This window comes from Lutra lutra, chromosome 5 (genome assembly GCF_902655055.1).
Source record: "Lutra lutra chromosome 5, mLutLut1.2, whole genome shotgun sequence".
Lineage (NCBI taxonomy): Eukaryota > Metazoa > Chordata > Mammalia > Carnivora > Mustelidae > Lutra > Lutra lutra.
Window position 1 is genome coordinate 121,982,776 of NC_062282.1, and position 288,358 is coordinate 122,271,133.

At 37.3% G+C, this 288,358-nt stretch overlaps 4 protein-coding genes and 1 pseudogene across 7 annotated transcripts; 1 reads left to right on the plus strand and 4 right to left on the minus strand.

Annotated features, from left to right (window-relative positions):
• The first annotated feature begins 14,592 nt into the window (after positions 1–14,592).
• LOC125100335 (2'-5'-oligoadenylate synthase 3-like) lies at positions 14,593–37,013 on the plus strand. The gene is given in 11 exon segments (XM_047730480.1): positions 14,593–14,643; positions 15,134–15,325; positions 16,234–16,420; positions 18,768–18,958; positions 21,114–21,274; positions 25,862–25,986; positions 32,134–32,323; positions 35,713–35,860; positions 35,862–35,923; positions 36,425–36,558; positions 36,561–37,013. Coding segments are annotated over 10 exon segments (1,377 nt in total). The 5' UTR covers positions 14,593–14,643; positions 15,134–15,166; the 3' UTR covers positions 36,581–37,013.
• A 7,155-nt stretch (positions 37,014–44,168) lies between these two features.
• LOC125100250 (protein limb expression 1 homolog) lies at positions 44,169–44,843 on the minus strand. Its single transcript, XM_047730288.1, has one exon. It carries the CDS (start codon positions 44,841–44,843, stop codon positions 44,517–44,519), a length of 327 nt encoding a protein of 108 aa, XP_047586244.1. The 3' UTR covers positions 44,169–44,516.
• On the minus strand, positions 44,169–102,933 carry LOC125100249 (protein limb expression 1 homolog). 4 transcript variants are annotated; one of them, XM_047730284.1, is made up of 8 exons: positions 96,223–97,932; positions 95,732–95,790; positions 93,843–93,988; positions 76,718–76,881; positions 58,795–58,935; positions 56,274–56,369; positions 46,816–46,891; positions 44,169–44,885 (listed from the first exon to the last, which is right to left on the minus strand). In XM_047730284.1, the coding sequence occupies exons 3-8, from the start codon at positions 93,922–93,924 to the stop codon at positions 44,848–44,850; spliced, it is 597 nt and encodes a 198-aa protein (XP_047586240.1). In that variant the 5' UTR covers positions 93,925–93,988; positions 95,732–95,790; positions 96,223–97,932; the 3' UTR covers positions 44,169–44,847. The 4 variants fall into 4 exon arrangements, with proteins under 4 accessions (XP_047586240.1, XP_047586243.1, XP_047586242.1 ...); XM_047730287.1 differs by lacking the exons at positions 95,732–95,790; positions 96,223–97,932 and adding an exon at positions 88,316–88,403 and having other exon boundaries at positions 93,843–93,940; XM_047730286.1 differs by lacking the exons at positions 93,843–93,988; positions 95,732–95,790; positions 96,223–97,932 and adding an exon at positions 101,684–102,933.
• Positions 102,934–104,160: 1,227 nt separating this feature from the next.
• Positions 104,161–133,839, minus strand: RIOK2 (RIO kinase 2). Its single transcript, XM_047730282.1, has 10 exons — positions 133,660–133,839; positions 130,868–131,006; positions 129,985–130,101; positions 127,753–127,928; positions 124,507–124,595; positions 122,405–122,596; positions 119,866–119,958; positions 118,559–119,083; positions 116,272–116,368; positions 104,161–104,439 (listed from the first exon to the last, which is right to left on the minus strand). The coding sequence occupies exons 1-10, from the start codon at positions 133,723–133,725 to the stop codon at positions 104,275–104,277; spliced, it is 1,659 nt and encodes a 552-aa protein (XP_047586238.1). The 5' UTR covers positions 133,726–133,839; the 3' UTR covers positions 104,161–104,274.
• Positions 133,840–238,038: 104,199 nt separating this feature from the next.
• LOC125101195 (cytochrome b5-like) lies at positions 238,039–250,966 on the minus strand (annotated as a pseudogene).
• Positions 250,967–288,358: the final 37,392 nt, after the last annotated feature.

Sequence of the window (288,358 nt, forward strand, 5' to 3'; positions counted from 1 at the left end):
AGGGCTGCAAGGCTGGTTCAACATCCGCAAATCAATCAATGTGATACAACACATTAATAAAAGAAAGAACAAGAACCATATGATACTCTCCATAGATGCTGAAAAAGCATTTGACAAAGTACAGCATCCCTTCCTGATCAAAACTCTTCAAAGTGTAGGGATAGACGGCACATACCTCAATATTATCAAAGCCATCTATGAAAAACCCACCGCAAATATCATTCTCAATGGAGAAAAACTGAAAGCTTTTCCGCTAAGGTCAGGAACACGGCAGGGATGTCCGTTATCACCACTGCTATTCAACATAGTACTAGAAGTCCTAGCCTCAGCAATCAGACAACAAAAGGAAATTAAAGGCATCCAAATCGGCAAAGAAGAAGTCAAACTATCACTCTTCGCAGATGATATGATACTCTATGTGGAAAACCCAAAAGACTCCACTCCAAAACTGCTAGAACTTGTACAGGAATTCAGTCAAGTGTCAGGATATAAAATCAATGCACAGAAATCAGTTGCATTTCTCTACACCAACAACAAGACAGAAGAAAGAGAAATTAAGGAGTCCATCCCATTTACAATTGCACCCAAAACTATAAGATACCTAGGAATAAACCTAACCAAAGAGACTAAGAATCTATACTCAGAAAACTATAAAGTACTCATGAAAGAAATTGAGGAAGACACAAAGAAATGGAAAAATGTTCCATGCTCCTGGATTGGAAGAATAAATATTGTGAAAATGTCTATGCTACCTAAAGCAATCTACACATTTAATGCAATTCCTATCAAAGTACCATCCATTTTTTTCAAAGAAATGGAACAAATCATCCTAAAATTTATATGGAACCAGAAAAGACCTCGAATAGCCCAAGGAATATTGAAAAAGAAAGCCAAAGTTGGTGGCATCACAATTCCGGACTTCAAGCTCTATTACAAAGCTGTCATCATCAAGACAGCATGGTACTGGCACAAAAACAGACACATAGATCAATGGAACAGAATAGAGAGCCCAGAAATGGACCCTCAACTCTATGGTCAACTCATCTTCGACAAAGCAGGAAAGAATGTCCAATGGAACAAAGACAGCCTCTTCAATAAATGGTGTTGGGAAAATTGGACAGCCACATGCAGAAAAATGAAATTGGATCATTTCCTTACACCACACACGAAAATAGACTCAAAATGGATGAAGGATCTCAATGTGAGAAAGGAATCCATCAAAATCCTCGAGGAGAACACAGGCAGCAACCTCTTCGACCTCAGCCGCAGCAACATCTTCCTAGGAACATCACCAAAGGCAAGGGAAGCAAGGGCAAAAATGAACTTTTGGGATTTTATCAAGATCAAAAGCTTTTGCACAGCAAAGGAAACAGTCAACAAAACCAAAAGACAACTGACAGAATGGGAGAAGATATTTGCAAATGACATATCACATAAAGGGCTAGTGTCCAAAATCTATAAAGAACTTAGCAAACTCAACACCCAAAGAACAAATAATCCAATCAAGAAATGGGCAGAGGACATGAACAGACATTTCTGCAAAGAAGACATCCAGATGGCCAACAGACACATGAAAAAGTGCTCCATATCACTCGGCATCAGGGAAATACAAATCAAAACCACCATGAGATATCACCTCACACCAGTCAGAATGGCTAAAATGAACAAGTCAGGAAATGACAGATGCTGGCGAGGATGCGGAGAAAGGGGAACCCTCCTACACTGTTGGTGGGAATGCAAGCTGGTGCAACCACTCTGGAAAACAGCATGGAGGTTCCTCAAAATGTTGAAAATAGAACTACCCTATGACCCTGCAATTGCACTGCTGGGTATTTACCCTAAAGATACAAACATAGTGATCCGAAGGGGCACATGCACCCGAATGTTTATAGCAGCAATGTCTACAATAGCCAAACTATGGAAAGAACCTAGATGTCCATCTACAGACGAATGGATAAAGAAGATGTGGTATATATACACAATGGAATACTATGCAGCCATCAAAAGAAATGAAATCTTGCCATTTGCGACGACGTGGATGGAACTAGAGGGTATCATGCTTAGTGAAATAAGTCAATCGGAGAAAGACAACTATCATATGATCTCCCTGATATGAGGGAGAGGAGATGCAACATGGGGGGTCGAGGGGGTAGGAGAAGAGTAAATGAAACAAGATGGGATTGGGAGGGAGACAAAGCATAAGTGACTCTTAATCTCACAAAACAAACTGAGGGTTGATGGGGGGAGGGGGTTGGGAGAGGGGGTGGGGTTATGGATATCGGGGAGGGTATGTGCTATGGTGAGTGTTGTGAAGTGTGTAAACCTGGCGATTCGCAGACCTGTACCCCTGGGGATAAAAATATATGTTTATAAAGCTGTAAAAAAAAAAAAAAAAAAAGAAAGAAAGGATGAATCCCCAAGTTTTGTAGCAACATGGACGGGACTGGAAGAGATTATGCTGAGTGAAATAAGTCAAGCAGAGAGAGTCAATTATCATATGGTTTCACTTATTTGTGGAGCATAACAAATAGCATGGAGGACAAGGGGAGATGGAGAGGAGAAGGGAGTTGAGGGAAATTGGAAGGGGAGGTGAACCATGAGAGACTATGGACTCTGAAAAACGATCTGAGAATTTTGAAGGGGTGGGGGGTGGGAGGTTGGGGGCACCAGGTGGAGGGTATTGTAGAGGGCACGGATTGCATGGAGCACTGGGTGTGGTGCAAAAAATAATGAACACTGTTATGCTGAAAAAAATAAAAAAATTAAAAAAAAAAAAAAAAAAAAAAGCTACTGGTTACAGTTTTTATACTCTTTTATTCATTGATATCTGCAAAAACAGTTGAACTAAAACCCTTTATAAATGTAGAGAAGAGTTCTTTGATTTCAATGGACTTTTTGATGAGAGTAATAGAACTTTAGTTTTTAAAGTCATTTTTAGGATTCATGGCATAGAAGAGTTTGATTCGGTTATATTTTCTTTTTGCTTTACTTCAATTCTTACCCTAAAGCCCTACCTGCCCCCCACACCCACTGCAGCACACACACGCAACGGCATATACACGCACAAGCTTCCAGGGCTTCCTAAAACTTGTGTGAGGTGAACAGCTGACTTACATGCTCCACAGGCATGTTATTACCAGAGAGCAAAAACATACTTTTAAATCATCATTATCGCCCACCTTCACTAATTAGCAATATGTTTCCCGTGCTTTCTGCTTGGTCTTCATTTTTATTACCTTTCTTAGGGATAGTCATCCAGTCAGTTACGTGATGGTGATTTCTGTTGTTGGCTGAACCGAATTAGAATCAGGACCTTTGCTTATATGTATAATAACTTTTTTCCCCCTAATATCCCACTTATTTTTTTGAAGGAAGAACATAATGTAATTAACATAATAAAATGATCAAAAAATGGATTAGAGTAGGTGATGTTGCTGAAGGGGCAGACAGGAAGCCACGTCAGCTTACGAAAGGCTACTTAGCTGACCCAGGTGTTGCTTATTCACAAGCTGTTTGTCTAGAAGCAGGTGTGGCTAGCTGCGAGCGCTTCAGTTTGGTGTCTGCTGACATGACCCTTCTCTGTGAATGTAGCGAGTGTCAGGTGCTTCGAGCAGGTTGGTGCACTGGCTGCCTGAGGCGTGTAGTGGCTGCTTCTATCTTCATTTACGTCACCTCCCAGCCCTTTGTGATTTTTTAATTGAAGCTGAATTCTTGGAGTATCACTATTATGACATAGTAGCAAAAGGTAATGATTCCTAGAAATTTAAAATATTTGAAAGGCCATGGAACATAGACTAGCATCGATCAGGACTGGAATTGATTCCCAGTTCAGTCATTTGCCACTTGTTACTTAATTCCTATAAGCCTCAGTTTCCTCCAATAATGAAATAGGGATACTACCTACCTTATGAGGTTGTTCACCTCACAATAAATAAAATATCTATAAATTACCTAGCACAATGCCTATAATTATCAAAGTGAGATAGTAAATGTCAACTGCTATTGATAAAACTTCTTGCTGCTTTCTGGGGTACACAGATGTTAATACCCTCAGTTCCAGATGGAAATGAGGTTTGCTTTTTTTTTTTTTTTACTTGAATAGGTTATATAACTTGCCAGTTAGGAAATTAGAGAAATAGTGCTCGCTTTGGCAGCACATATACAAAAAAAAGAAAGAAATTAGAGAAATAATTTTGGTCTAATCCTCTTTGTAAATGTAAGCCATAAATATGCAGATTTGAGAATTATTATAGTATATTAGAAAAAGCATGAAGTTATATAGGTTTCACAACTGAAATAATGTCCTGTCACTGAATTTGGCTAATTATAAATATGTATGAAATAAAATCCTGATTATTGACTAATCTGCAATAATGGTAATAATACCTACTTTGTAAGAATAACATCAGGCAGGCACAGGTATATGGGAAATAAATCTGGTACTTCGTAGGTACTCAGTAAATACTCTTTTTTCCTTTCAGTGATTTATTTGCCTTAAATATGCAAAAGAATTAAGCATACACAAGTCTTAGTTCTAGCTAGAAAATCTATGTACAACTGAGCATGTGGCAGAGAAATTGGCCAAATGTGTTAAGATCTCTCTTCATGGGACACCTGGGTGGCTCAGTCATTAAGCTTCTGCCCTCAGGTCAGGTCATGATCTCAGGGTCCTGGGATCAAGTCCCACACCGGGCTCTCTGCTCAGCAGGGAGCCTGCTTCCCCCTCTCTCTCTGCCCGCTGCTCTGCCTACTTGTGTTCTCTCTCTCTGTCAAATAAATAAATAAATCTTAAAAAAAAAAAAAGATTTCTGTGCTAGAGAAAACCTCCCATATGACATAGTCTAATTCCCTCCTTTTACTGATAATGTAAGGGCACCAGAGGCTATGCCTTAATGAAGACCCCCAGAATATAACATTATATGTTGAATTTGTATATGTGTTTGTATTAGAAAAATTTTGTGTTGCCTTTGACACAAATTACGTGCATTGGCCTGCAGGATACCATTTCCTTGGAAACAAGAGTAGTAGAATTCACTATTGAAAGAGGTGTTTGATTATTTTAATGTAGAGTGTGGAGCTAAAAACTACCCTAGTATTTTAACCTTTAAACTCAACAATGTGGGGGCGCCTGGGTGGCTCAGTCGATTAAGCATCTGCCTTTGGCTCAGGTCATGACCCCAGGATCCTGGGATCGAGCCCACATCAGGCTCCCTGTTCAGTGGGGAACCTGCTTCTCCCTTTGCCTCTCCCTCTGCTTGTGTTCTCTCTCTCTGTCAAATAAATAAATAAAATCTTTAAAAAAACAAACTCAACAACAAGAACGATCTACTACAATCTCCAAAGCATCGGTACACAGATGTTAACATCCATATACCTCATCCACATACCCTTTTGTGCATGATTGAAGTAAGTGGGTTTCAATGAAGTAACCTTTCTCGGGTGGGAGATGCTAAGGGCAGGGAGGTTCAGACAGACCTCTGTCACCCCCACGGGAGACACCAGGGAGGAGAAAGCGATAGTTAACAATGGTGAGGGGCCATCGCCATCATGGGTGATGAACTGGATGGAAGGAACATAGATATCAGCTTCACCAACTGCAGGTAGAAGATGAGGAAGTTCACAGGAAGTTTACAGTCTGGGAAAAGACACAGTATTAACATGTAATTTTAGAGTCGTTTTCACATATTTAATCTTTATTGAGAGTTGGGGGGCATAATGGATGTCAGTTGACCTTCCTCTGCCCTGCATCTCAGCCCATTGTCTCTTTTCTGTCCTGAGCAAACCTGAACTTAGAGCCTAGTGCCTCTTACAATTCCTTCCTACAGACCCACTGCTGGCAAAGCATTACTGAGCATTGCAAATTTTCCCCAGGATTACATAGGGGAGAATCTCTCTCTGCCACAACAAACAGCTTCATACTCACTTAATATTTCTCTTCTCCAGAGTCCCTCCCTCACCTTGTTGTTTCTGTGGGATCTTTTCACTCACTGTACTCCACCAAAGTGTGCATACAGATGGACACCGGGACACGCAAACACACACACGCCTCACTGACTGCTCATTTGTACTCCTAGACATCTCCTTGAACTTGAAATGTCTCTCCTCTGTGGCACTGCACATCGGCAGCCGATGGCCTGTGGTGAGCAGCTGGCCCGGTGATTTAGAGGACCGTCTGTGGCCTTTTGCTATTTATTTTGCTATACTCCTTGTAATCTTACTCCCGGCACCTTATCCACTATGTTTCAAACAAGCACATTGTTCTCATAAAAGGAAACTTTATCCACCTCATTTGATTGGCAACCAATTTTTTCCTGTTTTTTCTAGGTTAATATGAGAATGAGCTTATAATATCTGAGCACATCCTGACTCTGGGTGAGAGAAAGCAGCCCTAAATTGAACTGATAGAAGATGGAAACCAGGCCATCGTTTTCAAAGTTTTTCATGGCTCATTCATTCAATAAATATTTGTAATCATCTACTCTGCACCAGGCCTTGTGAGAGGTGGGTACGTGAGGCTCGGCTCTAATGTGAGCAGCTGGCTCCAGCTGGGAGAATGCCACCTGGGTTTTATAAACACTGCCTTCGAGGTGGGTGGTAAACCAGCGAGGGCGTTTGGGTTCCTGAGGAACAGAAGTGAAGGGCGTCCCGTGGGAGGTTCTAACTCTGAGGCCCGGAGTGCTTACAACCACCCCAGTAACAGCACTGCCCTGAGTGGGGTGGGGCTGGGGGGACCCTCATGTCTTCCACCAGAATTCCCCTCTACTCATTTGGGTGTGCAGCACCAGGGAAAAACGGAGGCCTCACCACAGGGACTGCATAAGTGGCCACATGTAATGCCTTGTATCACTGACTGGGAACCACAGGCACTTTGGCTGGGCTCTGAGTGACCATGCAGGGATTCATTCCTAAGGGTGTTCCAAGTGAATGACAAGAGGCTGGTAGTTAATTGCCTGTTGCAGTTTTACTCCAGGTTCCCCCCAAGTTCTAATTAGCCATAAATGAGCTTGGCTCACCTCAACCCAAGTTGTAAGAGTGCTTTCTTGTCTGAGTTGCTCCGTGTAGCCAAGCAAGAATAAGAAGAGTGTTTCAAGGTAGACTCATAAATGAGGGAGTCTTGATTTACACCAACGTTCAATAAAAGGTAGAGGGCTTGCCTGTTGTGGAAAAACCAATAGATGATGTCCCAGAGTATGATGAGTTAAATGCGCCATATGGGAAATGCACTGCTTGTCTGAGAGGCTTCTAGAGGATAGGCACTGTGCCTCTTTTATTTCAATGACTGCCCCTCAGCTTTAGCAAGGAGGCTTGATCTCTCCAAGTTCCCTGCTTTAAATTAAGAGCAGTCTGCAGAGACCTTTTAGAACGTGCTTGGGATGCATCAGCAGCAGCCAGTGGATTAAATAAAAACCAAAACCTCTGATGGCTTCTGTCCTTGCCAGTGCTCCCCGGGAGTGATCAAGAGCAGGTGGGAAGACTTGTTTGTCCTGAGATGGCTGAGGGTCCATACAGTCCACACAGAAGGAATCCCAGACTCATATAGAGACTAGGGAAATTTGAGTGAAATGGAAGGAATCCTGGAAAATGTGCTCCTGTGAGAGGACACTAAAGAAAACAAGTCTGTGAAGACTGGACAAAAACAGAAGTACTTCTCTCTAGTTTGAAAGAGATGGCTAGCCAGCTCTAATGGACATCCCATACCTTCCTGAAAAGTGGCCGAAGCTGTGATCTGACTTAGGCAGCCCAGAAATCTCCAATGACCAAGAAATGAGTTGAGCTGTCCTAAGCAGGACTTGCTGCAGCAGGAGACTGGGAAGGTGGTACCTTCCCAAGACAGCCAGATCCCATCTGGGAGGGGTTAGGCCATGGCCTTGGATGGAGGTTACCACCTCCCAGAGGTGGGAATGTGCTGCCAGGTCCTTGCAGGCAAGGGATCTTCCCTAGGATCTGTGACATAAGGGTTTCCGAGGGTTAGGCAAGAAGAGTGTGGTCCTCAGAGCTGTTCCTTGGTTACCTTGCAGATGGTTGTCCCGAGTTAGCCCAGGAGCATGTGCCATCCGTACGGAGGCCAAAGTACTGACTATTTGCCATGAAATGTGCTTCCAAAGGGCATCACACTGAGTATACAGAAGAGAACGGCAGCTCATTGTCCTCAGCCTCCAGCTGCTCCAAGCAAATGTCCTCTTTCACTTGTTACCAGGCCAACTCTGTAAATAGTTTGTAGAAAAACACAGAAGATGCATTGAGACCAGACTAACAGGAAGGTTGGGTATTGCAGGTATTGGGCCCTGGACTTGGGGAAGGCAGTCTAGCAAACATGACCTTGTGACTTCTGTGGCTCCACTCTCCACAGGGTTTGTTCAAGGTGATGATGCTTTAAGGCAGGTGATTCATGATTTGGAATTCCAAGCTTACTGATGCACCATACACACTAGCAGTCCACTTTTGTAGACTTGCCTAGGAGACTAAGAAGCATCCCTGGAGCCAGGAAGCCTCTCCCTTGTTTCATGAAGGCCAGCCAATGGCTGGGGAGGGGCCAAGAGAAGCAGGTAGATTAAGGCTTTTAACCTCTGAGATGTATAGTGCTACTCTTTTCCTCATATCCTTGTATATCATGTGTATCTCCTTTCCTGTTATGGATGAGAAATCATTTCTGGCCCAAGCAAAGTAGTAGAAGCAGAAGATATCACAAGAAAAGAAAACTACAAATCAACATTCTTTATAAATATAGATGCAAATATAGTATAGTATATATATAAATATAGATGCAAATACAGCTCAACTATATGAATCCAACAATATATATATATAAAGGATTACTCATCATGGCCAAATGAGATTTAGTCCAGGAATGCAAGGTTGGTTTGGTACCCAGAAACTAGTTTAGCCCTTCATATCAGTAACACATCATAGAATAAAACGTCAAATGACATGACCATCTCACCAGATGCAGAAACACTCGACAAAAGCCAATGTACTTTCATGAAGAAAGATACAATGAAGTAGGAATAAAGGAGAACTACTTCAACTTGCTAATGGGCATCTGTGAATAACAATTGCTAATATCACATTTAATGGTAAAAGATTGAAATATTTTCTCCAAGATCACGAACAAAATAATGAGGCCAACTTTCACTACTTCTATGCAACATCATATTGGAGGTTCTAGCCAGAGCAATTTGGCAAACAAACAAAAAACAACATCAATAACAACAAAAACCCAATAATAAAAGGCATCTTGATTAAGCAGGAATAAGTAAAACCATCTCTATTTGTAGATGGCATGATCTTATACATAGAAAACCCTAAAGTATAAAAAATATATATATGAGAGCTAAGAAACGAGGATATAAGATTACAGAAGACAAGATCAACGTACAAGTCAGTTGTGTCTCTAAACACTAACAATGAATAAGCCAAAAATGAAATTAAGATACCAACTCCATGTATTATATAGCACCCCCAAAATTAAAAGACTTAGGAATAAATTTAACCAAAGAAGTTCAAGATATGTATGCTCTAAACTATAAAACATTGCTTAAAGAAATTAAAGAAGATCTTAATAAACAGAAAGATCCCATGTTCATATGGATCACTGGAACACTTTGTATTGTTAAGAAGTCAGTACTCCTCAAACTTATTTAGAGATTCAACACAATTTCTACCAGAATCCCAGCTGGCTTCTTTGTAGGAGCCAATGACCACATCCTAAAATTCCATGAAAACTCAAGGAACCCAGAATAGCCAAAACAATGTTGAAAGGAGAGCAAAGTTGGAGGACTCACACTACACAATTTCACAACCTACTATATACTACAGCAGTCAAGACAGGTACGGTAGAGCCATAAGGACAGACCTACAGATCAATGGAATAGAATTGAAAGTCCAGAAATAAACACATACAGCTACAGACAATTGATTTTTTTATTTAAAGATTTATTTAAAGATTTATTTTTTAAAGTAATCTCTACACTTATTATGGGGCTCAAACTCAGAACCCTGAGATCAAGAGTTGCATGTCCCAGAGACTGAGGCAACTAGGCTCCCATGGTTAATTGATTTTTGACAAGGGTGCCAAAGTAATACAATGGGGAAGAAAACAATCTCTTCAACAAATGGTGCTGGAACAGCTAGATATCAACATATAAAAGAATGAATATGAACCACTACTTCATATCATATACAAAATCAACAATTAATCAAAATGGATCAAAGGCCTAAATGTAAGGGCTAAAGATATTAAACTCTTAGAAGAAAAACAACTGTAAATCTTCATGTCCTTCAGTTAGGCAATGGCCTAACTCCCAACAAGCAACAAAAGTGAAATGAACCTGAGGTCATTAGAATTAAAAACTTTTGTGCATCAAAGGACACTATGAAGAAAATGAATTGATACACCACAGAATGGCATAAATAGTTTCAAATAATATGTCTGGTGAGAGTTTGGTATCCAGAATATATAAAGTATTCATATAATTTAACAGTAAAAAGACAACCCACTTAAAAAATAAGCAAAGGATCTGATCTTCTTTTCCCAAAGAAGATGTAAAAATAGTCAGCAAGCACATGAAAATATACTTAACATCATTAGTCATCAAAAAATGCAAATCAAAACTCATGAGGTCCAATTCACAATTATAATTTAAAACTGGAAAATAGTAAGTGTTGGTGAGGAAATAGAGAAATTGAAACCCTCATACATTGGCTGGTGGGCATATTAAAAAAAAAATTCCTCAAAGGGTTAAAGAGAGTTATTGTAAGACCCACATTCAGGTACCCAAGAATTCAATGCTTATACAAAAAATTGTAGATGTATGTGTGGATGTTCATTGCTGCATTATTCATATTAGCTAAAAGCAGAAACAACCCAAGTGTCATTAATTAATTCATCAATTAATAAGAGAAGTGGTATATCCATTCAACAGAGTAGTATTCAGCTGTAAAAATGAATGAAGTAATGATAACATGCTCCAACATGGATGAATCTTGGAAATATCATAGTAAGTGAAAGGTGGGAGGAGATATATCTCATTGAGAAAGTCTAATAATTTCACTGTTACCATTCCTTCAGTCTTCTGATCCTGGACAGAGAGCTCATGCTGGAAATCTCTGAGTGATGTGCTAGGTCCTATCTGTGAACTACAAAGGCCCAACATTGCCTCAGCACCCTTCCTTGGTGAAGCTGGTCCATTGGCTTATGGATGAATTAGGTACCTGCCTAGCCTCTTCACTGTAGCTCAGTCAAGATTGATTGACCCAGGAATGAACACCTGGTATAGGGGAAATAAATCACAATTTGGGTAGATCCAATCAAGTACTCCAAACTACATGATACTGGGGCTTAGAGGAACTCAATCCATCAATTCACAGGAACTGGTTGCATTTATGAAGCTGATTTTTTTTTAATTATTCATTTATTTATTTCACAGAGAGAGAGATTATAAGCAGGCAGAGAGGCAGGCAGAGAGAGAGGGGGAGGCAGGCCCCCTGCTGAGCAGAGAGCCCGATGTGGGACTCGATCCCAGGACCCTGAGATCATGACCTGAGCTGAAGGCAGAGGCTTAACCCACTGAGCCACCCAGGCGCCCTATGAAGCTGATTTTTAAAGCATACCCTGATGCAATGGTAAGGTGACCAACTCCTGGTTTGCCTGAACTTTCCTGGTTTTAACACTGAAAATCTTGCATCACAAGAACCCCCACAGTTCAGGCAAACTGGGTAGCTTGTCACCCTAGCAGGGTGCCTCTGTGGAGCCAGTATACATATTGGTGCAGAAGTAGATAAGGAAAGCAGACGTATGTAAGCAGAGATGCAGAATTACAGGGCCAGCCCTAGAATCAGTGAGAGCTGCTGCCTCTTCTCCTGATGATTTTCCAGTTCCTTCCCCTTCTCACCTATTCATCTAATACCGGACCAAAGTTTATTGACCATTCACCTTGTTTTAGGCAATTTGGTAGGGATAAAGATGGTCTTGAGGCCTGGATTTCTTCCCATTCTTGGATTTTCCAAGATACCCAAAACCCTTTCAAGAAATTCTATTTTATGTTCAGCGAGTCTCTATTCCTTGAAATCAAACTATCTTTAAATACTTGTCTGTTAAAAAATGATGGAGGGCACAGGGAAGAGTGCAGGAAGCAAGTGTTTCAGCTTAAAAATTCCACAACTTGGGGCACCTGGGTGGCTCAGTGGGTTAAGCCTCTGCCTTCTGCTCAGGTCATGATCTCAGGGTCCTGGGATCGAGCCCCGCATCGGGCTCTCTGCTCAGCAGGGAGCCTGCTTCCCTCTCTCTCTCTCTCTGCCTGCCTCTCTGCCTACTCGTGATCTCTCTCTGTCAAAAAAAAAAAAAAAAAAATTCCACAACTCTTCACATCAGTGGATAAAGGACTCTCTGTTTACGGTATATGTCAACCTGTATCCTCCTACAGGACCAAGTTTGGGAACAGTGACATCCATAGGTCTTAATGGTTGGGAACAAGAAGACTAAACAGACATTTTAGACATGCAACTTGGATGAAGAAAACTTCCAGTTCCTTCCTTTCTAAAAGGTCTCCAATGAATCCTGGGTGTTCTCACTAGACCAGTGGCTTTCAGAAGTTTTTTACTTCTACCCTGAGAAAGACATGCAGCAAATATGGTAGATATCACCATGAACTACTCTGCAGCAATGAAAGCAATGGATCAGAGTATAGATAGTGTCTTTTTAGTTTCATTTCATGTAACTTATAAAAAACATGAACCCAGAAGAAGGAATATTTTACAAAAACATACATGTATAACAAAAAAAAGTTAACACATTTAACACATGATAATGGTTGTCTATGGGGGACAAGGAGGTAAATGAAAGTGGAGGATGGGGGATTAAGGGAAATAAAACAAGAGATGGAACTTCTGCTAACCAATGAGAAGATATGAAATGAACTAATTAGAGTCATTGCGATTTTTTTAAAAATGCATTTTACCCTGCAACCTATGTTTAGCTGTAATAAATGTTTCACAAATCATTATTTACCTTCACTATGTTCAGTATGCTCTCATCTTGTCTTATTTGACTTTTTAAAACATGAGTCACACCTACTAAATTGTTTTCCCATCTTTCTAATGCAATAGGACCTGTAACTGGCAAGCTGCACCGGACTGCGGTGAGAAGTACACATGCTCAGCAGCTCTCTGTTTATGGGACAGACTCCAAAACCATTTAAGCACGGGCATTTTTGCAAGGGGAGGAAACAGTTTGCCTCTCTTTCTTTTTTTTTTTTTTTTTTTTGAAAGATTTTATTTATTTATTTGACAGACAGAGATCACAAGTAGGCAGAGAGATAGGCAAAGAGAGAGGAGGGAGCAGGCTCCCTGCTGAGCAGAGAGCCCGACTTGGGGCTCGATTCCAGGACCCTGAGATCATGACCTGAGCGGAAGGCAGAGACTTTTTACCCACTGAGCCACCCAGGCACCCCGCCTCTCTTTCATTTTATACAGATACATTTTGGATTCATTTCTGCCTCTGATTGAAGTTCAGAAATACAATGTAGTAGGCAAAAAATGGTCCCCCAAAGTCCATGTCCTAACCGTAGGAAGCTTTTGTTACCTTATGGAAAACAAAGGAGAATTAAGTTTGCAGGTAGCACTAAGGTTGTCAGGAGCTGACATTAAAATTGGGAGACTATTCTGGATTATCTAGTTGGGCCCAATGGAGTCACAAGGGTCCTTAAAAGTGGAAAAGGAAGACCGATCAGAATGATGCAATGTGAGCAGGTCTCCACTCGTTTTGTGGCATTTGAAGATGGAGAAAGGGAACTACCAGCCTAGGAATATGGGTTGACTCTAGAAGCTAAAAAAAGGCAAGGGAGTGGATCTTACGCAGAGCCTACAGAGAGGAACTCAGCCTTGCCAATGCTTACATTTTAGCCTGTGAGACCCCTATTAAACTCCTGCTCTCCAGAACTGTCAGGTAATAATTTTTTGTGTTTAAGCCACTGAAGTTTGTAATAATTTGTTACAGCAGCAGATGCAAAATAATTTATGCATGCAGTTAGAAAAGTTGCACCTTGGGGTGCCAGGGTGTCTCACTCAGTTGAGCAGCCCACCTTGGATTTTGGCTCAGGTTCTAATCTCAGGGTCCCAGGATCGAGCCCTGTGTTAGGCTCCACGCTCAGAAGGAAGTCTGCTTAACACTCTTTCTTTCTCTCTCCCTTTCTCCGCCTCTTTAAAATAAATAAATAAATCATGGGGTGCCTGGGTGGCTCAGTGGGTTAAAGCCTCTACCTTCCGCTCAGGTCATGATCTCAGGGTCCTAGGATCGAGCTCCGCATTGGGCTCTCTGCTCAGCAGGGAGCCTGCTTCCCCTTTTCTCTCTGCCTGCCTCTGCGTGCTGGTGATCTCTGTCAAATAAATAAATAAAATCTTTTTAAAAAATAATAAAATAAATAAATACATCTTAAAAAAATCAAAATAGAAGTTTGGATCTAATCAATTGTCAAGACACTGATAACTATAAATTGCGGACTTCTAACCTCTGAGAAAGGAAGTCTAAGCTTCAGGACCAGCTTTACCAATGCAAGCAGAGTTACTTGGCAACCAGAAAAACAAACCGTTTCAGGAACAGCCTGCTGGAGACCGGAATCCCGGACATCTACCTTACTGTGTCTCTTGGTACAAACTTCTATTCTTTGTCTGTTTCCAACTACTTTTAAAAGTCCAGGGAGCGATTCAAAAGACATGTGTAAATCATTACGCATGATAATTTTCTCAAATATGGGATTCAGGGGTGGTAAAAATTGAAGAGACGATGGCTCTTGGAGAATCCTTGAGTAAAGAGCACGTCTAAAGGAGCAGATGCTAATGTCTTTTGGGTCACAGACTCACTTGAGATCCTTTTTAGAAGACTGTGCATATATACCTAGACATGATTTTGCATTTGGTTTTACTGATGTTACAGCTTCCTTCCTGTTTACATGCCCAAGTTTACAAACAGCTCATCTAAATAAGTATTGTGTTTGATTTTAGTGAGGGAGAAACTTCTTAGAAGACACTCCTGGGACTGAGCACAAATTAGTGCACTAGAAGTAACATCTGTGTTCTAGTTAACTGTGAGGGGCTAGATTTTCTTCAAAGGGCTTATGCTTTTTGTTTTTGTCATCAGCAGGATCCACATCTACTACTTCACTGGGAGAGGATGTGGGCTCTTAAATGCTATAAGTGTGAGTGCTGTGGGAGTGATTTTGTCAGCTGCAAGGCTCTGAAGTATCACTTTCGACAGAAACATTTTGGAAAAGTTCACTGCGAAGAATGTGGCCGCGAAGTCCCAAGGGAAAGACTGCATCATCACAGTGAGGTACAAGTGGGGAAAGCACCTCTGCTTTTTATTTGGTTTTTAATTCTCTTCATGGAGATTTGTTGACAGGAGACTAAAAATTAGAACAGAGCTTGTGGCCATAGGCCAGGTGGTGGGATGCAGCAGGAAGGCACACTTTTCAGTGTCCGCTAGGAAATATCCACCTCCTTGGGCTTCCCTTTGTTAAGGTTGCTCAGCAGAATTCACTGGACACAAGTGTTGTATTCAGAGCAGCTGCTGTGGTTGTAATTATTATTCCAAAATGCTTGTGACATGTCGGGATTCTCACAGTTCTAGAATTTTTACTTTCAGTGTAACCTTAGAGGTACATGTATATACTTCTCACTTTCCTCCTCTCCCTTTCACAAATAAGGGAGCAGAGACCCAATTAGGGAAAATGATTTGCCCAAAGTCTCCAAATAGTAAATGTCAGAAAAAGAGCCAGTATGTCATTCTTCTGATTTTATAAAACAAAACCTAGTGCTTAAAAAAAAAAAAGTATCCTTTTTTCAGCACTGTGGTTTTCATGGTTCATTTATTAATCTATAGCAGTACTCAGGGGTGCCTGGGTGGCTCAGTCGGTTAAGTGTCTGCCTTCCACTCCGGTCATGGTCCCAGGTTCCTGGGATCAAGCACCATGTTGGGCTTTCTGCTCTTTCTCCCTCTGCCTTCTCTGCCTGTTTGTGCTTTCTCTGTCAAATAAATAAATAAAATCTTAAAAAAAAAAAAAAAACTACAGCAGTGTTCCATCTATATCTAAAGAACGAATGGGCTTTGCTGTGTTTAGGAAACAGAATGAGAATCTCTCTGCTCATGATTGAGAGCATTTAGTCAGAAGCCAAATGAAGACGAGGAGACCTTTCAAACAGCTCTTGTAATTCCTATGTTATGTGTTTACTTTTTCTCAGTCTGAGTCTGAGAGGTCAACCATGCAGACACACAAGCTCGGCTGGGAAAATCTAGAAGAAAGGAATATAAAGCATATGGCTACAGAAATATCAAAAACCTGTAGGATGTGTTCGAGGCGCTTTGGAACAATCCTTAGTCGGGAGAACCATGAACTACAAGAGCATCGATTCACAGCCAGTAAAAGAGGTAAAAAAGTTGCCTCGCTCTTTCCCTTTGTGTATATTTATGCAACGTAGAAACCATATTTTGGTTTTCCCTCAGAGCAAGGCTTTAGGGTTGCTTCCAGGAACAGGAAATAGAGAACGGAGGATGGAATCAGGGTGTGGCTTAGAACTATACACTTTTGGGGTGGCAGGGATGAAGAATAATTTTGCCAAGCCAAATTTGAAGAAGAAGCTGGAAAGCCAAGGTATCATTCAGAGAGACAATACAGCACAATTCTGTGGGCTTGCAGTCAAAAGTGGAACCATGTCAGGAATTCAGGTGGGAGTCAAGTTATGGTTTATCCATGTCAAAAACAAGAGAAACCACAGAACTAAGATCTTAACACATTTTGCTCTCATATGTGCAGTCTGTCCTCTAAACTAACTGGTGACAGCTGCTCTCTGAAAGGCTCTTAATAAATAGAACTTCTTCCAGGAAGTAGTAATTGATTCTGGATACACAGGTGTCACTGAAAAGTAATCATTTTTTGATGAACTTTCCCTAAAGAGAGTAGTATATAAATTGGATATTATGTTTCAAGCTGAAGAATCAAAGTGTCAAAACAACAACAACAACAAAACCAACAATCTGTTAACTTGGCTTAATTGACAAAGCTTAACCAAGGGGCTCTGTATCCCTTGAGTGCTGATACAAGTTTCTTGTTACTGATTAGTTCTGAGTATGTTCTGATTTCCATTATGATTTTTTCTGAGATCCATGATTTATTTAAAGTCTGTGGTTCTTAAAATTCCTTAAAGCTTGAAGTATTTTTTGTTATTTTATTACTGGCTTCTCATTTAATTGCATAGTGGCCCGAGAATGTAATCTGTGGGACATTAGTTCTCTGGCACGTGCTGGGTTTTATTGGTAGCTGAGTATATATTCAATTCTTGTGAATGTTCTATGCATGCTTGAGGAGGAAGTTCATTCCCAGAGAGCATTAGTGAATGCTTTAAGGCACTTGAGCTCTCTTCTAGCCAGCGGCCAATCTAAAATGAATTCTCAGGGCTAATATGAATTGGTTGTATGAACCTGATTGAGGGACACTTTGTGATTGCAGATACTCAGGGATTTTTTTTTTTCCTGGTCCATCTAATGCAGAAATTATGAAAGTTTCTTTGCTGTTGAAGGGGCTCAGGATATGCCACCCCAAATTATGCCAATTTGGTGTATTGATTATTTGGAGGTGAGGCAGTTGGTAAACAGGAAAAACAAGAACTCTCTGCTTTCCCTACCTAAAAACAAGCCAGTGATCACCCCCTCCCCTGGACCAGGACCAGAAGAGTAGCCTTTATCACTGGAGACCTAGAGACAGATAGCATATGAGTCTTCATAAACAAGCAAACCTTTATAACCTTCATCTGCCATTAGTTCCCCTTTTATATTTCCTAGTCACTTTCCCACAATTTATTGGCCTTAGAAGCCCCAAACCCTCTTCCCTTTGTCTAGTCACTTGTCTCCAATTTATTATACTTTGTATAAGTGGTGTACGAGCCCCCAGGTCTCATAGCTACTTTGAGTTCTTTTCTGTAGAGCATTCTGTGCATATTTAAAAAAAAATGTTAACAGTGATAAAATGTGTATGCCTCTTCTCCTGTGACTCTGTCTGTTGTCAGTTTAGTTCACATGTCCCTTTCACTGAACCTAGCAATTCAGTGTTCACTTCCTTCTTCTGAAGGTGGGGTCAGTCTTGTCAGCATTTCTGGCTCAAAACAAACAAAAACCCCACACACCTACGATGTCCCCCTTTAAAAATAATGCACTATCTCCACATTTCTACATGTTGGCTTAGTTTTTTCTTTTTGAAAGCACCGTGCAGGCCAAACCAAACATTCTGGAGGCAGAATATGGCCTGTGGGCTGCTAGTTTCAGACTTTTAATAGATGGAACTTGGAATTCTGTACCCTGGGATCATTTTGTTGAAACTTGTTAACATACATGTTTTTCATTTAGAAACTTTAAATGATTTCATCGACTGGAACAAAAGATTTTTTTTTTCTCTCACATAGAATGGTTGGAATATCTGTTTTCTAAGAAATTCAGCCATTCTTCTATAAAGACCTATATATATATAAATATATATATTTAGGGTTATATATATATATATATACATAATATAAAGGGTTAAATGTCAGCTAAGTCTAGAGGGGGTGACGTTTGGTGTTCACCTGATACTTTACTAGCAAGCAGAGTCAGTCTCCCCATTATCACAGCTAGGTAGTCCTGGGGATTAACTAGACAGAATTTGCATGTAAAATTAGATTCTTGCCTTTGACACACATCTATTTCTGTGCAGCCAATATGAAATCCTAGTTATTTCTCTGTACAGCGCAAATGTCTATAGGATTTTCACCTCATCATATGTTGGAGTGTAAGAGTCCCCAAGAGCTACAGAGATTTGCAGATGAAAATATCCGCCCAGCCTCAGGTCCTCAGAACGCTGCCTGTGTGGCTGAGATCGGGGCCCTGCTCACGCGGATCCAGGCTTGCTTTCCAGTGCCCACCTCCCGAGTCATCCAGGTAATCTGAGCCCCCAGCCCTCTGGCCAGGCCACACAGCCCTACGGAAGCCATTTTTCTCTCATGGAGGTAACGCACATCAACCGGGCAATGTCACGTGTTCAAAGGCCAGTGTTGCCTCCTGCGTGGGGTGACACGGCCTGCAAGGAGCCCTTTGAAATGCCAGGGAAGGCTTCAGGCTACTGGAGCAGGCACGCAACCATGCGACATCTGGAGCCCATTAGGGTTGGCAATTTTTGCCCAAGGGATGAAAGTGCCTTTACATTGGCAGGACCAGGGAACTGGCTCACACTTGACCGATGTTTGTAAATGCTTAAGGGACTTTCAGGCAAAGGAGGTGAGCCTGTCCCCCAGGGCCCCGTTTCATGGCTGAGCAGTCTGCCTGTGGAAGTAATTAGGTGCTGCACTGATGGGCTCCCTGTCAACCTAAAGACAGCTCTGTGTGTCCAGGAATGGCTGTCCGCAGAGCACAGAAAATTTCCTGGACAAAAAAGGGATCCCAATGACAAGGATGATATGGTTTTCTCCCTATTGTTATTATTATTGTTAACATTAATACCATCGGTGCATACTTTTGAATCAGTTTTTAGAGAAACAATGTAGGGCAGTCCTGAGGGCCTTTCATTCCAATAATTTTTCTGCTCCTTCATTTAAAAATGCACAGATAGGGGTTCCTGCCTGGCTCAGTAGGTAGAATAGGAGACTCTTAATCTTGGGGTCATGAGTTTGAGCCTGCGGAAGAGTGTAGACATTACTTAAAAAATAAATAAAAAAGAATTTTAAAAGGTGCCCCCGAGTGCACATGTAATTGTTATAAAATCATCCTTAAGCCATGCATTCATTTGAAATAATAAGTGATTTTTTAATGTAACTCAATAGCAAATATGACTTGAGTATGATTCAATTCTTCCTGAAGATAGTTATGACAAAAGCCTGCATATGAATGTTTTATTTTCTTCTACAGAGATGAGGTGTGGACACAGAGCTGGATATTGGGAGCCAGTGTTCAATTCTGGTCCTGTACGACACTCGCTCAAAACAAGGGCCACTGTTTGATTAAGCTGCAGAATTGTTGTGCCCTTTATCCCATTCTTGGAGACTGACTGTACACATTACTATGTTGAGAACTCTTGGGTTAAGACTGCTCAAAACGCCATTTCTCGTATTCCTTTGTCACTATAATTTCTAATGGGAAATAGGTTTCATAAATTAATTGCACTAGTGAGAACTGTGTTAAGAACAGACAGGATGGGAGAGACAGGGGGACACAAGGCACCCACTAGAGTTAGTCCTCATGACTAGCAGATAGAGAACGATGCTGGAGTCAAACCCTGGAATGCTTTCCAATGTCACGTGAAAGTGCGCTGTCCCTTTGTGTGTCACGGTCCTCCTTTGACAGACTGCTTTTGCCTCATTTGGGACATTATGGTTCCCAAATCATAGGTAACAGCCTTCTTTTACTGACAGAGAGATTCCTTTGGGAACTGGCAACCTACATTTTCCTTGAGTGCTAAAGAAGGCAACAATGTACTGTTAATTACTTAACATTTTAACTTTTATAAAATTACATTTAGCAAGAGATCCGAAGTAAAATCTCATTAATTACAGGACATCTTTAAAATTTTTATTAACATATAATGTATTATTATTACAGAACATTTTATTAAAAATCATTCGAGATCTATTTAGAAGCAGAGCAAATGAACATCTACCAGGAATGGTAGTCACTTCTGGTTACAACTCTCACGGGTCAGGTTTGTTGGGACACTTAGGGCTGGGGCTGCCTGTCTGGGTGTTCACTGAGGGCTGCCATTGTGAGCTTTGGACTGTACAGTGGCAAATTTGATTTCTGCCCCAGGCCAGTGGCTCCCAAGCAGAAAGAGTCTAAGGACTTGTGGTGCTAAGTCTTCCCATGGATTTTCAGGCTTTTTTCTGCAAAGAATACTTCCTTTTTCATAAGCGAGGCTCAGTTCTCAGTAGACCATGATAGATTCCTTCCTCCTTTTCTTTTTCTTCTTTCAGGGTGAGTGGGGCTCAACTGCACATATTTGAGCTATTCCACAATGTTAATTGACCCTAAAATACTACAACTTGAAATCTGTGCTTCTCTCAGGGTTAGTTTGGTTTTACCTACATTGTATCGTTTGTCTTCACAGGGTGGTTCTTACATAAAAGGGACTGATACTCAAGGATGCTCTGAGATTGACATCGTGTTGTTCAGTGATGTGTTTGCCGATGTGAACCATTGCAAGAAACAACTGACAGAAGCGTTGGATGCTCTGAGGGAAAACTTGAAGCAAACTTCACATGGAAACAGGTCTGGGTGAAGGTGTTACTGTGAATTCTCTTGTTCCATAGGTGGAAAAGTCAGCTAAGGAAAACTCTTAGCTTGACACAAAAGGGCATTATTAAATAATAATTACTTGTGTATGCTAACATTAAATTCCTAGGAAGAAATTTGGAGAAATTGCCTCGGAGGCATTTTTTTTTAAAGACTTCTAGATAAACTTCCAATGAAAGTTCATGAATTTGAGATCTTATGATTTAAGGACTAATTATGTCTTCTCCAACGCACCTTTATTTAATTTCCATCCCCTTAGCTGAAATCTGACTCTGAGGAATGCAAACAGGAAGGGGTGGGAAAGGTGCCTCCAAGTACCAAGAATCTTTGAGACACATTTGTCTGATAAACATTCCCTTCAGTGGTATCCTGGGGTCTCTCGCTGATGTGGCTTTGCTGACATTATGCACAATGTCTCCTCTTTGCTCCAAATGTTGAACTAATCAGGCCTGGATTGTGTGTGTGTGTGTGTGTGTGTGTGTGTGTGTGTGTGTGTTTTGGTAAGTTCCAAAAAGAGAAAAAGAAAGAAATGAAAAAGGCTTGACTTGTTATTTATTTTTCTATTTTATTTTTATATCACCTGTTACTTTTTCCAGTCTAGTGAATTGTGGTTGAAGAAAAATGCAAATATCTGTGTTATAAAATGAAGAAAACAGTTCTGCGTAAAACAGACCAAGCTAGGTGCCACTTGGATGTGAAAATAAGATCAGTGTTTTAAAACAGTGTGTCAGAACTGTTTCTTAATTTAAATAATAGATTCATTACCAAGTCCTTGCTTCAACTGAGTATAGAGAAGTAGCTTGAATGTGCCTTTTATTGAAAAACACTACCTTCAGGAATACCAAACACCTACTAAATTGTGGCAGTTAGCAAAAGACGTCAGATGAATGGCATGATGGTAACTGTAATGAAGTCCATTGGGTTGGAAAGGCAGAAAGGGAAATGATGGAGTTTCACATATGATTACACTTTGAATGGAGAAAGACCACCTTTAAGACAAAGGAAAACAAAAAGGAGAAATGGGAGAATGTGTTTTTCATTTTACCCATTGCTTCTTCCAAGTTTTCCCCATTAAATTTGTAAACTATATGGCACATTATACCATTGTTATTATTATTTATCAAAACAGAATGTTAATGTACTCTAAAGGCACATTAAAAATAAGAGTTAGGCTATATGCTTTCCATGGTGACCTTATTTGGAATCAAAATATTTGTTTTTCATTGTTAGGTCCTTTTTCTATACTCCTCGCCCACCCAACTTCAAAGAACCTTATGGACACACTCTCCCTAAACCTTTTTCCCCTCCTCCACAACTCAGGTACCCTTTTCCTGGAAAAACAAAACAAAACAAAGTAAAACAAACAAACAAAACCCCCAAAACCAGTCCTTGAAGGTCTTTACTTTTTAGATTTCCAGAATGAGTTTTGAAGTAAAACCCATGAAAAATAACAGCCCTGAAAACCTTGGTTCATCTCCTCTAATTGTTCCTGACTAAGAACAAGCAAACTCATTTTCTCATCTGTGTTCCTTCTATTCTTTCAACTCATTAAATAATTTAATTGAAACCCTTTAAGGTTGAACCGAATTCCCAGGTAACCACTGTCTTTCCTTTGCACCTGTTAAGTGCCTGTTCATTTTCTTTTCCCCCAAGTGACTTTTCTAGGGACTGAATTGTTTTAATTCAGCCCAGGATCCGTTTTAGCCCATGTTTTATTTTGCTGAATGGTTCCCGTGGCTGAATAGGAGCGTATTTGCTGAGGACTGAGGCTTCAAGGGAAACTGAGGAAGGACCCCGGAGGCAGGGAAGGAAGCAGGTTGCCAAAGGTGTTGGCCTATGCCGAGATCTGTGCGCAACAGGTGTTTTTTGGGGCTTTCTTCTCCACTACTCAGAGCAACTGAGACCATATCGCAATTCATTTGAAGGGAAAATTGAATTAAACATGGAAAAGAAGCAGATATGTGGGTCTGACAGTTGGTTTAGACTCCCACCCACTGAGAGTATAGAGTTTATTGTTTCAGTTGATGCCTGGTTTTTGGTGATATATTGTTTGTTGCTATTATTTTTAAAGCTATTCAGTTACTTTATTTTGAGAGATGGGTGTGAGAGAAAAAAAACAAAACAAAACAAAAAACAACCTCTTTCTTTTCCTTTGAAACTGTTCTATGTCTTAACCTACCAGTAACAGCAACTGTTCTGTGTCAGTCATTTGCTGGGCCCTGCTTGTGAATGAAATCTCAGGAGACTTTCCCATTAAGCCCAAGGTACTGGAAATCATTTATACGCCAGAGGAACTGTGCTCCTCTCTTTACATGTCAGTGTGTTTATTATTAAAATACCACAACGGGAAAACATACTCTCAGCTTTTAAGGAGACACAGCTATAAAATATGCGTCATGCCTATAATGGTTATGGTTATAATGGGGAGTTCTCCCCATTATCTCTTATGGCTTTGATTTAGAGGTTTTGAAAATAGGAATCTCTGTTTCATTATATTATCCAGTCAGAGCATCTTAAGGCTTTTCTCCGAGAAATAGTTTTTCAGAGCCACATCGCAGGACATCGCAGGCATTGTCTTAATAAGACACGGACAAGACAAGACCTGTTCAGGGACTGGGCTGACAAGAACAGAATGGGAAATAATATCACCTGAGGATTTATGAGCAGGCCCTGCTATGACTCATGCCTCATTTCTACTAATAATATTAGCAAAAATCTTTTGGGATGTTCATTGGAGAATAAGATTCATGCAGGGTAGCATAAGAGAGTACTGGCATTCTCTTTAATCTTGACCCATTCTAGAACTCTGAACTCCTCAGTAGATCTAACACTTCATTCAAACTCTCTGGTATCCACAAGAGTAGGCTTCACACACCTATGGCCAAGTCTCCCATAGCCCTATCTCTTGGAATTTCTAGTGATTTTTTAAAGATTAAAGCCAGGACACCGTGCATAAAAAATCTTAGTTGCACCAGGGTATGTTCTTTTTCCAATGAGGGTTTACTGTTTCTTTCTTCACCAAATAGATAGAGTAAGAGTTGATTATCCATGTCACACCTCATACCCATCAAAAAACAAAAACAAAAACAAAAACAAAAACAAAAAAACATGTGTGGAGGCAAAAGCATTGGTATATTTTAAGGATCCCCAGGTGATTCTACCATATGGCCAAGTTAATGGACCACTGTTAGAGCTTGGTATGTTTGTCAGGAACTCCCCACTAGACCTTGTCACCTCAGCCCTTGAGACTGAACCCTAATCCATGTTGTCTCAACCCAGTAAGACTGTCAACAATCCCATTCAACTCTTCAAGACGTCCTGCTTTGTTTCTTTAACCATACCTGTCTCAAGCATCTTTAGAATTCAGCAGACATTTGGAGGGAGAAGAAAAGGTCATATTTCAGGTTCAACTCTCCACCGTTCCCTTTAATCAGGATTGTGGCCTCCAAGTCTCTTCACATTGTGTTAGCCCCAGGAGCTTGGCAGGGTTCTGCTGGTTTCTTTAACCCCAGCAGCTTCTCTTTGACCAAACAAAATCCATGTTTTCATCCTCTAACCTATTCCCCAAATCAGTGTATGTCCCCAGAAAGAAAGCAGCAGAGTATATGCCCATCTGTTCATGATCTGCTGTCCCCACCCTCACCAGACCTCAGCCTCTCTAGCTTCAACTACCTGGTGCCTCTCAAATATACCTACACATGGTTATTTATTTATTTATTTTTATTTTTAATTTTTTTCAAAGATTTTATTTATTTGACAGATAGAGATCACAAGCAGGCAGAGAGGCAGAGGGAGAGAGAGAGGAGGAAACAAGCTCCCCACTGAGCAGAGAGCCTGACGTGGGGCTCGATCCCAGGATACTGGGATCAGGACCTGAGCCAAAAGCAGAGGCTTTAACCCTCTGAGCCACCCAGGCACCCCATACACATGGTTTTTAAAATCTGATTTTCTGGTTGTTCTTATTGAGCATCAGTCTTTTATAAACTACTCCATTATACCCAGAAGTAGAAGCCAGCTTTCTTTAAAATATTTTACTTCATCATGTTCATGATTGGCTATATCTTGTGCCCCAGTCCATATTCAGATGCTAATTCATTTAAATTACTTGTTAATCACCTATTATGTGTCAGTTTCTAGGGACAAGGGAGTGAAGAAAATATATACAGCTCCTGCCTTTGTTCAACTAATACCCAAGTGTGAGAGAAATAAGCAAATAATATAATTCCAAGTGGTAACTAAATGTTGTAAAGAATCATCAAGCAGAGTAAAGGGGGCAGGAAACAGGGAGGGAGCTCTTGTTTTAAAGGGTGGCCAGGAAAGGCCAACTGGTGCAGCAGAGACCTGAATAAAGCCAGTGCTTAAACCACGTGGATCATCTTCAGTGAGTGTATTATAGGTATAGGAACAACAATTGCAAAGACCCTGAGGAGGGAACATTTCTGGAATGTTCAAGAAATAGTCAAGAGAGTAGCAGGGGTAGAGTAAGGGGAAGGATGGTTGAAAATCATCTTGTGTTTCATTCTTTCTCTTCTTTCTCATGCCATGTCATATTCCTTTTTTAAGGATCCTAATGGGAAAGAGAGCACCATTGTCTTTAAGATTCAGTTTTGTATGTACGGAAGGTCTTCACAGTCATTCCTTTGAGATCATGGCCTACTGTGACATCCTGGGGCCTGCCCCTCCCACAGGTGAGATATATTTGTTTTGTTTCACAGGAAGCCTTAAAATGGGTGCCTTTTCAGGTTGTATTTAGGAGGGCTGAGCACCCTGGACATCATATTGATTGAGGCATAGGGAACCAGACTGCTTATAGTAGAACTGGAACATGGAGTGTTTTTAGGAGGCACTTTTCTATAGCACGTGAACACCATGTATCTGTATGCCACCAGTTTTTAATTTAAAAAGTGTGATCAAGGATTGACTATTTGTCTGGTATAATGGAGTAGAGAAAGAGCGCAAGAATCCCTTTTTGAGCCTAAGTTGAATTTGCACCAGGATTCACTCACCATCAGGGAAACTCAGGAGGATGAATGAGTCTCCTCCAGGGGGAGGGATGGGTTAGAAATACAACTTTAGCCCAAACTCAACAGATCAATGTTGAAGAGAGAGTGGCTTAATACTTAGCACCAGTGGATGCATGCCCCTCCCTGTCTCTTGGAGGAAGATTTCAAAAAATTTTGAGTGAAAACTGGAAGAGCAGTTTTCTGGCTATCTGCTATGGTAGCCAGAGCTCAAGTCAGCCCAGCTTTGCAGCCTGAGTGATAGAGTGTAGCTCCGGGGCTATGGTGGTGTGAGGAAGGCATCCAGAGGGACTGAGTAGTCAAGAGGCACCCTCACTCTGCCTTGAGAAGAGGCAAGAACAGCCCTCTCTCTTTGATGCTCTTACTTTCCTGGTACTGGCAGAAATGGTTGTGCCTTTGGCAAGCACGACCACCCTGATGGCATTACTGTTTTCGGTAGGACCCTCAATACTTCTGGTAACAGCAGCCATAGAAGACATTGGACCACGCAAAAGATCCAGAGAAGATGGTAATGACAAATAGCATGTGGTATGGAAAGGAAGAGTCTACAAACACGTGTGAACTAGTCGATGGGAGCATTTTAGATAGGGGAGGAATCTGAGGGAACTCCTTTAGGAAATGGGAAATGAGAAGGACAGAGTCATAGAATGACATTGTTATGGCCATTGTGATGTTACATTTATCCCTAAGAAGTTGTGGTATCTGGAATGAGATATGAAATGTAAAATTTAGTCAGATGTATAAAAAGTGAGGATAAAGTATCTCCATTAGGCAAGAAGACGAAGGCCCTGTCATGGGCCCCTCCGAATTCACCTATTAAAGCCCTAACCCCAGTGTGATGGTATTGTGATGAGAGGCCTTTAGGAGGTAGTCAGATTTAGATGAGGTCATGGGATTAGGGACTCCTTGATGGGATTAGCGTCCTGAGAAGAAGAGAAGGAGATCTCCGAGCTTCCTCTCTGGGCCATGTGACAGCAAGAAGGCCGCCCACTGCATATCAGGAGGAGGTCTATCACCAGGAACCAAATCTACCAGCACCTTGACCACTTCTCAGCACTTCTCAGCCTCCAGAAACGTGGAAAAATATATTTCTGTTGTTTAAGCCATCTGGTCTGTGGTATTTTGTTATAGTAGCCCAGATGACTAAGTGATTTATATAGGTGTAAATATATTCTCCAGAGAACTTGGGACTTGAATCTAGGCTTCTGCGTGAAGAACATGTATATTCTTGTATACATATATATACATATATAAGTATGTGTGTGTGTGTGTGTGTGTGTGTATTCTCTTTGAGGCAATAGGTGGAAACAAATTGCCAAATTGCCATGAGCCAATACATGGTCAGTGATTCTTCTGCAGTTTATCAGGACATATTAAACATTTTCATTGTTATTTATCTCTTTGGACTATTATTTGTGGAATATCTACCCTGTGCTCTTAAATACTTATAATGGATTAGATAGGAGATCAAGATTTTTGTTCTTTTGGAGCGCACATTTTGTAGGCGAGAGATTCATGAGCCCAGTAACCCTGAAGTATCTGTTTTTCCTAAAGCTCCATGCTCTCTCCCATCTCTATGTCTTCGCACACTGTTTCCATTGATACATTTTTCTTTTTTTTTTTTTTTAAGTTTATTTAAATAATTGCTCTACCCAACGTGGGGTTCTTGAACTCATGACCCTGAGATCAAGACACATAAGCTCTCCTATCTGAGCCAGCCAGGCACCCCTAATGGTATACTTTTCTAAACTGGTCCCATCCTACACTCTGCCTTGTAGTTTCTGCTTACCTTTCAAGACTCAGCACAGTGTCAGCTCAACTTCCTTCTCTAATCTTTCCTAGACCTGCCTCTTGTGCTTTTCTCCTTTCTCCTTGTATCACTGCCGCAGCGCGGTCTTCCTGTATTGGCACTATGCACGGGTTTGGCTTCCTACAGTGTTTTGAGCTCCGTGAGCAAAAGCTTTTTCTTTTTGCCTGGCACTGTTTTTGTTTTTTGTTTTTTTTTTTTAGATTTAATTAATTTATTTGACAGACAGAGATCACAAGTAGGCAGAGAGGCAGGCAGAGAGAGAGAGGGAAGCAGACTCCCTGCTGAGCAGAGAGTCCGATGCAGGGCTCCATCCCAGGACCCTGAGACCATGACCTGAGCCAAAGGCAGAGGCTTAACCCACTGCACCCAGGTGCCCCTCTGGCACTGTTTTATTCAATAACTGCTTATGGAATAAAGGGAATGAATACATATAACATTGGTCCTACCCTCTCAGCCACACTCCAGAGGAACATGTTGACTTTCTTGATCTAGTTCTTTTACTTATCAATACTGTTGGACAGTGTGCTGCTCATGTTAAAATTACATATATTGCATGCTTGCCACCTTCTAGAAGCTATTAGCACTGGGGTTGCAAACATGAATAAGACCCAATGAGGTTTATAGTCTGGAGGGGAAAACAGATACATACATAGGTTATTTTACTATAACATCACCTATAATAAGACAAAAGTATGGGGAACTCTGAAATAAGACAGGGTGCTGGGAAAGGGAGTGTGGACTCTTAGGCTATCCTGCAGTTTTATTAAGTCCTCTTGGCTCTGATAATCTTGCTGATCCTGTCAGATTTTTTTGAAATGCTGCGATGTATCCAGCACCCATTATATGCCATATATAATTCTCCTTGCTAAAGTTAAAATCTGAATAAATGATCCCATTTGACTTGCACTAAAAACCTAAAAGAAAGATACTATCTCCAGTTTCAATATTTTAAAAAATTGAGCCTTAGAAAATGTAAGCAACTTACCCCACAGTTATGTCATCAGTACATAAAGGGGCTGGGTTGTCAATCCAGGGCCTTCAGACTGTCTAGGACCCATGTAGACTGATAACAACCTCCAAGTTCTGTAATGGAGAGAACACCCTGGGCTTGAGGCCAAATCCCAGATCTATTTCATATTACCTATGAGACCTTAGGTAAGTCCTATAAAACTCTCAAGCCTCATTTTTTTTCATCTATAAAATAGAGATAGTTGCAAGAATTATAATAATGAGATTTAATTTGAAATCATGTAGCAAAATACTTAGTACAATGAATTTTTTTTTTTAAAGTAATTCTATCCCTTTAAGTCTTACCATAGGCTCACCATGCTCTCATATTTGTGCAAATTGCTTTCTTTCTCTTTGGTGCAGACTTCAAAAGCACAGTGGTTAGCTAACAGCAGCTCCTGGGTAATTGTCTTGAGGATTTGAGGCTATATCAGTAGCTCTCAGGTGAAAATGTCCCCCAGAGGACAAGAAGCATGTTTTTACACTGGCTTCTAAGTCCCCTAAGTTCTTGAGCACAGCTGTGTGAAATGAATTGAAAAAGCCTGAAATTATTATGTAGCCCCGCTTCTCTCCACTGAGGTTGGGGAGTGGGTTTCATAGAACAACAAGAGTCCAGCAACTCCAGCAAGTCCTAGGATTTCAAGGAATTTTAGTGGGCAGCTCTATGTTACTAATAATTGTCAGAACAAGACTCCGATGATCGCCTCAAATCTTCATAGGCATCTTGTTGTTATTCCCTGCACATCTTACATGCGCGCTGAACAATTAATAGCACGGCCCGTGTGCCACAATGCAGCCCAGAGACGGGAGATCTGACGAGATCTGATTGATAACATTTCTGCTCCAGATAGGATACTCAGACCAGCCCTACCAGCGTCCCTTGGGAATGTGCCAGAAATACAGAATCTTGGGCTCCATCCCAGACCTTCTAAATGAGAAACTGCCTTTCAAAAGATTCCCACATGATTCCCGTACTCATTAAAGTGTGAGAACACCTGAATTAGCCACCAGTTAGGAAGCATTTGGGCTCAGATCCAACATGCAATAGAGGGCAGTAAGGTGACAACAGATGGCTTAACTTCCCAGCCATGCTGACTTTGCGCAACCTACTTAACCTCTCGGACTCTACTTCCTCACTTACATGCTGGCGAGAATCATAGTTCCTGCATCTCTGGGATGTCGAAGAGTAAATGTGTTAATAATTATTAAGCACTTAGAATAGTATTTGATTCAAAGCAAGGGAGCCAAGTATTCCTGCTTTACAAGTGGTGGCTATGATAGGATGATGATAAAATAAGGCTTAATAAACTCACCTAAGTCACACAGAGAAGAAACAAAAAATCATAAGCCTCAAAAGTAAGTTAGAGACCTCTGACTTGGGTTCCTGCCCTGAGGAACTTTGAAGGAGAGTAAATGTTGATACAGTAGTAGCTTTGAGTAGATAATCCCTGGGTCAGCCAGGACATCTCATCAGCTAGAGTAGGTCATCAAATACCTGACATACCTATTGAATACCAAAATTTGAGTCAAATTATTGTTTCTTTTCACTTTATCATCATAAATCTTGAGTTTCTGTCCCAGTCTGATTGCTAAGAAAGGCAGAGAGCCTCCCGGTAGAACCGAAATGTCTTTTGGAAGTTGTTCTAATGATTGTGGCTTAGAAAGTTTGGAGCTAAAATATGTGTGTTATAATATGCCTTGGTAAGAATATTTGCCATATGTAACTCTATTCGCTTACGTTTATCATAGGAATTTGATTTTACTCTCTAATCTGTTGATAATCAACCTACTTTAGAACTCTGATTTGACCCTGAACAACTGGACCAGTATGAAAAGGCTGTATAGATATGCTTGAAATTAGGACTCTAGATCAAGGCATATATGTTATTTTTTGTAAAATGTATTTTATAAGTTAAATAAGTCCCTGGCCAGTTAACTTTAAAATATTTATTGTAGATTCAAAATTTGCCACAATTAACAAGGACAATTTAGTTGGGCAGAAGGATAGGTATGTATAAGGGCTATCCAAAATAAAATCATATTAGAAATTCAAATTATGGGGGCGCCTGGGTGGCTCTGTCGGTTACGCATCTGCCTTCGGCTCAGGTCATGATCCCGGGGTCCTGGGATAGAGCCCCGCATCAGGCTCCCTGCTCAGCGCAGAGCCTGCTTCCCCCTCTTTCTCTCTGCTGCTCCCCCTGCTTATGTGTGCATGCGCTCTCTCTCTCTCTCTCTGTCAAATAAATAAATAAAATCTTGAAAAATAAAAAAAAATTAAAAAAAAGAAATTAAAATTATGTTGAATTGGGAAAATTTAAATAGATTATGATCAGAGATACTAAACATTTATATTTCCTACAAGTAGAGTAAGCACAACCTGAGTTGATGTTTTATGAGATTGTAGTAGTAAGTCTACAGATGATTATTTGATCATTCTTGCCATTTAATCTAGTTTTCCTCCCTCTTTATACAGTTAACTGAAGTGGATTATTTGTTTTAAATTTGACCTTAACACATCTTTAAATCTTCTCTAACCTTATAAATAGAATAAGTTCCCTCAAGAGTCCAGGTGGTACAATCTCTTCCACAAGTATGTGTACAAACAGAAACAATTTAGATACGAAACAAGGGGGTTTATATAGGTTGCTGTTGAGAGAGCCTGATGACATTTAGCTTATATGTAGATGATATTTGAAGTAAGGTAATGAAATCTGCTTCTGGAAATAAACTTCCTCTGAGAATAGACAGAAAATCTGCCTCATCAGAGTTGCTCCTAGCAGAGTTTGCTCAATTTGAACTGCTCCGGGATCATGATGTTGAAGTTTTCTCTTTAATGACTTGGCAAACTGGAACAACTTTCCTAAAAAGAAAAAAGGAAAGTTTTGTTTTAAATGACCAAGGTCTAATTAATCAGGGTAAAATTGTATCAGGGGAAACCAAGAAAGGAGAGGAGGGAGCACATACTTACAATGGTCTTTGTTCCTTGCTGTCAACAGATTTAAAACTTCACCTTTATCGCAGACTGTACCTCTGTGACGACAGTGACATGGTGCAGCTGTGTGCCTTGGCCCTCTTGCCATACCAAGTGGATTTTGTCAAGGCATCTGTGGCAAGGGTGAAGGAGCTCACTCGTTTAATGATACATTGGTTCAAGACATCATTTGCCAACTCCACAGAGGAAAATAAGTATGTACCAGCACATGGACACCATGGGAGCCTTCCTCTTTTCATATCCCTTTCTTTCACACTTCCAGGCCCCGCCTCTTTCCTTGGTAGGCAGAGGAGAGGGAATATATGGAAAGAGTGAGAGAGAAGGAGAAAGGGCTGTATAGGATATGGGACATCTGTATCACATTATTCTAGAACAACATAATGGTTTGGTAGGAACCAAGGAACAGAAACAAAAATATTCACTGGCATAACCAGGTGGATTGGGGCAAAGAAGGAAGGCAGAGGAAAAAGAAAAGGGAAACTACTAGCACAATGTGAGTGGGATGTTTACTCTTTGAAGCCTCAATTGTTCCTTCCTCTATAGCCAGTTTTATCAGGGGCAGAGTTGTCTTTCAGAGAAGGGGATCCTCAAAAGCTGACATGTGCGTGTTCGTTTATCTTTCCTTGCCCTTTGGTAGGAATGTGCTCTAACTTATGATGAAGGGATGTGAGGGAGAGTCAGTGACTCATCTGAGTATTTTAAGATAAACTTTTCATAAAGATGTAGAAATGAATTCTCCATTCGGCAGAAATAGCAGAGACAAGGTATTTACTATAACATATTTATATATGGTACTTTCTACAAGAACTATGTCTTCTTTGTCTTTGTATAAAGTTGTTAATATCTTGATTTGTTCATCTTAATCACTCACTCTACTCTTGTGTATTTTTCTGTTTACCATTGAAAATATTAGTCACTTTGCAAAAACATGTATTACTTCTGTATAATTTCCTCCTATTTCTAAACGTCCTTTAAACATCCTATATGTTTTTTCTCATTTGGTTGGGTAAAAATTTATTATTAAAGATAGAAGGGACAGAAGAACAAAGAAATAAAGCTTCTTGCCTAAGTAAGATTCTTGGTCAGATGACAAGCACTGGTTTTGAAATCTAACACTTTCTTTTTTTTAATGAAGAGCATTTATAGGTCTGGAAGACTAAACTTATCTATTGCTATAGCAGAACAATAATTCTAAGACTTAAAAAAGGTGGTATTGTGGGGAAATTGGACCACATATGTTATAATATGGTAATTGGTTTTCTATTTTGGGAAAGTAATCTGGTAAGGTTGTATTAAATATTTATTATGTGTTAAGGATTTTAAAATACTCAAACCATTTTTCAAGGTAATTCTCTTATATAAAGAGACAATAAAACATAAAAAATGTTTATTTATTACTTGGTTTCAAAAAAAAAGGTTGAGGCCATTTATTAAAAATATGTTATAAAAAAAAAGAGTACTAAAAATAAATGTTTAAATTTATTTTTAGTACTCTTAAACAAAAAGAGTTTAGAAATACCTAGGGAACCAACCTTGGGGAATATAAATCATATTTTAAAAAGGAATTCATATAAATATATTCAGAATTGTGCTTCCCATGCTAGGGAAAGCTGGGAACAACAGAAATGCTCCTGAAGAACAAATAAACTTGCACACAACTGGAAAGAGTTAAATGAAACAGTGTTAAATGGCCCAAATAGAACACAGGATAATCAGAACAAGTGTTAGAGGTATGTAACTACCCACGAGAACATGCCGTAAAATGTCTTCCCCCCCTACATTTACTCTCATGGAATATGAAGAGCGTCTCCTGCTTGAGTGGTTTTCAACTATGGTTTCCTTTCGGCGCATGGGAATACTAGCTGGGTCCAGTGGAGATGGATTTGGAGTCTGGTGTTTGTTGTTGTCATCCCTAAGGGAGTACTGCAGGAACTGAAATTATTGATCGGCTGAAATCTGGTTTGTTATTTCATGACCAGGATAAAAATGTTGTTTACTTCTGGTTTTTCTTATTTCCTTTACTGAAGTAAAAACAAACAACCGATAGTGATAGCATGGAAAATATTTCCATTCTGCTTGGGGAAAAAAACTGCTTGATTTTGCAACATATCCTCAAAAGAGATTGTTATGGCTAATGCATGCCAAGGCAACAAAAATACTATTTGGATATCAATCAACACAAAATCCTGAAACCACCTATTTTATTTTCTCCCATGATTTGTTTTTATTTTATTTTTTATTTTTTTTTAAAGATTTTATTTATTTATTTGACAGAGAGAAATCACAAGTAAGCAGAGAGGCAGGCAGAGAGAGAGGAGGAAGCAGGCTCCCTGCTGAGCAGAAAGCCCGATGTGGGGCTCGAACCCAGGACCTGGGACCATGACCTGAGCCGAAGGCAGCGGCTTAACCCACTGAGCCACCAGGCGCCCCTCATGATTTTGTTTTTTAACCCTCAGCTTTTTTTCTTTTTTTTTTTTAAGATTTTTATTTATTTGTCAGAGAGAGAGGGAGAGAGAGCAAGCACAGGCGGACAGAATGGCAGGCAGAGGCAGAGGGAGAAGCAGGCTCCCCGCCAAGCAAGGAGCCCGATGTGGGACTCGATCCCAGGACGCTGGGATCATGACCTGAGCCAAAGGCAGCTGCTTAACCAACTGAGCCACCCAGGCGTCCCTTAATCCTCAGCTTTAATCTCTATTTCATTTTTCCCTGATGTAACATAAAACTGCAACTTAAAAGATTAATGTAAAAAAATTTCCTTCTTACCCCAAATTCCCCATCTCCCTAAGAATATTTAGGACATATTTCGCCAAATTTGTTTTTTATGTATGCTTAGTTTTTAGAAACAAAGGACAAATGGGTTTTGCAGTTTATGTGTCACTTAAAAAATTGTTTTTCATTTAATCTATATTATATCTTTTTATATCTGTACCTAGAGATCTTAGAGATCTACCTTCTTTTAATGAGTGCACAGCACAGATCACTGCTAAGACAATAGAATGTAAGGTTCAAATACAAACCACATATGCAATATTAGCTATTCTGGTAGCAATATATAGAAAGGTAAAAAGTAATAGATGAAATTAATTTTAATAATATATTAGTCCACTATATCAAAAAATGTTCCATTTCAACATGCAATCAATATAAAACTTATTAATTAATATTTTCCTTTTTTAAAAATATAAGTCTTCAAAATCCAGAGTGTGTTCAAGTCAGATGAGCCACATTCTCTACAGAAGGAATAGAGTGGAAAATGCTGATAAAGGGAAGCATATGTCAAATTTGTATAGAGTTGATTGTATTAATTTACAAAAAAGACTGTATTAATTTACATTCTCACCAATAGAGTGTGTCTGTTTTCTCACAAACTCACCCATGTGGATATTTCACATTCTTTATATTTTGTCAATCTATTGGGTGGAAAATTATTGTTTGATAAACAGTGAGATTGAAAATAGAATTTCTTCTTCTGTAAATTGCCTGTTGGGCTTAAATTTTTCTCATAACTGAATAAATCTGTCTTCATTTTCTGGGAAATAGACAACCCAGGGAAAGTAGACAACCCTTCCATCTGTGTGTCTAGGTTCCGGAGACTTCCCTCCTCTTACACCGTGGAGCTCCTCACCATTCACATCTGGGAACTGGCGGGAAAGCCGCTGCTCTTCAGCCTGGTGCAGGGAATGAGGGCAGTCCTCAAGCTTCTGGTTCGATACGCAGAAATCGAGGTTGTTTTGGCACAGACACTACCATCCCAAGTTTCCCATTTTTGTAAAGGTGAAGCAGAAACACATAAGGTACTATCTATTTCTGTGCCCTGAGGAAAGGAAGAAGCATATTTGTCATCCACAAAGAAAGTCTGGAGCAAAGATAGCTTTATTGTGATTCACTGTAACTGAGAAGTCCTTAATTAGCACAGAGTCAATTCCCTTTGATTACTTCTCACAGAACTTTAATTCTCAAGTGTGAATTACGAGTAATTTGAGTGGAATGAATCAATGTGGATACACATGGCAAATGGGGAGGAAATTGAAGACAGGAAAGCGGGGAGGAAATGCCTCCTGAAGTGAGGAGGAAAAATGAGAAGGCGTCTGTGCTGGGGGGTTGTGGTGAGAGGCAAAAGGCAAGATGCTGCTTCCTGATGGGTATTAGCCCTCCATGGGCTTGCTTCCATCCTTCCAAGGGCCCTTTCTTAACCACGTTCCTTCTTTAACTCAGACATCCCCTTTTCTCACTATACAACAATCAAAACTGAGGTCAGACATGGATAGTTTTGTGTTTTGTTTGTTTTGTTTTAGGCCATTCATTTTAGACCCTGCCAATCCTACTGTCAACGTTTGTGACACGTGCAATGCCTGGGATGAAGTTGCCCTTGTGGCGAGACATAGCCTACTGAAACCTCTTTTCAGCGGAGTGAGAGCTGAGCCCCCTTGGCTTTCACAGACGACTGGTAAACTGGACAAGGAGCTGCTATCCTTGGATTTCCATGAAGAAAATAAAAAGGACGCTGAACACATTCCCAGTTAGAGTGCTCTGGAGGAAAGTCTGTATGATTGTCTCACTCTAAGTCACGACATTAGTGACCCAGTCTTTAACAAACATATTGATGTGACTTATCATTTAAAATAAAAGAATCCATTTCAGCCTTCAGGAGAATTGAACCATCCTCTCCCCATTTTTGGATTTATTTGCTTTGGTGGCCTTGTGAAAAAATATTTTTAAAAAATCAAAGTAGCCACAAGTGAATAAATAAATAAATTACCAGGTCATTTGAGAGAAGATTAACTGAAGGGTAAAAAATCACTTCCATTTTTAGTTTTAGTTCATTATGTCTTCAGGTTGACTTTTTAACTCTCTTGGTGATCTGGCGTTTCACTGGGTCACCTGTGTTTTCAAGATTTCCCTACAAAATCCTGCCTGCACTATGTACAGCCTGTTCATTTCCAGACATAAATAACAAATTGCTACATGGAAACATGGAACTATCTGGAAGAAATACCATGGACTGCCTCAGAATCAACTGTTTCCAAAATCATTTTATGTCACAACTTATGGGTCAGAGTGGAGCCATTCTTGAGGTGGTAAGGTGCTCAGCCCTAAGTAGAGGAAAATAAAGTACCCAGGCTATGAACTGTCCAGTTTTGCCACAACTGTTTTCAATTGGTGGCGTAAATTGTTTTGTTTTGTTTTGTTTTTTCTATTAAGCAGTATTAGCAGCCACTGATAATGAAAGCCAGGGCCCACCAGAAACAGACCAGAGGAAATTTCCTGACTCACTTGCATAGCAATGATTCATCAGCACAAAAGATGTATGAAGTGTGACTGAAGATAATGTGAGTTATTAGGCTTCTCCACATGACAGAACTCTTACATATAAATGAGCACTGGCCCCTTCAGGCGAGTCCTCAGAGAACTTGCATGCTTATTCCAGTGATGTGATTGGTCTGGAAACACTTTTAGACTTCCCCTCAGGGGAGAGTGTTCTTTTGAACATCCTTAATGGTGACAAAATTTGTCTTTGAGGCTGGATTTGATTTTTGGAATGGTACAATGTATTCACAGTGGACATCTGTTATTTTTGTCTACCCAGAATCCTTTCTCCAATTAATGGTTAGAGACTGCATTTCTTCTATTGTTCCTTCTGTCTCTAAAAGGCTCTAAAGGACAAATTTTTTTTTTTTTTGTCAGAGAGAGAGAGAGGAAGAAAGCAAGCACAGGTAGACAGAGTGGTAGGCAGAGCAGAGGGAGAAGCAGGCTTCCTGCCGAGCAAGGAGCCCGATGTGGGACTCGATCCCAGGACGCTGGGATCATGACCTGAGCCGAAGGCAGCCGCTTAACCAACTGAGCCACCCAGGCGTCCCAAGGACAAATATTTTAAAATATCTTGGGAAATGGCCACATTTTCTCACTTTGGTAACTGAACCCATATCTACCTCAGGTGACTCCTCCTTCTCCACAAGATCTACGTTGTTTAGATTGGACAAAGTGACCACTAGTTCTGGGGGGACAGGCGTGTGACTTGGGAATGGTACAGTGATTCATCCAGTAGATACCAGTAGAGCACCCAGTTCTGGAATTTGGATTTGAACTGGTGGCAGAGAATTTCTTCTGCTGCTATGAGGGAGCATGAAAATTCAGGTCAGCATCTTGCTGCTCCACAGGGACAGCCTGCCTAAAAATGGAGTCAGTACAAAAGAAAGCTGATTTGAGAAGTGAACAATGATGCACATGTATGCACATATGTGCACATCAATATCATGAGAGAGATCAGGTCCTGGTTTGTGCTCCTAGATACAGATGTGTCTGGAACAAAAACTCCTGTGCCACAAGCCAGTAAATTCCCCCTTTGCCTAGTAGGTTTGATTTGGGGTTCTACCTTCCAACCAAATGAGCCCTGATTGGTCCAGTAGAACAAAGCCAGGTCTGGTCAATGAACTAACTCATCATCAAGGAGTAAGGAAGACACCCCCAATACACTGATAATACCTTTCTACTCAAGAAATATTCATTGAGCAAATGCTAAGTATTTGATCTAATAGTCCAGATGCTAAAGTAAACTAGTTGGTTCAGGGGAAGGAGTTTTCAGCCCACAATAGACACTGCTTTCTTCTTCCTTTACTCAAATGAATTCAGAGGATCATTTCCAAAGACAAGTTCATGGCTGGAAAGTCTTTGCCAAAGATGGCATTCTTGAGCATTGTCAGAGCATGTTACTAGTTTCCTGAGGTGACTAATTTTTTAAGAACACAACAGTTATTTGAGGTTATGAGTTCTATCTTTTTAAAAATAGAGTCCCGTTTTCCTTCTGTGGTCATACCTCCTGTAGAACATGAGAACACAAGAATTTCTATGTAGGGGAGCAGGAGGATGATTAGCACATAATACATGAATTTATTTCAGAGTGGAAGAACTCCTGAACTCTGTGAGACCTGACATTGGAGTGAGAGAGGCAGTGAGTGGGGAAAAAGTCAACTCTGTCACCAGTTTTAGATCTACTTTTTTCAGCAGCATTTTTTTTCACTTGAAGAGGCTCTTCCTCACATCAGTTTGGTGGTTTTTGTTTTTTTCTTTTTTGTCACTCGGAGGATTAAAAAAAAACCAAACAAACCAGAATAATATAGTGTGATTTTGCTCTGAAATGAGAAAGGTCCAATTTCTTTGGTTGCAAGGTATGTGATCCACTCAGATAAAAGTAAGAATTTTGTGCAGGGCGCTTGGGCCAGCAGCTCTTGTCATCCCTGCGTGGACTTCATACTTTCAGCTTCTCCTTGCTTCTCTGCCCTTTTTCTGCATCTGTTCTCTGCACCATTCAGCATCTCCTCTCTTCTACTCAGCAGCTTCCTCTACTGACTGATGGTTTCTTCTTCCTCATCACTTGTGCTTGCACAGACCACAGCTCTCGTGAAGGTGGCTCTTCCAACTTCCCCTCCCAACTCAACCTGGCAAAATCCTTTCATGTTTCTTAGTTCACATTCCTGGGGGAGAGACTGATCAGTCCAGTTTGGAGTTTCGAGCCAGGTTACCCAGAATCACTGGCTAATTATGGGGCAGCTGTGATCAGGATGGGGCAGTGTCATGTGGAGCCTAATGAGAACACCCAAGAAGCAGGAAGCCTTAGGACTGTGGGTGCATGGGACAGGTTCCATGGCTACCCTGTTCGGTGTAGTCCTCCTTTGTGTGTCTATGGCTTTCCTCACCAGCCCTGCTGAAAACAGTCTTCAGAGAAGCTTAGTAGCTGCCATTTGTAGGTCACACAAATATTCCTATTTCTCTGGTGATACCAACTGTTAGAAATTTTCAAAGAGTTTGTAAGAAGGCAGGAAAAGGTTACCTTTTCTTCAGTAAGTCAGCAAGTGGAAGAAATCATGATCAGAAGAAGCAACAAGTAATAGCAGTGGGTGGGGTGTTGGCAAGGTAATCTAGGGGAACAAAGAGAAAATAAAGAAACTGGAGAACCAGTTTGGGGCTGAGAAATACACCCCGGGAGGTTTTCAATACTATGCACTAGACCCAGACTACCCTTGTTCTACCTTCCCCTGCCTACTCACAACCTAGGGATGTATTAGATCCCATAGATCAATATTTGGGCTGCCCTACTGCTAGCCTAGTAGGAAAAGGCTAGTTCGGGAAACTTGCCCCCATTTATGACCTTGCTTTTATAGAAAAATGCACCCTCAGGGTTGAACAACTGACTTACAATGTATTTGTGGTGCATAATTGCCCCTACAAAGTGGGAACTGCTATAGTTAGCAATCTGGGGTTTTCACTTGCAAACCACTAAAGAATCCGTGCTTCTTGAGAAGCAGCTTCTGCTAGCCTTTCCCACAGCCTACTTTGTTCCAAGGTACAAAGTGTTACCAGGCTTTAGTCAGGTTTAGAGAAGTGACTTTAACGTGAGCTAAAAGAGATTTCCATGGTCTCTGGTAAAGGGATTAAAACTAAGTCCAAATGTTGTTAAGGCCAAAGTGATAAAAGACTGGGAGCTGCTCTTTTAGTAGAAAAAGGCAGCCATATCTCTTTGCCCCTTCTGTTTTTCTCCAGCTTCCAGAAAAGGTAGAGGGGCAACTTTCCCTTCTCTCCTTTATTCCTTTCTGCACTCTGCCCCCAAGAGGCTGGTTACGTCCGAAGGGGCAGGGCTGTGCTGCCCACTAAAGAATGTGTTAGGTAGCTTTAGGCCAAGAGCTCAAATTTAAGTCTGATCAGAAACACCTGGTAAAGTGTTGAATTATCCAGATCTTCTCCTGTAATTTGGTCAGCAGGTCTGGGTGTGGCCCAGGAACTTTTTATTTTTAAATGAGTAAACCAGATGATTCTGGTATGGATATTTTATGTATCATATTTGGGAAAGAAAGCCTAGATCCTGGGGCAGAACCTGGCCTGTACCGCTAAGATGCAGTGTGTGTGTGTGTGTGTGTGTGTGCATGTGCTTACCCTCTTTTAGCTCTGGGCTCCAGGAAAGCGTGCTTGGCTTACACCAGGTCATACCTCGCTCGAAGGAGCTCAACATTTGAATCGGGGCCAAGGCCAAATGGAGTAATAGCTCCCACTAGCTAGGCCAAGGACCTTCCTGGGTAGAAGTCATTCTCAAATCTTCTTGCATATTGAAACAACCTGGAGAGTGTTTAAAAAACACTGATGCCTGGGCCACGCTTCCAGAAAGTTTGATTTCATTGGTCTGAGTATAGTCTAGACATTTAGGATTTTTTAAAGCTCCTTAATTATTTCTGATGTGCAGCCAAAGTTAAGAACCACTGTGGCAGAGAAAGTGATTTTCATGTTCCTAAGAGCCCTGGCTAAAAATAATATTCACACTTTAACACCATAGACACCATAGAAGAAAACTTAATATTTGCCTTTCTACAATGGCAAAATGAAAAAGTATCAATAATATGTAAGTGATAATATCTTGAATAGTGTTTACTTGTAAAGTCAAGGATAATGAAAATATTCTTCATCTGGCTTCTTCCGTCCTTTGGCAAGAACGAAAGTCATGGCATGATACAACTCAAAATTCTCCTAAAGCATTTCAGAGATAAAGTCAACTACACCAATACTGCTAGCTCCAAAATTTTCCTCTAAAGAATCAGGGAAGTGTTAAATCTTATATGCTTCTTCCTCTTTTCCCTGAGACATAAATGATCAGATTCAAAGTTGATGTGGGTACAGCATTTCAAGAATATTTGTGATTTCTTCTTCTTCTTTTGTAGAAGTAAGTGAATGAATTTAAGAGAAAACATATCAGTGGACTATAGCTTTTGAACAAATGGACAACCAAATTCTGATCATTAGAGGAACGATGACTTCATTAAATCAGTGATATCTGATAGGTTCACAAACATTTAGTGACTAGTTTGCTTTCAACTGCTTTTTCATAACAATTTGGTGTATTTGGATTTTGTGAAATTAAACTGTCTCTTGTCAAGACACAATATGATTCTGTATGTAAGGATAATGACACTTATCTTAGAAATAGGCTACACGGGGCTATGTCTAAACTAGCTCAGATCCCTGCTGAAAAGTTTAATAAGAGATGGTTAAGTCTGTGCTGAAAATTAAGAGTTCTGAACTGAAGGTTCTTAGAGTAATCCATGGACTTTGGAAAGTCCACAAACTCTCTGAAATGTTTATGCAAATTTGAATGTATATACTGCACTCTATTTTCCTAGGAAGAGGTCCATGACTTTCACTGGATTCTCAAAGGGGTTGTCACCACAAAAGTTTAGGACCCAGAGCCCCATATATTTAAAATAGCGAATCCTCCACTGTAATCCTCCTCAGCACAGTGTATCACTGAGAACAAGATACAGAAAAGGAAAAGTAGTAATAATCGACTTTGCTTTTCAACCTGGCTCTTCTTGAGTCCGGAATTATGAATGTTTGAGTGATGTACTGACAGGTACTGATGATGTACCTTGTGTCTTAGTTGATATTAATTTGCTATAATGAGCATCAAAGGGCTCAGCAATGGCAAAGATTCTGACTTTTGTTTCTTTTGCTGTAGGTTCCATCCCATTCCAGGAAAAGTGGGCAGTTTTGTCCGGCTGGGAAAAACTGCCATTGGCCAAGGGGTGAGAACCTCTGTTGTTAGTTTACGGAATGGTGCAGTTTTTCTGATTGTAGGGCAGAGAATAAATTTACTATTTCCCAGCTGATTTCAGTTCCTGTATCTAATTAGATGGTGTCAGTTTGAGGCAGTCATTGTCAAAGTCTGCAAATGCTAGCAAAGATATACCTAGCTTTTCATACACCCGACATGGGAAATTATGGCTTTTTGAAATGTTAAAGAGTAATTACTTTACGAAAAAATTCCTTTAAATAGAAGGTTTCCTTAATTTTAAAATTTATTCAACTTACAAATATTAATCCTAATTCCTTTTGGAATTATAAGGGAATGCAGTTTTATTCTAGGTGACATTTAGCCTCATGATGGGGAGGAATGTGACATTTGTTAAAATAATATTTTAAAATTAAATTTATTTAATCTATATCGTATTACCTTCCCACATCAGAGTAGGGCAGACATGAAGCTAAATTCTCCCCTGGTATGAGAAATAGGATATATGAAATTAATTTTTTATTATCAAGGCTACTTCCAAAATACCATGATCAGTATACATAGTTTTCATGGGGACTTAAGTAGGGACAATCACATCTGCACGTATTTAGATACAAAGTTGAACTATCATGTTTCTGTAAATTTTAATGTAAATATAGTGGTTTTAGCCCTTCAGGAGAGTTAGTTTGCATTTGCCTAAAGGATGAAGAAAAAGAAACCTGTCTAATATGAAAAAACTCTGTTTTTATTTTGAACTTTGGGACTAAATGTAAGATAATAGTTTTCATGTTATAAATATGGAAATTCCTACAAATGTTTAAAATTTGCCACTGCCATTCTTAAATTTGAGTGACCAGAAAACTATTCAAAAATTGGTCTGTATTTGCTTTTGGTTTTCTAATCAATTAATTGACCCAAGCCATTTTCAAAGAGAGATGTCTAATTAAAACCTAAAAATGACACTCCATTGAGCAACTCATGGCTCACGTTCTTGAACAACAAAAAGACAGCTAAAGACTCCTCTCTAATGCATGAGAAACTAATCAAACGCAAGCACTGTTAAAAGCTAATGATTTTTTTAAAAAGCTTTAACCTTTAAAATGCCAGTAATTTTCTCCATTATAGACATATGACTGTGGTGGCAAAAATAAAAACAATCAAGTAATCTATCTGCAAATTAAAAATAAACATGACTAGCTCCAGGACTCATAAACATAGATATTAATTCTTCTTGAGGAATACAAGTAACGGTACTACTTTAGGTGACACCCCCATATGGAAGAGTGTAGATTTTAAAAATGATTATTACTGGCATTTTAAGCCAAATTAAATTTATCAAGTATTTTCATATTATTACCACTTTCAGATCTTTTGATTGTGGGATGTCCAGATGAAATCCCACTGTAATTGGGATTACACCTAGTAGAGTATAAGTATCTCTTAGCTTCTAAAGCTTAGGAAGAAACTCCAACCGGTGTATTTTTTTCTATATTGTTTATTTAATCCCAAGTTTTTAAAAAAATTGCTATCATGCTCCTTTCCCCAATGATGGCTGATGTTCTTTTGGGGGATGCTACACTGGCCCATTGTTATAACAACACATAGAATCTAGCAAGGCACATGTCACCAGGGCTTTAGGCTGAAGCCAAACCGGGAAAATATTTTTCCAACAAGCTTTCCTCCATCCTTCAGTAAGAGGCGGAAGTCTTGAAAGCATGATGGGAAAATTGCATCGATTGGGACGTTGGGTCCTGTAAGGGTCCTACTACTCTCAAATTCTGTGAATGGAATGGATGGGAAAAATTAGTACAGCCTTCAGGTAGTAGCTGTAGCTGCTAAAGCCTGGGATGGACCTCCTTCACTGAGCTTTCTAATGTTAGTCCGGCCTCTGCCAAGCTCGGGGCAGCGGGACTTGGCTTGCTAGTGGTAACCACAAAGGGCGTTAGGCTCAGCTGATCATCACTGGGTGAGGAGGTGTCAAGATCACTGTAGATCTGAGTCAGGGCTAAACTAAGGATTCTTTCTTTTCTTTGTAAACCGCAGTTCTGTCCCGCTTTCCTGGCTTCCTCCAACTCCCTCAGGGCCATCCGTAGCTCTTGAGAGAGGATTCCTGGTGACTCCTTCTCCTTCATGATCCAGTCCAGGGCCATGTGACTGCGCATCTTTTCATCTAGGGAATACTGGGAATAGTAGGAGATGACTTCCTGGGAGCCAAGAGACAAAGTCCAGAGTGTCAGTGAAGAGCAATAAAGGCACCTGTGCTCATGGCTTTTCCAACACCTCATTTTCCTTTGTCTCTGCCACCCCCCACATCCACATCCATAGGAGTTTTGCCAACAACCGAACCTCTTTGATGTTCACAAATGGAGGCCAAATCTCAAGGTACACTTCTTAAAGCAAATGAAGGGCTAAGCTGGTCAGGTAAAACAGTCACTGCAGGTTGACTCAAAACACTACCACCAAGAATGACCTCAATAATGTCCACAACAGAACTCTGACCTTGCTAGAAATGTCTTCCTTTGAAAATGCATTCCTTTATGCATGAATATTACTACTTCATTGATTCCTTGAACTCTTTTACCCAACATTTCTCTGTTAGCAACGTAGAGAGACAGAACAATTATATGGAAGGGTTAGGGCAGAATTTGGTTTAGTCACACCCATTGCAGAGAGCAGGAGGCTTTGAGTCAGGACAAGGCTTAGAAACCACGGAGGGTCAATTTCCTACTGCTGTTTTGTTAGCGTAAGGAAGATAGATGGCAGTCCAAATGGTTCACAGAAACTACAGAAAGAACTTTAAGAATGTACCGTGGAATGTAGGCATTATCATTATTGATATCATAATAATGTACATTGTCTGTTCTGTAAATTAGTTGAAATGAATCACTACTTGTCAATTCTCATGTGAGAAATCTGCCAATACATTGTAACATCATGTATAGGTTTAATGGATACACTTAAGAAGATCTCCTAGAGTGGATGCATTGCTTACTTTTATTTTCAAGAGCATATGGTATTTATTTATGACCTTAACAATTAAAAACAACCATGGAAAAGTGTTTATAACCAGCCCAGTGAATTTCAAAGACCTTTTATAAATCAAAGGAAAAGAACAAAAATAGCCCTAGCCATTGTCAACTACTCATTTCTTTTCCATCTTTGACATTTTGAAAGCCAGACTTTCTAACGAAAGAACAACTAAAAAACTCCTGGGGCTGCAGTGCATGGAAAACTTATATCCACCCACATCTAGCTGACTGGTAGAGGCTTTAATCCTCATACAAATTCCTGTTAGCAAATTCTCAAAAATAAACACTATCTTTCAAACTCCACTGGTGCAAAAAGGAAGGATGAATGTTGCAGGATAGAAGGTGAAAACTGTCAAAGATATAGGAGGGGATTTGCCCTTTGCCATTAAAAAAGGGTGGGAGGGTGCATCTCATAGGTAATGAAGAAATAGTGAGACCTTGTTTCTGAAAAATAAAGAAGAAACTTCCAGACCAAAAAATTGAGGTGACTGAATGCCAGCTTGTCCAACTTTATAATCATTTTTGTTGTCTCTGGGGACTTTTGGTGGGGGGTGAGAAAAATCTTCCCTGCTATAATCAACTTTAGTACTCTTTAGTGAGGTGTTTAGAAGTAGTACATTCTCAAATTTCTTTCTTTCTTTTTTTACTGTATTAATTATTTTTACTGTATAATCTATTTATTATTTACTTACTTACATATAATGTGTTATTTGCTTCAAGGGTACAGGTCTGTGAATCATTAGTCTCACACAATTCACAGCACTCACCATAGCACATAACTGCCTTGGAGAATAAAAGAGGGCACAAATTCTAAGGCAGGGCAGGTGCATAGAGGATTGAGCATTTGACTTAGAAAACCAAGTCTGTCTTAGTGATCCCTCTATTAGGCATTTAGTACAGGTATCTAAATTAGTCCTATGTGTAGGCAACATTCTCCTTCGTGTGCATATTTGATCAGTCCCTTGACTCAAATGGACTGTTATATATATATTTTTTCATATATCCTCTGCCCTTAATAGATAAAGTATCAGATTTAAACAGAGAAAAATCCAAATAAGGGAAATCTAGGAAGATGACAAACCCATTCTTGACTGGAAAACCTCACCTGTCGGGACACTTTGTTTAACGAAGGCTTTTAAGCTTCCATTCCAGTGCAATAGTTGGAAAATGGTCATCAGCTCCTACAAAACCCCAAACACCTGTCATTACTCTCAAAGCAGAAATGTGAAGAAAGTGTGGTTTCACTTCCTTGTGGAGCATAAAGAATAACACGGAAGACATTGGGAGATGGAGAGGAGAAGTGAGTTGGGGGAAATCGGAGGGGAGACAAAGCATGAGAGACTGTGGACTCTGAGAAACAAACTGAGGGTTTTGGAGGGGAGAAGGGTGGGGGGTTGGGTGAGCCAATGGTGGGTATTAAGAAGGGCACCTATTGCATGGAGCACTGGGTGTGGTGCATGAATTATGGATCACTGAAAAAAATTAAAATTAAATTAAAAAAAAAAAAGAAAGTGTGAAAGCTGGGTAGGGCATAACTCTGATTCCCAGCTATCTCAGGAAACAGAATATACAATATCATTGGAATACTTAGAGACCTTTCAACAACCAGAGTCCCCAGACCTCTGGAGCATTCTCCTTCCTTCCTCTGTTATATCCATATTTGCACAATAAAATGACTACGTAGTTGACAAATATCTTTCAACATTAAAAGTACATATGCTTGGAGTCCCTGGGTGGCTCAGTTGGTTAAGCGTCGGGCTCTTGATTTAGCTCAGGTCCTTGACCTCATGGTTGTGAGATGGGAGCCCTGCATCGAGCTTAGACTGGGTTTGGAGCCTGCTTAAGATTCTCTCTCTTTCTTGGGGCACCTGGGTGGCTCAGTTGGTTAAGCAACTGCCTTCGGCTCAGGTCATGATCCTGGAGTCCTGGGATCGAGTCCCGCATCGGCTCCCTGCTTGGTGGGGAGTCTGCTTCTCCCTCTGACCCTCCCCCTTCTCATACTCTCTCTCTCTCAAATAAATAAATAAAATCTTTAAAAAAAATTATCTCTCTTCCTTCTTTTCCTCTGCCTCTCCCATTAGCTCTCCAAAAATAAAAATAAAAATAAATAACAATACATATGCTCAAACAATTCAACCCCCAGAAGTTATCTAAATATATCAGCACATCTCAGAATAATGTGTAGGTAAAATTTTTCATTGTACTGTTTTTTAAAATTGCCTGAGGTGAAAATATTTTAAGTGCTTATTTTTATTTTTTAAGGATTTATTTAAATAGCGAATCCTCCACTGTAATCCTCCTCAGCACAGTGTATCACTGAGAGCAAGATACAGAAAAGGAAAAGTAGTAATAATCGACTTGCTTTTCAACCTGGCTCTTCTTGAGTCCGGAATTATGAATGTTTGAGTGATGTACTGACAGGTACTGATTGATGTACCTTGTGTCTTAGCTGACATTAATTTGCTATAAATAAGCATCAAAGGGCTCAGCAATGGCAAGATTCTGACTTTTGTTTCTTTTGCTGTAGGTTCCATGCCATTCCAGGAAGAGTGGGCAGTTTTGTCCGGCTGGGAAAAACTGCCATTGGCCAAGGGGTGAGAACCTCTGTTGTTAGTTTACGGAATGGTGCAGTTTTCTGATTGTAGGGCAGAGAATACATTTACTATTTTCCCAGCTGATTTCGGTTCCTGCATCTAATTAGATGGTGTCAGCTTGAGGTGGACATCATCAAAACATTTTTTTAGGGGTGCCTAGGTTCCTCAGTTGGTTAAGCATCTGCCATTAGTTCAGATCTTGATCCCAGGGTCCTGGGATCAAGCCCCACATCAGGCTCCCTTTCTCAGTGGGGAGTCTACTCCCCCCAACCCCCCGCTCATGCTCTCTCTCTCAATAAATAAAATCTTAAAGAAAATTTTTAAAGATTATTCATTAGAGAGAGAATGTATGTGAGTGGGGGGAGGGGCAGAGGAAGAGAATCTTCAAGCTGACTCTGGGGTGAGCACAAAGCCCAAGGTAGGTTTCCATCTCACCACCATGAGATCATGAACTGATCTGAAAACTGACTCAGATGCTTAGCTGACTGAGTCATCCAGGCACTCCTCACATGCTCATTTTTTTTTAAAGGATTTTATTTATTTATTTGACAGAGAGAGAGAGATCACAAGTATGCAGAGAGGCAGGCAGAGAGAGAGGGGAAGCAGGCTCCCCACCCAGCAGAGAGACCGACGTGGGGCTCGATCCCAGGACCCTGAGATCATGACATGAGCCAAAGGCAGAAAGCTCAACCCACTGAGCCACCCAGCCTCCTCTAAATGCTCACTTTTTAAGGAATAGTTTTAAAAGAATGATACTGAAGAGTAGCAGAATTTGCTGCCCCCAAAATATGAGTTCCAGGACATGCCACCCCAAAACACGCCACTTTGTTATATTCATTTTAAGCTGCAAGCACTTGAAAAACAGCAATGGAAAGAAAGGCTTTCTCTGAACTCCCCTTATCTGCCTAAAGACACATCCTCCAGAAGGAACCCAATTATGATAAATCCCCCCCTGAGCCATTTCATCAACTGGAGAAGATTGACTCTTACACAAAGAAGACACAGACTAACATACCTCCCAGCTATTCTTCTAAGGGGCCATTCATTTCTTAAGAATCATTTACTATCTCCTAAGAGGCCTACATCCCCCTCCTCTTTCCCTATTAAGATGGTATTTGATCCTAAATTCCAAGCCACCTCAGGATGTACACATTAAGTATGTGTGTTTAAAAAAAAAAAAAAAACAAACTTCTGTTTTTCTCTTATTAATCTTTTATTACAGGGGTCTCACCTAAGAACTCAGAAGGGTAGAGAAAAAATTATTTTTCCTCCCCTACAATGAAGTCATACCACTGAATACTTTCATTCATAGAGAATGGATGAGAAGGCCCTCCCAGTTCCTTTTTTTTTTTTAAGATTGATTTATTTATTCATCAGAGAAAGAGTACAAGCAGAGGGTGTGGCAGGCAGTGGGAGAAGTGGCTCCCCACTAAGCAAGAACTGATCCTGATGCAGGCCTGGATCCCAAGACCCTGGGATCATGACCTGAGCTGAAGGCAGATGCTTAACCAACTGAGCCACCCAGGCATCCCCCCTAGGATCTAATATAAAGAATCTCTATGATGTGGTGTTAAAAGAAAAGCAAGGTGCACACCATATATACTGTGTACTAGTATTTGATTTAAAAAGAGTATAAAATACCTATGAATATTTGCTTGTAAATGCCTATGAGAGTTCTGGCAAGATACAAAAGAACTGGATAACATAGTTGTTTCTGGGGTAGAAACAGGAATGCCTGGGGCAGAAGTACAAGGGAGACCACTGACTGACATTCTTTTGTACCTTTTGAGTTTTGAATCATGTGACAATATATATTAAAGAAAGCCACTTAAAGTTTTAAAAATTTTGGTCAAGAATATAGATATAATGGACAAACTAAAGAAACTGTAAAATACTCCTATGTGTATAAATTCATTCAAGAAAATGCCTGAAAATATGGATAATCAAGTAGAATTGACATTAAAACCAATCCTTAGTTTCCACACCCAATGGCCGCTGTTGAGCACAGCATTAAGATTCTGTCAGCATCCTTTTCCTTCATGATATCAAGGGCAACCTAAACTGTATAAACTCTGAAGACTTTATTTTCCTAATGTGATTATAAGTAGCAGTCTTCAATTGAAAGCTATCTGCATTTTTCTTTTTTGGTGAAGAGACATATATTGTGTATTGACAGCACAAACCACATACACTCAACACAATTCAGGAAATTAAGGAAATTTTTGGTTATGACACTAGTTATGAAACTTAACATTTAGACAGTTGTCCTACTGACCATTCAAAAAAAGCTGATTTTTATGTCTTTACCGCTGCCTGCTTACCAAAAATCTTCAATTATGAAAATGAGGAGACCAAAGGCATTCTAAGATTTCAGACATCTTAAAATTATTAGGTAAATTTTAAATGATAAGATATTCAGAAGAGCAAATATCCACTATTCTTATGTCTGAAATAGCCAGTATACTGTAATGGGTTTTTTGTCTTCTTTTCAGTTGGGGACTTTGTCTATATTTTACTATACAGTAAGCACTCGAAGAGCCCATAGAGACCTCAGTAAAAGCAAAACCATGTGTTTCCATTAATTAAAATGCGACATGGATACAGGGGAATTACTCCTCCCGCCCCAACTGCCACCATCTGCCAAGGGTCCCGGGCCTACAGCTGAGGGAAGCCGCCTCTCTCGGGCCCTCTCTCCTCCACCTCTCCCTGCCCCATCCAGATTTGCACTCTGTCACTTCACAATGATAATCTGGAATTGCGAGTGCGGTTAGTTCTACGGCCAAATCTCACATAATCTGCTTCTCACCCTGTGCTTCTCATTAAAGTAACCTCAGTGACTGAGGAGGGTAAATCTGTGCTGCCTTTCCTACTGTATCTTTAATCTTCTCACTAAAGACTTTGTAGCCGTAAATATGAAAAGGAACACTTTTTATGTCCTGATAGGGACAGTCTCTGTGGTGTTATAGAATGGCCACTATTTCCAAATAAGACAGTTCTTTTTGTTTAATGTTTTAAGACTCCATTTGAATTTTGCATTGTATTATATATGTCCATTTTTTAGAATAATAAATATCACCTCCAGTCCTCCACCTTCCCCCCCAACCCAAGTTTATAATGATTAAACTCTGTATAACCCAGAAACATAGTAACATATGCAACATATGCCTTAGTAACATAATCTTCCTCCAATGTCTTCTAAGATCTCATTCTTATCTATATACTAACCATTGCCCCTCTTCCAGACAAACTCCCATCATTCCACCCATCAAGGCTCCGAAGACTTTAGGACCCACAATTCTGCTGTGAACAGAGCCAGAAACCATTCTCTTGTCCCTTGGCAACGTACGTCTCTCAAAAACTTCCCCACAGAGACTTGAACTGTTTTTAACTGCAGGAGAGTCATCCCCATACCCCTTCTGGTTTGTCTAAATTTCTATTCCAGCCCCAAGGAGTTTTTGTTGTAACATAACTGCCTCTTTCTCAGTGTTGTTCTCATTCTAAAATCCCACAGGGAAAATCACCTTCTTTCTGCCTTTGTACATTATGTCCCTCCTCTGTAGAGATACTAATCTTACCATCACTATGTAACATATATGGAAATATTGCCACATTCTTCGTGTCCCACCTCTTTTATTTCCCCCCCTCATAAGACCAAATTCACTATCCTCAGATCTTCCCGAAGCTGTATGAGCCCAGGAAATCCTTGTATGCCCTCATGGATTCCATCAGAAATCCTTGCGTTATAATAGACTGGCAAGAAGGGAGCTGTGGACTTCAGTAAGGACTTCCTAGTTTCACCAGGATTCCTTGTTGCCTGGTTTTCACAGTTTTTCACTGTTTTTTCTGTCAAAGCCTTATCACTTTAAAGGAAATCTGGTTGGTGAGCTATCTGTCCCGCTCCTCATGCAAGTCCTTTGGCCTGTGCTATTTGTTATGTGGCTGATCTAGAACCCCGAGGAATTAGGGTAGGCTGACAGATAAACAAGAAGCTGGCATATAGGTGGGTTGGGACTACAGTGAGGAGAGTGAAGCAAGATCTAAGGTGATCATGAAAGTTCAGGGTCTTTTATTTAAAATTCTGTCTTAGGAGCACATGGGTATCTCAGTCCGTTAAACATCTGCCTTTGACTCAGGTCATGATCTCGGCGTCCTGGGATCAAGCCCCATGTCAGGCTCCCTGCTCAGTGCGGAGCCTGCTTCTCTCTTTCCCTCTGCCCCTACACCCTACTCTCTCTCTCTCGCTTAAGTAAATAAAATCTTTAAAAAATATTCTGTCTTTATTTAAAATTTTGATTTTTTGTTTGTTATGAATTTTACACATTCATTTTGAGTTTTTAAAATAGTGCATTATAATATTGTCTTGATCACTGAGTTTTTTGACACTCCTTTAAATTTTGTGCCTGGGGTGAAGGCCTAACTCTTCTTACCCTAGTCTGGTCCCTTCTGGTGAGTCTCTCTCAGGGACAATGCCGGCGTCATGAGCTTGTGGTGTGGGCAGTCACACCGGACCCCAGCTTGATTTCATGCTCCGCTGACTTGAAATTCTTAGTAATTTTTCACAAAAGGCCCTGGATTTTCACTTTGTATGGGCCCCTAGAATGATGTGGCCAGTCCCGACCAGTAAGGTAAATTTGAAATCAAATGGAGAAGAAAGCTCTGTGATTTCTGCAAGTTGCAGCTTTCATTTTACAGCTTTATTTGTCATTCATTCCGTTTAAACCACCAACAGCTGGGCTCTGTCCTCACAGTGCTTCCTGGTGTTGCCTCCTATCAGGAGCAATGTTTGCCTTTTCAGCTACTTCATGGGGAGAAAATGCACTATGCTTCTCTCTGGAACTTTGTCTGGGAGACTCGCTTGGTTCTGTGATTCATCAGAAATAAGAAAAACAAACACTGTAAATGGAGAACTTGAAAAACAGGTGGGCACCATCTCCCCACCCAAGAGAATGGATTTAAGAGGAAATTTGTTTATGGGATGAGGTTTTAAAAGGCGACCTGGAGAATTTAGCAAAGATGTAAATAAACAACTCGTTCTTGGACTGCATTAGGCTTCAGAATAAATATATTAACCAGCTTCAGTCAAAGTCCGTCTCAAATCTGACCTTGACAAGACCCAGTGGCTAGTGCTGTCGCCATCCCTCCCCCCAAATACCAGGCAGTTTTCTGTATGGCAAGGCTATTCCGCTTCCCTCCCACGAAGTAAAGGTAAGCAGAAGCCTATCATGTTTCCTCTGAGTGCTGCCTCCTTGACAGCCTCCCTGGAAAGCCTGCAGGCAGTCAGGAGACACCAGCCTTGTTTTTATACAGGATAGTCTTCTGTAGCTAGATACAGACACACATCCATTACCCACCAGGGCACTGAAGTGCTGTGTTGGCTACAAACAGCCCGGATCTGTGGTCAATTTCCATTACGTGCAGAAACAAGCTGATGTATTTAACCCAGGCCACCAAGGAATGTGCTGGACCCAGCAGGCAACCTCAAACTGGCGGAAGGAAAAGGGATGTGCTCCATGGCCCTCCTCCTGGGTTGCCAGCATCCCTACTGGGGGACCGAGTTTGGATTTTTCCTGCCCTCACATCTTCCTCTTCCTGTGTCCCCCATCCTGCTCCCAGCCTCTTTTATGAGAATTTATGAAGCATTTCCACAGTTTGATTCAAGTTATTATTTCATGTATTTAAGTAACTTACTACATAGACCACACAGAAAACATATAGCCCATTGCAGGGTGATTAAGAATTACCAAAAGGTGGTTGAGTACAGCCATTCATAGTACTTGGACAAAATTTTAATAATTTTTAAATAATCTTACCTTCTCCATATTTGGGAGACTAATTTGACTGCATTCAAAACTCATTCTTAATTTTCTGAAAATAGCTACTTAATCACATATAAGTTACTATGTACCAGGGCAGGCAACATTCATTTTATAATAAGAGATGTAAAATATTCTTTTGTTGGGATTGAGAGGGGAGGAATTAAGATAAATGGGGTTCTTCCTTGGGGAAATTACTATACTAGATGCTATGTTTTATATGTTATGTCAATTCCACAAATATCCTACACAATGGGCATTATGATTCTTATATTATAGATGAGAAAACTGAGTCTCAGATAATTATGTGCGCAGGCAGAAAGTGGTAGAGCAGGTTTCACACACAGTTCTGTTCAGTTTGTAAAAATTCTCTTGTGTTACGGTCCTCCCTTTTGTTTTTTACTCTCCTCGACCTTAGATCATTATGGGGGAAAAAGCATGGTCCCTTTATAGTTCCACCCTTTTATTCAAAAAGAGGCCTGAAATGTTTGCAGGGAGTTGCCTTGTCCTCATTTGAAACCTTTAAGTTAGATCAAGTTGTCAAGGGAATCCATCCGGTAGTATGGCATTTCAAGTGAAGCGGTCCTTCTTCAGAAGTATGTATAATAACAGTTGTCCGTCTTCACTGAGTGCTTACCATATGCCAGGAACTGTTCTGGACTCTTTCAATTATTGTCCCATTTAATGCTCACATGGGCACTAGTACTATTAGTCTCCCTAATAGACATATAATGAGGAAACAGATTTAGAGGTGAAAAGTTGACCTGAGCCAAGCTAAACTGGACCAGCCCACTTCAGCCACTGAGCTCAGAATCAACGTCTGTCTATTCCAGAGGGTAGGATTTAGGGATACCTAGTGTCTTCAAACCCAAGGCAATCAACATCAAAATTCTGTGAAACCACTGCCACTTAAAACAAACTGGATGACCAAATGAAGAGAGAGTATTTTGCTTCAGCTAAACATGGGGACTAATAACAAAAATACTGATTTTTTAATAAATGGGCAGGAGGTACGTATCCGCCTGCAAAGTGACTATGCCACTGTAGTCCAGAAACAGTCTGAAAGGTATTTGAAAGCTAGTGCTTTCAGGGCGCAGATGAAACACTGTTGTTTTACACTATGATGAATATTTTGGTCCATAAAACTTGTATCTCTGATTGTTTCTGGGACTCTAACCTAAAGCAATAGAAATACTGGGGGCACAATCTCTTCATTATAACACCGTGTATTGATTCCTACTAGCATTACATAAATGTGGCTATTCAACATTCAAGGTTAGTATTGTAGAGGGCACACATTTCATGCCCAATCACTACTGAATTTTCATCTGCCCAGCCCATAAAAGATAAGAGTTGGGGGTGTGAGCTGAGAAATCAGACTGTGTGGGTCCTTGTTCTGCAATTGACTAAGCTATACAGCACTCCTTCCTACAACGATGACTTGGGGATCGTACTCACATTTGTCATGAGTGTTAAACTACATTTGTTAAATGCTTAGTACAGTGAGCACAGTGTCAGAGAAAGTAAGCATCCAATCAGTGTTGGCTACTATTATTCTTATTGTTAATGTATTCAGGCAGTTATTTAATTTGCAAATAATAGGTGGTATGTTCCTCAGCTCTATTACCGCTTGTCAGTAGTGGATGAAACAGGATTACAGTTTGCTGAATGTTTTGATCTAGTTAACAACGGGTGGTGGCTGATCTTGTTTAATGGAAATACCAGAACTGAGGGGGGGGGCATTGTTAATGTATAGTACAGACAACTACGTCTAGGACTTCGGAAAATTAAGAACCAAATGGTCACAACCAACACTTCAAACTGTTCAACTGGCTTAAAAGGGAACTTTGCACTGAAAAGCTGGTGAAATGTTGCAGGTCAGAGGGTGGGGTTCCCCAGCTGTTTCGTAGACGTAAGTGCTTTACTCTGCTTCAAGAAAGCAAAGACTTTGCCTTGCTGCTTGTTGTTTTAGCCTCCTGAGGGGTGGCTAAGACAGAGCTACCATGCTGAAGTCAAAGAGGGTTAAATTAAAATGACCCAAACAACAACAACAAAAGACTAGATTTTGGGGACGGGAGATGTTAACGATAAGAATGGCATTATCCCGGGTTTCTGGATTGGGTAACGAAATAACCACGAAGCAGGAAGTCAGGTACCTGAAACTCCAGCATGGTCTTCCCCATGTTTGACTCCAACATGTAGTGGTAGGCTCCAATGCTGGTGCTGGGGTCATCTGCATCATCCAAAGTGCCCTTGGGAAGAAACCAGAAAAGGAAAATATTATGGATTTTTCCCTCGTCTTCTTTTGTGGTCATGAGCTAATGCTGTGGCCCTACAGTGAAACTTCTATTATATTGAGCCTTCAGGTGTGCATCTACAACTAGGTCTCCAGTTGATTTGGGAATAAAGTTCTTAATCTCACCATGACTCAGAGTAAAGAAGATTTTGTAATCAATCTGAACATTCATTCGATGTTAACTGATTATATATTTGCTAAAAGAATAATTTTCCCAAAGGAGAAATTCCTGTATCTTTGCACAAAGTTTTTGCTGTTGATGGTGCTAATGTTAGAGTGGTTGCCCTCTGGAAGGCTGCCTTCATCGGTCTGAATCGTGAAATGCTGACCTTGTTCTGATTTGATGGGAACCAGGCAAGATTGTATAACTGACTGGGAAAGAAATTCTCTGATTGTTTGGACCATTCATATTTTATTGCCATGATTCTTAATGGAGCTTTTTATAATCGCTGGTGTTTGACCTAGAGACACGGATCTTGGTATGTATTTTTTTCACATCTGGACTCCTAATCTTTAGGAAACAAAGTGGGTGGGGGTGACGAGTAGAAATGAAATTGCCCTCAGTTTGGTTAGGGTAGTGGCAGAAAAAAAAGCTAACGCAAGCGCTGGATTGGCATTGGGGCCTATCTTGCCGGATCCCAGGGCCTCGGATTTCTGGGAAGGTGGGCAATGCCTTTGTGAGCTGAACAAACAACTACCAGCATCAGATAGCAGCAAATTTATAGCTTCTGGATGCAATACATTAACGTGCTGCTGTTGAAATATTTATGTTGCTTTTTAAATATCCCAGAGGAAATCCATCCAGAAGCCTGCAAACTTTATATATTCTCTTTCCTTGGAAATTTCCATGAAAAAATGATAAATTACATTACACCTGAGGGCCCCTCCATGCTCCTGAGTAAATTCCACACGTATGAATCAGGCATCATTTTCCTAACTTCTCTTCCTCAAAGGCCCTTGAAATTTACAAGTCAAGGAAATAAAAGCTTCCTTTCATCCTGACAGCAGATACAGAACAGATCTCCCTGATGTCTCCTTGCCAGGTCAACCACTCTCTGTCCCCTGCCCATTCTCTTATCTCTTCTGTGAGTGACAAGAGCTTTTATGAGGGAAAAAGGAACAAAAGGGTCACTGCTAGAGTGACAATGTGTCCTTCGTTTTCAGCAGCTTCTCCAAAATGACAGAACCTTTATAATGAGATTAAGGTGATCAGAGAATGTGCATCTTAGATGGGGTTTGTCCATGCTAAAGGCAAATCCAGGAGGTGGCTAATTCCCTCAGTAATGCCAAGTTTCTGCCTTTGGTGGACTCACAGGGAGACACCTGCCACAGTGGGAAACCAAGGCTTCCTCCATTGTTTGTAATTGGTAGGTATCAAGTATCAGAAGTTCTAAATAATTCATGGGGCAAATCATCTACTCCTGGATTGCTGAGAAGATATTCTATCTAAATTTCCAAGACAAGAGTTTTTGCTCTTAAAGCATTTTGCATTAATTATGGCCATTAACAGAAATTTTCTCCGAAAAAAAATTTTTTCAGCTCTCTGAAAGAATTAATATTGAGCATAATAATTTAAGAGCTAAAAAAATTGGGACATATGCCTTTTCCATGCTAAGCAGTCAGCCTTTCCTTAAAAATACAGGTTTGCAGGATCCCCACAGTGACTGGGGAATTGGCACTTTTAATAAGCACTTAGGATAATTTTTATGATTAGTCAAGTTTGGGGAAAAAATAAGCTAGTTTATCTCTAGATTAAAGCAGTATTCAATTGCATGCATTCTCAGACCCTAAAGAAATCAATACTTTTCAAACAGCAAACATTCAAATAAATAAATCAGGATGGATCAAACTGTCTACTTTGATTTAAAAAAAAATTTTTTTTTTAAGATTTTATTTATTTGACAGAGATGACAAGCAGGCAGAGAGAGAGAGGGGAAGCAGACTCCGTGCTGAGCAGAGAGCCCAATGCGGGGCTTGATCCCAGGACCCTGGGATCACAACCTGAGCTGAAGGCAGAGGCTTTAATCCACTGAGCCACCCAGGCGCCCCTGATTTAAAATTTGAATAAGGGTCATCCAGGGCAGCAAAAAATATTCTGAGGTGTGGCATAGGGAACCAGCTCCAATTTCTTGATTTCAATCCAAGTGTTCATTTTGTTGAAGATCAATGATTTCATGGGTCAAAATGAAGCCTGCACAATTTTTTTTTTTTTTTTTTAAGTAAACTCTCTGCCCAGCGTGAGGCTGAAACTCACCACCAAGCCAGCCAGTCTTCCTAAACTTGCTCAGTTCTCATTGAATTTGCTCACTTTAGTATTTCCCCAGATTCAAGGGCCCTCGATGTCTCAGTGCATCCAGCTCTCTACCCTGCTGGGTACTCACACTGGTGGAGGCGACTGCTTCCTGCACACTTTCCACAATGAATTCCTTAGTGATCCTTCGAGAGGGCAGCTCATTGAAGAGGGAGTTGATTAGGGCCACTTTCGCTGCATCCCGTCTGGCCTCAGCTCTACTTAAGCAGCACTTGAGAACGGAAGGAGAAAGGAAATTATTACAGGATTTGGCATCTCACCATCTTTGTCACTGCCTCAGTGGATTTCTGGACATTTCATTCATACATTACTCTGCTCCTATTCTTTCTTACCATGCTAATCCCCTGAAGATCATGCAGATTTTCTTTCTGCCCTAGAGTCCATGCAAATGTCTTGGTTGGTCTTCAAATGATTTTGCCTTATTTTGCAGTCTTTGAATGTCTACTCTGGCATCAGAGACTTTTCATACTATTAATAAATAGTAATAAAATTAGTAATAGCTACCATGGTATAATTAGGGATTACATTCACTTTCAGGATCTTCCTCGAATTCTTGTTTCAGAGGGAAAAAATGTAAGGAAAGAAGGAAAATGGTATATTTTTAATGCAATAATTAAGAACACAGGTTCTGGAGTCAGACTGCTTAGATTCAGATCCCAGCTATGGTACTTATTAGCTGAATGACTGTGGGCAAGTTAGCCTTTCTGTGCCTCAATTTCCTCCTCTGTAAATGGGAATATTAGTAATGCTTATGTCATCGAGCTGAGGATTGACACAATTACTAAATATACATGAAGCAATGAGAATACCTGCTATATATATTCTATGGGACTATCCCAGTCTTTTATGTACTCACATGTCCAGGTGAGGACAAGGAAACTGCTGTCAAAATCTGTTGTTTTGGGTTTTTCCAGCATTTAGCCTCCCACTTTCCTTCTATTAATAGTTTCCTGATTTTCTTGAGGACTACCATGTCCACCTTGCTCAGGCCACAGTTTGGGTGGGACATGCTCCATTAAGCTTTCTGAAGTTAGGAACCATAGGCAGACTATGATTAGCAACTCATTAAAAAATTCTCCTAAAAGTAGGGGCACCTGGGTGGCTCAGTGGGTTAAAGCCTCTGCCTTCAGCTCGGGTCATGATCCCAGGGTCCTGGGATCGAGCCCCACATGGGGCTCTCTGTTCAGCAGGGAGCCTCCTTTCCTTCCTCTCTCTCTGCCTGCCTCTCTGCCTACTTGTGATCTCTGTCTGTCAAATAAATAAAAATCTTAAAAAAAAAAAAAATTCTCCTAAAAGTAATATTGCTCTCTATTCTCCTAACCTGGCTTTCCTGTGGCTCATTTGGGCCTGCTCAATGTATCCTGATTCTTTTCTATTCTCTCTGTCTCTTTTGTTACCAACCACAGCTCCCATTCAAATTCTTGTTTGGTGTGGACCCTGGGGGTCCATATAAAGGGATGAAGCCCTATGAGAAGTGCACTGGAGCCCACTCTTACTGGAGGGTGGCATGCCATTTCTCCTATAGGTTCCTGGGAACCATCAAAGGTCCTAGACCCTACTTTAAAAAACTCCTGGTGGGAAACAAGCCCTAGGAAGAGAAACTCAGGCTCAGGTCCTGGTCAACAGGGTGGACCGGTATCCCTGGCTCTGCTACTTAGTGATCGTGAGACTCAGGCCTCTGGAACTTTGGGACTTACTTCCTCACTGGACAAATGGGAAGGCCAGTCTCTCTGATCTCTAGGACTCTACCACCTAAAATGCATAATTCTCAGAATCAGTAGTGTTTGGTGACTGATGTGAAAGAACAGGACAAGTACCAAAGATTCTACTTTATTTTCCCATTTTGCAGCCTCAAGGACTCAGTAACTCCCCTGGGAAAAAGCCAAACCCCTTCAGTTTGCTTTCCACACATGCCCGCCTCTACCTCATCTGTCCCACACTGACCATTCCTGCACTGACCGAAGAATGCTCCAAACTCATGTTCTTGTATCCTCTAGAGGCTGGCCTCTCCTCTCCATCTCCATGAACACTGTAGGAGTCCCCTAAGGTCATGCCCCAGGTCCCTCTGATTTTCCTGCTTTGACCTCCCTCTTTGGACAGTTGTGACTGCTACTGTAATGACCCCAAAAGTGACTACAGATTGCTTCCTTCTGTCCCTCTCCCAACCTTCAGGCCTGGGAAGGGTCACTTATATATTTCTTGAGAGTCCTCCAGAGTGCCTGCTCTCAGGGTCAGCATTTGGAAGTGCTCACACATGGTTAATATTCAGATGAAGTAATGACAAGACTTCTGAAATAGGAACATGAAACCAAGGAGGATGGGGGGAAAAGAAAACAAACCACGTGTTGGTAGCCCAACAAATGTACACAGTTATTTTTGTTTACAACACAAAGAGAGTTCCAATACTTCCTTTTAAATAAAGAATGGTGCAAAAGTTCTAAAATGTATGTGAAAGTGGTTTGGGGATTTCCTCCTTAGAGTTGAATGACAAGTAAGAAGGCTTTGGGGTAGTTTCAGGCAGCAAAAGCCATTGAAGCTTTAGACCTTTCCTATGGTTTAGGACACTTCTATTAAATTAGGGAGGTCTGGACAGATAGGTTGATTTTGACTTATGGACTTGGGCTGGGAATTTATAGGACATTGAGTTCTTCATTACAGGCTTGCAAAGAAGCTCAGATGCCACGTCTTCTAGAAAGTTTTCCACGACCATTCCCAAGACCAGGGTGGGAGGATCACCGTCCATGAGAGGCATTCACCACGCTGCCATGAAATTGTCTGCAAGTGCTCTGCCCCACAACCCTTGGCTGTGAGCGATCTAAAGGCAGAGTCTGTCACTAAGTCATCTTTGTGTCTCTGTACTTGAAATAGACAGTTTGTTGAATGAATAACTGATTGAGGCTTAGAAAAGTAAAACACAAGTCATTAAGGCACCTGACAAAATGTTCAAGAAATCCTCATAAAGAAGAGAATTAAATATATATACTCATTATTTTAAAAAAAATCCCATCTCAATAGACCCTATGTGGTATGTAATATAAAAATATATAACTATTTGAATTTCAGGGGGTAATTGGTTAAGTTCAGACACTCTAAAATTACCATTTTGCCCAAGTGTAGGATATGTTTATTATTCTTCGGAAAATCAGTTTCCTATCAAAAAGCAAGCAAAGTCTTTGCAAATATTACCTGACATCTGTAGGAGTAGCCCATTTAATAGGAATCTGCTTTACAAAATCTATAATAGAGCCATTGGGGTTTTAGAGTTTAGAGAACTAGATTCAGATCTGGGTAATCCTAAGAAACTTTATATAACTTTCTACCTAAATAATAGCAATTTAAGCCATCTTTCATAGAGAGAGACCTAGTAAACACTACTTAGATAAAAGAAGCTATCTATTTTAAGAAAGACCAGCTAAATAGTAGATCAAAGGCACCACATACATTTACAACCAAATGGCACTGCTTCTGAGATCAAAGTACTGCTGGGCTGAGAGAACAGAAGAGCCTTTTCCCAGAAAGCATGAAAAAGGACTACGGAGACTTAACCAATATCAAGATCTTAAAGCAGACACATGTCTTTACTTATTGTTTCAATGTACAGAATCTTTGGTTAAAATGGGGGGGAAAAGTGTACCAATTAATAAGTACATAAAATAAAATAAATTCTGAACCATCAAAAGGTTTTTCTTGCTATTGTTCTTTGCATTTCTGAAAGACAAGTACTTCAAAATGTCTATAATGTTAACCAGCCGCTTTCTTCTAAAATTTGGAGCTACAAATCCAAGCCAGTAAAGGCTGCATATTTTTCTTTAGGGATCTTTAAATGAGATCTCTCAAAGCATAAGGGCCTGCACTTGGGCAAGAAATTTAGCCAAGAGCAATCTGCTTGGCAAATCTAAATCAGAGTGTGGATTCCACTGTAAGAACAGGCACCGTTAGAATTACCATCAGTAGGAAATGCTGCAAGAAAATAAAATATGGTAAGTGACAGGACATCTTATTGATGTGTCCAAACCGGTCATCAAAGACATACTTGGGGAGTGAATGAAGTATGATGTTATTTCAAAACAACTTCCTGCTAGAATTAGACTTCCCAGGTTGTATGGTTTATTCTTGCTGTTTTTCAGCCAGACCCCAATCATAAATACAGATTTGTAAACCATGCCTTATCCACTCACCATTCTTACTTGTTAATATAGAGAGACAACTTCTGTCCTTTGCACTTTGTTAGAGTGCAGAGCTGCAATATTTAATATCTGAGATTTTACTAAAGTCAGCTATGGATTTCTTAGGCATGTGGAGCCACATGTTTTTCAAGTGGCTAGTAGACCCCACTCAGACATTTATCTTGATGTTCAGATGCCTTTCATTTGCTGCTACATTACGAACCACTATGATCATTTCAAAGCCTCCTGGCTCTCATCTAAAATTAAAGCAAAAAAATAAAAAATAGAAAAATAAAAGAGTGGCCTCGTTGCTGAGGAAAACTATTTGAAGGCAGGGGTAACCAGCCCTGAGACAGCTCCCTGTGATCTCTGCTCCTGGCATTCACACCCTTATGCAGTCCCCTCCTACACTATACTGTGGTTGGTCTATGTAACCAATAGAATATGACAGAAGTTATGGTATGTCACTTTCAATATTAGGTTATAAAAGACACTGTGACCATCTGCCTTGGTAACACTTGCTTTCTCTCTTAGATGGCTTGCTCTGGGAAGACTCTGTTGCCATGTTGTAAGCAGATCTACAGAAAGACACACATGCCTTCTGCCAATAGACATCTGAATGAGATTGAAGCTGATCCTCTGGAACCAATCAAGACTTCAGATGACTTCAGCTTCAACCAACAGCTTGACTACAAAGTCCAGGAGACCCTGTGCCAGAACTACCCAACGAAGCTGTTTCCAGATTCCTGATCCCCAGAAACAATAGGAGACAATGAATGTTAAGATTTGAGGCAATTTGTTACCCAGCCAAAGATCACTAATATAAAGGCATTTCTCTTCGTTGTTATCCTTAATTTGCAGATGAGGAAACAAGTCATATCCCAAGGTCATACAACTTAAGAAGTGATGAAAAAGAGGCACCTGGGTGGCTCTGTCAGTTAAGCCTCCGATTCTTGATTTCAGATCAGGTCATGATCTCAGGGTTGTGAGACTGAGCCCCAAGTTGGGCTCCATGCAGAGCGTGGAGCCTGCTTAAGATTCTCTCTCTCTCTTTCTCTGCAGGCAAGGACCCCCCACCCGCCGCCCCACTGCAAAAAAAGGTGATTAAAAAAAAAGATTCATCCCCAGGTCTGCCTGACTTGAGAGTCCAAATTTTTAACTACTATACTATTCTGCTTATCACAGAAATGATCACTCACCTTGAAGTAGAATATATAATTTGGCTAAAATCTCACAGCACTCTACAAATCAATATAGTTTTTTAGCCAAACCTTCTACTTTGATATTCTGTGGGTCATTTTGACAAAAGACTTCAAGCTTATCTCTACCCATTGCATAACAAACTCAACTTCATTCAGAACAAAAGGCCAAAATTGGAAGCAGCACACTGTGGCAAGCAAATGTGCTCAATGAGGAGGGCAATGTGCTGACAATTATTTTAATATCTGCTTCCCTTCTACTGTCTTTTCAATGCTTTCCTCTACTGTACTATAGGGAGAAGGAACATGGAGAGATGCATCAGCTTGATTAGATGAGAAGATCAAATGTCCTACAGGAAGTTTCTCATGCTGGCTCAAAGTGACCTCCCCTTTTTAAAAAATTCAATTAATATATAATGTATTATTGGTTTCAGAGGTACAGGTCTATGATTCATCAGTCTTATATAACACCCAGTGCTCATTACATCACAGGCCCTCCTTAATGTCCATTACCCAGTTACCCCAACCTTCTCCCCCACTCCCATCCTGCAACCCTCAGTTTGTTTCTTAAGATTAAGAATCTCTTATGGTTTGTCTCCCTTTCTGGTTTTGTCTTGTTTTATTTTTTTCCTTTCTTCCCCTCTCGTTTTCTGTTTTGTTTCTTAAATTTCACATATGAGTGAGATCATTTAATGATCTTTCTGTGATTGACTTATTTGCTTAGCATAATAACCTCTAGTTCCAACCACATCATTGCAAATGGCAAGATTTCATTTTTTGATGGCTGCATAATATTTCATTGTATATATATGCACCACATCTTCTTTATACATTCATCTGTCAACGGATATCTGGGCTCTTCCTATAGTTGGGCTATTGTGGACATTGCTGCTATAAACACTGGTGGGCAGGTGCCCCTTTAGATCACTACATTTTTATCTTTGTGGTAAATACCCAGCAGTGCAATTGCTGCATCCTAGGATAGCTCTGTTTTCAATTTTTTGAGGAACTTCTATACTTTTTTCCAGAGTAGCTGCACCAGCTTGCATTCCCACCAACAGTGTAGGAGGGTTCTCCTGAAAGTGACCCCTTGATTAAGTATGGGGCCAAGAGAATTTGGAATTCTGCCACATAAGATTGCTCAATAATTTTAAGAAGTGTTTGCTAATTTTTCAAGAGCAAAAATCATTTAAATTAAACTTCTCCAGCTCTATTGGATAAGAAATTATCCCAAGATCAACTCATTCTTGCCTTATATTTTATTTTGCATGTTAGATCACCAACAAGATGCTAGAAGCCCACAGAGTACACGAAGATCAATGATAAACCTAGGCCAGGAATCTGAACCAAGAGTTCAAAAACTTTAGTGTTGATAGTAAGATCACCTGGGGGAAATTGTTAAACATGAAGATTCCCAGGCCCCAATCTGGCCTACTTAATCAGTATCTTTAGTTGGATTGTACTGGGGCGGGTGGGGTTGGGGGGAGGTTGTCTGCATTTTATCAAGCTTCCAGGTGATTCTGAGGCAAGTGAACCCATGACTATTTTCAGAGGAACACTGCTCTAACTTCTATCTCTTCCATGTCCCATTTCTAAATGTCAGCAGCAGAACCAGGTTTTGTGGGGCATGAAGTTTACATAATTTGGGGGATCTTGTTTAAGAAGAACACTAAGAAATTTGAAAAACTGACATTGGATTTAGAAGAAGTCTGAGCAGAAGCTTCACTGGCTTCATGAAAAGGGAAGTCTCTCCTCTACTACACTGTATCATTCTACACTTCTATACTCTGTTCACCAACACAACTAATTGTGTCACACAAATGAATTCCATGACACCAGCTGGGTGTTCTATAATTTAACATAATTCTCAAACTAGTTATCTGGAGATAGCATCACATCCCACAGATTAATGGTTCTGTCCTACAAGACTACCCCCAGTTCAGACATGAATAGGAATTCCAGGTTGTCACCTGGGTTTCTGATCAACCAGGTAAAAATGAGTAACTCCCATGACCCCTTCCTCTGGTTCTATCATTGGCTGGAACAATTCACAGAACTCAGGAAGATGGCTCACTTAAGAGCTTACTGGTTTATGATATAGGGATAGAACTCAGGAACAGCCAGAGGAAAAGATGCATAGAGCACAAGTGTGGGAAGAGGCCCAGAGCACCATGTCCTTCCCAGGTGCACCACCCTCCCAGAACTTCCATATGTACACCAACATAGAATCTCTCCGAGTTCCAACACTTAGGATTTTTATGGAGGTTTCATAACATAGACATGATTGATTAAATCTTTGGCCACCAGTGATTAAATCAATCTTTAGTCCTTCTCATTTCCAAGAAGGTCAGATGCTAGGGCTGAAACTTTCAACCTTCTAATCATGTGATTTGTTACCTAGGCAACCAGTCACCATCATTAGGGACTTTTCAGAAACCACCTCATTAACATAAACTTAAGTATAGTAGAAAGGGTTTTGTTATGAATAATAAAAGATACCTTTTTCATTCTTACCACTTAGGAAATTCTAAGGGTTTTAGGAGCTCTGTGCCAGGGACCAGGATAAAGACCAAATATATATTTCTTTTTATAAATGACAATATCACAATGGTAAGTCCACCTTTGCTAACATCAAAATCTTTATTTCTCACTAGTGAAATTGCCTCTACCCAAGAATCAAGGAAAGCAGTGTTCAGGTTGAGAAAAAAAAAGTTCTTTATGACAGTTCTGAAATTAGGCCCTTAGGAAGTATATAAGCACTGCTGACTAAAGTAAGTGAGGTCTCAATTTTCCTTTTCTGCTGAGCAGTTTTTATTTCTACCATGATAATTTTCCAAAGTGTGACACTGTACAATGGCAAATTAATCAACCAAGATTAATTCATGGGCCAAGTAGATTGTCCTGAAATAAAATAGTGACTTATCAACTTTTAAGATGTACAGTTTTTTTTTTTTAAGATTTTATTTATTTATTTGACAGAGAGAGAGAGATCACAAGTAGGCAGAGCAGCAGGCAGAGAGTGGGGGGAAGCAGGTTCCCTGCTGAGCAGAGAGCCCAATGCAGGGCTGGATCCCAGGACCCTGAGACCATGACCTGAACTGAAGGCAGAGGCTTAATGACTGAGCCACCCAGGTGCCCCAAGATGTACGGTTCTTAAATTAAGTGAAATAAAATTTGGTAGTCATGTATGTGTATAAAAATATAAATGCTTTATTGTTAATTATTAAATATTTAAAAATTATTGACAACTGTGTTACTTGTTCGTAGAAACTGTTTCTAACAAGGCTGACATTCTCTGAACAGTTACTTTCCTGGTAGCCTTCATTTGATTAATAATTTTCCCCAGGTTTAGTATTAGAAAATAAGCAGGATACACATGTTGAAAGCTGTTTCTAGATGCCAAGATTTAATTGTACATGCATCTCAACTACAGTGTTTCCTACTGGAAAGCAAGTAGAAAGACATCAATTTAGGTAACTTTTCTCCATCTTAACTGACTTCTTTTTTTTTTTTTTTTTAAGATTTTATTTATTTATTTATTTGACAGACAGAGATCACAAGTAGGCAGGGAGGCAGGCAGAGAGAGAGGAGGAAGCAGGCTCCCTGCTGAGCTGAGAGCCCGATTTTGGGCTTGATCCTAGGACCCTGGGATCATGACCTGAGCCGAAGGCAGAGGCTTTAACCCACTGAAGCCACCCAGGTGCCCCTTAACTGACTTCTAAAGATTTTTTGTATTTTTATTTTAAAGATATCAAGGAAAAAAAGGTTTGTAGATCCAAAATGTATAAAACCAAGTTAAGTGCACTTTACTCAGCCACTACCAATGGTAGCCAAGGAGTTGAAAAATAGTCTGTGGTAAGGAATAAGGTTTTTGAATAAGAACAATAATATAGTCGCAAATGTGACAGATTGAATGTACATATGAACTCAAAGCTGAAGATGTTATTCCCACTCCCACTACGGGGGAGTGGGAGTGGAGAAGGGGAGGTCAAGGGCAGGTCAATGTTATTTAGGTGGCATTCATTCAATAGCACATTTACCCAAGGGATCTCCTGAGCTGGGGCTTTGCAGGTGGCAAAACCAAATAAACTGACCCTGTGAGAGGTGAGAATTCTTGCCCAAATCTTTTAGGCTGTCAAGTCTGTCATTCAGGTGGCTGGGAATGTTTTGCTTTTGTGAATCAGAATTCAAGCCTCAGCAAGTGTCTTGCAGAGTTTGTGTGTACGGTCTGTCAGCTCTGGTCAGTGTCACCAACACCTCTGTTTCATCCTGACAGCAAGGCATGGGCACAAAGAGTGCCTCAAGCCAGGCCCTGCTGTTAATTGTCCCCTTTTCAGTTCCTTAAGACCTTGACTGCCCCGGTCTAAGCATGAACATTTGCATGTGTTCCAATTTATCTAATTGTGGATATATTAGCATTTCCCCCCCTTCCAGATGGTGATGTGAAAAAGGGCAACCGTTGAAACTCAGTCACCCAAGTTAATATTGTGTCTCTTTCTCCCTAGGTCAGGCTGCCTGCAGGTATGTTGGGAACAATTTGGAGCTCTGTGTGTGCTGGGAATGGGGGTCTTTGCTAGGTATGGGGGAGGGGAGTGGTCTGGGAGTCCAATTTTCAGAGAAAACTCACCAGTTCCTGTCAACTGAAAGAAACGTTTCATGCACATGGTAGGTCAGAATGTTATTTTTATAATATAAACCACCTGGCCTCCTCCTCGTTTACCTCTGCCACAAATGGTATTCTACACACATACCTAGAGGAAGGTCCCTGGTAACTATTACAAAACCATGTTGTGTTTTGCTCCTTGAGGTTTTTTTCTTTTCCCTTTTTTCTTTTCTTCTTTTTCTTTTTTCAAGTTAAGGTGAAGACAAGATGAATTGATCAGGCTCAAAGTTTTGGTTTATTTTTATAGTTGCTTTGATGTAAAAGGACTTGGCTCTGATTGCACTGAGAGGGATGGAGGGGGGATGGGGAAAGATGGAGTCAGCTTTTCTTCCTCACTCAGCAACTCCTGAGACAGTTAGCATCTTCTTAAAGCTCATCAATTAGGGGCTTGTAGACTTCTGTGAAGATAGTCCCAAGTCTTTATTTACCACTCAGATTCTCTTCCTAAGCATTTCTTTCACTGCACTCTCCTGTTCTCTTTGGAGGCCAAGCATCTCTATTCACTTTACTTGCTAAGAGACACAGATTAAAGTTAGGGAATGGGACTGGGGAATAAATACAACATCTCATTAAAACAATATGCACTCCCAGTTTCATGGGCAAGTCATTAAAGTCTTGACATACGGCTTTCAAATGGGAAGGGGTTATAACTAACCTTCCTATCTTTGGGTCTCATTAGTTACAAAACAGGATGCTTTCCTGTGGAGATTCCTACCAGGAAATGCCTCCTTTAGAAGTTAAGTTACATTGCATAGTGGGTTGTGCATTTGAGTCAAGGTATACAAGTCTAGAGACAAAGAAGAGGTCATGGATGATTTTAAATAGAAATACTTGGCATTAAAACAGCTTCAGTGCAGGGCAATAGTCTCAATTTTGTGGCAGGAGCTAAATCTGTATTTGAGACATAGACTGTTAAGGTTAAGCCTCATTTATTTATTTATTTTTTTTAAAATTAACTTTTATTTTTTTTTAAAGATTTTTTATTTATTTATTTGACAGAGAGAGATCACAAGTAGACGGAGAGGCAGGCAGAGAGAGAGAGGGAAGCAGGCTTCTTGCTGAGCAGAGAGCCCGATGCGGGACTCGATCCCAGGACCCTGAGATCACGACCTGAGCCGAAGGCAGCGGCTTAACCCACTGAGCCACCCAGGCGCCCCAAGCCTCATTTAATAAGCAGTGAAAAGAGCCTTACGATTTGAATTAGCCAAGTCTATGAATTAATAAAAATTTCTCTTAGTCCTTCTCTCCTGGTAAAAACTTAATTTCATAAACTTAGTTTATTGTGATTTAAATATACTTTCAATTCCCTGGACCTTGAGAAGAATCATTCAATGCATAGAAGTGTAAAACATATGTTTTATATCTGATAATATAGGTGAAGTACGCTTACTGCCTCAAGAAGCTAAACACAACAAAATCAAACAGTCCTATCTTCTTTTAGACAGTACGCATCTTGGAAAAGTAATTTTTCTAGGTATCTTCATAAGCAAAGGTTTTGGTTTGAAAACTAAGGTGCTTTTCACTGCTTAAAGAGGCCTTTTAGAGACAGAGCTTTGCCAGGAGCTTATTTGCTTTGTCCTCTCATGTCACCCAATTATGCGACACCAAGCTTTGGTTGAAAATGAAAAAAACAAAAAACAAAAACCAGTAACAGCTTGCCTATGGTAATATTAAATGTCTCAGTTCCATGGGTTGCTTGGCAATACACAAAGAGCCTAAATACCTAAACCGTGTTTAACACCTATATTTATTTTCCATGAAGAAATTTTAACAAAACAAAAAATAATAACATGAAAAATATATGATACCCAAATGAATTAGTGTCCTACACTTCAAATAAATTGAGCTATCACATCCATGTTTTAGCCAGAGAACACATTTTTTTATCAATCCTAACTTATGCACACAAATAATCATATGGTCTTATACTACACTCAAAGGAATTTTTGGTTTTTATTCCAAATAAGAATGAAATTCATTAATCCAAATCACTCTAGCAGATGACATGGAAGGTCACGTCATTGGTTAGAAAAAAAACTTGAATCACAAACCTTTTAATCAAAATATAAAATAAGATAAAATACTCAAATAAGTTCTCCTTTTGCACTTGAAAACAAAAACAGCTGCTGAAGCAGTGAGTGGCTTTTCTTCTGAGTTCATCAAGAGGGGAGCCAGACGTTGATCTGATGGCCCTTGTGTTGCTCTTATTGTAAAAAATGGAAATTACTGCAAGTTTTCATGGTCATGATATGTGGCTAGGGAAGGATTAACTGCCTAGACGAGAATGGCATAAAGAAAATATGTCCAAAATGCATGAATTCCAACTGAATGCCTGTAATATTAGAGGATGGTTTCTTTTATAAAAGACACAATAAGAACTAATGTGTTTCAATATAACTTTCTAAAAGAAAAATAATTTAATATGAATAGATCATTTTATTTATTGTTTTGAAATTCAAAAATGAATCATTTTCACTTCTCTTTTTCTAATACTGTAGTAGCTTATGAAGGCAAAGTTTAAACAAGATTATGACTGCTTTCTTTCCCTCTGGCTCTCTGTTTTTTGTGGGTTGTGGTGTCAAGACTAACTGAAAATTCCTTAATTAGTCTTCTTGGACACAAGCCTCCCATTTACTTCAGTGGGAGGTTTCTTTGCATAAAACCAGTGGTTTATGTCCATCAGAGCCTTTGACTGCTTTCCTTTGATTAATCAGAAAACTAAAGCTCAGTCTGAATACCATTTTTCTAAAGAATGAATGGGCATAATCTCTTACAGCTTTCATGAAACCAGAAGGATTAATCCTTCAATCCAGTCCCAAACTCCACTTCAAGTATTTTCAATTACTTGGCACCATTGGAGGTGACGTCCATGGCTCAGTAAGAAGGCTACTGCTGGCATAATGGTTTCTCCATGTCTCAGCACATGGTCTTGGCATTAATAATCCATCGTGAAATGATTTGCAATGCACAAGGGTGACATTTGATTTTGTGAAAGGGATTGCAGGAATGAGCATGTAGGCTCTTACTGGCCAATTGCTGGCAAAAACAAGATGAAATGTTATATGGTGAAAATAGCATTTAAGATGGCTTTTGAACAGTCAAAGAAAAGTGTAAGGATGTTGCTTTAGGATAAATTTTCTTTCTTTTTTTTAACTTCCTGGTTTTCCTTTCTCAAATCATATTTTGGGGGGCCAAAGGGGTTAAGGGGTCAGATTTGTCAGCCAATCAACTGAACACATTTTCAAAACATTTGATTCAGGAAATTCTGCATCTTTTAAAGCAAGGATGTTAACAATCCTCCTGAGAACTTTAAAATATAATGATTTAAACATAAGGTAAAGGAGCCCTGAAATGATCAGAGAAATCATCAAGAGGCCTCCCATTTGAAGAGTTCAGTTTTTTCATTTTGTCTTCTATTTTTTAAAGACCACAAGGAGGATGTTGAATGTACTATCAAGGGGAACTCCTATCATTTTGAGGAGAAATTTATGAGATGCTTGGGAAATTCATAATTCTCAAGGTAGTGAAAGCAAAAACAAAAATAAGGAAATTTGAATTTCTAAAATTTATATCCTCTGGATCCATTCACTGATCTGTCAAATATGTTACATTCTAAGAGATTATAATGAGTGCATTTATTACATATAAATAAACATAATGCACACCTGGGTGAGGAAATGGCCAAATCTTGCTTTTTTTGGTCATGGGTATATGGTGGAAGGGAAGTTACTATGCACAAAATAAATTCAGAGAGAACTGGCTGTTTTTTTTTACATCAATATTTTTAAGCTAACCCACCTTCAAAACTTAAAACCACAAATATGAACATAATAATATTACCTGACTTTAATGTTCCTGACTTTTCTTTGCCAGCCCACCATCTTATTAGGTAAAATATTAGGTAAAATATCTTATTAGGTAAAATATCTTATTAGGTAAAATATCTTATTTGATATATTATACTGTATATAATAGTTACATTGTATATAATAGTACTCACTATGTTGTGTATCAATCAATAGTGATTATACATAATAGTGGACAAATATAAACTCCATTGATATTTGAGATTTTTTTATTCACTCACTTAGCTATTCATTCAACAAAATTTATTGGGCACTTACTATATGCAAAGCACAGTGCTTGGAGTCATAGGGATATGAAGATACAGACCCTGTCCCTGAGGCATTTATGTTTTATTATAGAGACAGAACATGCCTAAATAGCAGCTAGAAGAAGTAAAGGCATGAATGAAGAACAGTTAGGATGAAGCACTGAGTGTCAGAAGAGGAATTCAGGGAGATAAAGCTGAAAGGGAAAGCTGGGGTCAGCTGCAGAGCTTTTATTTTCAGAGTAAAGAATTCAGATTCAGACTTTAATAAGAAGGTAATAGGGAGACACTGAAGTTTTTTTAACTTTTAATTTTTTAGACTTATGGAAGAGTTTCACAGATAATACAAAGACTTCCCCAAAAGCATTCAATATCATCTTTGTTATTTAATGTAATTGTTTATGTAGTATTCTTACATCATACACCCATGATTGCATTCCTCTTATCATGCTTAGTGTAGTATATGCTTTGCATTTTTTCTTACTCAGAAATGCCAAAGATTTTTCTTTCTTACTCATCTTTTTTAAAAAATAGTTTGGTTTTGTTGACTGGGTTTGCCAGTTTTTGCCCTTTTACATTAGATCTTCCATGTCTTATGTATATACTCAATCTATATTAAAATAAAATTAAAAACTAAAAACCAAACCAGAGATCAATTATAAATCCAGTATCAAAAAAAAGCACCTTGATCCATCTTTTATTCAGAGAGTTGTCCCTAAGTTCCTAAGAGCCATGGAGCCCTGTGATTCTTTCGTCATGATCTTGTTTGGAATATGGTGGGCCAGTTCAATATGAAAATTTGTGCTTTTCTTTAACTCAAGAAAATTGTTTCTGTTGGGCTGCCTTGGTTGCTCAGTCAGTTAAGTGTCCAATTTCGGCTCAGACCATGATCTGAGATTGTGAGATTGAGCCCTCCCTGGGTCTCTGAGCTCAGTGGGGATTCTGCTTGAGATTCTCTCCCTCCCTCTCTGACCCTCCCTAGACTCATGCTCTCTCTCCCTCACCCCACCTCAAATAGATAAAGAAAGGAAGAAAGAGAAAGAAAGAAAGAAAGAAAGAAAGAAAGAAAGAAAGAAAGAAAGAAAGAAAAAGAAAATCTGGGGGGAGAAAAGAAAATTGCTTCCATTACTTATTTCCACCCCTCTATTTCCTTTGTCTGTTTCTGGAACTCTTGTTAATGTTTACCTCCAGGATTTATCTTCATGCCTCCTGTATTATTTTTTTCCCATCTCTTTGTCTTTTTGCTCTATGTTCTAAAAGAATTACTTTATTATTTATGTTTTATTCTGTCATCCTTCACTAATTTGGCTGTGACCTATGTCCACTCATCTATTCACTCTTTTTTATTTTTATTGTTCTATTTTGGCAATCATATTTTAAATTTCTTGTTCCCTGATTGCTCCTTTTTTCATAGCTGTTTTAGGGATAAATATCTTCCCACAATTTTCTGAGGATACTCACTGGAATCTTCTCTTATGTCATCTATGGCTTGAATTATTTATATCCTTTTGTTTGTTTAACTTGGCCTTTCTCTTTTGTTTTTGGTTTTCTTCAAATGTTTGGTGGTCTTTAGTCCATTAACATTCATGGACAAAGAGATTCATTCAGTTGGCTGGCAAGACCTTGCTCTGTGTCTGTGCTCTGTTTCCCTAGAAGGTCTACCTTGAATGGGAAGTCTGATGGAAGCTCTGTATGAGTAGGCTGATTTCACCTTAGAATGCTTGATGATGGACCTGCAGGCTCACAGGGGTTAGGAAATCCCTTCCTCAGTTGCTGCTTTCTTCCCCCTCTCCAGCCCCTCATCCTTGTCTGTCTGTGGTTATATTAAGCTCTGTGTTTTTGTGGGGCTTTTTGGGCTTTTTTTAAAAGACTGTATTTATTTATTTATTTATTTATTTGAGAGGGGGAGGGGGTCATGGGTAGTGGGAGGGACAGAGGGAGAGGAAGACAATCTCAAGCAGACTCTCTGCTGAGGGCAGAGCTGGATGCACAGCTTAATCTCACAACCTTGAGATCATGACTTGAGCTGAAACTAAGCTGGACATGCTTAATTAACTGAGTTACCCAGGAGCACCTATTAAGTTCTGTTTTGAGGCTTCTAGACCCACTTTCAAATCACCCTCATCAGGCAATTCACTGTCACTAGACAGAGGGGAAACAGAGGTCCACTGTTGACCAATGTTCAGGGTAGAAAGCAAGACTTTGGAGGCTGTCTGGGCCAGAAATTTTGAAAATAGTTCTTTAACTAGCCTTAAAATAACCCCCATGCTACTGCCAGAATAATCTTTCTGAAACGTATTTGACTATATTAGTCTCCCACTCAGAACCCTTCGGAGGTCCTGATTTTATATGGAATAAAACCTGTTCTTCCTTGCATTCCTTCCTTGCAGAGCATAAAGACCCATTATGGTTTGTTATGAGTGCCTAACTCATCATCTTCTACCACTTCCCTGCACTCAGGCTTCCCAAATTCTGAAAGTGCTTGTGGTTTTCTCTTGCTCCAGGGGGGCCTTTTCACATACTGCTCCCTATGCTAGGAATGTCATGTAGTGACTGGCAAAGACACCCTCAACTGCATATTTCAGCTTGTGTTTGCACTCCCCATGAATCCTTTGACTTATCTGGGTCAGACATAGGTTTGTGGGTCTATTTATTAGACTATAGTCTCCCTTCACTTCATAAAGGTTTGAAATAACATGTAATAGATACACAGTAACAGGATAAAATAAATGAGTGAGGCACGGCTAGGTTCAAAGGGAGAGTAAAGATAGAAATATAAATAATATCAAGTATGACATTAGTCCAAAAAATTACATGACTTTAAGTTTTGTAGACTTACACTACCAAGAGATACACTGAAAATTTGCCTCTTGTTAAAGTTTTGAGGGACACTTGAATGCTTGTTGAGCATATTGTCCATATTGAAAGTTATTGAAAATTGAGAGACAGTTTACTACACTAAAGGAGTACTCATAAACTGAGAAGTTTCTTCTTTATGCATTCATCAAACCCCAAATATAACCCTATTTAATTACTATAATTTTTTTGCACACTGATTTCCTCAAGGTATGGACTATATCCTCATTACTTGGGCCAATGCTTGATATTTCCTAGTCACTGAACAAATATTTGTCATATACACTGGACAATCAGGTGTTGATGGTCATCATTACCCTTATCATAGACATAATAAAGCTTTCACCAGCTAGAAGGGTCTTTATAATAATCATAAAAAATAATTAGAATACCTAGCATGTGTCAGATAAATACATTGTATGTATATCTCATGGCTCTCAACCAACACCATGGATATTATTCCCCATTTCAAAGTCAGGGAAATCAAGAATTTAAGTAAGTGTCCCAAGAATATACAGTTATTCAGAGGTAGAACTTGGGCTTAGCACAGGTGTCTGAACCCAAAACTGGTAAGTCTCAACCTTTGCTGTTGGTTCATGCTTTGCTGTATAGTAGATTGATTAGGACTTGATTCAAAATTCATGAAAGTGGAGACTTCCTAGTGATGGAAGGGCCCTGATGGAAGGACTTTATAGAAGTTTCCTTGTTCTTTATGGTTTATTTCAAAATATTTTGGAGGAAGGCAGTAGCTATCAGGCAAATAAAATGATATAAAATTAATTTTCCATAAAGAAATATCAGGGGACACTCTAATATAAAACACTTGCATTTTTAAAAAATTGAAACACCTGGCCAACTTTCCTGGGTATATAATGGAATGCAACACAACTTTCTTTTCACTACAACCAAGAAAGCTGATAATGTTACCATTTTATTAAAGGACTTACTCTATTTTAACCCAATTAACTTTTACTGACCAATTTATGGTTGTTTCTTACCTGAAAGTTGCCAAAACAGCTTCCCCCTGGGAGGGTCACATAACTTACAAAGGGAGGTCCTGGAGACGGCAGTGACTCATAGACCACCACACCTTCACTTGGGAATGCAGCTCTCTGCTGCTGCTTGCTTTCCCAAAATTCCTGTAACATTGACACAACATTCACTGAAAAACATAAAAAAACATAATCAGTTATTAAGGATGGATGTATTCTGGCAAAGGCAAAATTTTATTTGCAGGCTGGATTGTGTAACATGTCATTTCCAGTTTAAGCAGAACAGAGTATACTTGTATATGGGGGGGAGGGGTGCTTTTAGTTGTGAAAGGAGCAAATCCTGTTTAACGCAAATGTGTTTATTTCTTCTCGAGTATGGCTCAAGTGGTTTGGTACCCTAATTCTAACAATATTGCAATATGTTAAGCTTACTTTATAGATTAATTTTTAATATCAAAAGTTTAAAAATCTCACTCTTCCTTCTTTGAAAATTTGCCTCAATAAAGTTTAGAGCTATGGTTTATCCATGGCTCCTGCTCCTGTTTCTCCTTGATTCTTGAACCTGCCAAGTGAAAGCCAAATTTGGAGGTAAAGGTATAAACAAGGTAATTTTAATTGGGGCCCACCTCTTCTAAGGTTTAAGAGGCGAAAGGCAGAAAGAAGAAAACTCTCATGCTCCTCTCCATGCCAATCTAAAGGAGAATGAAAGGCAATTGAGTAATAAGCAGGAGGCTGGAAAAAGCCATAAGTGAAACTAATAAGGGAGACCTTGTTAAGGACCACGTCTGTTAGATGACTTCAGAAAACAGAGTAATGGCTATAGCCATGTGGTTTAGATTAAATGACCTGTGATAGCCTGCAGAAGTTTCAGATCAAATTTGGTTGGTTTGTTTATCCTGTACTGCAAATTGAATTGTGGAAATTAACAAGGATAATAGAATTGTAGCGTCAAAAGAGACCTTTCAGGTCATTTAGGCAAAACTCTGCCTAATGTAGGAATTCCTTACACAACTCTATTGACAGCTGCCTATCTGGTTTGTGCCTGAACAAATGGAAGGACCTGGTACTTGGCACACCTTGAGGCAGCCCATTTCAACTCCTAATGGTTGTACCTGTTGTGAAAAGATCCTTCTTGGGAGTAAGCTGAAATCTGCTTTCCTGTGAAGTTCATGCAAGTGGTCTATTTTTCATTTCTGGGGTCTCACAGAAGTTTATACCCTTATCCACATGAGAGTCCACTGCATGCACAAAGGCAATATAAGGACATCTGTGTTTTTGCCTGCCTAGGAACAGCACAAAGGTTTTCCTTAAACAATAGTCTTTCCTTCATTCAACCATGTCTTCTCTGGGGTTGACGGATGGGGATTTGACCAAAGACAAATCATTTAGAACCAATGAATGAGTCCAGGACTTCTGCTGGAAATGTTGGAAGATGAGATTCTCCTTTTTCGCTAGGGTTGCTGGGGTAATAGGAGATAAGTGTGACACAGCCGAAGCAGGGGGAAAACTTGGCTGAGAAGAAAGCCTACAGAGAGAAGGGTAGAACCAAGGGATGTAGAAAGAAAGATTAAGTTCTGCTGACACACTTTGAGCCCTTGAGACAACACATCTATCTACCTTTTTCTTAAATCATTTTGAACTGGTGTCTCTCACTTGTATATGAAAGTATAACAAAACAGAGAACTCCCAGGCTTCCTCAAGTTCTCAATTAAATCATTTTTTTTCTTCCAGTCTTTGTGTAACATGTTGTCTCTGCCCTTGGGCACCTTCCTAAACACATTCCTAACTGTGCTTCAAAATGTGGGTTTTGATACTTTTCAGGTGTCAAGAAAGTCACACAGTTTGACCTGGAGGCAAAAATAATGCACAACCACTTTCTAAGCTGTTTACTAGAGCACCTGCCTCCTTTACCTCATCCCTAGGACATGGATCAGCTTCACCGTGTGCGTTCAGGCAAATTCTCAAGATGCCTAAGGAATCAGATGCCTGTGCATATTTTAAAACTGCAGTGTTCAGTATTTAAGAAGTGTTTTGGAAAAAAAAAACTGGGAAAAGGTAAGACTATCATAGGGAATAATTGAATTAACAAAAAGGTACATTTTGAAGTGGTAAAGGTGACATTGGTCATTATAGAGTTTTTCATTTATTCAAAATATCTAATAATATTTTCTATCTCCCATCTTCTCCTGCCTCCCAACTCCAAGAAAACAAGGATTTTTGAGTTGGTTGACTTGCATTTCTATTGCAGGTGACCTCCAGAATTCAGCACGATGTCTTAAAGATTGAAGGCTAAAACAAAAACCGGCCTGTTGCTTTGATAGTCAACAAGGCATATTAGCCTGCGATTTTAAGTTAGTTTGTTGTTGAGTGGATGTGAGCTGCGTACTGGAGTAGGAAGATGAAGACTCATGACTGTCCAGGTAAAATGAACATGAGACTTTTGGCATGTAAAGCTATGTGGATTAAAGAGTTCAAAGGTATGTACTAAGTAGAATTCTACATGAATAAAAGTAGCAGTTTTCAAATTTTTCATTCTACAACCCTAGAAGACTTCTTTGATAGTCCTATGTATGTCATCACCTCTAAAGAGTACAATGTATGTACATGCACACACACAATCCATCTTTCTATCTCTATCTTCTCTTGTTGACTGGAAAACCAGATGAATGGAGTGCAGAGAGAAGAGGGCCAGCTTGCTATCTGGAATTCCAAAGAGCAGTATATCAGAGGACGCTCTATTTAAGAAACACGTGCTTATTTTTTTGAAGTAGCAACAAGGTTCATGGACAATGTCACAGATAATGTAAGCAGAAGCTCAAGTTCTGCTGAAGAAAAGCACAAGTTTGAAGAGAGGCCTCATTACACAGTTTAGTCCCTAGCTTAAGTTGCCTTTCAGTGCTCAGGCGATGATCCCGCCTTCCTTATTTCAGAACAGATTTGGGCTACCAAGCATGTGATATCCATCCCCACATCTAGTGACCCATCTGCACAAGTGCCCAGCTCCATAAGATTTTCTTCCAGTCTCAAATGGCATTGTTCCGTAGTAATTCTCTTCACCTCTTAGTTTTAAAGGTTTCCTCTTTATTCACACCTTTTCAGCAGCTAAAAGTATGCTTTAGAGAATGAATAAATGAATCAATCCATTAATTAAATGAAACACTCAACCTTGAGAGTATATCAGACTATATCAGACTACTAATTACTAATATTTTCCTATTGTAAAGAAGCTGCTAGAAAGACTATTTTATATGACTATCTCCACTTCCTTATCTTCCATTTATTTTTAACCCTCCATAATCTGACTTTCTTCCACAATTTATTCCACAAAAACTGCTCTAGCAAACACCACCAATTCCTAATTTTCAGTCTTTATGTATTTGACGTCTAATTGTATTTTCACACAGCTGATCAGTTTCTTCTAGAAACTCTCATATCCCTAGGCTTTTTTGACAGTATTTGTCCTGATTCTGCTTTTCTATTTCTAATTGTTTCCTCTCAAATTCTTTTGTGGGTTTCTCTTCTTCTGCTCACCCTTCATGTTGATTTGAATAAAAATCTTGTCCTTGTCTTTTCTTGCTCTTTCTACCATTCTCCTTAAATGACAGAACCTATCTCCATTACTCCATCCATCCACCATAATATAAGCTGACAGTTTCCACAACCTTCTCCTATAACTCCAACTTTGTTTACAGATACTTCCTTGTCAGATGTGACACAAATTCAACATTTCCCAAGCTCAACTCATTTTCTTTCCCACAAACTCTTCTCTTCCTCCTGAATTGCTTAGAAAGTAATATTTCACCTACCCAATAACCTAATCAGAAACCTGGCAGGCACCTTAAACTTCATGTCCTCTTTCCTTCCTAATAAATCCCCAAGTTTTATTGATTCTATATCCTGATGCTTCCTATAGTCCTCACTTCCTCTCAATTTGTACTACCATTGCTGCATTGGTTCTTATCTCACCAAATATACAATATCCTCCTGACTTCCATTATTCTCCTATCCTCCAATTGTTTCCCAGGTAATCTAAATCTCATAGCTCATCAAATCATTCACAACTTAAAAATCCTTCTGTGAGTTCTTCATTACCTACAAGATAAATAACTCCTTGGCAATGCATAGAAGACCCTCTGTCTTGATACGGTTTCTCATTCCATACTTCTCTCCTCCTCAAGTCACCTTCCAGGCTTCACATACTCCCATGCTTTCTATGCTACTGGCAAACACTTTACTTCCATTCCCACATGTGGAATGCCCTTTTTTCCACTGACTATTGTCTTCCTGTGTGGTCTACTCATCTTTTAAGATTCCCCTCTACCATCAGTTACTTAAAAATAAAAACAAAAACAAAATAATCACTAAACGCTTGTACAGAAATTGCAGTCCTCTCTAAGAAGCAGCCTAGATATCACCAGGGGTCTCGTTAGAAATGCAGGATTTCAGGCCCACCCCAAGGCTATCAAACCAGAATCTGCATTTTAATAAGATTCTCAGGCAAAGTGATGTGCATTGAAGTTTGAGAAGCCTTTTTGTAGGAAGACGTTGTTATTCTCATCTCCTTTATTATGTATCTATTACATTCCAGGCACCATGCATTTTCTCATTTAATCTTTACAACATCCGCTAGAAACAGGAATTATCATCCACAATTTACAGATTAGAAATTAAAGATGCTTAAGGTATAATCACACAGCTACAAAGTCTTAGACCTGGGATTTTTAACCTACTGCTGTCTTGAGTGCATAGTCCATGCTCTTTGTTCATTCCAAGACACTCTCTAATATGACGGAATTTAAGTTGTTTTCATGTGTGTCTACTCTACTGGAGGTACCTTTATCAAGGTCACTGATATTAAATAAGTAAAATTACTATGAAGAAGTAGAATATCAAATGGCTGAGATAAGGGATGTGGGAGGAAGTAGAAGGAGAGAGAATTGTTGGGGAGATCCTAGAATAACTGCATGAAATCCAGTTCATTTTTGTGACTTCTCTCAGTTTATAACATCTGAGAGTAAAGAAAGCAATTTAGCCTCTGAATTTACTTTGCACATCAAACTTTTAAATCCCTTGCATGGCCCCAAATCGCTTTCTCAGACACAAGTGATAGACCCTGAAATGGACTAAATATTTGTATCTTCTACCTCTCTCCCCTGTACCTTCCCTCTCCCCAGTTCATATGCTGAAGCCCTAACCCACAGGATAGTGGCGCCTTTGGGAGATAATTCGGTTCAGAGGAGGTCATGGGGCTGGGGGTCCCATGATGGGATTAGTGCCTTTTTAAGAATAGACAGAGACACTAGAGCTGCCTTTCTTGGCCATGTGACTATATGGCAATAAGGCAGCCATCTGCAAGTCAGGAAAAGGTCTATCACCAGGAAGCAAATGTGCTGACAACTTGAACTTAGACTTCCCTGCCTTCAGAACTGTGAGAAAACAAATTCCTGTTATGTATGCCACCCAGTCTAAGGCATTTTTTTGCAATAGCCTGAGCTAACACAAACCTCTTTAGCAGTTTTGAATATTTTGTGTATCAACAAGACAATTTACAAAGTAGTTTATAGGCATTAGTATAGTTAACTTCTTTGTCACAGTGTTTTGAAATTTGAAATGTGACAGAGTTTTGAGAGTGGTAATTCAAATCCCCAAGTAAATCTCTCTTGAATGAGCTTTTTGTTTTTCCCTACCTCAGGCTTTCTTTTTGATTATAAAAAGGTGAGTATTAAGGCTTTCACAAAAGGCAGTTGAACAGAGAAGACATCCAACAATGTGGAATACATTGACCATCCAACCTTTGACTTGCTCTATAGAAATCCTCAATCAGCTTCAGAAAAGCAGTGTCTTTATTGTCCCTGAACGTATGTAGAGTGGTTTTTTGTTTGTTTGTTTGTTTGTTTCACCTGTGCCTTGGTTCAAGTTTTCCTAGGAGTATTGTTTCTGCCGCTCCCCTCTATCTACCCCACTTACTCCCAAACTTCAGAGGAAATACCACCTATTCCATCATGCCTTACTCACTGGTTCTGGCCCACATGAATCTCCTTTTCTGAGCTCTCATTCCATTAGTGGTCCTGTGTCTTAGCACTTAATCTCCTCTAAACCATGCTAATGAAATGGATGTGGTGTTCCAGGCTAAATTGATCAAGTCAGACTTGGCGGACTTCTTTCTGGCTGCAGGAATGAAATGCCTTATGATAAGAATTCATCTTATATCATACAGCTTTGTTACTTAATTCACAGCAGACTGTGAGAATCTGGAGGGCAGGGACTCTGGTTCTTTCTTCTCTCTAGCCTCCTTGGTACCCAACACATGAAGCAACCGTTGAATTCACTTGGAATATAAGAAGACTCTACATTTCTGAGCCATTTGAATGCAACTGAATGAATGTGTAGAAAGTAAGTGAAGTCACTATGATTCCTGGAGAGTTTGAGGCTTCTTCCTTGAACAGGAGGTTTCATGTATGAACCACTATGATGCTCACACAGCATGGATGTGATGGTGGCAGCCATGCTTCAGCTGGAGATTGGAGCAGGTACAGATAGATCATGCCTGGTCAGAGTAGACACATGATTTTTTTGGTCACTTTCTAGCTAGGTCTTTACTTTCATAATAGCTAAGGTTTAGAAAAATCCTGGAATGGAGATGGTGAGTAATTTTATCTTGGAGTACCAACCCTAATCCATTTATGTTGACTGCCTGCAACATCATGTTGAAAAGGATTTGAAAGTAGCTTCTGGGATAAGTGGAAAAGAACACCAGAATTAACCGGCGTTGTGGCACTGGCATGGTTTATTTGACAACACTGACCTTGGTGATATGGAGTTAAAAAAAAAAGAAGTTCAAAACAGGCTTCTTCCCATAAAAATTGATTGATTGAAGAAATAATATATGTGTAATATAATTAGTGAAGAAAATGTTAAGAGTGTTACATTGTAGAACAGATATGATTTTATTTGTTTTTTAAGATTTTATTTATTTGACAGAGAGATCACAAGTAGGCAGAGAGGCAGGCAGAGAGAGAGGGGGAAGCAGGCTCCCTGCTGAGCAGAGAGCCCGATGTGGGGCTCAATTCCAGGACCCTGGGATCATGACCTGAGCTGAAGGCAGAGGTTTTAACCCACTGAGCCACCCAGGTGCCCCAACAGATATGATATGATTTTATTTTATTTTCTTAAAGATTTTATTTATTTATTTATTTGTCAGAGAGAGAGAGAGAGAGAGAGAGAGAGAGAGAGAGCCAGTGAGTGCACAAGCAGGCAGAGTGGCAGGCAGGCAGAGGTGGAAAGAGAAGCAGGCTCCCCACTAAGCAAGGAGCCGGATGTGGACTCCATCCCAGGACCCTGGGATCATGACCTGAGCCAAAGGCATTGGCTTAACCAATTGAGCCACCCAGGCATCCCCCAACAGATATGATTTTAAAGTAATATTTAAAACCTAAAAATTTATTGCACAATAATTAAACCAACACAGGGGGGAAAGCAAATGAATATGGGCTGAAAATTTCAGGAAAAATCTGCCCTGGAAAAAGCTAAGCTGAGCCACTTGAGAAGAGATCTAGCCATGATGAGAGAGAAGTTGTGCTCTCAAAGGAGTAAGGATGGCTTGACAAGAAGAGTAAGAAAACTAAAATGCCTCAGCCAAAGAATTTTGTAAGGGGGCATAGGAAAGGGGTATGATTTGACAGAAGACAGGGGAAGGGGAGTTAGTTTCTTCTAAGAACTGGAAATCAAGCCTACTGTTCTAGTGCCCCAGCTTTACCTGAGTGGGTAAGAATGGCAGGAGCACAGAGTCCCTTGCCCTTTGTCTTTGCCCAAGATGCTGTTCTGCTCATGGTGGCTCCATTCAAGAAGCAGGGCCCAGACATGTGGAGAGAATGCTTGGCTGCTCTTGTAGATCTGGGTGACCCCAAGGAGAACGTTTCTGGGAGGGGTTTGGACATAAAAATCTATGAGAAGTGGGTAGGGGATGAGACAAGCAAGAGAAGGTTCATTTTGCAGCCTGGAAGGCACAAAGCCCCTTAGGACAAGATCATCAGTAATTGGATGCTCAGACGGCTTTTATCCTACAAATTCAGAACTTGTCATTTTCATGGATGGGGTGCTATAAAGATGCCGGTAAGGACACATGATCTATGTTTTCATGTGGGCATTCTGAGATATATAGAATGTAAATGCCCCATGGATTATAGAATATGTTATAGAAGAGTCCTCAAATATAGACACTGTTTCAAACACAGCGACGTGTATACTGGATCTTGTTTCTCTACATTTTATCAACCAGCAGGCAATTTACTTAGTAGTTAAAAGCATGGAATCTGGAGCCAGAATGCCTGTGTTTGAATTCTGTCTGTACCACTCTAAGATACCTACCTAACTGCCCCAGTTCTGTCTGTAAAATGCAGTACTTCCTACACAAAGTTTCTGTAAGGTTTAAATGGAAAATGCTCAGAATAGAGCTTGACACATAGTAAGCACGAGAATGTTAGCTATTATTTGTGGTTAAAGAAGGTGAAGGAGGAAAGGAAATGGCATGATTATATGCTTGCATAATGAATCTTTGAAACTGACTATTCCTGGGTTAGAAACCATATCATTAAACATTCTAAAAAAGTCTGCGCATCTGAAAATTCTCTAATTGCACATATTGTGCTATTTATTTCCAAAATATGTAAAGAATTCAGAGATGGAAAAGAGAAGGCTCTTTTGATATTATTCACTAGTAAAGTCAAAACTTCAAACTAGCCAGAAAATAATGGATGAAATGCTATATCTCAAAATCTGAAAATAGGGATGTTTGTCCAAATTATTCACTTTCTAATGGATGCTAAAAGCAACAGAACTGCTCTTAGCAGAAACAACGAGAGGAGCTAACTTCTATTTAAAATTAATGTTTAAATGACTGCTTATGCTTCAGGAAAATAGAAACATTACAGTCCATTGCCCAGTTCAATTACTTAATATGTGGTAAGTCCTGTGTGAGAGACAGTCATTTGTCAGCAAAAAGGGCTCTTAAAAGTATGTTATAAATCTATCAGAAAAAAGGAACCATTTTCTTTTTGCCTTACAGAGAAAAAATTCTAGCTGGGTAAAATACCCCTTGCCAAACAGTTAAAGACAAATTGGAAAGGCTACCATTTAAGGATAAATCATTAAAAGGCTTTCAAGATGATTAATATATTTTCAAATTGATTCTCTGCCTCCAACCAGATAGATTTATGTTATGTAATATTTTAATATAATCTTTAATTAAATTAGCTTTAGCAGGTGACATTTTAAAATAAGCTTAATGAGTATTTTCTATTCTAGCAATTTGATCATATACAACTTGCCAAATGTGATTTCCTAGTTGTTTTTTTTTTTGTTTTTTGTTTTTGTTTTTTTAAATAGAAAAAGGACCCCCTATAAATAATTTAAGGGCAAGCTCAAGATGTGATGTCAATTTATGATTTGTGTCAAATGGGTTGTAAAACAGAGTATCTTTGGGTCTTGTTGTTAGCTTGGTAAACTCCAGGACACCGACCAAAAAACCTAGTTGTCTAATCATTTATAACTATCTTCACGTTCTGCGAGATTTTGATCAGGCTAATGGAATCTTGCTGACACAGCTTGTGTATCAGGTCAGGTACAACTTGTAGGAATCTGGGCCTCTTTTTCTTAGGTGTAGATACTCTTTCAAAGATAGCTACAGCTACACTGCAGGACTGAGACAGCTTGGAGTCTTGCTATACTCCCAGGAGAGGAACTCTCCTTTAGTATAAATGTTTCAGGGTCAGCACCTAGCTCTTTGAGAAGCTGGAAAGCTGGTGTGTTTCTCCTTTTGTTTGCTTTTTCTTTTCTTCTGCTCTGGTCCCATGTGCTTCCCTGAATACTTTTCTTGAAGGAATTATGATCCTTTGGGTTGTTCTACAAAGTTAACCTCTTGGGAGACTGTCCAAAATGTGCAAAAAGTATCCCATACTTTTTCGTTTAATTTTCACCTTCAGAGTTCAAAATTGCTGAACTTTGAGTCATTTTGGGGGAAATTAAAGTGACTTTTTTTTTATATCTTTGGAAGTACTGCATAATTTTTCTTAAGAGGGCAAAGGGGAGAGAATATGAAGGAGCAAGAAGGAATCACAAAGACAAATGAAAATAAAATAAAAGATCATTAAGTATACCAGAATTAAACAGCATCAGTATGCCTGAGTTTCCATGTGTGGTTTATACATGCACCGTGTTGAGATGATGTCATCCAATCACAAAAGCTACATAAAATAAAAACCTGATGTAATCTATTTAACCAATCAGAAAGAATATATCTCTCCCATTTTCCATCAGGCACTGACATTACACTGTATTTAGGAGACTTTGTAGGACTGCTGATTATAAGTAACTAATCAAAGATTAAAAAAATAAAAGCAAACACTGGTTGCTTTGCTGACAAATTCTGTTTAGCTAAAATGGTCAGTCTATGCAAATGTGGCTTTAGGCATACAATGTACTCTCCCTAGGAAAAGTCATAAGAAAACCCTTCACAACTCTGCAATAGCTATCTAACTAGGGTTTATGTACAAGTTCAAAGATAGATAGAGTTTTGCTCTAAAGAGCATGGTGCATGGCTTTTGAGTTACCCACAGTTGAGGTTAGACCCTGAAGATGAATATAAGGACTGGCAATCTAAATTACTGTGCCACTGTGGTGTATGGAATGATTTAGGGTCCTCTACCATGGGCAACCCAAGACAGTGCTCTGGGGAAGTTGTCTGAGGTGGCTGTGTTTATTTCCAGAGCCCCTTCTTCCTCCATCCTGTTCCATCTGGCTGTCAGTTTAACCTTGCATGCAATTAAGCTGTGATTAAGGGGTCAGTGATGATGTTTTAGAAGGTACAGTTTATTTTACAGTAAAGGAGAATATCTGGCAATAGTAAAAATCTTTCTCCCTTTTTGTGAGGGAGAAAACCAACTATTCAGGAACCAAAAAATGTCTTTTGTGCACCTGCTAGGTGCCTGACCCTGTGGGAGGGCAGATGGAAGTGCAAGATATGGTTTTGCCCTCCTGGGACTTCCAACTTAGGTGTAGACAAAAACATGCCAGCAAAGCTGTAACTCATAATGCACAAGAGAAATATAAACTACATAGTATAGGCCATGAGTGCCAAAGGAGTGGTGACAAAATGACGGGTTCCCACAGCTGCCTAAGTGGATGAGGTCAAAATAGGGATCAACTGATTATCATCGCAGCAGGGGGAAAAAAAAAAAAAGACCGTAATTCAGACAGCATTCCACAGACACCAGAGAAAGAACATAGAATATAGAGAACTACAGGGAGTGTAATAATTGACTATTTCGTCAATATTAAGCTTTCAATAAGAATCTTTTTGTTTTCTTTTTCTTTTAAAATAAGATGGTTTTAACTACCATGACAGACTAAACTTACATGAGCATTTGAACATGGAGGAAAAGAAGTAAGAGCCTTTGGGGTTAAAACTTCAATATGAAATGTATTAAATACAGAAGATTCTTTTATGAAAGGCTTCTAAAGTTGTCTTACATTTCTTAAATCAATCTGTAGCACATAATCAGTAAAACCATATCATTTAAACAGAAAAATCATGACTTAGAAACTCACCCTTGTGCAGCTGTATCCTATTATGGCTGTAACTTAACACATGAGTTTCAGAAGTTGTTAAAGTTGAGATCAGGCTAACAAATCTTAACTGTTAAAAAAAAAAGCCTATGGTGAGATGACATGGCAGACCATGAAGAAGGACTAGATTTGATACAGGTTGAATGTTGATTGTAGTTTATTTGTTAAATCTTACTTATATATTAAAAAATAAACGTATTAGGACAGATGGCCATTAAATGATCAAGAGGCCACTGATTTTTTTTCTCCATTTTTTTTTAAGATTTTATTTATTTATTTGACAGAGAGAGATCACAAGTAGACAGAGAGACAGGCAGAGAGAGAGAGAGGGAAGCAGGCTTCCTGCTGAGCAGAGAGCCCGATGCGGGACTCGATCCCAGGACCCTGAGATCATGACCTGAGCCGAAGGCAGCGGCCCAACCCACTGAGCCACCCAGGTGCCCCTTTTTTCTCCATTTTGAAAAATTTTCCTCTGGGGCTGAGACTTTCAGTATTTAAATCTACCAAATGTATATATACTGAATAAAGGATTAGAGAACAGTGCTTATGGCACTAATGGCTGAAACCAAAATCTGCATTTGTCTCTTGGCATAATTAAAATAAAACTAGTTGTATCCTGTAATAAAGTAAAACCAGCATGTGAGTAGGCTTCAGCTCACACTTTAGATGCTAAAATTATCAGAATTCAAATTATTGTAATTAAGATGATGTTGTTAACGCAAAATAAGCTAGTGAGCAGCAGAGGGTTTTTTTTTTTTTCCCTTAACCATATTCTTTGAGGCATACTTTACGTGGTGGAATGCAATGCAATATGTGTAGAGATTTTACTGCACAAGTACCTTCATCCCTCACATCCTACTCCATTCCTTTTTGTGAAATGCAAAAACCATAAATGTATCATCAAATTTATAGATTTCAGATAACTACACTAAAAAGCATGGGATGGAGAAAACACTTTACTCTTGAGGATTTTTGCTCTCTTGGGTTGCATACAGCCAGATTCATATTACTAAGATGTTTTTAATAGCTTTATAGTCTGGTCCAATTTTTCCAAAGGGTAAAAATGTACCTTTTGAAATATTTACCTGATATAAATAAAACCTTTCATGCAGAAAAATGTTTCCCAAATGGAAGTTAATGCACCTCAAATATGTGAGAAATTTACTTCTAATTGTGCAGTGTTTAGTAAAGTTTCCTTCTCACTTTTTTATTATGAAATTTGGGAAAACATATTAATGAAATCTAACATCACTTTGTCATTCAATGCTGGAAACCAACAGATCTCAAGGCTGTAACGACAATGAAGATTTTTTTTTTTTTAAGATTTTATTTATTTATCTGACAGACCGAGATCACAAGTAGGCAGAAAGGCAGGTGGAGAGAGAGGAAGGAAGCAGGTTTCTGGCTGAGCAGAGGGCCTGATTTGGGGCTCGATCCCAGGATCTGGGATCACCAACTGAGCCGAAGGCAGAGGCTTTAACCCACTGAGCCACCCAGGCGCCCCTGAAGATTGTTTTTTAACAATCTGTTTTAAGAAAGTTTGCCTTGATTTTGGCTTTCAGTTAGTCAAAGTGATTTCTCACTACAGGCCTGTATACATTTGCAGATTTTGCATCTTGTGTGGCTGGGCAAGAGGGCAAGGGAATTTCTGCTGTTGAAAAAGCTGAGATTCTTCCTTAGTATCAGGAAGTGTACCTCGAACACATATCAATCTAATATTTCCTCCAATGCAACATAAGGCCATAAACTTGCAGAAATAATCTAACAACACTGTTAACTCCAGTGGCTCCCTGTTGCCTGCACCACCTGATTTTATAGCCTTGTCGCCACCTTCCCCAATGCAGTTTTTGTATTGCCTGATATGTCTTTGGACAAGCTCTTCTTTCTCCTCAAAAATGCCCTTCCCCTCTGACTCTCCTGTCACATTCCTGTTCAGATGGGCTTATTTAATGAGTTTCCTCCATATTCCCAGAAGAGTTCATTTGCCCTCCCTCCCAACCCCCCATTTTCCCATGACAGCACAAATGACAAGGTAATATAATACTTCTGAGAGGTAATATCGTCTAGTGGCTAAAGGTGAAGAGTTGGAATAGCATTTGAATTCTGTCTCTATCACTCATTAACTGTGTGGACTTAGGCAAGGCACTTTAACCTCCAGGAGACTCAGTTCCCTCACTTACAAACAACAATAATGCCTACATTACTGGTTTGTTGTGAATAAATGTTCCTAGCATAATGCCGGTCATCACATGATGAGGACTTGATATCCTAGCATTACTATGAATGGATAAAGAGCAAGCCCAAAGATGGCAGATAAGCATATTATACTCTTGTTATATGAAGAGTTAACATTCAGAGTTGAATCTGAAAGTGCAGGCATCTTGAAATCATGTAGATTTCCTTTGAGAAAGCACACCAGGAACTGTCAAGTAGTGGCAAACAAATAGTAAGCTCAGACACACATTTTAAAAGAGCTGACAAGGGCTGCTTTTAGAATAGCTCATCTTTGGTTGTGACATATGACAAACAAAAGGAAACTGGTCGTTGAACAAAGCCAGGAATGGAAGGCAACATGGAGATATGCCTTAATTTCCCTGCAAAGAGATTCTGGCTGGTGGTTTGGAGACTCCTAGCGCTACTTGTTACAAATTTGAGACAGTTACACAGTGGAGAACAATCCAATATCAGCTTAGATGAGCAAATTTCAAATTGAGAGCCCACTTTATTTAAAATGTCTTTCCATTATTTTTTATTTGAAATGTGAAATAGTTCTGGAAAAAAGCAAAAAATTGTTATGGAATTCATTTCCTTCCAGGAAAGAACATTAAAGAAAAAAAAAAAAAGGTGCAACTATTGCCAGATGAACACCTTGTCTAAAACAAATGAGAGATTTAATGCATTGCAAAATGCCACTTGGAGGGCCTCCTTGGCTGAGAAAAGCAGCTAAATAATATTTCCTTAAATGAATGTAACTATCCCCATGTGTATCAGTCTCAGACCAGAAAACTCTCTGGGTACTTTTCCTGACCAACTTGAAGAGAAAATTCAATTTACAATTGCTTGTTTTTAAATAAATCAAAAGCCACTGAAGGCCAAAAAGAAAAAAAAAATCAAATGATCATTTATCTCTTGTATTATGTGTTTCCAAAGAATGAAGAGAGAAAAAACCTGTCCCTGCATTTATAGAAAATTAAGAAAAACATTTTGAGAGAGAGAGAGAGAGAGAGAGAGAGAGAGAGAGAGAGAGAGTGTGTGTGTGTGTGTGTGTTAATGCTCCTTTGTTCAACTGAGCTGGGTTTTAAAAATTCTTGGACTGGCTTTTCACCTTGCAAGAAAGCAAGGTAGCATTTTTTCTTAAGGATTTGGCAGTGATGTACTCAAGTGCTTAGCTCTGTCCTTCTGGCAGGAAGACACTGGACTGGGGTGGGGGAAAAAGGGCCACAAGTAACTAGGAGGAGAGGAGGCTGCTCAGAACATGCCATTCAGGGCCGATGGCAGCTTTTTACAAGCTGTGTTAAAAGATGAGTGTGGTGGCAGCAGCTTATGGGTGTGCAAAGAAAATGAGTCCACGTGCTAAACTCTGGCATGTGCATGATAGGCTGCCAGGGTATGGCATAACCCCCAGGCAGACTTTTGATGTCCTGCCCCAGAAAATGAGTAAGCCTGTTCCCATTTATTCCATGAGGATGGTGAGTGGCTGGATGTTTCAATGTTATAAAAAGTGCTGGTACAGAAATTTGCCATTTGGCTTACTTTCACTTAGTCATTTTTCAGATTAGAAACACCTGAGTGGAGAGCATCAGCAGTTTAATACTCATACCTATTTAGGCCATGCAAGCAGTTGCAGAGTACAACCCATTTGAGGGTAAGCAGGCAATGCTATCTAATTACATTTAGGTTCTATGTTAATGAATGAGATACATGAAATAGGAGACTTCTTTATCTTTCCATACAAGAGAGTTCCCGCAAAGGTCTGGATGATAGAACAGAATGTATGTTTTATTTTAACCCTTTTTCTATTTTATTCTCTCTGCTAAACTGTAAACAATTGGTGGGGTTTAGTTAAGCTTAAAAAGTGACCATATAATTACAGACTAAACTTCTTAAATTCACAAGAAACTCAGTGAAAAGTTGCTCCTCTGTTTCTTTTTACTACTTCCACTCTCCAAACCCGCAGCATAAGACCCCTGGTTCTATACAACTTATCCAAAGCTTTGAGCAGGTCAAGAGCCCTTTCACCCTTCACTAGTGAATTCAGTGCCATTGTAGGAGAAAGACGTTCTTTCCTTCCCTTTTTGCTTAAAGGAACACACTAAACCTGAATAGACTCCAGGTTAGATGGGGGAGGAGTGATTTTTATTTGTCTAGCATAGCTATTGACATATTCTTGAAAAGAATATTTAAAAAGACAGAAAAAAGGAAGATAGGAAGAAAGGAAGGAAATAAAGCACTTAAATATGGTATTGAAGGGCACATTGGTAACAATTTAATTTCTAAGAAGAAAATTTTATAGAAAAAAATGGCCTAACATTTTTGTCTTCATCACAAATAATAGAAATATAAACTAAAAGGATATCTGGAAACTAACATTATTCAGCAATCAGAGAGCAAAAATTCAAAGCACTGATGTTTTGATGGAGACAAACATAACAAGATTCACAAAGAAAGCTGTAACTTATTGAAGAAAAAAAAATTCCATATGCATTTTACCTTTTGGGCAGTTTCATAGCAAAATTCTATTTCAGAAGCCCTTTGTAATATGAAACTCACTGTAGATAAGATACAACATGAAGATAGTCTGTTTTGCAGCAGCAGGAAATCAAATTGGTTCCAGAAACTAAGTTACATGACAAATGGTTTAATAGTATTGCTAGGATTGGAGAGCTTGATTGAATTATTTTTCATAATCATTAAAGAAAAGATTTTGAAATAACTTTGCCATAACTGTTCAGATTTTTTTTTTTTTTTTTTTTGAGGGGGAGATGTTGCAGAGGTGGGAATACTCTAGTTTTATTGGCCTTTTAATTAAAGTGTTATTATTTGTTACCAAAATTCAAAAGCTCACTGGTGATTTATTTATGTTTGTTTGAAAAAAAAAATTTCAAACACAATACTTAATTTAACAGTTAATATGTTTTGAGGATTAAACAGGTTAACAAATACAGAATATTTATTATCATATCTAAGTTATTTTTAGCTTTAATCTCAGCAGCAATCAGCCTTTCTTTATTTATAAAAGCATCTGGAAGAGTTCATTAAGTCTCTGGACAGTCTTTATTTTAGGAAAGACTTCCAAACAGTTAGTAAGATGTATCACTGACAAAATAACCCAGCAACTAATACACGTAGGTGAAATGAAATCATTCTCCTGACTGAAGTCAGGAACAAGTTAAATATCACTTAGACCACAGCACACGACTACAGAGATTTAGGAGAAATCATACTTAAATAGGATGTGACTAGACGTTTAGGACTATTTTCAGAAAACTTTTTCCCCTTCAGTACTTACAGTCTTTGAAGACTAGAGCAGGGTCTCTGTGAGGCAAGACTTGGGCAATGATGTGTCTCAGGGATTCCAAGGTTCTGTCCATCTTGGGTCTGCCTGTGTGAGCCTGCTGCACAGTGTCCTCATGCCTGAATTCTTGCAGTCCTGGACTGAATTTGTGCAGCTCATTGATGCACAGGATTACCAAAGAATCCCTTTTAACATCTGCCAATCAGACATTTCCCAGAATCTAAAGACCCCTCAGGGGGCCCTCCTCCCAGGCTCACTTATCTTTGTTGTAGGCTGAGCTAATTAGCTCTAAAGGCTGGCTGACAGACTGGTTCCCATTGCTTCTTTCTGTTAAACACACCCACCTACAGGCTAGCAGGGGAAGCTCGATAATCATGGGACCAGATTTCCTCTCCAACCAGATTCTGCCTGAATGGTGTACGGCTTTCTGACTTGGGTATTTCTTTTGGTCCCCCACCTTCAAATGTGCTGTCCCCAGTATAAAATCAAGAAGGTTATTTCTCAAGGAAATTACTTTAGTAACAAAGGAATTTCCAGCTCAGGATTTCTAGTTAAGAATTAGTACAATCTAAATTCTTTGGTAAAGAAGTGCTTATAAAGATTATGAAAAAAAAAGAAAAAAAAAGGATTATGGATAGCGCCAGGGACCAGATTATGCTTTGTATTTGAATTCGGAGCGTCTCTATGGGAACCAAATTTAAAATACCCCCCCTCCACCCAAGTTATAGTAACTTCTGAGGGTAGTAGTAAGTAAAACCTTTGCACTGTCTTTTGGCTTGCCTGAGAATGTTTGTTATCCTATTAATTCTTCAAGGCAATCATTCCTAGGATTGAGTTCAGTGAAATCTGATATCACTCACTTCCTTTTAGTTCATGATAACTTCTTCTATGGATAAGCAAAATATGTCTTTTTCTAAAGATTATAGTTACTAAAATATCTTAACAGATTTTAGTACCTTTTTCTAATTCCCGTACCACTCACAACAAGGTTAAATAGTTTTACCACAGGAGACATAAATAGAAGTCATGGGATTCCATTGCAGTAATTAGGATTTATACCAGAACTGACTTTTAATGGCTATGACCTATGTTAGTTACTGAAGACTTGCTGAGGACCACTCTTTTACTTAAAATATTTTTCCAGAGTAGGCACAAGAGAGTGCCCTACAATGTTCTTTCCAATTTTCAGATTCCATAATTATGTGGTATATGATTAACTGAAAACAGTTCTTTAAAGACAATATAAAAGTAAAATGTTTTGCATGTGATAGGCTTCTTCAGCTAGTTGGTAGAAGGGTGGGCTTGATAAAAGGAAACAGAAGAAATGGGGCTATACTAATAATACTTATCATAATGACTATTACTTACTAAATGCCCCCAACAGTATATGTTACGCACAACAGAGACATGGGGCTGCCCCATTGTGCAGATACTATTAAAGAAAGAACTTGAAAGAAGTAGCACTTCATGTTAAGACACTTATTTAGGGTCCCAAAGTGTACTTTATGTGGGCTGAGCCGAATAAGAAATCATCAGTATCCTTGCCATTCATGAGTTTATAAATTTAAGAGAGAAACTAGATAAATGCCTATTATTATACAGTGATTGGACACAACATATAAATGAACGTAAGTACTTTCAGTGTCATGCTAAATTGGAAACCAGGATATTTAAGGGAAGTTCCCATTAGAGAAACAGAAATTCTCAAAGAAATGAGACTGATAATATAAAAATTGGTTGATACTCAGATTTCAATCAATAATGGACTTTTTAATGGGCATAAATTTAATTCTAGCAGTATATAAAAATATTTTGGTTGTGTCGTATGGTGGAAAGAACACTGAATTTTATATTAGTAAGATCTAGGATTTGATTTTTGTTACCTCTATGACTTTGAAGAAGTTACTCATCTCTGGGCTCAGTGTCCTCACCATTGGCCCCCCTAGAAAATTAGGGAGCTGAGTCGGATGCTTTCGTTCAGATTTAACATCTATGATACTGTGGCTATATTACAAATGACCACAAATATCATCACACATTTTCTAGCCTTCTGAAAAATACACTTATTTCCTAAAAGCTGGACTGGTCTTCAAATAGATCACTTAAAATTCCACAGTAAACCTAAAATCCCTTCAACAAATGAGAGATACAAATTAATAGGGTCAATTCAAAGATACTCATCACTAATGCCAACTAGGAGTTTGTTAAGGTTAATCTTCAACTTCCCCAAGATTTTTCTAAAGAAGGCAAACTGTAAGAGTCTGCTTAGAGAACCACAAAACAGCTTTGCAAAGATAATTCTATAAAAATATCATGATCTTTACTGAGTTATATTTTAAGAAATGAAAAAAGAATTATAGAAAGGGGACTGTACAACATTCCAGTTGGATAGTATAGTTTCTTCTTTCAGTTCAGGTCCAAAGCTTCAGCAGAAGTTTTCCAAATCCTCTGATAAACATTTTTCCTTGTCCACCCATAAAGACTTCTCACCCTAGAGTTCTGAGATAAGACATAAAAAATCAACTCAGTAGCTTCTCCTGGTTCTCTGTCTTTGATGTAGAAAGTACCTGATGGAGTTGGCAAAGCTTAAGAAACTCCTATGCAATATGTCTATTTCATACAGACTCTATGGTTCACATGCTAGATTTCACTGTCAACCTCAACTACCTGTAGTCATAGGCCATAAAAAAAACTCAAGTATTAAAACAAGGGTAGATGACTACAGTGAAAACCAAAATGATGTCTTTACAAATTCTGTATTACTCAGAAGAGTGAGAAATGGCATCCAACTGACATATTTAGTATTCAAAACTTTTACCCTATGGTAAAAGAGGAAGGCTCAGGGCAACAGCATACTTACTAAGCTCCCAGGGAGTACAGAACTCTGAGAATGTAAGAAATCAAGGTGGTATATTTTGCACCATTTCATGCACAATGCAACAAAAAAGTCTAGAAACAGGAAAAGAAAATTCATTCTTATCATTCCAGTAATATTTTTGTTGTTAAGTGACTCATTATAGGCACAAAAGGGGTAAGGAAGTGGGGGGGGTCACCAATTGAAATAACATCCATCATGTTAAAACACATAATAAATGTATCAAAGTATCATCTTTAGTTAAAAACAGGAAAGAACCTTTCTATTCTTCTCCTTGCCTCCCCACTTCATGATCTGCTCTGTCCTGGAGGAGGAGGCTGGAATCAGTAAACCAGGAGACTGGGCCTGCAGGTGTGGCTGTAGTGAAGAGGGTGAAATTTCAGGTGGGCAGGCATGCAGACTCCACAAAGAAGAGGCCTGCAGTAACTGAGCCTGAGCCAAATCATAGCTACTCATCTGTAGGAAATCAAGTGACGGAGGGGCGGAGAAAACATGGATTGAAACTTAGGAAGACTATCTTTCCTGAAATAATTTCTTCACTTACTTGCTAATGTTTTGATTCTTAAAAATTTACAATTTAAGATAAAGCAAATAAAACGAAAAAGAATTAAAGTTAAATAGAGAGAGTATGCCCTCTACAAAAACAATGGGAAATGACTGATAGCAGCTCCTTCCAGATTCCAATGGGAGTTGGGTGAAGGGAGGTGGAAGGGCCTAAGAGCTGGATTGGCAAAAGAGGGTCAGGGCTGTGAGCAAGATTGTCTCTAGGGGTATGTTGGAGGGTGAAGAAGGGCAAGGCCAGGGAGAAACTGACTTTGCAGAGGCAATAACTAAAGGTTTAGTGTCAGCTAAACAAAGCCGAAGAGACTAGTAGGAAGAATGAATGGCTGGTTAGCATCAACTTTTTTTTTTTTTTAAGCATCATCTTTTTAAACTCTCAACTGGGAAAGGACCAATGAGATGTTTGATTCAAGGTATTTATGAGAAGGTCAGTTAGAAAAGCAACTTCAGACAAAATTCAAAAAACACAGGTAACATAAAATAACTTTATCTCAGACATTTTTACCTTGATATTTCACTACATTTGGGAAATCATCAATAAGTATTAATCTGTTTAATTAACTAAATGAACAGATAATTAGAGAATTAATATCCCATTTACAGGTTAGAAAAATGTACATCTCCTCATTTTCATACAATATTACAAAAAATGCTTTTTTTTTTAAATTTTTTTATTTTTTTCAGCATAACAGTATTCATTATTTTTGCACCACACCCAGTGCTCCATGCAATCCGTGCCCTCTACAATACCCACCACCTGGTGCCCCCAACCTCCCACCCCCCACCCCTTCAAAATTCTCAGATCGTTTTTCAGAGTCCATAGTCTCTCATGGTTCACCTCCAAAAAATGCTTTTTAAAAATAATATCCTTCCCCCCCAGGTAAAACTGCTAGTGAACTGCTCTTTAAGGTTGTCCAGGCATTCAGAATCAACACTCTTAACCAGAAAGCACAATGAAAGTATACCTGTTTTTTTGAACCTTCCCATGCCTTCTTCACATTTTTTTTTTAAGGTTTTATTTTACAGAGAGAGAGAGACCACAAGCAAGGGGAGCAGCAGAGGGAGAGGGAGAAGGAGGCTCCCAGCAGACCAGGGAGCCCAATTTGGGGCTCAATCCCAGGCCCCTGAGATCATGACCTGAGCTGAAGCCTTGACTGAGCCATCCAGGCGCCCCTTCTTGACTGTTTTATGTAAGCAATTATGCAGCCCTGTCTTGGTGTTTGGCCTTGGAAGAAAAGTCAGAATTGATTCTTTAAGAAATACTTTGGAGGCCAAAGATCTCACCAGAGGAGGTTTTACTAGTTGACAGGTTAAATTTTCGGGATAAACTCAAGAGATTCTTAAAGGTGAGGGAATTTGAATGTTCATTTACAAGATTGGAGACAATGACGCCAAGCCCTTGGGTCATTAGATACATGTTCTGTGAAAACTGAACTCATTACCTTAACTGTGGCTGGCTGATATCCAGCGTAGTATATATTTTGGAAAGAATAGCTTAATGTTTTGTTTATGGAGTAAATTTTTCTAGTGGACTTTATATTTTCTCTCATATAGGGTTATCTAATTATTGGTTCTTCTCCCTCTCCTTACATTTCCTCAAAGGAACCATCTCCCATGCCCCCCAACCCTCACCTTCTGCCTGGGACAGAAGTTTATTTTGCTGGGTGCTAAAACAAAAACAAAACCAACTTTATATAAGTTGTGACTTTATGTGATCAGATTGATTCTAAAAGAGGTGTCTGAACTTCAGCTGAGTCTTTGTTGTATAAAGGAAGGGCATGCTGAGGGATGGGACACATGTTTACATAGGCTAACTAAAGCTACCTCTTTTTTTCCTTTCTTTTGATAGTCATATTTCTGGGGGGTATGAGTTCTTTGGGATGTTTAAGTCTTTGCAACAGTAATAAGCAAAGTAAAATGAAAACCTAGACTATGAAAAAAATTAATAATATTAGATTAAAACAAACCTGGGAAGAATGTTTACCGGTTGTAAATAAACAACTTAAACCTGAGATTCGTTGATGGATATGTTAGGTTCAAGCAAGCCAGTAATTTCATAGCTCCATATATTTTAGATGAAGGTTTCTGTAAAGATTGCATCATTAGTAAACTCTTAATTCAATTCAGGCTATATTTATGGATAGCTTACATTAAGATAAAAGCCTTGCGCCCATCCATTTCACACTGTAAACTATAATTTCCATTTCACTTCCTATACAGTTAACTACCAGAGTACTGCACTTAGCATGCATCCTGTTGACACAAAAGAAATATTTTCAAAAATTTGTTTAAAGGAAATAGAAAACTGTATAGAAAGGGCCCCATTTTTCCACAAAATGAAAACTATAGCAAGACCAAGTTAGAGAATAATATATTCTTCTCATCTTCTCCAGGTACCTTAGTAGCCTTGAGATCTAAGAAAAAAGTACTACTCCCCACCCTACCACCCTACTCCCCTCCCACCCCACCATGATAAACCAGAAGTGTTCCACTCAGGGCTTCAGTCTATTGAGATGGGTTTTCTTGGACCTGTGAGAAAAATGAAAGGTTTATCATGGAAAAAACAAATAAAAACCATTTTCTAAAAAGGGAAGAAATTTTGTGGGGGATAGGACTCAAAACCTTGTCCTGGTTGTATAGGACTGTCTCCTCTCAAACCTCCATACCAGGAAGACGAGTCAAAGCTTGTGGACCTTGGTGACTTTGCAGTTCTAAACCACTTGAGTACTCTGCTTCTTCTACCTTTTGCTTTTCTGGTTATGTATCAATTCCATCTTTTCCTCCCCCTCATTCCCAACCCTATTTACTCCAAGTGACTTTGGGCAAGTAATTTTACAAATAAAAATGCTTTCTCACCTCTAAAATAAAAATAAGGTAATCAAGAATCTCTATACCTCTAGTATAATAGGATTCTATCCCAGATTTTCTTAACCTTAATACTTAAGCTGACTGTGCAATATTTTAGCTTCTGTTAGATTTCTTCCAAAAAATTGTCTAATATATTTTTTTTAAAGATTATATTTATTTATTTGACAGACAGAGATCACAAGTAGGCAGAGAGGCAGGCTCCCTGTGGAGCAGAGAGCCCGATGCGGGGCTCGATCCCAGGACACTGGGATCATGACCTGAGCTGAAGGCAGAGGCTTAACCCACTGAGCCACCCAGGCGCCCCAAAATTGTCTAATATTGACAAAGTTCCCTTAGTTCTCCCTTCCCCTTTATTATTTTTTAAATTTTTAAATTTTTAACTTTTAAAATAACATCAACTCCAACATGGGGCTTGAATTCATGACCCTAAGATCAAGAGCCACATGATTGGGATACCTCAGTTAAATGTCTGCCTTCAGCTTAGGATCTTGATGCCAGGGTCCTGGGATAGATCCTGTGCCTTGCAAGGCTCCCTGCTCAGTGGGGAGGCTGCTTCTCTCTCCCTCACTGTTCCCCCACCCCCGCCCTGCCTGCCCTCACGTATGCATGTGTGTGCACGCTTTCTCTCTCTCAAATAAATAAATCTGTAAAAAAATAAAACTTGCATATCTACCAACTGAGCCAGCGAAGCACCCTCCCAACACCTTTAAAATCAAATCACTACTGGACTCAAAATCTACAATTGCTCCTTTTGCAATACATCGAGTTAATTCCATAAAAATTTTCAAAATCATCTTTAATTTGGTCCTTTGCTGCCTAATATCCCCTTCCCAACTATAGCATATTATATTCGTCTTTTGCATGACTTCCTATTTGTAAGGTATTTTTCAGTCTACTTATTCAAACAAATCCGTCTTCCCCACAACTCTCGAAATTACTCTAGCCTTTCACTTATCCACTGTCTTTGAAGTTCCTCGGCATGAGATCAATGATATCAGGCTCTTTAGTACAGTCTACTTTGTACCATCATGTAATTGTTGCATGTTTATTTTTGTCTCCCCAAACACAGCGGAGGCCTTCAGTCAACAAAAGTTTTATTTTAAAAATCTGTATACTCCCCTAATATCTTTAGACAACATCAAGCATTTGCAAAACTTATCTGAACATTTTATTTTTTTTCCTCATGTAAGCCAAACCTCTATCCACAGCAGTTATAGTAAGCATTTTTTTTGACTCAATTCATTTCAAGTGGTTACTTTTTTAATGGAAGCATATAATATCATGACAAATATTCCAAGTAATATTTTTGTGTTACGAGGCATACTCCTATTTATGAGTTAAGCTACAATAATCTGATTGTAAATGGTATATAGAATGCTAATTTTAATGTCATTATTTATAATATTAAGGTAAAAGAAAAATATTTAAAATATAACAGTATTAGTCACTCACTCCAAGTGTTGTAGACTTTGGAGTAATTTCCACTCTCCCAGTTATAAAACAACTGTGTAAGTCCCATTATGAACTTTACCTCATTCCCAGCCTTCTACAGTTGCATAGGATGGTTGAGACCTTCATACAGCAAATCAAGGTCAAACTAAGATATGGTCTGATGCTCTCTATGGAGATGTTCTGAAGAGAGATGAAGAAGAGTGGAGATGGTGAACCTTAACCACCCAGAATATTGCATGTGACTTGAAAATATCTATTATCTCAGGGTAGTGCTTTCCCTGAGAACCTGAGGAACTCATCCCTCCACATTGTGGAAGTGTCTGATAAACTTCTAAGGCAGCAGGTTTACGTGGAAAGTTCTTTAATTAGGTAATTCTTCATTTTTTTCTTAAAATTTATTGCGTACATGACTAAAAGAGGGATTATCTTCTGCTTAGTACCCTGTAAAGATCTACAGGGTTCTGGAGAAAGCTTTTTAAAGACAGACAGCCAGCTATGCACCAAAGAACAGACCAATGGCTAACAATGTCAGTTATTTAAAACAAGTATAAACTGCATTATCATGTAGGAAAAACTTATTTAATAGGAGTAACAAGTAGAGGATGAAAGCCTACAAGCAATGCATTTGTGCATCTAGATAAAACAACACTGAAAGGTTCATGGTTAAAATTCAATGACCTTGGAAATAGGGAAGATTCCTCAGGAATTCTTCTTTTGGTAACCTGAAATCATTTGAGCAGTACTTCTTAACATACAGCACGTTATCAGGCACTGTGCTACACTCCTTACAGGTGTTATTTAATTTTTACAATAACTCTAAGACAGGCACTATTAAACGTCCTTGTTTCACAAATCAAAAAAGTGAGGTTAGACAGGCTACAGAAGGCACTTTAAGTTTGGGAAATGGTAGAACCAGTATTTAAATTTGGAACTCCCAGACTCAAAAGTGTTTTAATAGCAATCACAGTACATGTCTCGACTGTATTAGCAGTGCACTTCTATTTTATTTTTGCTCACTATTCAGAGGGTGTTTTAAAACATGAGGGTTACATGCTGATAAGGCAAACTGACTTCTAATTGATGGCTACTCAAAAACATCTTTTAGAAATTGTCGTGATTACACACTGGGTCATTTGTTTAGATTCGTGCATTTGACTAATTTGTTCTGAAAACCACAGGAAATCTCAGGCTATTAAGAGCTATGTTTACTTGCCTTCGATGTTCCTTAAGTAGCAGCATGTTTTTTATGTAGTAGGTACCCAAAAGTAGACTCCATCAACTCAGTAAAACTGAGGGTGAAGTCATATAGTTTTATTCCCAGTTTACCTTTGACATTCTAACTATAGTATGTATTACAAGATAAATGTTCTATGGTTCTATTAAGCTGTCTTCAACACCATTTTATGCTATTAAAATGCTTTAAAATAGATTTATTTAGTAAATGCTTTAAAGGCACACCTAAAATTCAAAGCTAGGTAAACACTTCCAAAATTAGTGTAAGTTAATTTTTAGAGGAATTGAATTAGACATTTTCTTGCATCTCCATTATTAAAGGTAATTTATTAGATGATACATCTTGCAAATAGTAGAATGAATTTTACAAAGGTGAAAGGGAATCTGCTGTCTTTATCATTCTTGGAAATAAATCCGTTATTTTTATCACAGCTCCAAGTAATTTTAGGATAGTTGGCCAGGTGACTGTGGAGTGACACTGCCATCTAGTGGCCATTTTTCACCATAGGCGATGCCCCTTCTGGTCCACTGGGCAATGTTGAGGAGACTTGAATTCATCATCAGGTTAGATACACGTTGGAGACTTGAATTCATCACCAGGCACACACACTTTAGCACTCATCTTCACATCTCAGTGGATCATAAAGTCTTTGAGGGAGGAACCATGTCTTATGTATTTTCTTTCTTTCCTGTGCTAAGTATTTGCTAATGTCAAATATTCTTTAATGTTTAGGACCCACCCAGCTAAGTTTTCATTCCTCATCCTGTCTACCTCCTCACACACCTAACTCTTCTGCTTAGGCCTGCATAAAAACTGGCAAATGTGGAAACTGTGGTGAGACCATGGCAATTTTTGTTCTCATGACCGCATTACCAATTTAAAAAGCAGAAAATAAAATTATGCATTACGTGGCTGATCCCTAATACTGGAAACTAAAAAAAAAATAGATTACATTAAATTCTTCTAGTGGTTAAATGGAATGCAACCAAATCATTAGAACAGCAGAAAGATAAACATCGTTACAATTTCATTCTAATAGCTACACTTTAAGGAATGTTTATAAAGTGCCAGGCATTGTTCTAAGTGCTTTCTGTGTGTTACCTTATGTAGTCCTCAAAACAACCCACAAAGTAGTTAGAACAAAAAACAACAAAAATAGTGTTTTTTTTTTTTAAATACCCAGATATTCCTAATAAAGATTATTTGGAAAACAAATTTTGGCAGATTAACCAGTCACCTAAAATACTTGGAAGAATTAGATTGCTTTAGTAGAATTACTGTAATTATTCTTTGGAAGACACGTACTAAATGAATCAAATTAATAGGAGAAAGAGAGCTTATTTATCTATTTATCTGTCTTGGTCTAGAAAAGACTACAGGTGGCTTCAAAGGGGATCCTAATAACTTTCTGAAAAATATTTAAGATCTTAAATATATTACTCTCCCCAAAAGTTGGCTGCTTCTAAGCTTGACTTAATATTTTGCATGTTTTCTCTTCGTTGTTTTGTAAATATATTTGCTTCTCCTTTTTGCAATCGACGTCTGATAGCTGATTTTTGCTGTTTCGTCAACTGACGTTTCACCTTCTGTTTCACCATTTCCTGGAAAGATTTCATGAGTTAGTATTACTGATAATTGACCACTTTGATAAGGAGTAAATATTCAATAAAACAAAGATTTACATTGCTAATATTTTTTAAAATTTATTAAGAGCATGAATTTCTTGAATTCCAAATACTGACAGTCCTATATGAACCAACAATAAAATAAACACAAACTAATGGTTACAAAATAGGAGAAATTAAATTACTAACAGAAATACAGATTATAGCAAAAAGTAGTACACAATTCTTTGACTAACAAATCTCCATATGCCACCTAGTGTACCTCAGGAAAACTGAAACCAAAAATGGAAAACCAAAATACCCAGGATAAAAACTGTTTCTCCGTGTTCAAGATAAAAGTAGAAATGGCGCTGCAGTAGAAAAGTATGTTGGAAAGCATTCACAACTGGTTAAAATGTATCCAAGAGTCTTTCTAACTTCAGGTATAGGGATGACCTGATGGCAGCATTTACATGAAAAAGTCTTTATACAATTCCTGGGAAATGTAGAATAATTTCTCAATATAAATTCAAATGATTTCTTGTTAAGACTCAGGTTCCTAGTGTCACTTACAATATGAATAAAAAGTTTGAATATTCTGTTCCCAATAACCTTTTCTTCATCTGAAGCACTACTGCCTGTTATTTAATTGTATATAACCTTGTATCATCCAACTTATTTCCTAAAAAAGAGATACTGCAATGGTTGAAGCAAGAATCTCTTTTTAATATGCCTCACCCTATGCTAGGCGCAAAAAAAATTTATTAAATATCTGTCAAGTTAAAAAATTAAAGCATAACAGGTAAAAAGGGGCTAGAAGAATTAGTCTGCCTAATAGACTGTTTCTTGGGTTGTATATGTGTACTATAAAACTTTGGACCAGGTTAGTTAAATGGAGACTTTGCATTATTTAACACAGTTAAGGACACTATACTCAATCAACAGGCTTTAACAAGTTATCCTTCTTAATTTTAGTCTTAATGATTCTCAATGGGAAAAAAGGCAAGAGAATAAAGGATAGAAACAGATGGAAGAATCAGAATTCAAGTCCCTGCAGAAAACCCCTTGAGATGTAGTCACCCAAACCAGTAAGGCAGGAGACTTAGAAGGAACTGGTATCCCAAAGTTTCAGAACTGAAAGCTGTAGGATTGGCTGAAAGTTTAGAATAAGTGTGACTGGCCCCCAGGACTCTTCGATACCCTAGGAAGACTAGCAAACTACCATAACCTCCTCACCCCAGCAGGAGACCAGAATCCTGAATTAGAAAAGCATCTTTTTTTTTTTTAAAGATTTTATTTATTTATTTGACAGAGAGAAATCACAAGTAGGCAGAGAGGCAGGCAGAGGGAGAGGAGGAAGCAGGCTCCCTGCCGAGCACCCCCCCCCCCCCCCCCCGATGCGGGGCTTGAACCCAGGACCTGGGATCATGACCTGAGCCGAAGGCAGTGGCTTAACCCACTGAGCCACCCAGGCGCCCCAGAAAAGCATCTTCTTAACTACAACAAGGACAAAACAGCAATACCTTCAGAATTCTGAAGGAAAATAATTCCCAAACCAGAACTCAAACACTTAAGCTCCCAATCAAGTGTTAGAACAGGGTAAGACATTTTAAGTAATTAAGTACGACCCTCCCATTCACTCATGTAATTACTGGAATCTGTACTGCCAAATAAAGATGTACACTAGGTAAGAGAAAGAGATGGAACAGGAAAGAAGGCAACCAATAAATAGGAAACTAAGAGTCCCAGGAAGACTATAGTAGAACATGAACCACATTTAAACTACAAGAGTTCACAGAGGTCTCTAGAATATTGCCAAGAAAGAAAAATCAATTTCTTTTCTAAATGTTCTGCTTGAATTTTCCCTTGGTTTTTTACTTTGATGAGACCATAGGATAATCATACCACGAAGCTGAAGAAACTAAGGAAATAACAGATTACTATGCATGCACCTACTCCTAATCCGGAATAATTTATGAATCCTACAAGGTTAATTTTTCATGTTAAAAAAGGGAGAGAAAAATCTCGCTTACTACATATTTTTTAAAATGAAGAAACACAAAATAAAATACTTGTGTATTATTAGAGTACATTAAAAAATTAACAAAAATCATGCACTTTGTTGATTCCATTGTTTGTTTTGTTATTGTTGGCCATATATATTTATTAAAAAGCTACATATCTTAATGTTTAATTAGAATTTGTTACATATTAGGAAGAACAGGGTTGAGAGGTGGCAACTGCTTATAAACAGAGTACTATAAAAGTATTTATATGAAGAAAACAGATCTTACAATTACAGTTTCAAAGAGCACAGAGAAAATCTTTTACCAGATAGTGAAACAATAATCATCAAATTAAGAGAGGTGACAGAAAATGCGTGTCAAGATGGCGGAGAAGTAGCAGGCTGAGACTACTTCGGGTAGCGGGAGATCAGCTAAATAGCTTATCTAAAGATTGCAAACACCTACAAATCCAACGGGAGATTGAAGAGAAGAAGAACAGCAATTCCAGAAACAGAAAATCAACCACTTTCTGCAAGGTAGGACTGGCGGAGAAGTGAATCCAAAGCGATGGGAAGATAGACCGCGGGGGGAGGGGCCGGCTCCCGGCGAGCGGCGGAGCAACGGAGCAAAATCAGGACTTTTAAAAGTCTGTTCTGCTGAGGGACATCGCTCCAGAGGCTTAACTGGGGTGAAGCCCAGGCGGGGTAAGCGCGGCCTCAGGTCCCGCAGGGTCGCAGAAGGATCGGGGGTGTCTCAGTGTCGCAGAGCTTACCGGTATTAGAACGGGGAAGCCGGCTGCAGAGACAGAGCCGAGGAGTGACTCTCAGCTCGGGGTTGCCTTGAGCCGGTCGCAGGCTCGGTCAGCTCGGAGCGCGGCCGGAGGCCAGGGTGACGAGAGTCATTTGGCACTGTTCTCTGAGGGCGCACTGAGGAGTGGGGCCCCGGGCTCTCGGCTCCTCCGGGCCAGAGACCGGGAGGCCGCCATCTTTATTCCCGTCCTCCGGACTCTACGGAAAGCGCTCAGGGAACAAAAGCTCCCGAAAGCGAACCCGAGCGGATGACTCAGCGCGGCCCCGGGTAAGGGCGGTGCAACTCCGCCTGGGGCAAAGACGCTTGAGAATCACTACAACGGGCCCCTCCCCCAGAAGATCTACGGGAAACCCAGCCAGGACCAAGTTCACCTACCAAGGAGAACGGCGGAATTCCAGAGGAGAAGAAAGCAAAGCACGGAACTCATGGCTTTCTCCCCATGATTTTTTAGCCTTGCAGTTAATTTAATTTTTTTTTTTTTCTTTTTCAATTTTTTTTTCTTTTTCTCTTCTTCTGCTAAATTTTTTTTAACTTTTACCATTTTCTTTTTTTTAACGTTTTTTAAATAATTTATCTAATATATATATATTTTTTCCTCTTTTTATATTTATTTCTTTATCGGCTTTCTTTTTTTTAATAGTTTTTTTCTTTTTTTTTTTCTTTCTTTTTTTTTTCTTTCTTTCTGAGCCCCTTTTTATCCCCTTTCTCCCCCCTCACAATTCAGGATCTCTTCTGATTTGGCTAAAGCATATTTTCCTGGGGTTGTTGCCACCCTTTTAGTATTTTACTTGCTCCTTCATAAACTCTTATCTGGACAAAATGACAAGGCGGAAAAATTCACAACCAAAAAAAGAACAAGAGGCAGTACCAAAGGCTAGGGACCTAATCAATACAGACATTGGTAATATGTCAGATATAGAGTTCAGAATGATGATTCTCAAGGTTCTAGCCGGGCTTGAAAAAGGCATGGAAGATATTAAAGCAACCCTCTCGGGAGATATAAAAGCCCTTTCTGGAGAAATAAAAGAACTAAAATCGAACCAAGTTGAAATCAAAAAAGCTATTAATGAGGTGCAATCAAAAATGGAGGCTCTCACTGCTAGGATAAATGAGGCAGAAGAAAGAATTAGCGATATAGAAGACCAAATGACAGAGAATAAAGAAGCTGAGCAAAAGAGGGACAAACAGCTACTGGACCACGAGGGGAGACTTCGAGAGATAAGTGACACCATAAGACGAAACAACATTAGAATCATTGGGATTCCAGAAGAAGAGGAAACAGAGAGGGGAGCAGAAGGTATATTGGAGAGAATTATTGGAGAGAATTTCCCCAATATGGCAAAGGGAACAAGCATCAAAATCCAGGAGGTTCAGAGAAGCCCCCTCAAAATCAATAAGAATAGGTCTACACCCCGTCACCTAATAGTAAAATTGACAAGTCTTAGTGACAAAGAAAAGATCCTGAAAGCAGCCCGGGAAAAGAAGTCTGTAACGTACAATGGTAAAAATATTAGATTGGCAGCAGACTTATCCACAGAGACCTGGCAGGCCAGAAAGAGCTGGCATGATATATTCAGAGTACTAAATGAGAAAAACATGCAGCCAAGAATACTATATCCAGCTAGGCTATCATTGAAAATAGACGGAGAGATTAAAAGCTTCCAGGACAAACAAAAACTGAAAGAATTTGCAAATACCAAACCAGCTCTACAGGAAATATTGAAAGGGGTCCTCTAAGCAAAGAGAGACCCTCAAAGTAGTAGATCAGAAAGAAACAGAGACAATATACAATAACAGTCACCTTACAGGCAATACAATGGCACTAAATTCATATCTCTCAATACTTACCCTGAATGTTAATGGGCTAAATGCCCCAATCAAAAGACACAGGGTATCAGAATGGATAAAAAAACAAAACCCATCTATATGTTGCCTACAAGAAACTCATCTTACACCCGAAGACACCTCCAGGTTTAAAGTGAGGGGGTGGAAAAGAATTTACCATGCTAATGGACATCAGAAGAAAGCAGGAGTGGCAATCCTTATATCAGATCAATTAGATTTTAAGCCAAAGATTATAATAAGAGATGAGGAAGGACACTATATCATACTCAAAGGAACTGTCCAACAAGAAGATCTAACAATTTTAAATATCTATGCCCCTAACGTGGGAGCAGCCAACTATATAAACCAATTAATAACAAAATCAAAGAAACACATCGACAAGAATACAATAATAGTAGGGGATTTTAACACTCCCCTCACTGAAATGGACAGATCATCCAAGCAAAAGATCAACAAGGAAATCAAGGCCTTAAATGACACACTGGACCAGATGGACATCACAGATATATTCAGAACATTTCATCCCAAAGCAACAGAATACACATTCTTCTCGAGTGCACATGGAACGTTCTCCAGAATAGATCACATTCTTGGTCCTAAATCAAGTCTCAACCGGTATCAAAAGATTGGGATCATTCCCTGCATATTTTCAGACCACAATGCTCTAAAGCTAGAACTCAATAACAAGAGGAAATTTGGAAAGAACCCAAATACATGGAGACTAAACAGCATCCTTCTAAAGAATGAATGGGTCAACCAGGAAATCAAAGAAGAATTGAAAAAAATTATGGAAACAAATGATAATGAAAACACAACAGTTCAGAATCTGTGGGACACAACAAAGGCAGTCCTGAGAGGAAAATATATAGCGGTACAAGCCTTTCTCAAGAAACAAGAAAGGTCTCAGGTACACAACCTAACCCTACACCTAAAGGAGCTGGAGAAAGAACAAGAAAGAAACCCTAAACCCAGCAGGAGAAGAGAAATCATAAAGATCAGAGCAGAAATCAATGAAATAGAAACCAAAAAAACAATAGAACAAATCAACGAAACTAGGAGCTGGTTCTTTGAAAGAATTAATAAGATTGATAAACCCCTGGCCAGACTTATCAAAAAGAAAAGAGAGAGGACCCAAATCAATAAAATCATGAATGAAAGAGGAGAGATCACAACAAACACCAAAGAAATACAGACAATTATAAGAACATACTATGAGCAACTCTACGCCAACAAATTTGACAATCTGGAAGAAATGGATGCATTCCTAGAGACATATAAACTACCACAACTGAACCAGGAAGAAATAGAAAGCCTGAACAGACCCATAACCAGTAAGGAGATTGAAACAGTCATCAAAAATCTCCAAACAAACAAAAGCCCAGGGCCAGACGGCTTCCCGGGGGAATTCTACCAAACATTTAAAGAAGAACTAATTCCTATTCTCCTGAAACTGTTCCAAAAAATAGCAATAGAAGGAAAACTTCCAAACTCATTTTATGAGGCCAGCATCACCTTGATCCCAAAACCAGACAAGGATCCCAACAAAAAAGAGAACTACAGACCAATATCCTTGATGAACACAGATGCAAAAATTCTCGCCAAAATACTAGCCAATAGGATTCAACAGTACGTTAAAAGGATTATTCACCACGACCAAGTGGGATTTATTCCAGGGCTGCAAGGCTGGTTCAACATCCGCAAATCAATCAATGTGATACAACACATTAATAAAAGAAAGAACAAGAACCATATGATACTCTCCATAGATGCTGAAAAAGCATTTGACAAAGTACAGCATCCCTTCCTGATCAAAACTCTTCAAAGTGTAGGGATAGACGGCACATACCTCAATATTATCAAAGCCATCTATGAAAAACCCACTGCAAATATCATTCTCAATGGAGAAAAACTGAAAGCTTTTCCGCTAAGGTCAGGAACACGGCAGGGATGTCCGTTATCACCACTGCTATTCAACATAGTACTAGAAGTCCTAGCCTCAGCAATCAGACAACAAAAGGAAATTAAAGGCATCCAAATCGGCAAAGAAGAAGTCAAACTATCACTCTTCGCAGATGATATGATACTCTATGTGGAAAACCCAAAAGACTCCACTCCAAAATTGCTAGAACTTGTACAGGAATTCAGTAAAGTGTCAGGATATAAAATCAATGCACAGAAATCAGTTGCATTTCTCTACACCAACAACAAGACAGAAGAAAGAGAAATTAAGGAGTCCATCCCATTTACAATTGCACCCAAAACTATAAGATACCTAGGAATAAACCTAACCAAAGAGACTAAGAATCTATACTCAGAAAACTATAAAGTACTCATGAAAGAAATTGAGGAAGACACAAAGAAATGGAAAAATGTTCCATGCTCCTGGATTGGAAGAATAAATATTGTGAAAATGTCTATGCTACCTAAAGCAATCTACACATTTAATGCAATTCCTATCAAAATACCATCCATTTTTTTCAAAGAAATGGAACAAATAATCCTAAAATTTATATGGAACCAGAAAAGACCCCGAATAGCCAAAGGAATATTGAAAAAGAAAGCCAAAGTTGGTGGCATCACAATTCCGGACTTCAAGCTCTATTACAAAGCTGTCATCATCAAGACAGCATGGTACTGGCACAAAAACAGACACATAGATCAATGGAACAGAATAGAGAGCCCAGAAATGGACCCTCAACTCTATGGTCAACTCATCTTCGACAAAGCAGGAAAGAATGTCCAATGGAACAAAGACAGCCTCTTCAATAAATGGTGTTGGGAAAATTGGACAGCCACATGCAGAAAAATGAAATTGGATCATTTCCTTACACCACACACGAAAATAGACTCAAAATGGATGAAGGATCTCAATGTGAGAAAGGAATCCATCAAAATTCTCGAGGAAAACACAGGCAGCAACCTCTTCGACGTCAGCCGCAGCAACATCTTCCTAGGAACATCACCAAAGGCAAGGGAAGCAAGGGCAAAAATGAACTTTTGGGATTTTATCAAGATCAAAAGCTTTTGCACAGCAAAGGAAACAGTGAACAAAACCAAAAGACAACTGACAGAATGGGAGAAGATATTTGCAAATGACATATCACATAAAGGGCTAGTGTCCAAAATCTATAAAGAACTTAGCAAACTCAACACCCAAAGAACAAATAATCCAATCAAGAAATGGGCAGAGGACATGAACAGACATTTCTGCAAAGAAGACATCCAGATGGCCAACAGACACATGAAAAAGTGCTCCATATCACTCGGCATCAGGGAAATACAAATCAAAACCACTATGAGATATCACCTCACACCAGTCAGAATGGCTAAAATTAACAAGTCAGGAAATGACAGATGCTGGCGAGGATGCGGAGAAAGGGGAACCCTCCTACACTGTTGGTGGGAATGCAAGCTGGTGCAACCACTCTGGAAAACAGCATGGAGGTTCCTCAAAATGTTGAAAATAGAACTACCCTATGACCCAGCAATTGCACTGCTGGGTATTTACCCTAAAGATACAAACATAGTGATCCGAAGGGGCACGTGCACCCGAATGTTTATAGCAGCAATGTCTACAATAGCCAAACTATGGAAGGAACCTAGATGTCCATCTACAGACGAATGGATAAAGAAGATGTGGTATATATACACAATGGAATACTATGCAGCCATCAAAAGAAATGAAATCTTGCCATTTGCAACGACGTGGATGGAACTAGAGGGTATCATGCTTAGCGAAATAAGTCAATCGGAGAAAGACAACTATCATATGATCTCCCTGATATGAGGGAGAGGAGATGCAACATGGGGGGTCGAGGGGGTAGGAGAAGAGTAAATGAAACAAGATGGGATTGGGAGGGAGACAAACCATAAGTGACTCTTAATCTCACAAAACAAACTGAGGGTTGATGGGGGGAGGGGGTTGGGAGAGGGGGTGGGGTTATGGATATCGGGGAGGGTATGTGCTATGGTGAGTGTTGTGAAGTGTGTAAACCTGGCGATTCGCAGACCTGTACCCCTGGGGATAAAAATATATGTTTATAAAGCTGTAAAAAAAAAAAAAAAAAAAAAAAAAAAAAAAAAAAAAAGAAAGAAAGGATGAATCCCCAAGTTTTGTAGCAACATGGACGGGACTGGAAGAGATTATGCTGAGTGAAATAAGTCAAGCAGAGAGAGTCAATTATCATATGGTTTCACTTATTTGTGGAGCATAACAAATAGCATGGAGGACAAGGGGAGATGGAGAGGAGAAGGGAGTTGAGGGAAATTGGAAGGGGAGGTGAACCATGAGAGACTATGGACTCTGAAAAACGATCTGAGAATTTTGAAGGGGTGGGGGGTGGGAGGTTGGGGGCACCAGGTGGTGGGTATTGTAGAGGGCACGGATTGCATGGAGCACTGGGTGTGGTGCAAAAATAATGAATACTGTTATGCTGAAAAAAAAAAAAAATAAAAAAAATCAAATTAAGAGAGGTAACAAAAGGGGTTACTGAGGCTGGGTGGCTCAGTCATTAAGTGTCTGCCTTTAGCTCAGGTCATGATCCCAGGGTCTGGGATCGAGCCTGGCATCAAGTCCAGCTCCCTGCTCAGCAGGAGGCCTGCTTCTCCCTCTCCCACACCCCCTGCTTCTGTTCCCACTCTTGCTGTCTCTCTCCTTGTCAAGTAAATAAATAAAATCTTAAAAAAGAGAGAGAGAGAGAGAGAGGTAACATTGTTTTCTCCTGATCTTTTAACAAAATAAAATGTGACCTCAAGGAAAACAGTGTGACCAAACTTCCAAAAGAAAGAAGAATTAAGATGATCAATTTATTTCCAATGACTACATGAAACTTTTTGATCAAACTAGGCTTAAGAGATATTTTTTCTCTTTAGAAGGCAAATTTGTATTTTATAATGCAATTCATTCTGGTTTGACCCCATTTTAACCTTTAAGTTCCCGTTAGCTATAAGGGAAATGGGATAAAGTCAAAACAACCTAAAGATAATGTTAGTGTCATCATTTTTGTATACAGAAGACAGCATAACTTAGAATTTAAGAAAGTAGCATTAATTAGTAATCTAAACTTTATATGCAATTGCTGGTTTTACACCACTGTAATTACATAAAAGCATTTGTTTCCAATCTGAGAAATCAAAGAAAAAAGGGTAAATAAAACTCATTAAGTATAGAAAATATCAAAGCCAAGGGTGAAGAGACAATCAAAGAGTATGAGAAATTCTTTTCCTTTTTAAAAGATTTATTTATTTACTTGAAAGAGAGAGAGGAGTGGTAGAGAGAGTGGGAGAGCCTTAAACATAAGACTGAGTAAGAGCCTGACTGGCGCCTGGGACTTGATCTCAGGACTCAGATCAACACCTGAGCTGAAACCAAAGGTCAGACACTCAACTGATGGTGCCACTCAGGCACCCCTAAAAAGTGTGAGAATTCTTAATAAATACAGGTTGCTAATACTTAAAGGAAGACTTTTGTTTTTTAATATAATTAATATGTGTCTCAAAAATTTCATAGATTTAAATTTTACATCCAGAATATCAGGTAAATTATAAGGCCAACAATAAAGAGTAAATACATTTATATGCATATATATGTATAAAATATTTATATATATAATATATATATTATATACATAAAATATATATAATTATATATAAAATATAATATATATAAAATATATATTTTATATATATAAAAATCAATACATTTACAGAATTACACACTTTTATTTTAGGCTGACAAGCTCTAAATGTTTCTATCAAGTAAAGTTCTTATAACCATTAAAAGTGTGCTATGTTATAAAATACAGAATGTTATTTTTAGCTTATCTTTTTTTTCTTAAAGATTTTATTTATTTATTTGACAGACAGAGATCACAAGTAGGCAGAGAGGTAGGCAGAGAGAGAGGAGGAAGCAGGCTCCCTGCTGAGCAGAGAGCCGGATGCGGAGCTTGATCCCAGGACCCTGGGATCATGACCTGAGCTGAAGACAGAGGCTTTAACCCACTGAGCCACCCAGGCGCCCCTGGGCTTGTCTTTGATAATTCTGATTTAATTTTGTAAATATCTCATATTATATCCATAGGACATACATTTTAACTTCCTGGCAAAATATACGAACTTGGAAATCAGAAGTTCTGTAAAAACAAAGTTCTTTTATTTTGAATTCACTTTCCACATAATTTTATTTCCCCCTTTCTAACTTCTTTTTATTTTTTTAACTTTTTTTTTTTTTTTTAAAGATTTTCTTTATTTATTTGACAGACAGAGCTCACAAGTAGGCAGAGAGGCAGGCAGAGAGAGAGGAGGAAACAAACTCCCCGCGGAGCAGAGAGCCTGATGTGGGGCTGGATCCCAGGACCCTGGGATCATGACCTGAGCCAAAGGCAGAGGCTTAACCCACTGAGTCACTCAGGTGCCCCCCCTTTCTAACTTCTAAATTGATTTTCTTTTGTTCATTTTAAGTTATCACTAAAAACTGGTTTCAATGGTATTTAACTTCATGCCTTTAAGCATTAGGAATATACACCAATAATGTAATTTTATTTCTTTCCCTAAAAATTGACTAAGGAGGGGTGCCTGGGTGGCTCAGTGGGTTAAAGCCTTTACCTTCGGCTCAGGTCATGATCCCAGGGTCCTGGGATTGAGCCCCGCATTGGGCTCTCTGCTCAGCAGGGAGCCTGCTTCCCGCCCCCACCTGCCTGCCTCTCTGCCTATTTGTGATCTCTGTCAAATAAATAAATAAAATCTTAAAAAAAAATTGACTAAGGAAATAAACTTCCTACAGGGTACCCTGAAGAGAAGGATGGCAGGCAGTAAAGCACCTCAGAAGCTGGACTATTTGTGTTCACTCTCCTGCACAGAAAATGCCCCTTAAGAAATTGTTTTGAACACAGCTGCTAAATGTATAACAAAAAGTTAAGATACCCAACATTTTTAAATCACCTATTTTTCTCCTTCAAAATTAAAGAACTAGCTAGTGAAACTGGTGCATCTTTGCACTTCAGCTGCACTGCTGTCACTGGGTAACCCTGAGCAAAGTCATGTAACCAACTGGGCCTCAATTTCCTCATTATTAAACTGCAAAGACTGGACCATATATATGAGTGTCTACAATCTGTCCATTAGGTTAGGTTATGATCTAATCAACATTTGGAAAATGCTGAATAGTTACCGGAGGAATTGTTGAACAGCTTAAAACACTGCCCGCAGAAGTAACGCTCAGAGTTCTTGTTCTGCACTGTTTAATACCTTCTGTATTTTCTTCATCTCTAAAATTAAAAGAAAGTCACAAATTTTCCAGTTAATTTTTTATTTAATTATGGCAATTAACTTATATTATTCCTACAATATAGTAAAACTTAAAAAACACACATGCCAGAAAGAACATTATATTTAAAATTTCTGTGTAGGTAAAACTATCCACAATTCAGCCCAATTTATTAACACTTCATTTTTCAGCATTCAAATAGTCACTATCAAAATTGCAAAATGGTAGAATGTTTCAGCCACCGAATTTATTATCACGTCCCCACAATTCATTTCTTTCCCACTAATCATCTCCTTTTCTTTCACTGAACTTTACGCATATCTGCCTCTTACAACGTAAATCCTTGTAAAACTTTCCTGCCATCTCCTGGACAACAACTGAAGGCACAGAGAGTACTCTTGTAGTCTGCTCTGTTAAGGCAGAAAAAATGATGGAAAATAACTTGTTTTACACATGCTCAAAGTTTTTATGTATACAAGGTATAAGAAACTCAGATAACATTAACCCCTAACAGTATTTTTCATCAAAATGTTATCTTGTTTCCATTCTGAATAATAAAAATTTTGCCCAACATGTGTTCAAAGAGAACAAATTACTCCATACTAAAACTATTTAACCTATGTAGATTTTCTTCTATTACTTACTCAAACTCCTCAGCCACTGCCACCCTTGATTTTAATTTAATTTTACAAGCTTACTATTTGAGTGGTAATAGCCCTGAGATTCTGGATATGGTTATACAAAAAAGGCACAAAATTTTTGTGTTTTGCTTCACAATAAAACTAAAGATTAAGACAGCCTTAGCATGTAAGCCTGAACATGTACTGAGAAATGCCTAATAAGTGTACTATTAATTTAATTTTGTCATATTACTATTTTGAATAAAACTCCATTTCAGGATAAAGAAGATGTCACACACACACACACACACACACACACACACACACACACACACAGGAATACTATGCAGCCATCAAAAGAAATGAAATCTTGCCATTTGCAATGACATGGATGGAACTAGAGGGTATTATGGTGAGTGAAATAAGTCAATCAGAGAAAGACAATTATCATACAATCTCCCTCATATCATACGATATGAGGAATTTGAAAGGCAGAGTTGGGGGTCTGGGGAGTAGGGAAGGATAAAATGAAACAAGATGGGATTGGGAGGGAAACAAACCATAAGAGACTCTTAATCTCACAAAACAAACAGGGTTGCTGGAGGGAGGGGTGTGGAGACGGTGGTTGGGTTATGGACACTGGGGAGGGTATGTGATATGGTGAGTGAGTGAAGTGTGTAAGCCTGATGATTCACAGACCTGTAGCTCTGGAGCAAATAATACATTATATGTTAATAAAAATAATAAAAAAAAAAACTCCATTTCATTGAACTATAGTTATTTGATTCTGGATAAACTATTCCAAGTCTAGAAATTAAATCTTTTATATCTTTTGCTAGTATTAATATTTGCAAGAAAAAAACTCTTACAAGAAAAATAACATAGTAACATTATATAATCTTAACTGTAAATGAGCAAATAAGGATACAGGATTCAAAGTACCAGAGAAAATTCACTGTAGGTAGGTATTTTAGGAAGAGAGCACATTTACTGCATATTTATTGGACTACACATAAATCAAACATACATTAGATGTAAAATCACAAAAATATCTGAACATTCATCCATCTACAACTTGTTCTATTTATCAAGATCAATTTGAGGAGCCTGGGTGGATTGGTGGGTTAAGCCTCTGCCTTCGGCTCAGGTCATGATCTCGGGGTCCTGGGATTGAGTAACGTATTGGGCTCTCTGCTTGGTGGAGGGCCTGCTTCCCCCCTTCTCTCTGCCTGCCTCTCTGCCTACTTGTGATCTTGCTCTGTCAAATAAATAAAATCTTAAAAAAAAAGATCAATTTATCAACTATTTGTAAATAATTCTTTTAATTAATTGGTTTGCATTTTAAGGCAGAACTGCTTAAAACTGACATAATAGGTTGCAAAGGGTAATGTGAATTTTAACAACAAAAGGTTATTTGCTTTCATATTTACATGTAATGGGGAAGAATATAACTCTGCTACATCATTTGGGAAAAAAAACGAACACACCCACTCATCTACCAGCCCTGAAGAAAGTATAGGTCTCCACATTAAAGTGTTAAAAAAAAAAAATCAATCCACAGACATCTATACCTGAAAGGCCTGATTTCTTTGTTTAATGATGACAAGGCAATCAGATGAGGGCATACATCTTCATATTCTTCATAGCCCATGCAGATTCCTCCTTGACCTGCTTTACCATTTTGGCTGGTGTCATTTTCAGTTTTGTTTTTCTCCTCAGAACACTCAGTTACAGAACTGTTGTTAACAACCTGCTCTTCTATTTCTTCTAAAGCTTGACTAAATTCAGGTATTTCAAAATTGTGTGCATCAGCACTCTCATCTGACAAATCATCTTCCCTTATTTGCTCAAGATCTCCAGATGATATGCAACAGCAGTCAGCTGTTTCATCTGTAGAGTTTCGATCACTATGATTTTCTAAACTATAAACCTTTGCCTTTTCTAACATCTCTTCATCAGAATGTGAGAATTCAGACTCGTCTTCTGTTTCAGTAATTTTATCATCTGGACCTACTGGATGAAGCAGTTCATCATCTGTTTGCATTTCCTTTGTGTAGCCACTGGCAGAAACCTCTACATCAAGAGAGTCTTCCCTCCTAGGAAAAAAGAATGACTGCTTAAGTAATAGGAAAAAAAATGTACCTGACATGGGTATTTATTATTATGACAAAATATAATCCTCAAATGAGTTTAGTAGTTTGTATGCTTTAAAGATTATTCTTTCCCTAAAATCTAATACTTAGTTAAGTATTCAAATGTAAAAGATACAGGCTTATTGTCATGTAAGAATAAAGTGACTATGGAAAGCAACAATTACTAGTAGAAAGTATTAACATCAGTTGATATTTATTTAATAAATTCACTTTCAAAAGGGGCTAAAGATTTCTTCTTTTAAGTTATGTCAATCATCCCAAATCAGAAAACTGTATATTAATTAAGTATATAAAATAAATGGGGAAACTTTGCTTTGAGAATTTACATATAATTATGTTCCATAAATCAATTAAATATAGCTTCTCTTCTGAACAAAGGAAAACATAAACCCCAAAGAACACTTGACTTGCTTCCTTAAAAATGGGTTATTCACTATTAAGCTGCACTTTGCAGTAAAAGTTTGAGAATTTATAAGAAACTAGGTATGTTCCTCCCCTAAATCCAGTAACATTGCCTTAGTAGACCAAAGGTAGGAATTTTCTAGTTTTTAAGTTTCATTTATACATTAGACAGCAATGATACTCAACAATGATGATACTCCACAATTATAATGTGCTGGAGGTCACTATTTGGAAATTTTTAAAATGAAACTGTTAAAACTCTTAGAACTAAATAAATCAGGTTATTTAAAGTTTTATCATTTTAAACAAAGCAGAGTACAAACCTGATATCACTAAAAGTTGGATAAAGCTCACTTTCATAGCTGAAACGTCTCATGAAGAAATCTCTAATGCATTTAACATCTCTGTCAAAATACCTGTAAAAGCAAGAATCATTTTTTATATATAGCCTGTGTTGCTCATGTTTTTCCTTATTAGTCAATGACAATATCCTTAATAATGATACTCTTAATCAGTATGAAAAAGGAGTTACTCATGAGAAAAAAATAAAAGAACTCAGTTGCCAGTGTGTTTGAAAAAAGCAGAGAAATGAAGAGGAAATAAAAGCTTGACTGTCAAAGGCATTAAGTCCCTATAGTTAGAAAACTCAACGTCTTCCCATACTGTAACAGACATACTAAGAGAAGATAAGATGTATATGAATTTCAGAAAAGAAGATTCTGGATCTGTGGTGTGGGGGTGGGTTTCCACTTTTCCTCTTTAATTTCCAGTCTGTCTGGTTATACTTCTCATCAGCTATACCAAGAGAACCTAGTCAACTGCAAAAGCTAAAGGTAAAATAGGTTAGTGACACCTAAGAAAAAGTTTGGGGACTATTAATTATGTTTATATACCTTTATTATCTGTTAGCTAATTTGCAACAACAGCCAAGAGAGATAAATAATACTGTGGCTTATTAATAATGATATGAAGACATGTTAATCTGGTCCAAGTGTAGAAAGACCTGTGAATATCACGTTGCTTTTTAGGCCACTGTAAAGTAGTGAGAACAGATTAAATTTTCTAGGTTCCTAGATAAGGGAGAATAAAGAAACAGGGTACTGTGGAATTGACTACCTGCTTGAATATTAACTAATTAATATTTTAAGAAAATATGAAGTCTGGAAACAGAAAGATAATGCCACTCTTCTTTCCTTTTAGGACACCAGGGGGAAAAACCTTAATAAATTATTTAAAAATTATCTTTTTATATATGTCTATGTCTCATCTAACTAGATAAAATCTCAAAATCGTCAAAAGCAGAGATAGGTGTTATTTATATTTTAATTATTTATTAATTTATATCTTAATTTCTGGTGCTTAGCACAACTTCTATACCCTAGTACTTGCCCATTAACTATCAAGTTAAATCACACTGTTTCCCTATAGAATAATGCAGCCTACATTTCAAATGCCATGATTTGTCATCGTTTCCTTCTATAATTCTGGTGGTTCCTGGATGTTCCTTCATTGTGACTATGTTATCCCATATAATAAAAATGCTGTTAGTCATCATCCAAAAATATTTTAACCACCCAAGCACCTAACAATCTATTAGTAATTGTTTGGTTGGGAATACTCTTTAAGTTTATATTTAATGGACATTTCTTTTTCTAGAGTAAGTATAGACATTTTCTAATGAGGATCAGGAGGAAGAAAATCTTGACCGAACACAAACTGGTTTGAACTCCTACTTTCCAAGAATTCATTATCTCTATTATCTAAGTGATAGCAGTGTTATCTTCAGGAATAAAGAGAAGTTTCTCATATTGTACCTTGGAACAGGAAGAAAAAAAATATTCAACTTTAACTTGATTACCATCAGTTTCATCATAAAATACAAGGGAAAATATTCTGTCATATTTTGCAGCTTGGCTAGCTTACATGTTAAGTAATGTGAGGAATGAGATTATCACAGGATATAAAGTGATTCTGCCCTGTGTCAGGGATGAGGTTTTACATGAATTCTTTCCTACTAATAAAATAAGAACTAAAAAAGAGGAGAGATATTCTTGTTCTGCCAACCGAGTCCACTCCAAAATCACAATTTTTATTAAGACCATCATAATTATCAAATTATGCTTGGTGAAACACTCTTGGAGGCAACCATGGAGCAGGGAGAAAAGGGGAAAGGCAGAGAAGATGGGGTTCTACGGTTTCCTTCTCTATGTCCCCACTTTTTCTGAGCAGGCCTGTTTTAAAAACTGGGCTTTCACCTAAAAGTATGAATAAAGGGTCCTTGGAGTAAGAAAGTCTGACTTTCAAAAGTCTGTCAGATTATACAAGTAATTCAAATTCTTTTGATGGGTTATAAAGCGGGCAGTTTCTTCAGATTTCCCATTTACAGTATATACTTAATGACCTGTTTTAAAAACAGGATCAAAGTGCATTTTTTTCCCCTTCTAAAACACTGAATAAGAAAGATTCTCTTATAGGGGGGATTATCCTAGTCTGACATCCTTTAATAAAAAACTAAATTTTAGGGGCACCTGGATGGCTCAGTCAGTTAAGTGTCTGACTCTTGATTTTAGCTCAGGTCATGATCTCAGGGTCCTGGGATTGAGCCCCATGTCAGGTTCTGTGCTCAGCGGGGAATCTGCTCTAGGATTGTCTCCCTCTCCCACTGCCCCTCCCTCCACACATGCACGCTCTCTCAAATAAATAAATCTTAAAGAAAAGCAACAATTTTTTAGACCATTAACATCAGCTGTTTCAAACCAGTTACTGACCCAAATGAGAGTATTACAATGTTAAAAAATTAAGAAAAAAATCATTACATCACACATAAACACACCCATATCCAGAATCAGTTTTGGCATATACCATTCAGCATTGGGATGAGAAGTTGAAACCATCTGTGGAAAGTCAATCATGGTGATGTGGTCATCTTTATCCAAAATGAGATTAAATTCATTGAAATCTCCATGAATTAGTCCATGATTTGCAAGTTTGACAATCAGTTCCATAGCTTCATCATATACTGATGCAGGATCTTCAACATGGTGTATCTGACATCTGAAAGTATGAAAATAGGTTATTTGTATTCATTTACGATTTTCATGAAAGCAAGAATGTATGTGTATTAACATTTCCATTCTTTAATTCCCTAACAACTTTTTCTTCATTTCTATCAGCATACAGACATAACAGCTCCCACTTTTTTTTTTAAAAGAAGCCAAGACTGCCTCAATTCTGTATCCTCTGTCCACTATAGACTTTCTCTGATAATTACAGCCAAACTTCTCATTTTTTCCCTCCCATTCTAATGAACCCATTTCAGACATTTTCATCTACCTTGTTCCAAAGAAATAAGTCTGGTCAAAGCTACAAATGACTTCCATGTTGCTAAGTCCAGTAGTCATTATTTGGTCTGTCAGTTAAACTCTTCACCCTTGTTGAAATACTTCCTTCACTTTACCCTTGGTATACCAACTCTTCAGGCTATCCTCTTACCATATTTATTACTCTTAGTCCTTTTTTTGACTAGTTCTTCATCTTTCCTTGACCTTTAAATTTTGGCTCTCCTCAAAGGTTATTGTTAGGAGCTTTTATTTACAATCATTTTTGGTGATCTCATTCAGGCTCATGGCTTTAAACACTATATATATACTGACCTCAACCTAGACTTCTCTGAACTCTAAGGCTTCTCAAACTTAACATCTCAGTCCCACAGTGAACCACTGATTCTAATTCACCCTCTAACTCCAAGCTGCTCTTTCTATAATCTTTTCCATTTCTGTAAATGAAAACTTTGAACCTCCAATTAATTTGTTATTCAGGCCCAAATCCTTGGTATTACCCTTGACATTCCTCTTCCTTCATATCAATATCCAATCCCAAACAAATCATGTTGTCTCTACCCAAAAAATATATCCAGAATCTGAACACTTTTTATCACCTTAAAATCTACAACTCTGATCTAAACAACCATTATCTCTTGCCTGGATTATTACAATAATCACCTAATTTGTCTTCCTAATTCTGTCCTTATCTCATTTCAGTCTATTCTCAAAACAATAGCCGCAGTAATCCTATTAAAATAGTCACACCATATCTCTTGTCCAAAATCCTCCATTGCTTCCTATCCCAATCAAAATAAAAAAGCCCTTGTCCTAACTATTGCTACATTGGCAATGACACTGCAATATGTAAATGTATGAAATCAACATGTTGCAGTTTATATTTATATATCAAATGTATTAAAAAAGAAATTAAAAATTCCTTGCAATGGCCTTTAAAGCCTAAATGATCTAGTTCCCAGCAGCCTCTCTGATCTTATCACTTGTATTCTCTGCCCTCACTCACTTAACTCCAGCCACACCAGCCTCTCAACTGGTCCCTGAACATTTAGGCATGCTCCCATCTCAGGATTTATGTAGCTGCTGTCCCCTCTCTCTGGATCTCTTAGATAGCTATATGGTTTTCTCTCTCATTTCTTTAGGACTGTGCTCAAAAAACACCTTATCAATGAGACTCTTCCTGCCCATTTATGTGAAAATAGCAGCTTCCTCCACCTACATCAGTACTTTCTGTCCCCCTTACCTGCTTTATTTTTATCCACTGCATTTTCTACCATCTGATAATCATACATTTCCTTAATTAGCTATTTATTACATGTCTCCTTCCAACAGAATATAAGCTCTATGAAGGCAGAGATTTTCTTTTGTTCACTCCTGAGCCTTGGTATACCTTAGAACAGTGCTTGGTATATACTAGATTGTTAATAAATACTTGTTGAATGAATCACAGAGATTACAAAATCCATACTGTTAGAATGAAACTGAGTTTTTAATTTGCATGAGACTACAGCTTTCTATTAATTTCTTATCTCTATTAAATATTCCATTTAATTAATATACATTTTGAAAACTAAACCTTATATTTATTTATTAGGATCCATAGTTTCCAGAATAATAAATACTTACAGAGGATAGCCATTTATGAGTTCCATGACCACAGCATGGCGATTATAATCAATTGGTTTTGGGACTGGGAATTTCCTCTCATACAATGCCTGAAACATAGCAAAACAGGTATAAACTAATGAAGATGTCATTAATTTTTAAGGAAAAATAGAAGCAAACATACTGGCTCACAACCAGAAAAAAAAACACAGAAGTCTTTACAAAATTACAGTTAACACACGCTTATTTATGTATGGCTTATTCACAGCAAAAATGAACTATACATAAAATAAAATTTTAAACCAGTTTACTTAATTCACTTTTTCACCAAGCATTAATTAATTAAGCATTAATTGAACATTTGCTGAATATTATACATGGTGTTAGGGTTACAAAAATGAATGTTAAAAAGTCTGTCCCCAAGAAGCCTACAGTCTCTTAGGATATATCTTCTTATTTTGTTAAATTTTTGTCACTAATTGGGAGTGTACTTAAAAATTCACATGGAGGGTGCCTGGGTGCCTCAATTGGGGTAGGTGTATGCCTTTGGCTCAGTTTGTGATCTCAGGGTCCTGGGGTCAAGTCCCATATCGGGCTTGCCTCTGCTTGGTGGGGAGTCTGTTTCTCCCTTTCATTCTCCCTTTGTACTCTCTCTCTTAAATAAATAAATAAAATCTTTAAAAATTCACATGGAAATAAGTTGTAATTGGGAAATTTTTGCCCTCTACAGTTTGGAATGCTACTATTTCAATGTAGGCCTTTGTTACTTACACCTATTTGCTCCAACAGTGGTTCTAGCTTTTGCCACAATATCTAACCTTTACTCTGTGTACCAATACCAAACTTAAATAGTTACGTCAATGTTCCATTTAAGAAAACCTACAATGTTGTATGTATTGATTTCAGTCTGGAAAACTTTTCCTGGTTGTCAAAACTCTCTTTAATCTACTTATCCAGTCCTAGTTTTTCCAGTACTCTTTTTAATAAGCACTCTGGAGTACACACAGGGCTTACATCCATATTCATGTCTTTGCCCATAGTGGCTCCTCTGCAAAGTACACTGTCTTACTATCTTCTCCTTAGAGACAAATTATATGCATGCTTCATGACTCTATTCAACTCCTACTCACTTTATGAAACCTCCGTTATCAACTATTCTAGTCTACAGAAGTTTCTCTAAATATAAGACGTAATTTAATTTTTAAACTATTCTTTATATATATATATATTTGTGTTGTGTTCCTAATTTTAAGACACTGACTGCATTACTTATTTCTTTGGTATACACACCTTCACCCCACTGTATGCCAGCTACTTAATACAGTGGTAGGCATACAAATGATATTTAATATATTATCTATTAACAGGGTTAGTTTTAGAAAGCTCTTTACTTCCTACCTTTTTTGTGAGAGGAACTGAATTACTCCTCATTCCCCAAAGGTTTTTGTTTGTTTGGCCTTAAATAATTTTTTTTTTTTCTCCCGATGCAAGTACTTTTGAACATGCCTTGGCAGCTCAATAGCATATAATAATCTTAACTATTGTCATAGTGGTCTAGCCCTTGCACTATGGCTTAATCCTTTAAGGTGTCCCTAATCTTATTTTACACTCTAGGAAAAAAGAGAATAAATTTAAGAAGCATATTTATGCACAACCTGGTTCTATTCTAGTACCTTCAAATAAACATCTGAGAAAACACCTAGTGCAGTTTTGGGAAAATGTGTAACAATCCTTACCAAACTGCCTACTTACTGATTGTTTATGATTGGTTACAAACCATCAGTATAAGACAAGAAACATCTATCATGTACGGTATCAGCATCACTTATATTGTCTTGAGAGTTCTCCCATGATTACTAAAAATTTAAGCATATGAATTAAAATAACCTACTCAAAGAACACTCCTAAGAGTTTCATATACTGGTCATATACTAGAGGGATTCCTTTTTTTTTTTTTTTAAATGTATGTATGTATGTATGTATGTATGTATTCTTAGTAATCTATTTACCTAACATGGGACTCAAACTCACAACCCTGAGATCAAGAGTTGCATGCTCTTTCAACTTAGCTAGCCTGGTGCTCCTAGAGTGACTTTTTTTTTTAAAGATTTTATTTATTTATTTGACAGATAGAGATCACAAGTAGGCAGAGAGGCAGGCAGAGAGAGAGAGAAGAGGAAGCAGGCTCTCTGCAGAGCAGACAGCTCGATGTGGGGCTTGATCCAAGGACCCTGGGATCATGACCTGAGCCGAAGGCAGAGGCTTTAACCCACTGAGCCACCCAGGAGCCCCTAGAGTGACTTTTAATAAATCAAAATTTTAAAAAGTGAAGATAAGTAGTAATAAATAAACACTATTATTTTGGAGAATAATAACAATATGATACTATTTTCTGTTTAATTAAATGTTATTGAAGATGTTTAATTTAGTTATTAAAGATATTTAACAAATCTTGGGGCATTTGGGTGGCTCAGTCGGATAAACATCTGCCTTCAGATCAGGTCATCATCCCTGGGTCCTGGGATGGAGCCCCAGGTCAGGCTCTCTGCTCAGTGGGAGCTTACTTCTCCCTCTCCCTCTCCCTTTGCCAGTCCCCCTGCTTGTGCTCTCTCACTCTATCTCTCTCAAATAAATAAAATCTTAAAAAAAAAAAAAAAAAAAAGAGAGATATTTAATAAATCTATCCTGAACTTAATTTTGAAAGTGAAAGGTTAAAGGCTAAAGATTTTTACCATTCCTAATATGCATCCATATTTGTAAATCAACATTTCTTTTCTATTATATGAAGGAAAAATACTAGTCAACTTACCCGAGACACTAAGCTTTCTACAGATAACTACTATAGGTAATTCCCTGGGATTTTCAATTAGAGACAAATGTATGCATATTTTGTATACTGAATAGATATACATTCACACAAACATTTGTGAGGCAATTACATCATTAATTACTAAGGTTATTAATTATTAAGGTCATTTGTTAATATTGTAGAATATTATCTCATACTACAAGATAATATTTTATTAATATTGTAGAACCCATTTTGCCTTGATGTGCATTAGTAACAATGAAAAGTGCCTTCACATCAGAAAAAAAAAAAGGGTCACCAGAAGAGCAAATAACAGAAAAAAGCAATAATTAAAAGTAAGCGAAAGAATTGGGACTAGGGGTAGAGAGATGTAGGAGCAGCAGACTGATAACTGTCACTACATCTTTTCGACTACATGTATTATTTGGTTAAGAAATATAAAATTATTCACCAAATACCTTCATATAGGCAAATTCTTTCATGGCAGAGAGACGAGATAAATAAAGCCAAGACATGTTATGCCTGTGTTTATGATAATCACGTTTGTTTTTCAGATTTCGAAAGGAGGTTCTTCCCAGTCTGTGAAGCTTTAATGCAAATTGCTGCCCCTCTTCATTTGCAACAATGTAAATATCTAGAGCCAAGATTTAGAAAAGATCATTATTATACTATCATTCCAAAAAGTTCATTTGTAATTTCCAAACTTTGATTTTATTTGTATCAAATTTTCTTTCCTAATAACCAGGAATATTTATTACTCAGCAAAATTCTTTCTCTTAAATACAATGCAAAATAAGATGACATGTATTAGTATCTGATACAAAAGAAAACAGAGATGTGGTGTGTCAAAGGTTACTGCTCCCACAGGTGCTCAATACTCAGTTCAATTTAGTGGCAAAAATCTCATTGTCCCTTAGTGTCCTACATATATGATAAGTGATTTAATACCTTTTTTCAACAATATGAAGCTCAATCCTTCAACTGCTTCAGTGAATAATATTCAATTGTTAGAATATAATCCCGTAGGGGTGCCTAGGTGGCTCAGTCAGTTAGGTGTCAGCCTTTAGCTCGGGTCGTGATCCCTAGGGTCCTGGGATTGAGCCCTGCATTGGACTCCCTACTTGGTGGAGAGCCTGCTTCTCCCTCTCCCTTTGCTGCTCCCCCTGCTTGTGCTCTCCTTTAAATAAATAAATAAAAATCTTAAAAATAAAAAATATGTATAATCCTATAGTAATCAGAATGGAGATCTTCCCATAAGTATTGCAATTATCAAAAAATAGTTGCTATTTGAAATCTTGATATTTAAAACACACCCTAATTATTCATGAGAAATTTTAATGATCACACATCAAGAAACTGTCTTTCACATTGGCAGGATTATAAATTAGTGTAAACTTTTGAAGGGAAATCTGGTACTACAAATTTCAAATGTACATAACTTTTGCTCTAATAATTAAATTTCTAAGACTGTATTTATGAATTTATTTGCACATCTGCATAGAGATATGTGCACAAGGATGTATACCACGTCATTACTTACAAAAGACAAGATGAAGTAACATAAATGCCCTAACAACTGGGACTGGTAAATCAATTACTGATTTACTAGGTAAAACTCTGCAACTATGAAAAAGACCCATCTGTTAACATGAAATGATATCAGAAATGCATCAAGAAGCACCTGGCTGGCTCAGTCAGTAAAGCACAGGACTCTTGATCTTGGGGTTGTAAGTTGGAGCTCCAGGTTGGGTGTAGAGATTACTCAAAAATAAAATATATATATATATATATATATATATATATATAAAAGCATCAAGTGGAAAAAATCTAGGTGTAAAATAGTTAAGTAATATTTGGTTTCACCTGTGATTAAAAAGATATGTGAATGCATATACATATATCGTCAGTACCTTATGTACCTTATGTACTAACAAAATATATCTAGAAGGACATATAAGATATTATTCAACAGTAACAACTTTGGGAAGTAATAACAGCAGATTGAGATCTGGGTTAGGAGTAAGATTTACTTTTTATTGTACTTTCTTTTGTACTATTTATCATTTCCATGTAGTGAAGTTCTTAAAAAAAAGCCATTTTTTAAAAATAAAAAAATTGGACATAAAAAAGAGGCAGCATATCTAAGAAAAGGTGTTCATTACCTCATTTTATACATTTCACATAATAAATTTCTCACACATACACACACAGTGTTATAAATATAACAGTGCTAAATAACACTCCTGCAATACTTATTTGCTCAATGCTATTTTAGAATGCTTTTTTCTGTGTTTTACAAATATCTAAGTTTACCATATTTCTGATGAAAAACGTGCTTGTGGCTTTTAAATATTCACTGTCTTCTAATACTCCTTTGTGTTACACATTTTAACTATTACAAATATCCATTTACCATATATAAAACAAAAGCAAAAAAAATATTTGCCAAAGACGTCAGTCATTAGAAGAAAATTAATTCCTGCTATAACTGAATTTTCAGTGACAGACTTATGAAAAACAATAACCTAACCTAAGGGTAATTTCATCATCTATATTGTTTCCAACCAACTTTTCAATTCACTGCTCAGTTGAAAAAGATGGAAAAATTAAAAAATAACGCTTTCTCAGGGGGAAATATAAATAGAAACTAGAGCGAAGAAAATGAGTTCAGTAGTACTGTTAGCACTTACCAGATTCTTTGCCAACACCCATCTGGTTTCCAACAGACTCAACTACCTGTCTAGAAGAAAGTGTTTTCAAAGCTAGGTAATCATAGCCTGCATTTGTCAATCGGTAGCCCTGGACAGCTAGACAAAATAAAACAAAAAAGACTGTATTTACTTACATTGTACAATCAAGTCACATTAGTTCAAGTCATGAGAGGAATTTAAACATAAGAAATCTTAGTTGGAATGATTAGCTTACCCAGTCTTCAGAGTGTGGCATTTCTTCCTATAATTTGTATTTTTTTCTCTAGAGCAGTGTTACTCAAAGTGTAACTCACAGACTGAGACCAGTCTCTAAATATTTGTTACCAGTCTGTGATAAGACACAGAAACTGAAATGAAGTGGTTACCTTAAGAAATTTTTATATTACTTAGACCAAGTTATTTTGTCTTCAACTCTAGTAAGGAATTTGTGCCTGTATTTTATCAGTTTTTAAATTTCACTTTTCTAGTAATTACTTTTTTATTGTTATTTTACTAAAGTATGGATGCATGATAGGTTGAAAAAAAAAACAACCCTCATTGCATACGGTTTGAGAATTAATACTTTAGAGTAGTGCAGTACAATGTATTTGCCCAAGATAGTGGCATTAATTCTCTCCTACTTGCTCTTCTGCCAATTAGAACTTGTTAATCTCCTAACAGGAGATGGAGGCTATTTCTTTACTCTCTTTGATCTGGGTGGGCCCTGTCAATGCTCTAATAGAATATGGTAAATGTATGCCACTTTCAAGTCTACAAAGAGTACTTTGCTGGTTTGGCAACTTTCACTTTCCACCTTTTGAAATGCCTGCTCTGGGGGAACCCAGAATCATGAAAAATCACAAATAATGCCATAAATACTTACTTTTGGTACGCTCCCAAGCTATGAGTTTATGTTTCACTAATTCTCTTAAAACTTTATTACAGCCACCATGTTTAAGGCTGGCTATAGAAGCAACTAAACTGCATGGAACTATTTCATGGTTCTTCATGCCCATTTCAACCTGAAATTAAAGGAATCATATGTAATCATAATCAACATAGAGCTGTTGTCTACCAAAACTTTGCTAATTAACTTCTTCAAATTTCTCTAACCATGCACTTACCCAGCCAACTCTGAGATGTAATTCTAGACATATTTCTAATCACAATCTGATTATATAATCACAAATATTCATATTCTGCCTCTCTACTAAGATAAAAATTGAAAGTACTTAACAGTTACTGATGTGGCAAATACTAAGATATTTGTTGACATCTAAATATTTATCTTTAAAAACTATACATATTTCAGATATTCACTGAGAAGTTATTTACTATGAAAGTATCATATGCAGCCATGGTGGAAGACTTAAAAATATATAAAAATAATCCCTACCCCTGGGGAATTTATTATCTGCTTGTGGAAATAAGAACCTAGACATCTAACTTTATTAGAAGACAAGAAATGGAAAGAGCTAAAAAAGAAGTGGCTCAGGGCTGAACAAAAATAATTCTAGCTGAGGGATCAGTTTCAAAGAAGCGGCACTTGAGACGGACTTTCAGATGCAGGAAAACCAAAAAAACACACAATATCAGAGAATATCAGAGAAAGACAAAAGATTTGGATATGACACACAGGCAAGAAAATAAAAGCAGAGCAACAGCTAGGACAGTGCTACCTCATATGCCATGGCAAACAGAATTCGTGAAAAGGCGCTTGAAAACGCTTTTGAGAAAGGTATGGAAGGTCTTGAAATGTAGATCAAGGAGTTTTAGATTTCTTGTTGAGGAAAACTGAAAACCCCTGAAGGTGTTTACACAAGGGAGATACATGAACAGAGATGTTCTAGGGACATTAATCACAACTCAAAGTTCTGAAAGGTCTTTCAAACGAGGATGTTTAAGGTAATTTGGAAAGATTTATCTATACTCAGTAATGAAGTCATAATTAAAGGGTAAAATTGTCAATTATTTGATAGAGGTGACAGATAAAGCTGTAAAGTGGATGTGATCATCAAACAAGAGATAATGGAAGACAAAGGAGGGCTGAGGGACAGAATTTTGGGGGAAGTTCACATTAAAAGGTAAGGGCAGTCAGTCAAAGTATGATTATTGATGTAGGAGTGCCTGAGAAGTAAAGAGAGAGTCAAGGAAAGATGGCTGCTGATACCAAGGATGGTTAAGACTCAACAGAGACCGAAATATATTTAACAAGTAGGTCATTTACTGGTGAGCTTCAAAAAAGAAGTTAAATATTGCAGAGATAAAGGTTTGGAAGACAAAACTGGAACTGTTATGATGTCCCAACCAAAATCTCACACCTTAACTCATTCCCTTGTTAGCCTCTAATACTCTTTCTTGACTCCCCTGTTTCTGTCCCACATTAGGAATAAATCAATGTGGTGAGGAAGCAGAGAAGGTTGGTATCTTTGAGAAGTGATAGTAGGTGTTTAGAGAACGTGCAGATGAATTGAGTGCCTTCTAAATTTCATACTGAATTTGAATTTGATATTTTAAGTATTGCCTATTTACGCAAAAGATAACAGCTTCTAAAAAATTCATGGTTTTATTCTTGAGATGCCTAATCTACATTTTGTCGATCTTTGTGCCATAAGACTACCACTATTAAAATCAGTTTTTGTCACTTCCCCGCTTAAAACCTTCAGTGGCTCCCCTATTATTTAGAATATATTCCAATTTCTTTACCAAGCCTGCAAGGCTCTACAGCACATGATCTGTCTCACCTTGACCAATTTCATCTCCAACCAGTCAACCTCTTGCTCACTATGCTCCAGCCACACTGGCCTTTCCAATCTTCAAAAACTGTTTCTAGCTTAGCTGTTCACTTAGTACAGCTGTTTCCAAGGCCACTGGATCACCTCCTTCTCATTCAGCTCCTATTTTTCCCCCCTCTCCCCTGCCAGTCTTTCTTTCATTTGGCAAATATTTATTCAGTACCTACCAAACGACAGGAACTTTTTCAAAAGGCCTTAACACTTTGGCTACAACACTTAACAGACAAGATTCTTTCACTCTGGCAATCTTCTCTGACTACACAATTTAAAGATGGCATTCATGCTCCCCAGCCCAAAGGTGCAAATCGTTTCTGTTGTATTCTCCTCTTTATCACCTTCACAACACTTATTATCAGATACTGTCTTCCTCATTTATTTACTCGTTTACTCGATGATCTGTTACCTTCGTCTTGTATCCCAAAATTGTGACTAAAAACCAGACAAGTAAGTGTTGACAGAAGGAAATTGAATAAAAGCTATGTGAGGGAATCTGTGAGGGAGGAACTCAGTGCTATCAATTCTCAGGAGCCTTCTTCAACTCTTCTCGGGGCGGGGTTGGGGGGGGGGGGTGGGCGTCGGAGGCCCAGGGTCAGAGAAGCGTTCTAGGCCACTGAGATGCCAGTGAAGCTCTGGAGCACAAGTCGGGGAGCAGAAAAGGATGGAAATGATTAGAAGAGAGGACTTTGCTCAGTTTGGGGGAAGACAAAAGCTTCCGAACAACGGCTTTGAGCAATCTGACCGTCGGGGTCCTCTCTTCCTCATTCCCAGCCTGAGTCTCCTCAGAGGGCCTACAGCGCACTCAGCTCTCAGCCGAATCGCAGAAGAGAAAAACGCGCGGTGGGAAAGGACTGGGGGCAGGGAAAAACAGCGAACTTCTTACCGCGGTCAGGACCCTGAAGTCATCCCGGCTCATGTAACGTAACTTGGCCACATTCACTTTCCCCATGGCGGCCCGAGATCAAGCCAGGAAACTCCTTCACTACAGCTGGAGAGCACAAGGTAAGCGTGTACACTAGCCTCTCCCAAGCTTCACAGCCGGCGGGTGGCTTGCGCGTGCGCCGCTCCTCCGGGCAGGTCCTTGTTAATAAATAGAAGAACTTTTTTGTCTGGCTTGGGAAAATGAAAGTCTGGGTTTATGATGCATGTAGAATGGAACAACGCAGAAAGTTTTTTTTTGTAAGGGGATTTTTGTCATGTAAGTGAACGGATTTTGAGTGTCTATGATAAGTCATTTAGTTTTTCATATCTGTCAGGACTGGCTGCGTAGAGGACGCATTCCGCCTGTGAGAGCAGAACGGTAACAAATGGGAGGAGCAAATTTCATCCCCAACCAGCAACTCCTACTTTAGGCAAAGTGAGTTCCAACAAGAGACGGGGGTGAAATGAACCCAAGAGCGTCCAGATACACAAGGCCATTAAAAATAAAGGGGCGCCTGGGTGGCTCAGTGGGTTAAGCCTCTGCCTTTGGCTCAACTCATGATCTCAGGGTCCCGGGATGGAACCCCCCATCCGGCTCTCTGCTCAGCAGGCACCCTGCTTCCCCCTCTCTCTTTGCCTGCCTTTATGCCTACTTGTGATCTCTGTCAAATAAATAAATAAAATCTTTAAAAAAATAAATAAAAATAGTAATCATAAGGCTAGTCCCTTCCCTAACCGCTCCTGTTTAGAAAAGAGGAAGGCGTGGCTCAAGAGAGCTCTTTTGGCTTCGGTACCCGCTTTAGGTTAGTTCTCCAGACTCGGAATGCTCTTGCGCCTGGGCTAGGCGGCGGGAGGGGGCGTGGCGGTGGGGGTCTGGGGGCGTGGCGGCGGGAGGGGGCGTGGGCAGCGGTGTGAGCTCTGTGGAAAGCGTGCTGGCGTGGTTGCTTCTCCCGCGCATTTCCAGAGAAAAGCTGGCGAGTTTGAGGAGTTGGAAAGGATGTACGAGGGCTGTTTATCAAAGACCAAGCCTGATTTCAGGGCTTTAGGAGAGCTACCCACACTGAACCTGGAACTCCTCTCCACGTCAAAAACATGGTAACTGGGGCAACCCTTCAACAACTTGCTCCTCAGAGGGTGGATACTCTACCTTCCCTACAAAAGCAACAAGGGTAACAAAACTTGTGTGATAATGTTCGTGTTTCTGTCTTGTTTCATGAACTACGTTTTAAACCTTTAAAAGACAATTACCTGTTTTGGTACACTCCTCACACGTTGGGTGTGGGTACTACAGGGGTCACTTGGAAGATGGTGGCCTACTTCAGTCTTGACTTCACTTCCAGCGACTGCTGTTTAGCCTCTCTCTGGGTTGAGTCTCAAAACTTTAAGTGTAAACTTTGGAGTTCATTATTTACAGAGTCCATTTTTTCCTGCTGGGCTTCTACTGGCCGGTGGGCCCATATTCCAACTCTCCAAGGCCCCACTGAGTATCTTGCTTTGTCCAAAACAGTTAGCTTTATCATAAAACCAAGTTCCAAGGCAAGCAATTGAACATTCCCTTTCTTTCCAAGTCAGAATAGTTAAAACTCTGAAACCATAGAATACAAGCAGCAGAACCATCTTCTATCCCCTTTACACTACAACCTTTGGCTTCTTTTTCACACTTGAATGCAGTAAGCCTTTGATTAACCATGCTTAACTATTGGAAACCTACACTGAAATGGACCTTTTCTTTCTGTACTTCATGTAAGACATAAAAATGAAAGGTTTTTTTTATGGAGCAAGAGTGAAATAGGAAACATAAGTCATTTGGCTGTCAATTACTAATCCAACATTCTAGCAGACATCGCTAATCTATTAAGGCACAAACCTTATGTTACTTCTAAACTGTGTGCCAGACAACCACCGCTAATTGATGGGTTTTGGCTATAGTTGTCCTGTTTCTGGAGCGTTCCAGAATTGAGAATCACATTGAGCCCAAATCTCTTCTACTTTCAATATTTATATTTATTTTTAATACAATTATCTTAATCAGACCCTTGAAGAGTAGAAGTGATTCAGGTATTATTCAGTATCCTGATTTACTTTGTCTTACCATGCTTAGTAATGACAATCAAAAATTACACAGTATTTTTTATTCACTCATTTACTATGTATCAAAAATACATGCCAGATTTTTTGCTTGGTCCTGGGGAAATAAACCTAACCCTTAAGTCTTGAGATAGAAGGAGATGAATAGAAAATAGGAGAATAATAGGACAGAGGTGTGCAAAGGATTTAGCATATTATTATTACCCACTCCCAGACTCCCATCTCTCTCTCTCTCTCTCTCTCTCTCTCTCTCTCTCTCACACACACACACACAGTTTGCCCTCACAAGTTGCAAGAGGATCTTGACCATCTATAGATGGAAGTTCAAACATCTTTTCTGAAATTAAACTTCTTAGGCTGACATTCAGGATCTTCAATAATCTGTATCATTGCTTACTTTCAAATAACATATGCTCTTGCCTAATTGAACAGCTCTTTTTTTTTTTTTTTACAGTTCAGTCAAGTACTGTTCCCTTGATTTCCTGTCTTACTGCCATTACCCTTCATCTGTAATGCTTACCTTCCCACATTTTTTTCCTTCTTTCTAGTCACCACATATCTAAGTCTTACCTACTGTTCATAAAATACTATTCATCCCATAACATTTTTCTTTATTATCCTTATGTTATTTTCCTAGGGTTGTTGTAACGAATAACCACAAATTTGGTGGTTTAAAACCATAGAAATTTAGTCTTTTACAGTTCTGGCCCATGCTCCCTCTGGAGGCTCCAAGGGACAATCAGTTTCTTTCCTCTTTCAGCTTCTATCAGCATTTTGATGACTACTGACATTTCTTGGCTTGTGGTTGTATCACTCCATCTCTGCCTCTGGAGTCACATTGCCTTCTCCATTTCTATGTGTGTCTCTCTCTTTTTCTGTCTTATAAAAATGCATGTCTTTGCATTTGGTAGCACAAGGATTGGACTGTAGTGGACACTGTGATATACCACCCAGCTGTCCCCCTCCAGGAATGACGGACTTACTTCCCCCCACCCCCAGCTCCTGGAAGTACTGCCAGCAGAAAATGCTGAGTAGTCAGCTCCAACCTCCCTTGGTACTGCTCTCTAGTTCAACCTCTTCCTTTGTTTACTCCTTGTCTTTCCCCGTTCTCCTCCAGGGGTTGATTGTAATTAATACCCCTAATACAGTACAGGTCTGGTTCCTGAGGAACTCAACCTTTACCATTGCTTTCTTGGGCCCTCAGTGCAGTGTTAATAGGCACTGCTATAAAAATGGGACAGGCTGGGGCGCCTGGGTGGCTCAGTTGGTTGAGCGACTGCCTTCGGCTCGGGTCATGATCCCGGACTTCCGGGATCGAGTCCCGCATCAGGCTCCCAGCTCCGTGGGGAGTCTGCTTCTCCCTCTGACCTTCTCCTCTCTCATGCTCTCTCTCACTCATTCTCTCACAAATAAATAAATAAAATCTTTAAAAAAAAAATTGGGACAGGCAGAATAAGACCAGCCAACTGAGGCTTAATTCTGCCACTAACTAGCTTTTTGATCTTAGGTACTCTCTTTAACTTTTCTTATTCATACAAGTTTTTATTTTGAATGTTTATTATACAACATATTTTGGTAAACAAAACTCAGTTCCTTTCCTCAAGGAGCTTATAGGTCTAATGATGCTTAGGTTGTTTATTTATATTATGAAAGGACTCAACTTGAATTGCGTTTCTAAACCTTTTGTTAATTTAAGTCGCCATCTCAAGCTCCATAATCTCCATTCCACTCAAGGTGAGAATCACTCTCTTCTGTATATCCCTAGGAACCAAGAATATTTGGTTAAGATTTATTTTATGAAAATAAGATTCTTTTATTTTGCAAATAGAAAATTATGTAACGTGATAATAGATATGCCTTGTATTCCCACGCCTTAGTGATTTTGATAGCACCTAAGGAACTACTGAACAATCCCTTTGAGTTCAGTCAGGACAGAAACCATATTTGTTATTTAAACATAGATGTTAATATTAAGACTCATGAATTTGGCATAAAGCTAAATAGAAAACTGAAAATGGGAAAGGAGAATACTGAGGCACCACAACTGCCACTACTAAGGCTAGAGCAACTAAAATAAAACTGAAATGACTTGGAAGCTTAGGGGAAAGGCACCATCGACCTGAGACCCAGACCTCTGAGGAGGGGCATTGCCAGGTTGGTGATGATAGTTCAGGAGCAGGAAGACTTGATAAGACTAGTTTGGCAAGTTTGGAACAACTGCAAACTAGATTCAGGTGTTGCTATGGAAAGATGCTGCTGGGTTGAATAAGTGTTGGGACAATGCTAACAAAAATGAAATACCTAGGAAGCCTGGAGGAAGCAAACAGGAAGCAGGGATTATTCCTCCTTTAGGATTAATTAATTCTTCCTCCTTTAGGATTGCTTTTCGGGAGTGCAGTGTGGAGCTAGCTGGCAAAGCAGAAATGTGGCTTACAAGGTTCCAGCTCTTGTGCCAGAAAGTGGGGTTAGAGGTCTGGGTTTTGAAACCTAGAGACAATAGCTTAATAACTGGCACAATCTCTAAAAGATTTTTGAGATTTAATATTCTACTTGTCTGCCTTATAGACCTGCACTGAGTAATTATCAAGTGAGATTTTTATGGTTTGTCTTTTTTTGGTGTGTTTTCTTTTTATGTACCTTGATTTAGAGAATAAATAACTTGTTTCAGATTTTTGTTCTTCTACTTTATTGCTTTACTTGAATTAATGGATGTATCAGTTTTAGTCCGTTGTTGTTGTTGTTCTCGTTATTTTATTGTTTACAAGAATCAAAAGTCATCTCATTATTCTGTTACATACTTTAATAAATAAGGGCTCTTGGGTTCCCTGAAAATAGTGTAATGGTTTTGAATACAAGTTAAGCACTTGACCTATTATTCCACGTTACTCTTCCAAATTTTAAGTTTCCACACCCTAAATTTTAAGTTTCCACACCCTAAATTTTATTTAGTTTTATGATTTTTTCTTTGAATTGTGAGTCTGGGTTTTAAAAACATTTTTCTGACAGTGGAGCACTTAACTGGTCTTCTGTTAGAATAGCTTTTTTTAGGCTAAGCTGCAGCTTGAATTCCAAACTTCGTTAAACATTCTTACTATTCCCCTTTTAACATAGCTTAATATGCTATGCTTCAATTTGAAAACATTATTTGCTCACAAGGAATTCTCATTAAAGTAGACTTTATATAAAATGTGGTATTAAACTTATAGTGGGAAATGACCAAATAAATAGAAAATATTAAAAATGAGGTTCAAAAGTGGAATGGTGGTTTAATTAGCTGAAGAGTACTTAAAAATGTCTGTTGACATTAATAAATGTATGAAAATGTAGTTATTTAGTCACTTCTGTTTATCAGTTGAAATTTATTTTAAATAATAATGAAAACACTTTTATTTTCTATATAAAATATATGTGATGTTCCAAAAATACACATTCTCTAAGATCCAAATTGTGAAAATGGTTCTAGTTAAGCTTAAAAAGGTAGTACTCATGCCAGACCCCCAAATGCTGCAAATTCTTTTCCAAAGGTAAATTTATACAAATACTTGCTGAAAGCCCACCCTGAACAGAGCAGTTCAAAGATGGGCTCTTTCATTCTCATTTTGGGAAATCAGTGTTCTTAAGACATGTTCAGATGGTTCTACCTTTATTACTGCAGGTGTCCTCTTTCAAACAGGACTTCTAAGGATAAGATTGTTTAGTTCTCTTAGAATTCTCAACTTCGTTAAGCTGCCACCTATAGTCAGAAGACCTCTGGAAATGTTGGAATTAGGTTTTAAAAAGTGACTGGAGTTATCATAGTCCCTAATACTCTGATACTCCAAACTCATTTATTAACCTACTAGGGAGTTTTCATCAAGGAAGTCAGAACTTGGCTTTAACTGATCTGGTTGCCACCTGATTATTAGTTCATGCTGAACTGATTTATTTTTCTGAACATATCTAACATATGTTAAGCCTGCATGGAATAAAGCTCACACAGTGTAGTTTAGCCAAAAATAACCCATTGGCTGGTAATTTTTAGAACCTTCACTATTTCTATAAAAGAAGTGATGTCTTCTAGTATGTAATATGTGGCCTCTTTACAGTCACTGGAGGAATTATTTAGTTTGTGAATAAACTGAACCCCTCTCTTGGGTTTTTTCTTTTGTTCCTGCTCTAGGCATTTTCCTACCTGTTTAACTCAGGATAGGTGGATAAAAGTAGATGAAACAAAAACTATGCTATTTTTATTGTTGTTTTTATTTTATTAGCTCAGATAAAATATTTGAGAGTTTGATGGGATTACATTGAGGGTCCTGGCTTATCTAAGGATTGTTTCCCCACTATTTTCCACTATTTCTCTAGATCACTGAAAGTAGATCCCAAAGATCTCAACATTAGTTTCTTAAATGTCAAGATAGATTATAATTTATGCATGTTTGAAGTATTTTAGGACTAAATTTTTAAAGAAATACATTTTTATTTTTAAAAGTATATTCTGAATATAGCATTTCATGTTAAACTTCCTCAGTAATTTCTTTTTCAATATTCATTTTTAATTTTGAATTTACTTACAAGACTTGTTAACAGAGTCTGCTAATTATCCCCAATGCCCATTCTTCCCTTTTTCGTTTTAGCAAGAGAAGCTTCTGATTTCCAGCTGGGCACATGGGCCCTAAGCTGGAGATGATATTTCCCAGCCTTGTTAGAACTAGATGTGGTTACATGTCTTAATTTTTACCTATGTTGTGTCAGTAGAAATTATAAATGCACCTTTTAAGTCTTGCCTTTAAAAAACTGAGTACGTAGATCCATCTTTTTTTTTTTTTTTTAAAGATTTTATTTATTTATTTGACAGAGATCACAAGTAGGCAGAGAGGCAGGCAGGGAGAGAGAGAGGAGGAAGCAGGCCCACCCGCTAAGCAGAGAGCCCAATTCGGGGCTTGATCCCAGGACCTTGGGATCATGACCTGAGCCGAAGGCAGAGGCTTTAACTCACTGAGCCACACAGGCACCCCTGTAGATCCATCTTTTATTCCATTCTTCTATAGACTGGACCTTAACTGTTATGGTAGTGAGTTATCTTCAACCATGCTGATAAAGGCAATACTCTGAGGGGATATCTAAAAAATAATGTGGAAGTGCCCTGATCCCTGGGTGACATCAAGGAGCAGTCTTCCTTCCGATTCCACTCCAGTTGCGTGGCTCTGAATGTTACATGGAAGAGCATCACACTTCTACTTTCTTTGAGCTACTGTATTTGGGGGTCTTCTGTTACAAAAGATTTGTTCTTTATTTATTTGAGAGAGAGACAGTGAGAGAGAGCATGAGCTAGGAGAAGGTCAGAGAGAGAAGCAGACTCCCCGTGGAGCTGGGAGCCCGATGCGGGACTCGATCCCGGGACTCCAGGAAAAGATTTGTTCTTAACCTAATAATACAAACAAGATTTTAAGTAAATATTTTTCTGATGACTTGGAGTTTCAAAGAAGACTCTAGAGGTCAAGGCTTTATAGACTTGGTAAAGGTGAATTGTCTATCCATTTCTTAGCCACCTATTTTGAAATGTCCTTATGGTATGAGGGGTAATGGTGGGCTAATGGTGAAGAACCAAATGTTGAAGATATATGTGAAGAGTTTGAATAAAATTGTTTCATCAAGCTCTAAGTGGAACAAAGCAATATTTCTAGATTTATATATAATCTTATATGTGATTTAAGTATATAACTAAATTTAGTGAATTTAATTTTATTAATAGGTGTTTGGTGATTCCATATATATATACATAAAAGTTTATATATTCATTTTTTAAGAAAAAGCCTTTTAATTGAATTTGCCATTGAAAAAATAGGACATCATTTTATATATATGTGTGTGTGTGTGTGTGTGTGTGTGTGTATATATATATATATATATATATATATATATATATAGTAGCCAAAAGGTGAACACCATCCAAATGTTCATCAACTGATGATTGGATAAACAAAATGTATTATATCCATCCTATGGAATAATATTTTGCCAAAAAAAGGGATGAAGTTCTGATTGTATTATAACATGGATGAACCTTGAAAACATTGTAAGCTTGAAAAATGAAAACATTGTAATAAATGAATGAAGAAGACATAATAGAGAACATACTACATGAATCCTTTTGTCAGAGATGTCCAAAATATGTAAATCCATGGAAACAAAATATAGATTAGTGGTTGCCAGAGGAGGGAGAATGTGGAATGACTTCTAATTGAAATGGGGTTTTGTGATATAATAAAAAATAAGTATTTGGTGTTTGTCCTGTGTTCCTAGCAGAGGGCTCCTAAAGGACTTGGAATGTACTCTTATTAAAAGAAAATTCAGAGCTTTACTTGATATGAATATTATATTGGGTGAGAAACAAACTTTATAAACAGGGAGACGTCAAACTTAAAAGTGGTATGAAGCTCAGAGGCAGGACATTACAGGGTGGCTTATAAAGTGAAAATGAGGATGTTGTAACCTTTACAATAATTGCTTATTACAAAGGAGATTTCCGGATGGCAGGGATTGGTTAAAAGTGATTATCTTATACTATTTCAGGAAGATGGCTTAGGTTTTATTTATGATTATCTGAGGCATTTATAAGAAATAATCTAAATTAAGTTTTGCTTACATTCATGAAGTAAGCTAGTTTAAGTTTTGCTTGCATGGTTTTGTGTGCTGCCTGAGGGATTCTTCAAACCTGGTCTCCATTTTATTTTATTTTGACACTGTCTTTTGTATGGTAATAAAATAATACCTAGAGGAATCCTAGATTGCTTTAGGATGGGAGTTAGTTGCCAAAGGGTTAGAACTTTCAGCCACACCCACTGACTTTCCAGGGAAGAGAGGGGGGCTAGAGACTGAATTCAGTCAACAATGGCCAGTGAGTCAATCAGCACTGCCTACAATATGAAATCTCCATTAAAAATTGCTAAATAGATAAGAGTTCTGAGAGAGTTTCTGGGCTGATAAACACATCGATGTACTGGGAATGTGGTGTCCCTGAGAGTGCATGGAAGCTTTGTGCCAGTCCTCTTCCCCATACCCTGTTCTATGTATTCCATTTGGCTGGACTGAGTTGTATCCCTTATAATAAATCAGAAAATTTAAGTAAAGTGATTTTTTGAGTTCTGTGAATTCTTGAACTTGATAGGTGTGGGAACTTCTGAATTTGTAGTTGGCTAGGCAGAAGTGTGGATAGCCTGAGCACCCCATTTGTATCCAGCATCTGAAGTAGACACAGTCTTGTGGGACTGAGCTCATAACCTGTGGGGTCTGTTGGACACCTACTTGGTGTTGGTGTGGAGAAAACTCTACATAGTTGGTGTCAGAAGTGTCAGAAGAGGGGCGCCTGGGTGGCTCAGTGGGTTAAGTCTCTGCCTTCAGCTCAGTTCATGATCCCAGTGTGCTGGGATGGAGCCCCACTTCAGGCTCACTGCTTAGCGGGGGGCCTGTTTCCTCCTCTCTCCCTGCCTCTCTGCTTACTTGTGATCTCTCTCTGTCAAATAAATAAAATCTTAAAAAAAAAAAAAGTATCAGAAGAACCACATTTCTTTTTGGGATGGTGAAAATGTTTTAGAATTAGAGGTGACCATTGTACAACTTCGAAAATATGCTAAAAGGCACTGAACTGTACACTTAAAATTATTCTGCTTTGTCATTCACAGCACAGTCCATGGTGTGTGGGGCACTTAACAACTCACCTGATCCCTTCATGTCCTCTTGCTCTAAGGACCTGAGGACCAGTTGATACCTAGCCTGGCTGTTCCCAGAACTTGGGTTCTGTGGCCAAGCCAAGTACTTCTAGCTCTTGTGTGTGAGATGAGACAGTGGTGTAATTTCCACCTGGCCCTGTGGGAGTGGTGCTCCTCTTCCTTTCCTCTTCCTTGACATCCGAAAAAAGAAATAAAAATTTCTCTGCTTTGAGGATGCAGGAGCCAAACTGAAAGAACCATAGTCAAAGATGGAATAATTTGAGCAACAAAATAAATAGCAATAGTAATGAATTATAACTTAAAGAATAAAATAGATATTTGTGAGTCAATACTGATACAAATAAGTAATTGAATAAATAAATGAATGGAGGACAAAAGACAAATATTTTTTACAAAAGAATTCTAAATACTAAATGTAAAAATAATGAGGGAAATAGAAAATCATAGCACAGCCCAGTAATGATTCATGTACTGATGAATGCTAAAATTAGGGGGCAACACTATAAAGAGTAAACAGGATATTTGCATAGCCTGAAAGTATCTCTTCTCAAATACTTATTAATTATTCTGGTGACTTAATATATGTGTAAAAATGCTTTGATACTCTTCTCTCTGAGGTTGAGTTATGTTCTCCCCCTTCAGGGTAATCAGGATTTTAGGGACTTACTTCCAATAAGTAGAATGGAAAGGGAAAAATAGTAATTTTATCATTAAAAAACTGGCTGACATTACTTTAATCAAATGATTAAGTTTACCATCATTAGATAAGTAAAGTTGATATCATATACCTTGTGATATTATGTGATGATAACTTCTGTAGTAGTTGCAAAAATTCCTAATCCTGGTATAGTCATGAGAAAAAAAAATCAAGCAAGCCCAAATTGAGGAACATTCTACAAAATACGATACTAGTACCTTACAAATGTATCAAAGTCATGGAAAACAAAGACAAAGAAATTGACAGCTATTGGAGGAGACTAAGTAGAGATCAAGACTATCTTGATATCCTGGTTTGGATCCTGGAACAAAAAAAGAGCATTACTCAAAAAACTGATGAAATCTGAATTTTAGTTATTGGTGTTTCACCCATTTTCACTTCCTAGTTTTGCTAAATTTATCATGTTTATGTAAGATGTTAAGACTGGGAGTTTAAAGGCAGCTGTAACCTTCTTTATAATTTTTCTGTAAATATAAACTTTTTTCAAAATTATGTTTTAAATATTACTGTAATTTGCGTGCTCTGAATTTCCTCTTCCTTTATTGGGCAAATCCCTCAGAAAGAATCCTCTTAAAAATAATATGTGACCAAGGGCATCTGGATGGCTCAGTCAGTTAACTCTCTGCCCTTGGCTCAGATCATGGTCCTGAGGTCCTGGGATTGAGCTCCTATTGAGCCTCGTATCCAGCAATGGATTCCCTGCTCAGTGGGGAGCCTGTTTCTCCCTCTCCCTCTGCTCCCCCATTCCTGCTCTCTCATGACCGCTGTCTATCTAAAATAAATAAAATCTTTAAAAAAAATTATGTGACTAAAAAAAAAACAAAACCAGGCCGATCCTGAATTATGTGGGCTATTTATTTTTTATTGTTATGTAAAAGAAATAGTCTTTACAGTCCTCATCAAACTAATTATTTAATTTTAAAACCTGTAACAATGTATTTTTGTTCCCATGATTCCCCATGTTTGAAAAATTTGAATGTTATAGAGTTCTTGTTCTATTGAATAATTTGAACATATATTTAAATTCAGGAGTCATATTTCAGTTTATTTTTATTTATTTAAAAGATTTTATTTATTTAATTGAGAGGGAACGAAAGTGATCACAGAGGGAGAGGGAGAAGCAGACTCACTGCTGAGTGAAGAGCCTGAAGCAGGGCTCGATCCCAGGACCCTGAAATCATGACCTGAGCTGAAGGCAGATGCTTAACCAACTAAGCAACACAGCCACCCCTCAATTTATTTTAATTTAAAGTATAATGTAGATTATTTTTCCTTTCAATAATGATAAAAATCAGATTAAACTAATGTTATACCATGAGAGTTAATATTTTTTTCCATTTTGTAGTCTACCAGTTTCCAAAAGTTTCTTGAATTAGGTTACAGTAAAACCCACACATAGTTATTTAAAAGCTGTGTTTGAGAAAGTATTTAAGAACATGGTAAGGTAATTGTTACATTAAAAATAGTTACACAGTTTCTATAATATTTTCATAGTTTTGTTAGAATAAATATGTAAATTGGAAGAACATATACCAAAATGTTAATGGGAGTAATCATCTTTGAGTTGTGGTATTTAAAATTTTCCTTTCCCCTTTCTGCATTTTCAGAAATATGTACAATGTATGTCACTACTTTTGCAATCAGAAAAAATAATAAATCTTAAAAACATATATGTATACATATAGTAGGATAGGTGAGGACACATTGGAACACAGAGAAAAAGTAAATACATTTTGTTCTCCTGAATAAATGAACCTAAAATTTACAAGGTTTGTTCACTTCCTGTGGCTTATAAAACAGCTACAAATTGTTCATGCTCAGTGTTTAAATTTACATATACATGTTCAAACACAATACAATCTCACAAATGTCTTCATTAACACGATAGACTCATGTCCTATATTTAGGGCAATTAGTTCTCAAGTTCTCAAAGAAATTATATTTTGAATATTTAATATATGACTGGCCATTATATTGTACACTAATACCCATTTAGGCAGTGTTTTAGAGATAATATAGATATAGATATATCTATAGATATATAGATAATATAGATAATATAGATATATATAGATATATATAGATAATATAGAATTTAAAATAAAAGCTTAAATCTATGAAGATCAAAGATTTTGTTTTAGTTTTTAAAAATGAGAATATTTGTATAATGCTTGATTGGCTTCCCTTACTTAAATCCTATTTAAATCTCAAATATTGAACTAGACAGTGATGCACTGACGTGTTGTTGAGTATGTTGTGTTATCATTCATTAAAACTGAATGCCTTCAGATTGTTAGAAAAACCAAAAAGAAAACAAGATCTGGTCTACTCTTTCTAAATGATCTACCAGCTTTTACTGCTTACTGGCTATTGTGTCCACATATAATACCATGATATGGTTTACTAAGTTGTTGGAATCTACATATAATTCTGCTTTTCCTGTTGTGTAACATTCATGGATTTCATGATAAGCCTTTCAGAGTTTTTTAAACCAACTTTTAGTACAAGACTAGAGATTGTCAGAGGTCTGACCTGAATTAAGTGGAAGCATTATTGCATTTTTATAGCTACCTTGTTTTAAAGAAACATGACTGAATAACTTGAGAGTAGTGCTTGCTTGTGATCTAAAAACAAATTTTCATATTTTTGCAAGTCTTTATTGCAAATAGTTGAAATACATGTAGTGAAGCCTTTTATTAGGCTTCACACTTGGCTCTCAGTGGTAAGGCACTTACTTCTTTTGTGGAGATAACTACTCTTATCCTGTAAGATTTTGAGTGAATTAAATGTAAATGTAATGTATTTAACACAGTGCCTGGGGCAAATAAATGTACAATGATTTTTATTTGAGAAAGAAAAACTGAAAGGAGGTCAGTGTGGATAGGATGAGGCAGAATGTTGTGCCATTGGAGGAGGAAAATTAGGCAAGGGCCAAGTCAGACTGTGTTAGGATTTTGTATTCTGTATTCTGGGGTAAGGTAAGAAACACCAAAGTGTTTTAAACAAAGAGTGACATAATCATATTTGTATTTTGAAAAGAACATGTAGGCTGCTATTTGGAGACTGGAAAACAGCGGACCCAGGGTCCATGGTCTTTTCCTTAGACTGTGTGTTTATGAATTAGACATCTTTGATTTAAACCAATGTCTTTAGATCCTTCCCATGAGTGCACACACCTGGAATCTTAGTGTCTTAACTTTTAATTTGGCGTCATAGCATACTTGCAAGCCATGCAGTAACTTTGTTGTTGTTAAGATTTTAAGTAATGTCTACACCCAACCTGCAGCTCAAATCCGCAACCCCAAGATTAAGAATTGTATGCTCCACTGACTGAGCCAGCAAGACGCCCCTCTTACTGGTATTTCTTGAACAAACTTGTTGGCGTAGGGCCATCCACATTTGGTAATGGATAGGCAGGAAGCCAACAAAGCAGACCACCAGCCTTTTGTATGGCTCTGCAGTATGATGTGTGCTACTTTTGGTTTCCTTGTTCTGACCCCCTGGAGTCTCAGGTGATGCCTGTCTTTTACATGGAAGCTTTGTTTCCTCTCCAGGTTTTATTATAGCCCCCAGAGAAAAAATGACAACTTGGTAACATAGGTGCTATCATTTGTGTATTCCCTACCCATCTTGGATTTTTTCCCCTCCTTGGGTTGTCAGGATGACCTAATTAATCTCATTCTGTTGCTGTCCACTTTCTAGGTTGATCACATCCAGGTCGTCTTGAATATCTTTCTTGAGGGGTAAACATATACAGAGAAGCTGAAATATACATTGGTGAAATAATGTGGCATGTGAAATTTGCATTTAAATACTCTAATAAAACTATTCAACAAAAGAGTTGTAGAAACAAAAGATGAAAATGACACGCTAAAAAAATGACAGAATGTTGATACTTGTTAAAATTGGGTGATGGCTATATTACACTATTCCTTTTGTATATGTATGGATTTTCCAGTCAGAAGCAAAACAACAACAAAAACCCAGCCAAGCAAACAAACATGTGGAGGATTCAAACATACAAACTTGCAAACAAGTAGAGATTCTGAACCCATGGGACAAGTATTGGACGCAATTGCATTAAGGTGGAAAAGAAGGTGTTCTGTGTTTTGCCAATGTATGAGATAGGCCAATCACGTTGCCTTCTCATATATTGCCTTTTTCTGAGGGATTCTTTATGGAAATCACTATCTACTTTGTTCAAGTAGATCCCACTATCCAGTCAGTTACAGATGACTGACCCAAGGATGGGGTCTTAAACAAAGCCATCTATCTTAAATAGCAGGGTGTCTCAACTTGGGCACTATTGACATTTTGGGTTATATGGTTTTTTAATGTGGGTGCTGTCCTCTACAGTGAGATGGTTGGCAGCATTGAGTACCCACTAGATGCCAGTAGCTCTTCCTCCCCTATTTCCAGTAGTGATATCCAAAAATGTCTTCAGACATTGCCAGATGTCCAGGGGGCGGGGGCAGAATCACCCCTTGTTGTGAACCAATGAAATATGGGAATGTGAATTTTTAGTTAGGTTCCATCCTTATGGGTGCTGGCTGACTTGATTTGGGTATTTAGGTGCCATAATTTTCCCATGCTATATTAAAGGCTGATTGTAAGTATTATAAATAAAGAATAATTTAAAAATTGAAGACTTCAGGTCTCACCATGTTTGCTACAATAATATGTTTTAAGCCCAGACCCCCTGACTTTTCATCTTTATCATATGCAGTCTTAATTTTTTTCTGGTATAAAATGTTCTTAAGATCATTTTCCCAGCTTCTGCATATTTTACAAAATCTTTAATGTATTATTCTTTTCATTATTTACAAATACTATTTTCTCTTTTTTTTTTTGGTTTTCAGATACAATTATGGAGGGCTAATTTTTATTTTTAAAATTAATGTGAATTTTACAGTGTCTTTGGAAATGTAGCCTTCACATGGATGGGAGAGTTTGGAAATTTATTTGATAAATTTTGTGGTTCTGGGCACACTGTAAATGAAACATTTTCAGGTGCTACAGTATATAAATAAATGAATGTTTTTCCTGGCTCAGTTTTGTACCATAACTAGCCAACAATTCTTGTATTAACTTCTTCAACTGAATAGAAGCATACTAGTATATACTTCTGATTTAATAAAATCCCCAAAATAGGTTTTTGTGCTAATAAATTTATAACATGCAGGTGTTTGACACAGAAACATAAATTACATGTACATAAAATTGGTTCAGGGAAATACTGAAATGTGCTAGGGAGGATATTAAAATATATATTTGAATGTTTATAATTCAGCTTAAACATTTTTCAGAACTGTTAGAGTTCATAGCTCTATTATATGATTCATTTTTTTTCTGTTAAAGGGTACTAATCTTGTATGATTTTTACCATTTCTCTGTTTTTCTTTTTTTTTTTTTTTAAAGATTTTATTTATTTATTTGGCAGAGAGAAATCACAAGTAAACAGAGAGGCAGGCAGAGAGGAGGAAGCAGGCTCCCTGCTGAGCAGAAAGCCCGATGTGGGGCTCGAACCCAGGACCTGGGATCATGACCTGAGCTGAAGGCAGCGGCTTAACCCACTGAGCCACCCAGGCGCCCCCCATTTCTCTGTTTTTCTTAAAGTGATTTTATTTAGTCTAGTTGTTTAATTGCTTCTTTTTTGGGGGCACACAGAGATCTGATTAGTGAAAAATCCATATAATTATTCTGAAGAATCTTATTTATCAGCTCTTTTTATTATGCTTTCCTATAGAAACAAGTATAGTTTATGCTTATCTTTCTCCACAAGAACCACAAACCTGCCAGTCTATTTAGCATGATAGTCATATTTGTCTGTTATGCCAAAAAGTGTAAGTCACATTTTTAAGTGATTTTAGAGAGATGCCACTATTAAATTAATTATTTTTAAAGATTATTTATTTATTTATTTATTTATTTTAGAGAGAGAGCTGAGGGGAGTGGAGGGGCTGAGGGTGAGGAACAAGCAGACTCCATGCTGAGTGAGGCTCAATCCCAGGACCCTGAGATCATGACCTAAACTAAAGTCAAGAGTTGGATATTCAACCAACTTAGACACCCGGTCCCCCTTAAATGCATTATTTTTAAAAGATAATTCAATTCAGTGAAGCATCATCTCTGAAATTTAAGCATCCTAATTTATTTTTCCTCTTAAAAGACATTTATTAAAAATATGGTTATTGAGTGCTCACCCAATAATGGTGTTCTTTTGATCATTGTTTCACACTCATGACCTGAAATGGATTTTTCAAGTAAGAAAGAGTAAGAAAAAATTGACATGAGGAAAAAGAGGATTAATAATTAGATAATTAAGAAACTATAAAATTAATGACATAAATTAAAATTACTGAATATGCATTTATTTTAGAATAATATCCATATAGCCAAGTTCCTCTCTTCCTTCAGATTTTTACCTAAATGTCCTCTTTGAGACACCTACTCTGACCACCCAGTTTGAAATGATAATTCTTTTTTTGTTTTTTAAGATTTTATTTATTTATTTGACAGAAGTCACAAGTAGGCAGAGAGGCAGGCAGAGAAGGAGGAAGCAAGCTCCCTGCTAAGCAGAGAGCCTGATGCGGGGCTCGATCCCAGGACCCTGAGATCATGACCTGAGCCGAAGGCAGCGGCTTAACCCACTGAGCCACCCAGGTGCACTGAAATGATAATTCTTATCCCCACCCACCCTGTACTGCCAATCTTCCCATAGTTTACTCTCTATTTTAATAGCATTAATCTCGGGCGCCTGAGTGGCTCAGTGGGTTAAGCCTCTGCCTTCGGCTCAGGTCATGATCTCAGGTCCTGGGATTGAGCCCCACATCAGGCTCTCTGCTTGGCAGGGAGCCTGCTTTCCCCCCTCTCTCTCTGCTTGCCTCTCTGCCTACTTGTGATCTCTGTCTGTCAAATAAATAAATAAAATCTTTTAAAAAAATAGCATTAATCTCTTGCTGAAATACAGTATGTATAATGTTTATTATTAATTGTCTGTCTCCTGGCCCCATTCATCCAACTCCCACAAAATTTACTCTCTTAAGAGAGTTTTGTCTGTTCAGTGTGCTTGTCATGCAGATGCCTGCTGCATAGTAGTTCAGCGTATTAGGAGGATCTTTAATTATACGCAATTTTAGCAGTTGGGTCTCTGTTAACTGCCAGTTCTGCAATTATTTTGTTGTTTTATTTTCCATTCAAATAAGAACTCTGAAAGATCTTGAAGTATGACCTGAATGAGCAAAAAACACCAAAATCTCAGGTTGGAATGGATTTTAGGGTTTAGTATTTTAATAAAATTATTGTTTCTTCAAAATGATAGTAGTTAAAAAAACAATGATAGTAGTTACCACATTTGACCAAATGCCTATGCCATACACTTTACATGTACTTTCTGTTTGTCCTCTTGCCATCTCTAATGAGGTGGACAGTGTTACTCCCAGTGTTAATCACAGATGAGGAAATAAACTCAGAGAGGTTAAATAATTCTAAGTGGCAGGTTTAGAAATTAAACTCAATTAGAAATTAAACTCAGGGGACGCCTGGGTGGCTCAGTGGGTTAAAGCCTCTGCCTTTGGCTCAGGTCATGATCTCAGGGTCCTGGGATCGAGCCCCACATCAGGCTCTCTGCTCTGCAGGGAGCCTGCTTCCTCCTCTCTCTCTGCCTGCCTCTCTGCCAACTTGTGATCTCTCTGTCAAATAAATAAAATATTAAAAAAAAAAAAAGAAATTAAACTCAGGTGAGCTTGAATTCAAAGTCCATGTGTCTTTCCTTTTTTTTAAACTAATTGAAAGGAGACTTTTCTATTAATAGTATTCTTTAATATATATTAAATATATAATATATAATATGTTATTATATATAATTAATAATATAATTTAATATAATATATTAAATATATATATCCTTAATAAGAAATCCCACTCTATGACCATACTGAATGAGATATTTAGTAAAATTTACAGTATAACTATCAGATAGCACACAATATTCTTATTTATTTTACTCATTTATTAAGATACTTGTGTTCTACCATGGCCTAGGTGCTAGGTATGCCACAATTAAAAAAGCAGACATGGCACCTGCCTTTGAGGAGCCTGTCATCTCCTGGAGAAGACAGATATATCACATGTTAAAAGAGGAAAGAGGAAAAGTTAAAAAATAGAATATGAAAACAATAAAACTAAAAAAAAAAATTAACTTTGCAAGACTAAAGGATCATGGGGAAAAATCCATGAATTCTGTTCGTTGCTTTCCCCTAGCTCTGGAGTTCCACTGTTCTCCTTATTCAGTGAGCTTGGTCTTGGCTGGATGTTCCTGCTGATCTTCTGCGGGAGGGGCCTGTTGCAGTGATTCTCAAATGTCGTTGCCTGAGGCAGAATTGCACCACCCTTGCCAGAGACTGGGCTAAATAATCTGCTTGGGTTCACTCTCGAGTCTTTTGTTCCCTGAATGGTTTCCATACTGCTTTGGAGGCCAGGAATGAGCCCAGAACTCAGGGCCCCACTCCTCAGTGTGCCCTCAAAGAAAAGCAGTCAATCTCTCCTGTCTCCCTGGTTTCCAGCCATACTCTGAGCTCACCTGGCCTGTGACCAAGTGTTTCTATCTCTGGCACAAGGCCCCTTTTGGGGTCTCCAAACCAGCAGATTCATGTTGCGCTGCTCCTCCTGGAGGAGGAAGGTGAGTCAAGGTGAGTCTCCCTAGATCTCCCACTTGTGGAGTCCGTGCTTGAAAAGCAGTGGCTCGACTGTAACTTGGATCATGGTTTAATGTTACCCTGATCTGAGAGCTCACTCTTTGGCTCCGTCTCTGTAGTCAGCTTCCCTGCTCCAGTGTCTGGCAGTTCTGCCATACTCAGACACCCCTGATCTTTCTGTGACCCCTTGGGACCTGAGACCACATTGTCCCCATGAGGGATCTACCCCCACTTAGCCTCTGGAGTGATGTTCCTCAATGGAGCAGACTTCTAAAAATTCTGATTTTGTGCTCCACTTCTTTGCCCCTTACTTGGAGCCAGCCCCTACCCCCACAGTCTATCTTCCCATTACTTTGGATTCACTTCTCCGCTCATCCTACCTTTCAGAAAGTGGTTGATTTTCTGTTCCTAGAATTGCTGCTCTTCTTCTCTTCTATCTCCTGTTGAGTTTGTAGGTGTTCAGAATGGTTTGATACCTATCTAGCTGAAGTCCTGGGATCTGATGTCATTTCGGTCTGCTACTCCTCTGCCATCTTGCCTCTCCCTGAGACTATGTTTTTGAAAGGACTTTTAAATAATCTCTTATGAGTAGAATGTAGATCTTAAAACTGGAATATTTTGATAATTTGGAGTTTAACATAAAACACACAATTTAGATCAGATATTCTAGATATCTAGAGTGTTTTATCTTTGTTCTGTTAGTGTAGTTTAAGATTGGAAGCACTTTTAGTTTGATGTTCCTTAAGAACCACATGAATTAGTAAAGGGAAACCCAAATAAGGGTCATGAGGATTTCTTTGGACAAGCATAAGGGTTTTCCATCCTAGGGAAGTCAAGGGTTAAGAAAAAATACAATTAAATATCCCAGTGCTTTTGAGAAGTTGTATTAATTCAAATGCTTGGATCCTGCATCCCCAAATTCCTAGTGCAGGCATCAGAGAGAACTACCGGGTGGAGAATTTAAATAGCCAGTTGATGTGTTGAGTCTGGCCTACAGATATATTTTGTTTGGCCTTTATGGTGTATTTTAAAACATGAATTAATGGCAAGTGTTTAACAGCTAAGAATTTTGATGCAAAAATTCAGATTTCTAACCTCTGGGAAATTAGAATATCTGACATAGTGAGCCTGCTTCCCACAAAGCACCAATTAGTTGAGTGAGGGCACTTTTTGGTTCATTTTCCAGTTTACCGTATTTCTCACCACTCCCTGTTTTCCTTGTACAGTGACATGCTGTGTCAGTTACCAGTTACCATTGTGTATGCACTGTCACTTTTTCTTATATTTGATCTGTAGTGATGAGTTTGCATCCCCTGTCATAGCAGGGGTGTTCTTTCTGGAAAGTCTTTCCCCCAGAACCTTCTTTCCAATCTTTTTTTTTTTTTTTTTTTAAGATTTTATTTATTTATTTGTCAGAGACAGAGGGAGAGAGAGTGAGTGAGCACAGGCAGACAGAGAGGCAGGCAGAGGCAGAGGGAGAAGCAGGCTCCCTGCCGAGCAAGGAGCCCGATATGGGACTCGATCCCAGGACGCTGGGATCATGACCTGAGCCAAAGGCAGCCGCTTAACCAACTGAGCCACCCAGGCGTCCCTTCTTTCCAATCTTTACGTAGGCCCTCTCTTCCCAGTGACCTTATAGAACCTTGCTTATATCTCCCTTTAGTACATACCATATCTTATGGTAAGTGTTCATTTGGTAATTTTCCTTGCTAGGCATGGCCTTTTTAAAAATAAGGATCTTATATTATGTTGTTTCCTCAGGGGATTCAGTAGTGTCTGGACACTTATATAGTGCTGAATTTATACTTGTTTCTTGATAAATGAGGTGGACTTTGATTCCTAGAAAAGATAGATTCTAGGATACAAGTACATTTCCAGGAATAGTTTCTTATGAGGCTGTAATATTTGTTATTAAAACTCATTGAGAGGTCTTCTGATGGTTGTTGCAGAGCATGCCAGGGCTAGGGGGAGGCATGAGAGGTTCCTTGGGTAAAACTTTAAGAAGGCATTCCCTTTTAAGGTCAGGCAAGTGCCTCCTTAAATTTTATGCCATAGGAGATTCTCTTGCCTGCATATTACCAGCACTGTTTCTGAATTTTAGCTTCTATCTTAAAAATAAAATATTTGTTCTGATTGTAAGGGCTATAGAAATAGGCATCGAGGTTGTTTTCTTTTCCCAAAGACTTTATTTGTTCATTTGACAGAGAAAGACAGAGCGAGAGAGGGAACACAAGCAGGGCGAGTGGGAGAGAGAGAGAAGCAGGCTTCATGCTGAACAGGGAGCCCAATGTGGACTTAAAAACTGAGCTACCCAGGCACCCTTAGATTGTTTTTAAATGAAAAAAAAAAAAAAAAAAAAGACAACAAGAGAATATATTTTATTATTATTTTTAAAAATTTATACTCTGGATGCTTTAAAATTTTTCTCTTTGTCATTGGTTTCTAAGCAACTTGATTATGATGTGCTTGGTATATTCATGTTTCTTTTGCTTGGGGTTTGTTCAGCTTCTTGGATCTGGAAGTTTATAGTTTTCATCACATTTAGAAAAATTGCAAAGTTTATTTCTTCAAATATTTTTTCTGTCCCCTTTCTTTTCTCTGTAGAGACCCTAATTATGCATATTTTGGGTTACTTGTAGTTGCCTCACAGCTTACTCTTGCCCCATTCATTTTTTTCCAATATTTTTTTCTCTTTATGTTTCACGTTGGATAGTTTCTATTGCTGTGTCTTCAAGTTTACTAATATTTTCTTCTTTGGTATGTAATCTACTATTAGTCCTAAGCAGTATTTTTTTTTATTTCTGATATATTTAGTTTTTACATCTAGAAGTTTGATTTGGGTTTGGCATATCTTTTACATCTAAACATAACATGCTCATTTTTTTCCTGTAGTTGCTTTATATATGGATGAAATTATATATGTGATGGTAGCTGTTTTAAGGTCCATTTTTTTAATTCTTAAATGTATCATCTGTATTATTTCTGGGTTGGTTTTGATGATTAATCTTAATCTGGTTTATGGCTTGTACTTTTCTGCTTTTTTGTCTGTCTGGTAATTTTTTATTAGATGCCAACCACTGTGATTTTAGTCTGTTGGGTGTTGTATGTATATATATATTTTTTTTTCCTAAAATAGTCTTGAAACTTGTCTGTGATTCAGTTAAGTTTCTTATAAATAGTTTCATCTTTTCTGATTGACATGGATTTTTAAGATGGTTAATGGAAAGGAAGGAAATATCAAGGAATAAAGCTGTGAGAAGAGAATTACCTTGGAAGCCAAGGGATGGTTTTCAGAGATAGAGGAAGTATATGAGTCACATGCTGTTTTATTTGATGCAGAGAGTATTCTGCAATCTTGTGAGCAGAAATAAGATTATAAATGACTGAGGAGTAAGTGAAAGGATGTACTGGGGCAGAGAATTGATGATGATTTTTCTTCTTCTCCTCCTCCTCCTTCTTCTAGTCTCTTAGATTCTCTTTTTTCTTCTATTTTTCTCCATTCCTTTAACAGACTAACACTCTTATGATGAACTATATTTTTAAAACATATACTGTTAAAAAAAATTCAGATATTATCCAAAGAGTGAAATGCCTCTACTTTAGAAGGTTATTATTAACTACCAACCTTTATTTAATTGGGTATATTTTTAGAGAGTGGAAGAATATATATGTATCTTTAGCTTTAGGTTTCAAACTATAAAGGAAAATTGCAAGTAAATTTCCCATTGTTGCTGTGTGCAAAGTTTCCTAGTTCAGGTATGAAACAGCAGCTTCTGTTCCTTTCCATATAACACATTATTATAATTTCATATATAACATCAGTCTTCACTGTTAGTGGTAAATTAGGGATTGGTGACAGCCATAGAAGATCACAGCATTCCTTTACAGATTTCTTCAATACAAAATATAAAAACTTTTTAAATAAAAGATACGCTAGAATTAATAAAAGTGGAATTTCAAATATTTTATGGTGACTCATAGATAGTGCTTTTTTTTTTTTTTAAAGATTTTATTTATTTATTTGACAGACAGAGAGAGATCACAAGTAGGCAGAGGCAGGCAGAGAGAGAGGAGGAAGCAGGCTCCCTGCTGAGCAGAGAGCCCAATGCGGGGCTTGATCCCAGCACCCTGGGATCATGACCTGAGCCAAAGGCAGAGGCTTTAACCCACTGAGCCACCCAGGCGCTCCAGATAGTGCTTTCTTTTCATAAGGAAACAATAAAGGAGATTTGAGCATGGTCTTGAGCATGGTGTAACCACATAATGTGTCGTTTATTGAGAATGTGTTTATAAAAAATAAGTTGTGAAATTTAGATATAAGAAAATGGGTTCACTAGTGTTGGAAATAGTTCTGAAAGCATCATTAATGAGTTTGGCTTCTGCCTTTCTTCTCTTACTTATCAACCTATGATCTTAAGTAAGTTACTTAAATTCTCTTGGGGAACCTAGGTGGCTCAGTTGGTTAAGCATTTGACTCTTGATTTTGGCATGATCTCTGGATCATGAGATGGAGCCCTGCATCAGGCTCCCCTCAGCTGTGGAGTCTGCTCATCCCTCTCTGTCTCTCTCTGCCCCTTCCCCCTACCTCTCTCTCTTTCTCGAATAAATAAATAAAATCTTTAAAATAATTCTCTGATTTTCACTTTCCCTATTTGCAAATTATAGTAAATTTTGAAGTTCATAGGCTGGTCTTGCAGAGCAAATGTTAAACAAAAGTGTGACATATCTTGAAGTACTAGATGTAGTCATGGTATTTCAAGCCATTAAATATCATCTGTCATTACTGAAACTCATTGGGTTTTAATTATTTTATTAACTTATTTTATCCTGAATAACATCCAGTTACAGATAATAATTACAATTCCAAGTTACAGATAACAATTCTACTTGAAGAAATTATGGGCACGGTAGAGCTGTTCTGTATGTGATATTATTGAGGAATAAATGGGGACAAATTCGAGGCTTTGGCCACATTCTTGAGATCCTTGTGATCAGCAACTTACAAAATAGAATTATAATCTCATACCCTATTCAGAATGAATAAAGATAATATTAGTGAAATAGAAATGTCTTTCCTTTGTTGCCTGTGTACATTCCGTGAAAAAAGTAGAAATAAGGAAGAAGGAAGTGGTGACCTTAGACTGCTTTCCTGGCAAATAATTTGTTCTTGTGGTTTGTTTTGTAACAGAAAGATTTACTTTGATAATTTTTTATTTTATTATGTGTGCTTCTAAAGCCCATTAATTCCTAGTACTTTGAAGAATTGCAAAGGATATTTACTAAATTCATATGTTATAAGAAATTGAGAACTTAATGTTACAGAAAAATGAGGGTCACAGAATTTTATAAGGATGTGTTTAGATTTGAAAACAACACTGGTATCACATAGAGAGATCTTGTGGATGTTAATGTATAGTAAATGAGAAAAGGTGGATGCTGTTATGGATCATATGAATGGTCTATTTTGTATTTAGATATTTTCTGGGAGGAATATTCACACTCCTTACCAAAAAACCTAAATTATTTTGTTGCTCTGACAGCAAAGTATGACTCTCATTTGATTTTTTCATGATAAAGGCAAAAGAATAGGGAAAACTTACAAACCTATCGTGATACCTTGGAAGTCAGGAATAACAGAATTTCGTAATTCTAATAAGATAGACACCATAATGTCAATATTTGAATTGTGAAATTTGGCTCCAGTTGCCAGACGCTTTAGAGCCTTGCAATTTAAAATTACATTAGTAATGAAAACTAATGAACACAAAATTTCCATTTTTGAAAAAAACCCTACCCAACTAGCACCATTTTAGAGAAAAAATAACTTTAGATAGTTTTGGCAAGTGCTGATTAAATATTTGATTCTGGTTTTGTGCACATAGGGTACATTTTATTCATTACATTACATAAACCACACAGTAAATAAATGAATACTACAGTCATTACTTTGCTTAGTATAACTAAAAAATTAAGTATTAAGTGCAGTAAATACATAGAAATGGGGAAATCATGAGGAATCCTATGCACAAAAACCTAACATTCTTGTGTTTGCCCTTTACATTTTTTTTTTTAAAGATTTTATTTATTTGACAGAGAGAGAGAGAGAGATAACGAGAGAGGGAACACAAGCAGGGGTGGGAGAGAGAGAGAGAGAAACAGGCTTCTTGCTGAGCAGGGAACCTGACACAGGGCTTGATCCCAGTACCCTGGGATTATGACCTGAGCCAAAGGCAGACACTTAACAACTGAGCTACCCAGGTGCCCCATGCCCTTTACGTTTTTCTTGAAATTTAACTGAATAATCCCAATTTTATTTCTTCTTTTTAAATTTAAATTTAATTTAATTAACATACAGTGTATTATTAGTTTCAGGGGTAGAATTTAGTGATTCTAAAATCTACATCAGTTGCATATAACACGCAGTGCTCATTACATCAAGTGCCCTCCTTAATTGCCTCCTTAATTATCTTATCCTACCCACTACCCCTCCAGCAACTAGATAGTTTGTTTCCTGTAGTTAAGAGTCTCTTATGGTTTGCCTCCCTCTTTGTTTTTATCTTATTTTATTTTTCCTTCCCTTTCCCATGCTCATCTCATCTGTTTTCTTTCTAAAATTTCACATTTGAGTGAAATCATATGGTATTTGTCTTTCTCTGACTGACTTATTTCACTTAGCATAATACCCTCCACATCATTGCAAATGGCAGAATTTCATTCTTTTTGATGGCTGAGTAATATTTATATACATATATAAAAATAAATAAATAAATAAATAACTATGTACATATATATGTATGTGTATATATATATAATCTTCTTTGCCCATTTATCTGTTGATGGATGGACATCTGGGATCTTTTCATACTTTGGTTATTGTGGACATTGTTGCTAAAACATTGGGGGGCATGTGTTCCTTCAAATCAATGTTTCCATCCTTTGGATAAATACCTAGTAGTACTATTGCTGGGTGGTAGCATAGTTCTATTTTTAGCTTTTTGAGGAAACTCCATACTGTTTTCCAGAGTGGCTACACCATTTTGCATTCCCACCAACAGTGTAAGAGGGTTCTCCTTTCTCCACATCCTTGCCAACTTCTGTTGTTTCCTGAGCTATTCATTTTAGCCATTCTGACTGGTATGAGGTGGTATTTCATTGTGGTTTTGATTTGTATTTCCCTGATGCTGAGGGATTTTGAACATTTTTTCATGTGTCTTTTAGTCATTTGTATGTCTTCTTTGGAGAAATGTCTGTTCATGTCTTCTTCTGCCCATTTCTTGACTGTTTTTGTTGTTCTTTTATTTCTTGTCTAATTATACAAGATGTAATAGTTTTAAATACTTTTTACTCATTCTTTCATTTCCATTCATTTTCATTTCCCTCAGGTATTTGTTTGTAAAATCCTTTTAATTTCAAGGTCAAAACTTGTGCTTAATTGTCTCTGTAGATAACATTTTAAAAGTAATAGTGAGAAAAGCTTTAATTGTCTCTCAGTGACATCAGATCATTTTCCTCCTGACATAAAACTATTCTAGATATTATTACAAATTTGACAGTAAATAGCTAAATCACAGTTTTAACTGTTACATAGAAATAATGTATTACCTGAACTTTAATCAAGAGGCACTTACTTCTGTTTGTTTACTTACTTCTTGTTTTCTCTCTTTCAAATGTTTTTACATCTTTTTGGTGGGTATACATTGAAAGGAATGAGACGTATACCTTTGATAAACATCTGGGCATGGATAGGTTCTTTCAGTCTTCCATTAAAACTGAAAAATTAGGATTTCAGGTGACATTTTCATGATAACTAAATTTCATGTTTACTGCCTTAAGTAAATTTATGTGTAGTTTTCACATAAAACTAAAAATGGCTAGATGATACCAAAAGCACAATATTGAAAACTTTGGTGTATTGGACCCCATCGAAATTTAAAACTTCTGCCCTGTGAATTACCCTGTTAAGAGGGTTAAAATAATACAAACTAAGAGAAAATACTACAAATTACAACTTAACAAATGACTTCTATTTAAGCTCTCAAAATTTACATTAGAAAACAATCCAATTAATACATGGGCAAAAGATATAGAGACATTTTACTGGAAAGGAGATACAAATATCAAATAAACAAATGAAAGATGATCACACTGACTTCATGTCTATTAGGGAAATGCATTTTAAAACCACAACAAGATACCACTACACAGTTTTTCAAAGGCTAAAATAAAAAAATAAAAATAAAAATGGGGGATGAGTTATTTAGAGGGAAATTGGTAGCTATAGTTACTGAATGCAAATAAAATAGATAATGGAAAATTAAATAATGTAAATAAATAATGTACATCTAAAATTAAATTGATGATAACATTAAAGAACTCTAAACAAACATGCATATAATACTTTTTTCTCTACGTAGGAACCACAGATGATGAAATTTTCTTTAGGCTCATCATGTAACTGAAAGACTTACCAGAACCTTGATGCTTAGAGAAAATGTTAAAATTGGACACATTTCCTCACCTATTTTCACTGATAGCCATTATTGGAATATAGCACAGTATATGGTATGTACCTTTCTTTTTCTGCAGTAATTAGAAAGAGCTAATGGTTCAGTATCCTATTTGTTTCAAATGTCTATAAAATTTTTAGGGAAAGGTGAAGTAAAAAACATCATTTTTTGCTTTTCGTTTCAGGATGAGAATTGGAAAATTTGGCCTGATATGAGGTTGATGATCAGAATATATTATGCTTTAAAAATTTGCCATGGAGGGGCCCCTGGGTGGCTCAGTGGGTTAAGCCTCTGCCTTCAGCTCAGGTCATGATCTCAGAGTCCTGAGATCGAGCCCCACATCGGGTTCTCTGCTCGGCAGGAGCCTGCTTCCCCCTCTCTCTCTGCTTGCCTCTCTGCGTACTTGTAATCTCTGTCAAATAAATAAATAAAATCTTAAAAAAAAAATTTGCCATGGAGGGGTGCCTGGGTAACTCAGTTAGTTGGGGACTTATTTTTGGCTAAGGTCTTGATCTCCAGGTCCTGGGATTGAGCCCCGCCCATGTCAGGCTCCTTGTTCGGGGGGAGTCTGCTTCTCCCTCTCCCTCTGCCTCTCCCACAGCTCCTGCTCTTTCTCTTTAAAATGAAAAAGAAAAAAATAAAATCTTAAAAAAAATTTCCCATGGAATGGAAATAGAAATGATTTAGTATGAAAAGCTTAAATCTGGAGTTGAGTTCTTAAGGCAAAAAGAAATTTATTTGAAAAAGAGTTGAGTAAAATATGAAATCAAAGTCATACCAAGAAGCTATGTGCAGTTTCTATTTATTTCAATAAAATGTATATATATTTCAAAGCCATTTGACAATGTATGTCCAAAGCAGAGGTTAATTTACAGTTAAAATAATGAAGCTTAAACTTTAGGGCTTCCTCACTTGAGTGGGCTTTTTTCCAAGGCTGACATGCTGGAAAAAGTAAATTTGAGTATTATCTAGAGGACATGATATTTCAAATAATTGATATTTTAAGAAGTGGGCAGAGAGTATCAGCTAAAAAATTGAATAAAAAAATGTATTATGGCAATTGTAAGATAAAAACTATTATTTAACTCAATTTTTGTTGTTTTTTGTTGTATTTTTCAGTTTTTAAAAATCTATGATTTGTTTTCTTTTGTAATTCTAAACAAATGTTCAATTTTGTTTAAAATTCTTTATTTGTTACTTGTTTTTTCATTAAAGAGAGGCCCTGTATTATAAAACTTCTGGCCTCCCAAAGCCATCAGATAGTTGATAGATTTAAGAATAATGGAATTTCCAAAGTCAAATTCTCATAAAGGATGAGTTACATTGATTTTTAAATAGTTTCATTTATGTGGATTTTAGTTGTCCAAGTATAGTACCAGATGTGCCATTATAAATCAAACTGTATGATGCCACCTTGAAACACATAACTTTTTTTAGACAAATAAGCAGAAAGAATTTCATATTGCAGGTTCAGATTTGTGTAGTTTTTCCTAATATGGATATGTTGTTTGTATTTCCAAAGGTAAGATTTTTGTTTTGCTAATTAAGGGTGATATTTTCTGTTTTTACCCCAGTTAAGTTCCTTCACCTTTTTATGTCCCCTGTCTTACTTTTTTTTTTTTTTTCTTCCCCTGTCTTGCTTTTTCAGTTGTTTGAATCTTTAAGAAATTTTCAGGAATGATAAAACTTACTTTAGGAGCATAAAACATGTCACAAGTGGAGAGGAATTTGAATAATCTTGAAAAGAAAGTTCATCAAATTCCAAATATAAAAAATCTTTTCTCTATTTTGAATCTTATGTTAAGAATATTCATAGACACTTTTCTCTCTCTTTCAAATGTTTCTTCTATTGTTCTTCAAAGATTTTCTCAACGTAGCATTTCACTTGTATCCCTTCCTCATTTCTTTAAATGACGTATTTATTGTCATTTAAAGAACACTAAAGCCTGGTGGTGTAAAATTCTTAGGACAGCTTGCTATGAGGGGGAAGTCTCTGCAGTATCTGGAGAGGCTAAGCATGCCACTTTTCCTCACTAGACTTTTTGAAGGCATTTCAGGGTAGTTGGGGCTTACAGCCAGACTGCCTGGGTTTAAATCCTGGCTTTGCCTCTCATTGGCTGGTGAATTTAGGGAGATCATTAACCTGTCTGTGCTTCTCTTCCTTTGTCTGTAAAATGCCAATAACAATCATACTCATAAAATTGGTTATTATATTAAAATGTGTTTTTATAGTGTGTGACACACAGTAAATACACAATAGATTTATTACTATAATGGTACAAGAATAATAGATAATTTGGGGACATTTGTTTCTCAACAGAGGTGGGACCAGACTTCGTTTCTCTCCAGGAAGCTTCAGGTGTTTCTGGAAGATTGTGTATATCATTTCACCTGTCATGCAGTCACCAGGCATAGAGGATTTGATCATATTTTGGGGGAAATTAAAAAGCATGCTTACTTTATGAAAATGGTTTATTGAAGATAATTAATATAATATTATTTAGTTTTCCAAGTTTGCGTGAAAGAAAATCATGGTTAGGATTTGGATTGTGAACTATATTGTGAACACTAATTATTGCCTAACTTTAAACATTTCTACTCTGAAATGTTTTTTGTGGAAACTTCTGGTGTAGAATCTTATTCTTGTCTAATTTTGTCCCTTCTAGATGTATTTCTGCTTAGTTATATCAGACATTTTAAGTAAGAAAGTTGTTTATAAACTTTATTATATGAAGACAAATTATTTGGCGATAGACAAAGATGTGGTCATTGAGTTGAGGGGAAGAAAGTATTTAGGGCCTACCAGGGCGGCTTGCAGGAGAGGATAGGAGAGACAGGAGGGTGAGCAATGATGAAATTTGGCTCAATCATTTGGCAAGGGCTTCTAAAGTCCTTGCTGATTTCAAGTTCAGGATAGTAACCAACCTTTAATAGAGTGTCAGAAGAAAGTGGAAGAGACCTTCTGAGACTTATTCAAGAGAAGTTTCATTTCTTCTGTAGTGGTGCCACCACATGTGGTAACTGCCTTGTGGAGAGGGGATGAAAACAAGCCAGGATTGTGTGGTAAACCTGGTCAATTTGGACTTTTTTTTTTTTTTTAAGTTTAGAGGTAGAATTTAGTGACTCATCAGTTGCATATAACACCCAGTGCTCGTTACATCAATGATGTAATGCCCATCACCCAACTAGCCCATCCCCCTCTAGCAATCCTCAGTTTGTTTCCTGGAGTTCAGCATCTCTTATGGTTTGTCTTCCTCTCAATTTTTCAATTTGGATTCTGTGACTAAATAAGCACAAGTAGTTTGTGTCCTAAAGTTCCTAATGCACAGGTCAAAGAATCTTTGCATTCAAAACAAATGACTGCGTATTTTACAGTATGGTTGAATCTCAAGATGCAAAGAAGATTGTGATTTCCAGATCCTGTCCTAGAGGGTAGTTTAATCCTTTGCTTGCAGAAAAACAAGAGGCCAACCAGAAACTTCTATTCTCAATTTTCCTTAATAGTTCATTAAAACCTCTCATCTTTCTATTTTGTGATACATTTGTAGTTCTGTAAATATACCATGGCATTTTTGAATGAGACAGGAAGCAAGAGGTGCATCTCTAATTATGACCGTCAGTGTGCAATAGCTGATAGGTATGTGCTGAGGAAGAAAAAAGCCACGTCATGCAAAGAAATCTTCTATGTCACATACTGTGCTCAGACCCCCATTGAAAAATGCTCTTCTGTTGTGTATTTTTTGCAAGAGTCTTCTAAAGTGTAGAATCTCTGCTAAGAACATAAAATGTCCTACCCACTTTTCGTCCCTTAGCTTCAGGCTTGCGTTTGTATTCTTTAGGATCTCTCATTTTAGGAACTAGTGTGAGGCAACCAGACCCTTGCTGCTGCCACTCCTGGAGAGAGAAAAGCAAAGGAAATAGAATCACACAATGTAAAAAGGGAATTTAAGGAGACCAACTGTTTTCAAGCTACTTTAATGCCCTCCCTCCCTTCCCTCCTTTCTTCCTCCCTCCATTTCTCCCACCCCTTCCTTCCTTCCTTTTTTCCTTCTTTCCTTCCTTCCTTGAGTCTGGAACCACTTAGGTATATGTGAAACCCTAATAGGAAGACAAGGGAAAGGCTGTTTTGGTGGAAGCATGATGAAGCAGCACTTTATTTTCTTCCCTATTGTGATTCTGGGGAAAATAATTTGAAAACTGATTAATCATATTTAAGAACAAGAGCCAGATGTTTAAACAATTTGCTTCTGTTTCTGGTTTTGACTCCTGGAACAATGTGAATGTGCTTAAAACTCTTATGTTGATGGGGAAGATCTTGATATGATACCAAATCCAGCCATTGAAGTTTTAAATTTTCTTCTATTTCTCACTTGCTTTTAAATTACCTAAATATTAAGTTTGAATATGGTAGCAAAGTTATATGAGTCAATTTTGTTACATGAGTCAGTTTTGTTGCCCACTTTTCTTTATAATTTAATATAAGATCATATGCATTATGCACATGGGTCTATTGCTGTAGAGTAATTGAGGAAAAAGTCTCGTGGATTTAAATTGAGACATTTAAAGAAAAACCAAAAAAATTTATTTTCTAAAGCAAACCTTTATTGCACAACTGGAGTACAAATACATTCGTTAAGGTTTATAAATTAATGTACCAAAAATTAAAGACTTACCAAAGTCTTAAAAAATCCTAAATTTGGGAAAAAAATTTTTAGAGCTTCCTATACCAAAACTATTTTCCATTTCTTTTCTGTGCTCTAAAGGAGAACATAAAGCTGTAATTAGTAGGACAGTGTGTATATAGTAGCATTACATTATCATGAAATAGTTGCCTACTCTAGAAAGCTCTTATTCCTCTAGAGGGCAATGCTTCACTTTTATATCACTAATCTAGGGAGAAATTTAAGAACAGCTTGCTTTCTTAAGAGACTAGAAATGGTTCACTCTGTTCATTCTCTCTTTTTAAAAATACATTGTATAGTTAAGAGATTTAATAAGACATGCTTTTAAACAGAAAATATCCAAAATAATTAGAACTTCCATAAACTAATATTTGATTTGGAATTTTAGGGAAGATATCTTTGGCTTTCCTTCTTTATTTTCTAAGAAAACATAGAAAGAGCTTGACCTATGCTCTAAATTTAGTTGTAATTGAGTTCTCTTTTCTGAAAGATAAACTTTCTTTCCCTCTTAAAAAACATTTTGATTTAAGGTTCCAGATTGGCCACTTGGCTTGCTAAAAAAACAAAACAAAAAACAAAAATAAGAACCAAAAGACCTTTCTTCTTTGTTCTACTTTTCTATTTGTATTTTTCATGCTACTTTAAATTTTAGACTATTTCTCTTTTGCCACGATCTTCTTTTTTTGTGGTATTTTCATTAAAAAAATGGATTTGTTAAGGAAATAAAAGTCTTCTCTATTCCTTACAGCCTACTTTTTCCCTATCTTCTTTACAAGCAAAACCAAATATAATAGTGTGGTTGGCAGAACTCTAAGATGGTCCCTAAGATTTCTGGCCCCTGATGTACATACATTCCTTCACCCTATTATTCAAATAGTAATCCAGGTACTGCTGTGAAGGGATTCTGCAGATACAATTAAGATGCCAAACAGTTAATAAATCTTAAAATAGGGAGATTACCTGGGTGGGTCAGACCTAATCATATGAGTCCTTTAAATACATGTTTAGAGATTAGAGACAAGGCAGACAGATTTGAAATGTTTGAGGGATTCAATTCAAGAGAGATTCTTCATTGGTGGTTTGAGATGGAAGCAGCTGTGCTGCAAGGACCTGAGGAGTGTCCTCTGGTTTCTGAGACTGATCTCTGGTTGATAGCCAGTAAGAAAACCAGGACCTCAGTCCTACAATCACAAGAAACTAAATTCTGGAAGTGCACCCTGAGCTGAGATGAGAATGAAGCCCAGACAATATCTTGATTTTAATTTTTTGAGTTCCTGAGTAGAGGATCAGTCAAGTTGTGCATACACTTCTGACCATAAGAAGTGTGGGATAATAAATGAGTGTTGTTTGAAGGCTCTAAGTTTGTGTTAATTTATTTTGCAGTAGGATAAAACTAAAAAAATTAAGGTAAGTAAATTCCTTTAATGTTGTTTTAGAGAGTTAACTTGAAAGTAAAAACTCTCATATAATCTGGTACTGAAACAGTAATGTTCAACATTTGGGTATTTCTCATACTGTGTTATAGTGGTGGCCAATATCCATGCTTCCTTTTTCCAGGTAACATTCCTTATTGGGTTGATCTCATGCCTAGCTTCTCAAGTCGTTTAGAGTATATCACCTGAAGATAGCACACATGATCTAAACTGGTCCAAAAAGAGTAAAACTGTGGAGGATTGTGGTGGGAATACCAGGGTACATAACTGTCCTTTCTTTTCTGAACTTGGTGATAAGAGTATTGAGGTTTACATGTATTGATACTCTAAGGGAGATCTTGAAGTTTCTCAGAGACTGTCATATCAGCTTGAAGATCAAACCAGAAGATGCAAAGCTAAGAAAAGGATTCTCGTTTGTTTGAAACTTGGATCAAGCTGCTTATGAATATAAATCTACTCCATGACTGTTCAGTTATATGGACTGGTAAGTCTTTCCTTTCCTTTAAGAATTTTTTTGTTTGAGGGTACCTCGGTGGTTCAGTCAGCTGAGTGTCTGATTCTTTTTTTTTTTTTTTTTTTAAAGATTTTATTTATTTATTTGACAGAGAGAGATCACAAGCAGGCAGAGAGACAGGCAGAGAGACAGGAGGAAGTAGGCTCCCCGCTGAGCAGAGAGCCCGATGCGGGGCTCGATCCCAGGACTCCGAGATTATGACCCGAGCCGAAGGCAGCGGCTTAACCCACTGAGCCACCCAGGCGCCCCTGAGTGTCTGATTCTTAACTCAGGGCTTGATCTCAGGGTCATGAGATCAAGACCTATGTTGGGCTTCATGCTGGGCATGGAGCTAACTTAAAAAAGAAAAAAAAAAAGGGCGCCTGAGATCACGGCTCAGGTTGTGATCTCGGAGTCCTGGGATCGAGTCCAGCGTCGGGCTCTCTGCTCAGCAGGGAGCCTGCTTCCTCCTCTCTCTCTCTGCCTGCCTCTCTGCCTACTTGTGATCTGTCAAATAAATAAATAAAGAAATAAAAATCTTAAAAAAAAAAGAAAAAAGAAGAATTTTTTTTGTTTAAGCTTATTTTCATTGAGTTTCTTGTTTCTTGGAACTGAAAAAATCTAAACTGATAGGTCAGTCATTATCTTATTAATTTTCATGATAGCTTTCTCCATCTTTTCATAGAATATATTCTAGACTAGTAATCTTATCATCTAGACATATTTTTTTGTCTTTGCCTAGACTTTTAGGTCTAGAGATAGAAATTGGTGAAAAAAATTATAATAAACTATCATAAATTTATTGTTTTTATATTATCCAATTGGCAATTCAGGAAAATAGATATTTTGGCTTCTATAATTTTTCTATCATAACACATGTTTGAAGAATATTAATTCATTATTGGCTTTGTCTAATAGTTGTCCTTTTAAAAATGATGTCAATAAAGTAGAACCAATTTTGTTTAAAGGTTTTGTTTCAAGCTAGTGAAAATGTAAACCATATAATTCACATTGATTTCCATTATAATTGCCTATAATTCTGTTAACAGAAACATGTTGGAGATTGTTGTACCTAAAAAAAAAAGCCAACCTAATATTTATCTTAGTAAAAGAAAAAAATATTTTGTTTATATTGCTAAGAATAGTATTCAGTGTTTCTAATAACAATCTTAATAGAATAATAGTTCCTTTTTAATAATTTAAAGTACCTGTGAAATGTGTGTGTTTTAAATGTATGAGTGTGTTTTGAAAACTTTGTGGGTTTTTGTTTGCTTGTTTACTTGCTTTTTATGCTTTAAGGTCTTTTCTTTTGCTTACAGGCATTATTTTACCAGAATATAGTTGTGACAACCGACTGTATTGGTTTTAAGTTTTTCCCACCTGAACTAACTCTTCTCTGAGAGTATCTTAAATACTAGTATCTTAGCAGGTAGAGTTGACTCAAATAGAGCATAACAGAAAAAAAATTGAAAAAATTTTAAAAAACTCCATTTCTATAAATACTTAGAAGCAATTTTTGGGTGAATAAATGTATGAGGTATTTCACCTATTTTTCAGATTTCTTAAAGAAAGACCATGAAAGGAACTTCTAGCATAAGAGATACATATTTTCATTATGTGAATTTTAAAATGAAATTTGACTATTCTTATAAAATAAAGTAGAATACAAGTTGAGTGAGAAGGGTTTATTATCAATATGGGAATTAGGAGGAGCCAAATAGTTTTCTTTTCTTTCTTTCTTTTTTTTTTCAATTGCAAAGATGGATTTATAGAGGAAGATTTAATTTAAAGAGGGAATGTAGGGTGAATTGATTTGGAGTGGCATGACTGAGGAGGAAGCATCTGTAAAAGATCCCTGAGGTAATGGATTTGATTGAAGACATGGCAAGAAGAGGCAGAGGAGCAGAAGGGATGACACCTAAGGTGTTTTTTAGATCAGGGGAATTTCATGAAGTGATAAAAATCTATAACCAAGAACAAACATGTTAGATATTTATTGTGGTCAGAGAGCAAGAATCATTGGCCAAATTAATGGATCAAATAATGAGATGGATGTTGTATTAGCTTGCTAGATCTGCCATAACAAGATGTTACAGACTTGGTGTCTTAAATAATAGACATTTATTTTCTGACAGTTTTGGAAGCTAGAATTATGAGATCAAGGTATCAGTAGGGTTGCTTTCTTCTGAGAGTCTCTCTCTGTGGCTCTCTTCTTCCAGTGTCTTCATATGGTCTTCCTTCTATGTGTGTCTTTGTCTTGCTTCTTCATACAAGGATACCAGGCATATTGGATTAGGGTCCACCCATATGACCTCATTTTACCTTGATCATCTCTTTACAGGCCCTACTCCCAGTATAGTCACATTCTGAGGCACTAGGGGTGAGGACTTTAACATATGAATTTGTGGTGGGAGGGGATACAGTTCAGCCCCTAACAGACATGTTTACTTCAAGCTGACTGTGAATTAGCCTGATATGGTAGCTGTGGGAATAGAAATAAGAATCATTAAGATGAATTATTTAAATGCAGGATAGATGTGTCTTTTTAAAACTTAAAAAAAAAAAACAACCCAAAACGGGTACCTGGGTTGCTCAGTTGGTTGAGCTACTCCCTTCAGCTCAGGTCATGATTCTGGAGTCCCACATCCAGCTCCGGGCTCAGCAGAGAGTCTGCTTCTCCCTCTGACCTTACCCTTCTCATTCTCTCTCTCTCTCAAATAAATAAATAAAATCTTTAAAAAATTTTAAAAATTAAAAAAATAAAACTTAGAAAAGGAAAAACCTTGTTTTGAACAGGAAAATATATTTGAACCTGTTACTTTTGAGGCAATGAAGGACTTCAAGTTGTTCCATAGATAAATGGTATTAGAGGCCTGGAGAAATGGATCTAGGACAAACCAAGGAACATTATATCTTCATTTCTTCTAGCCTCACAGTCAATGTTCAGGAGTGTGATGGAGATTTTAACACCAGCTAGTTTGTATGGCAAGTAAGCACAGAGAAGAATCATTTGAGGTAGTGATGAAGATGGCAAGGCCAAACTACTCACCCTTCATGGAACTCTTTTTTGTATTATTTGTTTTTATGAGGACTTGAGGGTATGGGAAGCCTATTCCTTTATCTGTGTTATTTCTCACCTTGTGTCACTATTTCTGTAAATTTCCATACTCTTTGATGGTTAGATTTTATATTTCTTATATATTTATTTATTTATTTTTAAGAGAGGGAGCATAGAGAGTGGCAGAGGGAGAGGGAGAGAGAGAGAGAGATTCTTAAGCAAGCTTTAAGCCCAGCATGGAGCCCAATGCAGGGCTTGATCCTGCAACCCTGAGATCATAACCTGAGCTGAAATCAAGTCGGACACTTAACCAGTTAAGCCACCCAGGTGCCCCTCTTATATTTCTCTATTGGCATATTTTTAATCAACACTTCATAATCCTGTGTAACAAACATGATAGGCTTGATAGTAAGCCAGAAGAGGAATCATTCATTTGAGCAAACACTCATTGAGTATCAAATGGTACCTGTTTGAAGAATACTCTTTAATAGGTAATAGTATAAGAATGTGAGTTGTCAATGGAAATAAAAGAAAAAAAAAGAGAGAAAATTTAGCTCCATGGGATGACTTCACTGAGGAGTGGTGTGAAATGTCTCAGAAGATCTTTTTATAAGGCAGGAAAATATCTGGGATTGTGAAGTGCCACCTAAACTAAGAAAGTAAAAATCATGAAATGCTGGCCAAAGAAAAATTAAGAGGATTTGGCAAATAGGAGGTCACTAATGTTTTTAAGACAATACCGTCTTGTTTGGTGAGGATGGGGATGTTGGTGGGGGTTGCAGTCGGTATATGTTGAGATGGAGAGGTATTGTAATTAGTGAGAAAAGGTTCAATTTTACCCTTCACAAAATTTATCATGATCTTTTCTAAGATGTCTAACATGCTTATTTGTTTTTTATACCTTACAAACATTTTGAACTACCTCGTATTTTAATAGGCCATACTTGTATTTTAAATAATATTTAATGATCAAATTATGATTAAACCAAAAACTGCAGTTGTGCTTTTCATTGGTTACTTCAAAATCCCAGCTTGGGTAAGCAGAACATAGAATCCTTATAGTCTCAATCCATGTCTAATTTTTCGGCTCTAAGCCTTATTCAAATCTGTTTCCATGTTTATTTCCTTGAAAAAGTGGCAGTATAAATTTTATGGTGGAATCTGTTCAGATGCAAAGGACTAGAGCCAGGTATGAGATTACTACCCGAGAGTGGTGAACTAGGGCCAAGGTCTGCAAGAGAGGGGAGACCCATGGTGTAAGATTTGATCACCATGGGGAGGGCTTTCTCTAGCTGAGGGTGATGCCCGAAGGCCTGGTTGTATGGCGTCTTTTCTTTCCTGATAACAGAATAGCTCTTCTAGATTATTTTAAAAAAATAGTATCTGATCTGTTTTACTGCAAAGTGTTTTCAGTGGAATTATTTTTTTTTAATTTTTACTTTTATTAAATTTTAATTATTCATTGCACAATTGTGAAATGTGTCACATGCTGTTTTATGGTGAACGATTATGAAAATCTCTATCAGACTAGAACCTACATTCCAGCAGGGAAGAAAAATGATAATTAATAACAAAATAATATTAATTTAATATTTAATATTATAATGTTATTATATCAACCAACATAATTATTTCATTTTTTATAGAGAGAGTTAATAAGTAAAATAATGTAGTCTGCTAGAAGGTGATAGGTGCCATCACTTTCTTTGGTCACAAAAAGGCGCACTTTATTTTTCTAGATATAAACATTGATTTGGAACATTATGTTGGCAAATAAAATATATGGTGTAAAGTTAAAGCAGCCAATTTTACAAGCATGAGCAATCGGAACATTGTGATGCTCTTCGATGTTTATATTTACTCCCTATAAGCAATTGGTTTTCAAATTCAGTAACCTTCTTCCAAATAAGGTAGCTTGCATCTGTTTTTCTTTTTAAATTACCAAGCCATTTGTCCAACTTTCTAGTTAACCTGAACCTCTGTTTTATGAGATCTTTGGACATTGAGGCCTACTGGAAGGATCAAGGTGCTTTTGAATATTCACCAGGATATAATTCTCCCTTCACCTGACAAGAGATGGGGCAGATAAAGTGCCTTTCTTTTTTCCCTGGAGTCATGGTACAGCAGAGCCCTTACAATTCTGCCCTAAGAGAAAATTGTTGCCTGTGCAAAAAGAGAAGGAAAAGGAAATAAACATAGCTCCATGCAAGTCTTAAATTTCTCTCTACTTTATTTCCGGAGTCTATGTATGCATGCTGTTTAAAATATGGCTATTAGAAAAAACAAAAACCCTGATTCCTTGTGTCCTGATTGGGAAAATGAATGTTCAATTCTCAGTCTCTCAGTTCCATAAAGCTGAAATCCTTGGGAGCAGCTGTATTTTAGAATTCAGAATTTTTCACCATTTAGAAAGTGATATAATACCTATACTAGATACTTGTTTTGCAGTGGTCTTCATTTAAGGTTTCTAACCTTGACAATTCATGGCTTTAATACTATTATTGGTGGTTTATTAACCTTATTTACTTAGGGTTTATAATTCTTCAAATGCTATTAATTTAGCAAATGCAATTAATATTTAATTACTGAGTCAAGAGTTTTTGTGCCTTCTAAACAAATAGTGGAACACAACTCAACATTACTAGATGAGTAAAACATTGTATTTTTATATATGGAATATGTATATATATATATATATTTCATATATATATGTCTGTCTGTCTATAAGTATGTGTGTATCTCAGTTTAAAGTACCCTGGAAGGCTTAGGTGTTTTAGATGTAACAAGCTGAGTGGGTAAAGTAGGGGAAACCAATGGTTATCTACTTAGTTTATTTAAAAAATGCATATTGTTTTGGTAAATAATAAAAAATGAGTATTTCTTTCTCAGATTCAATCACATTAAATAAAAAGTTAGTACATTGACTCTTTTACTCTTTAGAGTTTATGCAGGTAAGAGTATAAAATCATGAATGCAAGCAAGTTTTGAGAGCAGTAATAATTTTTTGGAATAGAAAAAAAAGATATGTCCTCATTTACCCAGTGTTTGGGTCCTTGCTTCGAACTTCATACTTGGTCATTCTAACTACTGAATGTTCATGTTTGCTAATGAACTTTTAGCTTTTAAACTAAGATTTGTCTCTGATCTTCAGAGAAGTTTCCAGATGTTGCCTTATCATAAACGTTGGTATCTAGGAAGTTTTCAGAAAATATATCTCCTCAACCAAGCCTTCTATTTTCTTTAAAGTAATTCAACCAAATAATGTGGCCTATCAAGTTGTTTTATCTTAATTCAGGGACAAAAGAGGAATGCTGCTTTGGAGGATGCTAGCATATATCAAGTATTTTCTCCTTTGCCAAGTGTACAGTTCATTGTTCGGTCACCTGTGTCTGTCCGTTTAGCACATTTAAAGCAGTTCTCAACAACCCCCATTTTTCTCTAAAACTTACGTGGAGGCTTCAAACATTGTCTGGCTCATTATTTCCCAAGAAAGGTTAAGACCTTTACTGGCAGACTGGAACCCTTCACTAATTAGAGCCCTTGCTTTGGCACTGAATGTGTCATGTCTGCGAGCCTTCCTGCTGTGATCAGGGGCATGTTGCTTGCTCACTAAGTGTCCAGCACTGGGAAGGACTGCTTGCTATTTTTTATGTGACAAATTTTGAACTTGCTGAAATTCTAATTCCTCTTTAGTAGAATGGGATGGAATATTCAGTAGTTCACCAAGAAGATTTCGCGTAATACTACCCAGTTTATCTTCTTCAGTTTTAGTAAAGTTGAGTCCACACTAGAATAATGAAAAAAATACTTTCAAAAGTGGGGAGAAAATGGTAACATTTCCCACTATGTTAGAAATGGGTGTGTCAATATATCATACTAGGTTGACACCCCATCCCCCAAACAAAACTTTTGTTCTTTTTGATTTAATTAGTCGTATAACTCACGATTGGTTTAAACTATTAAAATGGTATCAGAAAGCTACATTACTTCTTTGATTTTTATCTTTGTTTCAGATCATATATAATTTATAGTTCCTTTTTCCAGTCGATAGGATTTTTATCAGCTTCATGGATAGAAAGACTGAATCCACTGGCAGGTCTCATGCCTTTGAATTGTCAAAGAATGCTTTTGGGTGTTAAATCAGGCTTCTCCATTTGTATTCACAGGACTGCTCCCTTGCTCCCTTGCCTTCTGTTTGATCATTGCTTCTTTCTTCCATTTCCAGCTTTCCTTGGTTAGAGCAGGGAGGTAGTCTGAATGATGCAAATGTCTTGGTGTTTGATTTTGTTATAAGTTAGCTTCTTAAAGAAAATTCTCTGCTGTGGATATAGATCATACTCTTGTATTTGGCTAGTTGATTAACAGGTTAGTTTTACATACAAGATTAGGTCTACAAGCTTAGTGCATTTTTCTTTTTGAAAGAAAGTGCATTATAAAAATTTTTCAAAAATTATAGTTCACTTATTCTTAGGGAAATATACTATGTATGGTTATTCGTGTTTCATGAATGTCACGAATGTATTGAGATTTCATCATGCTTATTCTATAAATAGACATCTTAATTTTATAATTTATGATATCTTGTACATTCCCTTGTACAAAAATTAAGTGAAGGCAGAAAAGGCAGATACAGTTTAAAGTAAAAAGGAGTTGTATCAAATGTCAGAATTATTGAAGCCCTGAGGAGAGAAATTTTCTTTTTCATCAAAAAGGAGTTTTAGTATGTTAACTCTTTGGGAGAAGGGAAGGAAGAGCTAGGAAACTATAAGAAATGTTCACAGAAACCTCTAAAATTGCAAAAAAGCAACATACTTACTGGATAAGTCAATGACTTTTAAATTTCTTTGTATTGATGTTTCTTGAAAGATTGCTGTAATAAAGATTGAATAATTTTTTGAAATATAAATTAACTATAATCTAACAGATGGATTTAATCTGTCTCTTTAGGAAATATTTGTCTCTTTAGGAAAAGGATAATTCATTGGGTTTTCTGTACTGTGTTCTGAGTTTCTGTACTTCCCTGCTTACTTCACTAGAATTGAGATTCTGTTTTACCAAAAATATATATTTGGTATTCATACACATGTATACTTTTTGGAGGGGGGTATAGAGTGAGAGTGGCTCTTTTGAAAGTTGTTTTTCTCCTGACTTTGAAGAGATGTTCATTGTAGAAATTTTTTAAGAAAAAGGAAGGGGAGAAATCTCACCAGAATCCCATATCCTGAGGCAACCAATATATTGATTAATTTTCAAATATAGTTAGAGATTTGTTTTCCTTCTTTTATGAATATTTGATTCATGTTTCTAATTCATTTAATCATTAGGTTTTTAATGTTTTTTTTTAAAGGCTATTTGAATGAGATAAGCATATATATATATACATATACATATATATATGCACATATATATATACACATATATACATATATGTGTATATATATATCTCTTCTCTCACAACTGATGTCTTTTAATCTTTAGTCAAAATTTTAAATACACTGAGATTGATATACCATGTCATATTTAAATTTTATATTACTTAAAATAGGCTTTTCCCATTGCTCTGGACTAGTGGACAAAACCAAGGACATATTGGACAGCCAAGATCTCATATTCCAAGAGGATCTACAGTGTGACAGTCCCTCCAGGGTTCAAACCAGACCTGCAATTCCCAACTACATACCAGACCCTCCTTTTAACTCTATGCCCCTCCAGTGTATATAAAAGAACTCTAGGGAGGGAGGACATATATATGAATGTATCTGGAGAGAGAGAGAGACAGGGAGAGAGACAGATTATGTTTGGCTTCCAAGTGAATTGCTTATAGAGAAGATGAATTCCTGGCAAAAGAGTTGGCTGGCAGCTGACTGGCTTATTTACTGCATCCTATTTGAGCAGGGGAGACAATGGACAGATAGGAGGCTGTAGCAGTCAGCCTATATTCCTGTTGGTTTCGTGTGGGAGTGATCTGTGAGCATTCTGTTGGGCAACTGGACACCATGGCAGGTGGGATGGTGTACCTCAGTACCTCATCAGAGGGTGGTCTGCTGGTTGAGGAAACTGCTGTGACATTCAGCACTCAGGTAGTCAGGGCACCCTCATGATATAAGTGCCCTGTACTACAGGGGCGGGATATGGGGCCAGAGAGGAGGGGGAGCTAGAAGAAGGTAGAACTACCCTAGACCTCCTAAGATCAGGACCTACCACCTTTAGCGAATTATCCTCTCTCCCCACTGATGTTTTTTAATCTTTATATCAAAATTTTAAATATACTGAGATTAATATACTATATATTATTTAAATTTTATATTATTTAAAGTACACTATAATTAATATATTTAAAGTATGCTAATAATCAGTTCCTCAGACTATTTTAAAATATAGAACAATTTTAAGCTATACTTGCCCATTTTTTCTCCCAGATGAATTTAGATTCCAAAACAAAATTCCTCAGGGTTCAATTGAGTTTTGGCCTCTTCTGTATTTGTTACTTTGCCCTGACAGTGAGAAACTTGGTTCCCATTATAATTACTATGTATTTGTCCAGTTTATTTGTTTGTTCCCTCCCTCTGGATGTATCCAATGTCTCTGCTTTCTGTGTGGATGCCTTTCTCACCACATCCATGTTCCAACATCCATGCCAGGTCTTAGCATCCAGTACAGAGGAGGCCTGAACAGCACCCCTCAACCACCATGGTCAGGCAGCACCTGCCACCAAGCTCCCTGCTTGGTAGCCTCACTTCTCCTTGCTCAGGCTCAGAACCCCTGTGCCTGATTACAACCCCTTTTGCCTTGCTCACTGGCTTAGGTGGTCTGCTCCATACCAGGCTACCACTCTTGTATAGAGGTCCTCATCATAGCACTTGGGCTCAGACCCTCTACAGGGATACCCTCCTCACTCTGCCTGGGCTCTGACATTCCATGCCATGGCACCCTCCTCACCCAGCTAGGGCTCTGAGTTTGGTGGATGCTCCCTTTATTCTCTTTGGGCTCTGATTCTTCACACTGGGCTCCCATAATCTATGTATTCCTTCCTCACCCTGCTTTGGCTCTGATATCCTACTTTGGGTTGAACCTCCACAGGAACCCCTAGTGTTTCCCCAGTTAGCTTCTGACTTCCTGTCCTGGATCACCTACCTACTTCAGTCAGGTACTGGGTAGCCTGAGCAGCCCTCCTACCTGGATACCTCCCTTACCCTGCTTGGGTTTTGCACCTAGATTCCTGTGTTGTTCTGCCCCATGTAATAATGGTCTGAATTGTTTGGAAAAGAAAGAAGAGGAAGGGAGAAGGGAAAGGGCTATATTTGATTTTTGTATCATCTTTTCTTCCAAACATATTTATTAAATGCAATTAAAAGGCAAATAAGATAAAGTTACTGCCTTTTAGAGATTTATTTCTGGAAGTGGGGATAAATGTGTAAGGATATTATTACAGTATAGTATGATAATACAAAGCTTTTTCCAAGGATGTTGTGGTGGCAGTTGAGAGTAAACCTGTCCTGCCTAGCAGAGGAATTTGGGGGATTTTGATGAGAGAGTTTAGTCTTTAAGAAATAGGGGAATCTAAAGAGGTAAAAAGGAAGCCAGGGTAGGTTGATGAGCCCACACTAACATTTATATCAGACTCTGTAGAAAGTTAGGTAAGCATCATATTAAAAGTGTTAAGATTACTAGGAAAACACAAGTAGATCTTATTTATTTAAAAAGCCTTTATTAATGATAAAAATCTCATTACATGAACAGTTTGGACCTTCTCTGACTTTTTGCAAAACAAGGAAATTGGTTTAAAAATGAGTTCATGCTGCTTTAAGGGCCTGGAACTGCCTGAATATGAATTACTAGAACCACAAAAAAGAATTTTAAATGAAGCCCTAAATATTTTATAATAGGAAAGCTTAATTTATGCTTGGAGTAAGCGTAACAAACTTCTGAATAAAAAGGAAAGGAAAAGTATTTTTTTTTCTATAGAATGCTCTTTTTTTTTTTTAATTAAAAAAATCAGTGAAGAATATTACTACAGGGGTTTTTCCCCCACTGTTGTGTCCTTGAGCTTACTTCCATGACCATGTTATATGGCCAAGAAGTTTGGCTTGGGAAGGACATCATTCACTAGGTACAAGAATCATGGTTGGATATGAGAGGCTGATGTGTCTGAGGAGAGGCCAAAAATAAATGGGACTAGAAAATCTATCCCTAGGGGCGCCTGGGTGGCTCAGTGGGTTAAGCCGTTGCCTTTGGCTCAGGTCATGATCCCAGGTCCTGGGTTCGAGCCCCACATCGGGCTTACTGCTCAGCAGGGAGCCTGCTTCCTCCTCTCTCTCTGCCTGCCTCTCTGCTTACTTGTGATTTCTCTCTGTCAAATAAATAAAATAAAATCTTTAAAAAAAAAAAAAGAAAATCTACCCCTAGAAGATTTGGTGTTGGGTGGGGAGGATACGTGGTTAGTTCTCTTAACTTGCCTTTCCTATGTACCTGAATCAGAATATGTATATGTTTCCTGCAAGAAAACTTATGTATAAAATAGCTTATTAAAATCAAAATTAGTTGAATTATGGGAAGTTTTTGTAGCACGAGAAAACAGAAATGTTTCCAATAGTGACTTTGCATGGCTGAGCATAAGTATGCATTCTGCGTTTTCATTTCTTTTCAGAATACCACTGAAAGTGGAACTTCAGTGTGGGGTGAAGCAGGCAGTTTTGGGGACCCAATCTGTTGGAAAGGCCCAGGTGATGGTCTTAGCTATCTGTGGTGGTTGAGGCCCAGTGCTGCCATTTATAAACTGAATGATCTTGGGCTAGTTACTTAACGTCTCTCAATCTCAGTTTCATAATGTGCATGATATGAATAATAATGTTGAGAAAAATTATGTCCTTTACCCATAGCATGTTATGTTGTTTGCAAATTATTAGACTAAATGAATTGCATATATGATCCAATTTCTCCACATACATTCTATGCCCAAATAACCTTTTTTTAAAGAAATCACTATTAATGCACCTAGTTCTTTGCAGTGACTAATTTCAGAATTAAGACAATTTTACCTTTGCAAAATGTAAAAAATAAAACTTCCTACAAACTGACATGCTAAAAAAAACCCAAAAAACAAAAAACAAACCAAAAAAACCCTTGTGTTTTACCTCCTCAGTACTTAGGATTCATAGGAGTAGAGATAACATTTTCATCTGTAATGTAATGTTATTACATAGGAAAAATATCTGTGTTAGTTAGTAATAGTTTTGCCAGAAAATGATGCTGAAATTATATAATATTTTTTTAACTACTCTTACAAACAGTTACATTGTTCCTTCTTTGTGTACTGAGATTATGTTATATAAGACATTGCATTAAAGAGATAACTAGTTGTAAAAACATGATTCTATTAATTCAACAGTTATATTTTCAAAGAAATACTGAATCTAATCATCATATTTGGGTCAAGACCACCAACACTTTTGGAAAAGTAATTTGCAAATGTAATAAATTAGGGTATATGTATATATATGCTATATATACATATAGTGATAGTTATATCTCAAGATATTATTTATTTTGCCTGAAATATTTTTATTTTCTCCTATTTAACCTTTAATACTTGAGGTATTGCCAAGGTACTAATTTTCAATCATATTGTCTTACTTTCTGTGCTTTGTGTTTGAGTTGACAGGTAGGGGTGACTTTGTATGACCTGTCTTTCTATTATTTGTGTCAGTTTCATGCCACATGTTGACCTGCTTGGTTTTAATCCTATCTTGGCCTCATGACCTCAATTTCTGATTTAATAGCATGCCTGATAATTGGGCATTCTTAGTCTATCTTAGGATATCTTAGTCTATCCTGGCTATCCAGCAATAAAGGCCTCAAACATCCTCTGTGATATCTAGAAACAGCTTCTTTAATTTACCATGTGATTTGGCCAAGATGAATTTTGAAATGAAATTGCCTGCATTGAATTTTTTTTTTAAGATTTTTTTTTTAAAGATTTTATTTATTTATTTGACAGACAGAGATCACAAGCAGGCAGAGAGGCAGGCAGAGAGAGAGGAGGAAGCAGGCTCCATGCCGAGCAGAGAGCCCGATGGGGGCTCGATCCCAGGACCCTGAGATCACGACCCGAGCCGAAGGCAGCGGCTTAACCCACTGAGCCACCCAGGCGCCCCTAAGATTTTATTTTTTTATTTGAGGGAGAGAGAGTGTGGGGAGAGGAAAAGAGGAGGAAGGAGAAGACAAACAGACTCAGACTCTGCGCAGAGCCTGGCACAGGGCTCAATCTCACCACACTGAGACTCTGACCTGAGCCAAAACCAAGAAAGAGTCAACCGTTTAAACAACTGAGCCACCCTGGTGCCACCATGTAGAATTTTTTTATGTTTGCACCCCTCCCCCAGTATTAATCCTCAAAAGTGCTGTCCATGTAGGAAATGTTATACTTAACTAGCAAATTGTTTTCTAAATGTTCTGTGGATGTTCCAGAGAAGAAAGTTCCTGGGTCATAAATGGGTAAAATACACTGTATAGTTTTCCTTTTCTCTCAAAGATTCATGGTAGCCTTTAGTTTTCAAATGAATAAACCTGTTAAAATTTTTAGTGTAGCATTTTTGTGAGAGGGCAAGATTGACTCTTGTTGACAATCTTAGCAGTCATTTTTCTGTGCCCGAGGAACTCTGAGTCTGTTGATATCTTGAAGTTGAAATGACACTTATGCAATGCCCATATTTGAGGTTTGTGATCCTTTAATATTCATGACCAGTTTCTTTCCCTCTATTGCTGGAGAGAATTGGATGAGGGAGGGTGGTAAGAGTATGCTGGGTGAGTGAGTTGTAAGGTGGTGGGTTAAGTAAGTGAGATAAATAGCTTACTTTTTTCACTTTGATTGGTACGTAGTCCTGATCTCATTTCTCCAAATAAAAATCTAAGCTAACTCCCATGATCGAAGTCAGTGGCCATCTTATCCAAGAGTCTATTTGCTGAACAGACCTTGTGCTTTCTGAGCTGGGATGACAGAGGGGGCTTCATGGGCCTGGGCTAAGCAGTGTGAAATTGTGATGAGGGTTGATAAGCAAGACTTTCTAAGCCTGAAATGCCATTTTCATCTCATAATTAGTACATTTAGTCTGCTATGCCTTCATCTTCCACCAGCTCCTTATAGTGGAGTTGGTTTTATGTGGATCCTTTGAAAAATCCAGAAAGTTTCTTAGTAAATTTAGGCTCCTGGGATGATTTTAAATAATTTCCTTATTTATTCTATTAAGAAATAGTACAGTTTTACTAGCTTATTTGACCTTAAAATTCTTTTTGTGCTTAACACCTATTAGTGTCCCACAGAACTAGTGTGCTGTGAAGGTTTCTTTAAAAAATTGTTGAAGTACCCTAAATATACCTGTGGCTCATTTTATGGTTTAGTTAAAATATAGGAAATATGTTTTCAGGTGAGCATTATTTCCAAAAATAACATACATTTTTTAGGGGGGGAGGGGTGAAGGAGAGGGAGAGAGAATCTTAAGCAGGGTCCATGCTCAACACGGAACCCAAGGCAGGGCTTGATCTCACAACCTTGAGGTCATGACCTGAGCTGAAATTAATAGTTGGACACTTAACTGACTGAACCACCCAGGCGCCCCAAAATTATATTCATTTTGCTTACTTTTGACAGATAGAAATTCATGAGATCAATAAGTAATATATTTAGTTCATAATTATTGAATTAGTTTCCTAATGTTCTCTAACAAATTTCCATAGATTCGGTGGCTTCAAACAACATAAAGTTAATATCTTCAGCTCTACAGATCAGAAGTCTTAAAATCAAGGTTATTGGCAGGGCTGTATTCCTTTTGAAATTCTGAGGATGAATAGATTTCATTGCCTTTTTCACCTTCTAGAGGTCACCTGCATTCCTTGGCTAGTGGTTCTTTCTCTGTACCACTACAAGCTCTGTATCTATCATCACCTTTCCTCTCTGTGACACTAACCCTCCTATTTCTCTCTTATGAGTACCCTTGTGATTACTGAACATATCCAGATATTCTAGAATATTTTATGGATTATCTCAAGGTCCTTAACTTACTACAAAGTCACTTTAAAAAAATATAACTTTATTTATTTATTTTAGAAAGAGGGAACCAGCAAGGGTGGGGAGGAGGGGCAGAGGGAGAGGAAAGAGAATCCAGAGCAGATTCCCTGCTGAGTGTGGAGCTCATCCCCAGGACCCTGAGATCATGACCTGGGCTGAAATCAGGAGTTGGAGGCTTAACTAACTGAGCCACCCAGGCGTCCCTGCAAAGTCAAATTTTGCATGTAAGATAACATTTACAGGTTTCCAGGATTAGGAGGTAGGCATCTTTGGAGGGCCATTACTCTGTTTACTACAGACATATAGTTCCATGAAGTTTGGAACTACCAATCTCTGATCTAAAGCTTCTTAGGGAAAGTCAGTTTCATCATTGGACATGAAACAATCTTTCTTACAGATTTTTTTAAGGAGCATCAACAGCTAAATATTATATAGCAGAATATTACTATAGAATATGTTTACTAGGTGATTTCTTTCTCTTAACTAGATATATTTATTTATTTTTGCTATATCATAACATCTTCTCCCTAAATATAGTAGCAGAAATCTCTGAAATATAAGAATATTCTCCTCTATAGCCCATATAACAGTGTTCCTTTTCACACACAAGTATTAGAAATTTGTTGCTAACTCTAGCAGGAGGAATATATTATATAAAAGTAATTTTTCTTGAGCAAATGATCATTGTTATTGTTATTTTTGATCTTACAGATATCCATTAATATAACTGACCTTTTAGCACTTGACGACTAGGATACTTAAAACAAGTTTATGCCCCACATTTGACATTTATTTATTTATTTATCTCTGCAATTGCTTTTTTCCACCCTGGTTTTCTCATTTATATTTTTTTTCGTCTCAGTATACTGAGTATACTTTATAGCTTGCTTCAAATCTTTTTTAGAATTTATGTATACATAGGGGCGCCTGGGTGGCTCAGTGGGTTAAAGCCTCTGCCTTTGGCTTGGGTCATGGTCTCAGGGTCCTGGGATTGAGCCCTGCATCAGGCTCTCTGCTCAGCAGGGAACCTGCTTCCTCCTCTCTCTCCGCCTGCCTCTCTACTTGTGATCTCTCAGTCAAATAAATAAATAAAATCTTAAAAAAAATTTATGTATACATAAATAAGAAGATATTTCCTTTTGTACTTTGGAGTAGTGTTTTCTGAGGAAATAAGTAGAACATTTATCCTTGTACATTTCTTAGTTTGGCTAGGATGCCGTCAGAATACTCTGCTTAGTTAAGATATAAACATCCATTGGCACTTACCTGATTCCTCTTCATCTTCTCTTAAGAATAATGGAAATATGGATTGACTTGTTTTCCTTTTGTGTTCTATTTTATACTTTATTTTATTTTATTTTTAAAAAAGATTTTATTTATTTATTTGACAGAGAGAGATCACAAGTAGGCAGAGAGGCAAGCAGAGAGAGCAGGGAAGCAGGCTCCCTGCTGAGACCCTGAGATCAAGACCCTGAGATCATGACCTGAGCCGAAGGCAGAAGCTTAAACCACTGAGCTACCCAGGTGCCCTATTTAAAAGAAGAGAAAAACTTATTTAGGATCATTGAAGTAAAAATGTCTCTTATTTGACTCAGAATATCCATATTCACTTCACTTGAATGAGAGCATCCAAATGAAGGAGTTCTGTGTTTTTAGAAAAAGAGTTTGCAGAATATGAAAAAATGGTAAAGAGGGTTCTGATGGTAGGTAGCAATTTATTTTTGATACATTAAAAATATTGTAATACTCATGCAGTTCTTTATAATTTTTCTCTGTGGTGCCAAGGAGTCCAAAACTACCCTGAGGAAGGAAGCATATTACTTCCCTTGCCCTCCCCCAGTTTTCTATTTTAATCCTGCTACTGCCAAGTTTGAGTGGAAAGTCATTTCATTGCCAGTTGGCGACTTACATGACTCTTGGCCAAGAAAGCTATTTAAGCAACTTTGAAATCTGCCTAAATTTTCATAGCTGTGTGTGTGGTGCAACTTCAGTGCTCCTGGAAAACACTGGGAGGCATGCCATCCTCCCTGACATGCTCTCATACGTTTCCTGTCATGGATGCCAGCATAACAGAAGAGCTCAAAGGAGAGCCTTAAGTCCATCTTCTGAGTTTCCTGACATAAATCTGAGGGGGTACTATTACTACTATTATTAGCCCACATTAATTAAGCACTAACTGTAGTACAAGGGAATGTGCTAAGCCTTTAAGTGATTTTTAAATTTAATCCTCACAATTGCCCTCTCGGGGAATTACTGTTATTATCCCCCTTTATGAATGAAGAAGCTATGATTTAAGAAGTTAAGTCACTTGCTGAAGATCACATGGCTTGTTAGAATTGTGACTAAACCATATGTGTGTTTGACTTTAATGTCCAGTGTTAATTAATCCATATCCTGTGACCACTGTATATGAGTTTGCATGTATATAAGGAGTCATACTATATTGCTGCTAAGACTTGGCTCATAGTTTAAAAAGATGTATATTTTTAAATATATAATATTAAATATATTAATTAAATATAATAAAAACTCACTTCATTTAATGTTATTTTTCTGTCTGTTATCAACTAGAGATTGCCTTTACATTTTAAAAAGAAATATAACTTTAATATTATCTTGAGATTTATGTGGTATCATTGGAGCGTAGCATTAGGGGAAAAAAGAATATCTTTAAATCATTTTGATGGGAAATAGCATAACGGGCAGATGTAATGATGCTAGGACTGAGGAAATGGATCTTATACTGTGATTCAACTTTGACTCATATTATGACTTTAGAGAACAACTCAGCAGTTTAATAGTTTTGATATCTTTTCCTTGAAATGAAAATATACATAAACATAACATTGTTCTTAAGTGTGTAAGATTTGAATTTCCTTTCTGAAGTAGGTGGACGAGCAACTAGATTGTAGGATCATAACATCTAAGTTACTCATGTGTGCTGCCCGATTTGGACTTGTCTATGGCCAGGGGAAAAGAACATTTCTTTTCACAAAGTGGGGAGGGAAACCCAGGCTTGCCCATGTTGTGTACAAGTCTTCAGATTATGCCTTCTTCATGCCTGACTTGGTTCTCATTCTAACTTGAGAGCTCAGCTTTGGGTTTGGTTTCCAATTTGTTGCTTTTCCAGACCATTCAGCCAACTTGGCTCTATGCTTAGACTGTGTTTGCTGTACTCCTCACCCTTGCCCACCACTCTGATGTGGGGTATTGCCTTTCACCCCTTTTCATGGGCTAAACTGCACACAACATTACAAGTGCATGTCTGGCATTCTTGCTTTTGTGGTGAGGTATTCGTATCCCAAAGCTTAGTGCTTGTCTAACAGTCAAAGTGCTAGATGGCTAAGAAGTCAATATAAAGGAAAATATTTGAAAATATTATTTAATATTCAAAAATTTGGTACTTAATCACAGAATGATACTTACTTACATTATTTTTTAAAGAATTTGAACCTGCTGTATTTATTTCCTCCTTTCCTCCTATTTTCCTTCCTTCCTTCTCTCCCTTCTTTCCTCCCTGCTTCCCTCCCTTCCTTCCTTCCCTCCTTCCTAGGAATTTCAGGAAAGTGTGAACTAGTAGAGTATTTTAACACTTCCACCTATCATAGTGTTTAGAAGAGTGTTTATATTAAAATTTTTTTTAAAGGCTAACTATGGGTAAGTGTGAGAAGAACTCTCATAATGGCTACTTCAAAACTGCTTTTATAATTGCGGTCTGAGAAAAACTATAAAAATTTAAGAGAAAAATTCTAGTTTGCTTAATTTTTTATAACATTTTTATATTTGTAAATATTTTTAACTGTCAAGAATTCATAATAGTGTCTAATTTATAATTGATGTTGACGTTAAAAGTATTGAAACTGCATTTTAAGAAAAGATTTTAATTATTCATTTGAGAGAGAGGGAGAGCACAGCGGGAGAGTGAGAGGGAGAAACAGATTCCCCACTAAGCAGAGAGCCCAACATGGGGCTCAGTCTCAGGACTCCGAGATCATGACCTGAGCCAAAGGCAATCACTTAACAGACTGGGCCACCCAGGCACCCTGAGACTGTATTTCAAAGCATTAAATTAAAGAAAGGTTGAGGTAAAAAGTGGAAAACACTCATAAACTTACTATTTTATATTGTTTCAAAGTATATTCTTTTTTAACTTTGACATATATCATTTTGATCATGGATCTTTTTAAAGTTATATTATTGGGTAAAATATTCCATTAACTTGATCTAACTGTAATTATTTAACTGTTCTTTGTAGAATTTTTTTGCTTATGCATTAAGTCATTTATTTTAAAATATTAGTTATCAGTTAAGTCCATGGTTATAAGGCAGCAACTCTGTAAATAAGGTAAACATAGTTTCTTGTCTGCTTTGAGTTTATATGTAATTGTAATACATAGTGAAGGATGTCATGACAGAGAAAATGTAGAGTTTTGTAGTTTCCACAGAAGAGGGACAGAATGTAAATGGTGTGGGCATAGGATAGAAGAGAGGGTTATAAAACATCACAGAACAAGTGTTCTTTTAGAGACTCCACATAAGAATGAACTTACTAAAGTGGATGAGACAGTGTTCTGATGGAGGCATGAATACTGGAGACAAGAGAGAACAATGCATGTTTAGATACTGAAGAAAAATCCGGTATAGCTGGAAGATAAAGTATAAGAGAGAAATTTGAGCATTGGGGAAAACTAAGAAAGAGAATACATAGGATGCAGGAAATATTGTCCCAAAACTAAAAAAATAAGGGAATTACCAAGACTCTATAGCAGGTTAAGAGAGAAACTCAGCTGTATTGAAGCAGGAAAGCAGAAAGTTCTGGAATGGATGTCTCTAGCAGAAAACTGAACTCCATGTAACAAATAGAATTGAAAGGAAGGCCAGATAAATGTGAGAATATAATGAAGGCTTGTAATCCCCTCATTTTTTTTTCAGAAAAATGAAAGGCATTCAGAAACTCTCAGAAAGAACAAATGGCTGAAAATTAAGCCATAGTCCAGATATGAAGCTAATTAAAATATGGCTTTATTTTTAAGTACTTGTATAATGGAAGAAAAGAAAATACATTTTACTGTGATGTTAGGAAGAATTTCTTTTGAGTTTCTCAATTGAGTTTCTCAAAAGAAATTCTTCCTAACATTGGACTTACTGAAAAGCTACCAAGATGGGTACCTGGGTGGCTCATTCAGTTAAGTGACTGCCTTTGGCTCAGGTCATGATCTCTAGGTCCTGAGATTGAGTCCCACAACTAGCCCAGCGTCAGGCTCCCAGCTCAGTGGGAATTCTGCTTCTCCCTCTCCCTCTGCCCCTCCCCACAGCTTGTTCTCTCTCTCAAGTAAATAAATAAAATATTAAAAGAAGAAGAAAAGTTACCACGAAAATGGGTGGAAGAGCTAAGAATAACAATGTAGTTACCAAGTTTGGGACACAGAAGGGAGAGGTTTTGTGTAAGTGAACCAAAGATTTATCTTTCATACCAAAGTCAGTGGGTGGAACCTCAATCTCGTAAAGCATGGAGAGTAATAGACGTATTATTTAGAATTGTGGAACTAACTACCAGAAGAACCCAAACAGAAGCAGCAAAGTTTACCCATGGACTCTTGGAAGGAGGAGGGGCAGAATGGGAGATTTTTAATTTTCATCATAAGCATAAGGATTTGATTTTTTTTCCCTATTTTCATGTTGTACTTTATCATAGCTAAACTTTTTTTAGATATGATGGTCCTTCTTAACCTCTGTTTCTGGCTCTTCTCTTTCCCACTTGTCTTTGTCGAGAACTTCAGAGTCATCTGACCATTTTCCCTCCTTTTTCTCAAATTCAAATCAATTACCAAATTCCATCGTATTTGCTTCTAGACTGAGTACTGCTTTGATCCCAGCTAACACATCTTAGAAGTAAGACCCGAAAGACTCAAGTTGTTTCCAAGAAGCTTAACTGCATCTCAGAACAAAACTCAAAAAGATTCATAAGCATACACAAATATTAAGTGCTCAACAAGGCAAAATTCACAGAGTTGTATCCAATCAGAGATGACCAGGCATGCACAGAATCAGGAAGAGAGGACCCATAATGAGAAGTAAAATCAATAAATTGAAACCAATTCAGAACTGATATAGATGTTATAACTAGTAGGACATTCACACCATTAATGTAACTGCATTTCATATGTTCAAAAAGTTAAGTAGATAGAAGGTATAGGAAAGACCCAATAGAACTTCTAGAGATGAAAACAACAATATCTGTTGAAAAATACAAAGGTTGGTGTTTTATAGTTTGCTAGAGAAACAGGATCAATAGGATATGTGTGTGTGTGTGTGTGTGTGTGTGTGTGTGTGTAAATATATATATTATTTATTTATAACATTTTAACATATATACTTTTTATTTATAATTTATTTTAAGGAATTGACTCATTTGATTGCGGGGGATAGCAAATGTGAAATTGTCAGGACAAGCCAGCAGGCTAGCAAATTCTAGCAGTAACTGATGTTGCATTGTTGACTACAGAGGCAATCTGGAGACAGAATCGCTTTCTCCTTGGGGAAATTCAGCTTTTTTCTCTTTGTATCTTCAACTAATTGAATGAGATCCACTTACATTATGGAGGGTAATTTGTTTTCCTCAAAGTCTAAAAATTTAAATGTTAATCACATCTAAAAAATATCTTCACAGCAATATCTAGACTGGTGTTTCACCAAACAACTCAACACCATGGCCTAGCAAAGTTAACATGTAAAATTAACTGTCACAGATGGGATTAGCAACAGATTAGGCATTCAGCAGAAAAAATTCGTCAACTTGAAAACATGGCAATTGAAATGATTAAAACAAAAACAGAAATGAGAGAATAAAAAGAAAACAAGCAGAACATCAGCAAACTATGGGACAAGTTCATTCAACCTAAGTACCTATAATTAGAGTCCAGTGGACACTTTTCAATCCTTATTTACTTCGCCTTTCAGTAGCATTTGACACTGTTGACTCTTTCCATCTTTTTCAAAATACTTCTTTTTTTTTTTTTTTTTTGGTACCATGTTCTTTTGGTTTTCCTCTTACATGGTAGCTTATTCTTTGTCTCCTTTTCCCTTCCTTCTGCCTTTTCCTTTCTTTAATCTTCTTTCTTGTGTTCGTTTTTCTTCTAATTCTCTATACTCTTCCTGTATGACCTCATTCACTGAGGTCATGGCAGCAGTTACCACCTCCATGCTTACTCCAAAATCATTATCTTCTGTCCAGAACCCACCAAATATTTGACCCAAATATCAGATTACCTGCTGGATTTTTTTTTCAATCTCAAAATAATCATAACTGAGTTCACCCCTTTTTCATTACTCACAACCTACTCCACTCCTGCATTTCCTGTCTTACTGAACATGTCATCTCCTCTGGCCAAGTCAGAAATCTGGGCATCTCCTAGACTCTTTTTTTTTTTTTTTTTTTTTTAAGATTTTTATTTATTTGACAGAGAGAGATCACAAGTAGGCAGAGAGGCAGGCAGAGATAGAGAGGGGGAAGTAGGCTCCCTGCTGAGCAGAGAGCCTGATGCGGGGCTTGATTCCAGAACCCCAAGATCATGACCTGTGCCGAAGGCAGAGGCTTAACCCACTGAGCCACCCAGGCGCCCCATCTCCTAGGCTCTTGACTCCTTCATTTCCTATCAGTCACAAGAGCCTGCTTATCTCTACCTTCTAAGTATTTTCACAAATATCTATATTCCTTTTATCTCCATTGCTGCCAGTTTAGGCCAGAGAGCTGATCTCTTTCTTGGCTTATGCCAAAAATATCCAAATTGATTCTCTCTCTGTAAGTTTCCCAGTTCTAATCATTTTGCTATATAGTGAAATGAGAATTTGATGAGATCATTCTTCTTCTTTTTTTTTTTTTTAAAGATTTTATTTATTTATTTGACAGAGAGATCACAAGCAGGCAGAGAGGCAGGCAGAGAGAGAGGAGGAAGCAGGCTCCCCGCTGAGCAGAGAGCCCGATGCGGGGCTCGATCCCAGGACTCCGAGATCATGACCTGAGCCGAAGGCAGCGGCTCAACCCACTGAGCCACCCAGGCGCCCCGAGATCATTCTTCTTAAAACTCTTTTAGTGGCTCTTGCTTCCCTTGGGCTGAAGCCCAAATTCATTACAAACATCTATGCAATCTCTCATTTACCTTTTACCACTCCTTTCCCACCTTATGCTCTAAGTTACAGCCATATAGAGCCTAGTATATATATAGTTTCTGAATTGAATTGAAATTCGTGGATAGGATTCTGGGTCCACCTAAAGTAGTTTTCAAAATGACTTGTGTTTGTGAATTCTCTGCCTGCTTCATCATATTCTTTAAAATTAAAGAATCTGACTCAAGGGGCTGGTTTGATATGACTAGGGTCACTCCATGGCCCAGTTTCTTTATATATTCAAACCTTTTCTGCATCCTTTTGACTTATAGAGAGTAAGGAAGTGACCACGATTGTCTAGAGCAAGCTGATGAAGTTCTGACTGGGAAGAAACTCCTCCCAAGGCAAATTAAGGCATTCATTAGCCTAGCATGAGGAGGACTGTGATAGTTTCCTAACCGGTATTTCTGCTTTCTGTCTTCTCCAGTCTTTTCTACAATCTTTTGGCAAAGCCACTAAAAAAGTACAGGCCTGGTCATGTCATTCCTTATTTAAAACTCTTTAAGGGCTCACGCTGATCCTGAGAATGAAGTGCAGCCATTAAAAAAAAAAAAGATTTTATTTATTTATTTGAGATAGAGAGAGTGAGAGAACAAGCATGAGCTGGGAGAGGGGGCAGAGGGGGAGGCAGAGACAGACTCCCCACCAAGCTGGGATCCTAATGCAGGACTCGATCCCAGGACCCTGGGATCATGACCTGAGCTGAAGGCGGACGCCTAACTGACTGAGCCACCCAGGTACCCCAAGTGCAGCCATTTTCACTGCAATTGAGTTATTCCCTAGTCTGATCTCTCCTTCTTATCCATCCATCCTTGCTTCAGCCACCCCAGCTGCTTGCACTTCCCTTAAAAGGCTGGGTTATTTTTGCACCTTTGTGTATTCCACTTATTTGACCCTCTTTTTCCATTACCATTTCTTTCTTTATGTGTCTTCCAACTTCCATTATGGAGCTTGAATGACTTGGGTGCCTGCGTATAGAAACTGTTGTATCATGTGGTTTTTGAAAGACTGATTAACTAACAGACCAGATGAAAAGATAAGCATGCGGATTCCATTTCCTCTTGGAAACCCAAACCCAAACTGAAATCCTTTTCTTGACAATGCTCACTCTTTGCCCTCATCCTATTTTTCGTATTTTCAATTTGGTGACAACCTCTGAAAAGAGTGATGTAAAATCCATTGCTTTTGTTTATTGCTCAACCTTTTATATTCTGGCTCTTCATAATTTTACTGAAATTATTTACTTATCTTTCTTTCTATATTAAGTGTCTTTCTCTTTTGTGTTCTCCTTACTTTCTCTCCTTTTGCATATCCTACCACCATCTCAAACTCAGCATGTCTAAAACTAAATAATATTTTTTTCACATCAATTTTCCACCCATGAACTTCTTTTTACCAGTTGTAGAACTGGTCACTCAATCTCAGATCCTTGAGTTTATCATCCCTCTCCTTATCCACTGAACAATTCGGTTTTTCTGTTTATAATATTTCCTTTCATTTTGTACCATATGCACAGTTACCACACTAGTCCACAATTCTGTCTTTTCACTGATACATGTTTGCAATAACTGTCTGATTTTCTAATGAAATATGAGACACATACATAATTTTTAAAAAAAGATTTTTTTTTTTCAAAGAGAGAGTTAGAGACAACGTGATGGGACAAGGGATGGTGTGGGGGAGAGAGAGAATCTCAAGCAGACTCCCCACTGAGTGCAGAGCCCAACAGTGGGCTTGATCTCACAACCCTGAGTTCATGATAAAAGTCAAAATCATGAGTCAGTTGCTTAACCACCAGCTTAACTGAGCCACCCAGACACTCCAACATATATAATTTTAAATTGTCTAGTAGCAGCAAAAAACATGAAAAGGTGAAATTTATTAGTATATTTTATTTATCCCAATATATCCAAAACAGCATTTCAAAATGTGATTAACATATTATTAATGAGATTTTTAATATAATTTTCCTAGTCTTCATAATCCAGTACATATTTTATACTTACACATCTCAAGTTAGACTAGTACATTTCCAGTGCTAATAACTACATTTAACTAGTGGCTGCTATAGTGGATAGAGCCTCGCTGGTCTTCTTTATTCCAGTTTTTTTCCTTTTCTGATGAAATCTGCATCCCACCATCAGACTATTTATCTTTCAGCACTATTTTCACCATGAACATGAAGAAAAGACTCTACGGTTACTTTCATTTGGGTTCCCTGGAAAAACCTGATCTCTTTGTGTGATTTAATGCAAGGATCTCCATCAATTCTTTTCATGTAACCAACATTATTTATAACTTACCCAGCCTTACTTCATTTATTCAACATTATACCACCAGACATAGTTTTATTGGTCTTTTTCAGTTAAATTGTTTTTTTCACTCACTGTTCTGTGAACATGTTTGCCTCTCTACTTCTATGTCTTAACTCACGCAGTTCCTGTTACTTGTCTGGTTTCCTTTCTTAGCTCTCAACTCCCAGATCAAATTCTTTCTTTATGAAACTTTACCTGACTAGTATGAGTAGGGGAAAGTGAAGCTCTTCCCATGTAAGCATATCAATAAATTATGTAATTAACAATATTATTATAGTTTGTTGTACTTTAATAAAATAAGAAAAAATTGACAGCATGGAAAAAGTATTCATTATAGCCTTATCAATGTATAATTACTTCATTGTAAATTATTATTAGCTAACACTAATTATTGTTTACTATATATACTAAACACTATGCTAAGTGAACTATGTGCATTATCTCATTTAATTCTCACAAAAATATGGGGAAGTTTCTATTCCTCTATTTTGTAGCCAACACATTTGAAGTTCAAAAACATTAAATTGTCTGGGAAGAAGTGAGTGCAGGATTTGACACTTTAACTCTTTGACTCCTGCTTTTAACCACAAAGTAACAGAGCCCTCTCCATGAAAACATATTCCCCCCTAGGAGACTAAAAGAGTCTTTTAAATGTAAAAATTATTGCAAGTTCTTTCTCATTGGTAACTTAGACAACAACCCGGATATTTTCGTTAAGATATTGTACATTTATTATTATACATTATCTCAACTAAGATCTTATAAACTTTTCTGAACTTGTTGCAAGGAAGCTCTGCATTTCCCAAAACAACTTTTCCAGCTTCTACAATGTTCATTAATACACTTAGTAAGCAGTTTAGAAATAGAAAAACACTTTTCATGATTCAATATGCTAGTAACGTAGAAAATTTAAAAACACGGCGTGGAAAAAATTGCGTGACTTAATCTAATATATTTTCCTGTCCCCCTCTAAATATTCTGTCTGTATGACTGAATTTAGCCTATGAGTTAAATACAAATTACAACTTATATAGATAAAATTCTTTCAGTAAAATTATTTTAACCAAAGCATGCCATATGTGACATAAATAGAGAAGAAAGAAACAGATCTAGAAATCAATCTATTTTAGAGTAAGATGAATCATCAGTTATCATGCGGTTACTGAATAAAAACTCTCATAAATAAAACTTAAAAATTAGTGTTATTTATATCCTATGTCATTTATGTCTTACAATTTGTAAGATGTTCTTACATATATTTTTTAAAGATTTTGTTTATATATTTTTAGAAAGAGGTAGAGAGAGCAGCCTCCATGATCAGTGTGGAGCTCCACGTGGTGCCAGATCTCACAACACTGAGGTTATGACTTGAGCCCATATCAAGAGTTGGATGCTCAACTGACTTAGCCATCTGGGTGCCCCAAGATGCTCTTACTTTTAAATAGATTTTAGTTTCCAAATAGATACACAGAAAATTCCATTATCCTCTTCCTTTACAACAAATGGAAATGTGTCATTAAACTTTAGCATACTTCTGCTTACTTTTTATAAACGTTATTTGTTGCGAAAGAATATGTAGTTCAATAACATGTTTTCCAAATGTCTTATTCAAGTCATTCATACAAAGTGTGTGTTGAATATAACCTCTTTATATTCATTTATCACTGAACAGAAACAGGCATTTTATCCTATTTCCTTAGGTAATGAACCATTTGATCTTTCTTATCCCTGTGTCAGAACATTCTCCAGCTTGCTTTCTTCTGAAAAGTGGAGTTCTATTCAGTACTGGACAAACTGGAATAATGACTTTATTCTACATGGAGTACTCACTCCTTCTAACTGCCAAATGCTTCATCTTGTTTTTGCATACTTTATTACCACGATAGCCAAATTCTTGTTTAATCCTGACCAGGAGAAAATTCACATGTTTATTTTATAATATATAATTTTTCTTCATTAAGAGGATATTTACATGTTTGAAATCCTTTGATCCAAAATATTTACAGTTTCTGCCACCCTAAATCATGTCTGACTTTAACTAGGACTGCATTAAAATGGTAAGTGCAGGAGAAGGTTGAAAATTTTTATTCTTTTAATTTCTTCCAAATTCTGTATACTTTAAGAGATGCTGGCCCTTTCTACATTAATGGAAATGAAATGTATTTGTCAAATCAGTGGAGAATCTGGTGTTAGCTATGTGTGCAGAGTGAATTAGCTGCAATAATATTAGGTTGTTTTTCTAATTTATTTCTCTACATTTTAAGTTGAGCTGGAAAATCCAATGCAAAAGTTTTTGTTTTTTAAAATTTTTTAGGAGATTTATTTTATTTTATTTATTTGATGGACAGAGACCACAAGTAGGCAGAGAGGCAGGCAGAGAGAGAGAGAGAGAGAGAGAGAAGCAGGCTCCCTGCTGAGCAGAGAGCCCTATTTGGGGCTCGATCCCAGGACCCTGAGACCACGACCTGAGCCAAAGGCGGAGGCTTAACCCACTGAGCCACCCATGTGCCCCTCCATTGCAAAAGTTTTTAAGAATACAGATGCCTATATTATGAATTTCTTTTTTTTAAACAATTTTTAAAAGATTTTATTTATTTATTAGACAGAATCACAAGTAGGCAGAGAGGCAGGCAGAGAGAGAAGGGGAAGCGGGCTCCCTGCCGAGCAGAGAGCCTGATGCGGGGCTCGATCCCAGGACCCTGGATCATGACCTGAGCTGAAGGCAGAGGCTTTAACCCACTGAGCCACCCAGGTGCCTGTATTATGAATTTCTTGAGACTTCCTTATAACAAATAGAAATTTTGGAAAAGATGATGTCATTTTTTAAGTTCAAAAATACCTCTACCTACTTATTTCACATCCTAAAACTCTTTAAAGGAATGCAGCAATGAAACTAAATGAGTTTATTATTGATACTTTAAAAAGAAGATGCACTTATACTTCATGACCCTTAATGGGGAATCTTCATGATAAAAGAATGTTATGAAATAGAGGAGAAGAGATGTGAGCATCTGGGCAGTCTTTTCTACTGTTCATAGGATCACAATCTCTTCAACATTATCTTACTTAAAAGTTTTTTTTTTTTTAAGATTTACTTACTTATCTTGGAGGGGAAGGTGCCAAGGGTGGGGAGAAAGAATCTCAAGCACACTCCCCACTGAGCTGGGAGCCCAATGCTGGACTTCATATCACCACCCTTAGATCACGACCTGAGCTGAAATCAAAAGTTGGATGCTCAAGGGACTGAGCCATCCTGGTGCCCCTGCAGTATTTTGATTTTTTTAAAAAAGATTTTATTTATTTATTGTCAGAGAGAGAACAAAAGAGAGAGAGAAGGAGTATAAGCAGGGTGAGGGGCAGAGCCAGAGGGAGAAGCCACCTCCCCACTGAGCAGTGAGCCTGATGCGGGACTCGATCCCAGGACTCTGGGATCATGACCTGAGCTGAAGGCAAACGCTTAACCGACTGAGCCACCCAGTGTCCCAGTATTTTGATTTTTAAAGTAACCATTTCTATTGTTCCACTGTTCGATGAAGAATTATAACAGTAATTGTACCTAAGTGGGGATGAAATTCCACCTTGTTTGCCTAGCTCCAGATGGATCCCACTTTTCAGAGAGATGTGGTTTCCAAAGCATTTTTTAGAGTGGAGCTATGTATACATGCTTGTTAAAGATGTAAATTTTATATAACCAATCATAGAAAATTGTTTAGTAAGGTCTTACAAGCTTCTATTTCTAAAACATATTAAATTGTTCTTATTTAATTTTTAACTCAACTGACTTAAGCCACCTCAAATATATAGTTTTTACTTAACATAGGTTTGTCATCAATGTTTTGTCGTTTTTGGAAACATTCAGAAAGGAATTTAAAAGCCAAGTTTTATCTAAAGCAAAACAAAGACTTTATCATCTTGAAATTTATTCTCTTTCTAATTGAATTGCTTGGAAAACATTGTTTTGTAGTTACTAGCTTGACATCTGAAGTATACATTATGCTGGTAATGACTCTCCACCTATTTTACGAAAAGAGATTCTTAATTGGCTAGAAAAACCCAAATTATGAAGTTCCTATTGCCTGATCTGAAATAATGAAGTGTTGAAATGTATTAGGGCCTACAAAATAAACTGCAAAGAAACTGTCAGTTACTTCTTTTCTCTACTGAGATTATGAGGCTAGGGTTTTATTTTTGAAATAAAGCTTTCTTATAAAAAGAATAGAAAAATATAAAGATGCTTAAAACTATTTGATTAAATCTAAGATGCTATGGATTATAAATTTCACTATTAATTTATGTACATGCAAGGAAAAAAAAGCATTATGAAATAAACCATGACATACCCTACTTTGAAAGTCTCATTCTAGTTTTGAATTGTTAAAAGAAATATGAAAGAAGTCATTGTAAAATTGATGGGATATAGCATTTTTATACAATCTCCTAACCTAAACTTTGAGACTTGTCTCAGTAAGATTGTTGGACTTTTTGGTTAAAGTTTAACTTAACAAAAATGCATGCATGATGAAATAAATCCTTTGAAATTTTTTAAACTGAAGTTTTGGTTTGCTTAATGATTTTAAAGTGAGAAAAAGTTTAAATGCCTTGTGCCCTTAAAAGAATAAGATGGTAAATGCCTATCGACCATTTGAAGTGAGAGACCCACACTAAAGTTGTTCATTTTAAATTCATTTAAAAAAAGTTAATTCCAAGGAGGTGAGTCTGGGTGGCTCAGTAGGTTTCCTGTCACACTCTTGGTTTAGCTCAGCTCCTGATCTGAGGGTCAGGGAATCAGCTTCACGTTGTCAGCCTCCATGCCCAGTGTGATTCTGCTTGAGATTCTTTCTCCCTCTCCCTCTGACCCTCCATTCCTGCTTTCTCTCTCTCTCAAATAAATACCTTATCTTTTTTAAAAAAAGTTAATTCCAAGAAGAGGAAAAAAAGGCCCTCTGGGTGGCTGGTGGATAGCTAAGAAGAAAATGTTATCTCCAATGGTTTATCAGTTCTCTTTTGGAATAGCTGAGAAATGATAAGGAGGTACTAGCAGCTATATTCCACGTTCCATAAGCAGACTAACCTCACTAATCTAAAATTGAGAGGGCCCTGAGCTCGTTTGTGGATTAAGAAAGTGAAACAGAGGAGCACCTGGGTGGTTTAGTAGATTAGGCATCTGCCTTCTGCTCAAGTCATAGTCCTGGAGTCCTGTGATTGAGCCCAGTATGTGGCTCCCTGCTTGGCGGGGGAGGTCTGCTTCTTCCTCTGCCCTTACCCCTTTGTGCGCTCTCTCTCTTGCACTCTTTCTCTCTCTTGCAAATAAATAAGTAAACCTTTAAAAAAAAGAAAGTGAAATAGACAAATATTTTGAATAGTGGAGGCAAATAGCATGTTACTTGATTGAGATGAGTTTTTGTCTCTTAAATCTTCTTTTAATTAATTTCCTTTTCAAGAGTTATACATCATTTAGTCATGTCTGTTTACAATATTTGTGTACTGGAGTAAATAATTTTGACAGTTTATGATGTAATTTGAAGATTTTTCCACTTGCTGGCTATAGTGATTAAGGTTCTGATCAATTTTATTTTGAGAACTTTATTTAATTTAAAATTAATATTTAATTATCAAAACTATTAAAATCTTTATTATTAATTCCTGTTTATATTTTTCTTTAAAAAAAAGTTTTTATTTATTTATTTGAGAGAGATCAAGGGAGCAGGAGTGGGGAGGGAGGGGGTCAGGCAGAAGGAAAGGAAGAGGGAGAGGTAGAGGCTGACTCCTAGCTGAGCAGGGAGCCTGACTCCAGGCTCCATCCTAGGACCCCAGGCTCATGACCTGAGCTGAAGGCAGACGTTTAACTGACTGAGCCACCCAAGTGTCCTTTATTCTTGTTTATATTTTTCTAAACATATTATCACTATTGGCATCAAGTAGCTCCTATTACATTCTTGGAACCATACTTTAGGGAACTTTTTTGAATTTGGGGTTTTTAAATATTAGAATTTTTTTTCCCATATAGTTTGAGAGCTGAATTGAAATAAATTGCTGAAAGTAGCTAATATATAGTATTGGTTTGACATAATTTATGAATTTTCAACTTTAATTTTGTGAGCAAAAAGTAGTCCACCAATATTTTGACTTGGGAAATGTATGAAAACATTATTTAAGTGTGCTAGAACTAGTAATACTATCTCTTTTGCTCGTTTCTTTTTAAAAAGAGCATATTTATCTGGAAGCAAAAGTAATTTTATAGAATAAACTCTGAAGGAAAAGCATCATGTTAATCTGATGTGAAGTCAAGTCATTTCTTAATCTAGCTCTAAAAATATATTAAACACTACATCTTAAACCTTTTTTTGTATATTATCATTCTGTGTATTATTATCAGTATTTGTCACATTTTTCTGCTTTCATGACATATTTTTCATGGCATGTTTTCAGTCATATATTGCTCTAAGCTAAAAAAAGATTTAATTTTTTTATTGCTAAGCTTAAAAAGCTTTCTTTTTCTTGAAATACAAATGTGACTATTAAGAAGTTATGGAATTTATTGTTCTCAATAATATTTATATTTGTGTGAAATTCATATGTTATTGACAATTAAAACAAAGGTCTTGCCTCCAGTGAACTTAAAATTATATATAATATATAATATATAATACATAATACATATAGATTATGTATAATATAATAAATATATATTATATAATATATAAAACACAACAGATTATGCATAATAAATATTATAAAAATTTCTATTTATAGAAATATATGAATAAATTAATTTATAAATTTATATCATAAATTATTTATAAAAATCTATAAATTTATAAATTCATATAGATAATTTATAATAAATAAATAGTATATAATATGTGTTATATGCTATATATAATGTATATAATAACATATATATTTTACACAGTTAATACTTCTTCCTAAAAAATTACCTGGAGAATTTAACATCTTTACTCAATATTTTTCCTTTAAAATTTAATTACATAAAGCTTCTAAGAATTTGTTATTAGAGGACTCAAACAATAAGACAAAAGTAGGTGCTGCTAAATTTAAAATCTCACTAATCTTAACTTGACATATGTAGATTTCATTTTTTACCTTGTATATTTCTTAACAACAGTCTCTCATAATGCCTCAAATGGAACGGCATACATATTTTAGAAGTTTGAAAATTTCATCTTAGTGAATTTCATCCACTTATTGAATTGGGATATCTAGATTTAAACTTTGCAAGTGAACTAAACTAAGTTTGTAAAAGCAATACGAATGAACAATGCTAAGATTATTCTTATACATGTTTCATTATATCCTTTGTGACAGTTTTCCTAGTTTCTAAACCTAGAATTATAATATATGAGTTGTGGGTAATGAACATTTTTAGCATTACTAGGTAATACCAAATTTCTCTCCAAAGTAATTAAAAAAATATATACTTGTATTGGCAGACTGTGAAAGTTTCTGTTGCTTCATATCCTCACCAGCACTTGGTATTGAGAGACTTAAAATTTTTTGTTGTTGTCAATCTGATGAATTATTTTCCTTTGTATTCCTCCGAACACTGGTGAATATGAACATTTTTTCTTTTGTTTATTGGCCATTCATATTTCTTCTTCTGATCTCTTTACATCTGCTAATTTTCTCATAGGATTGTCTATTATGTTGATTTGTGGGAGTACATTTTTCTTTTGTTTATTGGCCATTCATACTTCCCTTTACAACTGCTCATTTCCTCATAAGATTGTCTATTATGTTGATTTGTGGGCATATTTCAACTTTCCTGCATGCTAAGGATTTAAAGACAGTGTGCATTTTAAATGATCTTTCTCAGCAGGTAGACTTAGTTTTTTTTTTTTTTTAATAATGTCTGTTATGCACAAATTTGTAATTTTTTAAAAATTTAATTTTTGTGTGTGTGTGTGTTCCAAAATTCACTGTTTATGCACCTCACCCAGTGCTCCATGCAATATGTGCCCTCCTTAGTACCCACCACCAGGCTCAACCAACCCCCCTATCCCCCTCCCTTCCAAAAAACCTTCAGTTTGTTTCTCAGAGTCCACAGTCTCTCATGGTTTGTCTTCCCCTCGATTTCCCCCAACTCACTTCTCCTCTCCTTCACCCAGTGTCCTCTGTGTTATACCCTATGCTCCACAAGTAAGGGAAACCATATGATAATTGACTCTCTGTGCTTGACTTATTTCACTCAGCATAATCTCCTCCAGTCCCATCCATGTTGATACAAAAGTTGGGTATTCATCCATTCTGATGGAGGCATAATACTCCATTGTATATATGGACCATTCATCTGTTGAAGAGCGTCTTGGCTCTTTCCACAGTTTGGCAACTGTGGTCGTTGCTGCTATGAACATTGAGGTACAGATGGCCCTTCTTTTCATTACATCTGTATATTTGGGGTAAATACCCAGTAATGAAATTACAGGGTCATAGGGTAGCTCTATTTTTAATTTCTTTTTTTTTTTTAATTTATTTGACAGAGAGATCACAAGCAGGCAGAGAGGCAGGCAGAGAGAGAGGAGGAAGCAGGCTCCCCGCCGAGCAGAGAGCCCGATGCGGGGCTCGATCCCAGGACTCCGAGATCATGACCTGAGCCGAAGGCAGCGGCTTAACCCACTGGGCCACCCAGGTGCCCCTCTATTTTTAATTTCTTAAGGAATCTACACACTGTTTTCCAAGTGCCTGCACCAAACTGCATTCCCACCAACAGTATAAGAGGCTTCTGCTTTCTCCATATCCTCTCCAACACTTGTTGTTTACTGTCTTGTTGATTTTGGCCATTCTAACTGGTGTCAGGTGGTATCTCAATGTGGTTTTGGTTTGAATCTCCCTGATGGTTAGTGATGATGAACATTTTTTCATGTGTCTGTTAGCCATTTGTATGTCCTTTTTTGGGGAAGTGTCTGTTCATGTCTTCTGCCCGTTTTTTGATGTGATTATCTGTTTTAGGTGTGTTGAGTTTGAGGAGTTCTTTATAGATCCTGGATGTCAGCCCGTTGTCCGTACTGTCATTTGCAAATATCTTCTCCCATTCTGTGGGTTGCCTCTTTGTTTTGACTGTTTCCTTTGCTATACAGAAGCTTTTGATCTTGATGAAGTCCCAAAAGTTCATTTTCGCTTTTGTTTCCTTTGCCTTTGGAGATATATCTTGAAAGATGTTGTGGCCGATGTCGAAGAGGTTACTGCCTATGTTCTCCTCTAGGACTCTGATGGATTCCTGCCTCACGTTGAGGTCTTTTATCCATTTCGAGTTTATCTTTGTGTATGATGTAAGAGAATGGTCGAGTTTCATTCTACACATAGCTGTCCAAATTTCCCAGCACCATTTATTGAGACTGTCTTTTTTCCACTGTATATTTTCTCCTGCTTTGTCGAAGGTTATTTGACCATAGAGTTGAAGGTCCATGTCTGGGCTCTCTACTCTGTTCCACTGGTCTATGTGTCTGTTTTTATGCCAGTACCATGCTATAAGACAATTTTTCTATTATATGTATCCATTTGTGGAATAATTTATTCTTTCTCCATATTATGATTTCATTTCTGTCATTTAACAACTTTCTGTGTATATGGAAGTCTGTTAATTAAGTGAATATTTTATGGCACTCATTTCATCCTAACATGATTACTATAGCTTTGTGACATTAACGTCTTCTAAGCTAGGTCTCCCCCTTGTTCTTCCAAATGGACTATTTGTTTTTTTTTCATCCAAATAGATTTTAAAATCAATTTGTTTTACACAAAAACACCTTTGGTATTGTGATTGACATTTCAATAAAACTAACATTAAATGGGAGATAACAAACATCTTTAGGACAATAGTGTATCTCTAACATTTCAGCCAAGATTATCTTCTCTATACAAGCTTCACAAATCTTTGACTTAAATCTGGGTATCTTATAGTTTGAGTCACTAATGTAAACTATACACACACACACACACACACACACACACACACACACACACACTTTTTAAGTTTTTATTTCTAATTAATCTCTATACCCAACATGGGGCTTTCTATTCTACTCTATTGATTTACTTTGCTATCCTTGACCAATGAAACCCTTTATGTTTTTGTGACTAGAAAGCTTGGTTTCTTTTGGCCCACTCCCTTGTTTTTAAAATAGTTTTTATTTTTTAGCCATTTCAAATCTTCCACATGAATTTTAAGAGCATTTCCCCCTAATTACTGTATTTTAATTTTAGTTATATTATTTATAGAGCAATGGACACCTTTATGATACTGTTTCGATGCATGAACATGGTATAGTTCCCCATTTATTTAGGAGTTATATTTTTCAATTATGTTTCATAATTTTCTCTATAGACTTCTTATAATTTTTTTTGTCTATTGTTAGTACTTCATAGTTTTTGTTGCTGTAGTGAATTAGACATCCACTTTTTCCATTACTACTGTTATTTCTGTTTTTTGACTATAGTGTAAGCTTTAAGAAGGCAGGTATTTTTCTCTTTTAGTCAGTGCTGTATTCTAGTACCTAGAGTAGACCTGCTACATAACGTGCTCTCAAAATGTGTTGAATAAACTAATTTACATTTTCTGAATGACTATTTGTGCTTTATCATAATAATGATGATATGATTTTTGTGCTAACTTGGCTGAACTTGCATTATAGCTGTAACACTTTACCCATTGATTCTCTTTAACCTTATATAGAGAAAATGAAAACATGTGAAGAAAACCAGCTTTTAAAAATTATTTATTAAAATTTAGGTATATTAGAGAGTTGCTCATAGTTATGATATATAGTTATATATATTTATACATGTTATAACTTAAAAATATTTATAAATTCACTTTTAGAATTAGAGAATACTGTAGTAGATTTAAAAAAAAATCCTTTTTCAGTGCTGTGAAAATTCCCTTAAATTATGCCATATTTTGTTAAAATGAAACTAAATTTCTGACTTTAAACTTCTCATTGTATTAAAATGACTAAATAAAGTGAACATTAGAGAGGGATAACTTATTTTGGCACATTAACTCTGTCATCTGTGTATCATAAACGTCTTAATTTTATAAAAAGTCTAGTTTAGGGGCGCCTGGGTGGCTCAGTGTGTTAAAGCCTCTGCCTTCAGCTCAGGGCATGGTCTCAGGGTCCTGGGATCGGGCCCTACATCGGGCTCTCTGCTCAGCGGGGAGCCTGCTTCCCCTTCTCTCTCTGCCTGCTCTCTGCCTATTTGTGATCTCTCGCTGTCAAAATAAATAAATAAAATTTTTTTAAAAAGTCTAGTTTATAATTTGTATTCTTTGCTTGAAAGCTATCAGATTATTTTCATCCTACTTTCTGACCACTCATACAAAAAAAAAATTTTTTTAAAGCAGCTGTTGCCATATTTTTGTTTCTTCTAATTTTATTAATTGTTTTTGCTTTACGGTTTCTCTAATATCTGGATCTATATACTCCACTATGGTCATACTACCTCCAGTTGATTGAACCCTGGGCATCTCGTCCCTCCTTTTTTTTTCCTGTCAGGCCTTGGGCACCACTCACAAAGAACACGATGTAACTGATGCCCTGGTAGTTGAGGAACACAGGCCTTCGTTTATCCTAAGAGCAAGCAATTTCAACACTTTTGCTATTTCTTTTGACTTTTGCCTCCATATACCTAAAAAATAAGTTTATATGTTTACTTCTTTATTTTTCAGACTTAATTATTATCTAATCTCCTTATGGAAGATGAGGGTTAAACTCGTACAAAATTTACCCTTTTTAAATATATCACAAAATTTGGCTTATTCAATGTTCAAAGATTATATTATTTTCACTAGCAATTATTGTTCAGCGGTCAATCACATAGAAATTGATCACATTCTCATTCTTATACAGGTTTTAATTTATCTTAGAGGCAACAATAGGCTCACTGATCACGGTCTCTAACAAATTCTCTAAAGAAACTATCAAATTCTCCTCAGTAGGTCATAACACCTGGAAACTTATGCCCTTTCCTTTGCTTCTGACAATGTTCATCTTTCTGCTTATTAGGTTGTTGGTTGTTCTCCCAACTTGCTGCATAAATGTTTTCCAGGAAGTTCGTTTCATCATTTTCTTAGGAATTCCTTTTGCTTCTCTTGAATTTTAAATCTCCTGTCCCTATAATCCCATGTCTTTTTTCATAGTGAAATTCCTTGTTTCAGTGGACATTCTGCAAAGTGTCCCATCCTGAAAGAACTGGGGAAGATTTCTCAGAGGAAATAAAAATTGAATTGGATTTGAAGAAGGTATAGGAATTTTCCAGAAAACACTCTTCCATACAGAGAAAATAGCATGTATAATGACTCAAGAATTAAAGAATTTGTAGGTGGATCTGTGAGAAGTTCAATAGGGTTCCTAAGTATAAGGATTTGGGGAAGTAGAAGTTGATGCTATAGTGTGGGGCCAAATCTTGAAGAACAATATGTGAATGCTAAAGATCTTGAAACCTTTTCTTAAAAAGACCATAGTGATCTGAAGAAGTTTTTTAAAAGAAGAGACATGATTATATAATAATTTTTTTCTGATAAAAGTAATTCTGGGAGAATTTGGGAGCAGATTGGAAGTAGGTGTGGGCAGGAATAGCAGTTAGGAGACTATTGAATCAGTCTCACTGAGAGATAATGAAGCAATTTTAAGTAAATATAGAGTCCAGAAAGTCAGATTTGAGAGGAATTTTAGAGAGAGAATTGAATGGATATGCCAGTTCATGAAATGTTTTCGGGGGAGAGGTATCTTTGAGGAAGATTGCTGGTCTGGTAAAGATTATATGAAGAGGAATAGACTAACAATGGAAAAGAAGAAAATAGTTTAATATGTATATTTTAAGACCATGACAAAGCATTGAGATGGAAATACCTGGTACTCAAATGAAATATGAAAAGAGTATTATTATCATTATTGGGATTATGAGATTGGTTGGTTGGATTTAGCAGCTGATTGGTTGGAGAAATTATCAGCCTCACCTAGAAAATATTTTCAAAATAACCCCCTTTTTCCTCTTCTGGAGATTCTGATATATTTTCTCCTAGGTGAAATTCAAGTATAAGGAATTTTATTCTTATGATTTAGTTTCTAAATCTCTTTTTAGTAGGAGAAAATAATATTGGATATATGTTGTTTTGTAAGGATCTTCATATTTTTTATCTGATCTTTGTGTATTTGTCATTCTCTTGGAATAGCAGTTGTTCCAGAAAATGAATATGCTCTTCAGATTCAAATTTCTATTTTTTTCAGGCCAAAATTATGAACTCTATGACTTAAATGATAGGTTATCTATATGAAATGGATTTGACCTGGCCAAAGCCATTAAAGATATTTTTGAAGAAAAAATAAGTTTGATTCTTTTCATTTATCTAAACCTGAAACCTCCATTTAGACTTTAAATTGCTCTCAATTACTTGCTAATGTATTCTTGAAGTTAAATTATATATACTTACATTGTCATATTCTGAGGATTGCTAAATTTTTGATATGTCACACTGACATAGGCAAATGTTAACCTTATTTTATTTGTAGAAATGGCAACCTAGATTTCAAATGAATTTTTCAAGTGAGTAAATGGCAGAATTTGGAATAAAACTTTAAATTTTAACATCTGACTTATCATTTGAAAAATACCTTTGTAAGCAAGTAGCATTTTCCCCCAAACACCTACAATTTGCAATTTATAATTTGTCTGCATTTTTCCTAGGGCTCACATACAGATAGTGAACTGAATGAAAATGACCTTTTTCACTAGCTGTGTTTTTCTAGGGTGTTGTCTTATTTGAGTAGTTTACAGGATTAACCATTTAACCATGTCACCGTTCCTGGAAGCATTTATGTAAAAGTTTCAAAACACAATACAAAAAGTAATCTTAGTGACAGCATGAATTAAGACTTGATTCAGTGAGAAGGAAATGAGCCAACAGTGTTCTCACTGGAGAGTTTCTTAAAGTTGTTTTAATTCTTATTAAAAAGAAAAAAAAAAGTTGTTTTAATTCTTCTGCTCATATCACAAAACAAACCAGAGCTAAATACCAACTGCATTCTCAAGGTTAGTGTCTTCTAGAGACTCTATTAGGATCTTCTCATTGACTGGCTTTACAGCTTTTATGTTTGAACAGAATTATTCCTTTCAAAAAAGAATATATTTACTGATCATTGACAAAATGCAATTATGTTATTCCTATGGCTTATTCAATATTTTAACAAATATTTACTGAGCAGTTACTCTGTACCGGGTAAGTCATTATTTTGTTAGAGTACATAAAAGTACCTGTTGCTTTGGTAACTTAGGAGGATCAAACTATTTGCTTTGAAGATGTCTGTAAGACTTTATCTTTCTGATAAGGCCATGATGGAATTGCTGACTACATAATAATTATTTCTTTTTTAGTTTCTGGGTTGAATGTTATGGAAGTCTGGAGCATACAAAATCAAACTTTTATATATGTAATATATGTATGAAATTTATATGTAGTATACACCATATTTTATATATATGAATCATGTGTATATTACTTAGTATCTGGTACTGGCATTGGTGAAGCCTCTAATTATTAAATAATGAATTGCCAGATTATTTCCAGTTTAATCCCAGTTTGTATTATATACATAATGTATTGTTCTCATCATACTATTTGTCCGCATTTTTCCCTTCCCTTTCAATAAGAGGACACTGTAAAAACTGTTTCAATGAGGAAAAGTCATTTCTTCTCTGAGCATTCTTGCTTGTCATGCCTTTATCAAGAGGATTTGCTTTGTAAATATCTCTTTGCTAGAAATTAGTTATAACAATATAAGTGATAATAATAACTGTTTTCATTTATTAAATACCTAATATGTGCTGGGCACCATGAAAAACTGCACATACCATCTCAAACAAATAAGCAAAAGCCCAGGGTGACTCCATTATTTTTAGTTATACTCACCTTTGGACCCTTATTTTCTCTTGGCAATCAGTTGTTGGTTATTGTTTGACATTATATTTCAAGGCTTTCTTAGATTTTTTCCCTTTTGTTCTATGTTAAATGGTAGATTAAAAACAAACAAACAAAATTACTTAATAGTATCCTTTATTATTTCTTAGATGAGAATCAAATGCAAGTCAATTTAGTGTTTTCCTCCTCAGTAATGTAACAGTGGGCCAGACAGTGATGATTCCTATTCTCACTTGGCTGTCCAGTGACTGGACTACTGATGTGCCTTCCTTTTCTCACTCTTGTTCTTTTGAGAGGCCTGGCTAATTTCAGGTGCACTGTTATTGGATTCAGCATTGCATCTAGACTTGGGGGTCCTTTGTTCATTCCTGGTTTGAAAAGGAATGTTTGAATGGCTCTGTCTCTCCTAATTATGTGAAAAAAGAAATGGGGCTAACAGTTTTATGGAAACCTCCATCTGTGTTTGAATGAATGTCATGATAAATGCATGTAACCAAGACCAGTATTGACATTACCTTCTAGTTTTGGGGCCCAATAAAATTTTAATCTTTCTCAGAAAATATGGAATTGTCATGTCAATAAATCTTGTCAGATTCCTAAGCAAGAAGTCAATATTTATTAAATAGACACAAGAATGGGACTTAGTCTTCTGTATGTTCACTATAAAACTCAATATACTGATGGTACTGAGCCAATATAAATGTTATTCATTAAATGTTCTTAACTAGGCAAAACAGATTATGTAGGAACATTAATAATTACTAAATATGACTGGAATTCATTTCAGTTTATCATGGAATTCTATATCCTTCAAGGAGCTTTCTATCAGTATCTACATTGTACAAAAATTCAATCTTTTCCAATAGTTTTCCTTCAAGAAAATGAATTGTAGTCTTCTCTGGATGATATAAACTAAGGATGACCACATTCACAGTTAATCCACAGTTAAATAAAACACAGTTAATGTGTTTGTGTGTATGTGTGTGTGTTTGTGACAAGATATTTAAATTGAAGGAAATTAAAATGAAATTAAAGGAATTAAATGAAATTAAAGAAAATTAAAGTGGAAGTTTCAATTAGATATCTTATACAATAGGTGTGAATTAGAAAGTAAGATGAAACGATCTGTGATATTGAAAAGAAATGTATCTTGACTCTTGAACTACTTCGCTCAAAGTCACCTGTGAGTGAGTGGAAGAGAAAGAATGGGATTTTTTAATAGATAGACGATGCCGTGTTTTAAGTCTTGTCTCTGGAGAATGAGATAAATTCTAACTCCTAACTTTTAGAAGAGTATCTTTTCAAAAGCCTAGATGGAAAGCTGAAAATGTCACTCCGATAACTGGTGTTCTGGGGTTTGACTGCCTGGAAACCTAAGAGATGAGGCTGGGATGACAAACTGCTTTGAGAATCAAGCCTGGAGAGTGCTGCTTATTGGGATCAGGCCCTACTTTGAGAGTTTGTCCAGTCAAGACATACAGGAACGCTCCTGTAGAGCTGACTAAGGAGGCATTAATTTCTTCTTCCATTTGCTACCAGAGAGGGACTGCAAAAGTAGTTGTCCATCTGGGAATGTAGGTGGACTGGGAATGGGGTGGGGGCGGGGTGGGAAGAAAAGGACCATCCCCTTCTGTACTTCCGGCTCTGAAAAGAACAGAGCCAGGGAAGGGGAGATCTTAGGTACAATTGAATAAAAGCTTGAACTGACCTTCTATTTTCTGAATTGAGACATGCTAAGATTGTTTGCAACTGCGAAACTGTCCATTGCTTAAGAATGAGCTGAAGACTCCAGGGGTCTGCTATAGTTTCATCCAGACACAGGCATGTTACTTTCATTGAATAGATTTTGAAAGGGAAGAAAAAAGAATAGCCAAAGCAAGCCTGACAAAATCTTAATAACCACTGAATATGGGTGGTGAATATATGGGAGTTGGAAAATTTTAAGAAAATATTTTTAAAAAGTAAAGGAGTGATAGGAAACAAAAAGATAGACTGCATTTTTATTACCACTTGTGTTTGTTCGATACATAGATATAATTACATGTGTATGTATTTTTCTGCTTACTTAAATCCAATTTTTAAGTTAAACTTGAATCAAATTAACTTTCTATTAGGCTTTTGCTATGGAATGTCATAAAAACAAGAAGTGAGGGTTGTATTTTTATTAGAATCATCAGGCTTTGTTTTACCAAAATTTTGGTTGGACACTATTTTTTTGTTTTTAAGATTCTATGAACCATTGCCAGTATGCATAATTAATTCACAAATGTGTGTGTGTGTGTGTGTGTGTGTGTGTGTGTGTGTGTGTTTTAAAGCACTTAGTTGTTTTTATTGCAAAACAAACTTTGAGCAAGGTATGGATTTGGAGAAGCAGAATATGATAAACAAAATGGTTTGGTAACATGGAAGGAAAGACTAATCCAGATTGGGTTATCCTTCTTAGGACAGGTGGCATTTTAGTTTGGCTGTGAAAGATGAATAGGTTCTCCAAAGGCTTAAATGGGCTAGAGTATTACATTACAGATAAAAACAGCCAGGCATATTATACAAATGAAATCACTGTACAAAAATGCTGAGATAGAAATAGCCAAAGATGTGTTTGGGTAATGATCTATTGGGCCTGATTGAAGTTCAGAGATTTAGTGAGAGGAATATATGAATGGAAACTAAATTGGAGTAAATTTCCATGGGATTTGTATGACTTGATATGAAATTTAAGCTTTTGTTTTAAAGATATTGAGGAACAGAGAACTTGATTTGAACATGGGAATATTGTCCAAGTCTGTTTGATGGCCATAACAGAACAGCTTAGACTGGATGGCTTTTAAACAGCAGAAATTTATCTCTCACAATTCTGGAGGCTGGAATTCCAAGATCAAGGTGTCAGAAGATTCGGTGTCTGGTGAGAAACCACCTTCTGATTCACATAAGGCCATCTTCTCACTCTTTCCTCAAATCATGGCAGGGACCAAGAAGCTGTCTGAACCTACATTATAAGGGCACCTATCCCATTGTTCCACCCTCCTGACCTAATTGTCCCCAATGGCCCTACCTCTAAATACCATCATATTTGGGTTAGGTTTTAACATATGAATTTGGGGAGGAGGACATAATCAGTCTGTAGCAGATTTGTTCAATACAAGACATTCCTGATATTTAATTAAACTTCAGGGTGAAGTGTATTAGAAAGGAGAGAGAGTTCATAAAAAGAGTTAAGGCTTATTATTTACCTCAACTGAGAAGTACTGAATGTGGGTGTGGGTAAAGGAATAAATGGATAAGATAGAAGAAACACATGAATCACACTATCTTTGTAGATTTTGGTATGAAATGATTGGAATCAGACATTATTTAGAAAGAACCAGCTCTTTTAAAATGATCATCACTTTTTGAGTTGAATAATTTCTACTTAGCTGGATGGTTAAAATATGTATAAAAACACTCCAGTATCACTATAAGGAAATTAATTTTAACAAGATCAACAAATTGAAGTTTCTGTTAAACCACACAGACTGTTTTTTATTTTCCATAGCATTCTCTTTGAAATGACTTTGTGATCTACAGAGAAAGAAAGGTCCCCATTAAATTGTTTCATTTCATTTAGAAGTATAGCTAAGATGGCATTTTTTGTTTAATCTTCCTTTCTGAATAAAAATAAATATTGAGGTAATTACTGGGTGAAGTGCAGGAATACACTGGTTGATACACATCTTATTTCACTTAGAAAGGAAAAAAATCAAATAGAAAATAGACTACTCAGGAATAAATTATAAAATGGGTAGAATCATGTATTTATGCAGCAACAATTTTATTAAGTCATCTTGATTTTAATAGGGTTTACTAAGCTATTTTAAGATAAAATATTTCCCTGTGGAGGGGGAACACATACCAACATAGATTTCAGATAATGCAACCTTTCTCTAACAGTTTCCTTTTAATTGGAGGCAAGCCTAGTAAAGATTGATTAGCTCTGGGAATGCTTGATATTGATGCTTTACTTCAGGGCTACACATTGTGTACTTTGTGGAATATGTATGAATAATAGTTGATGACCTAGAAAGTACATTTATTTTAGTTTATATTTTTTCTTTTAAATATACATTTGTTAATAATCCTATGGACTTCTTGTTTTCTTTTCATGTGTTCATTTGCTGCTAATCTCATGGCTGTGGTGATAAACTCATTTCCCCCCAATATTTTCAAGCAATCAGATTCATTCAGAATGAGGCTCAGTGAAATTTGGCATCATTGGGGAGCAAAACTTTAATACTTTTTGATAATTGTCAGTGAACTGGTATAGAAGGATACTATGAAATATGAATTGGAAGGATAAAAGATCAAAATCAGGGGGATTAATAAGGTCGCTTTGTAAAATTCAGACAAGAGACAGCAAGAATGTTATTTTGTTCCAAGATGTACAAGAGTTAGTTAGGACAAGAATCCTAGATGTGGAAATGTATTTCCTAATGTGCCTCTTTTGAAAGTGCATCTTACCTTTCCAGAAAAATTGTTGCATAATGAATTTTTATAAACAGAAACAGAAAACAAAGTCACAAAAATAAGCACTTGACGAAGTCTTTTGTTGTAGATAAGAGTTTAGGTTAATCCCCTTCTGACCTCCAAAAGTTTCAATGGAAACTCCTATTGTATAAAGGAATTCTAGATGCATAGGCTAAAAAAATCTGAAACCATAGCTTGGTTGCATTTTTATCCATATTAAACTAGCTTAATTAAAAAGTGATATTAAGGGGTGCCTGGGTGGCTCAGTCGTTGAGCTTCTGCCTTTGGCTCAGGTCATGATCCCAGGATTCTGGGATCAGCCCTGCATCGGGCTTTCTGCTCTATGGGAAGCCTGCCTCTCCCAATCACACTCTTCTGCTTGTGTTCCCTCTCTCACTGGGTCTCTCTCTGTCAAATAAATAAAAAATTTAAAAAATATTTTTAAAAAGTGATATTAACACCCACATCTATATAAATTATGGCAGATAATGACTTGTATATACTTTCAACATTTTTCTAGTAGGTACGATTTATATAATGACTTATTTTTTAATCAAAGAATAACCTTAATCACATAACAATATTCAGATTTCACCTTAAATTTTGTATATCCCAGTTGGGTCTCCTCTGTGGAATACTTCCTTTACAGCAGGCTCCTATCAACCTTTCCTTCCAGGTATTCTGCCTACTTTGCTCAGGTGAATTAGGCAGGAATATGTGTATCTGCCAGCTAAATAATATAGTAATTCAGGAAGTGTTTCATTATTCTCTGTGTGTTGCAACTTGAAAGTTTCTGTCATATCTAAAGACCATGCAGAGGTTTTATTTTAAGGCTGTCTATGTCCGTAGGGCTGTTTTTTGCCTTTGTTTTCTCTTGCCATTGGTTTTGAGTATAGGTCAATGAAATAAATGAATGAGGAAAAATACACAATAATGTGTAAAACCCTTCTCTCCCTCCAGCATTCTGTGGAAATGCTTTGATACTGAAATAGTAGAATAATTCACATTCTCTGTGTACATATTATTCCTTACCATCATTTTATAATTAGCAATTGTGAAAGAAATGATAGTGATCATTTTATGCCAGAATCATTAAAAATGTTAAAATGCCTATTCAAGTCTGCAATCTGAATAAAAGTTAAAATAAAGAAGAAACGTAAAAATGCATTGATTTTTTACTCTTGTTTTTGCATTTAAAGACTTTATGTGTTTATAAAGTTTTTTTTAAATTTTAGTTACAGTTAACATACAGTGTTATATTAGTTTCAGATAGACAATATAGTGAAATCCCCAACACCTATTTCACCCATTCCCCCCATCCACCTTTGTTCTGGTAATCAACAGTTCTCTTTAATTAAGAGTTTGTTTCTTTGTCTCTCTCTCTCTCTCTCTGTCTCTCTCTCTCTTTTTACCCTCTGTTTTGTTTCCTAAATTCCACAGGAGTGAAATTATGGTATGTGGTCTTCCTCTGACTGACTTGCTTCACTTAACATTGTAGTCTCTAGCTCCATCCATGTTGTTGCAAATGGCAAGAGTTCATTCTTTTTTTTATGGCCGAATAATATTCCTCTGTGTGTGTGTGTTTGTGCGTGCGCACGTGCATATACCACTTTTCTTTATCTGTTCATCTGTCAATAGACACTTGGGACGCTTCCATAATTTGGCTATTGTAAATAATGCTGCAATAAACATAGGGGTATGTATTTCCTTTTGAATTAGTGTTTTTGTATTCTTTGGGATGGCTACCCAGTAGTGGAATTATTGGATCATAGAGTAGTTATATTTTTAATTTTTTTGAGGAACCTACAAACTCGAGTTTGCATTCCCATCAACAATGCACAAGGACTCCTTTTTCTCCACATCCTTGCTGACATTTGTTGATTCTCATGTTTTTTGTTTTAGCTAACCTGACAGGAGTGAGGTGATATTGTAGTTTTGATTTGCATTTTCTTGATGGTCAGTGATGCTGAGCATCTTTTCATATGTCTGTTGGCCATCCGTATGTCTTTTCTGGAGGCATGTCTGTTCATACCTTCTGCCTATTTTTAAATTGGATCATTAGCTTTTTGGGTGTTGAGTTGTATAAATTCTTTATATATTTTGGATACTAACCCTTTATCAGCTATTTGATTTGCAAATATCTTCTCCCATTTCTTAGGTTGTCTTTTAGTTTCCTTTGCTGTGCAGAAACTTTTTATTTTGACATGCTCCCAACAGTTTATTTTTGCTTTCATTTCTCTTGCCTCAGGAGACATAAGAAGTTGAATCAGTAAACGAAAAACTCCTAACAAATAGCATTCCAGGGCTAGATGGCTTCACAGGTAAATTCTACCAACATTTATTTTTTAAATTATTTATTTATTTGTAAAGATTTATTTGAGAGAGAGAAAGAGAGAGAGTGAGTGCACAGATGGGGGCAGATGGAGAGGGGAAAGTAGACTCTCTGTTTAGTGTGGAGTCCAAAACAGGGCTCTACGTGGAGCTCAATGTGGGGCTTAATCCCTGAACCCCGAGATCATGACCTGAGCCAAAGTCAGATGCTTAACTGAGCCACCCACGTGCCCTTCTACCGAACATTTAAAGTAGAGTTAAGACCTATTCTTCTCAAATTATTCCAAAAACATAGAGGAGCAAAAAAAGTTCCCAACTTCATTTTATGAGGCCTGTATTACCCTGATACCAAAACCAGACAAAGACTACCAAAAACGAGAACTATAGGCCAGTGTCTCTGATGAACATAGATACAAAAATCTGTAACAAAATATTAGCAAAGTGAATCCAACCATACATAGAAAAAAATCATTCACCACGATCATATGGGATATATTCCCAGGATGCGGGAGAAGTTCAATACTCACAAATCAATGAACATGATAAATCACATCAATAAGAGAAAGGATAAAAAAGGTATGATCATTTCAATAGATGCAGAAAAAGCATTTGACAAAGTACAAATCCATTCACAATAAAAACCCTACACAAAGTAGGTTTAGAGGAAATGTACCTCAATATAATAAAGGCCATTTATTAAAAACACAGAGCCAACATCATACTCAATGGCAAAAAATTGAGAACTTTCCCCCTAACATCAGGGACAAGACAAGGATGTCCATCTTTACCACTTTTATTCAACATAGTACTTAATGTCCTAGTCAGAGCAATCAGACAAGAAAAAGGAATAAAAGTCACCCAAATTGGTGAGGAAAAAATAATACTTTTACTGTTAGCAGATGACATGACACTTTATATAGAAAACACTGAAGGCTTCCCAAAAAGTGACTAGAACTGATAAATAAATTCAGTAAGTTTGCAGGATGATATGAAGTTAACATACAGAAATCTGCTGCATTTCTATACACTAGTAGTGGAGCAACAGAAAGAGAAATTAAGAAAGCATTCCCATTTATAACTGTATAAAAAACAATATGATACCTAGGAATAAACCTAATCAAAGAGGTGAAAGATCTATGCTTAATAAACTATAAAACATTGACAAAAGAAATTGAAGATTACACGAACAAATGGAAAGATACTTCATGCTCATGAATTGGGAGAACAAATATTGTTAAAATGTTCATACTACCTAAAGCAATCTACAGATTTAATGCAATGCCCATCAAAATACCGACAGCATTTTTCGCAGAATTAGAATAAATAATCTGAAAATTTGTATGGAACCACAAAAGCCCTGAACAGCTAAAACAGTCTTGAAAAAGAAAAACAAATCTGGAGGTATCATAATACCACATTTCAAGTTATCCCACAAAGCTGTAGTAATTAAAACATTATGGCACTGCCACAAAAAGAGACACAATGATCAATAGAATAGAATAGAACGCCCAGAAACAAGCCTGTGATTATGTGGTCAATTAATCTTTGACAAAAGAGGCAAGAATATGCAATGGGAAAACTCTCTTCAACAAATGGCATTTGGAAAATTGGACAGCTACGTGCAAAAGATTTAAACGGGACCATTTTCTTACACCGAACATAAAAATAAAACCAAAACAGACTAAAGACCTAACTGTGAGACCTGAAACCATTAAAATCTTAGAAGAGAGCACAGGCAGTAATTTCTCTAACATCAGCTATAGCAACATTAAAGACTTTTCTTTTTTAAAGATAAGTTTTGGAAAAGGTAGGAGAATTTGATTTTTAAAATAATGTCTCCATACTGGATTTTTATTTTTATTTACTATTATTATTTTTAAATTTTATTATTTTTTAAAGATTTTATTTGTGTATTTTGAGAGAGTGAGAGTGAGTGAAGAAGAGAGGCATGAGTGGCGGGGAGGGGCAAAGGGAGAAGCAGTCTCCCCCCTGATCAGGGAGCCCGCCACAACTCTGGGATCATGACCTGAGCTGAAGGCAGGCACTTAACCAACTGAGTCACCCAGGCGCCCTGAAATTTTATTTTTAATTAAATAAGTGTTAAGACTGACTGGTAAAGCAGCCCTAAGGTAAATGTGTAATGTATTTACTCATTTCTTCTGAGGGAATAGACTCATGAATTGTTATCATGAAATAAAATATAATGTGCTTTGTCCATTTCCCGTATTTTCAACATTTTGAAAGCTTGGAAATTTTAGGGGCACCTAGGTGGCTCAGTTGGTTAAGCATCTGCCTTTTGCTCAGGTCCTGATCTTAGGGTCTTGGGATCAAGCCCTGCATCTGGCTCCCTGCTCAGTGGGGGAGCTCTCCCTCTGCTCCTCTCCCCTCACTCCCAGCGCGTGCTCTCTCTCTCTCTCTCAAATAAATAAATAAAATCTTAAGAAAAAAAGAAGCTTGGAAATTTTAGATGATCATTTCATTAAATGGAGATTTTTTTTCCTGCTTAAATGGAATATGGCATATAAGCATAGAACATGCCAACCACAAATATGAGAAAACATTTTGTTATCAGTAACTATGAGAATAAAATGTGCCCTATTTTTAGTTGTATCTATCTGGAATCTATTTGTTTTCTGGTGAGAAATATACAGAGGATTGTAGCTGAGGTCATATGTTCATTTACTGTGCTCAGTGGCCAAATAGAAGTGTTAATGTTGTGGTATCATTATTGCTAAGCATGGTTAAAGACTGGTATGATATTAAACACCAATAAAGCAACTAGTCAAATTTGTTATGCTGTAACTTTTGTTAATATGTTTTCTAAATCATTTTGGATTTTATGCATGTAATTCTGCTGCTTATTTAATAATGGCTTCTGGGAGCACCTGGGTGGCTCAGGGGGTTAAGGCCTCTGCCTTTGGCTTGGGTTGTGATCTCGGAGTCCTGGGATCGAGCCCCGCATTGGGCTCTCTGCTTGGCGGGGAGCCTGCTTCCTCCCTCTCTCTCTGCTTGCCTCTCTGCCTACTTGTGATCTCTCTCTGTGTCAAATAAATAAATAAAATATTTTAAAAAAATAAAATAATGGCTTCTGAACTTCATCTTCCTGTTCCTATTCTAGTCAATTTATAATCTCATCTCTATAAAGAAGCAAGAGTAATCTATTTAAGATTTAGATTAGCTCATGGCACACCCATATTTAAAATACTTCAAAGATTTTCCAACACATTTGGAGCAAAAATTCAAAACCCCTTGCCATTTTAGTTTGTAGATAAAATAATCCAGTAAAGAAATTGGTTTTGGATGAGAGGATAATTTATTACTTAATGCATTCATTCAACAAATAATTTTGGGGTGTTTATTATGTGTCAGGTGCTATTGTAGATACCTGGATAAACAAAAGACATAAAAATACCCACCTGCATGGAGCTGATTTTCTAGTAGTGCAAGACAGGTAATCAACATAGTTGTATACAGCAAGTTAAAAGGTGATAACTGCTATAGAAAAAAAGGATAAAAAAGGGTAGAGTGAAGTAAAAGGGCATATATGGCAATTTTTAAAAGGCTATTCAGGATAGACCTCATTAAGAAGCTGTCATTTCAGGGCGCCTGGGTGGCTCAGTGGGTTAAGCCTCTGCCTTCACCTCAGGTCATGATCTCAGGGTCCTGGGATCAAGCCCCGCATTGGGCTCCCTGCTCAGCGGGGAGCCTGCTTCTCCTTCTCTCTCTCTGCCTACCTCTCTGCCTACTTGCGGTCTCTCTCTCTCTCTCTGTCAAATAAATAAATAAGATCTTTTAAAAAATTATTAAAAAAAAAAAGAAGCTGTCATTTCAGTAAACAACAAGTGTTAGAGAGGATGTGGAGAAAGGGGAACCCTCTATAGACTGTTGGTGAGAAAGCAAGTTGATGCTGCCACTTTGGAAAACAGTGTGGAGTTTCCTTAAGAAATTAAAAATAGAGCTACCCTATGGCCCTGCAATTGCACTACTGGGTATTTACCCCAAAGATACAGATGTAATGAAAAGAAGGGCCATCTGTACCCCAATGTTCATAGCAGCAATGGCGACAGTCGCCAAACTGTGGAAAGAGCCAAGATGCCCTTCAACAGATGAATGGATAAAGAAGATATGGAGTATTATGCCTCCATCAGAATGGATGAATACCCAACTTTTGTATCAAAATGGATGGGACTGGAGGAGATTATGCTGAGTGAAATAAGTCAGGCAGAGGGAGTCAATTATCATATAGTTTAACTTACTTGTGGAGCATAAGGAATAACACGGAGGACATTGGATGAAGGACAAAAGTGAGCTGGGGGAAATTGGAGGGGGAGATGAACCATGAGAGACTATGGACTCTAATAAACAAATTGAGGGTTTTGGAGGGGAGGGGGATTGGGGGGTTGGGTGAGCCTGGTGGTGGGTATTAAGGAGGGCACATATTGCATAGAGCACTGGGTGTGGTGCATAAACAGTGAATCTTGGAAAACTGAAAAAATAAAATTAAAAAAAAGTATACTGTCTACATGGAACTAATATAACACTGTGTGTTAACTATACTGGAATAAAAATTTAAAAAAATAAAAATGCACTGAAAAAGTACTACAAAAAAAAAGAAGCTGTCATTTGAGCAAATATTTGAGAGATGAGAATTAATCATGCTGTTATTTAGGGAAGGAACATTCCAGGTAGAGGGAATAGAGAGCAAACAACCGGAGGTGAAGGCAGAACTACCATATTTGAGGAACACTGATTTGCCTCATGTGGGGAGAGGAGGGTTTTGAGCAAAGGAGTGGTTATATCTGACTTAAGTGTTAACTTGTCTCTGCTGTAAGGCTGAGGGGAGCAAAGGTAGAAGCAAAGAGACCAGCGAAAGGGGAATAGGTAGAAAGAGGATAGCTTGAAATAAGAACTTTAGCAGTGGAGGTGGTAAGAAGTAGTTTGATTTTGGATTTGTCTTATAGGCAGAGAAGCAAGCTATTTTAAAAAATTGGATGTGGGGACACCTGGGTGGCTCAGTTGGTTAAGCAGCTGCCTTCGGCTCAGGTCATGATCCCAGCATCCTGGGATCGAGTCCCACATCGGGCTCCTTGCTCGGCAGGGAGCCTGCTTCTCCCTCTGCCTCTGCCTGCCATTCTGTCTGCCTGTGCTTGCTCTCTCTCCCTCTCTCTCTCTCTGACAAATAAATAAATAAAATCTAAAAAAAAAAATTGGATGTGGGATGCTGGCTGCATGGCTGAATGACAGAGAGTGAGGGGAATATCAAGGATGTCCAGGTTTTTGGAGGGATGCATGGAGATTCAGGTCTGAGAGAGAAGATTGGATACTTGGTTTTGTATTTGTCAAGTCAGGGATGTCTATTACATATCAAGGGAAAATGTTAATAGATATATCAGTCTGGAGTTCAAAAAGAACTCCAGGCCTGACTATAAATTTTGGAGTCACAAGACTAGAGAAATAAACCCTGGAACTACCATATTTGAGGAATACTGAAAATAAGTCAGGCAGAGATAGAAAAGAAAATAGATCCAAGTACTACACTGTGGGGTAGTCCAGTCTTAAGAAGAACAAAATCTACGTGTGTGGGGGGAGGTGACAAGATCCCCTTCACAGCTGTTTGTTTACATATTGCTTGATTAACACTCGCTTTGAAGTGTGAGAGTCTTCTTGTCTGTCTAGAATAGTCTTGGCACAGAATAGTTGCTCAATAAATATTTGTTAAATAAATAACAGCCAAATAAATGAGAATGTTATGGATTTATGAAAATAATTTTGATGTTTTTCTTGCAGAATTGAAAGCTGAATCCATCTATTCTATTTATTCATAATCCATCAATCTATTTGAGATCTCATATTGAGAAACATAGACCTCCTTTACTGGCACCAGACTGACTGCTTAGGAATTAAGTCCTGGTCTTAGTATTTGACTTATGTTCCCCTCACCAGATAATATAGGTTTACTTTTTTTTTTAGATTTATTTTATTTTATTATTTATTTGAGAGAGAGACAGTGAGAGAGAGCATGAGAGGCAAGAAGGTCAGAGGGAGAAGCAGACTCCCTGTGGAGCTGGGAGCCCAATTCGGGACTCGATCCTGGGACTCTGGGATCATGACCTGAGCTGAAGGCAGTCGCCCAACCAACTGAGCCACCCAGGTACCCCTTTTTTAATAAAATAGTCATACTGAAGGCAAAATAAAACTCTCAATCATTTGTCACCTAAAAAGGTGACCCACATACATATATTCTTCAGACTGACCAAAGGTAGACTCCAAGTTATAACCCCGTGACTGGTGTACTCAGTCATTCTCTTTTGTCTTTGTACTATTTTCATCATGAGTTAGGTATTTGACCCAATGAAGGGAAGTGAGAGACTGATTCCTGGTTGGTGAGGTCACCACAGATTTAGTTTTTGAACTTGTGATTCCAACCAGTTTCTTTATGAAGACCATTTTAATAATTTTCCCCAAACTGAAAGACTTCCATCCCCCTCACCACCTCAGTCCTCATAGTCATTGGCAAGGGAGTTACAAGAGGTAAAATGATGTCAAGTTCTTGACCAGACTTCAGGCTACAGTGAATGCCTAGATTTTGTGGTACCATCATGATCCTCAGTCTCATAGTGGGAGATGACATCAATTTTCTGCTAAAGGCACTACCTGATTAGTTCTTTTATTTTTTTTAAAGATTTATTTATTTATTTGACAGAGAGAGAGAGAGAGAGACAGCAAGAGAGGGAACACAAGCAGGGGGAGTGAGAGAGAGAGAAGTAGTCTCCCGCTGAGCAGGGAGCCTGATGTGGGGCTCGATCCGGGACCCTGGGATCATGACCTGAGCTGAAGACAGAGGCTTAACCCACTGAGCCACCCAGGCACCCCTACCTGATTAGCTCTTATAAGTTGGGAACCAGTTTCTCTGTTTATTGGGATGACAGGCCAACCTGTGCATTCAGACTGTCAATGCCATGCTGGTGTGTGTGGGTGCTTTGCAAATATGTATCTGTGTGACATTTAGGACACAGGCCTATGAGTGCAAGTTTGTGTCAAGAAAGATATTCTTTCTGTCTTTCCTGTTTGGTTTTGTTCTATAATTGGTGTTTTTCTAAGTTCATTTTACTAGGATCTTAAGCCATTTCTTCATAATTAGGTAGTTGGCAAAGAATAGAGAGACCTACCTATGAAAAATTATCTTTTATTAGAAAAGCAATGCATGTTCACTTCACTGTTTTAATAGTACACCAAGTGTACAAATTTGAAACTGTTGCACTGTTCACAGCTTAGATACTGCCTTTCTAGACTTTATTTATTTGTATATAAATGTTTATATGCATATACTTAAAAAAACACAAATGTATTGTAACTATGAATATCATTTGCTTCTTGTGTTTTTTCACTTAACAGAACTTCAAGGCACTGTGGTGTCCAGGTGGCTCAGTCAGTTAAATGTGTGCCTTTGGCTCAGGTCATGATCTTGGGGTCCTGGGATGGGCATGTGTATAACTCTCTGCTCAGCAGGTAGTCTGCTTCTCCCTCTCCCACTGTGTGCGCTCTCTCTTGCTCTCTCTCAAATAAAATCAATCAAATCTTAAAAAAAAAAAACAAACCTCCAGAAAGACAACTATCATATGATCTCCCTGATATGAGGGATAGGAGATGCAACATGGGGGGTTAAGGGGGTAGGAGAAGAGTAAATGAAACAAGATGGGATTGGGAGGGAGACAAACCATAAGTGACTCTTAATCTCACAAAACAAACTGAGGGTTGATGGGGGGAGGGGGGTTGGGAGGGGGGTGGGATTATGGACACTGGGGAGGGTATGTGCTATGGTGAGTGCTGTGAAGTGTGTAAACCTGGTGATTCACAGACCTGTACCCCTGGGGATAAAAATATATGTTTATAAAAAATAAAATTAATAAAAATTAAAAAAAAAGAATTCAGAAACAAACTTAAAAAAAAAAAAACCTCCAAAATTTCAAGGCACTGTCCTATGTGTATAAGTGAATTAGACACATTCTTTTTAATAGCTATCTAATATCCCATTATACAAATAATTATTTACTAAACCCACATTTTAGGTATTAAGTTATTTCTCTTATTTAAAAAAATTACAAATATCATTTTAATAAACATCTTTGTATTTACACATTTACACACATGTACAAGTATGTTTGAACAATGAATTCCTAAGTGTATTATTTGATGTTTTGGTGGAAGAGTATAAATCACAGAAAATGAGATTTAATTGAAAGTTACTGTGGAGATAAATATCATCCTGAGGCACTGAGTGTAACATGCAGTGGGTATTTTTACCTGCTTTTCCCTCAATTTTTGTTTTAAGGTTTTATGGCAAAACCTTAAGGTGATTACTTTTCAGAGCTCTGCTTTCATAGTAGTAGCAGGCTTTAAATATACTCCTGTTTTTTTGTTTTGTTTTGTTTCCTTTTTTTTTTTTGGTCTAGAAAGCCATGAATGTATACATTGACCCATCTGGTCCTAGATTGAGGGCCACATGTTTATGTGTTTATGCTCTGTAACGTGCCCCAGGCATTACCTGTCTTCTTTATTGTTGTATTCTCACCATGTGTCTAGCAAAGTGTAGACAGTCACTAAATATCTGTTACTTAATTGAAAAATATAGCAAAACTGGAAAACTTCCATATGTTGTACCTAAATATTTTGTTCACAGTGAAACAAGAATTTTAGAGCCAAGAGAAGTCTAAGTTCTTCCTAGCTATGATATAAAGCAACAAGAAAATTTAATACCTAAGGAGTTAATTAATAAAAGAACAATGCTATTTATATGCATTGTTGCTTAATGATACTTCCTCTTTAGCTGACTCGCTTCCAATTTGAACTTTCAAACCAGTAAAGATTCACTTTAAAGTCTGTGGTCCCATTATATCTTGTGGTCACGTGTACTCCAAGGCTGTTTATCTTGCTATTGAGAACTGTGCCTGTTAAGCTGTATTTGGATGGGCTGGGTAGAGATGATGACCATTTTGCTACAGTTAGTCTATTTCTTGTGTCACCGTGCAATGCTGATAGCTGTGGTTATCAGCCATGCCAGCAGGAACCAAAACTCTTTATTGCACCACTTATTTTATATATTTCTCTCAAAAGTTGGCAGATAAAAATGTGGTTCAAGCATCGTTACTTTTCCTTTCCGAGTAATGGCCACAAACAAAAACAAACAACCTCCTTACCCTCCAGAAGCGTGGAGAAGTTAGTATCCCCTTGTATTTGTTCTTCTTTTACCTCTTCCCATTCAGGTACTCATGATAGTATAAAAACTCTTTCTATTCCTTTAATTTGTGCTAAAGCTGGGAGTAATGGCTGTCACTGATAGTAATGAACTGTAAGCTTTTTAAGCATATGTTAAGTATACATAGCTTTGCAACACCTTTTTTTTAAACAGAGGTAGGTTATTTGTTAGTTTACATCTCTCCATGGCTCTGGAAGATGTAAACAATTGAGTCTGGAAGGGATTTTGGAAATTTGCTTCACTACATATGATCATTTCCATATAATTTTTAACCATTTCATAAAACTTTGGGATTGTAATATTCAGAGATAATGATATAATTTTCCTCATCCCTACCTACACTGTTAAACAATAGAAAGTACACTAATTCTACTGTTTTTTTGGTATAAAAATTTTACACTTCTAAATTTTGAATTGTTATTTATACTTTGTTAGTATCCAGTAGAGAAAATGGAAAGTAGTTTATGTGTAGGTATAAAATAATGTAGCAGTCAAGCATAAAATCTCATTGAGTGCTTCAATTATTTGTTTCTTTACTCCTATAAACCAGAGGTTAGATCTGGCACCAGAGGTTTCGCCCTTGTGTCCCTAAAATCTTCTTAAACCCTTTTCACAAACCTAGAGTCTCTTTACCAGTTAAAAAGCAGCTTGTGTATTTATAGCCTTCATGGTCTCAGGAAATGATTCAACCTTCTCTTGAAAGTGATGCAGTGGGAAAGAAAATTCCCATAACAATTCTGGCATTAGATTTCTGACAGACTTTAGTTTACAGAATGGAATCATAGATATGATTAAACAATTTCAAATGTTTTCAGACCCACAACACATTGGGTATCTTTCAGAGCCAGTTATCATGTTGTCATATTTTAAAATCAAGGGAGAAATTATGAAGCCATTCGGTATTCTCTAGAGTTTTAATTAGCCATTAGTTTATCCATAAACAAACATTTCTTGAGCATCTATAATGTCTCAAGCATTATTCTAGAGGCTTAGGATATGTGAGTGCACAAAGTAGACAAAAGCCTTTTCGTTCATTAAGTATTTAGGCATTATTTACCTTTCTTTACACGAAATAGACAAGTAATAAAATATGTTGGAAGTTGTTAAGTGCTTTGTGAAGAAAGAGAAAAGTAGAGTAGGGTAAAGGGGCGTGGAAATGCTGGGATGCGGGAAGGGATGATGGATAAAGAGGGCGTTGCAATTGGGAATAGTGTGATCAGAGCTGGGCTTATTATGAAGCTGTCAGTTGAGAAAAGGCTTGAAGGAAGTGAAAGAGGTAGCTGTAAGATATTAGGGGCAGAGCATTCTAACCATGAAGACAGTTCATGCAAAGGCACTGAAGTGGGAGTGCTGGCATATCCAAGAAGCCAATGTGGCTGGAGTAGAAACGGTGAGAGGAGAAGTTACTAAAATTGTGTTCAGAGTGGAAAGAGATGAATGGGCCACTGCAGGGACTTTGGCTTTTCCTAGGAATGAGATCAAGGATCATGACAAGGTTTTGAGCAAAGCAGTGACATGAACGTTGTGTCCCTAGAGCTGCTGTTCTGAGAATAGACAGCAGGGGGCTAGAATGCCCTTCTAGTCGGGACTCAAGAACAGGGAAGAGCAAGGGAGAGCTGTTAGTAGCTTGGTCCAGGGCCGTAACAGTGACAGTGTGCCAAGTAGTTGAATTCTGGATATATCTTGAAAGTAGCATCTACTGAATTTCTGGATAGATGATATAAGGGAATAGATGTGTGTAGTAGGCTTTTGTGAGACAGTATGAGCTCACTTGAGCCTACTGTGTCTGAGCTATATAAATTAGAACTAATCTTTACAATATTAATGGCACTTCCTGAGTCTTAAGGCAGGCTTAGACATATGGGCACCAAATCGTATGTCTGTATATGTGCTTAGACCATGGACAGTAATTCAGCTATTAAATTTTGTATGACTGGGATTTTTTTTTAAGGTGAATATGGTCTTGATAGGAAATAAATTGTAGGATAATCCCGGAGACAGAGACATTTTTTTCTTTCATTTTCCTGTTTTTGCTTGTTTATTTGGAATGAATATCACATTTTACTTTAAATTGGATACTTACTGACTGAGAACAACCATTGGTGACTTTGATTTTTGCTTCTAAGACATTTTGGTCTAAACCAATGCCTTTGAAATCTGTATATTCTCTTTAATTTTAACCCATTGAAATACTTATTTAGCAAGTTCATTTTAGAGTCCAATTAATAGTGTCTTGTGGTTTTATAATATGAAGTCTGGCTTTATGAAAAATGCTGATATACTTAATAGAAGATATTTTGTTATATGTGGTGGTAGTGATGCTTTTTACCAACTGTGCTGTGTTAAATCCTATCTTGAATATTAAGTATTTAGTCCACGTATTGCCACAATATACTCTGGTCCTGTAATCCTTTACAGACAAATTGGGTGAAATGAATGTAATACAAATCTGACCAGCCCTGGGGGTATTAATTATATTGCAGAATGAACTCAAGCTCAGATATACGTTTCCAAATTGCCCTTTTCATGGAAAGTGATTACTCAAGATTGGAAATCATATGAAATGCTGTAGCTCATTAGATTTGTTATATTATGAAAACTGATAAGAGAAAATAAGAAAATGGATTGTTTTCCATGATTCGTGGGACAATAGCACATTACTATCATTGAATTTTAAATCTTATTCTTATATGATTTAAAACTATATTTACCAGTTTAAGAATTTTTTAATTGGTGGTAAAATAGACAATACAGTTAAATGCATGGATATTAATTTTATAGTTAATAAACTTTGACAATTGTCAGAACCCAAATAACCATCACCTCACCATAGACCAGCACTATCCAACAGAACTTTCTGTGATGGTGATAATGTCCTGTATCTGTGCTGCCAATGTAGTAGCCACTACACACATGTGATTTTTGAGCATCTGAAATGTAGTAGTCTGCCTCAAGAACTGAATTTTTAATATAATTTGAAGTATTTTAAATTTAATTTGTATGACCACATGTATTAGTGGTTACGGTGGTTACTAGTGGTTACGGTATGAGACCGTAGGGCCCTAGATAGTTCTCAACTGGGGCTGTAGGAGAGAATTAAACCCTAAAGCTGATGGTGCATACTATTTCTAATGAATTAACTTATCTGTTGTGCATCTAGGTTGGCATTGTGCATCTCCTAATATTAGGAGACCTAGAACAATAGTCACTCAGATAATTTTATGTGAGACTTGATTCTTTCACAGCACTCAGTTGAGGAAGAGTGTCCTAGAAATTTTCCCCATTTCCTTTTCCAGTCAATACCAGCCCCAAATGACAACCATAATTCTTTTATTTATTTCCATTAACTATTTTTGCCTGTTTATAGACTTCGTATAAATGGAAATAGATACTGTATTTTCTTTTGTGACAGTCTCTGTCATTCAATATAATGTATCAATAGTACATTCCTCTCTATGTTGCTACCTATCATGTATTACATCCATAATGTCAACATAACAAAATATATTTATCCATTCTCCAGATGTGCCCATTTTATCAGCATAAAATTTTTCATAGCATCTTCTTATTATCCTGTCAAAGGCTGTATTATCTGTAATAATGTCTTTGTTTCATTTTTTTTTTCAGAAGAACTACACCAATTTATTGAGGCATAAATAACTTGTATAAATTTTTTTTTTCACATCTTTAACAGCACTTGTTATTTCTGGTGTTTTTTTTTTTTAATTTTAAAAATGATTATTTATTTAATTATAGGAATCTTTTTTTTAAATTTTATTTTTTATAAACATATAATATATTTTTATCCCCAGGGGTACAGGTCTGTGAATCGCCAGGTTTACACACTTCACAGCACTCACCATAGCACATACCCTCCCCAATGTCCATAACCCCACCCCCCCTCTACCAACCCCCCTCCCCCCATCAACCCTCAGTTTGTTTTGTGAGATTAAGAGTCATTTATGGTTTGTCTCCCTCCCAATCCCATCTTGTTTCATTTACTCTTCTCCTACACCCTTAGCCCCCCATGTTGCATCTCTTCTCCCTCATATCAGGGAGATCATATGATAGTTGTCTTTCTCCAATTGACTTATTTCGCTAAGCATGATACCCTCTAGTTCCATTCACGTCGTCGCAAATGGCAAGATTTCATTTCTTTTGATGGCTGCATAGTATTCCATTGTGTATATATACCACTTCTTCTTTACCCATTCGTCTGTTGATGGACATCTAGGTTCTTTCCATAGTTTGGCTATTGTAGACATTGCTGCTATAAACATTCGGGTGCACGTGCCCCTTCAGATCACTACGTTTGTATCTTTAGGGTAAATACCCAGCAGTGCAATTGCTGGGTCATAGGGTAGTTCTATGTTCAACATTTTGAGGAACCTCCATGCTGTTTTCCAGAGTGGTTGCACCAGCTTGCATTCCCACCAACAGGGTAGGAGGGTTCCCCTTTCTCCGCATCCTCGCCAGCATCTGTCATTTCGTGACTTGTTAATTTTAGCCATTCTGACTGGTGTGAGGTGATATCTCATGGTGGTTTTGATTTGTATTTCCCTGATGCCGAGTGATATGGAGCACTTTTTCATGTGTCTGTTGGCCATCTGGATGTCTTCTTTGCAGAAATGTCTGTTCATGTCCTCTGCCCATTTCTTGATTGGATTATTTGTTCTTTGGGTGTTGAGTTTGCTAAGTTCTTTATAGATTTTGGACACTAGCCCTTTATCTGATATGTCGTTTGCAAATATCTTCTCCCATTCTGTCAGTTGTCTTTTGGTTTTGTTCACTGTTTCCTTTGCTGTGCAAAAGCTTTTGATCTTGATAAAATCCCAATAGTTCATTTTTGCCCTTGCTTTCCTTGCCTTTGGTGATGTTCCTAGGCAGATGTTGCTGCGGCTGAGGTCGAAGAGGTTGCTGCCTGTGTTCTCCTCGAGGATTTTGATGGATTCCTTTCTCACATTGAGATCCTTCATCCATTTTGAGTCTATTTTCGTGTGTGGTGTAAGGAAATGATCCAATTTCTTTTTTCTGCATGTGGCTGTCCAATTTTCCCAACACCATTTATTGAAGAGGCTGTCTTTGTTCCATTGGACATTCTTTCCTGCTTTGTCGAAGATGAGTTGACCATAGAGTTGAGGGTCTATTTCTGGGCTCTCTATTCTGTTCCATTGATCTATGTGTCTGTTTTTGTGCCAGTACCATGCTGTCTTGATGATGACAGCTTTGTAATAGAGCTTGAAGTCCGGAATTGTGATGCCACCAACTTTGGCTTTCTTTTTCAATATTCCTTTGGCTATTCGAGGTCTTTTCTGGTTCCATATAAATTTTAGGATTATTTGTTCCATTTCTTTGAAAAAAAATGGATGGTACTTTGATAGGAATTGCATTAAATGTGTAGATTGCTTTAGGTAGCATAGACATTTTCACAATATTTATTCTTCCAATCCAGGAGCATGGAACATTTTTCCATTTCTTTGTGTCTTCCTCAATTTCTTTCATGAGTACTTTATAGTTTTCTGTGTATAGATTCTTAGCCTCTTTGGTTAGGTTTATTCCCAGGTATCTTATAGTTTTGGGTGCAATTGTAAATGGGATGGACTCCTTAATTTGTCTTTCTTCTGTCTTGTTGTTGGTGTAGAGAAATGCAACTGATTTCTGTGCATTGATTTTATATCCTGACACTTTACTGAATTCCTGTACAAGTTCTAGCAGTTTTGGAGTGGAGTCTTTTGGGTTTTCCACATATAGTATCATATCATCTGCAAAGAGTGATAGTTTGACTTCTTCTTTGCTGATTTGGATGCCTTTAATTTCCTTTTGTTGTCTGATTGCTGAGGCTAGGACTTCTAGTACTATGTTGAATAGCAGTGGTGATAACGGACATCCCTGCTGTGTTCCTGACCTTAGCGGAAAAGCTTTCAGTTTTTCTCCATTGAGAATGATATTTGCGGTGGGTTTTTCATAGATGGCTTTGATAATATTGAGGTATGTGCCGTCTATCCCTACACTTTGAAGAGTTTTGATCAGGAAAGGATGCTGTACTTTGTCAAATGCTTTTTCAGCATCTATGGAGAGTATCATATGGTTCTTGTTCTTTCTTTTATCAATGTGTTGTATCACATTGATTGATTTGCGGATGTTGAACCAACCTTGCAGCCCTGGAATAAATCCCACTTGGTCCTGGTGAATAATCCTTTTAATGTACTGTTGAATCCTATTGGCTAGTATTTTGGCGAGAATTTTTGCATCTGTGTTCATCAAGGATATTGGTCTGTAGTTCTCTTTTTTATTGGGATCCTTGTCTGGTTTTGGGATCAAGGTGATGCTGGCCTCATAAAATGAGTTTGGAAGTTTTCCTTCTATTTCTATTATTTGGAACAGTTTCAGGAGAATAGGAATTAGTTCTTCTTTAAATGTTTGGTAGAATTCCCCCGGGAAGCCGTCTGGCCCTGGGCTTTTGTTTGTTTGGAGATTTTTGATGACTGTTTCAATCTCCTTACTGGTTATGGGTCTGTTCAGGCTTTCTATTTCTTCCTGGTTCAGTTGTGGTAGTTTATATGTCTCTAGGAATGCATCCATTTCTTCCAGATTGTCAAATTTGTTGGCGTAGAGTTGCTCATAGTATGTTCTTATAATTGTCTGTATTTCTTTGGTGTTCGTTGTGATCTCTCCTCTTTCATTCATGATTTTATTTATTTGGGTCCTTTCTCTTTTCTTTTTGATAAATCTGGCCAGGGGTTTATCAATCTTATTAATTCTTTCAAAGAACCAGCTCCTAGTTTCGTTGATTTGTTCTATTGTTTTTTTTGGTTTCTATTTCATTGATTTCTGCTCTGATCTTTATGATTTCTCTTCTCCTGCTGGGTTTCTTTCTTGTTCTTTCTCCAGCTCCTTTAGGTGTAGGGTTAGGACCTGAGACCTTTCTTGTTTCTTGAGAAAGGCTTGTACCGCTATATATTTTCCTCTCAGGACTGCCTTTGTTGTGTCCCACAGATTCTGAACCGTTGTGTTTTCATTATCATTTGTTTCCATGAATTTTTTCAATTCTTCTTTAATTTCCTGGTTGACCCATTCATTCTTTAGAAGGATGCTGTTTAGTCTCCATGTATTTGGGTTCTTTCCAAATTTCCTCTTGTGATTGAGTCTAGCTTCAGAGCATTGTGGTCTGAAAATATGCAGGGAATGATCCCAATCTTTTGATACTGGTTGAGACCTGATTTAGGACCAAGAATGTGATCTATTCTGGAGAATGTTCCATGTGCACTAGAGAAGAATGTGTATTCTGTTGCTTTGGGATGAAATGTTCTGAATATATCTGTGATGTCCATCTGTTCCAGTGTGTCATTTAAGGCCTTTATTTCCTTGTTGATCTTTTGCTTGGATGATCTTTCCATTTCAGTGAGGGGAGTGTTAAAATCCCCTACTATTATTGTATTATTGTTGATGTGTTTCTTTGATTTTGTTATTAATTGGTTTATATAGTTGGCTGCTCCCACGTTAGGGGCATAGATATTTAAAATTGTTAGATCTTCTTGTTGGACAGTTCCTTTGAGTATGATATAGTGTCCTTCCTCATCTCTTATTATAGTCTTTGGCCTAAAATCTAATTGATCTAAGGATTGCCACTCCTGCTTTCTTCTGATGTCCATTAGCATGGTAAATTCTTTTCCACCCCCTCACTTTAAACCTGGAGGTGTCTTCGGGTGTAAGATGAGTTTCTTGTAGGCAACATATAGATGGTTTTTGTTTTTTTATCCATTCTGATACCCTGTGTCTTTTGATTGGGGCATTTAGCCCATTAACATTCAGGGTAAGTATTGAGAGATATGAATTTAGTGCCATTGTATTGCCTGTAAGGTGACTGTTATTGTATATTGTCTCTGTCTCTTTCTGATCTACTACTTTTAGGGTCTCTCTTTGCTTAGAGGACCCCTTTCAATATTTCCTGTAGAGCTGGTTTGGTATTTGCAAATTCTTTCAGTTTTTGTTTGTCCTGGAAGCTTTTAATCTCTCCTCCTATTTTCAATGATAGCCTAGCTGGATATAGTATTCTTGGCTGCATGTTTTTCTCATTTAGTACTCTGAATATATCATGCCAGCTCTTTCTGGCCTGCCAGGTCTCTGTGGATAAGTCTGCTGCCAATCTAATATTTTTGCCATTGTACATTACAGACTTCTTTTCCCGGGCTGCTTTCAGGATCTTCTCTTTGTCACTAAGACTTGTAAATTTTACTATTAGGTGACGGGGTGTGGGCCTATTCTTATTGATTTTGAGGGGGGTTCTCTGAACCTCCTGGATTTTGATGCTTGTTCCCTTTGCCATATTGGGGAAATTCTCTCCAATAATTCTCTCCAATATACCTTCTGCTCCCCTCTCTGTTTCCTCTTCTTCTGGAATCCCAATTATTCTAATGTTGTTTCGTCTTATGGTGTCACTTATCTCTCGAATTCTCCCCTCATGGCCCAGTAGCTGTTTGTCCTTCTTTTGCTCAGCTTCTTTATTCTCTGTCATTTGGTCTTCTATATCGGTAATTCTTTCTTCTGCCTCATTTTTCCTAGCAGTGAGAGCCTCCATTTTTGATTGCACCTCATTAATAGCTTTTTTGATTTCAACTTGGTTAGATTTTAGTTCTTTTATTTCTCCAGAAAGGGCTTTTATATCTCCCGAGAGGGTTGCTTTAATATCTTCCATGCCTTTTTCGAGCCCGGCTAGAACCTTGAGAATCGTCATTCTGAACTCTGTTACTAATAGAGTTGACATATTACTAATGTCTCTATTGATTAGGTCCCTAGCCTTTGGTACTGCCTCTTGATCTTTTTTTTGTGGTGAATTTTTCCGCCTTGTCATTTTGTCCAGATAAGAGAATATGAAGGAGCAAGTAAAATACTAAAAGGGTGGCAACAACCCCAGGAAAATATGCTTTAGCCAAATCAGAAGAGATCCCAAATCGTGAGCAGGGAGAAAGGGGATAAAAAGAGGTTCAGAAAGAAAAAAAAAAAAAAGAAACAATTAAAAAAAGAAAACTGATAAAGAAAAAATATAAAAAGGAAAAAAAAATATATATATTAGATAAACTATTTAAAAAATGTTAAAAAAGAAAACGGTAAAAGTTAAAATAATTTAGCAGAAGAAGAGAAAAAAAATTGAAAAAGAAAAAAAAATTAAATTAACTGCAAGGCTAAAGAATCATGGGGAGAAAGCCATGAGTTCCATGCTTTGCTTTCTCCTCCTCTGGAATTCCGCTGCTCTCCTTGGTATTGAAACTGTACTCCTTGGTAGGTGAATCTGGTCTTGGCTGGGTTTCTTGTTGATCTTCTGGGGGAGGGGCCTGTCGTAGTGATTCTCAAGTGTCTTTGCCCCAGGCGGAGTTGCCCCGCCCTTACTCGGGGCCAGGCTGAGTAATCCGCTCGGGTTTGCTGGCTTTGCTTTCGGGAGCTTTTGTTCCCTGAGCGCTTTCCGTAGAGTTCCGGAGGGCGGGAATGAAGATGGCGGCCTCCTGGTCTCCGGCCCGGAGGAGCCGAGAGCCCGGGGCCCCACTCCTCAGTGTGCCCTCAGAGAAAAGCGCCCAATTACTCCCGTCACCCTGGCCTCTGGCTGCGCTCCGAGCTGACCGAGCCTGTAGCCAGTTCAAGGTAACCCCGAGCTTAGAGCTCACTCCTTGGCTCTGTCTCTGTAGCCGGCTTCCCTGTTCTAATACCTGTAAGCTCTGCGACACTCAGACACCCCCGATCCTTCTGTGACCCTGCGGGACCTGAGGCCGTGCTGACCCCGCCTGGGCTTCACCCCGGTTAAGCCTCTGGAGCAATGTCCCTCAGCGGGACAGACTTTTAAAAGTCCTGATTTTGTGCTCCGTTGCTCCGCCGCTTGCCGGAAGCCGCCCCCCACCCCCCCCCCCCCGCGGTCTATCTTCCAGTCTCTTTGGATTCCCTTCTCCGCCAGTCCTACCTTTCAGAAAGTGGTTGATTTTCTGTTTCTAGAGTTGCTGTTCTTCTTCTCTTCGATCTCCCGTTGGATTTGTAGGTGTTTGCAATCTTTAGATAAGCTATCTAGCTGATCTCCCGCTACCTGAAGTAGTCTCAGCCTCCTATTTCTCTGCCATCTTGACTCCTCCGCCCTCTTTGTTTCATTTTTGATGTTGGTAATATACTTAATTGGTCTTGTTAGGACATTATCAATTTATTAAAGAAACAACTTTGGTGTTCTTGATTTTCTCTATCTTTTAATATTTTACTTATTTCTGCTTTTATCTTTGTTATTCCTTCCTTTTGTTTATGTTTAAAATAAAATTCATTAAAATAAACTAATTCTATTTTTTCTCCTGCCCTTTCATTTACTATATAAATTCTTAGCTATGCTTTGAAATATCAGTTCCTTCCATTTTTTTAATTGATTCTTCAGATATTCATCAAACATCTGGCTACTCCATGGAAGGTACTAGGATAAGCAACAGTGAACATGATAGACATAATCCTTGCCCTTTTGCATTCATAATTTTGTTGAACAGGTGGAAATCAGAAGAGAAAATGCAAGGATGATAGTTACCATGATGGAGAACTGCAGAAAAATCTAAGAGTTTACAACAGGGGACTTACATAGATGGGGAAAATCATCCTGAGGAAATGCAGCTTGAGATGAGCATGGCTAGGAGTTAACTTGATGAAAGAGGAGGAGAGAGGAGAACACTACAGGCAGGAGGAACTGATGTGCAAGACACTGGAGTGAGAAGGGGCATGGACGAGGAGTGAAGGAAGGCCAATGTGGATGGAATGTGGAAATGAGAAGGTGTGCAGCTTGGGATGAAGCTTGAGAAAGAGATGGGGCAAGATCATATGGTCTTACAGTCCATGTGGATAATTTTAGATTTACCTTAATTAAGGATAATGGTGAATCACTGAAAACTTCTAAGCTGAGGAAGCACATCTGGTTTGCATTTCATCAATCTCATTCCGGTTACTGTAGATGTATGTGAATGTAGACAGAAGGCAAATATTTATGAATAAAGGCTAAATGGGAAGCAAGTGTAGGTGAGACATGATGTGATAAAGATCAGAGTATATTCAGAATTCCTTGTGCCCCAATAACTAGTTCCTGTTAAAATGGAACTCAAAGTGATTTAATACCATGATTTTTATAAAATGCTTCCTTTGAGCTGACACTCCTTTTGAGCCAGATACACTAGGCAGTCTATTTCTTTCATCTTATAAATGTTGAATATAAAGTGCTCAAATATGAGACTAACACTTTTATTCTGTATTGTGAGAAGTCAGACTGGGGTGACTGCAGAATGTAGGTCACCTATAAAACTCAACTTTGTAAGAAGACTTCTGAAATATAAAGTAGAAGAAAAATTCTGTTCTGTGTTGACAATCTCACTGAATTGCATAATTTTTCTGACAGCTTCGCTTTTACGTGGAATTTTTGAACATTTAAAATTGAAGTGGAAAGTTTGTTGGTGTCTCAAATCTTTAATAAAAATAGTTTTTTCAAATAAGTTTTGAATGTGAATTTAAGCATTAACTTATTTTTTTAAATTGCCAAAATTCAATATTAGCACAAATTCAGTTATTCATACATATACCTAAAGTGTTGTATCTATTTCTCTCTCTCTCTCTGTCATCTATCTATATGCCATCTATCTTAAAAAATTATCATAAAGTTTGTCCTTAATGTTTATTTAATAATTATGCTGGCTAGAAATGAGATTTCAGCAATATATTTATATTTTAAAAGTTGTTTTTAATTTTTTATAATTTAAATTAACAATTTTTTTACTGTTTTTTTTTTAAACAGAAAACCTATGAGTACCATTTAAATGACTTTTTTCCTTTTTGATATGAATGAGAAATTGAGAACATCTAGCTCATCCTTATTTAGGACAAAATGGGAGTTAAATAGATTAGTTTCTCAGTGGGATTTATCATCTTCAATACATTAAAGCACAAAGTAAATGGTCAATTTTTTCTAAGAATAAGTCAGCAGATTTTAATATTATCAAGCTATCATTGATTACTCAGATTTTAGAAGATGAATAACCTTATGACCATTCCATTTTCTAGAGATTTTTAAAAATACATTTTGAAAGGCAGATATATTTTTAAAAGATCATGCCTACAATAAGTAAATTATGTAGTGATAGAACATTAGAAAATAGTTCATGAACAAAAGTTACATTCTAGGAGTTCAGGAGTAGAAAGAACAGAAGAGTTCTTTTTTTTTTTTTAAGATTTTATTTATTTATTTGACAGAGAGATGAAGAGAGAGCACAAGTAGGCAGAGCTGCAGGCAGAGGGAGGGAGAAGCAGACTCTCTGCTTAGCAGGGAGCCTGATGTGGGGCTTAATCCCGGGACACTGGGATCATCACCTGAGCGGAAGGCAGCGACTTAACCAACTGAGCCACCCAGGTGCCCCAGAAGAGTTCTTTTTGGTTTGTTTTTAATATAGGAGAAAAGGGAAATAGATGTATTAAAATTATTTTCATAAGTCAGAGAGAGACAAATATCATATGATTTTACTCATATGTGGAATTTAAGAAAAAAAAAACAGATGAACACAGGGGAAGGGAAAAAAATGGAGGGAAGCAAACCATAAGAGAGTTAACTATGGAGAACAGAGTTGCTGGTGGGATGCAGTTGGGCTAAATGGGTGATGGGTATTAAGGAGGGCATTTGTGTTGAGCACTGTGTGCTACATGAAAGTAATTATTCACTAAATTCTACTCCTGAAACCAGTATTATACCACATATACCACTAGAATTTAAATAAAAGTTGAGGCCCCCCAAATTAATAAAGTCAATCTTCTAACTCCATTGTATTTAAGAAATAATTGTGTTTATAGAAATACCTTCAAGTTGGTTTCTACGCTTTTTGATTTTACAAACTTAATTTACTTTGTGTGGCATTCATCTAGCAAAGGTACATAAATATAAACACCAAAGTTTGACCTGTTATGCTGTGTATAGTTGCACACCTGTTTGTGTTCTAAAAAACTAATGTTATATACCTGTGTTATTTTTTTTTAACTATACATAATCATGGAAACTAAACAGGAATTAATCAACACATTTCATTAAGGCCTGATACCTGGTAAACCTTGCCTCTGGCTGGCATGAGTCAACAACTATGGGTTAAAGACTGTACATTCTTATTGCCGTCTAAGTACCATCGGATGGATGTTTTTGTAAATAGTTCAACTGCATTTTCCCAGCAATTCACTTGAGTAACAAAAGTAATTTTTAAAGAATTAAATAGTAAAACATATTATGCAATTAGAAAATAAACAAAATTATCTTTCAGGGGACGGTTTCTGTCAGTTGAAACATTTAATATTGGGTTCTTTCTCCCTGCTCCAAAGCAGTCTTGTCTTTCCTTGGCTTCCAAGAATGTGTTTAGTCTTGAACTGTGTAGAGGTGAAACATCAAGGCTACCAGCAGCGCTAAGATGGCTGGGATCACCCAGTTGGTCCACCTCCTGGAATTAGAAACAGGTAGTAATGAGAGTTTCTGAAGGCTTGGTTATCCTTGATCTGTCATCTGGATGAGTGGTGTATGATTGGACATTTCCTGAGCATCTGTAATGGGCCCGACATCCTCAAAAATTTTCAGTCATATCCTCTCCAGCTTGTTCCCTTAAGACTTCCTCCCCACCAGGGTGCTCCTCTGAAAGCTTGGTCAAATCATACACCTTATGGTACAGGATCAGCCAAGTGCTTTTGCTGTGGTTGTGCTTCTGGATATTTTCCAGGGTGTGGTACTCAATGGTCTGGTCCAACTGCCCAGCCCTTTCAGAACACAGCCAGCCTCAGGCAGTGCAGACACCAGCCCCCACCCCCTCCACCCGGTGCATCGGAGTATGCATTTCAGCTAGCTGGGCCCCGGACATTCCCGGCACTGTAGCCCCACACCCAGAGCTCCATTTTCTAGAGACTTTGCTGTTTTTTTTTTTTTTTTTTAAGATTTTATTTATTTATTTGATAGAGTTTCACAAGTAGGCAGAGAGGCAGGCAGAGAAAGAGAGGGAAGTAGGCTCCCCACTGAGCAGAGAGCCCGATGCGGGGCTTGATCCCAGGATCCTGGGATCATGACCCCAGCTGAAGGCAGAGGCTTTAACCCACTGAGCCACCCAGGTGCCCCTTTTGCTGGTATTTTTATAGAACAATTCAGAATAGCAGAATATTGACAAGTCTCATTTCAGAAGATTTTTTGAAGATCAAATATCAAGATATTAATTGAAAATTACTTTTATATTGCTTTAACATATTCAAAGTTAATGATTAGCTTACTTAAGTATTAGTGATAGATACAGCATTTATTTTTAGCATACACTTTGGATTTTGTATAACCCTTAATACAGAAACAAGATACATCTTCTTTCTTTCTGTGACTGTAATGTAGAATTGCATTCCTGCAGTGTGTGATTTTATGGATATTTCCTAATTCAGTATTTCTTAAATGTCATTCTACTAGAATACATTTTCACTAGTTCATAATACAGCGAAACAGGACACTTTCATAGTCCTACTGTTTCATAGTCCTACTTCTTAAATCATACATTTAAGAAATAGCCTCTAGTGGAGAAAGGGGAACCCTCTTACACTGTTGGTGCGAATGCAAGTTGGTGCAGCCACTTTGGAGAACAGTGTGGAGATTCCTCAAGAAATTAAAAATAGAGCTTCCCTATGTCCCTGCAATTGCACTACTGGGTATTTACCCCAAAGATACAGATGTAGTGAAAAGAAGGGCCATCTGTACCCCAATGTTTATGGCAGCAATGGCCACGGTTGCCAAACTGTGGAAAGAACTAAGATGCCCTTCAACGGACGAATGGATAAGGAAGATGTGGTCCATATACACTATGGAGTATTATGCCTCCATCAGAAAGGATGAATACCCAACTTTTGTAGCAACATGGACGGGACTGGAAGAGATTATGCTGAGTGAAATAAGTCAAGCAGAGAGAGTCAATTATCATATGGTGGAGCATAAGGAATAACATGGAGGACATGGGGAGATGAAGAGGAGAAGGGAGTTGAGGGAAATTGGAAGGGAGACTATGGACTCTGAAAAACAACCTGAGGGTTTTGAAGGGGTGGGGGGTGGGAGGTTGGGGGAGCCAGGTGGTGAATATTAAGGAGGGCATGTATTGCATGGAGCACTGGGTGTGGTGCAAAAACAACGAGTACTGTTAGGCTGAAAAGATATAAAATAAATAAAAAAAATTAAAAAAAGAAAATTCACATAAAAAAAAGAAATAGCCTCTATTTTGAGATTGTATGATTTAAGAAATATGATTATATGATTAATGAAGTAGTCTCTATTTTGAGATTATACTCTTACTGTTATGAATTTCCATAGTCCTGTTACTTAGAAATTGTGGTAATAATAGATGGTGGTTGGCATAGATTTATAAGATATACGTATTTGACCAAATAAAATGTCTATAACACTTGGTCAGAACTATAAATATTTAATTTTGGAATTTCACCAGTCCTTCAAACTTAGAGGATTAAGAACTACTAATTCAATTATTGTGTAGCTCTTCAAAATCCTAAGCAAAGAAAAAAAATTCTAAAAAGCTCACCTAAAGGAAATCTGTGTTCACATAGTGATAAAAACTCAATCTGTTTGAAAATAAATGTTCAATTGATTCTAGTAATTATGAACCCTCATTTTTATCTCTATTCTAAGGTAGAGTTGGTCCTCTGTACTGATGTAGTTTTTAATTAACTAATTTTTAGATTTTACTTATTTGAGAGAGAGAGAGAGAAACGGTGTATGAGAGAGGGGAGGGTCTGAAGGAGAAGCAGACTCCCTACTGAGTGGGGAGCCTGATGGGCTCCATCCCAGGATCCTGGGAACATAACCCGAGCTGAAGGCAGATGCTTAGGCTAACTGACAGAGCCCCCAGGTGCCTCCTGATGTAGCTATTGGTCAGACTTCTGGATTTCATTTATGTGGATCAACTTTGTTTTGAAATTTAGGTGCAGTGAATTGAACTAACGCTATTTTTCAGTGCATGGCTTATCTTTCTCTTGCAAAATTCAGTAATAACTGGGGTTTAATATCTTTCTCATTGGTCTCTTCAAAACTTTCTCTCTTTCCTTCTTTCTCTTTTTACTCTCATACATCACTTTCATTTCCCCCTCTTTGAAAACTAAATGTTTTTAATCTATGTATTTTAATTTTGAATATGTTCCCCCCAAAGCATATTGTTTTATTTGAATATATTCTCAATTAATATAAGTAGTATTATCTTATATTTTTCATTTTCTTTCTTTTAAAATTGAGTCTTCCTTTTTGAGATTGTTCATGTTCTTAATTGTACATCTAATGTAGCTTCTAACCACTGCTTACAATTCTATAGTCTGTGACAAGAACTTAGAAGATTTCTTAAACTTAAAAACCGGGAATGAGGGGCACCTGGGTGGCTCAGTGGGTTAAAGCCTCTGCATTTGGCTCAGGTCATGATCCCAGGGTCCTGGGATCGAGTCCCGAATTGGGTTCTCTGCTCAGCAGGGAGCCTGCTTCCTCCTCTCTCTCTGACTGCCTTTCTGCCTACTTGTGATCTCTGTCAAAAAACAAACAAACAAACAAAAAAAAAAACCAAACCTGGAGTGGTAACATTGCCTGAAATTAAATATTCTGTTCAATTAGGGACTCCTTGGACAACAGTCACTGATTGGAAGTAGAAAGCTACTTGCAAAATCCAATAATAACTGGGGTTTAATATTTAAACTATGCAAGTGACTCTTGCAAATCAACTAGAAAAATACACCCCAGGAAAAAGGTAAAAATAGATTGACACAAAACTTAAAGAAGAGCAAATTTAGAAAATTAAGAGGCCTGTGACAAGATGGTCATAATAATGAGTAACATAAGAAATGCTAATTAAAGAAACATTGAAGCTATGACTTTAAATCACTAGACTAGCAGACATTAGAAAGATGGATACTAGCAACTGAGACCTGAAGGTGTAAGAATTCTATTGCACTCCTGGTGTTAGTGGAGAACAATGTAGCATGACTTATTAAGAAGCGTGAGGGGGCGCCTGAGTGGCTCAGTGGGTTAAGCCGCTGCCTTCCGCTCAGGTCATGATCCCGGGTCCTGGGTTCGAGCCCCGCATCGGCTTTCTGCTCAGCAGGGAGCCTGCTTCCGCCTCTCTCTCTGCCTGCCTCTCTGTTTACTTGTGATTTCTCTCTGTCAAATAAATAAATAAAATCTTAAAAAAAAAAAAAAAGAAGAAGCGTGAGTGTAAACTCAACCACTCAACTTCTGAGTCTATATCTAAGGAGAATTGAAGGGATATTCTTTGTGGAAATGTTAATGGAGGTGAGCTGGAAGCACCCTGGATGTCTATTATCTGGGCAGGGACAGATAAACCTGGATGCCATCACTAGGACAGTGGGTATGTAAAATGTGGAGGATATGGGTGTTCAAATGTCAGCCATCATAAAAGAGTTCTCTGATATTTAAAATAGTTTGTATTTTTCTGATTTTAAATTTGAAGTCCTTTAAAGTGCTCATAGGTCACATAAGAAAATAAAAGAGCTATATGTGGGATTTAAACAAACTAAAAAGTACAAAAACCAAGCTCATAGATACAGAGAAGAGATTGGTGGCTGCCAGAGGCCTGAGGGTGGCGGGGTGGGGGGGGGGGGGGTTGGTGGCGGTGGTGGAATACGTAAAAGAGGTGAAAAAGAACGAAATTCCAGTTAAAAATTAAATAAGTCATGAGGATATAATGTACAATGTGGTGACTAAAATTAATAATACTGTATTGTATATTTGAAAGTTGCCAATAGAGTAGATCTTAGAAGTCCTTATCACATATCCCCCTATTTTTTGTAACTACGTATGGTGGTGTATGTTAACTAGGCTTATTGTGGCGATCATTTCACAATATATACAGATATCAAATAATTATGATGTATACATGAAAGTTATAGAATGTTATGTGTCAGATATACTTTAATTAAAAAAAAAGAAAGAAAATGAAAGTTCACTTTACCAAATTTTTAATGTCTGAAGGCTACAGAGTAAGGGCGTGGTTAGGGACTCCTGTGATCTGCCCCTTATCTTCAAAAACTTTCTAAATAAAAATAAAATACATGGAACAGTACTTAATAAAGTGTAATAGTATTAAAAGGATTACAACTTAAAAATGCATTCTCCTGCTGTATCTCTTTTAATCATCAAAACAGTCTTCCCTGTTGGTGCCACTTTCAACTCTTAGCTATTTTTAAATATTTACCTCCATATTTTAAAATTATGTAATCATACTATGCTCAATTTATGATTTTGAGATACTTATTTAAACTTGAATATGCTATTTCGGTTTTTCTTTTTCAGGCAGTTATGCTATATTGGAACCCCATATTCCCCATATTTCATTCTTCTTCCCCCTCTGCCACCCTGCTCCCCTGCCCTGCTATCCACCGTGGTGCCCGGTGTCTCTGAATCTCTTGTTCTACCGGTACAGAGAAGGCTGGTTTCTCAGGATGGTCGGTGGTGGTGGTTACAATTATTCACTTAGAGTTAAAGAGCTAATGGTAGGGGACTCAATATTTAATTGTTCCTTTTTAGACTTTCCACCAAACTTCCTGTTTTCCTTCACTCCTCCCCAACTTGTTTAATTCTATCACCTCTGAGTTTGAACTATGAACATCATCATGGATCTGTGGAACAAATTTCTTCCAATTATTATCTTTGGAAATCTCTGTGGTATAACAGTGACCATTTTGCTAAATGCATTACAGGTCTGTCTATTTTCTTCTTACATTGTATTTTGGGTTTGAAGATATCTCCCTGTTTTATTAAACATTGTACTTCTAATTTTTTCTACTTGTAAGTTTTGGGAGATTACTTATCAAATGATAGAACAGTTTATGTAGAAATTCTACATAGGATTTTTCAAGCATGAGTCTATAGATACTTTCTGGTCATAATCTTCTAGGACTAGGTTTCCTTAAAGAGCACTTTGTATAAATGTTCTCATAGGGCATTATTATTTCACATGTACTTCCTTAGTTGCTCTTCACAACATTTCTGCTTATTAAATTCTATTACTTTCCCAGTTTGACAGATGAAGAAATAGAGACTTAGAGGTTTAATCATCTGCCCAAGATCACAAGACTTCTAAGGGGCAGCACTAGCATTGGAACTTCTAGCTCCATAGCCCAGCCTTAGCCTTCTGTGCTAGCAAGAGCAAAGATGATTGTGACTTCTTGCAAAACCAGGGCTGGTGGGTAGATTCAATGAGCTACAAGGTGTATATTATGTAGCTCTCAAAAAAAAAAATTAGCTTCCTCTACTTTCATCTTTATTTTACCATTTAACATGGTATTTTCTTTTAAATACGTGTATCTTATTTCCTTAAATAGATAAACTTGTTTAATGGGAAGTTATTCACCCATTTTGTAGTCATTCTAAAGCCAAACCCATTGCCTTTTGGCTGAATATAGAAGTTAGAGCTCAGTAATTACTTTTATAATATGTATTTAGAGATTGTCTTTTGATATTTAAGATGTTTCTATTAATATAGGTTATTACCCAGGTATTTTTAATATGCTTAAAATATCAATTTTGCAAAACCTTTTTACAGAGCCTGTATTTATTGGTTATTATTAGAGAGGGATAAAACAGATTTGAGTATCATTGTGAAAATTCTGAAATAAAATTAAATTTTACAAGACTCTCTGTAATTATAAAATGTAAATTAAAATAATACTTTTTAGGGATGCCTGGGTGGCTCAGTTGGTTGGACGACTGCCTTCAGCTTAGGTCATGATCCCGGGATCCCGGGATCGAGTCCCACATCAGGCTCCCAGCTCCATGGGGAGTCTGCTTCTCCCTCTGATCTTCTCCTCGCTCATGCTCTCTCTCACTGTCTCTCTCTCAAATAAATAAATAAAATCTTTAAAAAAATTTTTAGAATAATACTTTTTAATAATTTGAAGTAAAGAAATAATAAGGTACACTTGACTGGCCTCTTAAATTTTGGGGATGGGGTCATCATTGTCTCACAAAGGCACTTGATTATGTCTTAGTATTATAACAAACTTCTAGGTCCAGATTACATGCTGAGTCTCTAATTTCCATGGAGATTAAAAGTCCAGAGTGGCGAATACAGTCAATAATATTGTAATAACATTATAGTAATGTATAGAATTGTTGAATCAATATGCTGTATGCCTAAAGCTAAAGAAACATTGTATGTTAATTACATTTCAATAAAAAAATTCAATCCAGCACAACATTCTTGGCCCTTCAAAATATGGTTCAGTATCCCTTTTAAATTACATTTTTACATTTTTCCCTACTTGCTATTGTTATCTTGGCTCATTACTCCCAAACATGTCTTCTGCTTTCTTTCTGGCTCTACTCGTGTGGATCCTCTGCTGAAATCATGTGCATCTTTCCAGGTCTTTCCCAAATTTTATCTTCTCAGTGAGGACTTTCTTAATCCTTTCACCTATTTTCCTGAATTCTTATAGTCCAGGTTGAATTGGCAGAGCCATTTTGTGTATCAATATTCCAATATTATTGTTATATGTTATAGCAGTATAATTCTGATACTACTCTATTTCTTCCTCCCATCTCTCAATTTCTACCTACTCTCCTACTCCATGCTTCCAGACTCTTGAAGCAGGAGCCAAATAATAAATGAATCCTATTGGTCTTTGTGTAATAATAGTGATAGTAACTTTTATAATAATAACAAGAACAACAATAACAATGATACCTGAAATTATTGAGTGTTTACTAGAGGTAGATGCTATAGTTCTGTTGCAAAATCATAGCTCTTTTGTCTACACAACTTAGAGTGACATAGGTATTATTTTTACCACATTTTCTAGATGGGGAAATCCAGACTTGGAGAAGTAACTTGCTCCAAGACCACACAGCTAGTGAGTGGTGGGGTCAGGATTTCACTCAAAGTATTAGGATTCCAGAGCACGTGTTTTGAATCACTACACCATAATCTCTACAGCTTTATTGCCAATAGAAACTCGATAATTTTTTTAAGTTGAATTTGTATTTCCAATGAAGTATACATTTACATGTCAAAATATGATGCAACATGGTTAGTCTATTTTACACATGTACTTTCTTCAGAAACATGCATTGTAAAGGGTATTCACAGTATATTACTTTTTATGGAATATTTTATAAGAATGGATATAAAAACTCTGTAGTAGAGAAGATTAGACAATATGGCTTGAAAAACACTGAAATCATTTGACTATGATATCACTTGAAGAAATGACTTTTCAAATCTAAGTCAATAACTTTTCCCATTAAAAAGCATTGTTCTTAGAAATTATCAATGATGCATATTGTTATTGTTCATTACTGACCATTTTTTGACTTATCTTTTGCTGAACAATACAAACTTATTTTCTTGCCTATTTACTCTAGACCAAGGAGGGCAAATAGATTTTATCTCAAGGATCACCTGTGTTTTAATAGTAGCTACTTAGAACACTGAGTTAAGAAAGAATCTGAATCCTTGCCCAGGGGCTCCGTTGAGTGTACTATGATCAGTTAGAAATATCTGATATGAACGTAGGACTGGTACAAACACCACCGAGCCTGCCACACACTTGCCATTCCTGCTGTAGGCCGTTGTCTTTTAGTGCCCTATAGATACATGCTGGAGTGTAAATGAATTTTGGTATTAAGTAAAACATAACTGATAAGGAAATGCTTGGAATACAGACAGTGATTTGTTCTGAGCTAGGTATTTTTGAATAGGTCATACTTTATATTAATTTATAATGTATGTAAGCTATAGATTTTTAGCATTATCTCTGCTAATGTCTCTGTCATCACGATATTATGATCTATATATTCTTATTATGTATCTTGGCACTATTTTCTTATCTTTTTATTAGGCACTGTTACTGGAGAGCTTTCAGCCACTCTGGGTGATGCCAAAGATACATTTCACTAAAACAGTAATTATGCTTCTGGCTGGACCTTTGCCTGGTAAAATGGAAAACATATAAAATATGTGGTAAGTTTATTAAATTATTATCCAGCTTTTCTCCTCTTGGATTTTTTCTTTTGTACTTAGAGAATAAGGTAGTCAGTAAAGGTATTGGGTTATAGTGATGACAGTCAATGTTTGTAAATAATCTTACCTGCTGTTTCCTGGGTCCCTTTAAGTCATAATTCTACAGCTTGGTTAGTCTTTCCTACCCTCCGTCTAATAGTAGTTACACTTAAAGTCACTTCTACTTACAGACTTTGCTTTTTGTTAAGGATGTTGTCCATGTTTTGAGTTTTTTGTTTTTGTTTTATTTAAATTATATAAGAATTTCAACCTGAATGTGAAGATAAATGATTACCTCTAGTTTTTAGGAGTATCACGTGCATTGTTTATGCTTATTAAAGATTAAATCCTACCGATTCACAGACCTGTACCCCAGGGGCTAATAATATATGTTAATAATAAATAAAAAATTTAAAAAATGGTATAGCTAATTTGGGTTTTGTTGGAAATATACCTAAATTTTGCCACAAGTCTCTCATGACATGTTTCTCTGCCTGGAAGTTTTCATTCACATTAACACACATCTTTACCTATTTGAATCCCAGTGACAGAGATTTCCATATGAAGTTCTAATAAGTGATAAAAGCCTTTAGAAATTTAATGTCTACATGGCTTTAAGAAGCTGAAACACTATTCCTCATGATATGGGTTTGTTTTTTGCCTACGGTAATAAAAATTTCAATAAGCATTCTCTCACAGACAACTTTTATCTTCATCCTACATTTGACTTTAATTATGTATAAAATTATATATGTGAAATTAACTTTGTAATAAAAATGTTATTCTCATTGTGTTCAGGGTTCTTAGCTATAGGCACTTAGACTCACTCTAGCTAGTTTAAATAGAAAAGGATTTATTCAGGTTGTTAGAGACCTTATGGGATCACTGAGGGAGCTGAAGGAATAGACTTGAGAGAAGCAAACTGCTAAGGGAAACTGCTGGGATATTCTACAGGCCAAATGCCCCAGGTTTTTTGATAGATAGATTATTAAGGGCAGAAAGGATGAAGGATGAACCTATAGATTAAAAAAAAATACTTAAAAGACACAGCAAATTTTTAAAAGGGGGCTAAGATAAACTATGGTGTCTTGGGATACCTACTGTTAAAAGATAAATTGAGGCATATTAAAAATTTCAAGAGTTTATTTGATCAAATAATCCATTCCAATTGGACAGTGCCTAACTGGAAGTGGTTAGGAGAAATCCATCAGTAGGTGCTGGAATGAGCACCTTTTATAGAAAAAAGGTGGAAGCAAAGTAAGAAAATTATTGAATGGCTATAGCTTAAAGTCTAGTTGATTGTTTGTGACTGGCTGTCGTTAGGTTTCAATTTCATAACCGTGAGGCATTTGCAGGCTTAGGCGTTTTGGTTTGCTTACATTCATAGGTCTTAGCATTAGAGTCATTTTGATCTGATGGTCTCCTTGTTTAATTAATTAATACTTAGATGATAAAAATACAATGAAATAGAAGGAAGTAATTGTTATAAAATGTCAGGATAATGATTATATTTAGGGGAAAGAGGGACTTGTTATGGTGATGGCTCACATGAAGGGGCTTCTGAGTGGCTTGCAAAATTATATTTTATGATCTGGGTGGTAGTTATAAGTGAGTTTATCTTAAATGTTATTCAGTTTTTCTCTTTTCTCATATCTGTGTGTAATTTGAAAACATACATGAATAGAATTAGAGGGTATTTGCTAAGCAAAATAAGTCAATCAGAGGAAGACAATTACCATATGATCTGTGTGGGATATAAGAAACAAAACAGAGGATCATAGGGGAAGAGAGGAAATAAATAAAACAAGATGAAATCAGAGAGGGAGGCAAACCATAAAAAACTCTTAATCTTAGAAAACAAACTGAGGGTTGGTGGAGGGATGGGGTAACTGGGTGATGGACATGAAGGAGGGTACATGATGTACTGAGCACTGGGTATTATATAAGACTGATGAATCACTGACCTGTACTACTGAAACTAATAAGATAGCATATGTTAATTAATTGAATTTAAAAAGAAAAGTTAAAAAATAGAATTCAAAATAAAAAAACATGTCAACATGTCAGTAGTATCAACTTCTTACTGGAGAAAGATTACTTATTTAAACATGCTATGCTTGCATATATTGTGTTTTTATTGGAAAAGTTATACTGAAGTACTTTTAAATTTGATTTGTACCTAAAAACTATTTTAACATTATTGTACACACCAATGTACTCAAATATAATGTGCAAATCTGTTCAGACAAAAAGCAAATACATATATTCTTCTAGTCAAGTTTGAATCATTGAATACCCAAGTATTGAAAGTTAAAATACGTAATGAATATGATTGACTATCAAGATTATTAATTTTCAAGAGTGGACTAGTGGCCTGAATTCAGATACTGATTTCTTTGTACCTTTTTAGGAATGGCTAGATAACTCACATTAATTGATTTAGATGTAAAATTAGACATTATAGTAAAACCATTTTTTCAGTCTGTCCCAAAGTTCTTTCCTTCCTTCTCTTGTAACATGGTAACCACAGGATTTCCTTTAGGGGACTGACCCTTCTCCATTCCCATTCTGGTGAGTTTGTGATGACAGTACACTACCTCTTGCTCGAGGATCAGCCCAGGAACAGGTAGTGGCCAAGATGGACCAGAGGCCTTCTCTGGAATTTTGTATGTTCCCTTTCAAAGGGCAGAGATCTCTCCTTGCTTGTGGTCATTTGATGAGTTGGTATGTACCTAGAAAAGAGAGTTTACTAACAGTCTCACAGAAGTGGTTCTGAGCCCAGAGAGAGAGGGTAGCTAGAAGGTCTGATAGTGTTATTTGAGGTCCCATTTCATATGAATCCAGATCCACTCCTACAGTTCCCAGTTACATGGACATTGCATTTGTACTTATACTAGTTTAAAGTAAACTTCTACCATTTGTGAATTAAAGAGTTTCAACTACTTTAGGGTGCATGATAAAATATCTTTTAAAAAATTCCTTAATATTAGTTGAAAATGGCCACAATTATCACCTTTACACACAAAAATAGGACATAGAAAAATTATATTAATCAAGCATCTGAGTTCTAAACTACCAGCTAACCTGATTTTTTTTTGAGGTGGGGGGGTGTTCAGTCTTTTGGATTCAAGTAAACATTTAATAAAGAAATTTGTCAAATTTAGTCAGTGAACCTGGTGATTGTCAATTAAGTTATCCTGAAATATCTCCTTCTCTTTAGCACTTCTTACACATTCACTTAAACATATATATATGTAGGTATATAATTTATATATATAATCATATATATCAATATAATATTTGCTTATCTATCTATCTATCTCACATCACCTACCATGTATAGAGATTTGCTAATGACAGAAAGAAAGGAGGTTTTATCTTGAAGTTAATAATATATTTTCAACTTTCAGATTTGGAAATTAAGCATGTTTAATTCTCAAAAAGGAAAAAAAAAGTTACTGCATCTGAGGGGTCCATCTGTATATAGACCTGATTTTAATGATGAGATTCTGGATTTTGAGCATTGACCATTGACCATAGTTGAGCATCTTTTCATATGCCTATCTGCCATCTGTATATTTTCTCTAGTTAGAAATCTTCTGCCTAATTTTTTAATTGGGTTGTTTGTTTACTTATTGTTTACTTATTGTTTTATGTCTTTTGCTCAGCCTTAAAGCTTTCTTGACAAGGAGCCTGAATGTAAGAAGGGTAAAAAGAGAAGTAAATGAACAGGAAGTTGAGGATCTAACAGATATTTTTTTGAGTGGTTGGTTTTGTTTTCTTGTATGTATCTTAAGAATCAAACATAGGAGAAAGTACCCTGGAGCAGAATAGAAGATATTAGAAAACATGGGTGGGGCCTGCTTTAGATCCTGCTTCCAAATCATAGTTTATTTTTGGCACCTTTCATGTGCCCCAAAAGTGGGACAGAGAGGTTGGGAGTCAGCGTTGGAAAAGCACCCTCTCTTTCTGAGGTTATAAGAGAAGTGAATGGTAAAGCAAAGTAATCAAATAGAGAACCTGATGCTGAAGGTATAACCAAGCCAACATCAGTTTGCTTCTTGGTGAGTCAGATACACTGGGTAGAGTTGTCCCACAAAATCAACTATATTTCCAGCAAATAAGGTGATCACTGGGAATAGTTTCCAACACAGTGACTCCCTGGAGGGAGGATGAATGCGTACCTTTTGTGTAGGGTAAAGATAAATTTTTAGATAGGGAAGCCTTGGCATGGTACGTAGAGACGGGCATAAGGTCACACATGTACCTTAAGGAAACAGACCTAGATGTACAATGTATGCTATGTAAATGAGGATAAGTCTCCTCCTTGGGCAGGGTTTAGTATTAGAATGAGGTAAAGGTAATTGTTGATCATTCCAGAGGTCACGCACACCATTGTCCATCAGTACAGGCATGAGTGGGAGGTTTAGCTCAAATGGTCTGGGTGGTCTGTGCCAGAAGGAGGTCTTGTCAGGGCAGTCACTTTCACCTGAGGGGTGGTTTCAGGTGTCACTTGTCTGAATTAAGAAGTAAAGCAGAAAATAAGAGCTTAAGGAAAAATATAAGACAAAGATTAGTGAGTACAAGCAGGTGGACAGTAAGGGTCAGGTCTTGGGGTCTAGCTGATGATAAAGGTAGCTGAGGAGGAAATGCTTCCTGGAGGACAGAGATAACCACAACAATCTGAGGTTGCTGATGACAGGAAATTAATTCAGAACTTGGGTTAAAACATCTGGTTTTAATCCCTGCTGCTTCCACCAGTATCAAGGTCAGCAACCACTTCAACCTCCCAACCCCTAGAACAGCAGAGCTTCTGAGAACTTTTCCAAGTCATAGGATTTCTTGCCTTAATCAAGTCAATCAGGTGAAGTTGCAGCAAACATCATTTCTGAAGCTGTTCTCACAGTTTACTTCTTCTTCTTTTTTTTTTTAATATTTTATTTATTCATTTGAGAGGGAGAGCTAGAGAGAGTAGGAGCAAGGGGAGCAGCAGAGGCAGAGGGAGAGGCAGATTCCCTGCTGGGCAGAGAGCCTGATGTGGGGCTCGATCTCAGGACCCTGAGATGGTGACCTGAGCCAAAGGTATACGCTTAACCATCTGAGCTACCCAGGTGCCCCTCTTCTTTTTTTTTTTTTTTTAAATCCTGTCAAAAGCAAAGGTCTGTTGTTTCTCTCTTGAAAACCTAGAAAATGCTCTTTACCTTTTTGCATCTGTGACCTATACAGAAATGTTATGCTGAGCCAAAAACCATTAAGATTTAGATAATTTTTTAAATGTTTTTAAGTAATGGTCAAGATAAAAGGTGCCAATATGAAATATTTTTAAGAAAAGTATTCTTGTGTTGGATAAGAAATACAGTGTAATATTTATAAAGAATATAGTCTATCCAAATTTTATTTTTTAGGGTGTTTTCATCATACAAAGCATATATAAATTATAGGTAACCGACCCCATGATATATGCTATATGCAATAAGCATATATTAAAGCATATATTAAATTTTATTTTGGGGGATAAATATGTCAGAATATATGAATTCATAACATGTCTTCTATTCTGCTCTATTTTGTCTCTTAACTCTAAAATAGGCTATATTCCTTGTTGCATATAGACCTGTAGCATAATATCTATTACCTATAATGCAAATGTGCTTTGTATGAAGAAAAAAATGCCCATAGGAATAGTATTTTTATTGTCCTGGGCAATAATAACACTTAATAAAGTTGTTTTATTCCTGAATTTTGGTCTTATCTCTTAGCTTAGTTTTCTGACTTTCAACCTTTCATGTTACCAGTTTTTCATCTTTTTTTTTTTAAAGATTTTATTTATTTGACAGAGAGAGAGAGATCACAAGTAGGTAGAAAAGCAGGCAGAAAGAGGGGGAAGCAGGCTCCCTGCTTCGTGGAGAGCCAGATGTGGGGCTTGATCCCAGGACCCTGAGATCATGACCTGAGTCAAAGGCAGACGCTTAACCCACTGAGCCACCCAAGCACCCCCAGTTTTTCATCTTAAAAAATGAGGTTATCTTCCTGTCTTCCATATACCATATACAATAATCTTGGATATAAAAATAGTATTATAGGATGCTTTCATCCCTCTCTGAGGAAAAAAAAATGACATTTTAAATGAAAGTCTGTATAGGGCCATGATTTGAGTCATAGACTTTCTGGTCTACAATAGAGTAAGATGGCATTTTTACATAAATTCTCCCAGATATTTTACAGCAGGGGATTCTGAGATGATCTCCACCTTGTTAGAGAATTCTAATGAAATTAATTTATTGGGAATTTTTATAAAATTTTATTTTTTCTAAGTAATTTTTGTTGAGTAGTATAAAATTCCTTATGTTTCAGGTCTCAAAAATATTTTAGATAGAAAATATGAGGTGTACCATGTTGACATAAAAAAAACAAAAGGGCATTTCTAGTTTCCATTGTGTCAAATGGGTGACCTTTTGAATCTGAACTAAAACAAATTGGCAATGACAGCTTCAGATTTTCACTGATCTCTCTTGAAAAACATTATTGCAAATTGTATCTTAGCAGAAGTGCTTTTAAAAAAATAATGAATTATTCATGAAAAATCACTTCATCTCATAGTGCACCTGCTGAGAAGGTTTTGCATTGCCTATTAAAGTGTATGCAAAAGCTGTGCAATTAAACCTTCAATATCAGATTTATTTTGCTTTGCTAATACCCTGTAATGCATCATAGGAAGGGCAAGACAAACATGTATTTGAATTCATAGATCATTAAAAAAATAATTAGTGTTTGAAAAGGTCACAGAAAAGAGCAAAGAAAGACTTGTGGTGGCATTTAACCAGAGTTTGAAATGGGGAGGGACGTACCTTTTTCTTTTGATACGTACTCTTGTCCGTTGCATTTGTACTCTTAATAGTATTTAGATTTAGTTCAGGCCGCTGCACCCAAATTTTGCAGCACTTACACTGATGACGACCTCCAGAAGCTATCACAGAAGACAGGAAGACTATCTCATTAGTTGATCAAAAAGGCAGAAGAAAAATCTCATGACCAGGAGTTTAAAAACTCAAAAATAGCATGGAGGACATTAGGAGAAGGAAAGGAATAGTGAATTGGGGGAAATCGGAGGGGGAGATGAAGCATGAGAGACTGTGGATTCTGAGAAATAAACTGAGGGTTTTGGAGGAAAGGCGGGTGGGGAGATAGGTGAGTCTGATGGTGGGAGTTAAAGAGGGAACGTGTTGCATGGAGCACTGGCTGTGGTGCATAAACAATGAATCTTGGAACACTGAAAAAATGAAATAAAATAAAAAAAATAAAAAATAAAATGATTGGAATCCTCCCACTTAAAAAAATAAAAAAATAAAAACAACAATTTTGTACAGAAGACTTAGGCATCCTCAAAAGACCTTTTAGCTTAAAAATCAAAGCAGTTAAAATGCAGGTGAAGTTTTGCTACAAAACATATTCCCACAAAAAATTTCTAATCCATAAATATACTTCCATTTTGCAGTATGTAATACATAGACTCAAAAACTGCATATTTCTTGGGGTGCCTGGGTGGCTCAGTGGGTTAAAGCCTCTGCCTTTGGCTCGGGTCATGATCTCAGGGTCCTGGCATTGAGCACTGCCCCCCTCGTACCCAACTCTCTGCTCAGCAGGGAGCCTGCTTCCTCCTCTCTCTCTGCCTGCCTCTCTGCCTACTTGTGATCTCTGTCTGTGAAATAAATAAATAAAATCTTTTAAAAAAATTGCATATTTCTTTTATCAGGCTTGTGTAACAAAATCAATTCTCTGGTCCCTGTCTCTATAATTATATTTAAAAATATGTCTTCTGTTGTATTTGCATTATAGACGTTCATTCACTTATTCATTCTTTCATTTATTCAGTTTTAATCATTTCTTCTTTTATTCAACAAGTATTTATTGTGTACAAGTTATGTTTTAATTATTGTGCTAGGCTTCAGTGGTGCAGAGATGAAAGTGGGTTCTTACCCTTAAGTTCAATAGACACGTATATTTACAGTTATACTGCAGTTGGGTAAATGCTGTGATTGATTTATGCCCCAAATGTTTTGAGAACTTAAAAATGAGGCATCTAACACCTCCAGGTGTTGGAGGAAAGTCAGTAAAGACTCCCCAGAGAAGACTGCACTTGAGGATATCTTGAAAGGTGAGACTAAGTTAGCTACATGGTAAGGAGGAGGAAGGTATTCTAAGGAGATAAAATATGCAAAAAGGCAAGACACAGCATTTCACCTACAAGAAACTGCTTACAGGGTGCCAGAGGGTTATGGTGGGAAATATGGTTGGGGGCCAGATCATGTAGTATCTGGTACTATTGGACTTTGTCCCATGGCAGCAGTCGGCATTGGAGGACTTCAAACTGACAGGTAATGATCAGAACTACTGTCTTAAAAGTTTTTTCTAGTGCAAGTACATGTTAGATTTAAGGAGAGACTAAAGGTTGGAAAATTATTAAAATAATCAGAGTTGGACATGGTAACTGCTCCAGTTAGATCAACAGCAGGAAGGATAATGAGGAGGGAACATACTGAAACGTATTTAAAAGTAATTAACAGGGCATGATAACAAATTGGATTTGTAGGACAGAGGATGCTGGAATGACAGGTATTTGGCAGGTTAGGTGATAATTTCCTTCAAGATGGGATCTATAGAATGAGGCAATTCAGGCAATAGCTGAACCATGCCAAATTTTGGTCAACAGTTGTACCATAAAATAACAGCTAATTATATCAGCAAATTACAAAAGTGCAAAGAAAATTATATTTTGAGAAGATTTGGATTTTATTTCTATTTCTTGAAGAAGCTTAATGCATAAACTTGTGCGCCACTTAAATGCTCGGAGCCTCAGTTTACCTTCAGATGCAAAAAAATGGGAGGTTTGGTTACATGGTCCATAGGGTCTGTAGAAGTATTTCAACACTAGAATTTTGATTATGGAAAATTTCCATATCAACAGTCTCAATTAAATACACCTTTGTTCCTGAATAGCCATCCAGAAAACAATGGCCCATGATAAACTTTAGGAGCCAAGAGGAGAGAGCTAGGGAGTATGTGGCTTTCTGTATGGTAGTCTTTTCTTATAATTTACCAATGTATTCTAGAAAAGGCTGATTTTTTCATCTTTATCCCAGAAACAAACTGAGGGTTTTGGAGGGGGTTAGGGGGTGGGGTGAGCCTGGTGGTGGGTATTATGGAGGGCATGTATTGCAAGGAGCACTGGTGTGGTGCATAGACAATGAATTTTGGAACACTGAAAAAAAATAAAATTAAATTAAAATTTAAAAAAGAATGCAATGTTACAATAGTATTTAGTTTTACCAAATTTTAATTAAACAGTAAATTTAGAAATCTAGAAATAATGAGGTATTTCTTTGCTACAACATTAAAAGAAAAATTAAGATATCTTTAACTTTATACTTGTATTAAACTTTTAGAGAAAACAGCTCAAGTATAAGAAATATAAAGCCCTAATATTTAAATGTGAGTACCTATTATTATTCTTTAATTATCACTTCTCATTCATTAGGACTTAGATATTCCTTTTTCTGGGCAAAATTTCTGACCACCCTCTCCCTTCCTCCCTTTTCTGACATCCAGGTCCACTGCCTCAATGTGCCCTATATTCTGTTGTAACACATTACCCAGTTGCTTTAACCTCTCTTGGCCAGTGCCCTTATTAGAATATGAGCTCCCGTGAAGGCAACAACTTTATCTCCTTTATTTCTATCTTATTTTTATTTCTATTTTATTTTTTTATTTCTATTTTATTTTTATTTCTATTTTATTTATTTCTATTTATCTAATACTCTATCTGGCATATAACGAATGCTCACTAAATATTGGCCAAGTGGGTGAAGGAGTAAGTGAATGAATGGATCTTCCTGGATCTTCCTAGGAAGCTGTGGCGCTCTCATTTCACCTCCTCTGTTAAAGAAAGATTCTTCAACAACCCTGAGAAGGCAACCTGGGTGATAATTAAACAGCAGTACAATCTTTATATTGACCACATTTAGTTCTTCCTGTCCCTCCGTTGAGGATGACTAGAAATTTAATTATGTCACTAACTTTCTCAATCAAGAGATGGAGTCAAATCAATGTTGTTGAAGTTACATCTCTATAAACCAGGTGATATTACTGACCTGCTACATGATTGAACCCACAATGGCAAGTTTTTCTTTTACTTCTGAGTTTTATAATAAATGGATTTTATGAAATATACACACACTATTAAATTATCTTAGATTGATATTCTCTTCTAGTTCTTTGTGACCAGTCTTCAATGTTGTAATTAATATCAAGATTTGAATACACAAGACACATCAAAGTAAAAACAATTGAGTTATTAATTAGATTTAATAATAACCTATCTCTTGCCCTCTTTTTATTATATTGTCATTCTGCTAGTCCAGGTACTTACTAACTTTCATTTCAATTCTTACAGTAAGTTCATCACTGATTGTACTGCTTTCTGTCTTATCTGTACAAAATCTGTTCTTCCTACTGACTGCTAGAGTGATCTTTGCATAGAGAAGACTGAGCATGTAGTATCTTTGCTCAGATTCCTCTTCCAGGTACTTAAAAAATAAAGTCCTCAGCTTGGTATACAAAGAAAGCCAGGTCTGGACTAGGATTCAAACCCAACTTATCTTTATAGCCTCTTCTCCTGTTATGCATCATAATATCAGTTAAGTTTGAATCTCTGAATTACTTAAGCATAGGCAACGCTTCACTTATGGTTTTCTTTTTATTTTAGCTTGGCATTTTTTTTTTTCCTGCCACTCTGTCAAAATTCAAGTCTCAGTTCAATGCCACATTACCTGCAAAAATTCTTTGACTGACTAGCTGATTCTTTTATTAAGCGTCTCTTATTCCTTCAGTAAAATGTATCTTTTCCTTGTTGATGCTTTCATGGTGCTTGAATATCCATGATAGACTAATCATTCTGTTATAGCACAAATAACTAACATTTTAAGTCCTCTAATAATGTTTGAGCTTCCTGAGAGGTGACCTCTGCCTTGGTGACTTTTGGATGCACAATGGCAATAAGAAATAACATGAAAACACAGATCCTGGGGTGGAGGCAGGGTTTTTGAGCTACCTTTCATGATGTAAGATTTCAAGTTCAGAAAATCAGAAAATAATGTTGTTTCTCCATGGGCCTGGTTGAATCAGGCAATTCATATTACCTGAACTCATCTGAGAAGGTTTTATAAGTTGCAGGGCTAACATTAATTTGTTATGGAGATACATTTGTATCTTGTAACTAGGACATGACCTTCTAGATGTGAAGGAAATTGGAAAACAAAATTGGTAATCAGAAGGATGCTCTGAAAAATAGGAGCAAAAGGTTTGTGACGATTTAGGGAGATGTTTCATTCACCCTAGGGGAGAGCTTGAAAGAAGTAATTTATGGTATCGAATATAGCTATTGAGGAGCTGAACAGTTTTTCTGGGAAAAGCAAGTATGTATCTCTTAGATATATGGACCATGGTAGACATAAACTTTTTTTCCTTTACTCATTTTTTTCTTAGATTCTGCAGCTTTTCTATTTTAACAAGACAACAATGATCTCAGACACATTATAGTAATATTAGTAACTGCTTAATTCCCTCTTTGCTTTGATCCATTGGCTTAAGTTGAAGTTGAAAGGCATATTTGTTAAGGTGACAGATTCCTAGAGACAGCCTGGGCTACTCCCTCAAGGCCTGGGGTCACTTTGGTCTCATTTGTAAACATATTTACAGGAAATCTTTAAAGCTTGCCACATTTGGAGATAAGTATATTTATCTCTTTCATATTGGGTCTTCTTTTGCATCTCAGAAGGTGATCCCTTCTTCTTGGCCGTACCTTCTGTGAAGTTTTAGACCATGGTTCCCTTTCCATACCACCATGGCCAATGATCTATGAGTTGGGTCTTACACACCATGGATAATTAGGAGTCTGATCAATAAAGCACTACTAGTTGGTTTATATTCTGAAGTAATGAAATAATTACACACAGATAAAAAATTAGTATAAAACAAAAAACGTACTCTTATTTAAACTAACTATATTTGATTTTTCTTGAAATAGAAGGAATTTTGGGGTAGACCCAGGAATAGCTTCCAGCGCATTCCTTTCTGCTATATATGTCACAAAGTTATTTTGCAATTTAGTAGAAAACTCCTGACTGTTGGAAAGGTTTCTTTAACCTTCCCTTACTAACTCAGCATGAATTTGTTTACCTTTACTTGTAACAACCTCATTGCGTGTACTTACCATATTATCTTGAGCTTTTTGAGACCTTTAACAAAAGGACTTTGAAGTTGAGATGGAAGATAGCTTTTCTCTTTTGTGACTCTAAAATGATATAAATATTGCTGATTGCTAAAATTAGTTAATAAATAATAAATTGGACTTCATTTTTACTTACAGCTTGATCAGGAATATCAGCAGTAACTCATAAAATAAAATGGAGAAAAGCCCTTGAGGCATTTAATAATGTATTATATTGTAGGACACAGCCAAATGAAATAAAAACAAGTAAACAAAGAAAAAAAAACCTTCCCATTAGCTAAAACATCAAGTAATGGTCACAGATGGTGAAAAAAACCATCTTATCTAGTTTGGCATATGTCAGAGCCATGTGTTGATTTGTCTGGAATGGATAACATTTTGAGGCTTAGGCTCCTGATAGAAAATGCCCTTCTTCCCCTTAACCACGAGATGAAGTTCTGAAGACCCCAGAATTGTCATGACAGGGCATAGAGCAACAGATGGTCCCTTAGGCAGACTAATCCCTAATCCCATGTTATTTAATGCCAAAAGCAAAACTGTCAACTCTTTCATGGAAAACATAAAATTCAAAACTGAAGAATTGATGAGTAAACATGAAACTGATTTTGAAATATTTAGTTTGAAATATATTTTATTTTTTCCACCTTAGCATATATTACTGATTTGAAATCCTAAACCACTGTTTGGATTTAAAAATAAGTTCTCTGGAAATTGCTGGGAAGGAAACTCTCAGGAGGCTTTTCACTAAGAGTTTTTAAATGATTCCCCCCCCCCCCAAAAGAATTATAACATTAGCTTCAGTTATTGTTTGAGTGTTCATGTGTTTGAGCAATGGGTCAAAAGAAGTAACCTTTTCAGAAATTTAATAAATGCATTTGAAGCCTATGGCATTTTCATAGAATTTGATATACAGTGGATTCGTCTTGGACCTCTGTGAGCAAGTTTAATTGCTTATTAAGAGGAGAATCTCATTATACTCATAATGTTATGGTGAGATTCTACTATGAAATACTTTTGCTTTTTACAAATAGGCATTCTGCTTTTCATTAAAATTTCTTTTTTATACAAAAATATTCATAAATTTAAAATAGGAATATATGTGCCTTATGGAAAGTACAAATGGTATAAATATTTATAATGTAGGAAATAAACTTCTTCCAGTCCTACTCCCCAGAAATCATTACCATTGCCAATTAGATGAATTGCCATTCACCTTTCTCTCCTACATGTGTAATATATGTGTCCTTATACTCACATAACTTTTTAAACTAAAACATGGTGGTGTTGGAAATACGGTTTTGAAATTTGGCATATCAAAAGTTTTAAATCAATTATACTGAAAGCTAGATTTCAATCTATGGCCAAAACAAACAAACAAAACCTGTCTTATTTTCTAGGTGTTTATCTTGAGGAAGAAAATGAAAAAGAGAGCTATTTTGGTTCCATTTCATATTATAATATGAAAATTTCTGGGGAACCTGGGTGGCTCAGAGGGTTAAGTCTCTGCCTTCAGCTCAGGTCATGATCCCAGGGTCCTGGAATCAAGTCCAACATTGGGCTCCCTACTCAGTGGGAGTCTGCTTCTTCCTCTCCCTCTGCCCTCCACCTCCTCATGCTCTCTGTTTCTCAAATAAATAAATAAAATCTTTAAAAAATTTCTTATAGAGGCTGGTGAAACAAATGATGAAAACATATCATGGTACATATTTTTAACTAATTTACTCAACTAATAAAATTAAATCATATTGTATGTGAAGCTAGGTTTTATGTGTTCAGGAATAAAAGGCATGATCTTAAGCAACTAATAATCTGGTAAAATGGAGAGAAAAGTAGAAAACAAAAACAATTACAGAAGTGTACTAGTAGGGAGCCATGGAAACACAGAAGCAGGGTATCCAAACAGATGGAGATAAGTAAGGAATTCTCCCTAAAGTTTAAATATTTTCAGCTCTGAGTATTTGTAGTACCTCTAGAGACAATGTAGTATAGTAGTTAAGATTGCTTTTTCATTTATAAGCTTTATGTCCTTGGGTGAACGCACTTAGTCTCAGTTTTCTCATCTGTAACAGAGATAATGATGGTACTTGCTTAGAATTATTGTGAAGAATAAATAAATTTATGTATTTAAACATTTAGAACAGTGCCTATGCTAAGCAGTAATTGCATGATGAGTACTTAATAGATAATATTCACTATTTTAAGCTTATTTAGCCATTATGCATAACATATATAAGTCTGCTGCTTAACAGGAAAATGGGATCTAAAATGGTTATGTGGTTTGGGGGTCATCAGAATTTATGTGCCAGATGAAACCAAGGATGTGATTAAAATCCACCACAAGGAATATCTAGCCTGAGACAAGTGGAGAGAGCCAAAAGGAACACAAACTTATAGCGATGCGGGTGAAGGAGATGGACCCCAGAAGGACTCTTTTGAAGAGTGGTCTAAAAGGAAGGATGAAAAATCAGAAAGTAGTTGGGTTCATAAAAATCAGGGAAGAGGAGAGTTTCAGCAGTAGTTACTAACGTCAGGTATGACAGAAATATCAAATTGTGTACTGACAGAACATCTCACTTTAATTTGGAAACTAGAAGGCCATTAGTAAGTAGCGCCATTGGAAATTGGTTGAAAGCAGGTGGTCATGGATTGGGAATGGAAACAATAGAGAAAACTACTAGTAGAATGATCTGAGAAGACTACAGAAAGTGAGAGGAAAAGAGTCAGCTATAAGTCAAGAAAAGTTTTGTAAAATGGGATTTGATATGAGGTAAAGAATAGAAAAGTAAAGGATGGTGGAGAAAGTATGAAATTAGTGAAGCACAATCTGTAAGGAGGAGGTTGAAGATTTACTTAGCCTTGAGTAAGGAAGATGGGCTGAAATATAGATAAAGGTAAGAAATTTCAAGTGAAGGATACTTGCCGAGGTGATTAATTTTTTTTAGATGGCAAGGTGGTAAGTGATAATGACCTTGAATTATGGGATTTAAATACATTTATAAATATCTTAATCTGAGGAAAATGACAGGTGTCTGACCAGGGACAGTTACAACATTTGTTATCCCTGATTGATGACTTTGGAGACCCTGACTTCTCATGAAACAAATCAATAGGGTAGTGTGATTTTTGTCATGCAATACCCAGGGCCCTAGCTATAGGGAATAGAAAGTACAGACCTTTGAATTTATTTAGGTTAGGTTGGAGTGGAAGGTAGTAATGGGATTTGATAGATCATAGACTCCAGGCTTGTCAGGGAAGGAAATTAAAAAAAAAAAAAAAAACAATGATAGTGTAAAAAAATAAAGAGATTAAAGAACTGGAAGATTTTGAGGATGTGAAATGACACTTGTAATGAAAGAAAGTTAGTGAGAGAATGAAATGATGTGATATTTGAACCAGAAAAAATTATGCTCGTAATTCTAGAAACGGGACTGTTTTGGATGTGGTAATGTGAGTGAGATGTACTGAAATGAAATAAAGTCAAAATTCGGTAAATTGGCATGAAATTTAATGTCTGAGAGGAAGAGTCCCATGAAAGTTAAAGAGATTTACTTACAGGATTTTGTGCTATATATTAACTCTTTCATATTTCAAACTAGTTAGGGTACTTCTTTTAAAGGGCAGGAGGATAGGGGCTCCTGGATGGCTCAGTCAGTTAAGCAGGTACTTCTTGATATCAGCTCAGGTCTGGATCTCAGGGTCCTGAATTGAAGCCCAGTGTTGGACTCCATTCTATGCATAAAACTAGTAAATCATATATATATATATACATATATATATATATATGATCATATATATATAGATATGTGTATCTATATATATATATATGATCAATCAATTAATCAAATATATAAAGGAAAGGGGGATAAATTCACCAGCTGGCATTCCTTATGAGGAGGTACTTACTTATAATTATATTTTGTGTTATAAGTACCTAGTCTAAGGGCTGCCAATAGAAGAAAATTTATAAACATTTGTTGAATAAATGAACAAATTAGAGAGTAAAAAAAGGCTAGAACTAAAACTGATTAATATCAATTCATTCTATTCTAAGAATTCTTCCTCATAAAGGATTGAATAGTATTGCTAACATATTTTTTGCTTTGTTATCATGGTTGGAAACAGGGTAAGTTCAGAGGCTATTCGGAATTATAAAAAAATTTTTAATTAAGCTAAAATGCTGTGAAGTGTTAGACTTACTGAAACCCAATATTCATTTTGTGTTAATCTAGTCTAAAATTGAAATTACCTTAATCTTGTGTGTGTTTGGATTATATTGTGCAGTCTCCTAAAATACACAGATGTACCACATAAGTGTCCCATCCCACTCCAAAGTAATAAACACTCTCATAATGTTTGACATCACTGCCTTGAATCCAAACAGAAGGATTCAGGAGTGCAGAGTAATTAAAACAGTGTTTATGAAAGTTTGCAAATGTTGCACCCAATTGCTTATTTTACTTGAGACAGAATTTACAAATGCAGAATACAAATGAGATAGAAGTCATTTTATGGATGTTTTAGAATGTACCACAGCTTATATAGCTATATAATGAGAAAGCCTTTTAAAATATAATTTAGTTGCTGGGCACCTGGGTGGCTCAGTCGTTGGGGATCTGCTTTTGGCTCAGGTCATGATCCCAGGTCCTGGGATTGATCCCCACATGGGGCTCCCTGTTCGGCGGGAAGCCTGCTTCTCCCTCTCCCACTCCTCCTGCTTGTGTTCCCTCTGTTGCTATCTCTCTCTCTATCAAATATATAAATAAAAAAATCTTTAAAATTTTTAAAAGATTTTATTTATTTATCTGACACAGAGAGAGATCACAAGTAGGCAGAGTCAGGCAGAGAGAGAGGGGGAAGCAGGCTCCCCACTAAGCAGAGAGCCCGATGCGGGGCTCGATTTCAGGACCCTGGGATCATGACCTGAGCCAAAGGCAGCAGCTTAATCCACTGAGCCACTCAGGCGCCCCAATAAAAAAATCTTTAAAAAGCATATATAATTTAATTGGAAATATATGATTTAACTTTCATTGGTCTTCTCCCTTTCCCTTTTTTCAAAAAAATATTCTTTCCCGGATATATATTTTTTAAAATTTTTTTTTTAATTTAAATTTTATTATTATTTTTAAACATATAATATATTTTTATCCCCAGGGGTACAGGTCTGTGAATCGCCAGGTTTACACATTTCACAGCACTCACCATAGCACATACCCTCCCCAATGTCCATAACCCCACCCCCCCCAACCCCCCTCCCCCCGGAAACCCTCAGTTTTTAGAGAGAGAGAAAGAGACTGAGTAGGGAAGGGGACAGAGAGAGAGGAGTCTTAGCAGACTCTGGGCTCAGCATGGAGCCCGATGTGGGGCTCAAGCTCACGACCCTGAGATGATGACCTGAGCTGAAACCAAGAGTAATTACATTTTTTCTTCTATTGGAGGATAACACAAATTAACCTTTTCCAGGTATTTCTAAACATATAGAGCTTTTGTTTTAATATTCTGTTTGGGGGCACCTGGGTGGCTCCGTGGGTTAGGTCTTTGCCTTCGGCTCGGGTCATGGTCTCGGAGTCCTGGAATCCAGTCCCGCATCGGGCTCTCTGCTCAGCAGGGAGTCTGCTTCCCCCTCTCTCTCTGCCTGCCTCTCTGCCTACTTGTGATCTCTCTCTGTCAAATAAATAAATAAAATCTTTAAAAAAATATTCTGTTTGGTGGTCTTTGCTAGGTGACAGAGTCATTTTTTTTGTTGTTGTTCTTGGTTTTGTTTTTGGTTTTGATATTGTTTTGTTTTGTTTTGTTTTGTTTTAGAGAAATCAGGGCTAAGATACTTATTAAGGTTGATAAGGAAAAAGTCACTCAGTATAAATTCTAAACCCACCCCAAGTAAATGTTGAAATAAGACCATTTCTGGTTTTATCTTAAAATTTTCTTTAAAAAATTGGAAAAAATCCCTTAATGTAAGCTTTTTGCCGGAATCTTTAAGAATCGCAAAAACTTACATTGCATTATTTTAAATGAAAACTGAATTGACACTAATTTTCTGCTAAACTTTTCAGCAAAATAGTTGATTTTTTTAGATTATTAAGATGATTTCCCATTTGTTCCACTGCATATCAGCTCTTAATAATATTTATAGAACATTTTGCTTGATGAAATAAAATACTATATCTAAATACTTTAAAGAATTCCTCTCCTTTTTGGGGGAGATTGATTAACTGGACTGACCTAATGATTATAGTATAATATGGGAATGCTACTGTGCGTATACTGTAGACATTGAAATCCTTATTTTAAAGTTTTATATTCTACCTGCTTTCAAAAAGTTTGGAGGCAAATTGTAAAATTTGGAGGAATGGAAAGTATCACTCAAATGTACGGTGACCAGGATTTTTATTACAATCGAAAAAAAATATTTGTTTCAAACTTTTAGGTAGTTTTCATGGATAAACTCTGCAAAAGCATGCATTTATTTATTTATGTTTAATTTTTTTTTTTTTTTTAAAGAATTCACTGGGGTGTCTGGGTGGCTCAGTTCTTAAGTGTCTGCCTTTGGTTCCTGTCATGATTCAGGGTCCTGGGATCAAGCCCCACATCAGGATTGCTGCTCAGCTGGAAGCCTCCTTCTTCCTCTCCCACTCCCCCTGCTTGTGTTCCCTCTCTCGCTGTGTCTCTCTCTGTCAAATAAATAAAATCTTTAAAAAGGAGAGAGAATTCATTAAGTTACAATTTTTAGAGTTAAATAACCATTAATATTTCTCTCTTTCTCTCTTTCTTCCTTTCTTTTTTGAAGATTTTATTTATTTGAGAGAGAGAGAGAGAGAAAGAACACAAGAGCAGGAAGGGTCAGAGGGAGAAGTAGACTCCCTGCTGAGCAGGGAGTCCCATGTGGGGCTTAATCCTGGAACTCCTAGATCATGACCTGAGCCGAAAGCAGTCACTTAACCAACTGAGCCACTCAGGCACCCTCCATTAATATTTCTAATAATGACATATATTTAGAACTTTTATAGTATTTCATAATAAAAATTTGGTATTTTTGCTTTAGTATGGCACTGTATTGCTTTTATCATTGATTTTTATTAATTTTAATTTTAGTTTTTTAAAGATTTTATTTATTTATTACAGAGAGAGAGAGAAAGAGAGAGATTGAGAGAGTACAAGCAGGGGGAGTGTCAGGCAGAGGGAGAGAGAGAAGCAGACTCCCCGAGGAGGAGGGAGCCCAATGTGGGGCTTGATCCCAGGACCCTGGGATCATGACCCGAGCCAAAGGCAGACACTTAACCAACTAAGCCACCCAGGTGCCCCTAACATTGATTTTTAAAAAGAATACGTAATGCATTGTTTTTGCTAATTATTCTTATATTAATTTATAGATAAAACTGTTAGTTTTCACAAATTTGGATTAAATGTAAAATTTCTTTTTAAAAATAAGCCCTAGAAATGATAAACTATGCCGATTTTAATCAGCATTTTGACTCTGAAGTTAAATCTAAACAGATGACATACAAAAGCTGGAAGAGTCAGTGTAGTTCTTCCAGATCTTTCTATTAAGTATTTGAAAATCATTTGAAAAATAGTTGGATTCAAATGCCTTTTCTGGATCTCCTTAACTCTATGGTCCAAATTCTCTGACTCAAAGTCTATAAATTAAATTCTATGATCATTCGTTTCTCCTATAAAATGGTTCTAAAAATAGCTTCCTCTTAGTGCTGTGAAGATTAAATAAAGTAGAAATTTTATAGTGATTAATGTGTTGGTGGCCTTCAGGCAATGTTAGTGCAGCTGGAGATTACGAACAGATGGGTGATGGTAGAAGGACCCTATTTATTGCATACCATGCCACAAAGACAATAAGATTGTAGATTTGGACTTTCTGAGTATTTGACAAGGACCACCACTTCCAACTGCTAGTGTCTGTGTTTCTTTGGCTGAGAGGGAAAAAAAGGGAAAGCAACTCTACTTCTAAAGCTGGTCAAAACACAGGAGGAATTAACACTCTGGGCCAGGGCTTTAGGCATTGCCAGTGGGAACTAGGGTACTGTAGCTGCCCCATGGTTTGGGAGGACTCATGTGGTAAGTTCTAGTTCCTCCAGGGCTATCTGGCTCCACGATGTGAACTTTATTTGCTGTTTTCTTATGCTTTTCTTGTTTCACTTCTCTACTCTGTATCTGTGATTTCTGTACTTTTCAAATGAGCTATTTGCACACAAACCCTTATCTCAGGGTTTGTTTCCGAGGATATCCAAACCAAGAGCAATTAATGTAAATTGAACAATCACTTCTGCCATTCAGCTAAGTCAAAATGCATTATGCTAATTTGATAAATGCTGTAAGAAAGGTAGACAAAATTTAATCAGGACACAGATGAGGGTAAAATTAATTATTAAATTTGCCTGAGGCTCAAAGAGATCTATAATATCTGTAGGGACATTTGAATTGTTTCGAGGATGAGAAAGAGTTCATAAGCATCAGAACTGGAGAAAGGCATCCCAGATAACAAGAAATAGCATGAGAAAAGATTAAGAAGTGAAGAGGCATGTAATATTCTGAGAATGATGAGCATTCTGGTGTGACTAAAGAGAAAGGCAAGATAGGCCCAGGGAAGAATGATTGCTGATGAGGCTGGAGCCGTACTGAAAAAAGCATGAAAGTTTTTGAAGATAACAATGATGATTACAGTTGTGCTTTAAAAAGAGCAGGGACAGTTGTTAAGTGTCTGTCTTCTGGTCAGGTCATGATCCCAGGGTCCTGGGGGCAGAGCCCTGTATCGGGCTCCTTGCTTGGCGGGAAGCCTGCTTCTCCTTCTCCCACTCCCCCTACCTGTGTTCCCTCTCTTGCTGTGTCTTCCTCTGTCAGATAAATAAAATAAAATTCTTTTAAAGAAGCAGGGAATGAACTGGGCTAGGACATGACATGGGCAGGAAAACCATTTAGGAGGGTATTTCTATAATGTGGCAAAATTATGACATTTTCATCTGGTACGATGGCAGTTTGAGTGGAAAGGAGCTTATGGATGTTAGAGATGTTTTAGCTAAAAAATAGAGGATTGGAACAAAGTGTTGAAAGAAGAGTTTAAGATGACCCTAAGGTTTCTAGTTTAAACAAATGGGTGTATTGTAACACTTTTATTGCCATGTTAGGGAATTCAGAAGAAAGTGAAAATGTAATCATGAACTGGTAATGAATGCAATTTTGAGTGTGACATATACAGGTAGAGTAAATTAAAGGTGACAGTGCGTGGGGAAATCCATTATCACCAACAGACAAGGGCAAAGACATTCCCTATCCCTGGGTCCTGTGCTTTAGACTTCCTCCACCTGTGATCCCTCCATTGGGCCAGGGGTTGGATCCATCTACAGCCTATATCCCTTGCCTTTGGGTGCCTAGAACCCCAACTTCTCTGTTCAAATGTCCCCAAACACATTTTAAGGCCTGTCACAACTTTTAACTCAAGGGGACAAGGATGAGCAGAAAAGAAAGGTATGCTTGTGGCAACCAGAAAGTTTAAAGGTTTTTCAAGTTGTATAAAATGGACCTGCAGAAATGTTTAAGTGTTCTCAGGATGCAAAGTTGGAGCTGAAATGTGATTCAAACCAGTTGCAAAAAGTGTACAGCAGCCATCTCTTGAGGTCAAACCTGGTACCAGATCTGCAAGAAAGCTTCAGGACACATAGCTTGTTGGCCTTGTCCCATATCGTTGCATAATCTGATCACGTGTGAATTTCACAAAAGATTCATATTGTTCTGCTAGTTTGGTATTGAGGATTTGCTCATACTCCTCCCGAATTTTATCTTCATAGTTTTTTAAGAGACCCTCACATATTCCAACTTGTCGGAGGGTAAAGATGGGTCCACCTCCTTCCGAGTGTGGACCTTGTTGCTTTATTCACATTCATATGTCTAAAGAGTGATGCTATTTGTTGTTGGCATGAAGGGACAGAACTAGGACACACAGGCTAAAGTGTCTACCCAGGGCACTTTATGGTGCAGTTTGGAGCTGCTGATAGGAGGTTGCTGGATGAGGCTGTGTGCCAGAAACCAGGTGTTTGGAACGAGCTCTTTCTATGCCTTCTATTTCTGGTGCAGAACTTTGAGGAATCCAAAAATCCTAAATTCAAGCATGACTTATCTGATCATTATCAAATATATTTTTCAAGGTAGCAGTAAAGTACATATTTTATTTAATAATATGTTAGCTTGATATATGACTATTATATACTTTCATAGATAGTGTATGGGTTTTATTTGTATTCTTGGTTAAGGCTTCACAAATTTTAGCAGCAAACCTAATAAAATCAACAGATTTGTGTAATGATACAAGCTCAAGTTAGATTATAGCAGTTACAATGGAAAGGAAAGGAACCTAAAAGTCACTTTTTAAAAAATTCATTTTCTCTCACCATAGCACATAACAGATACCTTTAAGGATGCATTTTACTATTAATCCTAGATTTATTTAAAGACAAACTTGGGCTTCAAAGTGTCTTTATTCGTGGCCAGCAACAAAAAACAATGATCATTGAATTTTAAAATGATATATTGTTTACTTTTCTGTCCTTAAGTCACATTTGTATGTTTTCTGTTCAAATTTTCTTTTTATTAATCAGTATGGAACAGAATTGAGCACCATGGTTAGTATGATAAAGATATATTAATCACTTTGGGCTTCTGGGGCTACCAAGCAACCTTTCAAAGTTTCTGTTACAGAATTAAAGGAAAGAGGCTTTTTCAAGCTAGATTTATAGATTTCATCTAAGAATATAAGATAAAAATATTACTTACTTTTACAAGACAGTGCAGAAAAAGTAGAAAATTAGGTGTTTTCACATCTGGCTGTGTACAAGTGAGGACCCTACCTTGCTACTACGTAACAATATGTATCATATCTGGTACCCATTTAGCTCAGGGAAGAAAAAGCCCAGCAATAATATAAAAGTATCATTATATAGTGAGGTTTTTCTCTTCAAAGATAAGTTCAGTTATCAGTATTAGGATCTATATTGGTTGGAAAAAAATTTTTTTGTTTTCCCGTGGAAGTCATTTTCATCATATTGTATATCTAATTTTTCTAGATTTATACATTTACACATGTGAGTTTGTTTTCTTGGATTTGACTTCATAAAAAGTACTAACAGATCTTCAAAATAATCTCTCATTCTAAGTAAATTAAAGCAGGCTGCCCAGTTTACTGTGTGTCCAGCTGGCTAAAGGCTTAAACAGGAAAGACTCAAGGAGATTCTGTGGTAGGTATAAGATAAACATGCTCTTGTTTATGTTTTGCTGATGCTCTTTGATTGTTTAGAAGTTGGGGAATTTTTTTCCTTGCTTTGGGCTGTTCTTTTAAAAAACCAAACAATCATCCAGTGCGCCTTGTGGCTTTGATCTTTGTTTTTATATTTTGTTATACAAGGCTCAAAGTCTTACAGTTTGTTGTGTTTCATACTTTGCCAGATCATCCCCTTTCTATATATATTGCCCACAGATGGCTGGAAGTAAAAATAAAGGAAAGGTAGAGTGTCTTAAAAACTGACATCTCCCATAAATCCCAGGAGAATGTTGTATAAATATTGGCATACTTTTGCAGGTGCTAAAATAGAATTCAGTGGCCTTTCACCTGGTGTAATTAACTTCCTTTTATTACTCAGTGTTTACCATATCTTTTCCTAACCTTTGTTTTTTTTCACAGGAATGCCCTTAGGACCAAACCTAGTAAGTTGTAGAGACACCTGCATGCCACAAGGCAAACACCAAACTTCAATCTAGACCCAGAACAAAGGTCCCACAGACTGACTCTACAGATTCTCTAAAGTGCTAGCGTGATGAATTATGTGAGGCTATGTAATCAGTCTCAAAAGGAATGTTACAGTGATTTGCTAATTTTGACACTCTCACAGAAACATTAGTACCTTGGGTGACTTAATAATGCAAGCTTATGCTTTTAAATTTGGTTATGAAACACTCTGTGTATGTGGTTGTCTAGGGCACATATTTTAGTTGTCTCTGGAATCTGGTAGATCTTTAACAGAATGTGGGCTGAATTATGACAAATCTTTTGAAGGTTTGTGTCAGGGAGACAAACAATGTTTACATTTAAAGTATGCAAAGCCAGTGACACTGGTTTATTTCTTGAGCATACACTTATCACCCGTATGAAAGCACAACATTATCTGGATTTAAAATATTTAATATTAAATTTTAATTTACTATCTTCTCATTAGAAATTACTATACCTTGTCTCCCAAGGTATGCTCTTGGGGCACTGATGAAGGAGTAACTTTTGTGAACCCAAACTTTGAATTAAAATTGCATTCTTAAATATTTTCCCATTGTAAATGACATCATATAAATGTTTGAACTTCACACTCAGTATTTTCCCTCAGCAGTGTCCTATTGAGATAACGTAATGGGAAGGCTGCTGACGAGGCAATCTTGAAAAAGTAGTTTGCAAAGCCATAGCTTAAATATCAGAGTTGGAGTAACAGAGGGTAAAAGTCTCTTGGTGTTTTCAGAAAGGGAGCTACTGATTCCTACAATCACATGAACCATCTCAGGGCAATAGTCATAAAATCCATCTCAAAAGAGGAGGACTCATTACAGAAGAGGATATGGCTTTGCTCTAAAAATCTTGTGCTTTTCAGTCCTGTCAGAATTTCTACATAGTATATTTTTGCCACTCTGAGTACCATTAAATCTTCTGAGTCATAAGGCCCAAGTAGCAGGACATCTTGTACAGGGCCCTGCACCTGCTGTAGAATCTTCCCTTTCTCTGAGCGTCACTGAAATGTGGCAGCCTGTGGGTTACTTAGCCCAACAATTGGAGCTGGACACTCTAATATGTTACATGATTATGAAATCAAATGAGTACTGTAGATCCTGGTTGACTCATTTATAGCAATAATCAGTGCAAGGTGCAACAACTGGTCTTTTACTTGATTTCCAGGCATGCTTCAGACCAGTAGACCCTAGAAACTTCATAGTGACACTCTCTGAGTTTTCATGGGCTTATTTCCCATCTTGTGGCATGTTTGCGTCTTACTTGCTATTTTTGCTTATCTGTTCCAATCAGCATGATATCATCAATGTAATGGACCAGATTTTCGGTGAGATGCCAATATGATTAAGATCTCTGAAGACTAAATTAGAGAGCATGAGAAGTGAGATAGTCTTGAGATGAGACAATACAAGTGTATTTGAAAAAAATTTTTAACTGAAGGATAGTTCACACACACTGTTAACATTACTTTCAGGTGTAAAACACAGTGATTCAACAAGTCTATATCTTATGCTATGCTCCCCACAAGTCGGGCTACCATTGTTACCATGCGACACTGTTATACCACCATTGACTATATTCCCGGTGGTATGCCTTTAATCCCTGTGACTTAATTCATTCCATAACTGCAAGCCTATACCTCCCACTCCCCTTCATCCATTTTGCTCATGTCCCCATCCCTACCCCTCTGGCAACCATCAGTTTTTTTCTCTGTATTTGTGGGTCTGTTTCAATATTATATTATTTGCCCATTTTGGGTGAGAATGAACTGTGTCTAATCTTACTCTAAAATTGGTAGAGAAAAAAGAATTGTCAAATCAGTAGCTGTGTACCAGGTGCTAGATTCGTGTAGGAAATATGGGAATTTCCCAAATTGGGAATATTCCCAAATATACATTTTTATTTCTTTTGATAAATAATTTTAGATGTGGAACTTATAGGTTATATGTTCATTGCATGTTTAAATATATAAGAAACTCAAATTTAACACAGTGTTATATTCTATTTATCTTAGTCTAAAATATTGAGAATCCATATTCAAATATATTTTTTGGTTTTCTACCCAAATATGCTAGAAAATTCTTGCAACTCTTTAGGAATATATGCAACCAGCCTTTCCTGATGTTTGCTGGTATCCACTCTAATTATAGGTACAGATAGAGATTGTAATAATTACTAAGAGAATTGATATCTTCTTAGCAGGCAGCTTCCCAATGTGAGAGAATTTATTACAGTATTTAATAAGAGAAAACTGGTCTTTTCAGATTAAGGAGAAGGTGCTGGTAAGAGAGGCTTATGGAGACTAAACTAATTCCATGCCCTAAGGCTGTGCCACTATGAAGCTCTTCACTAGGTAGTCATCCCACTTGGCTCTCATGACAAATGCTACTGCATAACTTGAGTTAAAAGTTCCTTCTAAGGGGGGTGCCTGGGTGGCTCAGTGGGTTAAGCCTCTGCCTTTAGCTCAAGTCATGATCTCAGGGTCCTGGGATCAAGCCCCGCATTGGGCTCTCTGCTCAGCAGGGGGCCTGCTTCTCCCTTCTCTCTGCCTGCCTCTCTACTTGTGATCTCTCTCTGTCAAAAAAAAAAAAAAAAAATTTCTTCTAAGGTTTTTATCTTATTTTTAAAGTTTATTTACTTAATTCAACCTTAGACAATAAAACAGTTGTGAGTTCCTTTTAATGCATGTGTCAGGTAGTGTCCCAGGCACTGAAGATAAAGCACTGAACAGAATAATGTATTCCCTGACCTTAAAGAATTTACAATCTAGTATGCGAGTTAGTTACAAAACACATGAACATCCAAATAAATGCACAGATATGAATCATGGTGAGTCCCATAAAGGAAAATTAAAACATATCAGTAGAGATTATTACTGGGGAATTTACATTGGAGAGTGTTGGGGCAGACCCAGCTCTTTTGAAGAAGTGGTGATTAATCCTGAGTGGTAAATTAAAGTTAGTTGAAGAGCGGGGAGGAACACCCAGGCAAGGTAAAGGGCAAGTGCGAAGGTGCTGAGACAGGAGAGACTTTGTACTTTCAAAGGAACTGAGAAGTCCTGTTTCGCTAGAATAAAGGAAAAAGGCAAAGGGAGTGTACTGAAGAGCTAGGCAGGAGTCAAATCTTGCAGGGTTCATAAGCTTTGTGAAAGCATTTGGGTTTTATTCCAAGTGCAGTGAGGAGTGATTAAGGGTTTGATGCAGAGTAATGATTTTAAGTTCAATACTTTAAAATATCATCTAACTGTAGTGTTAAAAAAAGGACTGAAAAGAGCCCAGGCCAGAAGTGGATCATGTGGTAAGCAGTTCAAGGTACGTTAGAGAAAGAGTGACACTAGCGGGATGGAGAGATAGGTGGATTTGAGTTGCCCCTTGGGGGTAGAATCCATAGGAACTGATAACTGATTGGCCATGGGGGTACTGATAGAAGGGCAGTTTCTGAGGATCACTTTGGGTTTCTGGCATGAGCAGCTAGAATTGTGGAGATATCAGTTACTGCCACGGGGAAGGCTGGAAAGAAAGCAGTTCTGAAGGGACAATCAAAGCTTAGTTTTTCACTACATCAAAAACTAAGGATATATTGTATGGTGACTAACATAACACAATTAAAAAAAAACCACTTAGTTTTTGAGTTTGCTTCCTAATGGGATGTATGAGTTAGAAATGGAAATTTGTCAATAGATGAATGTCACCTAGGTCAGAAGGAAAAGCAGAGAGGGAATGTAAGACCAATGGCTGAATACATGAACCATGAAATGCTACTATAAATGCATCAGCAATTGACCCTGTCTAGTGAGTGTCCCATCACCTTAACTCTCAAAGATGACCTGGTCTCCTACTTCCCGAAGGAATGATCTTATATCAGATCTTCCTAGTCTTTACCCTATTCCATTGGGAATCAAAACACTCTCAATGCTTTCCCCCAAAATTTCTCTCCACTCTTGATTTTCATGGAGTAAATCCCTCTGGTTCCTTTTATCTTATCCACTTTCTCTTGCCATTTGAGCCTGAAATGTTGATTTCTCTGAGTTTCATCCTGGAACTTCTTATTTCTTACTGTTTGTGCATTTACACCCAGATATAATAAGCATGTAAACATGATACAAGTTAAAATAAAATTCTCAGTTTTTCACTGAGGTTACAGATTTCAAGAGCAAAACAAGAGCTACCAAATACTTAAATAACTCAAATTGAATTGCTAGACCACCTATTCTGAATATATTAAGGATTATGAATTCCTCCCCGTGTTTAGTGATCACATTTCTCCAGCCTCCAAGAGAGTGAACTTTTTGAGGTATTGGAGGAGAATTTTCTTGAAGATGGTTGAGGAATCACCATTGTGGTGCTGGAAGATGGGTGTTTTCTCTTTTTACCTCAAACCAAATGAGGTGCTTTGCCATGTGCTGGGTAGACTGTAATCTCATAATACATTTAAGAACATTAGATACAATAATTCTTAAAGTAGTATAGTATTAAAAGAAGGAAAGCATTATAAATGCAGGAAGTTGCTATGTCTGGAAGTATGTGAAATGTTTTTGGCTGTCATAAACACCCTTTTTGTTTTATAGGTCACTACAGAGGCTAAAATAGCTTGCACCCCCCTCCTCCTTTTTAGAGCAAGGTCTTTTCTCTGGTGATGTGTGAAATGATTGGTATAACTCATTGACTGGTATATAAATTAACAGACATAGGTGCCATTTTCTGTAACTCATCGTTTACAGATGTTGTGCTTTTGATTTTTTTTTTTTACTTAGTATGTAGAAAAACATGATAGTGAGGTGATTGGTTTTTGTATTTTCCTATTTCCTACTTCCTGTGAATGAAGATCTGTAACTTCATTTCACCACTCTAAACAGGGCTATTACATTTCTTCTCTGTAAATAGTTTCTAAAACAATTAAGATTTTCAGAAAAGTATAGCTCTTTAGACACAGAGACAACTGTAAGCCTCAAAGTTGCCTTCCCTCTAAAAATCAATGAATAATTTTTGAACTGTCAATTTAAAAAATAATGATATGTAGTTTCTTTTCTTTTTCTGGTGAATCTTGGAAATTATTTTAGTGTTTCATATTATGCAGTATTTATTTATTTATTTTGAAAGATTCATTTATTTTATTTGAGAGGGAGAGAGAGAGAGAGGACAAACACATGAAGGGGTAAGGGCAGAGGGAGAGGGAGAGAAAAAAAACAAGCTGACTTTGTGCTGAGTGCAGACCCCAGTGCAGGGCTCAATCCCAGGACCCTGAGCTCAACCTGAGTGGAAACCAAGAGTTACATGCCCAACCAATTGCACCACTGAGGGGCCCCATATCACACAATATTTTAGATCGATTGGTAGGGAATTACATTAGCCTACAAATTACATAGTATTTTAGTGATTATTTCAAATATTTAAACCTAAAATTAGATAGACTGACTTTTATTAAAGAAAAAAATAGCAAGAACCATGGATGGCATATATTTAAGATACACACTATTTGCAATGATGCCAGTACCGGTGTTGCTCATAGAATTCTAGGCATTTGAAGGATATTATTTGGATAAACCTGATTCTTATTCAAAATATTTGTATATATAATTTAAATGTTATGAATATATATTGGATTTATAATGTCATAACTGGATTGAATTGTGTTAGCATGTGTTATATGCATAGTGATTATTTTAAATATTTAAACCTAAAATTGGATAGATTGATTTTTATAATCTTATTGAAAATGCAAGTGGTTTTCTATTCATACTCAAGCCTCAGTAAATTTTTTCCTGATTTAAAAAAATATCATTTTGTTCTTTTAATATTTATGATGCTTAAACTACTCCTTTCTTTTCTGGAAGCAATGATGATTTGTTAAAGCATGATATCTATGCCAGTTTTTAAACAACTATACTATATCATAAAATTATTTTTAAGCATATGCAATTTCTGTGAGAGGAAATCCTATCTCTCTAAATCATACACATTGCTTCATTGAATATTGTTGTCAAACCCAAAGCATTAAATCATGCTTGGTTTCTTTCTCTCCGAATATAATGCAAGGACGTTTCCTTTAGATAGGGCAAGCAGAGAAGATAGGACAGAGCAATGTGAAGGCCTTGCAGTCCCTTCCTTGCATACCCAAAGGAGAAAATTCCATTGAATATACTATTGTTTGGTCATATCTTCTTTTATAGAAAACTCCCACCTTATCTCTTATCCTTACTTTTTAGACTAAAGACTGAAAACAACTAAATTTATTTAGTAATGCGATAGCAAAGCTCAGACTATATATACAATAGATAAAATATATTAATATATTACATATATATAATTAATGTATATAATACAATATAATGAAGTGCTCAGTACCTAATAACCTTTGGAAGAGATTGCAAAGTGAGTAAGTGGATGTTGTGCTACAAACTGCCTAATGAAAAGCTAGGGAAATTTAATTTTTGTCTTCGGCATTCTTTTATCTATTTCTTTATCTCTGATCCATTTTCTGTCTCTTTCGGAAATTGTTCTCGTTGCTTCTATATGTAAACATTTTGGAATCTGGTGGTGGGCTCTGCACTGGCTACTTGCTGATTATGAGGTGTATCATGGCGCCGTGACTGACACCTGTAGAAAGCCATTGGGAGGTGTGGATTCAGAAGACTCAGTGAGTTCCTTGAACTCCTTCCACAACCAGACTGTCAGTGTTGTAAGGAAAACCATAATAATGAGATAAAAACTCGAGAATTCCAAAGGATTTGATCTCTCCCCACTCCCTCTCTTTCCTCATTCATACTCCAAGCTTTTATTTCCTCACTGATTTAATTTTATTTAAACTGATGCATGTACTTCCATATTCTGGACTCTAAAGTTTCTTAGAAGAGGAACCGTGTCTGAATAGGCAACATAGCATTGTAGTAAAGAGCCTGTCCAAAGGCAGACTGCTTGGGTTTAGATTTTCATCTACTGCTATCTTGCTTGGTGACCTTGCACAAATTACTTAGCCACTCTGTCTCTCAACCTCAAAGTGTGTTTGTGAAAACTATATGGATTAATATGTACAGGATGCTATATGAATTCCTGGCTAATAGCAAATGTGTGAATATTTATAGTATTATCATTAGTCTTTGTCACCTCTGAGTCCAACATAGTCCCTAGCATTGAGTAGGTGTTATAAAAATATTATAGAAATAAATGGAGGAATTGAACCCAGAGCGCCTTGCAAAATTTCATTGTATAGTCTCTTCCCTAGAAATGTTATCATTCCCATGACGTCAACAGAAGCAGATGATTCTGAAATTGGAGCCAGTTGTGTTGGGTTGAAATATTTGCCTTCACATCAGTTTCAAAAGCTAAAATAGAGGGACTTCTGGGTGGCTCAGTTGGTTAAGCGGCTGCCTTCGGCTCAGGTCATGATCCCAGCCTTCTGGGATCGAGTCCCGCATCGGGCTTTTTGCTCAGCAGGGAGCCTGCTTCTCCCTCTGCCTCTGCTTACCACTCTGTCTGCCTGTGCTCACTCTCTCTCTCTCTAACAAATAAATAAATAAAATCTTAAAAAAAAAAAAAGCTAAAATAGAGTTGAGGAAGAGGTACTAGACAATTTCTAATCATACAAATTCTATGAATTTGTATATCTTCTGATATCCAGAACCATATTCTGAACAGCTTACTGAGGCTTTTATACCCCATATTTAAACTGAATCTATCTTTCACTGATGTGGGGAACAAAGGCAGAAGGAAACATATATAAAATTAAATATCCTTATAACCTGCAGCCTGTTGACAAATACTTGAGGCAAACAGAGTAAAATGTTCCTTCAGGACGCGCCTAACTGTTTTGTTTGTGTGTGTGTACGTGTTTAAGATTTTATTTATTTATTTGACACAGAGAGATCACAAGTAGGCAGAGAGAGGGAAGGGGGCTCCATGCTGAGCAGAGAGCCCAATGTAGGGCTTGATATCAGGACCCTGAGATCATGACCTGAGCTAAAGGCAGAGGCTTAACCCTCTGAGACACCCAGGCACCCCAACTCCTGTCTTAATGGTAATGCCTTACTAGAGGGAAAAACAACCTTAGCTTGACAATAGCAAGACCTCCAGGATCCTGTGTCTTCTTTAGCAAATGAAAATCCTTTTGGAACTTCCCTTATTCTTACTTCCCCCAATCCCAAGGTATATAATTAATTGCCCCTCACAATCCTCTTGGAGCAGTGGGTAGCAGAGGGCAACAGGGAGCAGCGGTGTCATTGGTTCTTTCTGCCAATGGGTCCTGTCCCTGTGCTTTAATAAAACCACCATTTTGCACCAAAGACATCTCAAGAATTCTTTCTTGGTTGTCCGCTCCAGACCCTACCAAACCTCACCAATATTCAAAAACTACATTGTCACTACTCAGATGAGCTTCTTTACTGTTTCCTTCTATCATTGTCTTAATTCAGCTGGTATCATCCTCATCTGGACACTTGTAATGGCCTCCTAACTGATTTACCTGCCTCATGCCCCTGAGATCTTAATCTGAGCTGAGGGCAGATGCTTAACTAATTGAGTCATCCAAGCACCCCCTGGAAAATATCAACTTTCAATCCTATTCTGTCCACATGTATTATACCATATTCATTTTTTTGTCATTAAATCAGAAAATGCATATTAAGCATCCAGAATATATCATAAATTGGGCTAAGGATAGAAAAAATTAGTGGATGGGAGACATGGTTCTAGTCCTTAAAGAGCACACAGTGCAGTGAAACACCCCAGTAATCCTCTGAGTACAATACCATGATGAGCACTGTGTGAGAGTGAGTTAAGAGGGCAGCAGAGGCATCTGCAGGGACATAAAGAACCAGGCATAAGCTGAAGGATGTCTGGAAGTGGCTAGCTTGGATGTAGAAATTTCTAGGTAAATATCTTAAAGGGTGTGAGAAGGCATACGGGAAAGCATGGAATACTTAGGCAGGGGCACAGATCTGCTTGGCAGCTGATTTTTGCCACCTCAGGTATAAAAAGAGTAGACATGTGGTTGGACTAAAATTTTGGTTTCAAAGGGGAGGCAAAATAGAAAGCTGAATGTGAAATTCTTTGAGAGAGAGGGCTTGAAGCGATGTCTTGATATCTGTGCTGATGAGGAAGTGAAACTGAAGGGAATGGTAGAATGAACTGGAGAAGGGAACATAGTTAAGGGATTTGAAATGTCCTTATCTTATTCTGTGCTTACCCTCAATTCTCTCCATTTCTCATGCTCCAGCCATCTGTTTCCCAAATGTAACACCTGACTCTTCCAAAGTTTTGGTCAAGATATTCCCTTTCCTGGAAAGTTTTCTTTTTTGGAAACTTTGTTAAAGCCAAGCCCTACCCCAGCTAAAAAAATTCCACCTCCTCACAGGAAATGTTGGATCTATAATTATTTACTTTATCCCTTCCTTCACATGATATATGTATTTTTTTACTCATTTTTATTCAGTTCTGCCTTTTTTAAAGGTTTATTTACTCACGTAGTTGTTTCTCTCATTAGATCATGGGTTCATGGGGGGTAGAAATTTGGCTCATTTGTCTTTGTTTTTGCCTTGCTGAACTCTATACCCTATAGGATAGTAAGGAAAAATAATTATGGTCTCTGGCTCATAGAACTTATATTCTAGTGGAGAAGAGAGACAATAACTGAGCAAATAAGTGAATAAGATAATTTTCTATTTTGATAACTGTATGCCAGGAGGGAGAGAGGGGGGTGGTTTTAGTTAGGGTGGTCTGGCAAGATGTCCCTGAGGAGAAATAACAGGACCGAGAAGGAGCCTTAGGAAGACCCTATGGCAGGAAAAAGAATGGCAGGCACTAAGGCCCGAAGTGAAAAGGAACAAGGTAGGTTGCAGCTTTCAGCTGGGCGTGGGAAGAACACCGACCCAGAAAGAATTTACTTGGACCATTACTTGGGACCATTAGGTCCCAGTGTCATGTCAGTGAAAGAAGTTAACACTGGACAGGAACTTTGGCGACTTTGGACACATCACTTTACACTTCTGAGCTTAAGTATTCTTCAGTAATATGAAGCAGTTGGTCTTCATGTCTAACATTAATGCTCTTTTGGTATTTGATTCCTCTTCATTCTGGTAGATGGAGTAACCTTAGGATTTCTGAGAAGTGTGTGGCCTGGACAGGAAATTAGATTTTTCTCCTTTCCTGTTCAGAGTAACTTTGAATCCTTTATGTTTGAACACGCTGGCATCTGTGTGTGTGTCTTTGGAGTACAGCTAGGGACAGAGGGAAGGGGAATCCGTAGGTACACTTCTTTGTCTCAAATAAAGCTTCTTTTTAACCTGCAGAAAAGAGTCTGGCTGCTGTTCAAAGACATAGATTTATTCAGAACAACCAGAGCAGTTTCAAAGAATTTGGGGGTAAAACAAAGAAAGAGAACACATGATCTTCACCTTTGCTACCTGTGAAGATGAACTGGGAAGTTTTTGGTTTAAATTTTTAAGTCTCCCATATTATTTTTCCGCTGACAGACCAGACTGGGCATTCCTCCTAAATAGAATTACCATTGCATTGGTGAAATGCTACCTCAGCCTTACCTCTAATGAAAAATATTCTGATAGATAGATAAATAGTCCCAGGACTGATCATACCATATTTAGTTCCTTCTCACAGATTTGCAGAAAATTAGATCTGAGATGGTACATTTGCTCAAGAGGATAAAAATGAGTGATTGCAATGGTTTATATTTTTGGAGTCAGTGATGGATATTTTTTATCTTAACTTCTTAAATTCAAATTGCAAGGGGTCAGAGAGGCTTAGTTTTGATTAAAGATTAATATAAATTCAACCATAGATTGAATTTGGACCCTTTTTTCCCCACAAAAATGGTTACTTTGTCCAATTAGTATTTGAACTGTTACTATTTGCGTTAAAGGTGAATACATGACAATATATATTGTGTGAAAATGATTTATGAGATGTGAATGCAAATTGACTTTATTTTCAGACATAAAGTAAAACACTTTGTGTTTGGAGGAAGATGATGAATTGGGATTTTCATGCTGTTCTGATTAAAAGACTGTTCCTTTGATGATTAAAAAGATGAGATATAAAATGATTTTATTTAAGATAGTTTTAATTTTCATAATGAGGTTAACATTCCAGAATATAAATCGCCATAGTAATTACAGATCTTTTATTTGTCATTTTCATGCAAACCAGTTAGCTATGGGATAACAAGAGGGTGCTTGGAATGTAGTTCAATTTTTTTTTTAAAGATTTTATTTATTTATTTGACAGAGAGAGGTCACAAGTAGGCAGAGAGGCAGGCAGAGAGAGAGAAGGGGAAGCAGGCTCCCTGCTGAGCAGAGAGCCTGATGCAGGGCAGGCCTCGATCCCAGGACCCTGAGATAATGACCTGAGCCTAAAGCAGAGGCTTAACCCACTGAGCCACCCAGGCGGCCTGAATATAGTTCATTTTAAGGAAGGTATGTTGCAGGAGAAAATTTTTTCATTCATTTGTGCACTACTTTTGTGAGAATTGAAGATATTGAAACATTTCTATTTTTTCAACAAATAAAACTTTCCCAGTCCCTTTTTATCTTAAGATAAAGTAAATTCAAATATGTCACACTAAATTTTTTATATGGTTAGTATTAAATTTTGCCGAAAAGTGATATACCAGGAGATTTAAAATTTCTGCTACTGCAAACCTAATACCTCTGTTATCCAGCATGTAAGTATATTGTTAGCTGATTTTTTTTTTAATCTTCTGAGTTAAGTAGAGAAATTGCCCAAATGTTTTAACTTTTTTGGCTTATGTCTCCACTGGGTTATTTTCAGAAAAGAGATGTTATCAATTGTAAATCTATCATCAGAACTAACAGAGAAATGGTGGTATGGTGGTGTCAGTGTCAGTGTACTTTTAGAAAGACTTCATAGACACATATATTGAAGGCTAGCACACATGATGTTAGCTAAAACAACAACAACAACAAAACTATAGGGGAAGAAGGAATTTCATCCCTCAAATACTGAACCCTGAAAACTTCAACAGACTAAAAACTCATATTTAAAAAACTTAAAACATAATACTTAAAATCAATGAGAAAAATAGAAACTACTGAGTAATGCAGAGATCTCTATTACTTAATAGAATAACATTTATTTTATAGAAACTTGAAATAGAAATTTGACAGGCCACTGAATCAAATAAAACACATGGCTGTCTTGATTAAAATAGTCATAAATGAATGATTTTAATAGATTTGCCTATCCTTCAGTGTTTCCAACTCTGTGTCACCTTCCTTATGACTTTAACACATGTAACGTCTGTCAAAAGTGGTTCATCCGGGACTTCAGAAGAGCAACTTGAGAAGGTAAGAATTATTCTCTCAGAATCTACAATGAACTGAGTTCAGCAACAATGGTTGCTTTATGACACCACTTAATTAGTGTGTTATGGGGTGCCCGGGTGGCTCAGTCGTTAAGTGTCTGCCTTCAGCTCGGGTCATGATCCCAGGGTCCTGGGATCGAGCCCCACATCAGGCTTCCTACTCAGGAGGAAGCCTGCTTCTCCATCTCCCACTCCCCCTGCTTGTCTTTCTCTATCTCTCTGTCAAACAAATAAATAAAATCTTAAAAAAAATAATTAGTGTGTTATGGAAATTGCAACCTAATATAGAAGTCAAATGTGGCACTATTGTGTCATATACCCACTTTTAATTGAGGCTAATATTGATGAGGGGTGACCCTATTTATTAAAAAAATCTGTCTTAGGGGGTGCCAGGGTGGCTCAGTGGGTTAAATCCTTTGCCTTCCGCTCAGGTCATGGTCTCAGGGTCCTGGGATGGAGTCCTGCATCAGGCTCTCTGCTCAGCAGGGAGCCTGCTTCCCCTCTGTCTCTGCCTGCCTCTGCCTACTTGTGATCTCTCTCTCTGTGTCAAATCAATCAATCAATCAATCAATCAATCTTTTAAAAAATCTGTCTTAGGCATATGATTTCCTAGATTGTTCTATTAAAATTTTAATGAGTTTAGAAATTTGGTTTTATTAAACTCCAAGATCTTATCCACTATATCTAATCTACTATTTGTTTCTGAAAGAATTATGTCAATTCTGTAAGGTTAGAGAGGTCTTTTTTCCTTCTGTTCCCTAATCAATAAATAACAAATTTTGAAAGGAAGATAACTCATTCCTGCCTCATCTTGATAAAAGTGAAATATGAGAATTTTATGTATTTGTGAAGATCTATCTATCTATCTCTATATATATGGAATTGGCTTTTATTTTTTAAAGGAATGTTTTGAGAGGACACTGGCGTATATCATGGAACAGATAGGCTTTAAGAATGGAAGGTAAGACAGTTCTAGTACTCTAGAAAGGAACACTGAACCCAGCCTTGCTTATCTGTGCATGTGAATTGTAAATTTCTTAGTATAATAAAAAAGTTGTGCAACTAAAATTTCGAATGTAAATTAACTCTTTAATTAAGGTCAACATTGAATATTAAATATGTAATATAGTTCCATGAATATTTTAAGAGCACAAATTTAGTACAAGGTAGGTTTATGACTTACTTGACAATATTTCATAACATATTAATTTTGCATTTACAGTATTTATTCCTAGTTAGCAATTATATATTTATTTGCCTGTGATTTTGTTTATGCCAGTTTTTCTTGGTATGTTGTAATCTCCACGAGGCCCTGAACCGTGCTAAACTTGTTTTCTACAGTATGTTCCAATGTTGCCACAGTAGGCATTTAAATATTTGTTAAATGTTGTTTTTATTACATAATCTGTGGTCAGTTGGAAGAGATATGTAGGAAAAACATTTTTATATGGCATGTTGTTGAACCTATATATAGTTTTCCATTTTATTTATTTTATTTTATTGAAGATTTTATTTTTTTTCAAGGTTTTATTTACTTATTTGAAAGAGTGAGAGAGGCAGAGAGACAAAGAGAGACAGAAAGAACAAGCAACACGTGGAGGGGGACAGAGGGAGAGGGCAGAGAGCCTGACAGACACTGGATCCCAGGACCTCGGAATCATGACCTGAGCAGAAGGCAGATGCTTAACTGACTGAGCCACCCAGGTGCCCCCATACTTTTCCATTTTAATATATTGTCTTTAGGACTTTGTATAATTTGACTCTCTAAACATTGTTTCTCTTGGAACTCTCGTTCATATTTATAATTGCAAATATGTAATTCATATATTCAAATATATAATTCAGGGCGCCTGGGTGGCTCAGTGGGTTAAGCCGCTGCCTTCGGCTCAGGTCATGATCTCAGCGTCCTGGGATCGAGTCCCGCATCGGGTTCTCTGCTCGGCAGAGATCCTGCTTCCCTCTCTCTCTCTCTGCCTGCCTCTCCATCTACTTGTGATCTCTCTCTGTCAAATAAATAAATAAAATCTTTAAAAAAAAAACAAAAAAACCACAAATATATAATTCATATATATAATTGCAAATAAACTCTCTCTCAAATTTTAGAACATTTTTGAATAACTCTTGAATATCCTGTCACCTAAACTCAGAATGTCTAAAATCTGATTTGTCATTTATTTTTTAAATTTACTTTGATAATTTTGTCACATATTTCTAAGACCTTGATCAGAATACTATACACATCTTAACATTTTTCTTTTTGCTGCTTCTATCTGTCCATAACTATACCTAATTAGTTATAAAGTTGTATTGTTCTGTCCCTTGTTATATCTTTTGCATCTTCATTCCTTTTTCATTACTGTCTTTGAAGCCCCCACTTTTTCACACCTACCATAGCCTTGTTCCCTTCTCTTCACTTTCTCTCCTTCCCAAAGTTCTGGAAATTTCATCACCAAATTAAACTCCCTGAAGCACCACGATCAACTAATTTTCTGTCCTTTTTTTTTACCCTTTAGTAAACAATTATGGAACTCACTCAATAAATTATTTAGGTCAACTCATTCCCCCCCCCGCCCCATGCAAAGAAAAAATGAATTTAGACTGAATCACTTTCCTAATATCATCTTCCAAAATTTTCTTGGAAGTTTCTGCACTTTGCTCCTATAAGAGAATGTTCATATTTAGCCTGGTATTCAAATCTGCCTACTGATTTTTTTTCTTTTTAGGTTTACTGAGATAACATTTGATTTAATCTTTAAACATAGAGTCTTGCACATAGTAGATATTCAACTAATATTTATTAATTTTGTTTGGCGCATGGAAGCTAATGTGTGTCAACTTGGGATACTGCTAAAGAACAGTTCTATTTTCATTAAATTAGCACAAAAATTTCTAATCTCTGTGTTTGAGGATTCTTTATGGATGGACCAGAGTACTTGTTTCCTCAGCCCTGGGCAGCCTACAGTAATAGGGGTTATGGAGTCAGTTATCTCACTGGGTTATCTCCCTGTGTAGTACAAATAGCATTGTTTTCTACATGTGCCATCTGTGACAAAAACTGAGCAACACTGGGTAGCAATGCACTGAGTTGTTCAGTTTATAATAATTCAACTGTTAATATTGCCTTCTGATTTTATTATGGAGGTAAATAAAGCAAAATAAAATTGGTTTATTAAAGGTTGTCTTTTTGCTGTCAAATGTGCCATTTCTGGTTCTTTTCCATTGTCACCTGGAGGCATCATTTGGGCAACTTGTCCCCTTGGGGATTGTTGCTGTCACTAGATTAGCATTTCCTCATTTTTGTGATAAACTATTTTGTATGATTTCATGCTTAGTGAAAGACTCTTATGGAAAACATGCCCATGGCTTTTATAAGTGAAATAATATCAGAAGCAATTTTACATATTTTTATAAAATATATATTTTATATCTTTGTCAATTTTATCATTTCTGTGTGCTCACATAGAGACCTTTTTTTTTTTTTTGAAGGCATCTAAGAAGAAAGTACACTTATCATGGTTTGTCTCCCTCTCTGATTTTAGAAACAAACTGAGAGTTACAGAAGGGAGGGTGTTGGGGGATGGAGTAGCCAGGTGATGGGTATTAAGGAGGGCATGTGTGGTGATAGGCACTGGGTATTATTATTATTTTTTTTAAATTTTATTTTACTTTATATTTTTATAATTTAAAAAAATTTTTTTTATAAACATATAATGTATTATTAGCCCCAGGGGTACAGGTCTGTGAATCGCCAGGTTTACACACTTCGCAGTACTCACTATAGCACATACCCTCCCCAACGTCCATAACCCCACCAGCCTCTCCCTACCCCCTTCCTCCTGGCCACCCTCAGTTTGTTTTGTGACATTAAGAGTCTCTTATGGTTTGTCTCCCTCCTGATCCCATCTTGTTTCATTTAGTCTTTTCCTACCCCCCCCAAGTCCCCCATGTTGCATCTCCACTTCCTCATATCAGGGAGATCACATGATAGTTGTCTTTCTCCAATTGACTTATTTCTCTAAGCATAATATCGTCTAGTTCCATCCACATTGTCGCAAATGGCAAGATTTCATTTCTTTTGATGGCTGCATAGTATTCCATTGTATATATATACCACATCTTTTCTTTATCCATTCATCTGTTGTTGGACATCTAGGTTCTTTCCATAGTTTGGCTATTGTGGACATTGCTGCTATAAACATTCAGGTGCACGTGCCCCTTCGGATCACTACGTTTGTATCTTTAGGGTAAATACCCAGTGGCACTGGGTATTATATGCAACTAATGAATCATTGAACACTACATCGAAAACTAATGATGTTATGATGATATGTTGACTAACTGAACATAATAAAAAAATAGAATGCTGGTAAGAACTAGGACAAAGTTTTTCAAATGTTTTTGACCATGGCTCACCTTCACGCACATGCACAAAAACCAACATATACTCTATATGCATAAAAGAGACAGAAGTTTCACAAACTTTCTATATGCAATTCCTTCTGATAGTTCCTGCTCCATTCAATTTTACTTTTTAATATATGGATATGATCCACTAAACTGATTTCATTACTTACTAATATGTTACACTCTTTAGTTTGAAAAAAGTCTGGTCTCAAGAGTTATGGTATGAGGCAAGGGAAGAAGGCATGATAGGCACAAAATTCAGTCAGATGCAGTGAATATTTGCTGTTGTTGGTTGCCCAACAGCTATTTCTATTTTTAATTGTGCCCTCATTTTCTTTTGGAGATTGCCCCTCTTCCACTATGGTTGTTTGTGGTGGGTAATTATTTCTAGGTGGCAGGCTCTCATCCTGATAGCCAAGGGGCAGTCAGATGACTTAAGTTTGGCCCATAGGACTCTGTCTCTCTAGGGATGTTAAGTGTTGGGAGAGTGACTGAGGAAATGGTCAAAATGTCTGATCTCAACAGCAATATCCACATCATCCTGGATCAGGCTGTTCCAATGTCCTGTTTTCCTGCCTCTTGTGGCTCCCTGGGTTCTGGCCAATCATATCTAGCCTTCCAGACTTGGGCCCCAGTGAGTATTTTATTTTATTGATCAATGAAGTGGCGCTATCCACCAAATGCTTGTAATACTGTAGTTTTTGCTTTAGTGTAATATGTTTTTTTGCTTAATTTAACTAGAATTAATTAGAATTAATTAAAATTTAATTAGAATTAAGTTCTGTTGCTGGCAAATAGGAACTTTTTTAATTGATTCATCAGCTAAAAAGAGGAACTGTTGATTAGGCTGGTATCTTCTTGCCTCCAG

Coding starts and splice junctions, on each gene's coding strand:
- LOC125100250 (XM_047730288.1), bottom strand. CDS start 44,843: ATGCGCAGTCACATGGCCCTGGACTGGATCATGAAGGAGAAGGAGTCA.
- LOC125100249 (XM_047730284.1), bottom strand. CDS start 93,924: ATGGACAGAACCTTGGAATCCCTGAGACACATCATTGCCCAAGTCTTG. Junction 76,882..93,842: donor TGCTCTAGTCTTCAAAGACT/GTAAGTACTGAA, acceptor TATGTTTTTCAG/TGAATGTTGTGTCAATGTTA. Junction 46,892..56,273: donor AGACCATGCTGGAGTTTCAG/GTACCTGACTTC, acceptor GGGGTTTTGTAG/GAGCTGATGACCATTTTCCA.
- RIOK2 (XM_047730282.1), bottom strand. CDS start 133,725: ATGGGGAAAGTGAATGTGGCCAAGTTACGTTACATGAGCCGGGATGAC. Junction 131,007..133,659: donor ACTTCAGGGTCCTGACCGCG/GTAAGAAGTTCG, acceptor CTTTAATTTCAG/GTTGAAATGGGCATGAAGAA. Junction 127,929..129,984: donor GGGTGTTGGCAAAGAATCTG/GTAAGTGCTAAC, acceptor TCTTGGCTCTAG/ATATTTACATTGTTGCAAAT.